The sequence below is a fragment of the Aquarana catesbeiana genome, linkage group LG03, assembly GCF_042186555.1.
Source record: "Aquarana catesbeiana isolate 2022-GZ linkage group LG03, ASM4218655v1, whole genome shotgun sequence".
NCBI lineage: Eukaryota > Metazoa > Chordata > Amphibia > Anura > Ranidae > Aquarana > Aquarana catesbeiana.
The window spans coordinates 621,461,199-621,749,556 of record NC_133326.1 but is presented as its reverse complement, the minus strand read 5'-3'; the positions used below and the strand labels follow the sequence as shown (position 1 = coordinate 621,749,556).

The window sequence follows — 288,358 nt, the reverse complement described above, 5'->3', positions numbered from 1 at the left end:
CAGCGTTCGCAGAGTCAGGCCTGATCCCTGCGATCGCTAATAGTTTTTTTGGTAGCATTTTGGTGAGCTGGCAAGCACCAGCCCCAGGCAGCGTCAGGTTAGCGCCAGTACCACTGACACCCACGCACGTACCATACACCTCCCTTAGTGGTATAGTATCTGAACGGATCAATATCTGATCCGATCAGATCTATACTAGCGTCCCCAGCAGTTTAGGGTTCCCAAAAACGCAGTGTTAGCGAGATCAGCCCAGATACCTGCTAGCACCTGCGTTGTGCCCCTCCGCCTGGCCCAGCCCAGCCCACCCAAGTGCAGTATCGATCGATCACTGTCACTTACAAGGCACTAAACGCATAACTGCAGCGTTCGCAGAGTCAGGCCTGATCCCTGCGATCACTAACAGTTTTTTTGGTAGCATTTTGGTGAACTAGCAAGCACCGGCCCCAGGCAGCGTCAGGTTAGCGCCAGTACCACTAACACCCACGCACGCAGCATACGCCTCCTTTAGTGGTATAGTATCTGAACGGATCAATATCTGATCCGATCAGATCTATACTAGCGTCCCCAGCAGTTTAGGGTTCCCAAAAACGCAGTGTTAGCGGGATCAGCCCAGATACCTGCTAGCACCTGCGTTTTGCCCCTCCGCTCGGCCCAGCCCAGCCCACCCAAGTGAAGTATCGATCGATCACTGTCACTTACAAAACACTAAACGCATAACTGCAGCGTTTGCAGAGTCAGGCCTGATCCCTGCGATCGCTAACAGTTTTTTTGGAAGCTTTTTATTGAACTGGCAAGCACCAACGGCCTAGTATACCCCGGTCGTAGTCAAACCAGCGCTGCAGTAACACTTGGTGACGTGGCGAGTCCCATAAGTGCAGTTCAAGCTGGTGAGGTGGCAAGCACAAGTAGTGTCCCGCTGCCACCAAGAAGACAAACACAGGCCCGTCGTGCCCATAGTGCCCTTCCTGCTGCATTCGCCAATCCTAATTGGGAACCCACCGCTTCTGCAGCGCCCGTACTTCCCCCATTCACATCCCCAACCAAATGCAGTCGGCTGCATGAGAGGCATTTTCTTTATGTCCTCCCGAGTACCCCTACCCAACGAACCCCCAAAAAAGATGTCGTGTCTGCAGCAAGCGTGGATATAGGCGTGACACCCGCTATTATTGTCCCTCCTGTCCTGACAATCCTGGTCTTTGCATTGGTGAATGTTTTGAACGCTACCATGCACTAGTTGAGTATTAGCGTAGGGTACAGCATTCCACAGACTAGGCACACTTTCACAGGGTCTCCCAAGATGCCATCGCATTTTGAGAGTGGCTCCAAACATCTCTATGGCCTAAGAAACCGGAAGCTACGAGCATTTTATGACTTAGATTTCGCCGGATGTAAATAGCGCCATTGGGAAATTGGGGAAGCATTTTATCACACCGATCTTGGTGTCGTCAGATGCTTTGAGGGCAGAGGAGAGATCTAGGGTCTAATAGACCCCAATTTTTTCAAAAAAGAGTACCTGTCACTACCTATTGCTATCATAGGGGATATTTACATTCCCCGAGATAACAATAAAAATGATTTAAAAAAAAAAAAAATGAAAGGAACAGTTTAAAAATAAGATAAAAAAGCAAAAAAATAATAAAGAAAAAAAAAAAAAAAAAAAAAAGCACCCCTGTCGCCCCCTGCTCTTGCGCTAAGGCGAACGCAAGCGGCGGTCTGGCGTCAAATGTAAACAGCAATTGCACCATGCATGTGAGGTATCACCGCGAAGGTCAGATCGAGGGCAGTAATTGTAGCAGTAGACCTCCTCTGCAAATCTAAAGTGGTAACCTGTAAAGGCTTTTAAAGGCTTTTAAAAATGTATTTATTTTGTTGCCACTGCACGTTTGTGCGCAATTGTAAAGCATGTCATGTTTGGTATCCATGTACTCGGCCTAAGATCATCTTTTTTATTTCATCAAACATTTGGGCAATATAGTGTGTTTTAGTGCATTAAAATTTAAAAAAGTGTGTTTTTTCCCCAAAAAATGCGTTTGAAAAATCGCTGCGCAAATACTGTGTGAAAAAAAAAAATGAAACACCCACCATTTTAATCTGTAGGGCATTTGCTTTAAAAAAATATATAATGTTTGGGGGTTCAAAGTAATTTTCTTGCAAAAAAAAAAAACTTTTTCATGTAAACAATAAGTGTCAGAAAGGGCTTTGTCTTCAAGTGGTTAGAAGAGTGGGTAATGTGTGACATAAGCTTCTAAATGTTGTGCATAAAATGCCAGGACAGTTCAAAACCCCCCCAAATGACCCCATTTTGGAAAGTAGACACCCCAAGCTATTTGCTGAGAGGCATGTCGAGTCCATGGAATATTTTATATTGCGACACAAGTTGCGGGAAAGAGACAAATTTTTTTTTTTTTTTTTTTTTGCACAAAGTTGTCACTAAATGATATATTGCTCAAACATGCCATGGGAATATGTGAAATTACACCCCAAAATACATTCTGCTGCTTCTCCTGAGTACGGGGATACCACATGTGTGAGACTTTTTGGGAGCCTAGCCGCGTACGGGACCCCGAAAACCAAGCACCGCCTTCAGGCTTTCTAAGGGCGTGAATTTTTGATTTCACTCTTCACTGCCTATCACAGTTTCGGAGGCCATGGAATGCCCAGGTGGCACAAAACCCCCCCAAATGACCCCATTTTGGAAAGTAGACACCCCAAGCTATTTGCTGAGAGGTATAGTGAGTATTTTGCAGACCTCACTTTTTGTCACAAAGTTTTGAAATTTGAAAAAAGAAAAAAAAAAAAAGTTTTTTCTTGTCTTTCTTCATTTTCAAAAACAAATGAGAGCTGCAAAATACTCACCATGCCTCTCAGCAAATAGCTTGGGGTGTCTACTTTCCAAAATGGGGTCATTTGGGGGGGTTTTGTGCCACCTGGGCATTCCATGGCCTCCGAAACGGTGATAGGCAGTGAAGAGTAAAATCAAAAATTCACGCCCTTAAAAACGCTGAAGGCGGTGATTGGTTTTCGGGGCCCCGTACGCGGCTAGGCTCCCAAAAAGTCCCACACATGTGGTATCCCCATACTCAGGAGAAGCAGCTAAATGTATTTTGGGGTGCAATTCCACATAGGCCCATGGCCTGTGTGAGCAATATATCATTTAGTGACAACTTTGTGCAAAAAAAAAAAAAAAAAAAGTGTCACTTTCCCGCAACTTGTGTCAAAATATAAAATATTCCATGGACTCAATATGCCTCTCAGCAAATAGCTTGGGGTGTCTACTTTCCAAAATGGGGTCATTTGGGAGGGGGTTGTGCCACCTGGGCATTCCATGGCCTCCGAAACTGTGATAGGCAGTGAAGAATGAAATCAAAAATTTACACCCTTAGAAATCCTGAAGGCGGTGATTGGTTTTCGGGGTCCCGTACGCGGCTAGGCTCCCAAAAAGTCCCACACATGTGGTATCCCCGTACTCAGGAGAAGTAGCTGAATGTATTTTGGGGTGCAATTCCACATAGGCCCATGGCCTGTGTGAGCAATATATCATTTAGTGACAACTTTTTGTAAATATTTTTTTTTTTTTTTGTCATTATTCAATCACTTGGGACAAAAAAAATAAATATTCAATGGGTTCAACATGCCTATCAGCAATTTCCTTGGGGTGTCTACTTTCCAAAATGGGGTCATTTGGGGGGGTTTTGTACTGCCCTGCCATTTTAGCACCTCAAGAAATGACATAGGCAGTCATAAACTAAAAGCTGTGTAAATTCCAGAAAATGTACCCTAGTTTGTAGACGCTATAACTTTTGCGCAAACCAATAAATATACGCTTATTGACATTTTTTTTACCAAAGACATGTGGCTGAATACATTTTGGCCTAAATGTATGACTAAAATTGAGTTTATTGGATTTTTTTTATAACAAAAAGTAGAAAATATCATTTTTTTTCAAAATTTTCGGTCTTTTTCCGTTTATAGCGCAAAAAATAAAAACTGCAGAGGTGATCAAATACCATCAAAAGAAAGCTCTATTTGTGGGAAGAAAAGGACGCAAATTTCGTTTGGGTACAGCATTGCATAACCGCGCAATTAGCAGTTAAAGCGACGCAGTGCCAAATTGGAAAAAGACCTCTGGTCCTTAGGCAGCATAATGGTCCGGGGCTCAAGTGGTTAAATTTGCATGCGCCCGTGAAATAGGGACAAACTTCAGCACCCTATATTTTCTATAGGCAACGCTTTAAAAACCCCTACAGATCATCAGTTTAGAGTTACAGAGAAGGTCTGTCGCTAGAAAAATTACTATCACTCCGGTGTGCACGGCGATATGTAACATATGTATCTCAATCAACGTTTTCATGTGTAGGGGCCCCCAAAGTGTGCATTTACGTTTATACGTACGTATTTGTGGGGGTGGGGGTCCTCAGAAATCTTTATTTTTGGGGGTGGGGTTTATATGCTTGGGTGTAACCTTAATTTTTTACAATTTAAACAACATTTTTTTTCTTAACTTTTTTTTTTATCACATAGGGAACAAAAAAGTCTAAAAGACCTTGGATGTCTCCCCTGTGCTCCAATGTAATGCAGCGCGGATTGGATTGCATTACATTCTTTCCTGGCCACGCTAGCCGGGGTCAAACACGTCGCTTCTAGGTCAGCAACAAGAAGGGAAGGAGAGAGGACGTGTGTCTGCTCAGCTGCCTCCCCCCTACCTGGCGGCACCCGCTATGCCAGTCCTGGACCCACAGATGGGCAAGTGGAGCCCGTGATACATGGTGGGGGCATGCGCGGAAGGGGGAGAACACACATTACCAGGTTGTGTGAAAGACACCCAGCGCTGGTCTGATTTATCTGACAGACGACAGTCTGCTTGTCAGATATACACACAATCCAGGTGGCTGCAGCCACCAAGAGTCTGTGTAAAACTCACATGCGTACACGTACAGACCAGGCAGCTAAGGGTTAAAAGCTGCTGGCTCTTGTTCTTTCAGTGGTGCTTTCCTGAACTTCCAGTTTTCACATTAAAGCGTTAATGTGCCCTTTCTCTAATGCAAAATCGCACTTTTTCTGTTCCAATGATTTTTATTGAAATACATTTTTCAGACAAAGAGGTTCTCCATAACATAAATACAGTGTCAACAATAGCGGGTGTCAGGTGAGTACAACCATACCAGATCAAAGTTATCAACCATGATCGTCCCTTTCCTGAGAGCAAGGTGATGATTCATGAAATATCTAGAACTCACAGATCATAGAAAACCACTGTATGTCAAACAATGTTATTATTAACATTTATGACAAGCCCAGGCTTTTATGCTTATATAATTCTGAAAAATCGCACTTTTTGTATTTTTTTTGCTTTACTCACTTTGTTTTTTCTTACACTTACTGGTTTCTATAAGGCTGTATTCATACATGAGCATACTTCAAAAAAGTGTAATGCCGCATACACACGATTGGATTTTCCGACGGGAAATGTTGGATGTGAGCTTGTTGGCGGTAACTCTGACCGTGTGTATGCTCCATCAGACTTTCCGCCAACAAATGTTTGCTTGCAGGTTGTCAAATTTTCCGCCAACAAATATTTGTTGTCCAACTTTCCAATCGTGTGTACACAAGTCCGTCGCACAAAAGTCCAAAGTACAAACACGCATGCTCAGAATCAAGTACGAACCGGAAGCGCTCAGTCTTGTAAAACGTTCGTAATGGAGATATCACATTTGTAAAGCGGCAAATTATGAAATCTCTCAATGCAGGGCATTCTCTTCTTCTTTATAATGGTATAATAATGAAGTTGCATTGCTGCTGATATTCACAGAGTTCTGACAAACTTATTTTTTATTATTTCTAGTGATCTCCTGAATAATATTTTTTTTTTTGTGTGTGTTTTTTTTTTCTAGTGATCTCCAGAATATTTTTTTTTTCTAGTGAACTCCATAATATTTTTTTTTCTAGTGATCTCCATAATAATAAATGTATTATTTCTAGTGATCTCCTGAATAATATTTTTATTGTGTGTTTTTTTTTTCTAGTGATCTCCAGAATATTTTTTTTTTCTAGTGATCTCCATAATAATTTGTTTTTTCACTTTGTGTGTGAAGTTACCACAACACCATTATTATCTTGTATTTTTTAACCTTGAGGATACAACTATGTTGGCATCCCTTGTTAATTTGACATTGTATTTTTGAAAAGTACCTGCCTACTTAAACAAAAACTGTCTTTTTTTAAGTAAAACACATAGCCAAGTATTTGTCAAATTTTTCATTTAATAGAGAGCACAAGGTCATAACAAAATAAAGAGGAAGGCAACTATGGAGAAACAGTCGGAATTGGTGAAGCCTTTGTACGCCAGGTCAGACCCCCACCAGGGGCCATGCTAATTGCCACAGTAGCATATCTTAGGAAAGCAGCCGTGGCCTCCTCCAGGTTCCTTGCCTTCCTAGTCCTTTTGGTTGGAGGGCAGAGGGGAGAAACCTGTGATTCGGTCAGGCTGCTTGCACGGCCTCCTCCTGCCTAAGACTTTCCTGTGTATGAAAATGGTATATAGTTTTAGGTTTTTGGTCATCAGTCACACACAATTTTGAGCTCATGACTGTTGCAAATTGAATATTAACATATAGAAAAGACTATCATTCTGACCCCAGCATTTTTCATTCTTGTCCCAATCATTTTTGGCTACTACTGTCTATTGATATGTAAACCACTTTGTTAAATCAGAAATTTGTGATCAATAATGATGCTATACCTGGGTCAAGCTGGGCTCCTCCACATCTTCCTGGGTAGAAGGCACAGGTTGGACCTCAGGAGCCTCAGCTGATGTTGAAGGAAGTGTTGAGAGCGATAGCCTGGATTCAGTCTGGTCGGACAAAAAATGCAGGCTATTGTAGTACCACAGCCTGGGGACATATACGTCATCTGCTGATGCTCCGGATCTCAGGGAATCCTGAACCTTCTTATTATATGTGCTCCTCAGGCTACCAATTTCAGCCTGCAAATAGGTGATGTCTGCCGTGGGATACACAGGCTTTACTAACTCCAACAGTTTCTCCAGCGCTGCCTTCCTCTTTAGCTTGTTAGAATAGTCCCTGCATTGTACTTGCCAGAGACATGGCAGCTCCCTGCATCTTTCAATAAAGTCTGGCAGGAAATCAGGGGCTATAAATTTATCAACCATTTTATCTGCAAGACACAACACAAGACAAACCCTAATGTCAGGCTAAACTCTACTAATCTTGTCCCAATATAGGCCTCAATCTATAGGCGGTATAGGCCACTAATCACTGATGCCCCAAGTTACAATTGTACCTTCGTTTGAACGATCGGCGCTAATGATCCTCCATCATCCAGATCATACATACATCAGTTACATCGCCCACGTGTTATGCTTTTTATACACTGCACATGTGTCAAACTCCGCCCCTGTCCTTCTTTCTAGTGTATTCCCCACCTCTTCTCTTTCAGGGCAGTGGGAGAGCACATGGCGGAGACGCAGGTGTGTGCTGAGAGCAGCAACGATGAAAGGCCAGGGCAAGGCAGTTCCAGATCCAGGAGGAGATATAAGGCCTCAAATATGTCCTTTGAAGGAATGGTGGAGATGGTGGACATCTTGCAGAGGACAGACTATGATGGGAATCATGGGCCGTACAGAAAGGCCAAGATCATGGCTAAAGTTGTGAGAAGTCTGCACAGGAATTTTGAGGTAAGACGATTCAAGGATCAATTGAGGAAAGACTGGTCAGACCTGAAATTGAGGGAGCAAGATCAGTATAGAAAGATCAGGAAAGTGCTGCAAAAAAAGTAAGTATTTGTTGTGTGTTCCTATTATTATTATTACTTTGGTGCTTGTCCATGTGCTTTTCTTTACTGTTTAAAATGGCAAGTTTGAGGTTCGTGGACACAAGAATCGTTTGTATAATGCCCCGTACACACGGTCGGACTTTTTTCAGACATTCCGACAACAAAATCCTAGGATTTTTTCCGACGGATGTTGGCTCAAACTTGTCTTGCATACACACAGTCACACAAAGTTGTCGGAAAATCCGATCGTTCTAAACGCGGTGACGTAAAACACGTACGTCGGGACTATAAACGGGGCAGTGGCAAATAGCTTTCATCTCTTTATTTATTCTGAGCATGCGTGGCACTTTGTCCGTCGGATTTGTGTACACACGATCGAAATTTCCGACAACGGATTTTGTTGTTGGAAAATTTTATATCCTGCTCTCAAACTTTGTGTGTCGGAAAATCCGATGGAAAATGTCCGATGGAGCCCACACACGGTCGGAATTTCCGACAACACGCTCCAATCGGACATTTTCCATCAGAAAATCCGACCGTGTGTACGGGGCATTAAACATCGTTCATTCAACCACTAATACGTAGTTTTTGGCAGATGCAGGTTAACTACATTTGTTCATGCCTATTTGGATTAAAATAAGTGTATTACATTGTTGTCTAGATGTGTTTGAAACTATAATGAAATGACAACTTTATTCAGTGTCAGGAGAGGACACTCAGCAGCTGTTTACACATCTGGACGTAGGAGCACCAGGGTGGGACACCATAACAATCTTGTTATGGTGTCCCACTCAGGTGCTCCAGTAGATACTAGGGGTCTCTCCATGTGTGAAACTTGCACAAAACGGGTAAGTATTCCAGCTTTTAAAAGTGAAAAAAATAATGTCTTCAGTTTGTAACTCTGCCAAAAAAGACAATTGGACGACACTTCCAAGCAATGTTTCATATTACTATTTCTAGCCTAACATATCTGTTTGCTAAGTATACCTTTTTTGTATTCACATAGGGGAGAAAAGAATAGGGACATCTGAGGACACCAGTAACCCCACACCAAATGAAGAAAGGGAACTCACCACACACCATGAAGATGTGGATGCAGAGGTTCAAGAAGTGCTGGGTGAAGTGGTAGAAATGGTGTCGACAACAGGTCAGTGTCTGAGACCACAGCTTCAGGTAATAGATGGATGCCTGCATATTTATAATACATGGTGTTTTTTTTTTATTTTTAGGTGATGTGAATGTTGCGGAAGAAGAAACTCACTTCAGCAGTGCAAGTGCAGAAATATTGATCAGTGAGATCATGGTGTGCAATCGTGATTTGGAAAAGATGAAACAAAAAAGACTGAGCAACATCATCGATATTTTAGGCAAAACCTAAACCAAAAAAACATTTTTTTACATGTTTTTACAGTGGGAGCTAGCACATGTTGACACACCGGGGCTTATTTCAAAAAGGCAAAACCACTTTGCCCTAAAAGTGCAATGCAAGTGCACATGTAGGGCAAAGTGGATTGATAAACACGAGATTAGCAGAAGGAGCCCAAAGGGTGGTGCGCGACTATTGAACTTCCTACAGTTCAATATTGAACAGTGCCATTTATTGTTAATCGCAGCCCCAGTTCAGCAAGCAGACACTTGTTTTCACGTGCATAAAAATGTGCGACAGAGGCCTCAAAACCTTTGGTCGAAAAAAGAGCAAAGCTCAACACCCAAATAGGTACATGAGCTTCTTTGACACATTTGTCATGTGTAGGGCAGTAAATTGAAATGAGTGGGCTGCCCTATGCCTGTACAGCAAAAACACGCACAAAAAAATGGGCATAATCACACACGTTCACGAGATTCAAGGTGTGAACCTAGTCTAAAAGCAGTGGTGATAAAACCTCTGCGGCACAGATGCCCTCTGGGAAGGCAATGTCACCATTGCTTTCAGGGAAATCTCCTACTTAAGCTGTAAGATCTTGCAGTATTTGCATACAGCACATGCAGGAGATTTTGCACATACGTTGTATGAAATGCCATTCATTTGGTAGGGAACAAATATTCTTTTTTCTCAATGCTTTATCTCACGCATACGCAGTATCAAGGCATTTTTGAAAATGGTGATGCGGGAACAGCGACCCATTCAGCATTGAGGCAGGATAAAATAGGTAAATAGGAAAAAAAAGTCGCAAACATATATAAAAAGAAGTATGATTGCCCCCCCCATGACAGGTTTATAGACTAAGTATAGAGGGGGGTCCTTTTTAACAATGTAGTCTGGTGTCAGTCTGTTAGCTTGGGGAAGGCAGGGGAGGTAGGAGCAGGGGATTACCTTGCCATTCTAGGCTACATGGCTGTGAGTTTCTATTGATGAATACAGTGTAGGGAGTAGGGATAAGCTTCGAGTTCGAGTCGAACTCATGTTCGACTCGAACATCGGCTGTTTGCATGTTCGACGAACAGCGAACAATTTGGGGTGTTCGCGGCAAATTTGAATGCCGCGGAACACCCTTTAAAAGTCTATGGGAGAAATCAAAAGTGCTAATTTAAAAGGCTTATTCATGGTATTGTCATAAAAAGTGTTTGGGGACCTGGGTCCTGCCCCAGGGGATATGGATCAATGCAAAAAACGGCCGTTTTTTCGGGAGCAGTGATTTTAATAATGCTTAAAGTGAAACAATAAAAGTGTAATATCCCTTTAAATTTCGTACCTGGGGGGTGTCTATAGTATGCCTGTAAAGGGGCTCATGTTTCCCGTGTTTAGAACAGACTGACAGCAAAATGACATTTCAAAGGAAAAAAGTCATTTAAAACTACTCGCGGCTATTAATGAATTGCCGGTCCCACAATACACATTTTTTTTTTTTTTAATTTTAGTGCGGGGTTCCCCTTAAAAGTATAGATTTTGAGGGGGACCCCACACCATTTTTTTTTTTTAATTTTGGCTGGGGTTCCCCTTAATATCCATACCAGACCTGAAGGGCCTGGTATGGAATTTAGGGGGACCCCCCACGTCATTTTTTTTTAAAAATTTTGGCTGTGGGGAATTCCCATGCCATTTTTATCCATGAACTTTTATGTGTATTGTCGGACCGGCAATTCATTAATAGCCGCGAGTAGTTTTAAATGACTTTTTTTCCTTTAAAATGTCATTTTGCTGTCAGACTGTTCTTAACACGGGAAACATGCGCCCCTTTACAGGCATACTATAGACACCCCCAGGTACGAAATTTAAAGGAATATTACATTTTTATTGTTTCACTTTAAGCATTATTAAAATCACTGCTCCTGAAAAAACGGCCATTTTTAAAACTTGTTTTTGCATCGATCCATGTCCCCTGGGGCAGGACCCAGGTCCCCAAACTGTTTTTATGACAATAACTTGCATATAAGCCTTTAAAATTAGCACTTTTGATTTCTCCCATAGACTTTTAAAGGGGGTTCCGCGGTTTTCGAAATTGTTCGCTGTTCAGCGAACGGGCGAACAGCCAATGTTCGAGTCGAACATGAGTTCGACTCGAACTCGAAGCTCATCCCTAGTAGGGAGACACAACTCTAGTCCCTGCATACAAGGGTGGCTCTGTAGAATGCTGCAAGGGAAAGGAGTCACTCTGAAACAGGAAACCTTGGGCAGTGGTCATGGTACCAACTTAAACTGGAACATAGGCAAGGATAAAAAGATAAAGAAGCTGCATACTCAATAAGTGATAATATCAGCTGCTGAGAATGCTCGCTCTAAGGCCCCTTGCTCACTGAGCCATATAGCTGCAGTGCGTCCCTGCCAGCATTTTAGGTCTTTAATGTTCCAGACATTCGTCCTTGAATGCATAGGGCCCTATATTCAGGTACCACTCAGTACAGTGCTTAGCCCCATCCAGCCACAGCCTGTCCCTTCTGGGTGCACTAAAACACTGGAAGGGATTTACTACAGCTGGAGGACCTTGTGTGTAAGGAGACTAAGTATAGTAATTATTAAATATTATTTCTTTGGTTTATTGTAGAGGTTCCCTTTGAAAAGAAAATGCATAACATGTAGAGATTACATTTAAACTGATAATTGTATATGTGGTGTGGTGTATACAGTGGGGTAAATAGTTATTTGGTCCCCTGCATATTTTGCAAGTTTGCCCACTTACAAAGAAATTAATGGTCTATCATTTTTATCATAGGTGTATTTTAAATGATAGCGACAGAATATCAACCAAAATTCCAGAAAAAACACATAAAACAAATGCTAAAAATTAAGTTGCAGTTCAGTGAGTAAAATAAAGTATTTGATCCCCAAGCAAAACATGACTTAGTACTTGGTGGAGAAACCCTTGTTGGCAAGCACAGAGCTAAGACGTTTCTTGTAGTTGGTGACCAGATTTGCACACATCTCAGGACGGATTTCAGTCTACTCTTCTTTATAGATCTTTTCTAAATCCTTAAGGTTTCTTGGCTGTCTCTTGGCAACTGGAAGTCTCAGCTCCCTCCATAAATTTTCTATAGGATTAAGGTCTATAGACTGACTAGGCCATTCCATGACATTAATGTGCTTCTTCTTGAGCCACTTCTTTGTTGACTTGGCGATATGGTTTGGGTCATTGTCATGCTGAAAGGCCCATCCACAACCCAACTTCAGTGTTCTGGCTGAGGAAAGAAGGTTCTCATCCAAGATTTTACAATACATGGCCCGTCCATTGGCCCCTCAATGCGGCAAAGTTGGCCTGTACCTTTAGCAGAGAGACAGCCCCAAAGCATCATGTTTCCACCTCCGTGCTTGACTGGAGGGATGTGTTCCTAGAGTCATAGTTAGCCCTTTTCTTCCTCCAAACTCCACACTCCTCTCCTGCACATACTACCCACCGCCATACACTCCGCACTCCTCTTCTGCACATATTACCTATCGCCATACAATCCACACTCCTCTCCTGCACATACTACCAACCGCCATACACTCCGCACTCCTCTTCTGCACATACTACCCACTGCCATACAATCCGCACTCCTCTCTGGCACATTCTACTCACTGCCATACACCGCCACACTCCTCTCCTGCACAAACTACCCACCACCATACACTCCTCTCCTGCACATACTAACCACCATCATATACTATGTATTCCGCTCCTGTATATACTAACCACCATTGCACCCAAATCACTCCTCTTCTATACATACTACCCGTTGTCATACACTCCATACTTCTTTACTACACATACCATCATACCCTCTGTAATGAAGTGAATGTCCCACACACAAAGCACATACTACAATAGCTTGTTGAATGCACAGCAAAAAAGGTGTCGCTGGAATTTTTTAAAAACGTTGGCAACTATGTTTTCACAGTGTATGTGCTATATTGTACATTACACACTCCTGCACTATATACACAATATTGTACCCTATACACTTCTGCACTAAATACACTATAGCATACACTACACACTTCTGCACTATATACACTATACTATACATTACACACTCCTGCACTATGTACACTATATTGTATGTTACATGCTCCGGCACTGTGTACACTATATTGGACTGTAGTGGTGTGTTGCCACTAGTTACTAACATCCACCATATCACCCTGCTCCCCGACCTTCATATATCACTTCGGAGACAATGAACAGTCATTTGCTTTGTTTTGTTTTTGTTTATTGGGGGGATATAACTTGGTTGGGGGAAAGGATATATGGGATGCCCATAGATCAAATTACTTTGCCATCATATTTGTAAATTAGAACTTTGATTGAGCCTTGAAGAAATGATGCACATATATAACATCTACAGTCTCTTCCCTGCATCACCATGCAGATTATTGCTCCTCCTCTGCATAACTCCTGCAGACTATTGCTCCCAGGAATTCTTCCCTCCTGCACAAACCTTTTCTGTAGCACATTATGTTTCTTGTCACATCCTCTTCTGTATGCGAAAGAACCCACTCTGAATAGTCCCTAATGCTGACTCTGATTGGTTGCTGCTACTAGGCCAGAGGCCTGCAGTACCTCTCCCCGGAGGCCTAGTAATTTAAAAGCATGTGCTGAACGGTGGACTACTTTTCCCAGCTAGTCCAGCTTGCAAAGCCTGAGCCCTCGGGCCGCATCGATTTGACACTATTCCCCACAGTCTCTCTTCTGTTCCAGGACTCCTCATCAATGACCATGTAAAGATGAGGACTTAATCCATGACTGTGTAAGGATGAAGTTCCCTCACAGACTCCCTGGCATGGCTCTACATCCAGCACTCCACTGTGGTACACTCACCGACCTTTCTCTGCCCCGACTCCATGGTGAAGAACTTAACCGGACTGTATGTTCCGACAGCTTCTCCTGCCCCTCTGCTCCAGGAACTCCTCATTAATGACCTTGTAATGATGAGGAATTCACCCATGACCGTGTAAGGGTGAAGTTCCCTCACAGCTTTCCCGGGCCTCCTCCCGCGATGGGCGCACCCCCCCCCCCCCCAGATGGGGGTGCCCTCCTGCTGCTGTCTAGTACTCCATTCTCCCGGCTGACAACTCCCCCCAGTGGCCTGTTACCTCAGCCTTCATGGGAGGCCTGCCCCCTGCCAATTCCAGTTGGGGATTGGTCAGGGCTCCTTACATGAGCTGCCTGCCACTCCAGTTCTAGGCCCTGCCCTTCTTCCAGAACAACTGGAATCAGGGGAGACGCCTCAGAACCAAAGTACAGGTGGTCACACAGGGTGCCACAGGACATTACATACTCCAATATACACTATACTGTACATTACACACTCCTGCACTACTGTATATACACTATATTATTTATTGCACATTCCTGCACTATATACACTATATTAGTGATGGCAAACTTTGGCACCCCAGATGTTTTGGAACTACATTTCCCATGATGCTCATGCACTCTGCAGTGAAGTTGAGCATCATGGGAAATGTAGTTTCAAAACATCTGGGGTGCCAAGGTTCACCATCACTGCACTATATCATACATTACATACTCCTGCACTACAGTATATACAATATATTTTACATTACACAATCCTGCACTATATACACTATATTGTACATACCATACTACTGCACTATATACACTATGTTGTGCATTGCACACTCCTGCACTATGTACAGCTAAACTACCCAGAGGCACCATCTCTCTCCGTTCTCTCTGCCCCTGTGTTTCCCCCCCCTCTCTTTCACACCCCCCCCCCCCCCCTCACCCTCTCCCCCCCCCCCCCCCATCCTTACCCACCTCTCAATTTATTTAATTTGCTTTAATAATTAATATTTTTGAACAAAAGTTATTTGTGTTTTCATTTTATTTATTCCCATAAAAGGCCAAAATCCTCAGCACCGCCCATGATGCTCTTAATCCGTCCCTGACCTTAAATAGTGTCAGGGCTGGCTCAGCCCTTTCTTCTCTGAGTTGGCCGCTCAGCTGTCGGCTAATTGCCAGCTCTCATCTCTCTCCACAGTTCACCAGCTGTTGTGGATCTGCTCGTCAGCCTACTTAAAGATCTCCATCTCACATCATTCCTGCCTTCGCCTTGGTCATATCACAAGAAACCATCTCCTGCCTTCCTGTTTAAAGACTGGCTTTGCTGACATCCCTTCTGGCTCCTTGTGCTGCTTCCTGTTCCTCTACTTGGATCCCTGACTTCTGGCTTGGCTGACTACCAGATCCGGTTACTGGACTCTGGCTATCCTTTGACTACGCTTACTCTATTTACCCTTTTATTTTTATTAATAAACAAGTGTGATTTTACTGTACTTCTGTCTCGGTCTGGTTCATGGTTTCTGACAGTAGGCGAAGGCCATGAATTCAGAAGATACAGTCAATCCACTTGTTGGTAATATTTTTTCCAGATTGGATTAGCAAGATCACCGCATGGATCAGTTTGCCATGGCGTTACAAACGCTCCTGAGTTGCACGGCTCACCTGGAATCCCCCACTGTGGCTGCTCCAGTACAACCTGAGTTGCAGGCCGTCCCTGCTGCTGCGCCAGTCTCTGTGCTGGCACCCGCCTTGGGTATTACCTCTATAAGAGGTATGTCTGGTTCCGCCCTGCTTCCCCAGCGATTTGGGGGTGATCCAGTTCAATGCAGAGGATTTCTCAACCAAGTTGAGATACACTTTGAGATGCTGCCCCAGGCGTTTCCCACGGACAGAAGCAAAGTAGGGTTCGTGATATCTTTGCTTTCTGAGATAGCCTTGGCCTGGGCTAACCCTCAATTGGAGATGCAAAAACCTGTTGTCTTGAGTTACCCAGAGTTTGTGGCCTCCTTTAAAAGGGTATTTGATGTTCCCGCACGTTCCGCTTCTGCTGCCAAGTGCCTCATGTCCATCTAACAGAGTACGAGAACTGTTGCCGACTACGCCATTGAGTTCCGTACTATGGCAGCAGAGGTTGCTTGGAACAATGAGGCCCTCGTGGCTGCTTTTTCTCATGGTCTCTCGGATTCCATCAAGGATGAGATATCAGCCCAAGATATAACCACTGAGCTGGAGAGCTTGATCTCATTTGCCATCCTCATTGACTCTAGAAAGACTTTCTTTTAAGGAGCACTTGCGGAAGCCTCCTGTACGTTTTCCTCCGAGCTCTGCAGTCCCACCCGTGCCTCCCTCTGCTCCCATGCCTCCTGGTACTGAGTCGGTCAGTGAAGATGAACCCATGCACTTGGGCTTCACGCATCTCTCTGCAGATGAGAGAGCCTTTAAGAGGAGGGAGAGATTGTGCCTTTATTGTGGCCAGGCAGGTCACTTTTTGAAGTCTTGTCCTACCCGTCCTGGGAACATCCGAACCTTGAGGTCCTGTCATGGACAGACCTTAGGTGGTGTTGTGTTGTCCCCAGTTATCCAAAAGGATAAGCCCCTGGTTTCGGTCACCCTTTCTTGGGCTAAGTCGTCTATCGAGATACAGGCTCTATTCACCTCTGGGGCTGCAGGCCTGTTCATTGATGCCACCTTTGTATCAAAGCTCTTGATTCCACTGCAGCTGCGTGACACTCCACTTGCCATTGAGGCTCTTGACGGAAGACCTCTACAGCCTGCCCATGTGACTCATGAGACGGTTCCATTGTCCATGGCTGTAGGGGCTCTTCACCATGAGATAATCCAATTCCAAGTGATTTCCTCTCCTAAGTTTCCCCTGGTTATTGGTTATCCTTTTTTACAGAGGCACAACCCCTCTTTTGATTGGCTCCATGCTGAGGTTCTCTTCTGGTCACCACAATGCAGTGAAACATTTTTCCGGAGGGTAGCCAAGGTCCTGTGTACCTCTTCACTCTCCTCCCTGCCGGAGGAGTACCGTGTTTAGCAATGTCTTTGACAAAGGTCAAGCCAGTAGTTTGCCTCCACACCGGCCGTATGATTACGCAATTGACCTTCAACCTGGTGCCACTCACCCTCGTGGCCTGGTTAACCCTTGTTGGTCTTGTAGGATAAAGCCATGGAGGAGTATGTTGCAGATGCACTTTCTCGGGGTTTCATCCGCAAATCCTCATCTCTTGCTGGTGCTGGTTTCTTCTTTGTGAAGAAGAGGAGCGGTGAACTGAGACCTTGTATTGATTATAGGGGTTTCAATCGTTTTACGATTAAGAATGCCTATCCGATTCTGTTGATTATGGAGTTATTTGATCGCCTCAAGGGAGCAATGGTTTTCACAAAGCTTGATTTGAGAGGGGCATACAATCTCATAAGGATTAAGGAGGGCGACGAGTGGAAAAATGCGTTTAATACCAGAACACGCCATTATGAGTACCCCGTAATGCCTTTTGGCCTTTGTAATACCCCGGCAGTTTTCCAGGAATTTATTAACGATGTCCTCCGAGATTGCAGTTATGTGTGGTGGTTTAACTCGACGATATCCTCACATTTTCCAAGTCCCTGGAGAGCCACCACACAGATGTCTGTCGTGTGTTTCAGAAACTAAGAACAATCTCTATTGTAAATTGGAGAAGTGTGAATTCCATCGTGAACAGGTTAAATTCCTGGGCTATGTCATTTCCAATGCTGGTTTTTCAATGGACCCAGAGAAACTTTCGGCAGTCCTACAGTGGCCTCGACCCGTGGGGTTACGTCCTCTGCAGCGTTTCCTGGGTTTTGCCAACTATTATCGGAAGTTTATTCGTAACTTCTCGTCTCTGGTCAAGCCCCTGACCGATATGACCAGAAAAAACGGTAAAACACAGAGTTGGTCTCCGGAGTCCATTAAGGCCTTTGAAATTCTCAAGGCTACCTTTGTTTCTGCTCCTGTGTTGGCACATCCTGATCCTACGTTACCTTTTATCCTTGAGGATGATGCTTCTGAGACTGGTGTTGGCTCCCTTCTGTCTCAACCTCCTAACTCTTACATCCTCTGCAGCATTTTCTTGGCTTTGCCAACTATTATTGGAAGTTTATTCGTAACTTCTCGTCTCTGGTCAAGCCCCTGACTGATATGACCAGAAGGACGGTAACCCACAGAGTTGGTCCCTGGAGTCCATTAAGGCCTTTGAGAGTCTCAAGGCTGCCTTTGTTTCTGCTCCTGTGTTGGCACATCCTGATCCTACGTTACCTTTTATCCTTGAGGTTGATGCTTCTGAGACTGGAGTTGGCGCCCTTCTGTCTCAACCTCCTACCTCTGAGAGCGATATGCATACTTGTGGCTACTTTTCCAAGAAATTGTCACCTGCAGAGTGCAATTACGAGATTGGTGACAGAGAGCTGTTAGCGATCATTTTAGCCCTGAAAGAATGGAGACATCTCCTCGAAGGTACCACTGTGCCGGTTCTCATTCTTACTGACCATAAAAATCTCACATTTTTGTCTGAGGCTAAACGCCTATCTCCCAGAAGGGTGCGATGGGCTTTTTTCTTGTCTAGTTTCAATTACATTGTCTCATTCTTACCTGGTACTAAGAATGTAAGGGCTGACGCTTTGTCATGACAATTTTCCTCAACTTCCAAGATGGAGTCAGTTCCGGTTCCTGTGATTCCTCCTGATCGTATTCTGGCTATGGTTCGCACCAGTCTCACTTCTCCATTGGGTGACAAAATTCTTGCCGCTCAGGTCCATGCTCCTCCTGAGAAAACCTTGTGACCGCTGCTTTGTCCCAGAGAGTCTCCATACTACCGTACTCCAGACCCTTCTCCCAAGGCTGCTGGCTACCCTGGAACGAATCAACTCTTTTGGGCCATTTCCCAACAATTCTGGTGGCCTAGTCTACATGCTGATGTAACCACCTTTGTAGCTGCCTTTTCCGTGTGTGCTCAGAGTAAGACTCCACGAAACCTTCCAGTGGGCCTCCTACAACCCATACCCAATGAAGAGAGGCCCTGGACCCACCTGTCTATGGATTTCATTATGGAGTTACCCAACTCCCAGGGCAACACAGTTATCTTTATGGTGGTTGACCGGTTCTCGAAAATGTCTCATTGTATTCCACTTAAGAAGTTGCCCACTTCTAAGGAACTGGCTTCCATTTTTGCTCGGGAGATCTTTCGCTTATATGAGCTACCCAAGGTGACTGTCTCGGACAGGGGTAGTTAGTTTGTGTCCCGGTTCTAGCGAGCCTATTGTGCACAATTGGGAATTCAGCTTGCTTTCTCCTCTGCGTATCACCCGCAGTCTAATGGGGCCACAGAACGAGCCAATCAGTCCTTGGAGCTCCTACGTTGCTATATTTCTGACCATCATAACAACTGGTCAGACCTCTTACCGTGGGCGGAGTTTGCTCACAATAGTGCCTTGAATGCTGCTTCCCAATTGTCTCCCCGTTTATGGCAAATTATGGTTTCCAACCTTCCATGTTGCCTGTTTGTTCTGCAGAGTATTCCTGCCTTAGAGTAGCATCTCCGTGGTCTTCGTTCCACTTGGGCACAAGTCCAGGAGGCTTTGCGACATGCTAATGATAGTTACAGACTCCATGCTGACCGCAGACGCCTGCGCCTTCCTACCAGATTGGGGACAGGTACTGCCTGTCATCTCGCAACCTCCAGCTTCGTGTTCCCTCTCTGAAGTTCGCATCTCTGTTTATTGGGCCTTTCCGTATTCTTCGCAGGATTAACCCAGTAGCTTATGCATTAGACCGTCCTTCTAATATGTGTATCTCGAATGTATTTCATGTCTCCCTATTAGAACCCAGATAGACGCTCTCCTGTGTTCCTGTTAAAGACTTGCTTGGCTGACATTCCTTCTGGCTCCTGATCCTGCTTGCTGTTCTACTACACTCATCTCTGGCTCCCTGACGTGTTGGCTTGTCTGACTATCTGTTCCAGTTCCTAGACTCTGGCTATGTTTTGACTACGTTTACTCTGTTTATCTTTTTATTATTATTTTATTTTATTATTATTTTTAAACAAGTGTGATTTAACTGTACTTCTGTCTCAGTCAGTTCATGGTTTCTGACTCATGGTTTCTGAGACTTTCTCTGAGTCTGGCTTACGTGATCAACTTCTCCTGCTCAGTGGGTATATCTTGGGCTGCTATTTCATCCTTGGTGTCCGAGAGACCATGAAAAAAAGCAGCCACGAGGGCCTCATTGTTCCAAGCAACCTTTGCTGCCAGAGTACGGAATTCAATGGCGCAATTGGCAACAGTTCTCGTACTCTGTTTGATGGACATGAGGCACTTGACAGCAGAAGGAGCGTGCGAGAATGTCAAATACCCTTTTAAAAGAAGCCACAAACTCAGGGTAACTCAAGACAACAGGTTTTTGTGTCTCCCATAAAGGGTTTGCCCAGGCCAAGGCTCTCTCAGAAAGCAAAGATATCACAAAACCTACTTTGCTTATGTCCGTGGGAAACGCCTCGGGCAGCATCTCAAAGTATATTTCAAACTGGTTGAGAAACCCTCTGCATTGGACTGGATCGCCCCCAAATTGCTGGGGAAGCAGAGCGGAACCAGACATACCTCTTATAGAGATAATACTTGAGGCGGGTGCCTGTACAGAGACTGGAGCAACAGCAGGGACGGCCTGCAACACAGGTTGTACCGGAGCAGCCACAGTGGGAGATTCCAGGTGAGCCCTGCGACTCAGGAGTGTTTGTAACGCCATGGCAAACTGATCCATGCAGTGATCCTGCTCATCCAATCTTGAAAAAATATTACCAACAAGTGGATTGACTGTGTCTACTGAATTCAAGGCCTTCACCTACTGTCATAAACCATGAATCAGACCGAATCAGAAGTATATTTAAATCACACTTGTTTAATAATAAAAGTAAATAGAACAAACATAGTCAAAACATAGCCAAAGTTCGATAACCGGAACAGATAGTCAGACAAGCCAGAAAGTCTGGAAGCCAGAAAGTCTGGAAGCCAGAGATCAGCGTAGTGGAACAGCAAGCAGGATCTGGACCCAGAAGGAATGTCAGCCAAGCAAGTCTTTAACAGGAACTCAGGAGATAGTCTCTGTGATGTTGACCAAGGAGAAGGCAAAGATCATCTGGGCTGGATGGCTTAAGTAGGCAGGACTGACGAGCAGGATATCATCAACAGGTGAGTCATTGTGGAGAGATAGTAGCTGCCAATTAGCTGACAGCTGAGCGGCCAGCTCAGAGGAAGGAAGGGCTGAGCCCAGCCCTGACAGAGAGCCTGTATATACACACTACCCTTTCACTGTAAGCAGTGCTCCTCTCTTTGCACACACTGCCCCCTCACTGTAAGCAATGCTCCTCTCCTTGCACTCAAAGCCCCCTTGTCTAATGCATTTTTTTTAACCACTTCAGCTCTGGAAGATTTTTCCCCCTTCCAGAGGCAAAGCACAGCACCCAGAGCCCACCCAGTTGTGTGTCAATAGCGAATTAATATTTGCTATTGTATTCCTGATACTCCTCCCACCCTATCCCGGCTCAGGAAGCGTGTCCTGAGACCCGATTGGCCGAGAGGAGAAGTGATCCTATTGGCCGCCGAGGAGGAGGAGGGAGAATACGCAGGGGAAGCCGCACTGCCGGAGGAAGCCGAGGAAGGAGGAGACCCAGTGTGAAGCCTCCACCCGCTGCCGGAGGAAGCCTGCGACCTAGGTGGGGTAAGTGCAGGGACGATCGACCGACTGGGGGGGGCAGGTGTGTGGCGGCGGACGGATTGCCGCACCCCCCAAAAAAATATACCACCAGCCGCCACTGCCCACGGTACATTGAAAGCAGCTAGTTGTCAATCAGTTAATATCTTCTGTTGACATTCTGCTGTCAGCGGGGAATTTCCACTGACAGCTGAGATATGTCACTGGCTGTTAGGATGGTGGCGGGTGCCGGCTCTTAACAACCAATACTAAAACGGATGCATAAAAACTGACCTTTCCGTGCAGATTTGTTCCGTTTAAAAAATGGACCTGTACGGAAACTGATGAAAAATGAATGTAAATGGCCATCGTCCATTTTTCATCCGTTTGCCCATAGGAATTCATTATTGTCTGTTTTTCGTCTGTCAATAGACGGATAAAAAATGAACACCCATGTAAAAAGGGCCTAATGGCCTGTACACACAATCAGAAAATCTTACGAAAAATACCGCTTTCTAAGTGATCGTACAACAAACTGATCGTTAGTGCACAGCTTTCGAGAGCGATGGGGCAAGCACAAAAAATGTTCTTGTACGATACCAGATCAAACAATTTTCATTTAATCAGTACAGTTATCATTCAAAATTACAATACAAATACACTACAACACATTACATCATTTCCAAATGTTTATTCTGCTGTACGAGAATTCTCATCATTTTAGTAAACTCTTCATTTTCGATATGAGACTAGCATGCAAAAAAGAAAACAGACGATCATTTGTCCGATAATCTCATAGTGTGTATCAGGCATTAGAGTGATTCCAGAAAAACACATGAATAAATATTGTGCAAACAGATAAGAAACCATAATGAATACTCTATATTACCAAAAGTATTGAGACACCTGCCTTTACACGCACATGAACTTTAGTGGCATCCCAGTCTTAGTCCGTAGTGTTCAATATTGAGTTGCATTTTTTAGAGCGTTTTGAGTTTTGCAGAAACACTACATTTAACATGGTTTCCTTTGGATGTAGTTCACATCTGTGCATTTTATGGAAAGGGCCAGGGACTTTTTTCTGGTTTTTGGTTCCATAGACTTTAATGGATGAAAATCATGTATTGAAAAACACAAAATGCACCTGAAATATGCAAACTGAAACCTGCATAGGTGTGAACCAGGCCTAAGTCCGTAGGATTCAATATTGAGTTGGCCCACCCTTTGCAGCAGGATTCTCAAACTGGCGGCCCTCCAGCTGTTGCGGAACTACAAGTCCCATCATGCCTCTGCCTGAAGGAGTCATGCTTGTAACAGTCAGCCTCATGGGACTTGTAGTTTTGCAACAGCTGGAGGGCCGCCCGTTTAAGACCCCTGCTTTGCAGCTATAACAGCTCCAACTCTTCTGGGAAGACTGTCCACAAGGTTTAGTAGTGTGTCTATGGGAATGTTTGACCATTCTTCCAGAAGCACATTTGTGATGTCAGGCACTGATGTTGGACGAGAAGGCCTGACTCGCAGTCTCCGCTCAAATTCACCCCAAAGGTGTTCTATCGGGTTGAGGTCAGGACTCTGTGTAGACTAGTCAAGTTCCTCCACCCCAAATTTGCTCATTCATGTCTTTATGGACCTTGCTTTGTGCACTGGTCCAATTAATTTGGTGGAGGGGGATTATGGTGTGGGGTTGTGTTTCAGGGGTTGGGCTTGGCCCCTTAGTTCCAGTGAAGGGAACTCTTAAAGCATCAGCATACCAAGACAATTTGGACAATTTCATGCTCCCATCTTTGTGGGAACAGTTTGGGGATGGCCCCTTCCTGTTCCAACATGACTGTGCACCAGTGCACAAAGCAAGGTCCATAAAGAAATGGATGATTTTGGGTTGGAGGAACTTGACTGGCCCAACAGAACACCTTTAGGATGAATTAGAGCAGAGACTGCGAGTCAGGCCTTCTTGTCATACATCAATGCCTGATCTCACAAAAGCGCTTCTGAAAAACGATCAAACATTCCCATAGACACACTCCTAAACCTTGTGGACAGCCTTCCCAGAAGAGTTGAAGCTGTTATAGCGGTAAAGGGTGGGCCAACTCAATATTGAACCCTTTGGACTAAGACTGGGATGACATTTAAGTTTTATGGGCATGTAAAGGCAGGCATCTCAATTCTTTTGGTAATATAGTGCAGATTAGATACAAAAAAATATTTGTTCTTAAAAGTGACAAGTGTTGAACTAGATATCTTTGGATCAATCCCAAAAAGTCCACACTAACAACAACAAAAAAAGTTCTCAATGTTATGTAGCAATAACTCTCGGTGGAGCTGCTGGTTTAAGTGGGCTTGTTACCTTCACTCTCGACACCCCTGCTTCACCGGCACCGGGTCTAGGGTTCCGTTGAGTTTACCTCTGGACGATAAAAGCACCAAAACTTGAATACACTTGAATAAGTTTTCAATGCTTTATTGAACCAAGTAATGAAGGAAGTAGCAGGAAAGATTCAGGAGGGAAGCTACAGGGAAGCTCAAATACCTTTTCTCACCATAGACCCAGCCGGATTCTGTAGTGAATTAACAACTTTCGACAAAGTCTCATTTACAGTGCTGTGTGACTCCACACAGGGTGGTGTCTTCCCAGAACTCAGGGCTGTCCATTCAGGGAAAGTCATAGCAGAGGCGACATCCTCGCCTTGTGACCATAACAGTTCTTGTGACATAGTCTCAAACAGGTCATCGTCACCGGAAAGATCCGACATGGATTCTATTTCCGAATCTCCCAACGCTTCCGCTGCCAGATATTTATTTACAGTCCCAGATACATTCCCCATCAGCTGCTTACCCGTTCCTGTCGTGGACTTTTCTGGATCCGGTTCGGGTAACCTCGGAGGTAGGCCTTGGCCAGGGCCGCAGGAAGCCTTCACATATCCTACCTTCCTCTGTACAGGCACAACAGAGACAGGCATGGTGGACTCAGAATTCAAAGCAATGTCCACTGATGAGACGGCAACAGCAGTGTCTCTCTCCGGAACATTCTCGGCAACAACAGGCAAAGTGACGGCCTGCCGCTCTCTCTCCGTAGTAATAGCAGCTTCTACTGTGGCGATACCTGTTTCCCAATCCATCCGATAAGCACGGGGCGACATGGTAGGCTGCTCCACCACAAACAAATACTCTCCACACTGCGGACATTGGCCAAATGGACGAAGATGTACGGCCAGTCCTTCACATTTATGGCAAATCATGCCCAGTCCCTCAATATCTCCTGAGGTATACAGAACAAACCTCCCCTGCGGCTTCAGACGAACACCAGTATCCATAAGCAGGGTTCCGGTCAGCATAGTATTCAACGCAGTGCTTGCAGGGAACATTCTCGGTCCCATAATTGACTGCATCGCTGAAAAAGACATGGCCACACTCTGATCTTATCAGCACGATCACGAGGCCTCTCTTCTTCTCTGGCGCCAAACACATACACGCGTCCCACACGGTATCAAGTAGGGTAGGCTCCTCCCACTTGTCCTTCTGATCACGTAGCTCCCGGGCTTTTACTGGCGCCCGCCGCCTATGCATTCAGAAATAAAGTCCTGCAACTTTTAACCTCTTCTCTTCCTGAAAAAATGACAAAGTCCAGCTTTCACCGTAAACTCCCGGTGAAACACCTCTCTGGGTTGCGAGAGGTCCCGGGTTCAAATCCCGGACGAGCCCCCACATGTAGCAATAACTCTCGGTGGAGCTGCTGGTTTAAGCGGGCTTGTTACCTTCACTCTCGACACCCCTGCTTCACTGGCAACGGGTCTAGGGTTCCGTTGAGTTTACCTCTGGACGATAAAAGCACCAACACTTGAATACGTTTTCAATGCTTTATTGAACCAAGTAATGAAGGAAGTAGCAGGAAAGAGGCAGGAGGGAAGCTACAGGGAAGCTCAAATACCTTTCTTTGAGATTCTTGAGAACGTCCTTTAAAGTTGGATATTGTAATCGGATGCAATCCCCTTGTGGGACACAATCTTTGCTCGCCTAGATAGGCCTCTCTCACTTGCCTAGCAGCCAGTACGTAGCACAAACAAAAGTCTCTGCCACAGGCTTGCTTGAAATAAATCCGTACAATCCTCTGCCACAGGATGTATAAAACTTTGCGGTGAATGTCAGACACAGTACTTGAACCTCTAAGCCAACCCGGTAGTACTATGCTCTAAAACTACTTTAGGATACGTCCTCCAACCGAGTCAGGCCCCTCTCCAGACCAGCACTCTGCGTGATCCTTCCATGACGGGTCCTCCCCTGGGATGTTCTCGGTTGTCCAGCTTCTTCACTCTGGATAGACAGCTCAGGACCATTCCTCGGCTGCCGTGGTAGGCCCCAGACATGCTTCTGGGCCCACCCACGCGCCGCAGCGGCACGGGCCTCCGGAATGGAGGACCACGAGGTAGCACTCTAACGCATACCTGTCGGCCAGGAGGGCCAGCAGGTGGCTGAAAACGAACCCCAAAACATGGCGTCTTTCCCATAAATACCCTCTCTCAGAATGCAACTTGGAGGACCACCTCCACCGAGTTGTCTCCGGGACAGAGGAGCACCCATATGCTTCGACACATTGCCTTTCCAACACTAGCCAATGGTAACAGCGACACTCACCGGCTCAGTGTGGAACCACACGCAACGTCAGCCAAGCTGGAACAGAGGCAAATTTACTAAATTTACCTATCAGTTGGTAGATCATAAATCTACCAGCGCTACATTATAAATGTCCTTGGAAGATGTCAAGAGACAAAATATGCATAGGGTGTCGGTGCTGGATGGTACGTCATCATGGAGATCGGGCCTGAGCTTGTAGCCAGATGAGAGCGGCTGAAGCAAGCTTGTGGTAATAGAGGATTGTGCTTTATACTAGTGTTGGTGATGACACTTTTTAATGTGAGCGTGTAACTTTGTTTTTTAAGAATAAATATACAGTTTGGTGCAATGAAAGTTTTTTCTCTTCTTCTTTCCTCCCTAATATTCATGAGATGAGTGGGACTTGTTTGTAATACACGACGTAGGTGTTATATTTTGGAGATCTTTTGAAGATGTTTGCTGGTTGTTGAGAAAGCCAACAATTACATATGTGAGTGATGTGGAACATATGGTGGTGAGGATTGCCATGAAAAATAATATTTCTTTAAAGTGGTGTTCCAGCCGAAATGATACTTTTTAAATAAAAATACCCCTATAATACACAAGCTTAATGTATTCTAGTAAAGTTAGTCTGTAAACTAAGGTCTGTTTTGTTAGTTTATAGCAGTAGTTTGTTATTTTATAAACTTACAGCAGGCCGTGGCCATCTTAAGTGTGGGCATCTGAAGCCAGACTGTATTTCTTCCTGCATCTCACACTTGCAGATCTCGCACATGCTCAGTGCAGCACAAGCAGTGTAATAGGTTTCAGGTCAGGTTTCCAAAGCAACGGCAGTGTCAGAGGAAGTTGCCAGAAGGCATTGCAAACAGGAAATGATGCGATGGGCCACAGCCAGGGAGAAGGAAGTGAAAAATGAATACAGCAGATATACAGTAGGTGCTGAGAAAAAAATTTAAAAAATATCCAATTCGTTTACAGTGCACAGTTTAGTGAGGGATGCTGAAGAGTTGTAAAAGTGGGTGGAACTCCACTTTAATTATTTTGATTATAACATTGCAAACCTTTTTTTCTTGTTAGTACGGAGTTTTTGGGATTAGGCCAAAAATATCTGGTTGATTTGTTCAACAATTGTCACTTTTAACTAGTTACCGACAACCCGCCGCAGTTGTACTGCGGCAAGTTGGCTCCCCTGCGCGAAACGCCGTCACTGTACATCGGGTGCGTACATGGCGATTTGTGTGTGCGCGTGCGCCCATTCACGAGCGGGGGAACCAAGCAGCAGATCCAGTGGACTCTATGTCTGTGAACTGTCTGTGTAAACAAACAGATCCTTGTTCTGTCAGGGGAGGAGAGAGAGATTGTCTGTCCCTAGTGATTAGGAACAGCGATTTATCTCCTTCTCTGGTCAGCCCAGCCCCCATACAATTAGTAACACCAATCAGAGAACACACTTAACCACTTGATCGCCCCATAGTGTTAACCCCTTCCCTGCCAGTGACATTTATACAGTGATGTGTGGCTATTTTTTAGCTCTGATCGCTGTATAAATGTCAATGGTCCCAAAAAAGTGTCCGATTTGTTCTCCGCAATGTCGCAGTCACGCTAAAAATCGCAGTTCACCCCCATTACTAGTAAAAAAAAAAAAATAATAATAAAAATGCCATAAATCTATCCCATAGTTTGTAGACGCAATAACTTTTGCGCAAACCAATCAATATAGGCTTATTCCGATTTTTTAGTTTGCCAAAAATATGTAGCAGAATACATATTGGCCTAAACTGCGGAATGTGATATTTATTATAGCAAAAAGTTTTAAAAAATCTATATTTTTTTCAAAATTGTCGCTCTTTTTTTTGTTTATAGTGCAAAAAATAAAAACCGCAGATGTGATCAAATACCACCAAAAGAAAGCTCTATTTGTGGGGAAAAAAAGGACATACATTTTGCTTGGGTACAACGTCGCACGACCACACAATTGTCATTTAAAGCGACTTAGTGCCGTATCGCAAAAAATGGCCTGGTCATTAGGGGAGCAAATCCTTCCGGTCCTTAAGTGGTTAATCTATTCATTATTGTTTCTTATCTGTTTGCACAATAATGGATGTGTTTTTATAGGTTCACTCTTTTATGTACACAGGATACTCAGAGCTAGCGCTTAGACCATTCATTATTAATCAAACTATTTCCTTAACTAAGAAATGTAGCTGCTATCAGAGCTGTATAAACTGTATTTAGCATCAGCTACATACAGTATACAGCGCTGTACTCTGGCGGCTTTATGGAGCCTTCCTGTCCTATTCCCGCAACAAAATCGAGTGTTGCTGAGTGCTGCCCGACCATTCACAATATCCCTTGCATTTTATTAATAAGCTTGGAGAGATTGCGACTTCATCAGACCACCTTTCTACCTCAGCCAATCAGATTAAGCCTTGTGTTTGATAAAAAAAAAAAAAAAAAGTACAAAGTTTCCTTGGAATGACTGAGCAGTGCTCAACTTGACTCGATTTTGTTCCCGGAATGGGACGGTAAGTCCTCTGCCAAAACACATACGTATATTGTATGTAGCTGAAACTACGTATCGTTTTATACAGTGCTGACAGCAGCTGCATATCATATGCCCCGTACACATGATCGCACATTCCGACAACAAAATCCGTGTTTTTTTTCCGACGGATGTTGGCTCAAACTTGCCTTGCATACACACGGTCACCCAAAGTTGGTCGGAAATTGCGAACGTCAAGAACGCGGTGACGTACAACACGTACGACGGCACTAGAAAAGGGAAGTTTCAAATCAAGTGCGCCACCCTTTGGGTTCCTTCTGCTAATCTCGTGTTATCTCATGTTAGTAGAAGTTTGGTGAGAGACTATTTACGCTTTTCAGCCTCATGCTTTTCAGATCGTTACTGCTCTTCAGTCTGTGCTTGTGGGTTTGTATCTGTTCTTCAGTGTGTGTAGTCAGTTCGCATTTGTTTGTCGGTGCGTATTATTATTATTATAGTATGTATTTAATTATCAGTGCGTTCTTGTCCGCTCGTTTCTGATTTTCAGCTCGCTCTTCTCAGGCCTTTCTGTTTTTCAGTGCTTTCTGTTAGTTCGTTCTGACCAGCCGAACGTTTTGAAGCCATGATGTGGTTACGTACTCATCGTAGAGTTCCTGCTGTGCAGGGGCTTGGTGTTGGGGTTCTTGCTTTGACCCAAGCCCTGTCCATGAACAGGGTGGGGAGGAGTTCATGGACGAAGACTTGGTTGCTCCAGCGTGACCAATTCTCTCATATGCCTTTGTTGCGGGAGATCCGTGAAAATAATCCTGACGATTTCAAGAATTATCTCCGGATGACGGACCCCGTTTTTCACCGTTTGTTGGCTTTGCTGTCCCCTTATATTAACAGGCAGGACACCTCCATGAGGCAAGCCATCACTCCTGAACAGAGGCTAGTCACCACGTTGCGGTACTTGGCGATGGGGAGAAGTCTGCAGGACATCAAGTTCTCGACAGGCATCTCCCCCCAGGCTCTGGGGATCGTTATTCCAAAGACCTGTTCTCACACAAAAAATCCAGCGCTCAATGGGTTAAAGACAGTCCGCAGCAGATGAAAAACTTATGTTGAATAATAAGAAAGTTTATTCAAAAATGCAGCTAGTAAAAACAGTCCTGTTCACTCACAATAATCAAACGAAGAAGAGCTTACATAGTCACCTGAAGTCCACTGAGCAACCAGGAGCTTATGCTGAGTTCCAACCAGAGAATGACGGGAGAGAGGAGAGAAGGAGGGATGAGCACAATGGAAGGTGAGACAGCCGATTTTGTCCCTGCTGGGTCAGGGTGTGTTCCCCAGGGACCTGCTCACCCACATGCAGATAGAGATCAGCGTGTAGAGGGGTGAAACACACCAGCCGCATACAGCAAATTGATGGAGCAGGGCTCCGTCCCACGAGTGCCAGTGACGTCAGGCCAGCTGAGACACTGGCTCAGGAAGGGAAAAGCCCGGCATAGCTGTGATGAATCAGCTGTAGATCTAACCTTCACACGCTGTGCAATCTAGTACTTAGTCACTACTGTGGAGATGTAGAGCCCTCTGCTGGAAGGTCTAAGTATGACAAGCTAAAAAAGCTGTCTAAGCTACCACTGATTGCCAAGAGATGTAGAGTCCCAAATGATGATGAATAATGGGACGTGATGACAGGTCCAAAAGCTATGTTTAATGTTGCCTTGACTACGCGTTTCACGCTCCTGCGCTTTGTCACAGGGACTGCTCTTCTTCGTTTGATTATTGTGAGTGAATAAGACTGTTTTTACTAGCTGCATTTTTTAATAAACTTTCTTATTATTCAACATAAGTTTTTCATCTGCTGCAGACTGTCTTTAACCCATTGAGCGCTGCATTTTTTTTGTGTGTACAGTTTTATCCGTTTCTATCAGTTATGGTGTTTTTTCAGCTGCGCTGGGTTTAAACTCCTCTCTATTGATTTGTATTGCCCTACTTTTTGATTGCTTTACAGGTGTCCACTATTTAGCGCTGATGTCCGTTTGTTTTTATTCAGAGACCTGTTCTACCATCATTCAGGTCCTGCAGAAGGACTATATTAGGTAAGTTTTCTCCTTTAACATCACATTCTATGTATTTAATGTTTGCTAATGTATTGTATTTCTTTCATCATTCCCTAATTACCATGATTGGAATATGCCGTGAATGTCCCCTTTGTTCTCATGCATGCTGGAAGCTTTTAACTTCCTTTTTTGTCCTTCATGCATATTTGCCTTCACTAACCTCCCCAGCATGCTATCCTGGGCCCATACACACCTAGCCTAGTCACTTAACAATGTCACTTACCCTAAACACCCCCTAAAATGTGTACAAATGTTATTTGTGTCCTTAAATTCATGCAGAGTGCCAGAGGCTTTTTTGGGGGTCCCAAAATCATTTTGAACCCTCCCTCCCCCCAACCGCCTAGTCAACCGATACCAATCCTCTATCTGCTGACTTTGCCAAACCCATACACACTATACCTACCTCTTTTGTGGTCATATTTATGGATGAATTCACCAAAGCATGTAGTGAAAGGGCCTGCCTGAATACTTTCAAATGGTACTGTTTAAAGTTTTGTTCTCCTGTTATCTTTATAGGTAATTGCAGAATTTAAAAAAGTGCTTCAATTTGTACAGTGTGTATTCATATTTTTGTATTATGACACTTCTTACCTGTCCAGTAGGCTACCAATAGTGTAAGTAAGGAGGGGCTGGCCAAAGTAACACGCATTATGTATGCATTCAGCTCTCAATGAAGTGGAGAGGGTTACCTGTCCAAAACACCCCCCCCCCTAAAATTTTTACAATGGGCAATCAGAGGGGGTGAGGAATCTGATAAGTGGACCCTCTCTTTTTGTCTTTAAATACTCCTTTAAATAAATGCTAATACTGATTTTGGCCAAGAATGTTTGTGTCTAATCTGCTTGCAATGTTTATGTGCAAAATTACACATTTTTTTTCTTGTTTGACTCCACAGTTTCCTTCAACGCCACAGGAATGGCAGACTGTGGCATCCCAGTTTGCTCAGCGGTGGGACTTTCCCAACTGCGGAGGGGCAATAGATGGGAAGCATGTCCACATCATCCTACCCCCCAACTCAGGGTCATACTATTATAACTATAAGGGTTTTAATAGTATTGTGTTGTTGGCGGTGGTGTCGGCGACATATGAGTTCCTGTATGTGGACGTGAGGAAGAATGGCCGGATGTCGTGTGGTGGAGTCATCGCCCAGACCGAATTTTACAGACGGCTTCAGAATGGTGGCTTGGGATTGCCACCTGCTTAAGAGAATGTGGAAGGACTCCGTTCGTCTTTGTCGCTGATGAAGCATTTGGTCTTGGTGAACACCTGATGCAGCCGTTCCCGATGAGGACCCTAATCCTGGAACAGAGGGTTTTTAACTACCAGCTGGCCAGAGCCAGAAGAGTGATGGAAAATGCCTTTGGAATAATGGCCAGCCAGTTCCGTCTATTCCTCACTGCAAGAAACATGGCGGAATATAAAATCAATCATATCGTTATGGCATGCTGCATATTGCATAACTTTTTAAGAAAAAATGCATCGAACTACGTGGCTTCAGTTGGGACTGAGGCCGGCTTATTACCAGATACAACAACCCTGATGGCTCTTGAAGCTGGCCGTCCTGGCTTGCCCCCCCAAAGCGCCCGTGAAGTTCGTGAAAAGTATCTAGAGTACTTTGTGGGTAGGGGGGGCCATTGATATGCCACAAAATGTTTAAAAAACCTGTTGAAAAATATATTTTTTTTAAACGGAAATAATATTTACTTTGATTTACTGCTTGTGTTTCTTTTAGCTGGCTCCTAGGTTATCCAATGGGCTTTTCTTTTTTCCCGTTTTGTTCAATATTGCAAACGTAATTTTTGGGATACATGAGGTGACAATCTCTTCTTCAGTGAACTATTATGTTGTGGGTCTGCTACACACACACACCTTGTTTTTGTTGTTAATGTCTATAATGCATTACTGATAAAAATATTCATCATTTTCAGCACCATGACTGAAATTTGTGGAGTCACGAAAATGGCCTGATTGTGGCAAATTATAAAGCACTGTGAAAGTTTTTTACTAAAGGAAATTCCACTTTGCACTCCAAGTGCACTGCAAAAGTGCACTTGAAACTGCACTGAAAGCGCACTTGTAGTGCAAAGTGGATTTGCCTTTAGTAAATAACCCCCATTGTCACTGTAAACACCAACTTACTACAAAAACTGCTTTTTGAGCATTGAAATAAGAAGCCACACATTGTTGAGTAGAAAACATTTTACTCAAAGCACATTCACATGTGCGTTAGAAAAGGGTTTTTGAACAAACCAACATCTTTGTTGTATAACATTTTTTTTTGTCACATTAGAAATAGCCTATTTTTGGTTAAACAGGCATGTTTCAAAACATAACATACACAACTCAGGAACTTACAAAGTTCAACTTTGATAAAGTGAAGGCAATATCAGACATTAGTATGTCCAAACTGTGTTGATCTTGCCTTCATCAGATGGGGTGATAAAAGCAAAATGTTGAAGATGCACACAAATTGGGATTCAAAATGGGGATTTCCCTCCTGATCCCATGCCTAATGTCAATATGTGCTACCTCCCATCATGGGGGATCAATGGACGTGTTTTGGGGGTGCAACCCCTTCTTGTCACCTACTTGAGTTGCGAGGAAGGGGTTGCATCCACAAAACGCGTACATTGCTATCCCGTGATGGCAGATAGCACATGTTGACACACGGGGGGGTTATTTACAAAAGGCAAATCTACTTTGCACTGCATGTGCACTTGGAAGTGCAGCCGCTCTAAATCTAAGGGGTAGATCTGAAATGAGGGGAAGCTCTGCTAATTTTATCATCCAATCATGTGCAAGATAAAATGCTGTTTTTTATTTTCCTTGCATGTTCCCCTCGGATCTGCAGCGACTTTACTTCCAAGTGCACTTGCAGTGTAAAGTGGAGTTGCCTTTAGTAAATAACCCCCACCGTGTGCCTCTTCAAAATTTGGCTTTTAAAATACTTTAAAACTTGTTTTTAAAAGCAAAAATACACAATAAAACGGTACAATTTTTATGTGTTTTATATTCTGCCTAAAACATCAATGATGTTCTTCATTTTTTCTTGAACATCATTGATGTTTTCCTTTATATTTTCTAAATCACGATTGCATACCATTATCTCCCCGATGAGGATCTGGGCACTTTCACTTGTGAAATGAGATTCTTCTTCCACAACATCCACATCACCTAAAAATAAATAAAAAACACACCATGTATTATAAATATGTAGGCATCCATCTATGACCTGAAGATGTGGTCTCAGACACTCACCTGTTGTGGTGACTATTTCGCCCACTTCATAAACATCTCCCTCCTCATAATCTGCTTGTGGTTTTGAGATTTCCCCTTCTTTAGCAGGTGGGGGGTCCCTGGTGTCCTCAGATGTCCTGAGTCTTTTCTCCCCTATGTGAATAAAAAAGGTATACTTAGCACACAGATATTTGAGGCCAGAAATAGGAATATGAAACATTGATTGGAAGTGTCGTACAATTGTCTGTTTTGGCAGAGTGCCAAGCTGAACACATTTTTAGTTCCTTTCTAAAGCTAGAATACTTCCCTTTTTTGTACAATTTTCACACAAGGAGACACCCCTAGTATCCACTGGAGCACCTGTGTGGGACACCCTAAAAAGTTTGTTCTGGTGTCCCGCACTAGTGCTCCTGCATCCAGATGTGTAAACAGCTGCTTTTGGCGTGCTTTACTGAGGTCCACCAGCAGGTGTCTCCTGGCAGTTTGGAACTGTCAGGAGAGTCTTTCCTTGCTGGTGTTATGTCACAATTGGGCCACAGTACTGGCGTCCACCAGCGAATGCATCCTGGCAGTATGGAGCAGACAACATTCCCTGCGCTCAGGTGTTACATGAGGACAATCACTGGCAGTCCCATAAATATCCGGCAAGCCCTCACATGCTTGCCTTGGTATCTTTCTTCCTTGCGCCCTGACCTGTACTTGCGACCTGTATCCTGTATCCTGTATCCTGTACCCGGTAACCTGTAACTGAACCTGAGCCTGCACCTGAGACTGTACCCGATCCCATCCTGATCCTGTCCCTCCTGTGTTCCTGTTCCCATCCATTATCACCCTCTCCTATCCTGCCCCTGTTCAGTTGCTGATCCCCTGTGTATGACCCTGGCCTGGCTAACGTGTTTGATTTCGGTACTTCCCTTGGCTGTATATATTATCTGTTGTCTGTGGGTTTCTGTTGGTTGGTTGAGCACTATTTGTATTTGGGGTGTTTACTTATTTATATCACTTATCTTAAATAAACATTATTCTTATTCACTTTACATGCGTTTTGGTTTCCTCTTTGCAGTCCACACAATCTGGTCACACCTGTTCATGACAGTATACCAAGGCCATCTCTGACCAGAAGTGGCTGCACAGGGGAACCATCTCGGTTCTGTTTCACGTTGCTGGGATGAATGCAGATATAATTGTTTATTATGCTCTACTGCAGGGATATGCAATTAGCGGACCTCCAGCTGTTGCAGAACTACAAGTCCCATGAGGCATAGCAAGACTCTGACAGCCACAGGCATGACACCCAGAGGCAGAGGCATGATGGGACTTGTAGTTTTGTAACAGCTGGAGGTCCGCTAATTGCATATCCCTGCTCTACTGGCAACAGAGAGTTCTGAATATCTCCGCCAGATATTGAAAGGGTGGTCCAGTGATCAGCTGCTGGAGATTATCCGTTTAGCTCACTCTGTGGTCGATCAGGGCAGTATACTGTTTAAGGATGTTCAGCCTTTGATTGGAATGTGTACAGAGCTGGCTCTGCCTTGTATCCCAAAGGGCCATGATGACTTTTCTCCCCCTTCAGCATTAACCAGGTTGCGTCCTTAGTATGGCTGTTGGAGGATGACTCTGCATCCTTTTTGGAGCACTATTCGGTTTGTCCCAAACAGTTGTTGAAAGATTGTATAGATGAAGTGCAGTCCCTGGTCAGACAGAGGGTATGTGAGCCCACTTTTGTGCTACCTGTACTTCAGGCATGGTCAGACCTGTTATGCCCAGATTCTGTCAGCTCTCCACAACCCAGATCTGCTACTAAACACCTGCCTGCTTAGACGTCCTTTCTCCCATCACCCCTGGCAACCTAAAACCCACCTGATTCTGCCAAACCTCTGCCTGCTATCCAGCCAGTTGTGCCAGTGTCCGCTGTCCAGCCAGATGTGTTCCTGTCTGCTGCCCAGCCTGATGTATTCCTGTCTGCTTCCCAGCCTGATGTGCCTCTGTCTGCTGCCCAGCCTGATGTGCCACTGTCTGCTGCCCAGCCTGATGTGTTCCTGTCTGCTGCCCAGCCTGATGTGTTCCTGTCCGCTGCCCAGCCTGATGTGTTCCTGTCTAGCTGCCCAGCCTGATGTGTTCCTGTCCGCTGCCCAGCCTGATGTGTTCCTGTCCGCTGCCCAGCCTGATGTGTTCCTGTCCGCTGCCCAGCCTGATGTGTTCCTGTCCGCTGCCCAGCCTGATGTGTTCCTGTCCGCTGCCCAGCCTGATGTGGTCCTGTCTGCTGCCCAGCCTGATGTGGCAGTGTCTGCTACTCAGCCTGTTGTGCCAATGCCTGTGCCCGCTGTCCAGTTTGACGTCTCAGTGCCTGCTGCTCAGCCTGACATCCCAGTGTCCATGTTCCAGTCTGACGCTCCAGTGACTACTGTCCAGTCCGATGTACCTGTTGTTCAGCCTGTTGTGCCAGTACCTGCTGTTCTGCTTGTTGTGCCAGCACCTGTGCCTGCTGCCCAGTCTGAAGTTCCAGTACCGGCTGCCTGGTTTGAAGTTCAAGTACCTGCTATCCAGTCCGATGCACCTGCTGTTCAGCCTGTTGTGCCAGCACCTGCTGTTCTGCCTGATGTGCCAGTGCCTGTGTCTGCTGCCCAGTCTAAAGTTCCAGTACTTGCTGCCCAGTCTGATGTCTCGGTGCCTGCCGTCCAGTCCAATGTGCCTGCCTTCCAGTCCGATGTGCCTGCCTTCCAGTCCGATGTGCCAGCTTTCCAGTCCGATGTGCCCGCTTTCCAGCCTGATGTGCCCGCCTTCCAGCCTGTTGTCTCAGTGCCTGCCTTCCAGCCTGATGTGTCGAAGCTTACCCCTCAGCCTGATGTCTTGTTGCCTGCCTTCCAGCCTGATGTCTCGTTGCCTGCCTTCCAGCCTGATGTCTTGATGCCTGCCTACCAGCCTGTTATCTCAGTGCCTGCTTTCCAGCCTGATGTCTCGAAGCTTACCTTTCAGCCTGATGTCTTGGTGCTTGCCTTCCAGCCTGATGTCTTGGTGCCTGCCTTCCAGTCTGATGTCTCCGCTTTTCAGTCTGATGTCTCCGCTTTTCAGTCTGATGTACCCACTTTTCAGTCTGATGTGCCCGGTTTCCAGTCTGATGTGCCTGCTTTCCAGCCTGATGTCTCGGTGCCTGCCTTCCAGCCTGATGTCTCGAAGCTTGCCTTTCAGCCTGATATCTCGGTGCCTGCCTTTCAGCCTGATGCCTTGTTGCCTGCCTTCCAGCCTCATGTCTCGGTGCCTGCCTTCCAGCCTGATGTCTTGGTCCCTGCTTTCCAGTCTGATGGCTCCGCTTTCCAGTCTGATGTCTCCGCTTTCCAGTCCGATGTGCCCGCTTTCCAAACTGATGTGCCCACTTTCCAGTCTGATGTCTCGGTGCCTGCCTCCCAGCCTGATGTCTCTTTGCTTGCCTTCCAGCCTGATGTCTTGGTGCCTGCCTTTCAGACTGTCTTGGTGCCTGCATTCCAGCCTGATGTCTCGTTGCCCGCCTTCCAGCCTTTTGTCTTGATATTGGTGCCCCAGTCTGTCAAACCGATGCCTGTTACTCTGCTTGCTGAGTCAGTGCCTGTTACACAGCTTGCCAGTAGGGAGCCCGCTACCTAGCCCAATGACCCGGAGCCCGTTATCTGCCCTGATGTGCCCGTTGTCTGCCCGGATGTGCCTGCTGTCTGCCCGAATGTGCCTGATGACCAGTCTTAGGTACTCTCTTCCACCATTCTGCCGCTCCTTTAAGGGGGGGTACTGTCAGGAAAGGGTCCGTCTGTTGGTAAGATCTATCATTTGGCGTGCTTTGCTGAGGTCCACCAGCAGGTGTCTCCTGGCAGTTTGGAACTGTCAGGAGAGTCTTTCCCTGCTGGTGTTATGTCATCATTGGGCCGCAGTACTAACGTTCACCAGTGGATGGATTCTGGCAGTATGGAGCAGACAACACTCCCTGCGCTCAGGTGTTACATGAGGACAATCACTGGCAGTCCCATAAATACCCGGCAAGCCCTCACATACTTGCCTTGGTATCTTTCTTTCTTGCGCCCTGACCTGTACTTGCGACCTGTATCCTGTATCCTGTACCCTGTATCTGAACCTGAGCCTGCACCTGGGACTGTACCCGATTCCATCCTGATCCTGTCCCTCCTGTGTTCCTGTTCCCTTGTAAGCCTGATCCCATCCATTATCTCTCTCTCCTATCCTGCCCTCGTTCAGTTGCTGATCCCCTGTGTATGACCCTGGCCTGGCTAACGTGTTTGATTTCGGTACTTCCCTTGGCTGTATATATTATCTGTTGTCTGTGGGTTTTTGTTGGCTGGTTGAGCACTATTCGTATTTCGGGTGTTTACTTATTTATATCACTTATCTTAAATAAACATTATTCTTATTCACTTTACAGGTGTTTTGGTTTCCTCTTTGTAGTCCACACAATCTGGTCACACCTGTTCATGACAGTCCCCAGGCTGTGGTACTATGAGAGACTTCATTTTCTGGCAGATCAGACTGAAGTCAGGGAATCCCTCTCACCCCTACCTTCCACGCTTCCTTCCACCCAAGCTGAGGCTTCCGACGCCCACCCTGGACCTTCCAGCCAGGAAGATGTGGAGGAGCCCAGCTTGAGTCAGGTATAGCATTGTTCAACATATTTCTTGTTGTAAAATAAATTATGTGAAATAGATGCTATTATTGATCACTAATTACTGATTTAATAAAGTGTTTTATATATCAATAGACAGTAGTGGCCAAAAATGTTTGGGACAAGAATGAAAAATGCTGAGGTCAGAATGATAGTCTTTTCTATTTATTAACATTCAATTTGCAACAGTCATGAGCTAAAAATTGTGTGTGATTGATGAACAATAAACTAAAACTATGTCCCTTTTTCATACACAGGAAAGCCTCAGCCAGGAGGAGGCTGTGGAATGTGGCAGCCAGGAGGAGGCTGTGGAATGTGGCAGCCAGGAGGTGGCGGGGGTAAATGGCAGCCAGGAGGTGGCTGGGCCCAGTAGGAGCCTCACAGAATCGCAGGTCCCTCCCCTTCGCCTTCCAACCAAAAGGCCCAGGAAGGGGAGTAACATGGAGGAGGCAGCGCTCAGGCTGATTAGGGAGGCCTTTGCATACATGACTGCATACAAAATGCAGCAAATGAAGGAGGGCCAACGCCTCTTGTGTGATTAACTTATGGTGATCACCCAAAATAAGGGGTTGAGGGGCCAACTCAAAACCAAAACACACCTGTGTGAGTTGGACCATCCTCCTCCTCCTCCTCCACCTCCTGCCACACCTCCAACACCACAGCCACAGCCTGGAAGGAAGCGTGTAAGGAAGACAAAAAAGTGATGGCCTGGGTTCAGTCTGGTCTGACAAAAGACGCAGGCTGTGGCTCACTATTATATGGACTCCTCAGGCTACTAATTTTGGCTGGCAAATAGTTGATGTGTGCCCTGGGGTACAAAGGCTTCGCCAATTTCAGCAGTTTCTCCAGTGTTGCCTTCCTCTTTATTTTGTTATGACCCAGAATAAATGGCTATTTTTTTTCAGAAATACCTGCCTGTGTGATTTTCTTCAAAAAGGACAGTTTGTTTGTGAGTAGGCAGGTACATTTCAAAAATACAATGTCAAATTAACAAGGGACACCAACACCAAACAACCCCCTTGAGGTTAAAAAAAACGAGATAATAATGGTGCCGTGGTAACTTGACACACAAAACGAGAAATAATATTTTGGAGATCACTATAAAAAACAAAAAAAATAGGAGATCTTGATAAAAAAAAAAAAAAATTCTAAACATTATTATGGAGATCTGACGAAAGAAATAAATAATATTATTCAGGAGATCACGAGAAATAATAAAGAAATTGGTTTGTGAGAACTCTGTGTGAATATCAGGAGCAAAACAACTTCATTATTCGAGCATTATAAACAAGAAGAGAATGCGCTGCATTAAAAGATTTAAAAATTTGCAGCGTGACGGATGTGCTATCAACATTACAAACGCTAGTTTTATCAGAACGAGCACTTCGTCTCGTGCTTGATTCAGAGCATGCGTGGGATTTTGTGCGTCGGAATAGGCTACACACAATCGAAATTCACGAGAACAGATTTTGTGGTCAGAAAATTTGAGATCCAGATCTCAAATTTTGGGTGTCGGAAATTCCGATGGAAAAAGTCCGATGGAGCCTACACACAATCGGAATTTCCGACAATAAGCTCCGATCGCACATTTGCCGTCAGAAAGTCCGACCATGTGTACGGGGCAATAGTATGTGAAACTGTGTAGGCCAGCTTGGCCCAAACAAACGATATAATGTAACACAAAGCCTAAAGTAATGCCGTGTACACACGGGCGGACTATTCGGCATCAAAGGTCCGATGGTCTTTCCGACGGACTTTCGACAGACTATTGACGGACTTCCGACGGACTTTCACACGAACAGACTTGGCTACACACGATCACACCAAAGTCTGACGGATTCGTATGTGATGACGTACGACCGGACTAAAATAAGGAAGTTCATAGCCAGTAGCCAATAGTTGCCCTAGAGTCAGTTTTCGTCCGTCAGACTAGCATACAGACGAGCGGATTTCTCGATAGGAACTGGGTCCGGCGGAAAGATTTGAAACATGTTCCAAATCTAAAGTCCGTCTGATTTTCGACCAAAAAAGTCAGCTACAGGTCCAATGAAGCCCACACACGGTCGGATTGTCCGACGGATTTGTCCCGTCGGACCAGCCCGGTCGAAGAGTCCGCCCGTGTGTACACGGCATTAGTCTTTCATTATCTAATTTATACAAGGGGATAGCTGCAGTACACCTACTTGAGCCTTCCCATATTGCTTTGAGATGTATTCAGACCTTTTAGGGCCCCACACCCTCTGGACCCCATGGCTGAATCTTATACTTACACTTTTAGAATGAAATTACAATTAAAATAAAATGAATTGCTTAATTTTCTGTCATTAGGATTTACTTTTTATTTCAGAGTTCCTGGTAGCATAGCAAAGAGACATACAAAGGAAAAAGACTTAAAGCGGGGGTCCACCTATCTATTGTTTTTTTTTTTTTGGAGTTCATTCACAAACTTTTCTTCTCATGATTATCTACTCACATGTTCTGTGTAATAAGTCCGCCTGTGTCTGATTTCGTTGTAAAGAATAACTTATAAAATTCACTGAAGGCGGTTTCCATCTTCATTGTGGGCATTTGAAGCCCACAAGCATGTATTTCCTGGATGCGGTGAATGTTTTGCTCCCAGCATTCACCAAGATGTTGTGATGACGCTGTTGCACAATGCATGCTGGGAAGCCTGAGACTAGCTCCCAGGGGACTGTGGGAGGTCTGGGAGAGGCTAGAAACACGCCTACTCCCATGGGAGGAAAACCAGGAAGTGCAAAGAAGATTAGAAAAAAAAAGGTAATTACGGCAATTTAAATTTTTTTACACAGCATGTCAGCATCTAGGCAAGGAAGAGAATGCATAGAGATAATGTTCAAAATTTGGGTGGAACCCCGCTTTAAAGTGGTATTAAACCCAAGTACAACATTTTATTACATTGTAGCTTATCAATTCTTATATTTTGTGGCTGCATTCGTTTTCTTTTTTGAAGCTTTTTTTTTTCTTTTATTCTCACTTGGTGATCCATCCAGTAAGTTTGTTTTTTCTCAACTTACTTTAACAGACCAAGCTGTCCAGTAAATGTAGCAGTTTTAGGATTGAGCAAATCATTTATCACTGACAGGGGTGCTTACAATGATCAGCTTTTATTTATTTATGTAAAACCTTTATCCCCCAGAAAAAAAAACTTTGCTGTAACTGATTATAAAGTATTAGCTGGAGTTCAGCTTCAATTTGTTAGACAAGTCCACCTAAATCTGCTAGTCTAAGGCAGGCCATACACGGAGCAAATTTCTTTCTTGCAACCACGGGTCTTCTCCCGGCAGGGGAGGACGGGGGAAGCTGCTCCCGCTGGGAGAAGATAGTGAATATCGCTAGCGGCTATAGCAGCCACTAGCAATAATCGCAAGAGAATGCAGCAGGCTGGTTGTTTCCAAGTTAATTAATCAATCAACTTGGTACATTCATCCTGCCCATTAATGGTTCGTATTCAGCAGGAACCGACTGAGATTCTAACTGTGGCCGGCCTTATGCCCCATACACGCGGTCGGATTTTCTGACGGAAAATGTGTGATAGGACCTTGTTGTCGGAAATTCCAACCGTGTGTAGGCTCCATCACACATTTATCATCAGATTTTCCGACACACAAAGTTGGAGAGCAGGATATAAAATTTTCCGACAACAAAATCCGTTGTCGGAAATTCCGATCGTGTGTACACAAATCCGACGGACAAAGTGCCACGCATGCTCAGAATAAATAAAGAGATGAAAGCTATTGGCCACTGCCCCGTTTATAGTCCCGACGTACGTGTTTTACGTCACCGCGTTTAGAACGATCGGATTTTCCGACAACTTTGTGTGACCGTGTGTATGCAAGACAAGTTTGAGCCAAAAATCCTAGGACAGTGGTTCTCAACCTTTCTACTGCCGTGACCCCTTGATAAAATTTCCCAAGTTGTGGGGACCCCTAACAGTAAAATTATTTTCGTAGCGTGGGTTGTCAGCACCCAAGGCAAGACAAGTAATTTGCACCCCTAACCCATGGACATTTAGTGCTCTCCGAGTCCCTTCCACTCGTAGAGTATTAAAAACCCTTATGGTACGTTTTAGGATGTACCACTCTTTCTCTTTGTTCTCCTTTCTTTCTCTATCCTAATTTCTTGTTTTTTTCCCCATCCCTCTCTCTAGACATCTTTCTTGTTCTTTCTCTTATTCTTTCTCTTCCTTTTTCTTTGTTCCTACCCCTCTTTTCCTCTCCCTTCCATGTATTCTCTATTTTTATTCCTTGGTGGGGGGTGGGGGAGTTGGGATGAGTGGCAGTTCTGGTGGGGGGTGGGATCAGTGGCAGCGCTGGGGGGAGTTCTGATCAGACAACTTGGGTGCTCTTGATCAAGGTCATCTGCTGATCCGAGAACTGTAGTGGGGACTTTTAATGGCAACTCTAATCACAGTCAGTGTTGTCTCCGGCTTCACTGTGTCTCCAGCTCTGTGGTGTCTCGTAGCAGTGACACCTATGCCAAAATCAGGAGATGGGGTCTCCTCCAGCCCCTCCCACTTCACATTCCTCACCAGTCAGCTGACCTCTAATATCTGCCCCCCAACCATGCCGTGAACTGAATGGGTGGCTGAAAAGAGGCTGAGTGGGCGGCCGTGGGCTCCAGGAACAGCCCAGCTGGGTGGCCACAGGCTTCAGAGACAGCCCTGCTGGGCAGCCGCAAACAGGCTGGGAGAGTGGCGTGGGCTTCAGGAACAGCCCAGGATTTGGTGACCCCTGGCAAATCGTCATTCAACCCCCGAGGGGGTCCCGACCCCCAGGTTGAGAACCACTGTCCTAGGATTTTGCTGTCGGAATGTCCGAACAAAGTCCGACCGTATGTACGGGGCATAACACTACCCTCTCCGCAGACTGACAATGCTGCTTTCCAAAAGGTGTCTGCTTTACTACTTCATCCATATTGCAGACACCATAAGATTGAGTGTGCTAGTGGCTGGGTTTGGTAAAATAAAAGCGGAAAAGACTAAAAACAGAAAAATAACACATAGTAAGCTGCAACATTTAAAATTTTTGTTTTTGGGTTTAATACCACTTTAATAAAAGAACGGTTCCTTAAAATGACCGAAAATTATAAAAACTTGGAGGAACTGTCCTTGAAAATCAAGCAGAGGCAGGAGGACACCGAGCAAATATTCTTGCATCCTTTTATAAGCCCAGGTTCACACTGAACTGCGGGAATGAAGCCATGCAAGTTCAGCTGAACTCGCACGATTTCACTCCCGCATGTCAGTCCCGATTTCGGCCGCAATTTCAAAGACATCTGTTCAGGTTTCTGTCAATGTAAATTGCATCCTGAAATTGAAAAAAGTAGTACAGAAACTACTTTTTGAAATCAGTGCAGCGCCGCAGATGCGGCGTCGCACCGATTAGGACAGTGCCATTGGCAGCAGTTGCCGCCGATTTGACATGCGATTCGACATGTCAAATCACATGTCAAAATGCTCCAGTGTGAACCAGGGCTTAAGGATGGTTACCAACAGCGCGGCTTCGAGACTCGACAGAGATGCCACCTTCTCCATTCTATCTGAAGGAAAGTGATCGATTGTTAAATCTGAACCTTGGGAGCACTCCTACGCTAAAGGATACAACATTTTTTTAAAGTGCATCATGAGAAAATATAACAATGGATCAAGAAACACAGACATTCCCTTCACAGGAGGAACTAAAGGTATCCCTATGTGGTTTGGAGCATTCCGTCAGAAACATTGCAGAATGTCTGCCATTCCAACCATCTGAGGTTTAAGTGGTTAAAGATGTTTAAACAATCCTTCACGTATCCTGTTTCATAACTGGTATCTCAGACAAAAATATATTTTCTGTTGTTCTTACCCCAGAGGTTGAGAAAACATGCATTTGTGCTGATCCCAACCCAAAGTATTGTCTAGGCCAAATCCACCAGTACACACAATTTGCTAGATCGATTGGAGCAAGAAACAAAATAATTCAAGTCATCAAAGGGCCACCACATAAATCCATAACAGTTCAGTGTGAATTTGATGAATTAGCTAGCCTTAAAAAAAACTCTGGGGTGACACAGGATGAAAACTTTCCCTGTGTCCAAACAATATATCTACTGAGGTAAAAGCAGGACAAGGTCCTGGTTTAAAAAAAAAAAAAGAGCAAAGTATGTTAAGGCAATCCACATTGGGAATTTAGGTAAAAATATGTATAACTGGCCAAACGTTTGTAGACACCTGATAATCACACATATATAGGCTTATTGGGCTTCCATTAACACAGGATTTTTGAGTGTGTCCATGGGAATTCGTGTCCATTTGGACAAAATAAAGTAAAGGGTAGACATGGTTTGACCAGTTAGGTGATCTTTAATATGGTTGAGTACCATAATAATGCCCATGGATTTGACATAGAATGTCTAAAAAGGAACTGACCAACATGGTATACCTCTTTCCAATACATTTTGTTTTTAAATTGGTGAGTAGCATTGACATGCAGTTTCCTAATCCTAGTGTTGCAGCACGGATAGGCTTGGTTATTGTTGTCAGATTGACCTCTGCTGTTTGGCTGAGTGATTTTGGAGCTTGTTGGTTTCTCCTGACCAAAAAGTTACCTCCATCTCTCTCTTCTTCATAACAGGGGAGATAATTTATATTCCACAGAGATAGCAGGGAACAATGCTAACTGACAACAGTGCTTCCTCTGGATCATTTGTGGGTATAGGGTTCCATATGTATATGGAGATTTCTTTTTTGCAAATATTTTTTATTAAAGATTTTCAAAAAACAATTCACTTTATTATACCATGCAAGGTATTTCAGAAATAGTATAGCAATTGAACAAGATCGGTTAACATATCTTCATAAGATCTTAAAGTAATAATATCGTCTTATGCTTAGACATGCGATAATTGCTTATATTCAACATATTGATATGTTGCCAAGCAATAGTTTGAACTGGAGAATATGTATCTAAGAGTAATGAAATATCAAAGAGTAAAGGAAACATTTTTAATAGAAAGAGTAGGGGCTCTGGCTCCCTGTCATAAAAAAAAGAAAAAAAGAAAGTACGCAGAAGAGAGGAGGAGGCAATATTTATTCTTATTTGTAATTTGCCTATATCTAATCCAAGGATCCAATTGCTTATACAAACGGGGTGTATTTCCATGCATATTTGCCATAATCTGTTCATATTTATAAGCTTCATCTACTTTTCTAACGACATCACTGATATTTGGTGAGTTGGTAGACTTCCATTTGCTAGTGATTGTTAATCTGGCTGCCATCAAAATTTGTAACACCATTGGTCTAAGAGAAGGTGGGTATTGGTCTATATGTATACTTAATATGGCCAATTCTGCTTCGCCTTTCCTAATAAAGCCTGTGATTTTTGATATTAATCGGAATACGGCTTTCCAAAAACTCCTAAGGTTGGGGCACTCCCATAGCATGTGAAGAAGTGTGCCTACTTTTCCACAACCTCACCAACACTCATTGGAGCTATTTTTAGAAACTTTTGCAGTTATATAGGGGGTATAATACCATCTGAATAAAAGTTTTTGAGCTGTTTCCTGTGTGCTGTGGATCTTGTGAAACAGTTAGATTTAATGGCGTCCAGCCATTGCTTTTCTGAAAAAGTCATAGAGAGTTCTGATTCCCATTTTTGGTGTGATGGTAGTTTATTGAAATAGTTTTTTTGTTGTATTAGAGTGTAGAATAAGGAAATTCCTTTTTTTGTGTTAGATGTGTCGTTCCAGTAGGTCCATGCCTTATGTGGAATTTTAGTAGGTTGTAGAGGGTGTGTTTTTAAGAATGTCGTAATTCTTATGTACATGTAATAATCAGAAGTGGGGAGAGAATACTTTTGGGCTAATATATTGAAGGGAATGATTTTACCTCGATCTAACAAATCTGAGATTAAGGTAATTCCTTTGTTTTCCCAGTGTGTTGTCTTTAGATCGCTAATGTGTGTGCAAATCGAAGTCAGGGGGGTAGGTATTTCTGTAAGTTCTGTATATTGATTTGATTCGGAGCAGAATTTTTTCCATGTGTCTAGTACTAGTTGTATAATGGGATAAGTGGATTTGAGGTGAGTATTTGAGAATGAGTTTGCTAGTAATGTGGATCTCATAGAATTAGGATTTAACCAGGATTGCTCTATGGTAGCCCAGTGTTTAGAAGAATGATTTTGGAACCAATATTTTGTTTGATCTAGTATACTAGCAGCGAAGTAATCTCTTAAAATTGGGAGTCCCATCCCTCCAGCTTTTCTATGTTTTGATAAGGAAGACTGGGAGCATCTTGTTTTTTTATCTGCCCATACAAACTTGTGTAGCTGAGTTTGAGCTGTTTTGAAAAATGTTGCTGGTATGAAAATTGGGAGAGCTCTGAAGTAATAAAGTATTTTTGGTAAAATAAGCATTTTGTATGCCGCCAGTCTTCCCATCCAAGACAAGCAAAAGGATTTTAACCTGGTTAATTCTGGTTGGATAGAAGAGATGAAGGGAACTAGATTCGCTTTGAATAGATTACGGCTCGGAGTCGTCAGCTGAATACCCAGGTATTGAATAGGCTTATCAGCCCACGGGTATGGAAATCGTGAAGAAAGGGAATTACAACGTTTTTCATCTATATTTATGGCAAGTAAATTAGATTTTGTTGCATTTACTTTGTAGTATGAGATTTGGTTGAAGTGATTTAATATGTTGTGTACTGCTTGTAGGGAGGTTTTGGGATATGAAAGGGATAGAATCACATCATCTGCGAAAAGGGAGATAGTATGTGCCTGTTTGGAAATTGAGATACCCGAAATGTCTGGATGAGATCTAATTTTTTCGGCCAAGGGTTCAGGGGAGATAGGGGGCATCCCTGCCTAGTCCCGTTGGTGATATTGAAGCTGTCAGAGAACATTCCCTCTGTGTACACCATTGCAGAGGGGTTAGTATATAGTGCTAAGATGGCTGAATTAATTGTTCCTGAAATACCAAATTTATCTAGTACGAGTTTCAAATATCCCCAATGGATTCTATCAAAGGCCTTCTCTGCATCTAATGATAAAAGCAGAGAAGGAATCCCTGAGGACTCTGCAGCATGGAGTAGATTAATAATTCTACGTGTTGTGTCTGGCGCCTGTCGACCTGGGACAAACCCAACTTGGTCATGTTTTACTAAAGTGGGCAGAAATTGGGCCAGTCTATTGGCTAAGATCTTAGCATAAATCTTCAAGTCTACATTTAACAAAGATATAGGCCTGAAGTTTTGTGGAGTATCGAGTGATTTCCCAGGCTTGGGTAATGTCACAATTGTGGCTGTTAACATTTCTGAGGGGAATGAGGAAGTAGATGTAGCCATTGCGTATACTTTTAACAAGTGTGGGCCCAATATGGAGTAAAATGTATGGTAATATTCGAATGAAAATCTGTCTGGGCCTGGAGATTTGTTATTGGGGAGAGATAATATTGTTTTGTGAAGTTCAGACATGGAAATTGGTTCATTTAAAATTTTTAGTTGGTCAGGATTCAATTTGGGCATGGAAATTGAATCCAGAAAGGTCTGGATCATCTCATGGGATGGTTGTTGGGTAGATGTGTCTTCTTTTAGATTGTAGAGCTTGTCCCTAAATGCGTTTGCAATGTCTTTTGGATTGGATAGTCTAATGCCTGTAGTTGGGTGTGAGATGTATGATATTTTTTGCTTGATGGTTTTTTCCTTTACTTGATTCGCTAATAATTTATCTGCTTTGTTACCTTGACTGTAGTAATGTGCCTTCCATTTCTGAACCGTGTAATTGTGTTGGGAAATAAGTAGCAGTCTAAGATCATGTCTGAATTTATCTAGTTGGGAACTAATGGTAGGATCAGGAGATTTCTTATTTACCGATTCTAACTTTTCTATTTGAAGGAGTATATCGTTTAACTGCTTGTTTCTTCGCTTCTTGGCCACACTGCTCATTTTCATGAGAATTCCTCTTATGTAAGCTTTGTGACAGTTCCAGACCATGAAGGGATCCGACACAGACAGGGCATTAGTAGTGAAGAACTCGCGGAGTTCTTTAGTAATTTTATGCTTATAATCTGGATGTGAGAAAAGTAAGGTATCGTTTTTCCATCTATTTGCCCGTGTTTCAGTGCGGGATCCCTCCACCACTATGGAGACCGGGGCATGGTCAGACCACGTAATGTTGTGCACAGTGGATGAACTAATATTCTATAAAAGAAATTTATCAACCAAAAAGAAATCAATTCTTGAGTATGTGCGATATACACTCGAGAAGTAGGAATAATCCCGCTCAGTCGAGTGTTGACAGCGGCACACGTCGTGTAAGCTTTCTGAGGCCATGAAGCGCGAAAGGGTCACTCTTTCCCTAAATTTCGGGGTCTCGGCCGAGACATCTAAGAATTTGTTTGGTATAGCATTGAAATCACCACAAATTATGGTGTACCCCTTTCGTACTGCACGTACTCATTTCCAAACTTTCTTTAGAAAAGAGATTTGTTTCACATTAGGTAAATAGACATTCACTATAGTATATACTGTGTTGTTTACCTCACCAACCAGTATAATATATCTACCCAGTTCATCAGCTTCTGTGTAGATATGTTGAAAGGAAATAGTGTCTTTGATGAGAATAGCCACCCCCCTCTTCTTTTTTGGGGCATTGGAGCAAATAATTGTTGGAAAGTTTTGATGAGAAAATTTTGGAGGTTTTGATGCAGAAAAATGAGTCTCTTGTAGACATAGGATGTCACTTTGTAGGAGACGAGTTTCTTTCCATAGCATTGATCTTTTCTGTGGGCTGTTCAGTCCGCAAACATTGAATGAAGAGATTTTAAACCCCATGTTGTCTTTTGCAAAGGGCAGGTGTTACAGTGTTCCTTGGATCTTCAGTCCTTGTTGGTATGTAGACTGAAGTAAGATGATATGTAGAGATATTGCCCTAATAGTGAGCCAGAGTCCAGATGTTGTGAAGCAATCGAGATATTATATCAGAGATTAATACAAAAAAAACGAGAAATCTCCAATGGAAAACAGAGAAAAAAGGAAATTAAATTAAAAAAAACGATTCAACTGAATCTGTGGGGATATAATCCCGTAACTTCCCAGGGGACGAAAAGAGAACTGAATAAAGTTCCACGGGTGCACCGGAGCACAACGTTGTGTATTAGTAGCTCTATACAGCCTGAACCTCAATCAATTGTATCTTGTGGCCGGCCAGGTGGGTGAATGCAGTCGGGGTGAGGAAGAAATGGAGGGTGGATCCTCTGTTTTGTCTAGAATGTCCTTTTCTTTCAGTAGCCATATACCATCTTTCACTGACTGAATAGGGAACGTTTTACCATCCGTTGTTATTAGCAGTTTTGCTGGATAGGCCCATCTGTAGGTGGTGGTTCCTCAGTGGTTTGGTAATGGTGGCCATATTCTTCCTTCTTTGCATTGTGTATGCTGACAGATCAGGATAGATGGAAAAGCCTTGGATGCAGGGCAATGCATTGTCAGGATTTCTCATGCACTGAAGAAATTTCTCTTTAGTTTGGTAAAAGTGAATCCGTGCAATTGTATCTCTTGGCAAATGTTCAGGTAAATGCTTAGGTTTTGGCAGTCTATGAATCCTATCAATAGATAGGTCCATCAAGTAAGCTTCTGCAAGAATTTCTTGGAGGATTTTTTGAAAGTAGGCGTTTAAATCTGGTGGTTTCACCGACTCAGGTATCCCCCGGATTTTAATGTTATTTCTTCTCAAACAATCTTCGAGATCGGCCAATTTGGTCTTTAATTGATGTAGTTCATCTTCCTTTTCATTTTGGGCGTCGATCACTTCATTGATGGCACCAGCAAATTCTCCCATCTTATGTTCTATATGGGTAACCCTGTTATTGACAGCTTTAATTTCTGTCTTGAAATGACTTGTAAGGGTTAATATATCCGCATGTAAAGTGCTACGGAGGGACACCAACATGTCCTTCAATGTTGTGTCAATTACTGGTTGATTTTTAGTAGGGAATTCCAAGATGGAGTCCTGGAGCTCCCTGGTGTCATTAAGAGAAGTGTCTATTTCCTCCTCTGTCATAATTCCTCCTTGCATGTGTTGTTGTTTCGCCTTGATAGGGCTGGATGAGGAGGAAGATGACTGGGAATGTGTATAGTTTCCCTTGTGACCCTTGTGTGGGTGAGACATGGAGCGCTGTGTGTTGCTGCTGTGACCAGAGAGCCTGCCACGCTCTCCACCATTATGCTTGCCAGCAAAAATGTTTTAAACAGGGGAATTGGCGCTGTCTGGCTATATGTGCATAAATGGTGATTCGTACAAGTGCAAAAAAAAAACGAACAAACGTGTAAAAAATTTTTTTAAATGATTTAAATAAAACTATTATTAAAATTGTGCGTGTACCCAATGTGTTGCAGGGGCTGGGGTATATCAAAGTGCAAACAATACACCCAGCAAGAGTAATGTAATAAAGTGCAACGTGCTCCTAAAATATATGTGTATGTGCCAATATCTCAATATATGCCAAATATCTGAATGTGTATAGGGGAACGTGCCCAAGGGTTGGGAAAGGGTAAAAAAACAGGGAATCCAAAATACAAATAGTTATGGCAATCAAAACAGTTTAGGCAATAAAAACACACAGTTTTAAAAATAAAAATAAGAATAATAATAAATAATCCCCAGCATATATGCATAAAAAATCCGAATAATGAAAGGTGAAAACAAATGTGTGTAGAAAAAACAAAAAAATAAAAATCTATAAAAAGTAGGTGTCCGAAATCAAAGTCCTAAAGTGTATCTTTCTGGTGAAGAAAAACGTGGTCTCAGCATTAACTGATGTTGTCCCCGTCCTTTACTGCACCCCCACTCGTGCTTACACTCACCGGACTGCCTAACCCCTGCAGGGGTAAAAGGCATGTGTAGAAAATCCTGCGATGGCGAATCCAGGAAGCGATCCTCCGTCCGGGGGTATTTTATCCTTCTCTGATGTTGCAGTTTCCCCAGTAATAAACATCCATATGAAGTGAGGAAAGAAAAAACTTCATAGCGTGAATCCAAAAAATTGGAGTTTATTGGTAAAAATCCATAAGAATATGGTAAAGATAGTTAAAAACAGTATTAAACACAGGAGCTGACATCGCTCCAATGGCCGGCTCACAGCTGGTGGGCAGCGTGGTGTAGCGTGCGTTCCACCGCCTGCCTGCTAGAAACCGGAACAAACTCAAACAGAGAGATGCTGACATGTGCGTATCCCGAGGCCACGTCTTACACGTTTCGTTATCAAGACGTCATCTGAGGCGCCATCTTTGGCCTGTGTGCTGCGGGGAAGCGTGTAGAAGTCCGTCATTCTGCTGAGCTTCCCGGTCTCCTTTCTTTTCTTGGACATGTTCCCAGGATGTGCCCAACCTGTTGTAGGTAAGAATCGACACTTTCTGAGGCTCAGGAGTCGTGCTATGTGATCCGGTATGTCTGTGGATGACGGAGCTCTCTCACACTGCGGCCATTCTCCTCGGCTGCTGGCCACGCCCCCCCGTATATGGAGATTTCAATGTATTTATTTTTATTCCATTTTACAATACATATATAGAATGTATTTATTTATCTTTTATTAAAAGCAAAACTTTTTTAATTGGAATAAAGCAGTAAGAGATTGGAACCTCTGTCAAGTTTGGTTGCCTTTATTCCTGTTAGGCGAATTACTTTTGCAAGAGGAGATGTCCTTCCCATTGAAAAAGATATCCTCTAACTTCCTGTTGAGTCCACAGGACAGGAAGTGAAGGGTAACCTCTCTGATGAGACACAGATAACCCCAAAAAAACTGACAATGGTTTTAAGCCTCTCCTACTCTATCCAAAAGAAAAAGAAAAGGTTTTGGATTAAGAAATACTTTAATTGCGAGGCATTACATGGCACCACTGTCTGCAGCATCCAGGACTCGCTCATGGTCAGAGGAAGTGGACCTGTGAGGTCACATGACAGGTTCCAAAGCCTCCATTGTTTAGGGCCTATTTTGTGCTGTCTTAATGTGTGTTGCGTTAAGGCAGCCAATTGAAAATAATGAGCTGTCAATGTACCAAAACCTCCCCAATCAACAGATGTGTCACAAAATTTGTAACAGAACGCATTGAAATGGACTATGATGTATTGCTGTTCATGCACATTGTCTTTTACCAAATAAAGTATTGTGAAAGACTGTTATAGGACTCCAGCCCTCTCTTTAAAGTAGTGCATTAGGTAGTCATTCAAATCGAATGACAACACAACGTTTGTAACATGCCTTATGGTACCATGCTCGTTAACACCTACATAACTGCAATACATTGATGTAAATTGTAACACTGTAATTTTGCTTTTTTCTGATGCCAATCCATGGCAGCATACATATGATATAGTTCTTCCCCTATCTCCACCAACAGGACCAGTTTAAACCTATAAAAGCAAGTAAAGAGAGACCTGTCCCATTCTTCGTAAAAATAATAAGATCAAAAGGGAGGGTCTATATGCTGCCATGGATTGGCATCAGGAAAGGAAAATTATGCTATGTATTTGATACAATTTTCCACTTTCTTGAAGCCAACATACATATGATACCTAACAAGCTAAACAGAGAGGGCTATAATGCACAAACTTTATTACAATGGATTTGGAAGCCTCAACTGTAATTCTGCTGAAGTCCCTTGCTATACAAACCCATGGATCTTCCCTGTAGCGCCTGAAGCAGATGTGCTGTGGCAACCAGCCTGCTGCTTTGCAGACGGTCTCTATAGACATTTTGCCTGTGCTGCCCTGAACATAGAGACATGAAAATGGACCTAGCCAAATGTGCATCTACCACTACTGATTGCTCTTGCCTCCACTGTAAGTTTTCTGGACGATCTTGACAAACCAAGATGACAAGATTCTTGTTTTCACTCCCCCCCCCTTCAAATTTGTCTGATGCAAAATTGATTAGCCTTTCGGAGGATCTAAACAAGGTAGCGGCTTGAAGATAGGCATTTTAGACACTTGACACTTCTAGCTTGTGTAGGCCAAGTACTGCCTCTGACAAAAAGGGTGGAAGTACCATTTTGTTTGTGAGAAGAAAATAGAAGCCACCTGGGGGGCAAAAGTGCTCAAGGGACCTAGGCCCCAAACTGCCTGGATAGAATAAAATGTAGGACTCTATGGCCCCAAGTATTTGCAGTTCAGATACTCTGCTCCCTGTAGATATAGTTTGAAGTTATCAAGAGACACTGCCTCCTGGGTGATGTACTACCGAGGACTGGCTTATGTTGGTGTGAACAGAGTCTAGGCAAGAAAATCCAGGATCAGAGTGAGATCTCACTGGGGAAAGTTATTTCTCCTCATGGTGAAGTTTCAAAGCTGACCTCCTGCAGCATGCCATGGGCTGCTTATATGCTCACATTTCCCCTGGTGAAAGCTGAAATATTTGAACCTTTAGGGAACTGAAACTTAGCCCCAAAGCCAGACCCATGTGAAGAAAAATATAGTAACTGGGCAACCTTCAGGTTGCGTGAATCGAAGTTTCGCTTAGCTGCGAAGACTGTGAACCTGTTCCAGACTTTGGAGTAAATAGTATTTGTTGACATCTTTCCTGGAAACTTACTAGGAATAAACCACTGCCAGAAATAAACTAAGGCCATGTCTTGAAAACGGGGAGTATTTTCTTACTTCGAAGGCAGTCATCAGGGTCATCCATTCCAGGCTTGCTTAAAGAGGAGCTCCAGGCTCCCCTCTAAAAATAAAAAGTCAGCAGCTACAAATATTGCACAGTAGCTGCTGACTTTTAATATGAGAACACTTACCTGCCCAAGGATCCAGCCATGTCTTCATTCGAACTGATTATTCAATCGGCTTCGAGTGCAGGTGCCGGCATCTCTAGAAAGAGAAACAGGAAGTGAAGCCTTGCGGCTTCACAGCCTGTTTCCTACTGCGCATGTGCGAGCCGTGCTGAGCCTTGTGAATGGTCCCGTAGTCTTTGGGGACTTGTGATGTGTCCCAGAAGACTGCGGGGGAAGGAGGGGCTCAGATTGCCGTGGGTACCTGGCAAAACCAGGTACTGACGGCCCCCCAAAAAGTGCCAAACGTGGCAGCGGAGGGGGGTGCAAGCAAGCGGAGCTTCCCCTTTTGGAGCTCTGCTTTAATCCCCCTAATGAATGATTGATCTTCTTCTGACTCTGGCAAGGACTGCATCCTTGACATTGTACCCAGAGTTCACTGACATAAGGAGCTGCTGAACTGAATTAGAGACTCAATAACTACTTGGCCATGAAGGGCCATGAATTTTATCCCCTGTTGGAGCAAATTTGATCATGCTTAACTGGGGTATTTTTTGTCTTCATCTGGATCAACTGTGGATATACATACCTCCCAACTTTCTGAGATGGGAATGAGGAGAAGTAAACAAAAAAATGATTAGTTAAACCCACATGTTTTTTATCACTACTATTCCTTTATAAGGGCTTTTGAAATTTACAAATGCAGCAATTTAGAAATTGGATAAAAGGTTTAGCACTGTGAAACACGTTTTGAAAGATAAATAGTGTATTTTTTTTTTATACAACTATATAGATCAGACCAAAATGAAGGACAAGCAAAGCAAAGAGGGACAGAGGGATTTTGTTCCAAATCAGGGACAGTCCCTCCAAATCAGGGACAGTTGGGAGCTATGGGTATAGGATTGTCTATATAGGATTGTACAATCCCCCCCCCCCCTTTTATTGGTTGAACTGAAATTAAGTTACTAAAAGTCAAAGAGGGAAAAGCAGCTGTCGTGCTTTCTCCTGAAAATTCTCTTGTGTTACTGGGTTTTCACACCTGCTGTGGTCATTATTGTTATTAATTATTAATTTGTATTTTTATAATGCATTTCTTCCTGAGGTTTCAAAGTGCTGTTGGAATAGATAACAAGGTGAGGCAGCCAACTTGTGCACACTCTGTAGAATTTCATACTAAGGCTCTATGCACAGTGGGCTTAAAAATTAGGAGTTTTGTGTTCTGCCTGTAGAAGCGGCTCAATGGTATCCTATTTGTCCATGCACATTAGGACGATTACAGGAATATTTTAAGCTCAACGTTTAGAGGCAGGAAAAAAAAACCCCTTATGGTGTGCATTTCTGATTGGAGCTTTCTGGCAGAAAAAAACGCAAAACTCTCCTAAACTCGCCTAAACTATGTACATAAAACGATCTATATGAGCATTTTCTTTTCTGACAAGGGAACAGACATTTTTTTTAAGCCCAGTGTGCATGGAGCCTAAGGCCATTACAGGTTCCCACTCTTCCAAATAGATTTTTACATTTATTTTATACTAGCTGGAGAATACAAAGGGGTTGATTTGCCAAAGGTAAATAGATTGTTCACGTGACAAGGGATGTTGCATTTTGAAAAAGGAACTAGAGAACCTAGACCTTAGTGAATGCGGTAAAATTTATCTTTGGAAAAAATACCCGATCATGTGCAAGGAAAAAAAACTGCATTTTTGCCTACACATGATTGGATTATAGAAGGCAACAGAGTTTGTTGCAAAGTGAATAGTCTATTTGCCTTATGTAAACCAACCCTAAAGGTTTGTGGTAACATCTAAATTTCCCAATATTGACGACAGATAGACATGGCATTGTAACCAGCTGTGTTAGGAGCAACAAATTACAATGTAACCATTTTATTACATTGCAGTTAGTTTAAAGGGTTTGTGAACCCATTTGTAAAAATCTATGCCAGCCCCTCTATTAGAGGCTGGCATAGCATACTGTGTTAAGCATTTTTTAAAATGAGTGTTGTAAATACCGATTTTTAGCTGTCTTCAGGCTGGTCACGTGACTTGCGGCCGCTTTTCAGCTCTGACAGATGGCTTCTGCGGGAGGGGCCGTGATCTCCCTCTGATGACGTCAGCTAGGGAGATCACATGACCGCTCCTCTCCTCCGCAGAATCTGCATCTCAAAGCTGTAAAGCCGCAAGTCACATGACCTGCCTGAAGACAGCTAAAAATCTGTATTTACAAAACTCGTTTTAAAAAATGATTAACACAGTGTACTATGCCAGCCTCTAATAGAGGGCTGGCGGTGACAATTATAGGTTTATTTATTTTTTAATAATAGTGGCGGGGGGGGGGGCTCTGAGCGGAGACAGACAGAGAGGGCGCTGAGAGGGAGGAAGGAGGGGATGAGGGGGGGGAGAGGAGAGCAGCCTAACACTGAGGGTGGCACTTTGACCACAGTGATCAGGGTGGAGCTGCCCTGGTTATTGTGGTCTGTTTAGAGAGGGGCATACAATAAGTGGTAGGTTTAGGGGTTCCTTTTACAGTTTAGAGGGGGGCAGATTACATAGCACAAGCGCTGTGCTATGTAATCTGCTTTAAGGAACCAGGATATTAATTTTTTTTTGGGGTTAGCAAACACTTTAAACAAACCTGTAAATTAAAAATTTGCTTTTTTTTAATGGAAAACATAGAGCACAATTAATTGAGATGGCACAACATCCATGCATATGTATGAAAAGCTATGAATATAAATATAAATTTGATGACAATTGGATAGAAACAGACATGCAGTCCCTTTCGATCCGATGGCCCCATAGAGAAGAGCAGGCTGTGTCCGTGTCCGCTCTGCATAGCTGAAAAGTGGAGGCTTTTCTCAACTCTCATTTTTGCCCAGGATTTCTTTACAGCGTGACCCTGCCTGGCACTAAACAGCCTTTAGAAGAAAAACAAACTGTCCAGATCCTGTGCCTGGTGCACTGTGGCCCTATGGATTCCTAGGTATCCGTAGTAATGGTAGGCCCCAGCTTACCAGCAAAAAACAGACTAACCATAAGAACAAATAAGGTCATGGCACATATGTGTAGGCAGGTTGAAATAGATTTAAGTTTCCAGCAGCAGGCTCAGTGTGGGAAAGGGTTAAAGCACTTTTGGCCTAGTACCCGGGCTTTTTTGATTTTGCAGGCCCACCTCTGGTATATAAAAGACCTCTAAGATTGGAGGCAGTTGCAGTTGACGTTTCGGTGGCTGTCGGGAAGGAGACATCAGGAGTTACAAACAGCATCCAAGTCATGGACAATGCCTACATGGACTCTGACCTCATGGTGGTATGCCATTGTTCTTGCTGTGTGATCATGCTGAAATTCAACAGTAAAGGTATAATAACAGTTCTAAGCCTGGTCTGAAGTTATTTAAAGGGGTGCATGTTGGTTCTGGCATATTCTGAAGAACCTGGGCCTGTAAAGCACCTTGGGGTATGAAGTAACACTACTACAAAAAGTTTAACTCAGCAAGACAAGGAGTAGAGGAGTGTAGTTGCTATGGGTAACCAAGTAAAGAAACAAGCTACAACAACCAGTTATTAAGTGTGGTACCTGGTAAAGTGACCGATCCTCTGGTAGAAAGGGGTTCGGTGTTATGGCTCCCTCACTAGCAGTCTGCCTCCCATAGCAAACAGGAGCAGACTAGTGTTACGGAGAGCTATGGCCTGGTCACATGGTATGGGAAGGATGGAGTTAAGTGAGAGCACGCATGAGGTCTACGTTAGGTGCTTGGTGGGACCCCATTGTTGCTGGGAGTGAGGTAACAGAGGCACACTGGGCTGGTGGAGTGGGCGCAGGCTCAGCACTTCCCTCTCAACACAACGTACAAATACTGTGTGTAGTGAAAGGGGACAAGTCCCTTTTCATACAAACGCTGCACTTTATTGCCAAGCACAGTAAAGGCTCATCTCTAAGTTGGGGAACTGCCTTAAAGCGAAGTTCCAGGCTTTTTTTCATTTATTAAAAGTCAGCAGCTACAAAAAGTGTAGCTGCTGACTTTTAATAAACAGACACTCACCTGTCCCATGGTCCAGTGATGCGGCCACACGGAGCCTCGCTCCTCTCCCCCTCCTCTCCGTGACGCCTTCATTGAAACTGTGGGCACCCGGCAGTGACAGCTTGCGGTTTCACAGCCGGGAGCGCACTGCGCATGCAAGAGACGCACTGCTCTCTCTGAGTGGACAGGCAGTCTTCTGGGACCTGCGACGTGTCCCAGAAGATTGACGAGAGGGAGGGGTCGCCTAGGGGGAGAGGATGAGTCGCCTAGGCAGCCCGAAGTCGGAAGCAGGAAGTGGGACAGGAAGTCCCACTCAAAACTAGGCACCCACTCCCCCCCCCAAAAAAATGACATGCCAAATTTGGAATGTTATGGGGTGAGGAGTGATTAAAGCAGAAAGTCCACTTTTGGGTGGAACTCTGCTTTAATGTGTGATTATTCACATGTTTATGGTCTTTTTCCACAGTTTTGTAGCAAACTGCAGCAAAACAGCTCTTGATTTGATGTAATTAAAAAAAAAAAAAAATGGGGACTGAAAAAAAAAAACCTAAAGTATAACGAAAGGCAAAACTTTGTGGAAAATTTTGGATAGAGTGGAGATGGATTAGAACTCTTTTTGGTAAGGCCCCTTTCACACCAGAGGACCCTCCATTCTATGGGCAGTTGGATGTACACTGACTTGTGTCAGTTTACACCCGGCTACCTCCAATCTGAAAGAAAAAAATGGAAGTGAATTCGTTCCTCACCATCTGGCCAGATCAGATCAGAGGGCAGTCAGGTGAAAACGGACAGCTGGTCCATTTACATCCAGCAGAGCAGGCGTTTCGCCTTTCAGTACCTTTTTAACCACTTCCCGCCCGTAGGATGTCATATGATGTCCTTGGGCTGAAGTGATGATATCTGAATGATGGGTGCAGCTACAGGCATCATTCAGATATCCATCTTTTCATCCGGCGATTCCCTCACATGTATAAGCCACCCTAGCAGCTATTCAGCCGCTGATTGCTTTTACAGGTGGTGAGAGGTGATGTCCCCCCTCCCGCCTCCCTCCAGTGTTTTTCTGGGATCACCCGTGTGATCGGGGATGCGGAGAACAGATCCAGGGGTGGCGCCGGATTACTATAGATCTGACCATGGACTGGATGGTCCCCAGCCATCTCTATGACCCTGGGAGGCCGGAAGCGACATCATGATATCACTTCCGGCATTGGCAGATGTTAACACTTCCAGTTTTTTTTTTTACCTGGAAAGCAGAGATCAATGTTTTTTTTGATCTCATGCTTTACAGGGTAGAGGAGATATCTGGGGTCTCATTGACCCCAGATGTCTCCATAAAGAGGACCTGTCATGTTTTATTCCTATTACAAGGGATGTTTACATTTCTTGTAATAGGAATAAAAGTGATCCAAAAAAACATAAAAAATGAAAGAGACAGTGTAAAAATAATAATAAAAAAAAATGAAAGTGCCCCGTCCCCTTGTGCTCGCACCACACATGTGAGATGTTGCTGCAAACATTAAAGCGACAGCAATTATTCTAGCACAAGACCTCCTCTGTATCTCTGTAACTCTAAACTGGTAACCTGTAAACCCTATGGGGATTTTTTTTATTGAATTATTTTATTTATTTATTTCAGTTACTTATATAGCGCCGTCAATTTACGCAGCGCTTTACATATACATTGTACATTCACATCAGTTCCTACCCTCAAGGAGCTTACAATCTAAGGTCCCTAACTCGCATTCATACATACTAGGGACAATTTAGATAGGATCCAATTAACCTACCAGCATGTCTTTGAAGTGTGGGAGGAAACCCACGCAGGCACAGGGAGAACATGCAAACTCCAGGCAGGTAGCGTGGTGGTTGGGATTTGAATCAGTGACCCTTCTTACTGCTAGGCGAAAGTGCTACCCACTACTCCACTGTGCCGCACTGTGTTCTGTTTTTATTTAAATTGCAAAAATACAACAGTTACAACAATGGGCAGTAGTGAGAGCCACTGCCTTCAAATGTAATACCACACCTTTCGGGGGGAGCGGATACCTGTCTTTGAAAGGTGTTCTGTCCCTACTTCCGGGAGTCCGGGCCATGGCGAATTACGTCAGCAGCTCGGATCTTTCCTCCTCCTTCCCCTACCGCAATGCTGCACTATCGGGTTCCCTTACCCGCAATGGCGGCGGCAGCACCCAACAGCTGATAGAAACATCAGCTGCGTTGCGGACATCGCTGGATTCCAGGACAGGTAAGTGTCCTATTTTTAAAAGTCAGCAGCAGCAGTATGTGTAGCTGCTGGCTTTTAATTTTTGTAGGGGTGGACGGACCTCCTCTTTAAGTACAGAGTGTGCGCAATTTTAAAGCGTGACATGTTGGGTATCTATTTACTTGGCGTAACATCATCTTTCACAATTATATAAAAAAATTGGGGTAAATATTGTTTTTTTGTTTCTGTTTTCCAAAAAAACAGCGTTTAAAAAATTGTTGCGCAAATATCGTGTGACATAAAAAAAATGCAACGACCGACAGTTTTTTCACTACAGGGTCTGCTAAAAAAAAAAAAAAAAAATATATATATATATATATATATATATATATATATATATATATATATATATATATGCAAATACCGTTTGACATAACAAATCGCAACAATCACCATTTTATTCGTTAGGGTCTCTGCTAAAATATATATATATAATATTTGGAGGTTCTGAATAATTTTCTAGCAAAAAAAAAAATGGTGATTTTTACATGGAGGAGAGGAATGCCAGAATTCCCGGTATGGATTAACATAAGGGGGTGGAACTTGGGGGGCCTATAGTGACTATGACCATGTGTGGTTATACGGTCTTCTGTCCGGCAGGGGCCGCTCTAGCCTGGCACCACGCTCGCTCTGTGTCCCTCAAGCTTTAATGACAACAATCCCGCTCGCAGCGCTGAGGGGAACTACAACTCCCGGCATCCCCTTCGCGGCCTCGCAGCCAATCTCCGTTCGGGATTTTTTTTCTCACTGGCGCTGCCGGGGCGCGCGGGCGGCTTTTGTGTGAAGAGGAAGCGGGCAGCGGTGACCCGGACACACCCGGAAAAGACTAGAACGTACCCGGGGGGGAGGGAGGGGGACTCGGCAGGCCGGGAGCCGCGCACGACGCCCGAAAGCCCCGCAGAATCGGCCTGAGGCAATACAACACCCGAAAGAGCCCGCATTTCAGGCCCGGGTCTGGCGTCATCCCCCCAGGAAGGGGCCCGATACCGACCGGAGCCGGCCTTCCGCCCTCCCGTGTAACGTGACCGGAGGAGACACCCGAATAATACCGCCGCCATTTTGTGTCCCTTCCATACGGGACTCACCCGAAAAATAGAGACGAGGCCATCCAGGCTGTGATCGGGCGGGAACACCCGGAGGGACTGGCCCCCCCGAAAAAAACACGTCACCGGACACGAATTTGCTGACGCCCCTCCCCCTTTCGGGTCACCCGTGGGTTCCTGTGGCTGAAGTCCGAGACACCCGGATCTAGAATGGAACAAACTGAAGGTGATGGTGGGGGAGGGGATGTGTGTGTCCTATACACTGATCATCGTCCAATCACAGATCGCTCATCCATCACCGCTGCCCCACTCCTCATGGTTTGGGGGTCCCATCACCCCCCCTAGAAATGTGACCCGTCCTCGGGGACCCCCCCTTAGAAATGTGACCCGTCCTCGGGGACCCCCCCTAGAAATGTGACCCGTCCTCGGGGACCCCCCCTAGAAATGTGACCCGTCCTCGGGGACCCCCCCTTAGAAATGTGACCCGTCCTCGGGGACCCCCCCTTAGAAATGTGACCCGTCCTCGGGGACCCCCCCTAGAAATGTGACCCGTCCTCGCGGACCCCCCCCCTAGAAATGTGACCCGTCCTCGGGGACCCCCCCTTAGAAATGTGACCCGTCCTCGGGGACCCCCCCCTAGAAATGTGACCCGTCCTCGCGGCCCCCCCCCCCTAGAAATGTGACCCGTCCTCGGGGACCCCCCCCCTAGAAATGTGACCCGTCCTCGGGGACCCCCCCCCTAGAAATGTGACCCGTCCTCGGGGACCCCCCCTAGAAATGTGACCCGTCCTCGGGGACCCCCCCTTAGAAATGTGACCCGTCCTCGGGGACCCCCCCCTAGAAATGTGACCCGTCCTCGGGGACCCCCCCCTAGAAGTGTGACCCGTCCTCGGGGACCCCCCCCTAGAAGTGTGACCCGTCCTCGGGGACCCCCCCTAGAAGTGTGACCCGTCCTCGGGGACCCCCCCTAGAGATGTGACCCGTCCTCAGGGACCCCCCCTAGAGATGTGACCCGTCCTTGGGGGACCCCCCCTAGAAATGTGACCCGTCCTTGGGGGACCCTTGGTGGTACCGGTGAGAGATGCGCTGTGTGTAGATTGGATGATTTGAGATGACGGGGAACTATCTGATTCCCCAGCACTGTGCCGGCCACAACGCCTGTGAGAAGCTACTGATGGAAGCGGCTGACTGAAATGTCTTCTAGATTGTGGGGGCTCCCAGTGAGAGGTGGAGAGGCACTTCTATACAGGGTGATGGTTGTCATGGGATGACTTTTGTATTCGCACATACCGTGTTCACATGTAAGAGGCACCGATGTACCCACCTGGCCTTTGGGTTCCGGAGGAGCGAAAAGACAGGGAGGATACATGACTGCGTCATTCATTCACAATTTCCTGTGAATGTAATGCTGACGGCTTGTAGTTCTCAATAAACCGCGAGGGGGCGCTGGTGAGCTGGTTCTGCTCTCTGCCTGTATGAGGTACGGACAGACAGCTATCCTGAGAGTCTGCAGGAGTCCGGCATCTGCTGATGGTGAGTGCAATGCTCAGCAGGCTGCTTAGAAAAAAAATAATGCACATTTTTTTTTTTTTTTTACCTGCAAAAAAAAAAATGTGCACTTTATTTTTTATTTTTTTCAAAAGGTAATATTCACTAATAATGATAACAAAAAAAATATCCATTTGTAATGGAGGAGGCAGGAGGAAAGCCGAACACGTCCTTTTTACACCAAATCTGACTTTGAAATCACACAGTTTCCAAGCCGCGTGTTGGTGAGACTTCAGGTGCGCCTTGGTTGATATCCGTGGGATTTGACGCACAGATGTCTATGCAAGTTGCACCTGAAATTGGCAAAAATAGTGCAGGAAATTTTTTCAAATTGTTGGGGCACGGCAAAATCGGCACACCGATTTGAACAGTTCCGTGGCCGACAGTAGTGTGTTATTTGTCATGTGATTTGTACCTTTCAAATTGCATGACAAGTCGCACCGGTGTGACTGGGGGCTTAGGGCCTGTTCACGTTTGTTGTGAAATTGTTTCTTGAAAATGCATGGCCCGTTTTTAGCCTGGTTTTTAATGTTGTGTTAAAACTTAATGCAAAGCATAGTGCATTTTTCATGCGTCTTCATCCCCGGCCACCTGGGAAAAAATTGATATGTGACTATAAAGAACGCACTGATTACACACTAATCGGTTTTTCAGTTAAAAAAAGAAAAAAAAAAAGCAGAGGAAAAATGTATGAAAAATTCTGCCCCTTTAAATCCTATGGAACACTTCACACCGGTCAGTTGCATTTTTCAGTTGAGTTTTACACATTACTGTATTTTTGGTGCATTTTTGATGCATGATAAAAAAACACAATAAGGCCCCATTCACACCAATGCATTTTTACAGAAATGCAGGACATTATTTTTAACATGGGTTACTATTTGACATGTTCATATCAATGTATTTTTGTGTGTTTTTAAAAGGGGTCAGGGACTTTATTAAATGCAAAACAGTGCTTTTTTGGTTAAATAGACTTCAGTGGAGAACCTGCTGAAAAGCATGTCGTGCGTTTTTACCGCGTTTTTTGCATTTTTCAATCTGCCCCACAGCAAATGTCACCCCCCCCCCAAAAAAAAAGCATGAAAAACACAAATAGCTGTAAAAAACAACTGTGGAAAGCACTGCAGAAATGCTCAAAAGCAACATGCATAGATGTGAATAGAGCCTTAAAGTGCAGTGAGTTTTTGGCACACGTTCATAGACCTACAATGAAAGGCGTGTTTTTCAAACAAGGCACTAAAGGTGGGGGGGGGGGGGGGAAGCACAAATATGAACTGTTTGGATTTAAAAGGGACAATGTTTTCATGTGATTGTGACACGGTGGTACGGTAGGTTTTAGCATGGCACAAGGGGGTGCAGGTTTGACCAGGGCCTAAGGCCTAATGTACACGGGACGCTCAGGCAACCTCTTCTGAACGTTTTTCTTGACAGCTTACTTGAGGCGATTGTAGCTCTTGACAGCTTGAAACTGGCATTTAAAAATGTCCATTTAGCCGCGTTTGCATGACGCATTTAGCCGCGTTCGCATCTAGGAGCGTTTATTTAAGATAATATCCTTAGACCCTAAGATAAAATAGGGCACCTTTAAAAACGCTTCTAAACAAAAATGTGCCTAAACGCCAGTACTGCGTTTAGGCGCGTCTGAAATGTCGGAAACATCGGCGTCTGAACCCATTTTTTTTGCCTTCAAAGAAAAGCCTCTAAACAGAACTGCCTAAAAACTACATAAACTGCTTTTGGTGCAGCCGCTGCAGTTATACTGCGACAGGTAGGCTCCCCTGCGAGCTGTCGTAGCTGTATGACGGCTCTTTAAGACTCCTCCGGCGGCGTGCGTGTCAGTAGCGTGTCCCCGGAGCCGATGCGAGTGCCTGGCGGGCGCCGGGCACCCACGACTGCTCGTTACAGAATGAGAACGGGGTAGTGTGTGTGTGTATTTTTTTATGTAAACGCACAAATCTGGAGACAGATTGTGTGTTCATACTATGTATGAACTCCGATCTCTCTCTTCCTCTGGTCAGTCCCATCCCACCTACAGTTAGAACACCCCTAGGGAACACAGTTAACCCCTTGATTGCCCCCTAGTGTTAACCCCTTCCCTGCCAGTGACATTTACACAGTAATCGGTGCATTTTTATAGCACTGATCGCTGTATAAATGTCACTGGTTCCAAAAGTGTCCAATTTTGTCCACCACAATATCACAGTCCCGATAAAAATCGCAGATCACCACCATTACTAGTAAAAAAAATAACAGTAAAAATGCAATAAATATATTCCCTATTTTGTAAAAGCTATAACTGTTGCGCCAATCATTATACGCTTATTGCGATTCATTTTTTTTTTTTTTTTTACCAAAAATATGTAGAAGAATACATATTGGCCTAAACTGAGTACATTTTTTTTTTTTCATTTATGGGATATTTATAGCAAAAAGTAAAAGATATTGATTTTTTTTTTTTTTTTTTTTTCAAAATTGTCGATCGTTTGTTTATAGCGCAAAATATAAAAACCACAGATGTGATCAAATACCACCAAGAAAACTCTATTTGAGTAAAAAATGGACACGGCGTCACACGACCGCGCTATTGTCAGTTTAAGCGACTCAGTGCCGTATCGCAAAAAAATGGCCTGGTCATTGAGCAGCCAAATCTTCCGGGGCTCAAGTGGTTAAACGAACCTGTGTACATGTACACATAAGATAACATTGGAGGGGTTCAGGGACAGCTGAAAAAAGCACCCAACTGCCTCTAAGGCTCGATTCACACCTATGCATGTTGCTTTTGAGCGTTTTTGGAGTTTTTTTTTTTTTTGATGCTTGCCACGTTTTTGAGCAGCGTTTTTGTGGCGTTTTTGCCGCGTTTTGCGTTTTTTTTTTTTTACAGTCTAAAAAAAAATAAATAAAAAAAAAAAAACGGCAAAAACGCATCAAATACGCTGTAAAAACGCTGCAAAAACGGTGCACTTGCGTTTTTGATGCTTGTCCATTGAATTCTATTACATGCAAAACGCTGCATTTTGCATGAAAAAAAGTCCCTGACCCTTTCCAAAAATGCAGAGATACAAAAAGGCATTGATGTGAACATGTTCCATAGGAACCCATGTTAAAAAATTCCCATGCATTTCTGCAAAATGCATCAAAAAACGCGCTAGTGTGAATGGAGCCTAAACGTCCGTTTACCAGCAGCAGTGTACATGAGGCCGGGGGGGGGGGGGGGGGGGGGGAGATCCGCTTTCACTAACCATACAGCCCACTGCATTGTGATTGCGCTGGCAGCCATTTCCAGTATTGCTCATTTCTTATGGGGTCAGGTCACAGCACAGCTCTTGTGTGCACAGAAAAAGTACTGCATTCTATCTTCTTATTTTTTATTTGTGTGTGTGTGTGTGTGTGTGCGCGCAGTGGGTTGTGGTGCAAACCATTACAACACCACTGTGGTGAATAAAACCATATTGAAATGTCACTTGTGACCTTTCAATAAAGATCTCTGAAAAGAAGTAAACCGTGCAAAGCTCCAGGATTGGTGCCAGCAGCGGTGTGATCAGTGCCCCTTTCTGGTGGGAACAATAGGCTGTAAAGCAGAACACCTGTGAGAAAGTTCTGATGGAAGCAGCCAACGGAAATGGCCTATAGATTTTAGGACCACCATCAACAGAAGAGCAAGTTACATAGAGATCTTTGTCAGATGATGCCTTTTGTAGTCCTATACGTTTTAAATGTAAGATGCAGTACAAGGCTGAGCTTCATGAACCATGCAGGCCCATTCACTACCGGATGTATTGGCTAGTGCCAATTTCTAGCACAGCTGCAACACATAAGGAACATTGTCTCATTTTCTTATGAGGTCAGTTCACGCGAGGCGCTAAAAAAAAAAAAATAAATAAAAAATGCATCCAGTTCTTTATATATTTTTCAATGCAGCTGGTTGGAATTTTTAAACCATCACAATGCTGATGCTGTGAATAGAACTGTAACCAATGTCACTTGTGACGTTTCAGTAAAGTTCATTGAGCCCAGGTTCACACTGACTGCGGGAATGAAATCGTGCAAGTTCAGCTGACTTCGGGGGCGATTTGGGAGACATCTGTGCGGGTTTCTGCACAGATGTCAATGAGAATCGCACCCCGAAATCGCCAAAAGTAGTACAGAAACTACTTTTGGGAACCAATGTGACATCGCACCGATTCGGACGCTGCCATTGCCGCAGATTTGACGTGTTAAATCACATGCCAAATCGCATCAATGTCAACCAGGGCTGAGGGGAAGAAAAGCAAACGGTGCACTGTGCAGCTTGATGTCAGCAAAACCTCACAGTGGTTGTAATCCTCAGACATGAAATATGAACAAAGCATATCCCTCTATAATGTGTACTTGTCTCAGTTTAAATCACTAAGTGTCATTTCCATCTGCTGCTTCCTTCCTCTATCAGCCTGAATAACTGACATTTTGAAGTTTTCCTGACACTGAGATAAATGGTGACAGGGGAGGGATATCCAGCTGATTGACAGCCTCAGCTCTGTTTTTGTGTGAAGGGAGGTGTGTTCCCTCCCTCCAATCAGCTTTCAGCAGATCCTCACTGAGCTCTGCAGAGTGTAACCTCAGCTCTCCACCCCCTGTTTTTGAACTCTCGCAAGCTTATAAATTCAGCACTTTGATCAGATGTAGAGAAGAGAAGACTGCAGATATGTAGGAAGATTTGTTTCATCTCTGTGTATCGCCTGAGGATAATCTCTTCACTGGGCCTATGTAAGGGATTGCGACCAATTTAACCACTTCTGGACCGGCTCACGCCGATATACGTCGGCACTTTGAAGAGGAATATCATTGGTATGGCAGCAGCTAGCTACTATAACCCTGGTATCTTCTTCTTCGGTGAGCGGTCCACTTTCAGATAAAAGTGGTCTCCGTGGTGGATTCGCCGCAAGATCACTTTTATCGGCGGCTGGAGAGAGGCCCGCCTCCCGCCGCTGCCCTCCGCTGCTTACCAGAGCTGTCGGTAGCGACGGAGGCAGTTGGGTCCTCTCCCTGGCTTGGTATGGAGACAAGTGAGGGGAAGATGGCCCCCACCCATCTCCATACCATTGGAGGGCGTAAGCGACATTCAAAACGTCACTACCACCCATAGCTCTTAAAGCAACAGCAACATTTTTTTTAATGACATTACATTTTTTAAAATTTTTTTTTTTTGACCCCAGATCTCATATTTAAGAGGTCCTGTCATGCTTTTTTTCTATTCAAAGGGATGTTTACAGTGCTTGTAATAATAATAAAAGTGACACCATTTTTTTTTTTTTTTTTTAAAGAACAGTGTAAAAATAAAAGGTAAAATAAATTAGAAAAAAAAATGTTTTAAACGCGCACCGTCCCACTGAGCTTGCGTGCAGAAGCTAACGCATACGTGAGTAGCACCCACATATGTAAACTGTGTTCAAACCACACATGTGAGGTATCGCGGCGATCGGTAGAGCGAGAGCAATAATTCTAGCCTAGACCTCCTCTGTAACTCAAAACATGCAACCTGTAGAATTTTTTTAAACGTCGCCTATGGAGATTTTTAAGGGTAAAAGTTTGTCGCCATTGCGCGAACATGCGCAATTTTGAAGCGTGACATGTTGGATATCAATTTACTCAGCGTAACATCTTTCACAATATAAAAAAAATTGGGCAAAATTTACTATTTTATTTTGTAATTTGTAAGTGTGCTTGTTGTAAGACTGCTGCGCAAATACGTCGTGACAAAGTATTGCAACATCTGCCATTTTATTCACTAGGGTGTTAGAAAAAAATATATAATGTTTGGAGGTTCTAAGTAATTTCCTAGCAACAAAAAAAACTGTTTTTAACTTGTAAACACCAAATCTCAGAAAGAGGCTCTGTCTTTAAGTGGTTAACTGATAGTACGCTCCCAGCACAGTGGCTATATGTCCCATACACACAATCTGAAAATCAAACAACAGATACTCAGACTTTTTTAGCTTGGTAGTCGCAAGTAGGAATTGAAGAGGTTACTGAAGTTAAGAAAATTCTCGTACGACAGATTCAAAATTCCATAGTGATGTAATGTGTTGTAGTGTATTTGTATTGTGTTTTCGGAAGAATAAACGAAAATCATACGATCTGGAATAATTTTCATGCTTGTCCGAAGAACTGTTGTGATCGGCTATCGAAAGCTGTGTAGTGTGTACTAATGATCCAATTATTGTACAGTCGCTTTGAAAGCGGTATTGTTTGTACAATTTTCAGTTCGTGTGTACGGGCCAGCTCCTGTCTTTGGTAATAATCTGGAACCGGGGGATGGGAAGGTTAAGAGAATAGGCTGCAAATTGGAAAGCCTGTGAGAATATTCAGATGGTAGTGGTTAGCTGAAATAGCCTATGGATTGTAGGGCCATCAACTCGAGATGTAAGAGTGTGTACATGGTGATGTCACATGATACCTTCTGTATACATACACACTCACACATTCAAATGCTAAATGTAGCAAAATAATTGGGCAAAATATGAACAATCTATTGCATGTGCAGCTCAGTATACAATGTGAATAGGCTTGGAAGGAAGTTTTTTATGCAGGAGGCACAAGTTTCTTTTGTATTAAAAGCTAGCCTATTTACAACCTTCTTCTTCCTTCGTCCTCTCTTTTTTTTTTTTTTTTTAAAGTGGTTGTAAAAGCGGAAGATTTTTTATCTTAATGCATTCTATGCAAAAACAGGTGGTTGAGATGTGGTTTTCTGGACTGCGAAGCCACAAGTTTGCATGGCTGGCAGGGGCATGTTAGTACATGCAGTTGCACTGCTACATGGAAAAATGTATACAACGGGGCTACCACCCAATGTGACCCATTCAAGTGATGGGCCCCAGCTGTGTAATGTTTGTGGCTGCGGCACAGAGCTGCGGGCTTTCAATGGTTAACACACGCATTACTATAGTCTCTGAACTGCCTGTCAAATACTCCTAAAAGTGATCCACTGTGGATCACTTTTTTAGAGGGGCTGCACATGTAAAGTGAGCCCAAAGCCTCCTGGAATCCTCTTCTCTTTAGCGCTCCGGCTGGTGGTCACACTGTGGCATCATTGCGTACAATGTTAGCACTGGAGATTCCTCCATCCACACTGTCTTATGTGGTGGATCGATTGATCTTCTCGTTCAGCCTGCGGCACCGAAAGAGAAAAAACAAAATAGTATGGCTTGCTTAAAAGAGAGAACCCTTCCCACCGCACCTTATCAGATGCCGCGATCTCTGGGTTATTGAATGACTGTAACATACCAAGCCGTAAAGGCTGAGCAGCTTGATGAAGGGGATCCTGCATGGCACTGAAATGTCACAAATTGCTTGTGGCTAAATAAAAAAATTCCCGATGAGTGATTTTTGGTATGATGGTTACAGATCTCACATTTGCAGAACAGCTACTGTTTGTCTGAAAACACGTTTTTTTTTTTTTTTTTTTTAAATAGTGCAAACTAAATGTAATTAGGTTAGGGTTACTTCTATTATTACTGCCTTTGATGTAATGTTTCCTCACAGGAAATTAATTGGTACACTAAACCCTGATCTAACCTTTGATTTAAGCAAGGACTGAAAACTTCTGGCCTATTGACACTTCTTTTCAGTTGTCATCCAATATGCCAAATAATTAAAAAAAACTACTGATAGCTCTTCTATAGGCATATGGGCCCAGATGCACACAGTCTCATAGATGTGCATGTTTATTAACAGAGAGGAAAGCTCAGCATCTCTTCTTCTTGTGTATGGTTGAAAATGCTAGAATTTTTTTTTTTTTTTTTAAGCTGATGCTCTAGGCAGGTGAATGTTGGGGAGCAGAGGTGCCTCTTTTTAGTATAATGTCGGGTTTCTCATAGGGATGTGGAGAGGATGAAGCATGGGCTTTTCACTTTCCAAGGTTATTGATGACTATAAAAATCTATGGAGCAGGTTAGGTGATGAATGGTGAGATTTAGAGGTTGATTTATTGGAACAGGAAAGAAAAGGACAAGATATGGGAGTGCCGAATAACTATGCTGGGAAGAAAAAGATGGGGAAGTGCTGAATTCTCCTGGAACAAAATGATGATAATGCGTTGGAGAAGAGAGAGAAGTGCAGTAGGGTACGGAATGATTTGTGAAAGGACAAGTGAATTGCCAATTGTAAAAAATGAGACAGAGAGTGGTAAAGTGTAGTTCTGGATAATAACATGGGCGAGAAGACTGAAAAGTGTGAAGTGAATAATGTTGCAGAACAGTGAATTAATAAATGGGTCTGAACATAAGAGAGAATGTAGATACTCAATTGGGAAAGGTGGTGGATTTGGGGTGACGAATGGGTATTATGTGAGGCAAATAGAAGAAATAACGCCAATTTTTTTTCACGCAGTCGTGCCCACTGACTTCTGGGAAATGATAACTCACATTTCCCAGGAGCACAGGCGAGGGAGGAAGTGATGCGGAGTGCTGCAGAGCCGGAAGTGGCAGATTAGGAACCACCACCTAGCAACAGGGCACTTCTGTTAAGTAAAAAAAAAAATAAAATTTTCACTCAATGTTTTTCATTATTAATTAAGGACTGGGAAAATCTGAAAACAAATTTCAGGGTGGAACTCTGCTTTAACCCTTTCATGACTAAGCCTATTTTTGAAATTTGGTGTTTACAAGTTAAAATCCATATTTTTTGCTAGAAAATTACTTAGAACCCCCAAACATTATATATATTTTTTTTAGCAGAGAATCTAGAGAATAAAATGGAGATTGTTGCAATATTTTATATCACACGGTATTTGTGCAGCGGTGTTTTAAACACAAATTTTTGGAAAAGGGACACTTCCATGAATTTTAAAAAATCCAAACAGTAAAGTTACCCCAATTTTTTTGTATAATGTGAAAGATGATGTTACGCCGAGTAAATAGATACCAAACATGTCACGCTTTATAATTGCACGCACTCGTGGAATGGCGACAAACTATGGTAGCTATGAATTTCCATAGGCGACGGTTTAATTTTTTTTACAGTTACCAGGTTAGAGTTACAAAGGAGGTCTAGGGCTAGAATTATTGCTCTCGCTCTGGCGATTGCGGCGATACCTCACATGTGTTATTTGAACACCGTTTACATATGCGGGCGCGACTTCCGTATGCGTTTTCTTCGCTGCGCGAGCTCGCGGGGGTGGGGGCGCTTTAAAAATTTTTTTTTTATTTATTTTTGGATTTATAAATTGTGTTTTTAAAAATTTTTTTTTTTTTTACTTTAATTGCTGTCACAAGGAATGTAAAGATCCCTTGTGACAGTAATAAGTGGTGACAGGTACTCTTTATGGAGGGATCGGGGGTCTAAAAGACCTCCGATCCCTCCTCTGCACTTCAAAGTATTCAGATCACCGAAAACGGTGATTCTGAATACTGTATATTTTTTAAAATTCAGCGCCATTGGCAGCCGAGTAAACGGGAAGTGACGTCGCTTCCGCGTTTACATTGAGAGGGCTGGAACGAAGCCGCCCACGGCTTCGTTCCAGCCCGCCCACAGCCGCCGGAGATAGCCGATTGGACACCGGGCCTCCCGATCGCATGGGAGGCCCGGTAAGAGCGGCGGGAGGCGACGGGAGGGGGGGGGGATGTCCCCTCCCGCTCCTCCGGTATAACAGCCGAGCGGCTTTTAGCCGCATCGGTTGTTATATACGGGTAGCCGATCGCCCTCTCAAAACAACAGTACAGGGATGATGCCTGCAGCTGCGGGCATCATCCCGGTATAACCCCGGAAAGCCGAGTATGCATATCTGCGTACGGCCGGCGGGAAGGGGTTAAGGGCTGAATTTTTGACGTGGCTCGGCCTGCACTGCTGCATCCATTCACAAATCCATTTTTAGGGATCTGTAAATGAAAAGACTACAAGTCCCATCTACAGCAGAGGGACTTGTAGATTTCAAGGGAGCACAATTGCAATGATATCACCATACTTGTAATCCATTTGATTCTTCCAGCCCCATAACTGTAGGTCTCTGTACACACCTGGGACTGCAGAAAGGAGTCTGCAGGCGCCTGTGCATTACACCTGCAATGATCTGCAGGCTTCGATGTAAAACAAATTCATAGACATTTTTTCTTTTATCAATGTTGGTGTATTTCATTTTTATATTTTTTAAGGATTAAGCAAGGGAAGGAAATTTTTAATCAATAGGACTGAATTATATTTCGGTTAGAGATGTAAATGGAAAATAATTGGGGGGTGGTGTAATTAAGCAGGGAAATATAGTATTGGTAAGACTGAATTGTATCTGGGATTTACTGTATGTATAGTGGGAGGGAGTTGATGAATATGTAGGGGAGGGAGAAATAGAAAGGTGGTCTCAATGATTAAGCAGGGGAAGAAAATATTGGATTGGTAAAGCTGAATAATGTTTGTAATAGAAGCAAAAAATGGAAGTGGTTCAGCAATGGGGGGAGAGGGCTAGAAATGTACTGGCTGAATGATTAAACGGATATGATTTTTTTGAATGGCTGCTTTATGTATGCAAAAGAGATTTGAAAGTGTTAAATACACATTGTAGGTAGATTTAGAATGGGAGGTACTGAGTGATCCTGGAACACAGATTTAGTATGAGAGAGAATGAAGAATTATGTAGGAATGGGGATGTAAAATTGACTTTCTTTATGATCAATGGGGAAGGTGAGTGAAATAATTAGAGATGCTTGAATATGTTTGTGAAAATGCACTTTAAAATGGGGCTGTACTGAATATGAAGGAAAGGAAATTGAGATGTACTGAATATTTGTGCTGGAAGGCGATGTATAATATTAAATAGTTGTCATTGAGTCTTTTAAATCATCCTGGTGAAGAGATTGAACGGGCCTGTTTAGACTGAGCAAATCCAAGCCCATTTGTCTGTATTCAGTCATTTTTGCCTGCAGCATTTCAGTATGATCCCCACTACCCTTGTAAATACCAGCAGGCAGGAGCAAGTCAAATGTTACACACTATCAGGGGGAAATTGTTTGCAGTTGAGATGTTTTATGATTCGGTTCATTCCCATTGGCTTGTATGTCAGAATAAAATCAGCTGAAACCTATCCGAATATAATATGCTCTGTTTATGAAAAAAGCAGCATGATGCACGGCACAGGCAAAAATGAATGCAAGTGCTCTGTACAATCCAGGTGAAAATGTAGGCTCTGCGTTCCCGACACTTCAGAATTGCATTCGCTTGGAATTGTTTGTGTACATTAGAGTTGGATAGAGAATGGAAACGAACCCATTAGGGATGTACCGATACTTACTTTGATTGTTTTATCGTTTATAAAATAGACGTGATAAAAAGCAGGAAAATTAATAATTGAGGAGAATAGGGAGCTAATTAAGGGGTTAAACAGAGGAACATTTGTTTCCCTTTTTTTTTTTTTTCTATTTTAGTGTTTTAGGGCTGAGCAATGTTGTTAATAAACAATGCCAGCTGCTTTTTTTTTTTTTTTACAGCTCCAATTACTGGACTTCTTTAACACTGGGGTGACCCACTGACGGCTCAAAGAACTGAGCCTGAAAGTATCAGTTTCAGGTATCTGTGCATTTGCACGAGTACCGATACTTTTACAAATACTCGGTATCGGTGCAACTCTATAACCCATTGAGGACCTTCATCTAAGTACCTTGTATGTCCTGGTCTATCTTCTCTGCTGTTCTACCATGAAAAACCACCTGGACTTACAGCAGGGTGCTGACTATTGCTAAATGTATAGAAAATACAGCGCTGTCAATGAGAGTTATATGACATGCAAAATATGATCTGCTATCTGTACATATCATTAAGCTGCAGTTAAAAAATATGGGATACCCACATAAAACAAGATAGTAACAAAAAGGAAACTGCGCTAGAAAAAACAAACAAAACTCAGTGTATGCACACATAGAGTTTAGAGTCCATCCGTAGTATATACACAGGTATCAGTTAACAGTCCGTGCAGAGTTCACAAAGGCATCTGTCCACATTTCTTAACAGGGTGACAGCACACTCTTAACCACCGCAGAAACAAGTGTAGAAGATAGGACAGTCCTCCACCTCTAAGTCAACTGCCTCTTACCAGCTCCCTTGATCTCTGGTAAGGAGATCACAGACGCTTTTTAGCTTATGACCCAGCTACAGTCTTGGGATGGAACATCAGATAAAATCTCCGTGGTTTCTTTACGTGAGTCTCATCAACATATCCATGGGCCAGTCATATGGAAAAAAGAAAGGCTTCCATAGTGTATAACGTCTAAATTTTTTATTGTATAAAAAAGTAATGCACTTACATCAATCCAGATAAGATAAGGCATCAATCAGAAGGCAAGCCGGCCGGCTCTCTAAAAACAAACGCCCGTAACTTCCGGGACTGCGTGTTGGTATGTTGGTGGCGTCAGCACGCCGCTCTCCCTACGCCGTTTCGTCAAACCTGACGTCGTCCAGGGGCACTATGCTGACTATTGCTGCAGCAGCGCAGATAGAATGTTACATTGTTACAGTGTATTTAGACTTGTTTTTTCATACCCCTGTTTAATTTCTTTTTTTTAATTTTTTTTCAAGCAGTATTAAAACTAAAATGTTATATATTGCAGCTTAAAGTAGTTGTTAAGCCACAGAGTCTTCCTGCTACAATCTCCTCTGTTAGTAAATGATGTGCCCCAGTGTATGTGTGTTAAAAAAAAAATAAGCTGCTGTATACCTTATTTTATAACGGCGTTCACGTGACCGGCCGCCTCTATCGATCTGACCGCTGCAGCGGGGGGGTATGGCTGAGAATCCCCCCCCCCCCCCCACTGATGTCAGACAGGAGGGGAGGAGAGAGGCGGCTGGCCATGTGAGCCCCACTATAAAATAAGGTATTCTGTGGCTTATTTTTTAAAACTCACATTATTCCAGAATGGGCAGATTTTTTTTTTACGTTATTTTGAAATAGTTGCATCAGGGAATACAGTAATGGCTTTTTACTATGGCCTACGGGCAAATGATTGGTTAATGTATGGAGAATATTGAGTGGACATTGGGATCTAAAATTCAGCTGTTCAGGAAAAGGTATTGCCTATTTAAACTTCCCTGGTACTGTCTCTGGCTCAGACAACATCGTAGTGCTTTGTGGAGAGGCAAATTTAATTGAATGATACTACATTCATTACACTGGAGTGGGGATGTTGATTGCAGGAAAGAACTAAAAGGTAAAATAGGTTTTCCTTATGGAAAGCTGTTTCTGAAAAACTATATTAGTGTTGAAAAGTTAGAACAGGGTTGTGCTGACCAAATCCATATGTGTAGGAAGAGATAACCATCAGTGGTGCTGAATAATTATGTAGCAAAGAGATAAAAAGGTGCAGTTGTAATTATACCAGTAGATCTATGGAAACCTCGGGCCAGAGCACAATCAGTGCTTGATTAATAGCACTGGGATACATGGGAGACATTGGGGGTCTAAAGAGGACCTGTCACCTGCCCATGCTATCACATAGAGGGCTTGTTAGCCCCCTTGTGTTGCTGATAAAGTAGACGAAAAGAAAAGTGTTAATGCTGAAAAAAAAAAAAAAAAAAAATTAAAAGCAGCCCTATACACCCCCAGTGCCCATGAGATTTCATAACTGATAACCCGTAAGGCTGGATTTACACCTTGGCATTTTTAGTGCTTTTTGCATTTTGCAGATTTGCACTACAGTCCATTTAACATGGTTGCCTATGGTTCTGTAGTGCAAATCTGAAAAATGAAAAAAGCACTAAAATGCATTGGTGTGAGTCCAGCCTAAAAGCTTTTTAAAGTACTGCTTACAGAGAATTTTAGGTACCATAGGCTTTTGTTGTGGTTTTTTTTTTTTTTTTTTTTTTTTTTTTTTTTTTTTTTTTTAGGGGGAATTGTTTCACATTACAAGCAGCTTTAAAGGTTGGTGATGGCTTGTTTTTAGAGTGAATTTCTTTATCATGCATTTCAGGACAAAGGACCTCAAACTCCTGGCATGCCTTCCGTTTTTGTTAGTATGATTAGGTGATGGAGGTGTTCGTGCGTTCTCTCTCTCTATCCTGAAAGATTTTATTTCTTGCTCCTGGCATTTTCTTCTGTTCTTTTAGCAAATTATTGTTTAGTATCCTGCTGCAGTATTCATTGCTGCTTTTCTAGCAATGCCTATCAACCTTTCTGAGTTGAGGAAAGGCATTTGCCTTTGCAGGCAGTTTGCATTGCGTGAGTGGCTGGTGGGGTACTCTACAGGTCCTGGGCTGTGGTGGAGCTCAGACCCTGAAGAAGTGTGTGTATGCCTGACTTTGAATGAGGTGAAGACTGAGCTTGTTCTTGAACCTTATTGCTCTGCATCTGAAGACTTTCACCTAGTAAGTGCCCCTTTTTAATTAAGGTCTCAGCATGCTGTTTCACCCCACCTATGGTGGCATGGTGGGTAGCAGCTACCATTAAGAGATTGCTAACATTTGCTTGCTCTTTCGCGGCCGTGTAAGGAGGGTGGTAAATCAGGCGCCATTCAGTTTGGATCCTTATTTTCCTTATATTGCTCCACCTTCGACAGGTACTCCTGACCCAAGTCTGCCCAGCAGGCAGTTCTGTGTATTTTGGGAAGTCATCCCTCTCTGGCTTATTAGTGCAGAAACAGGACTGGCTCCCTCCAGTTGTAATATTTGAAAGAGACACAGTTCAAAAGTTCCAGCTGAGCGCTTTGGCCTTCTAGTGTCTAGGCAAGCCTTCTCTCTGAGGTGTAGGGGTTTAGGTCTTGAGTGCCTCTTAAAGTGGAACTTTAGTCAGAAAATTAAGTCCTGCTAGATCAACTCAGGCTGGCCCCTTTTGCAGGTATATCTATGTAACACATTAAAAATAAGTGCCTATATGGTTTAAAATCTAGTAATACACTCTCTCACCCTGCTCTGCACATGCTCAGTCGCTCTCCATTTTTAGACACTGTTGAATTTGTAGAGGCTGATCTGCTGATAGCCTTAGGCCTCATGTACACTGCTGCTGGTAAACGGACGTTCAGAGGCAGTTGGATGCTTTTTTCAGCTGCCCCTGAACTCATCCAATGTTGTCTTATGTGTACATGTACACAGGGTCGTCTAATGTCGTTTTTAGGCAGTTGAGTTTAGAGGCCTTTTTTGGAAAGCAAAAAAAATGAGTTCAGACGCTGAGTTTAGAGGCATTTCAAGCGCTAAACGTGGTAACTCGCGTTTCGTTTACAGGTGTTTTTCGGTAAAAACGTTCCATGTACATTTAAGTCTTAGGCCACTTTCACACTGAGGAGCTTTACAGGCGTTTTAGCACTAAAAATTGCGCCTGTAAAGCGTCTCTTCTGTCACTCCAGTGTGAAAGCCCGAGTGCTTTCACACTGGAGCGGTGCGCTTGCGGGACGTTAAAAAAAAGTCCTGCAAGCAGGATCTTTGGGACGGTGGAATGCATGGGCAGTTCTGCCAAAGCACTGCGGCGCTTTGCGTGCACTTTTAGCCCCTTCCGGCGACAAAGCAGCAGCTACTGCCTCAGTGTGAAAGTGCCTTTAAAGCAGAGTTAAACCCTCCCTTTACAGCCAAGGAAGCTGTTTGATCTGCAACTGCCATGGTGCTGCACATATGAACATACCGGCCATTTAAAGGTTTGACAGTTTGGTTGAGGACACAAGCAAATGTGACAGTTGGCAATCCTGGCATTCCAGGAATGTAACTGTTTTTTTTTATATTGGTAAATCGATGGGTTTAGTTCCGCTATAATTTACTGCTGTTCAGGGGCACTGGGCTCCAGCAAGAAGAAACGGGAGCTATTCTGGACACAATTTACAGCACACATTAATGTTGGCAGCCTAATTATTAATGTACAATGTATGTTCCTTGCCAAAGAACATTTTATGGGTAAAGTTCCACTTTAAGGGTATAGTCACATTGCAGGCACATGTGAAACCTGGTACACAAGGTGGTGGGGATTTCAGACTCCCATCAGTACTTCAGGGTAGGGTAGGGGAAGAGTACGGAGGTTCCTTTGGTAAGCTCTGTCAGCATTGGTTCACTCCTGCCTCTTGGGCTTGGTTCTTGGCTGCATCAGCATTTTCACTGACTCCTTCAGGGGCACATTTCTCTTCTTCTTGTGTCTAGGGAAGATTTACTGCAAAGGGTAAGAGAAATCGGGGGACAGGGCATTGTCCTCTTCAGCTTAAAGTGCATGTAAACACGATTTTATGAAATTTGAGCTGGACACATATAGCTGCAGTGTTTTCTTATCTCTCTTCAAAGCACTATGTCCATTAGCTTGCTCCTGCTCTATTCTTCTGTAATCAGCATGGGAATGTCTGACAAGTTCTGCCACACAAGAGATAAAAGCAGCTTTGAGTTGTGTTGGGGACTATGCTATAAATAGATTAGCAGAGTGCTGAACAATTCAACAAACAGATCTGAAAGTCTCTACCTATGAGGAGAGGGGGTGTGTGCCTTTCCTCCAATCAGCTGTCTTGGCTGTATGCCCAGGCTTCACTGCAGTGCTAACCAGGAAGAGAAAATCTCCTAACACTATCTGAACATTCTTAAGAATATATAAAGCTGCAGACAGCAGATATGCATGTAAAACTTATGTAGGGAGATTTGTTTCACCTCTGTGTATCTGTGTAGCTGTTCACTTCACTGGGTATATGTGAGGGTTTACATCCAATTTAATCCTTGCAGGAGGATGCCCAGTCCTCTGACATCTCTCCCAACCTTAAAGAGGAAGTCCATGCTAAAACTAAAATTCCTGCATCTATAGCCAACAACATTCTAACACTAACCCATCTAGCCCTGTAAAGAAAAAAATAGTGTGTATATATATATATATATATATATATCTCTTTTCTGGAGCCGATCCGACCCGATCTCCAGCGGCGGAAGCTTTGCTGAGTACACGTCTGACAACGGCTGTGAAATTAATGGGGAGTGATGTCACCCATACTACTATGGGGCTTCTGTTGTCGGACGTGTCCTCTGTACCCGCTTCCACAGCGAAGCTGCGGCTGACAGCTCAGCGTGGGGTCAGAATCCGCTGCTGGAGATCGGGTCGGTTTGCCTGCAGAAAAGGTATGTATACTGATATTTTTTTTTTTTCTTTACAGGGCTAGATAGGTTAGTGTTAGAATGCTGGTGGCTATAGATGCAGGGATTTTAGTTTTAACATGGACTTCCACTTTAAAGACTTTTACTGGGGTCCGCAAAGATGTGAGGATCAACTTGGAACTGCAGCAACCAGTCAGTCCTTGATTAAGGGCTCTGGTCTGGGAACTTCATTACCCAAAACAGTTTGTGCAACATTACCCCATGGGGACTTCAGCAAAATGTGGGCAGTACCTGAAGTGCATCCTACTATCTCCTGCCTTAAAGAAAAACTCCATCTTTCCACCCACTTTACATAGTTCGAGCTTGCCAAGCTGGCCCAAATGAACTATGTTCTTCACTAACACGTGAGGCCGCTAGATGTGTGGTATAAATTGTATGGAGCTGCACCTATATACAGTTTTTATACCGCACATCCCAGTGACCTCTCGGGTTAGCAAGAGACAGTGGAGGTTATTTACGAAAGGCAAATCCACTTTGCACTACAAGTTCAAAGTGCACTTGGAAGTGCAGTTGCTGTAGATCTGAGTGGTAGTTCTGAAATGAGGGGGAAGTTCTGCTGATTTTATCATCCAATCATGTGCAAGCAAAAATGCCGTTTTTTAAAAAAAAATTTCTTGCATGTCCCCCTCGGATCTACAGCGACTGCACTTCCAAGTGCACTTTCAGTGCAATTTCAAGTGCACTTTGCACTTGTAGTGCAAAGTGGATTTGCCTTCCGTAAATAACCCCCATAGTTTGTTAGTTCGATCTTTCCAAGCTGGCCCAATGTAAAGTGTGTTGAAAGATGGAGTTTTTCTTTAAAGTGGATATAAACCCTCACATATACCGAGTAAAGTGGACAGATGAAACAAATCTTCCTACATAGGTTTTATTAGTATATCTGCAGTATTCCCCTCTCTGTATCCTTTTATGAGTGCAGATCCTGTTAAAAATCTTTTTCATCTGTCTCAGCAGACAGACTGCCACACACACACACCAACTGTGCTGTGAATAGACAAGCTCTGAGATAAGTAAACACTAGGGGTGCAAGGGGTCCGTGATCCGAACGGTTCAGCCTGTTCGGATCGGCACACATGCGCTCCGCGCCGCTGTCTCGGCCTTAGGAAAGGCCGCAGCTTCGACCTAGCTCCGGAGCGGCGGCCATCTTGGTACACCCGGTGGCCGTTTACCATGGGTTCCTCTCTCCCCTCTGTGTACTGATCTGTACAGTGGAGGGGAGAGATCGGATGGCAGCAGTGCCAATACTCTGCAATTCCCCTGCCAATACTCTGCCAATACCCTGCCATACTCTGCTAATATATTATTACAGTGGGGGATATTGTGGATATTATTACAGTGGGGGAGATGACGTGGATATTACGGTGGGGGAGATTTTTTTTTTGTTGATCCCAAAATGATCCGAACCGTGAGTTTTTTTGATCCGTTGCACCCCTAATAAACACTACAGATGTATAGGGGTGCAACGGATCGTTGCCGATCCGTGATCCGTACGGATCACCCTCCGCGGATCGGCACACCCGCGATCCGCGGAGCACTTTTCGGCCTCAGCCATAGGAAAGGCCGCGGCTTCGGCCTAGCTCCGGAGCCGGCGGCCATCTTAGTACACCCGGAAGCGGCCGCTGTCTCGACAGGAAGTGACATTTCGTCGCCGCCATCTTGCTACACCCCATACTCCTGCACAGTACAATAATGATAGAGTGAGATGGGGGCAAGCGGACATCTTGTTACACCCACCGGAGTTTTAGATTTAAAAGCCATTTTCAACACAAAACTGAGCTTATATGCACAAATACTGTATTTATGCATATAAGCTCGGTTTTGTGTTGAAAATAGCTTTTAAATCTAAAACTCCGGTGGGTGTAACAAGATTTGTGAAGGTTTTTTTTTTTTTTTTTTTTTCTGATCCGAAAATGATCCGATCCGTGACTCTGATCCGAGGATCGATCCGATCCGTGAGATTTTTGATCCGTTGCACCCCTACAGATGTATGTGTTTAGTTCAAAATCCATAACTGGGGTTTACAACAACTGTAACAAAACCCTGACCATTCCTGTGTGCCAACAAGTGTGAAACCCGCTTTAAGGTGTGCCAATTTAGGGGTATTGGTAGGCATGCAGCCTACTCTTGCTGTGAGTGGGGGCCTGCCAGTCTTTTATTTGGTCTGAAATAACTTCATGGCTAAAGTTCCTGGGGCCCTCTAAGTTGGTTCTTCTACCAGTAACAAACAAGAGCTCTTTCCGGAGGCCCTACGCTTCTGTTTGGGTGGCCTGGTAGCTTTCTTGGGCAGCTTTCCCAGCTGGGCCTGATGTTGTTTCACATGACATGTATCTTATGGCTCAAGTGCTTGGTTAACCTCTTGGAAACTAAGCATTTTTCTGACACTTGTTGCTTACAAGTTAAAATCAGTATTTTTTTGCTAGAAAATTTACTTACAACCCCCAAACACATGTGTATATATATTTTTAGCAGACTCTAGAGAATAAAAGGTCAGTCGTTGCAATGTTTTATGTCGCAGTGTATTTGTCTCTAAGACCCCTAATCCCTCCTTTGCACTTAAAAGCAAGTTTGGCTGTTTTGAATACTGACTTCTTTTTTTCTTTAAGGCGCCAGTAAACTGGAAGCGATGTCATAACTTGATGTCATGATTCGAGACCCGATCAAAACCAATTCCGGCTTTGTTCGCTTCTCTGGGCAGCAGGTGGATGTGCTGCTCTGGCCTTCTGGTGTGTGTGTGTGTGTATATAAAGAGAGTGGGTGTTATCTCAGTTTGGCTGCAAAAGTATACTTTCACACTGGGGCGTCGGCGGTGAAGTGCCGCTATTTTTAGCGGCGCTTTACTGTCATTTTTGCGGGGGTTTTCGGCCGATGGGGCGCTTTTAACCCTCGCTAGCGGCCGAAAAAGGCTTAAAACGACCCGCAAAGTGCCGCTGCAGCGGCGCTTTCACGGCAGTTCGGCAGCAGTGCCCATTCAGTTCAGTGGGCAGGAGAGGTGTATATACCGCTCCAGAACTGGTGCTTGCAGTTTTTTTAACATCCTGCCAGCGCACCGCACTCTGGCTTTCACACAGAGACTGCAGGGGAGCCATTTTTCAGGCGCTTTACAGGTGCTATTTTTAGTCCAAAAGCGCCTGAAAAACGTCTGTGTGAAAGGGGGCTTAAAGGTGTTGTGGTGTGTTTGTTTTTTTTTTTAACTGCTTGCTAGAGTATATCTAAAGTCTAAAACTTTTTTAATTTTGGATAGCGTAGAGAAAGGGGTCTGTCAGGAGTCCAGAAACTTATATATATAGATATATATATATATCTATCACCAGGGTATGTATACTTTTGATCAGGGTCACTTGGGTAGTTTCTGTTGCCATTATGATTTAAAAAGAGAAAACACAGTTGATTGATAATAAATGGCTTCAGCCAAACACTAACCATGAGTGCAAGAAATGTTTTTGTGTTATCCATATTCTCTGAAAAATGGCCAAGAAATCATAAATTCTGCCAGGGTATGTAAACTTATGAGCACAACTGTATTTCCAATATGAGGGAAATTCTCCATTGGTTCACGGAGACAAATGCCCCCATTGGAAGATTTCTTCTGGTGGTGCCTTTGTTTTTGCTGTCTGTGCCCTGATCACTAATGCCAGCAGAATAAAAAACAAAAAAAACTGACCATGGTTCCCACTATTCTATTCAAATAAATAAAATAACTTTGCCCTTTGTTATACTTTAAAGAGGACCTTCACCCAGGAGTGTGAAAATCAAATACTATAGCTGCTGACATTTTACAAACCGATAGTAATCAGCCCAAGCATTGAGAAAAGGGTAGTTGGTGGCTTGGGCGAAGGAGCAGAATGTGGGTAACGTAGTTTCTGGGTGTAGATGTGGTTTTAGAACATGCAAAAACTTGATCATCCATAATCTAGCCATAGGTGTAGTTTTAGATGGGTCAATCTCGTTCTAGGAATAGAGTGATAGGAATGATTGGGATCACATTTCCTGTTCTGGAATGGCGTAAAGCTTAACCTCAATCTTTTGCCCAAAGTTACATTGTACCATTTTGTAAAATATGTCTATAAATAGAAATGACCCCTAAGCCACACCTTTTTGATTAGTTGCTATTTTCTCCATTTTTTTTTTTTTTTTTTTTTGCATGTGGACTAACCCTGAAATTTCAAGTAAAATGGTAGTCATATGATGGGGAAATATGAAAAAATGAAATGATGATGAATGTTGTTTAGAAACAATGTTGTGGATTAAATAGCAGAATAATAATTTGATAATCTTTGAAGAATTACTTTTTGTAGGCAGCTGTTATGCTGGTTGGAATGATAGAATGTGAGCACGTTCCAGATATTTTGCAGCAATGCTTTCTAAAGGCTAAATTCACCTTTTTAGGAAAGATGACTATGCAGCCAAAGGGTCTTAGTAGGTAAATTACCATTTGCACCCCCATATAAACAGCCCCTCCCTTCCTCCAGTCCTACCTTGTTTGAATGTACCATTTCTTGGGTGCACACCACCAGCATCATAGGATCAAGCTCTCTTGTTCAAAGCCCCACGCATGTGCAGTGCAATTTCTACCCTTGTTGCAGCAGCTTAGCTCCGCTTTGTTGTGAGAGCGCACCATGCTTGTGTGGGCCTATGAATAGGAGAGCGCTCACTCCTGTGATGTTGGGGGGTGTGAGCCCAACTTATGATGTGCCTTAATAAGTCAGGACGAGGAGGGATGGCAATGGCAGTGACATTATTACGTTTAAAAACTGCAGTTTTTATTTTCTCAGTAGGGTATAGTGAAACCATATGTAAAAATAAATGACCAACATATTTTTATTTTGCAACTGCAAATCTTCTGCGACATGTATGTTAAAAAAAATCATAGCTAAAATGTGTGAGTTTTTAAGCTGAGATGTTTAAATTGACCCAAAGACCAGTGCGGTCAGAAGACCGCTCCTCTACCTATATGTGTTTGCATTGTAGGAGGAAAGTAAAGCAGAGAGAACTTGTGCAAACATGGGGAAAATGTACACTGCATGACTTCTAGTTTCCGGTAGGAAAATACAAGTAAAGCATAAACTTGAGGGCCAAGCCCCTAAAAACAGACCTGTCATGCATAGTAGATGTGGCCATCATACCTTGGATCCTAGTTACAACTGAGCAGTTTGTATCTCGAAGCGTAAAGCGCTCAGTATCCCAAATCCATGGTTTTCAATTGGGCCTGCTCACACCTGAGTGTACAGTCGGTTGTAGCTTGAAGGAGTACATGAGCTTCACGAACAGTTGCAGCGGCTGTATGTATGAACTGTATGTAGCCTCAGCTACATACAGTATACAACGTTGTGTTCCACCAGCAGAACATGAACTTCCGTTCACGGAACAAAACTGAGTTGATAAAAAGGTTTTTTTTCCTGTGAATTAATATGATGCGTCTTCTGATTGGCTGAGGCGTGCTGATGATGTCACACACTCCAAATTGTGTGATGGCCCCCAAATGGATATTATTGTTGTTAGCAAGTTGAAGCATTTTTGGTTCCAGACATTTTTTTTTTTTTCTAAGACCCCTTTCACACTGGGGCGTTTTGCAGGCGATACAGTGCTAAAAATAGCGCCTGCAAAGCGCCCTGAAACAGCCGCTGCTGTCTCTCCAATGTGAAGGCCACGAGGGTATACACCGCTCCTGCCCATTGAAATTAATGGGTCAGCGCGGCTTTACCGCTGGCATAGCGCTGCTGCAGTGGCACTTTGCCGGCGGTTTTAACCCTTCTTCGGCCGCTAGCAGGGGTTAAAACTGCCCCGCTAGCGGACGAATAGCGCCGCTTTACTGCCGACGACGCCCCAGTGTGAAAGGGGCCTAAATGTCTTTCAGAGGTCCCATATCTGTTCCATAAATGCGGAATTGCTTGGATTACATGCTTGGCAATCAGTCGGTAGACCCGGTTGGTTTATGTCTATGGGTAGGATAGTAGGGGGCACATAACCACTCCTTGTGTGTTTGCTACATACTGAAGTGCTGGAGCAAAGATCTGAAGCAAATTGTGGCTATCAATATGTAAATATAAAATCTGCGCTGAGTCATACAAGTTCAGCAGCTTGCTAAAAACTAGTTATGCCTGAAACCTGAAGTTCCTCAGCTGATCTTTTCACTGCTTATACTTCTGTTACCAGCCAGAATAAGTGTGACTTTAAAGTGTAACTCTAGATAATTTTGAATAGAGTAGGTAAGAAGGGTTAGAACATGTGAGGTATTCATGGCTGTGAAAGGTTTCATGGGGAGGGATTTCATCTCTTTTTCTCTTCTGGGGACAACCTTCTCATTAGGCAGGGAATGGTAAAATAAAATCTACAACGGTAATGAAAAGCTGACCTGTTGGTGTGTTTTTTTTTTTTTTTTTTTCTGACTTTTTTTTTTTTTGAGATCCAGGCTCTATTCAAGTTTGGGGTGCAACTTGGATGTGACTTGTCCCTCTGCAAATTCGGACCCACTGTTGCATGTAAAAAATTCATTTATGACTTTCATGCAACTTTTGAGGGTTAAAATTGAAGTCTATGGCCCTCAACTTGCATGAAAGTCGGACCAAAGTAATGCATGAACTGTGAAGTCACTATGATTTTAAATCGCACATATACGAATGGTTATCATTGGAAAACATGGAGTACGACTTGTCATACAACTTTGATGTCCAAAGTCGTATAAGTGTGAATGGGGTGTTGACCTCATTTCTTGTCTGACAATTTTATCACTGTGACAGGAAGTGAGGGGAAAAATCCCCATTGTATAAGTGAACCGTTGTAAAATACTTAAACTTTTCATAGGGAAAAAAACGTAACCTGGCCATAGATGGATTGAAATTCGTCTGGTTCAGTAATGCTGCTGTGTGGCCACTTCAAATTTTGTTGAATGGGCTTGTTGGAAAGGAAATTCTCAATGAGAAATCGGTGTGTTCTGACAGTAGAGAGTCCCCGCTGTCAGAATACATGGCCTCATGATGGAGGATTTCTCGATCCACCTCGATTGTGTGGCTGGCTGAAAAAAAGAAACCAGCCATCTTTGTCCAGCCTTAATGTAGATACACCCACTTTAGCATTGTCTGCAGCATAAAGGGGGAGGCTCATGGTGCTGATTATTCATATTGGGGGTGATGGGTTTGATTTCATGGCAAAATGTTAAAATCACTGTCATAATTTTTTTTGTGAAGATTGAACTTTTATTTATTTTTGTCTGCAGGCCCTATGAGAGAAAGGGAAAGCTGATGATGCCTGAGCACGACAATGGATTTCTCCTTCTCTTTCATGCAAGGGATCATGGGAAACACAATCCAGCAACCCCCTCAACTCATCGACTCAGCCAACAACCGGCAGGATGATGCCAACAGCAGCGATCAGGCTGACGAGGGCGGTCATACGCCCTATGATTCTGGTCTGCAGCCGGATTTCCAGTACCACACGCCTACCACCGAGGACTTGCCACCCCTCACCAATGGCTATCAGTCCTCTTTGGGATATGACTCACAGATCAAATACCAGGCATATTCTCAGTTCCCCAATGGCTCAGCCAATGGGTATGGCAGCAGAAACTTCAGTACCCTGGAGTATTACCACCACCTGGAGACTGCCGCTATGCGGCCTAATGAGGGGGTAGTTAAATCTTCTCCTCCCCAGCCCACCTCCCCCCCAACAAGTCTCCAACCTCCTCCTTCCACTTTTACTCAAAAAAAGACTGGCTCCCCAGAGATCAAGTTAAGAATTACAAAGACAATTCAGAATGGGCGGGAGATGTTTGAATCCTCACTATGTGGGGATCTCCTTCACGAATTCCAAGCCAGTGAAATCAACCGGAAAAAGCATGAAAGGCGGCGGGAAAGGAAGGAGAAAAGAAAGAAAAGCAGCAAGCATCATCATCACCACCATCACCATCACCACCGTGAGGAGGTGAAGGTGGAGGAACCACAACCCAACAAGATTCAAAAGCTGGAGCCTCCTGAGGAAGAGATAGTGAGTTCTGCTGTATCTGCTTTAATGTGATTTGCAGATGTGTTCCTTTGTTGTATTATGTTATAGAAGTGTAACACCTTACTTATTTTTTGTATTTGTTGATGTTGCATGGTGTAGGGAGTTCAGATAGTTCGCTTGAGCTGAGCTTGCTTCAAATACATTTTTGTTTTAATATGCAATTTGGCTTGTAATCAGTCTTCATGTTCTCTTGCTGATCAAATATTTATTTTTGTTACACTTACTCTTCCCTCTGTTCTAAATAAAGCTAAACTAAAAGGGACATTTTATTTTTTTTTATTTTGCTTTTTGTTTGTGTTTTCCCCCTTTTCTTTTCTATGCATGAAATAAAGCTAAGCTATAGTTCTGATCTTTTAACTTTTTTTGTTTTAAATCCTTTTTAAAGTTTTTATGTATTTTCTATAGAGCAGCCTTTATCAACCTATTACCCGACAGGAAACCTAAAAAAAAAATTCAGGTCCCCTGCTAAATATTGTACCTACAACACACTGTACATTATTGTGAGCAATAACGTGTAGAAAGTTTTTACTAAAACTCTCAATGTGGCATGTGTATTTGACACCCAAATAATTTTTTAAATTCTTCCCATACACTGAAATTATTTTTATTAAGGCCTCATTCACACGGCTGTAAAAAAAATTTACTGGTGTTATTATACATATGTTTTCTAGGAGAAAAGTTCCTGCGTAATGGTCAGTAAAATACTTGCATATAGATGCATTTAAACACGTAAAGTCTATGCGTACATAAAATGTGTATGTGTGTATATATATATATATATATATATATATATATATATATATATATATATATATATGTATTTTTCCCCCTTTTTGTTTAGGCTTTATTTACGTTAGTAAAAAAAAAAAAAATTTACTTGCCTGCTCTGTGTAATGGGTCCCCTGCAGGCACTCCTGGCTCCACCCCCCTGCAAGCTGCTTGCTATAGGGGCACTTGTGCATGCTTGCTCTCGAGCTGCCTCTGTTTCTATTGACACACAGAACGGGGCTTAGCCCTGCCTCCCTCACTGGCTGTGATTGACTGCAGCGGGAGCTGGGAGAGCAGCTGCTCTTGTGCACATGGCTGGATCGAGATCTCAGAAAAAGAAACCATAAACTTTGTGATGTCCCCTAACTTTTGATTTGTGTCCAGTGAAGAAGGTGGGGGATCAGTTCACCATTACTCGCTTCTTAGGGAACCCCCTGCAACCTCCCGGAGGAACCCTGGTTGAGAAAGGCTGCTATAAAACATAGGTGCACCTTTTACAAACTATGTTTTAATGTCCTCCACCCTTCTTTTCATTGGTACAGTACAAACTATTGCATAACTTTTGATTGAACTGGCTGGATGCAAATCTCTGCATGCTCTTTACTGTCTTAATTCCAATGTGGTGTTTTTTTTTTTTTTTTTTTTTTTTTTTGCTGTAATGTGGTGGTGCATTAACCCCAATGCACAATAAGAAGCAACAAGTCTGCACTTCGGGATACAGCAGTACATGTATGTGAATGTACATGTGTTGCTGAAAAATACTGAAAGCCACTTTTTCATTTGTTGAGGCCCGTTAATATACCTAAAGGTAGAAATTTTTTTTTTTTTTATAGCTGAAGTTTTAATTATATTTTTGCATAGTTACACTGGTCCAAGCTAGACCAATGTAAGAATGCTTGTGTCATACCTGGAATACCCACATGGAAGCTGAAAATCACTGTAGTAGGCACTGCTTCTACAGGGACGGGCGCTAACTTCCGTGACCCATGCCAAGCAGCTGACCTGCTGCTTAGTGAACACAGGAGGTCGCTCCTTCGGCACGGGCACCATTCAGAGAACACTTTTTGCATTTTCTCCACGATTGCAAAGCATTCTCAAGTCGCTGCCCCAACTATACTGGTCTTGAGGTATTTTTTCATATGGAAGTAATCAGTGCCCAGGGTGAGGTAGGGGGTAGTCTGTATTGCCCATGGCACCTATGTGAGTAGTTGCTTGATGTGCTCACATACTTAGTGGTACCTGTGCCCATTCATTTCTGATGGGACATCAACTTTCCTCCACACACCAAAAACTTCCTTGACTGTCCTTGTCCCATTTCACTGCATGTGTGTTCCTGCCCCGTGAGGGCGAGGTGTGGCGTGTACTGTGTGTAAGGATGTTGGGAATCAATTTATAATTCAAGCATATCTAAACCCAGAAAAAAATATTACAGCTTGCCAATCCTTAGATGTGGTGGCTGTATTAGTTTTCTTTTCGATTTTGGGTTTAGAAACTCTTTACTGGAAGCAACCCCAAACAACACATACAGAAAGTGTGTCTAGTACACACACATAGATGTGAATCTGGCCTATAAGGTGCACCTTCCCTTTAAACTCAATCTTTTGCTTTGCATTGTTCAGGGTTTTTGCAGTGATGTCTGTGGCAAATGTTAAATTTTCTTGTTCGTGTACAAAGCAATAATGACAGCTTCTGGACGCAAATGGTAAAAAGTTACATGGTTGATCCTTAAAAGCCTTTAATAGCCATGAAATCTGTGTGTAAACACTCCAAACGTTCATACGTGGGTCTCCAAAAGCTTAAAGGCTTAAGCCGTTGAACCTAAATGTTGCTCAGGTGCAGTTCTTTGTCATGCAAGTTATACCTCAGTCCTGCAGATCAGTAGTTTACATGCCAGGAGAAGTTGAGCTTTTGCTGTACTCACAGGCTGCTCCGGATGCAAGAGTTGCAGGTCTCATAGACTCAAGTTGTACAGTTGCTTTTCTGGCCCCACCCCCGCTTACCGTTCACAAGGTCAGAAGAAGAAAGAAATGGAGATGTGGTGACAGGGCTGGGGTCTATGAGACTTGCAAAACTTAGATCCAGAGCAGTCAAGAAGGTACCGCAGGAGCTGGATTTCCTTTGGCATGTAAACTTACTGATTGGTGGGACCTACCTACAAGTGGTAAGTCCACTTGAGGAACAAGAATGCTTGAAACCTGTGCAGGTGATCCTGTCTGCAATTTCTTTCTTCTTTTGCACCTAATGTCTCTTGCATGCTATACCTGCCGTGTTTTGTCTTTATGGACAGTGTTGCAGCAGCTGCAGGGACATATTTATACTGAACCAAGGTGAGTTTTTCGGCTGCTGTGGGACTACAGGTACCAGCATGACTTGCCTTAAATGCTTTGGCTGGCAGGGCCAGCTGGCATCTGTAGGCCCACAGCTGGAGGAAGCTGATTGCCTTTCACTGGTATAGTTTAAGGTAAAAAGTGAAACTGTCATTGCTTATCTTATACCACAGTGCTCTGCTACACATTTATTGCAGTACTGAATGAGAGGTAAATGGCAGAGCTTCATGTCGGCCAGTAGATTGTACACATTGACAGCTTCTAACTGGTGGAGATAAGCAGAAAGCGGGGGTGGTTGCTGCCTTTGACGTAGGAGGCACAATGTGCACTGTACGAGGTTTAGAATACAAGGAAGTGGGAGCTGATGTGATGTGGTACGGGCCGGACACTACACCGTGTGAGCTCCTGCTGGTTCACAATCCCAACAAAGCGAATGCAGATGGCTACAAGAACTGAAAAGTAGATAAATGTGTCAGCAGAAATATTTACTGCACCTTTTTGTCAGGTGTAATTAGTGGGGGGTATATAGCTCCTGAGAATTGATCAGCCTTGTTTTTAACAGATTTATTAGGATTTACATAATTATATGTACATCTATAGGAGTGAAGGGGATGATTATCCAATCCCATCTCTAGCATTAGGATACATAAATGATAAAGGTCAAAAGTCTTTGCATACTGGTTATCACCAACTGTGACAAAGGCCCCCACCCCCAAGTGTTTATTATGGGTGCATTACATTTGAACACACTTGACTAGACATAACATTTATATCTCATTCAAATGTTGATAGCCAGTCTGACTTTTTGCACTTTACAAGATATACTGGGAAATGGTGGAGTTCAGCTTTAGGCTGCATTCACACCTGAGCGTTGGAGGTGGAAAAAAAAATCAATTATTTTCTATGGAGATGGTTCACATGTCCACCACTCCATGTCGCCTGAAGCTCAAAAAAGTTCTGGAGTTTTTTTTTTTTTGTAGCTTTAACCGGGCAGATTTGAACGTTTGGCATGTCTTCTCATAGATATTGAAACTCGCCAGTTGAGTGTTTTGTTGTGCGTTTTTGTGCAATTTTCTGCTCCAAATGAAAAAATTTCAAAAATAAAATGGTAGTAATATGAGTAAATAAATGCAAAATAAATACACAAATAACTAAAAATCATAAATAAGTAAAATGAATTTGTTTAATACATTAATAAATAACTAAATATTACATTTGTTATTAATAATAAAATAACAAACACCCAAACTCGAACAAAAAATACATTATTAATAATGTATTTATTTTGTGTTGGGGTGTTTAGTTATTATTAGTTAAAAAAAAAAAAAAAACTGTATAAAAACACAAGTTGCGCATAAAAACGTGCCAGAAAAGCGATCAAAGACGCTACGCTCAGGTGTGAATGCAGCCTTAAAGAGAATCGGGCGAACATTTTCGTCCAAAGAATTTTCTTACGAATTTTGTGTAGTGTGTACACAACTTTTGGCAACCGATTCCACATTTTCGTCCCAAAATTCCCGAAGGCACAAACGCCAAAATTTTTCTCGTACAGGAGCAGAACAAACAATTTTTGCTTAATGTGTACCGTTTTCATACAAGAAAAATCAGAAAAGAAAAACTGAGCAAGATCAGAAACCATAAACAACAAAAAAAAAAGGCCTTTGTCGTACGAGAATTTTCGTGAAAATATTCGTACGAATTTCTGTTTATCGCTTCTGATTTGCTGTGAAACGTCGAAAAATCGAACAAACATTTGCCCGATTCTCTTATAGTGTGTGTACCCACTTAAGAGATACTCTTCAGGCTTACTCTTCGTTTATCAACATTACACTGCTCACCCATGCATAGTGTAGACGTTTCAGAGTTTTACCATGTTTTTTTTATTTATATATTGTATTTTCACCCTTGCAGCCAAATTCTCCACCCCCATTATTGTGTTCCCACTCACGCAGCGTATTGAAACAAAACAATTTAATTATAATTCCTGCCTTTCTAGTTTCTTTTGTAGCAAGATTTTACATTGAAATTGCTTGAAATAGTCACTATGTACAGTTGGAGGGGGAACAATTTTTGTAAAGGTGCATTAACATACAATGTACCAACCAAGCCTTGAGATCCTAAACCATTTGTTAGGATAGATGCACATCTAATTTACTGCTGATCAAAAACTACCAGAACCATACGGACAAGGTTAATTATGGTGAACATTAAAGTATATGTGAACACCCACCTTGTAAAATAACCAATTCAGTTTAAAATAGGAAAACATTTGTGTGTGTTTTTTTTGTTTTTGTTTTTTTGACTTGCAGTTCCAGGCATCGGGCAAGAAGTGTTTTTTTTGTTTTTACATTTAGCTCTGCTGTGGGCAAGCAGTAGGGTTTAGATCTGATGGTTGGCTCTCATGTAAAAGCAGCCTCCTCTCCTCCCTCCCACAGAGTGGTGATCTCCGTGTGTCACGGAGCTGAAATGCATTGGCCGTAGTAACAATGTCGCGCCTCCTGTGACAAACGGCACTCTGATCCAATGGTGGGACATTGAATCAGTGTGATGTGATCACAGGAGGCGGGACATTGTTACTGCGTCCCGGGCAATTTAAATACAGCTCCGTGACACACAGAGATCGCCGCTCTGATCCGGGCACTGGTGAGGCTTCATCCACAGACACTTGCAGGCTGCATGATGGGCACTGGTGAGGCTACAGGCACAGGCGAGGCTGCACGACGGGCACTGGTGAGGCTGCATTGATCTCTTGTGTCATGTCTGCAGTCTCTGACCATCTCCTTTAGTATGTCTGCAGTCTGACCGTTCCTGTATCATGTGTGCTAGAAGTGCAGTGTGTTTAGGTAAGATAATACAGACATGATGCAAGAGATGGTTAGAGACTGCAGACTGCATTTTTTCTTGAGTTTTTCTTGCACTAAAGGTGCCAATGGTCAACAATAAAGTCATATTAATTTTAATTGATGATATTAATTAAAATGTCAAATATACAATTGTACTATATTAAAATATAAATATTTTTAATAAATATACAAATTTTTTTAAAACTGTCATTTTCGATATCGGTTTCGGCCTAGTGCAGCCTTAATTTTTTTTTTTTTGGCACCAAAATTTCCATTCGGTGCACCCCTAGTTATAACCTCTGTCGGTTTATTTTTTTGCCATCTGTGTCCCATTTGGAGATCTACCTTCACTTCATGTCCGATAGCAAAAACAGGAAGTGAGAGGAAATCCCTGCAAATTAAGGGAACCTCTTGGGGACCCTCCAGGGCAGCAGAATTGGTGTCCCCATTGGAAGATTTCCCCTCTACTGCTTTTCTGGGGACGACCCAAAATTTGAGATTTTCTTTGACTGTCACTTTTAATGATAATGGTAAACAGGACAAATAGAGAGGGGAAGTCTCGCTAATGGGGGCACAGACAGCGATAAAAACCTGACAGAGCTTTGCAAGGGAGGGGGGAGGGGGGTTGTGGTCAGCACGAGTTTGATCATTGGAGGACAGGCGGGCTGTTCTCCCAGTACAGCCAGAAAACTGACCACGCTGGACTGGATGTACTCTCATGCCTAGTGTGGTCAGTTTGAAATCGGAAACAAGGGGACTGGCAGGATCACGAGGTATGTCACACAAAGGAAGCAATACAAAGAGAACAGGATACTTTTTAACACAAGTACATGGTACAGCATAAATATGAAATGTTGGGGTAACATTCTTTAATTTCCCAGGTCCCTTCTTAGTGAGGAACGTCACTCTGGTTTAAAAAAAAAAAAAAATTAGGAATCTGCAAACCCAACATTTTATATTCTTGATATGTGCCTGCTGTACCATGTAGAAGGTATCCTATCTTTTGTATTACTTTCTTTGTGTGAAATCCCTGGAGTTCCTCCCATCCTCTCTGCTTTCCTGTTAATAACTGACCGCACTAAGCAGGAGAACGCAGTGCGGTCAGTTCTCTAGCTGTGATGGGAACTCAGCCTGCTTGCCTTCAACGATCAGACCTGTCCTGACACCACTTCCCCCTGCACAGCCATTCACTGGAAAGACCAGTTTGCTGCTGCTGCTTCTCTTCTCCTCCTCCAGCTCTCTAAACTCATTATGCAGCTGAGAACAATGGGTATGTGATCCCTTACCCCCCCTTTTTTTTTTTTTTTAAAGGAGTAAACGGCAGTTGAAGGGGGGGGGGATAGAAAAAATTCCCTGCAAGGCAATGTCATAATGTGCTAGTATGCATTGCATACTAGTAGATTATGGGAGACTTACCTCTCACCGCTGAGAGGGCTTCCATCGCCCCCTGGTCTTCCTTTTGGGTTTGTGGCCTCCGGCTATATGAGTGGCCGGGGTCGCGATGTCATGTCCACGCAGGAGCCGCCGTTTTACGGCACAGGCTCTGAAGGTTCAGCACTACATGCTGGACCTTCAGAGCGCATGCACTCTGAATATCTCTTAAACAGTGCAAGTTTAGGAGATCTTCACAGTACCTACAAGTAAGCCTTATTATAGGCTTACCTGTAGGTACAAGTGGTAGAACAGAGCTTACTACTACTTTAATATATATGTACAGGTTTTGCCCTTCATTTCTATTTTAAACTGAATGGGTTGTTTTACAAGGTGAGGCTTTTGCAAATACTCTGGTTAATGACTTTTAAGACACACCTACCAGCCCATGGAGTCCAGCACGTGCTTTTCCGCAGTCAATTCATTGCTGGGCTTCTGCTCTCCATCGCTGACATCTTAGATGTAGGAGCCAGTTATGACTTCCTGATGTCTCACAGCTGGCTCCCTATTCCGCATGTATATGGCTGAGTAGTGCTGTGGGGCTGGTCCTGCAGCCTCCTGGGGCATGTGATGTCTGCCAGAAGGCTGTGGATGGAGGGTGGGTCCAAGCAGATGTTGTTTTTGCTTTGCTTATGTAAGAATTGAGAGTGCTAGCGGGTACCTGTCGGGGTGGGAAGTACCTAAAAAAAAAATACACACACACACACACACACACACACACACACACACACACTCTATCCCAAATGTGGCTGCCACTTGTACACAGGCTAGTCCCTTAGATCTTTGTTTTGTACATGTATGCATGTTAGGTGACGAGGCTTTTTTAGAGTATTGATTTTGCCATATCTAGAAGCCTTGTGTATAGATATCTTTAAATGAAAGTCTACTTTAGTGGAGTATAAGATTCCTCCTTTCGCAAAAACCTGACGGTAGGCCCCTTTCACACGATCGGACCGTTCAGGTCTGCCTGTCAGTTTTGACGGCGGACCTGAACGGGCGCTCCATGTTAGCCTATGGAGCGACGGATGTCAGTGGAGACATGTCCGCTGACATCCGACCCCGTCCGATGGCCCTACGATCAGATCCGTCGCTATCGGATCGGGTGAGATCTGACGAAAACGGACATGCTGTCCGTTTTCATCGATCCCTCCATAGGCAGCAGCGGCGCCTGACAAGCCCCTCCACGCTCAGTGAGCAGAGAGAGACCTGTCATCCGCCGGCTCAGCGGAGATCAACGGACTGATCTCCTGCTGAGCCGGCGGACCGAGGTGGGCTCCATGGAAACGGAGTCTGCCTCGTGTGAATGAGGCTTAGGGCTTACCTAAATACATTTCCTAGATCATTTTGGTGTAATATCTTACAGCCCCCTGTTTGCTTTAACAAGGGTTGGATGCAGCTTGGCCAATCACATAATAAGCTGGCTCTGTATCATACACCTGACATCACAGGTACCGGATTCTGGTAAGAGCAGCTAGAACTTTCTCTTTTTATTTATTGGCACAGATGAGTGCATGTGTGCTCTCTCCTGTGTTTCATATCAGTCATGATAATTTGTGAAACTATCACACCCTATTCTTGCACACCTTTCTGTTCACCCACTAGAGCCCTGAAGGAAAAATCCCTGTGTCATTCAGGGGTGAGGCTGGTAGGTGACTGGCATCTGGCATTACACTGTGGGAGGAAGGAGAAACAGTCACAAGCTCTCCAGGCTTGAAAGTAATAAGTATTTTTCAGGGATTTTTTTTCATTGGCTGTCAGTTACTTTGCCCCGGATGGCCCCCCAAACTAAAGTTGCCTGAAAAAGAGCTACTGATCAAAATAGAATGAATAAGAATGAGAAATTACCGTGGTGCTCTGTGGTTTCTCCAGTAGACCCACCTTGTCACTATAGCATGCTGTAGTGATGTGGAGGTTGGCCAAAGGAACAACTGAGTGCTGCTTGGGCCAGGAGATCCACCCTTCCAGAAGTCTCAATTTCTGGAGAAGACTTCAGCCCTGATTTCTCCCCACTGGGAGTGTTGCTCGTTGGGGCAGTTGGTAGGAGAGGTAAACATCCTCTTTCTTTTTTACAGGCAACTTTAGTTTAGCGACAGTCATTTTAAAGAAAACTGAAAATGTATTTAGGTTGCAAATTGTGACCTTTCTTTCTACCAGTGCTAGTTTCTTGGCTGTCATGTCAATCCAAAGGTTTCAGTAATATAAATTATTTACAACACGTATGCAGCTCAGGAGTTCTGGGTTCATTTGCAGCAGACTTGGTCAGGTCAGTAAGTATTGAAGCCACACAGTTAAAGTATAACTAAAGGCAAAACTTTATTTTGTTTTGGATAGAGTGGGGAGGGATTAGAACCCCTCAGATTTTATTGCTGTCTGTGCCACGGAGATTTTCTCTCTCTATTTGTCCTATTTACTTTTGAAAGTAAAAGAAAATCCCAACTTTGGGGCTGTCCCTAGAAAATCTTCTAATGAGGACACTAGTTCTGGTGACCTGGGGGCCTCAAGTAATCCCCTTAATTCTCAGGGATTTCCTTTCACTTCCTGTTAGGCTATGGGACAGGAAATGAAGGTAAGTCTCTGTAATGGGACACAGATGGCGAAAAAAAAATCTTTCATTAAGTGTAGATGTCAGTCATATGAGATGGGAGAACAAAGGACTAAACTATGAGGGGCCTCCTTGTTAGGGTTGCCACCTCATCCATTTAAACCCGAACACCTTTGCATTACACAGGTTCTGAGGCTAATTAAATGCAGATAAGGCACCAAGTGAGTTTAATTACCACTTTAACCTTCCTAGTGGTAATCCTGAGTGTGGCCTGGGGTTAATTTTCAGTACCAATAGCGGTAACCCCGAGCCACACTTGGGATTGCATTGCAGTATCCAGGTACAGTTACTTACAGGGTCCCTAGGATCCTGCCATGTCCTCCCGCTGTATCATCCGCCTGATGTATCAATGTTCCGGGCTCCGTTCCCTTGCGATGCATGGGGGCGGAGCCGGGCGGCAAATTAAAAAAAGTACAAAACGCATAACACACACAATTCATTGTAATCTGTAGATTACTGTATCGAATCATTTCACCTCAGTTCTGTCCAGTGCCCTGCATGCACTTTTGTATTATATATACCGTTCTTTCTGCCAGGAAACTTGAGAATGTCCATGGCATCCAAAAAGCGTCTATGTCAAAAGGTTTTAGGCCAGCTAGAAAACAGCGATAGTGAAATAGAATCACTTGCAGAATTGAGCGATAGTGATTTGTGGGGAGATCCGTCATCAAACACTGAAAGTGACGACAGCGATGATTCTGCGACTGAGCTCAGTGATGTGTGAACTTGGCACTCTATTGACTGTGGTACGGATCACGCAGCACTGAGCTCAGTCGCAGAATTGTCGCTGTCGTCACTTTCAGTGTCTGATGACGAATTTCCCCACAAATCACTATCGCTCAATTCTGCACGTGATTCTAATTCACTATCGCTTTTTTTCAGCTGGCCTAAAACCGCTTTTGACGTAGAAGGACGCTTTCCATTGTCCTGATTGTGACGTTGGACTTTCATACTTTCAAATTTTTCATACCCGGAATGCTTACTAAACCAATATGCAGTGTCTAGTATTACAGTGACTAGTAATATCGCACCCTTGTTTGGACAAATTTCAGTGTTTTTGATTACATTATTGAATAAAATGTATTATTATTTTTTTATAATTATTTATAGTTATTTATTATATTATCATTTATGATTTTGTGTTTTAAACTTTATCATACCCGGGATGTCTACTAGACTCTTGTTTGAACAAGTGTGTTATTCCTAAGAATTTCAGGCCTACAATATAAAATACCAAATTTCCATGAAAAACAATGTACCGCTTTGACATTAAAAAATCAGACCTAATCATACCGCCAGGGAGGTATGAGGCTGTCTTAGGCTGCGTACACACGGCCGGACTTTCCAACGGGCTAAACTCCGTCAGCAACATGTTCTATATCTGAGCATGTTCTATATCTGAGTCCGACAGAAAAAGTCTGATGGGGCATACACACGGTTGGAATGTCCGACCGAAAGCTCCCATCGGACTTTTTCTGTCGGGAAGTCCGGCCGTGTGTACGCGACATAAGATGATGCTGCTGTGTCTGCACAGTAAGGAGATGAGCTCTGGCGTGTTCGCAACCTGCACGTGCAGAGCCCGCCAGGAAGTCGGCACTGCACAGCGCTAATCTCAGGCAGTGAGACATTTTCCCGGTCCGCGGCTGCAGAGACCGAGAAATGAGGGACACGCCTGAGCTCATCCTTACTGCACAGCAGTCTGGGGCCCACTTGAAAAAGCCACATGACACAAAGGGGTGTATTTATAAAGCAGTTGATCTAAAACTCATCAAACCTTTACTGCAGGTAAAACTACCAGGTTCATGTGTTTTTTTTTTTTTTTTTTTTATACCAAAGATTGATTCACCACCTGTGAATTTTTGGTGAAAGTCACATTTAATTGCTTTATAAATGTGTCCCATAGTTCATTTCTGCATGCAAACATTTTAACTTGGGGGGATCCATCCATACGTAGATATAGTTGAGCCATGTTAGTTTGTGGTGCTGGGCGGTAAATCTCCCCTTCATTGCCAACATATTAGAAATACTTATACTAAAATAATTTCTGATATCACTAGTGGATTTGCATAAAGTTGGACTTAATGGGATTGATTTACTAAAACTGCAGAGTGCAAAATCTGGGGCAGCTGTGCATGGTAGTCAGTCAGCTTCTATCTTCAGCTTGTTCAATTAATCACTTGCCGACTGTACATGTGTGTGATCCAGCCTGCTCCGGGTTAGGAGTGTGCACAGCGGCTTGCAAATCCTGGTACCCGTGGCCTGTTGAGCAATGTCAACAAAGCTGTTAAGAATGAATTTATAACAGCTGTGTTTCCTATGTTGTGATTGGCCCACAGCCATAATATGGTACATGGGCCAGTCACAGCACCCTTTACAATGTGATTATCTATAGCCAGTCTTTATCTATAGCCAGTCACAAATTACTAGTGATCACAGCTGTCATGAATGTAACCCTTTAATGACAGTTGCAAACATTGCTGTTACAATGATCATGATTGTAACCGGAAAGTGTATAAAAAAAAAAATCCATGATCGCCCCCCCAAAGTAGTTCAGTGTTACCATGGTGACACTGAGCTATTTATAAAAAAATACAATTTAAAAAAACTCACCATGACTCTAAGACCCCTTTCACACTGGCGCCGCTTAAATGCTCCCGAAAAGCGACACTGCCAAATCGCTTTGCAGGCGCTTCGGCAGCGCTGCCCATTCGTTTCAATGGGCAGGGGCGGTGGAGGAGCGGTATATATACCGCTCCAGAAATGCTGCTTGCAGGATTTCTTCTAACGTCCTGCAAGCGCACCCCTCGAGCCCCAGTGCTTTCACACTAGGGCTGCAGGAGAGGCGTTTTACAGGCGCTATTTTTAGCCCTTCAGCGCCTGAAAAACGCTTCAGTGTGAAAGGGGTCTAATACTAAATGCTTCAGACTATCTACTTTGTAATAAGAGTTAATTTGGGGGGCAATTGTAATGTCCTGGCATTTTAGGGACACAAGACCTGAGATAGACCATCAGTACATCAGAATTGATCAATTTTTAGATATATACCATAGTTTGTAGACGCTATAACTTTCACACAAACCAATCAATATACACTTATTGGGACTTTTTTTTTCACCAAAGACATGTAGCAGAAAACATTTTGGCCTAAATTAATGACGACATTTGATTTTATAGGATATGTTTATGCCATAAAGTAGAAATAATTTATTTTTTTTTAATTTTGACTTTTTTTTAGTTTATATCGCAAAAAAATAAAAAACCCAGTGGTGATCAAATAACACAAATGATAAAAATGTCATTTGGGTACAAGCATTACATGACCGCGCAATTGCCAGTTAAAGTAGCACAGTGCTGAATAGCAAAAAATGCCCTGGTCATGAAGGGGGTAAAACCTTTCGGAGCTGAGGTGGGTAAGCTTTGACAAAAAATAAAGCCTAGAAGCTGATTGGTTTTTAGGCTGAGCTTCCCCAGATTGTGCATACTCCAGTTTTAGTAAATTTCCCCCATTGCGCCTTCAAATACTCTAAAAATCATAAAGGCCCCTTTCACACTGGAGCGGTGGGTGCGTCGGCGGTAAAGCACCGCCATTTTTAGCGGCACTTTACCGTCAATTTTGCAACGATATTTGGCCGCTAGCAGGGCGCTTTTACCCCCCCCCCCACTAGCGGCTGAGAAAGGGCTAAAACCACAGCAAAGCACTGCTGCAGCAGCGCTATGCCGGCAGTATAGCTGCACTGTGCCATTGATTTCAATGGGCAGGAGCGGTTTAGGAGTGGTGTATACACCGCTCCTTCACTGCTCCAAAGATGCTGCTAGCAGGACTTTTTTTAGCGTCCTGCCAGCGCACCGCTCCAGTCCTGCCAGCGCACCGCACCGCTCCACCGCCCCTCGGGGCTTTCACATTGGAGAGACAGCAGCGGCCCTTTCAGGGCGCTTTGCAGGCACTATTTTTAGCGCTGTAGCACCTGCAAAGCACCCCAGTGTGAAAGGGGTCAAAAGGAAGTTTATCACTCCGGCACTCATTGGAGCACCAGGCTGGGAAGGGGCGGGCATGGCTGGCAGAGCCAGTTGTCAATACTGTTGATGTTCTTTCTGAGCCTGGCGCAGCTTTGCCCGTCAGCTGATGGTAGGAAATAGTCCACTATTAGCTGACTCTGGGTTACAGTGTTAGTAAATGTACTCCTGTGAATCTCAAGAAAAGTGCAGCCAAAATGGTATGCTATGTGAATGGGATATATAGTGCCTTGAAAAAGTATTCATACCCCTTGGAATTTTCCACATTTTGTCATGTTACAACCAAAATCGTAAATGTATTTTAGTGGAAGGAAAATGATAAATGGTTTTCAATTTTTTCTTACAAATAATTATGTGAAAAGTGTGGGGTGCATTTGTATTCAGCCCCCCTGAGTCAATACTTTGTAGAACCACCTTTCGCTGCAATTACAGCTGCAAGTCTTTTTGGGGATGTCTCCACCAGCTTTGCACATCTAGAGCAGTGTTTCTCAACTCCAGTCCTCAAGGCGCCCCAGCAGGATTTCCCTTAGATGAAATGGCTGTGGTAATTACTAAGGCAGTGAAACTGATCAAATCACCTGTGCAAAATAATGGAAAGCCTGAAAACATGACCTATTGGGGCGCCATGAGGACTGGAGTTGAGAAACACTGATCTAGAGAGTGACATTTTTGCCCATTCTTCTTTGCAAAATAACTCAAACTCTGTCAGATTGTTGTGTTTTGCAGACTTTAATGCCGCTTACACACGACCGGACTTTCTGGCAGACTAGGTCCGACCGTCTTCCTGACGGACTTACGACAGACTTTCGGAACTAACGGACTTGCCTACACACGACTGGACCTTCCGGCAGACTAGGTCCGCCGGCCTTCCCGACGGACTTTCGATGGAGTTACGGCGGATTTCCGAATGAACGGACTTGCCCACACACGGACCGTTCATTTTGAACGTGATGAGGTACGATGGGACTAGAAAAGGAAGTCAATCTCGCCGCTTTTATCGGCGAGATTGACACCTTGCGAGCCCCGTCGCAGAGCATACCAGACCCTTATCCAAGCACGCAGCCCGGCCGGTCAGAAAAGGGGGTGGGGACGAGCGAGCGCCCCCCCCCCTGAACCATACCAGGCCGCATGCCCTCAACATGGGGGGGTGGGTGCTTTGGGGAAGGGGGGCGCCCTGCGGCCACCCACGATAGGATCACGCTGGAAACATTCTCGCGGGCAGGTGCTGTAACTGCCCTTGCATCATATTTGGTCCATCAGACCAGCATACAGTCGAACGGGCTTCCCGATAGGAACTGGGTCCGGCGGAAAGATTTGAAGCATGTTTCAAATCTAAAGTCCGGCAGATTTTGGACCGAAAAGGTCCGTCGGATGTCCGATGAAGCCCAGACATGGTCGGATTGTCCACTGGATTTGGTCCGTCGGACCAGTCCGGTGGAAAAGTCCGCTCATGTGTACGCCGCATAACAGGTTTTCCTCTAATGTGTACACACGAGCGGACATTCCGACAACAAAATCCTGGACTTATTTCCGACGGATGTTGGCTCAAACTTGTCTTGCATACGCACAGTCGCACAAATGTTGTTGGAAATTCCGAACGTCAAGAACGCAGTGACGTACAACACGTACGATGAGCCGAGAAAAATGAAGTTCAATAGCCAGGGCGGCTCTTCTGCTTGATTCTGAGCATGCGTTGAATTTTGTGCGTCAGAATTGTGTACACGTGATCGGAATTTCCGACAATGGATTTTGTTGTAGGAAAATTGGAGAACCAGCTCTCAAATTTTTGTTGTCGGAAATTCCGACAACAAATTTCCGATGGAGCATACACACGGTCAGAATTTCCGACAACCAGCTCACATCGAACATTTGTTGTCGAAAATTCCAACTGTGTGTACGCGGCATAAGAGTGCCCTGTATTTGGCTCCATCCATCTTCCCATCAACTCTGACCAGCTTCCCTGACCCTGCTGAATAAAAGCATCCCCACAACATGATGCTGCCATGGTGTGTTCAGGGTGATGTGCAGTGTTAGTTTTCCGCTACACATAGCGTTTTGCTTTTAGGCCAAATAGTAAAATTTTGGTCTCATCTGACCAGAGCACCTTCTTCCACATGTTTGCTGTGTCCCCCACATGGCTTCTCGCAAACTGCAAACAGGACTTCTTATGGCTTTCTTTCAACAATGGCTTTCTTCTTGCCACTCTTCCAAAAGACCCCTTTCACACGGGGCCGCGGCTGCGTTTGCGGTAAAGCACCACTTGTCTTAGCGACGCTTTTCGGCCGCTAGCGGGGCCCTTTTAACCCCAAAAAAGGGGTTAAAAGCTCCCGCGTTGCGGCACTTCCGAAAGCACTTTTCAGGCAATTCGGAAGTGCTGCCCATTCATTCCAATGGGCAGGGCGTTTAGGGAGTGCTAAATACAGTGCTCCCAACCTGCCCAAAAGATGCTGCTTGTAGGACTTTTCGGAACGTCCGGTAAGTGCACCGCCCGAGTGTGAAAAGTCACACTTAAATGAATGGGAGATCAATTTCCCTACTAACGTTTCAAAAATTTTTGATTACCCAACAAATTTCCGACATGACGGATCTTTCTTTTGGCATAAAATGTTGCATTTTAAGCCCTCATGCACACAGGCTGTTAAAAAAACGTTATGAAAACGCCAGTATCTTTGCAGTGATTTTTTAAAACTTTTTTCAGCTTTTTTCAGCGTTTTTGCAATAGCGGTTTTTAGCGTTTTTGAGCGTTTTTCCGCGTTAGCGTTTTTGAGCGTTTTTTTTTTTTTTTTCAAAATTTTTATTTTTTTTTCAATGGATCAAAAACGCTAAAAAACGTTGGTGAGCGACGTTTTTGAGCGTTTTTGAGCGTTTTTCAGCGTTAGAGCGTTTTTACAGCTGAAAAACGTCTTTCAGAACCCACTGGTCCTGGGTTTTTTTTACAGCTTAAAAACGCCTATGCCACTTGCAGCTCAAAAACGCCTAGGTGGGCATGAAGCCATAGACTAACATAGACAGGCCTTTTTAAGCTGCAAAAAAAGCTCAAAAAAGCAGCTGTAAAAACGTCCGTGTGCATGAGGACTTAGAATTAAAAAGTACCCACTAACGTTTTTAAAGTCGAACTATTGGGCTTATCTAATGCTTTTTCGGATGATTTTCTATCCATGTATGGCCAGCTTTAGACCAATGAGGAGAAAGGTGGTCTTTGCCCAGTGGTTTGCTGGTTTCTAGCTAAAGCAATGCACATTACCTCAATATGAGTATGCCATGGACAATTTACAAAAGCAAACATTTGGCACCACAGCCAATGTTTATCAGTATCTTGCAGATCATTTTTAGTAGAAGCATGCTATGAATATCAGAAAGCCTCAGAAGTGTTAAATAGGCCCTTAATGTAGAACTTCTGCCAGAATGTTTTCTTCTAGTGCTTGCTTACACTTGATTTGCTCTTTAATGAGCCAGCCATGTTCAGATGCCTTTGCGGAGAGCATCTGGCAGTAAGGAGGGGTTCTGTCGCCTCCTCATCGCCTGCTTAAACCATTCAAAATTCCAGACCACTGCGCCATAACTGCATTGTGCGAGGTTGTGGGGCAGTTGCAGTATTTTCCCATTCAACAGGGGTATAGCTCCTGCTGTGGCCACAAAACAAAGCATCGCACCTGAGGCATGTGTACACCCTCTGCTGCTGCTGCCTTCTAAGCTAAATGGGAGTGGTTGAGCGGTAATAAAAATGTGGCTCAATCTCAGGGTTTTTTTACCACCCCCCAGCTGCAAGTGTAAACAAGTCTTTTTTTTTTTTAGGTAGAGATTGTAAAAGTTAAAACGTCTGTCAGGTTTTTATTGCTGTCTGCAGGAGATTTATCCTAACATCCACTCACAGGGACACCACAGGAAATGATTTCAAAATCTCCCCAAAGAGGGAGAAATCTCACCTCTCATTGCCCCTGGAAGAGGTGTTGCCATTTGAAAACTTCCCCGATATCTCTGCTCTGGTAGTTCCCCTTATCTTCTGACCTGGTAACAATGGTCACCATTGATTGGACTTCACCACTGACAGCAACAAAAAGCTGATGGGCTCTTACCCTACTTTATTTGAAAAAAGATAAAACTTTCTGGGTTGCTACTTTTATTTATTTGTTATTTTTTTACATATTCTTGATTTAGGAAATGCAACATCGAAAATGCTGTAGTGTTGCTACTCTTTAAAATGTATTTTCTGCCAGCAAATATCTTGAGTAATTGCTGCAGTGTTTACTTTAAAGTTAATTTTATCTGACTTTCACATTCTAGATATTTGATCTTTTTTTTAAATTAAATAAAGACATCTCTTTCAATCATTAATAGCTTTTCCCTGGACGGATTTCCTCTTTGTGGTCACTATCTGGTCACAGAAAGGCTAAGTGGTCTCTGTGGCCCCCATTTCTAATTGGATTTACCAGAGTTTAGGCTTTTTCCCATCTACACTAAAAGCGATAGAAAACTGCTGGGTGTTTTTTTTTTCTAACCTGAAAAGTAATGTCATAATGTGCTAGTAGATGCATACTACCACATTATGTTAAAAGAAGTTGTAAAGTCTCAGGGTTTTTCACCTAATGCATTCTATGCATTAAGGTGAAAAACCTTCTGTGCTGCAGCTGCCCCCTAGAGCCCCCCTTTTTCTTACCTGAACCCGATCGCTCCAGTGGCGAGCACGAGCCCAGGAGCTCCAGCCTCTGTCTCGGGTCCTAATTGGATAGATTGATAGTATGGCTCCCGCTGCCGTCAATCAAATCCAGTGACACGGGAGCCCGGGGGCAGGGCCGAGTCCTGCTGTCTGTGTCAATGGATGCAGCAGCAGGACTCAGGAGCGCGCCCGCACTGGTGCCTCCATGGAAAGCGGCTCTCCGTGGGGGCACTCGCTGAAGAGGAAGAGCCAGGAGTGCCGCCGGGGGACCTCTGAAAAGGAGGATCGGGGCCACTCTGTGCAAAACCCTTGCACAGAGCAGGTATGTATGACATGTTTATTAAAAAAAAAAAAAAGCGAACCTTTACAATCACTTTAAACTTACCTGAAAACAAAGCCTTCCAGTGCCAAGCTGTCCAGTGCCAAGCAGGTGCTTCCATCTTCACCCCGTCTTCCTTCTGGGTCCGCGGACTCCAGCTGTGTGAATGGCCGGAACTGCGATGACATCACTCCTGTGCATGCGCATTGGAGCTGCTGTTTACGGCACAGGGCTCTGAAGGAACGGTCTGGGTGTCCGTTCCTTCAGAGAGCATCCGGCTGCATGAAGAGTAAATATCTCCTAAACAGTGCATGTTTAGGAGATATTCACAGTACTTATAGGTAAGCCTTATTATGGGCTTACCTATAGGTAAAAGTCAGAGATGGGAGTTTACTTCCACTTTAAGCCTAGTACACACTATCAGTTTTTTTTTCATTCAACCCAGCGGGTTGGACGAAAAAAACTGACAGCTCAGATTGGAGCCACTGTACTAACAATCCAATGTTAATACAGTGATCTCCCCTGCTGAGCTACTGTGTTCTGACAGGGGGACCCCCCCCCCCCCGCCAAAATGCTGCGGTCTGCGCTCTCAGCCATTGGCTCAGAGTGCTGATCGGGAGACGGTCGGCTGCTGGTTTTCCAGCATGCACGTCCAACAGAAGCTTCTATTGGACCGGCTGCCATACACATGGGCCCAAAGTCAGCTGGTTCAAAAAACAGGCCAAATGTCACCCGGCATTCAACCCCTGTGTACTAGGCTTTAGATCCTCTGAATTTTTTTCACTAGAGCAGATAATGTGAGCTTTTTGCCACAAGGCATCAACTTTACAGGTTTACAAGCAGCTGTTCAGTCACCTACCTTTTCCACAACATTAACGTTATTGTGTCTGAGTAAATACGGCTGCCCCCACGTACATATAGAATTACAAATAATGCAAAGAAACAACATTTGTAAAATATTACCAAACACCGATTGAATTATTTATACCCAGCTGATCACTTTTACATAGCTGTCTAAAAGCATAATATCACTCTTTGTCTTGGGGACCATTCACATTTATGCATTTAAATACATAGGGGGTTATTTACTAAAAAGGTGCAAAATCTGGTGCAGCTGTGCACAGAAACCAATCGGCTTCCAGGTTTTATTGTCAAAGCTTAAAGTAGAGCTCCAGCCTCCTTGGCAATTTTTTTCAAAAAGCACCCCTGTGATTCTCATTATAATTAAGCTACTGCTGTAAGTGTAATCCTTCTTCTTATCAATTTGTCATTCTCCACAGGATGCCAGAAGGCAGGCAGTTACCATTCATGACTTGGGCATTTGAAAGCCGTTCTCATTTTCTTCTGGGATTCCAAACAGCTGGCTCGCGCCTGTGCAGTATTACACTGTGCTGTGTGGCGTATTGGTTATAGGTTGCTATAATAATGGTGCCATTTGCAGAATTCACCGTCCCATTGTTATGGCAACCTGTCAATCAACACATAACTTCCTGTCTCAAAATACCGTGAGATTTCATTGTTAGCCACCCCTAGGACTTCTGGGATATATGAAGCTGATATCTCAGGAGTTCTAAGGAATCGCTGAATGATTAAATCGCCTGGGCAAGTCAGGACTGGCAGTGCAGTCTACACAGATTAAAATAAGGTATTTAGCAAAAAAAAAAAAAAGAGAAATGATTGCCATTACATACTGTTCTGCGGGTGGGCATTGTTTTGCAAGGATCATAAAAAAATGGGTGGAACTCTGCTTTAATTGAATAAGATGAAGTTAGAAGCTGATTGGCTACCATGCATGGCTGCTGCCCCAGATTCTTAGTGCTCCAGTTTTAGTAAATCTCCCCCCCCCATAGTTTACTACATGTTGGTGTGGTACTATTCACTTTTAGTGGCCATGTTGGTGTGGTACTATTCACTTTCAGTGGCATCATAACACACTATTATGGTAGTGTGCAATGCAACTAGACTGCTGGACACCGGAACTCCATGCCATGTGTTGGGGTGCACTGCTTTAAAAAAATAAAAGGTCAGACTTGTTTTTCCATTAACGTTCACTGCCAGTGCGTTCATATTTTAATTGCAGCATGCCTTAAAGTAGGACTATATGCAAAACTTTTTTTTCATTTAGGATAGAGCAAGGGAGGGTTATAACTCCTGCCCAATTTTTTGTCGCCATCTGTTTCCCATTGGGAAGATTTCCCTTCACTTCCTGTACCATAGACAGAACAGGAAGTGAGAGGAAATCCCTGCAAATTAAGGGAATTTCTTGGGGTCCCAGAATTAGTGTCCTCATTGAGAGATTTCCCCTCTATTACTTGTCTGGGGACAACCCAAAATTTGGGATTTTCTTTTGCTTTCACTCAATGATAATGGTAAACAGGACAAATAGAGAGGGTGAATCTCCTTCACAGGGGCACAGACAGAAATAAAAACTGCTGTTCTATTCCTTCTGCACTGGATCCAAAACTGATAATAACGTTTTGCCTTTAGCTATACATTAACAGTACGGTAATGGCTAACGATAGATCATTGCGGTAATGTCAAGATGTAGCTTAAATGGGGCCTTAAGAATTTTACCAGCAGGTATTCAACTCTGTTTTGTTCCAGAAGCAGGACAGCAAGTCCCCATCCTGCTGTCAGAACACAGCGCTATATAGTATACAGCTGATACTTTGTTCAAAGAAACTTATTAAAGCCGTAGTAAAGCCCACTTTGTGATTTTTAGCTACAGGGAACCCCAGTGATAAGGCTTACCTGTAGGTAAAGTGAATATCTCCTAAACTTGCACCATTTAGGAGATATTCACCCTGCATGCAGCCGGTGACCTCAAAAGCGCATGCACTCTGAAGGTCCGGCATACCTTGCGGGACCTTCAGAGCACCATGCCGAAACCGAGGTCTCCCGTGCGAGACCTCCGGCCAATCACACAGCCGGAGCGCGTGAACCCGAAAGAAAGACCTGGGGAAGATGTCAGCCGTTTCAGCTGTGACCAGGCGCCGCTGGAAGGCTTTGTTCCATGGTAAGTATTTCAAAATGTGCTAGTATGTGATGCATACTAGCACATTATGCAGTTGCCTTACAGTTGTTATTTTTGTTTTTGTTTTTTAACCAGCTGTGGTTTACTACCGCTTTAAATACACAAGAAAATGTAAATGGTCATTTGGAGTTCAGGCAGTGAATGCTCTCCACTGGAGTCCTTGATGGATATGTAAACCCAAACAATGAACTTGACCTGGTACATATGCCATTGAAAGTGTTTTTTTAATATCAGTTTGATGAGTGTATAAAAAATAGCTCTTTATCCTGCCAGAAATCCAGTGAGTTTTTAACTTTCTGTGGATATGTGACAGTGCTGCACTGAAATCACAAACAATGTTTTGTATGCTATGTAGAGTGCTGTTTATATTGTCAGTGCTATATAAACACCTGTAATAAAAAAAAAAGGAAATCATGCTATAGAAATATTGTGAACTATAGGACAGCTCAACCTTTTGTTCTGGAGATACAGAGAGATGAAATGTTCTGCAATCGTAACACACTTCCTGTCCTAGGGTGACATCACTGTTCCTCTATAGATAACAGGAAGTGCGTTGCTTCTAAAACCAGCAGCTCAAAATAAAGGAAAAGATTCTGAAAAAAGAACACTAATGCAGCTACCAGACTGGTAATATGTTACATCGCTAATATATGAAAGAAATGAAAGGCAAAACATTTGTACATAGATATAAAATACACTATAAATACCTCTTTCCCCCCTCTTTTTTTATAAGTGATCACTTTCCCTCTGTTCTCAGCTGCATAAGGAGATCAGGAAGGAGAAACAGCAGCACACTAGTCTTCCCAGTGAATGCCTGTGCAGAGGGGGGGGGGGGGGGGGCATTTCAGCACAAGCTCGATCATTGGATTAGCTCCCAGCACATTCAGAAAACTGACCATATTATTCCCCCTGCCTAATGTGGTCAGTTTATAATAGGAAAGCAGAGGGACTGGCAGGAACACCAGGGATTTCATTTAAATGAAGTAATAAAAAGAGAACAGGATACTTTCTCATACAATACATGGTACAGCAGTCACATATCAGGAATATGAAATGTTGGGTTTATATACTATTTAAGTTTGCATTTATTTTTGTCCAGCATTCAATAGGATTGTGTGTAGTAGTACAGATAATGCCAACTGAGAGGCTGATCTTATTTTATTTTTCAGGCTGAACAGAGCCCCAGTTCTCCGCTTTCTCCTGAGGTCCGGACTGGTGTTTGGTTTCATATTGGAGACTTGGTTTGGTCTAAGGTGGGAACTTACCCTTGGTGGCCCTGTATGGTGTCCTGTGACCCGCAGCTTCATGTTCACAGCAAGATCAATTCCAGAGGTAAGACAGACTGACATATTGTAATAACAATATAGTAGTGTTTTTCAGAGCTGGACAAAAGCATATTAGACTTTCCATATCTTGACAATGTAGAGTGGGCCTAGAGTAAAGCTAGACTTCTATCCTGACAACCCCTAAAGGGGTTGTAAAGGTAAAAATTTTTTCACCTTAATGCATTCTATGCATTAAGGTGAAAAAACTTCTGACAATACCGCCGCCCCCAGCCCCCCCGTTTTACTTACCTGACCCCTCGAAAGTCAGCTTCGCGTTCCCGACATCTATTCCTCCGCTCACCCTGGCCACTGATTGGCTACAGTGGATGGATTGGAAGCAGCGCAGCCATTGGCTCGCGCTGCTGTCAATCACATCCAATGACGCGGCGCGCTGGGGGGCGGGGCCGAGTGATACAGTGAGCGGCTATAGCCGCCGGCTGTATCACGGGAGCGCGCCCGCAAGCACTAACCACCATGCAAGGGAGCTCGCATTAAGGTGGTTAATGCTTGCGGGGAGGAGCTGAAACAGCCGCCGAGGAACCCCAGAAGACCAGGTTCGGGGCCACTCTGTGCAGAACGAGCTGCACAGTGAAGGTAAGTATAACATGTTTGTTATTTAAAAAAAAAAAAAAATTTTACCTTTACAACCCCTTTAAAGTGGAATTTCACTCTTCCAATCATCACTGATTATTTTTTATCTTCGTGTTGCTAGCATTAGTAAATAGATAGGAAAGTATATCGTGTTTACTTGTTTTAAACATTTTTTAAATTTCTTTAGTTACTTCCTGGTTTCTTGCCTAGGCAAATGATGTCATACATCCAAGGAGTCTTCAGGAGGGGAGGGGTTTTCTCGAGTAAGCACACTCTCCTGCATGCATTCTTGAGCTAAGGGCAGGTGGAAGTAAATGCTACATGAATCATTTGCCCTTACTCAAGATGGCCAGGACCAGAAATGCTAGGGGGGTGGTTTTAAAAAGTGATTTCTCAGCAAAATAAAGCATGGAGAAATGGATGGATGGGAGAGTTTGCTTTGAATATTAAAAATGAATGGGTGCGTATTACAAGGCTTTTTCCTTTTAAGCTATTACTGTATCTTACTGGGGCATAGTTGTTTTGATGTAGGCATTGCTTTTTTCAGTCTATGTTTGGTTTAAGGGGTCTCTTGGCTTTTAAAGTGGAGTTAATGGCTCCCTAATTCTACATTAACTTGTTCATCCCTGTGCAATATTAACGTACAATTATTTAATGGCTAATAAGGTATATGCAAAAATCATACATTCATATTAACGTTAAGTTATAGAAGTTAACTTATAATGTGGAAACTGAAAGTTACCTAAAGTAACCCTGAGTAACCTTAATATCTCACTTACATTCTCCAAAAACAGGTGCTCGAGAATACCATGTGCAGTTTTTCAGCAATGAGCCAGAGAGAGCGTGGATACATGAGAAGCGCATGCGGGAATACCGAGGTCGGAAGCAGTATGAGCAACTGCTGGCTGAAGATGCTGCTAAAGTACTTAACCAATCAGACAGGCTCAAGGTGCGCTTTGGCTTAGACATAACTAAAGTGTAAAATATTGTGAATTTTTACTGCGCATTGAAACTACACTATATGGCCAAAGGTTTGTGGACATCTGATCATCACACCCTTCTTGGACATAACATTCCCCCAAAAATGGCATTAATATCGAATTGCCCCCCCCCCCCCCAGTGGCCATGACAGCTTCCAGTCTCAAAGCGTTACACAGAATTTAGGAGTGTTTCTGTGTAAATATGTACTCATTCGGTATATTTAAGATCAGGTACTGATGTTGGATGAGAAGACCTGACTCACTAGGGTTGAACTTGGGCAACCTGATTTCCACTGCAGCAAACTTTCCAAACCATGCTTTTATGGAGCTGGCTTTGTACACAGGGGCAAAGTCATGCTGGAATAGAAACGGACGTTTTCTAAAGTGTTGTCCAAAGTTGTCTAAAATATTTTTGTATGCTGCAAAACGAACAATATCTTTCACTGGAAATACCGCAATAATTTGGAGGGGTGTCCCCAAACTTTTGCCCATAATATGTAGGCAAAATGATCAGCTGTCCACAGTCCTTTGTCCAAATAGCATGTTAGTTACAATGCTTCTCGATGTAAATTAGATAGGTTGCAAAGATTTTAGCACAATTTTTTGGTAGATTCATAGCTTTCCGTGTTGCCTACAGAAAGATTGGTCACTGGAAAACAGAGACACTATGTCTGGTGTCTTATGGGGATGGAAGCCTTTTCTAAGCTCTGCTGATTCAAGACCTAACCTACTTTTTTCTAATAACTTTCTTCTTTTTAATGAAGATTCATCTCCATGTACCTGCAGGGGGTCTTTTTGCTTTTTGCAGCTACCAGACACAGTTTTCATCAGTCTCAATCTTTGTTCTTTTTGTGACTGGACCTTGCTGGATTAGACATTGTCACCCCTAAGGCACTGGGCACCGCTTGAGTGCTTTTCAGACTGGTTCTGGCTAAGTTAGCTGCAGAGTGTTTTCAGGTCCAGAGTGGTTAACTTTTGTGAGTGGATCATTTTAGGCAGGCATTGAGAGCTGCCTCTTTTCTTTTTTTTTTTAGTCTCTGGACACCTATCTCCAATTCTCCTTTTTCTGCTGGTTTGCCGTTGAAGGGTTTCACGGTGTGTGACTGAGTACTTCCACTAGATTTCCACTAGGCGGAGTGTCAAGCATGCACACTACACAACCTCATACCCACCAGACAACGTTGAGGAAGCATCTCCCTGCTGCTCACAGATTTGTTTTTACTGTTTACTTGCTGTGATGTTAGGTCTCCTCTGGTGTTGAGTGCTGTCTGTCAGCCATCAGATGTTTATGTTTTGTGGGGTCTCAAGGCTGCAACATGTCTGATTTTAGATAGAAATGGAGGAAGAAGTCTGGACAGCCGCACTCCGGAAGAAATTTCATATGCCTTTGATTGTAAATCAGGATCATAAAGTGTACAAGACACCACGGCAGAGTGGTACAGGAAAACAACTGATGCGTTTCACACTTACACCGAGTGCTTACTCATGAATAAGCACTCAGTGTAAGTGTGAAATGCGTCAGAGTTTTCCTGTACCACTCTGCCGTGGTGTCTTGTGCATTTTATGATCCTGATTTACAATTAAAGGCATATGAAATTTCTTCTGGAGTGCGGATGTCCAGACTTGCACAGGCATTAGACAATGCACAGGCATTAGCCAGCACCTGGGGCTCTTCCTTCTCTGGAGGTAAAGGATTCATTTATTTCGGTTTGGATCTACCTGAGCGGTGGAGTCTATTATGTCTGATTCTAGACCTCGGAGGGTGTGGACAGTTCGCCTGTATTGAGTGTCCCTAACACACTGTCCACTAACGGGTTAAAGTTTACCTCTAGCACACTCCTTGATAATGCAGATACCCACAGTGGAGTATTGTATCTCTTTAGTGTTGGAGTTTCTCCCCTTCTCTGTCCTCTCTGGTTCCTTCGGGAGTTGCTGGGCCTGCTTCCACTCTTGAAGGAAGTGCTTACTGCAGTCATGCAGGACTTTATGTCGCTGATTGCCCAGTCATCCCCTGATTACTCTCTACCTGGATGACCCCATCCTGAGGGAATAGTCAGAGCAGGCTCTGGAGGACAGATTGTGTCTGACTGGTCAGATGTTGCAGAGGTTCACCTTTACAACCACTTTAAAGAATAAAGGCATTTTTCTCAGAACATTAAAGATAGACAGCTGTTTTTCTTTATGACCCGGTACAAGGGCAGGATTTAAAAGATGCTGACAGTGCTTAATGGTGTAAAACACAGAGGCAGCCTTGGGCAGGCCAAGTATTGTAACACCAGGGACGTGTGGTCACATTGACGTTTATAGTGGGAATCATTTCAGAGTCTCCTTGCCCTTTAAAGCAGATGTTTAGCGTGGAGGACACTGATAGAACCAAGGACTGAAAAGATTTTAAAGATAACTAAAGGTCATTATAACTACACGAAACAGACCTTTATTTTTTGAATAGAGCTCCCATTTTATACTTGACTTATTGTAAGGGCTGCATTGTGTAATGTACCTTACATAGTGGCTGGAAAGTCTACCATTTCTCTTCTGTTTGATTGTTAACCTCTCGTTTGTTGGGTAATTTGTGTATGCATTCTGCTGTACTCAGATGGGATGAACTGAAGTCAGTTGCTGTCCTTTCATTGCAATGAAGTAAGAAAGTCATACATTTCAGGCTATTTGGAAACAGAATTACTGAAACATTTTTTTCTACAGGTCATTTTAATTTCATTTTAGATTTTTATTTCCCAGCTAATTGATATGGTGAATCTATACCATTGTGGTAATTGTGGTTTGTAAATGAAAATCAATATACAGATTTTGTGGTAGTTTGTCTGGACAGATAACATCCATAAAAGAATAAAATAGTCTGCTGAATGTTTTTCTACAATTTTCTTTATTGATCTCAGTAAAGGATTTTTTTTAAAAAACATTTCAGATTTAAAACTTAAAACAGGACTCTGCAAAGCTGTAATCTCCTTATCTCCACTATATGCTCAATGTATTTGTGTTCCGACTGCTAAGCTGGCCATGCACTACTAGACTTTTGAACTAACATTTGTACAAAAATTCTTCTGAAGTGCTTTCAAATTTAATTTGCTTTTAAAGTGATTATAAACTTATTTTTTTTAATAACAAACATGTTAATATAATAGAAGAATTGCACAGAGCAGCCTGAACCTCTTCTTCTCAGGTCCTGTGCTGGCGTTCCTGGCTCCTCCTCTTCTCCGAGTACCCACATAGGAAGCCACACGTGTCTTGCCATAGACACAGACAGTGGGACTCAGCCCCGCCCCCTGCTCCCCCATCACAGGATTTGATTGACAGACTCAAAAAAGCTTGTGAGAGTGGGGAGAGAGGAGGGAGCAGGTACAGATGGGCACATTGCTTGATCAAATGAGGACTCAGGTAAGTATAAGGAGGGGGGTGAGGGGGCCACACTGCTGCCTTTTACCTTGATGCAGGGAATGCATTAAATCGGTAGTAAACCACTGAAAAAAAAAAAATAAACCTGCAAGACAATAGCATAATGTATAACAATAGCACATTATGAATTACCTACCTTAGAACGAAGCTCCTGCAGCTCGCCCGGTCACCGCTGAGGGGGGCTGCCATGTTCCCTCTGCATTTCTTCCAGGTTCGCGGGCTCTACTGATGTGAGTGGCTGGAGCCGTGATGATGCCACTCCCGCGCGCATGCGTCCTCCATTCTGACAAGTTTCAGCACGACCTGCCAGACCTTCAGAGCGCATGCGCCGCTGACGTCAGCGGCTGCATGCAGGGTGAATATCTCATAAACCGTGCAGGTTTTGGAGATATTCATTAAGCCTTATTATAGACTTACCTGTAGGTAAAAATCACCAAGCAGGGTATACAACCGCTTTAAGAAAAAACATGGTTATGTTTTCCGACCACTTTAACATTTGATTTTGGAATGAATGTAATTTCCCAAATTCGTTCGATAAAGATATTCGTTCGATAAAGATTATCCATCCTATTCCATCAAATTTTCTCATCACTAGCACATACTGATTTTTTTCCCCACTAATTAGAAAATTGAAGGAACGTTCTAAAAATGAAACATTGTGAACACAAGCTTTAGGCCTTGATCAAGGGCTCCAGCTTGTAGAAGAGCATTGATTAGAGCAGGTGTGTCCAACCTGTGGCCCAAGATGGCTTTGAATGCGGCCCAACACAAAATCGTGAACTTACTTAAAAACGCTGATTTTTTGGGGTGAATTGTTTCTAAAAATGCGTTTAGCCGCATTTAGTGAACACAAGCGGCTAAAATACACTTTGTCAGCATCTCTTTACTGGACTTTTATAAGTTTTACCTTCCCAAAGGAAAATCTATTCGGCAGCACCTATATTTGTGAGCAACTATTTTCAAGGATGAAGCACACGAAGGGCAAAATTAGAACCAAAATATCTAATGAGCACCTTGAGAATTCATTGAGAATTGCTAGTACATCCATTGAACCAGATATTGATGTGTTTATCAAAAACAATGTCAAATATCGCATTCGTTTTATGTTGCCCTCTTTTACTTTTATAATAAAAAAAAATATTACAATTTAAGTTTTATTACTTTATAGATACATTATCTATAACAGTGATTGTTAACTAACCTTTTCTGATCATCAACTATCCTTATGTGTGGACCAAGACAATTCTTCTTCCAATGTGACTCAGGAAAGTCAAAAGATTGGACACCCCGGTGTAGAGCAAACTTTTGCAAAGCATTTGAAAAACATTCTACAAGGTTCAAGCACACTGTAGAAGAGAGCTGATTGGAGGCAAGGGACACACCCCCCTTCACACAGCACACAGGAGATCCCTCCCCTGTCACCTTTTTTATCTTGGTGTCAGAAAAACTTGTTAGAAGTGACTCAGGCAGATAGCAAGGGAACTAGACAGCAGAGAGAAATGACACTTAGTGCTTTGGAGAGAGTCAAGTAAACACTATAGAGATACAGTATGTGCTTTGTTCAGAATTCATGTTTGAGGCTTACAACCACTTTAAGGCTTTGTTTAGACTTACAGTTTGAGGGCAGCAAAAATACCACACCGCCGCTGCAATAGGTAGTGGACAGGGGTGTTTATATGGCACGCCCACAGCAAAGTTGACCCAACTTGTAGCGATTGGTGGACGACAAGCCAGCCAACGCTACACATTCAAGTTAAGGAGGAAGCAGGGTTAGATGTTAGATGAGATTCTATTGTTTGTGTTTAAATTGATTATCCATAAAAGCTTTAAAGAGTTGCTTATGGGCAATTTTGGGTATTGTACTTTTTCGTTGTGTCACGGGTAAACACAATTTTGAGTTCTGAAATGTTTGATATCTATTCAGTCGACTTAATTTGTATAATTTTACAAAAATGTGGAAATTTATTCTACACAGGGACCCAAAAATATATACACACTTCAACATGAAAAATATATGCAGAAACATTTTATTACTAGATTTATATAAACATCAAAGGGTAGCTGAAAGTCATATTTGAATTATGCAATCACATTCGGTGCTCAATGTGGTCACCATTAGCATCCAGACACTTTTCGTTTTGGCGAACTACTGCATGAAAAACATTGACTAGAGTATCCACAGGAATTGCTCTGCATGATCTTTCAATGTCTTCCCATAGTGCAGTCAGTGTAGGTGGTTTTCTACGGTACACCACATCCTTTAGTGTTCCCCACAGATAGAAATTGAGGGATGTTAAGTCTTGGGAACGTGGAGGGAATTCAACAGTACCTCTATGTCCTATCCAACATCCTATCCAACATCCTATCCAACATCCTGGCAGAATGTCATTGAGATAGGCTCTCGCGTCTTGGTGGTAGTGAGGTGGTGCGTCACCTTGCTGGAAGTAAAATTGCTCAATTTCTTTGACTCTCTCCTGACGGTCACATGATGATATCAACAATGGTGTGACTACTGACATCTTTAGGGGAGACATAATACTACGCAATGCTGCCAAAATTCAATTAGGGTTTTAACCACTTGAGCTCGGGAAGGTTTCTCCCCCCCTTCCAGACCAGGCCATTTTCTGCGTTACTTTAACTGACAATTGCGCAGTCACATTTGGTCACCTCTGCGTTTTTTTTTGCGGTAATTTTGCGGTAATTTTGAAAAAACAATATTTTTTACCTTCTGCTATAAAACATACTCAATAAAAAAAATGTAAAAAATCTAAATTCTTCATCAATTTAGGCCAATATGTATTCTGCTACATATTTTTGGTAAAAAAATACCAATAAACATTTATAGATTGGTTTGCGAAAAAGTTTTATCGTCTACAAACTATGGCATATTTGAATTTTATATATATATATATATATATATATATATATATATATATATATATATATATATTGCGACGGACAAATCGGACACCTAACTGACACTTTTGAAACTTTTTGGGGAGCAGTGACACTAATACAGGGATCATTGCTAAAAAATATGCACTGACGCTGTACTAATGACATTGGCAGGGAAGGGGTTAACATCAGGGGCGATCAAAGGGTTAACTGTGTGCCGCGGTCAGTGATGGCGAACCCCAGATGTTTTGGAACTACATTTCCCATGATGCTCAACCACACTGCAGAGTGTATGAGCATCATGGGAAATGTAGCTCCAAAATATCTGGGGTGCCAAGGTTCGCCATCACTGGCCTAGGTTGTGCTTACTCACTGTGGGGGAGGTGCTTTGACTAGAGGAAGGCAAAGATCCATGTTCCTGTTTAGCAGAAACACAGGATCTGTGCCTTCCCTTCTGACAAAACGACAATCAGCCTTGATTGTCGTTCTGCCTATGCCCTGTGTAATCGGCGGATGCTGGCGGACATCGAGTTCACGGTACTCGCTGCTGGGCTTCTGCTGTGTAGAATCACAGTGGGCCACCGGCGGCGTGCCCCAGACTCGAAAGTGTCAGATCACGTGCTAGGTACGTGATCTGGCACAGAGCAACCGCCCTGCTGCAGTAAGATGGGCAGTCCGCAAGTGGTTAAAAAAGGTCATAGGTAACAATTGTTAAAGTGTGTATACATTTTTTTGGGCCCCTCTGTATTTATTTGCACTAAAATCAATTTGAATATATTTTTTTTTACAGAAAATATAGGTTTGGTAAACACACAAATATTGTACGTAAATCGCAACTACCATCATTTTATTCTACGGGGTCCATGTTTTTAAAAATATATAATGTGAGATTTAAGGGTTAAAGTGAAGTTCCACCCAAAAGTGGAACTTCCTCTTAAAGGACTCCTCATCCCCTAACATGACACATTTGGCATGACATTTTTTTTTTTTTGGAGAGGGGGGTGTCTGCTTGAAGTTGATTTATATTTTTTATCTTGCATTGATATAGACAACAACCTTCTCTACCTGAGGCTCGCCTCTTAAGGTATATAGCTAGTATTGCTATGCAAGCCTGGAGGTTGTAATATGCTAGTTTTTTTACACATTATGTTGCTTGTAGACTGACCCATCTCTTTTTTGCAATTGATATTGAAATTGAATTTGAACTGTAATTTGCATATTTCAGTAAAACGTTTCAACAGGGAATTTTTTGGGGGGGTTGGGGGGAGTGGATACCTAGTTTTGACAGGTATCTAGCTCCCACTTCCGCTCGGGCCGCCTAGGCGACCCGAGAGGAAGTTCTCCTCTCCCCCTCCCTCCCTGCATCTTCTGGGACAAGTCACAGGTCCCAGAAGATTGCCCGGCCATTAAGGATGCGCAGCGCGACAAGCGCATGCGCAGTGCACACCCGGCTGTGAGGCCGCAAGCTGTCACAGCCGGGTGCCCACACTTGTGATGCCAGCTCCAGAGAGAGAGAACCAAGGACTCGGGCGGTCGCATCGCTGGATCATAGCACAGGTGAGTGTGTGTTTATTAAAAGTCAGCAGCTAAACTTTTTGTAGCTGCTGACTTTTAATGAACACAATAACGACTAGAACTCTGCTTTAAAGAAGTTGTATTTTGTTTAGTGTTTCCATTCTTTGATGTGGTCCTGGGAAGTCCCCTGCTACATCCTCTCAGCTCTGCCCCTTTACAGAGATTAATTTCCACTGTAAGCAAATTGGAAATTTCTGTGCTTCTGACACTAAAATTGAATACAACACAAACAAGCATTGTAGGGACTTTTCTTAAACTGAAAAAAGGTTAATAAAAAGATGTAAAACGTCCCATTTGATTTCATTTATGTGGTTCTGAATGGAGCAGTATTGTATTCTATGGGCCCATGCACACATATTGATCCGCAGTAAAAGCTGCATAAACCAGGATGGAAAGCTCTGCATTTGAGGGCAGGCATATAGAATATATTTTACATTGTATGCATTTGTGGTAGAATTTACCTTCATACTGTGCAAAAGCTGCCTCCACTGCTCAGGGCTGACATGTAAACATTGACAACAAGTATTTAGACACTATTGATGTGTTCATATCAGCCCAGAAGAAGACATTTATGCGGTGGCAGCAGAATGACCTAGGCAATCATTTTTAAATCTATGAATGACTGAAGGCCATCCATTCTGCACTTGCTCCACCACCACATGGATGACTTATTTGGGTCTCGATGTAAACAGACAAGATTTTATGCAGGATCAGTCTACCAACCAGAACATATGTAAAATCATATGTCCTGTGTGCATGAGACATTAGGCTGCTTCAGTTCTGCGTTTCAGCTCAGCAGTTCAGAACCTGGTTCGTGTATAAGTATATATAAATGAGATCACTAGAATCTCATACAAGCTTTAAAATTATAATGTAATTTCAAAAGACTTTTCAATATTTGCAGCTTTTATTAAAATAGTGCCTTTGATCCTGTCATGAAGACCCTGTGCAAGCACTTCCAATGCCTCTGCCTTGTCGGCTTGTCACTCCCTAAGGAGACTATGAACAGCCGTGTTGACATACATTGCACAGGCATGATCCAGTGTTGTCACCATTAGGAAAACCACCCTGAAAAATGTAATGAAACAGTCGCTGGGTTGCCGGAATTTACACAGGAAAAGGTTGCAAGGAGACTGTAGGAGATTAGCATAAGTAGTACATAGTACATATTTTTTTTTTTTAGGTTTGGCATTACTTGTGACTTTGTGTTTTCTAACTTTTCTGTAATCTTGTGTAGATGAGGAAGCCCCGGCCGCAGAAAGAACGCATCCAGTGGGATATCGGTATCGCCCATGCTGAGAAAGCCCTGCGGATGACACGGGAGGAGAGAATAGAGCAGTACACTTTCATCTACATAGATCCAGAGAGCTCTCCTGAACCCAAAAAGCCAGCACCTAGTAAAAAGTGTCGGAGGTCCACATCAAGTAGTGAGGCAGAATCTGCCCGTTCATCAGACGTTACCAAATCTCCTCCTCCAGCACCTCAATCTATTTCTTCGTCAAGAGACTCTAGAGACTCTGTACCTGAAACCCGTAGGCAGAGCCAGAGAAAACAGGCACCGGCACCAGCACCGGCACCAGCACCGGCACCGGTTGAGCCACCACCGGAGGAAGAGGCACCGCCACCTCAGCCTCCACCTCCTCCCAAAACCCCATGGAAGACGGCAGCTGCTCGCAAATCCCTTCCTCCTTCAGTTCTTTTGCACAGGGGCACTATAGACCTTCAGAAGTGCAATATGTCACCTGTGGTGAAAATAGAGAATGTTTTAGCCCTCAAGAATGCCTCTTCTGAAGGTATCGACCAATTCATATTCACAACTAAGGTAATGAGAAATCAGAAACCATTAAGACTTGTTCCACTTTGCTGTATTTTGCTATCATTGGTAAGGTTTAAAATATCATATACTACAATTCATTCCAACTGGGTAAAGTGATTGTAGCCATATTAGCGAAGTTTTAACAACACAACTGAATACTGTGATACTTGGTTTTCACTAACACCAGTTCATTTGAATAAATGTACATAGTCACCCCATAACAGGACACAAGGAGGAGAATTATTAGAATCTGAATGGCATCCCCAAGCATCTAAAAATGTAGCATGGAAAAACTCATTCCAATTGCATGGTGCTAACCTGCGACTGTGTTTTTAAAACGGTGCATGCACCTTTTTTTCTGCGGGAAACGCAGGCATGGCAGCCCATCCATTTACGTTTCATGCAAACATGGGCTGCAAACCTGCATAGGTGTGAACCAGGCCTAAGGCCCCCTTCACACAGGTGTTTTGTTTGTCTGTTTTTCATCTGTCTGATGATATATTAAAAACAGACAGAAATGCATTCCTATGGGCAAACGGATGTAAACCGAAGTCACCATTTAATCATTTTTTCGTCCACTTCCATTAAGGTAATTTTGTTAAATGGAACAAGTCTGCATTTTTGTTTTGTTTAAAAAAAAAAAAAAGGAAACTGACAAAAAACGGAGGAAAAACAGATGTGAATGGATGAAAAACAAATATAAACAGAACCAAACGGAAGTTGGATGTTACTGATGTAAACTGAATCCGTTTTTTCTTAGCAAACATGACTGAACAGATGACGCCAGTGTGAAAGGGGCCTAAAGCATCCACATTATGGCAATGCTTACCCACTAGTTAAAGCAGAGATAAACCCTCCTATCTTTTACAGCAAAGGAAGCTACCATCTTAGTCTCTTTTTGATCTGTAGTTGCCATGGTGCTGAACATGTGATCAGTTATGACACCAACCATTTGATGGTTTGAGAGTTTTCATGAGAGTACATTCAACTGTGACAGTTAGCATTCCTGGACTCCCTTAAATGTAACTGTTTTGGGAAACAGTTCAAACGATGAGTTTAGTTTCCGCTTTAAGCATGCTGCCAATCTGAAAATGTTGAATGAAATGTTTAGTTTTCTGTGGGGGTTGTGGCGGATCCTCAAATTTGGTGATTAGTGATGGGATTACATGTCTTAGAAGCTCGTAAGCCACATTGAAACAGTCAGAAGTGTCCTTGGGCTGTAGGCAGTGATAAAGGGATACTTGACATTCCTTAACACTCCCTTCCTACAGTCATGTTGGACCAAGGTTGTTTTTTACAAGAAGAGGTTGGCTGAGAAGCGCACACATATGCCATATGACAGGGCTCACAATTTCAAGTCTTGAGCTACTAGCCAGGCCTTAAGAGTTACTCGCCACCCGTTGCCCCACCCAAACCCTACCCTGCCCCTAATTCCGCCCCTAAACATGCCCTTGTAAATTATCTCATGAAATTACACTGTTAAATGTTTTATTCAGAATTAAGTTACAAAAATAAATATGAGCAACAACAACACCAACTTTAACAATATTAACATAAAACAATGTAAACATGACGCTTCCCCCAGTACACCTCTACTTCCAACGCCTCCCCCAGTACACCTCTACCTCCTACACCTCTGCCAGTCCTACAATGCCTTCCCTCTCCATCACATCTGTGTCACCAAACCCTTCTCCCCCTAGCACACCTCTACCCATAATTCCTCTTCCCAGTATGTCTCTGCCTCCAATGCCCCCCCCCCCCCCCAGCAAACCTGTGCTTTGTGCTTTTAACGACCTCCCAGCACACCTAGTCTTCCAACCTCCCCTCTCCAGCACACCTATGCCTTCAATTCCACACCCCCCTCCCCCTTCCCCCAATCTATCATACCTATGCCTCCAATTCCACCTCCCCTCCCCCCATTCTATCATACCTATACTTCCAAAAATGGCCTGATCATGAAGGGGGTAAAACCTTCAGGAGGTCATGTGTAATGTCTTACAGTGCCTTGAAAAAATATTCATACCCCTTGACATTTTCCACATTTTGCCATGTTACAACCAAAAATATAAATGTATTTTGTACTTTATTAGGATTTTATATGATAGACCAACACAAAGTGGCACATAATTGTGAAGTGGAAGGAAAATGATAAATGGTTTTCATTTTTTTTAACAAATAAATATGTGAAAAGTGTAGCGTGCATTTGTATTCAGCCCCCTTTTACTCTGATACCCCTAACTAAAATCTAGTGGAACCAATTCAGAAGTCACCTAATAAATATTAGAGTCCATGTGTGTAATTTAATCTCAGTATAAATACAGCTTTGAAGCCCTCAGAGGTTTGTTAGAGAACCTTAGTGAACAAACAGCATCATGAGGGACAAGGAACACACCAGACAGGTCAGGGATAAAGTTGTGGAGAAGTTTTAAGCAGGGTTAGGTTCTGAAAAAATATCCCAAGCTTTGAACATCTCACGGAGCACTGTACAATCCATCATCCAAAAATGGAAAGAGTATGGCACAACTGCAATCCTACCAAGAAATGGCCATCCACCTAAACTGACAGGGCCGGGCAAGGAGAGCATTAATCAGAGAAGCAGCCAAGAGGCCCAAGGTAACTCTGGAGGAGCTGCAGAGATCCACAGCTCAGGTGGGAGAATCTGTCCACAGGATAACTATTAGTTGTGCACTCCACAAATCTGGCCTTTATGGAAGAGTGGCAACAAGAAAGCCATTGTTAAATGAAGTCCAGTTTGCAGTTTGGGAGAAGCCATGTGGGGGACACAGCAAACATGTGGAAGAAGGTGCTCTGGTCAGTTGAGACCAAAATGTAACTTTTTGGCCTAAAAGCAAAACGCAGTGTGTGGCGAAAAACTTAACAAAGCACATCACCCTAAACACACCATCCCCACTGTGAAACATGGTGGTGGCAGCATCATGTTGTGGGGATGCTTTTCTTTAGCAAGGGCAGGGAAGCTGGTCAGAGTTGATGGGAAGATGGATGAAGCCAAATACAGGACAATCTTAGACAAAAACTTCTTAGAGCCTGCAAAAGACTTGATACTGGGGCGGAGGTTTACCTTCCAGCAGGACAACGACCCTAAACATACAGCCAGAGCTACAATGGAATGGTTTAGATCAGTGGTTCTCTACCTTCTAGTGTTGTGACTCCTTGATAAATTTTCCCAAGTTATGGGGACCCCTAACAGTAAAATTATTTTCATAACATGGGTTGTCGGCACCCAAGCCAAGACAAGTAATTTGCGCCCCTAACCCACGGACATTTAGCGCTACCTGAGTCCATTCCACTTGTACAGTATTAAAACCCCGTAAGGTATGTTTTAGGATGCACCACTCTGTCTTTGTTCTCCTTTCTTTCCCTTTTATCTCTATCATAATTTCAGTTTTTTTTCCCCCATCCCTCTCTCTAGCCGTCTTTTTCTTGTTCTTTCTCTCTTTTTTTCTTTGTTTTTCCTCTCCCTTCCATGTATTCTCTATTTTAATTCCTTCTCTTATGCCTTGGGGGGTGGGGGGAATGGGATGAATGGCAGTGCTGGCGGGGAGTTGCGATGAGTGGCAGTGCTGGGGGGGAGTTCTCCAGGAACAGCCCAGTTGGGCTTCCACAGGCTCCATGGCCAGCCTGCTGGGTGGCCGTGAAAAGTCTAGGAGAGTGGTTCGGGCTTCAGGAACAGCCCAGGATTTGATGACCCCTGTCAAATTGTCATTCGACCCCCAGGTTTGAGAACCACTGGTTTAGATCAAAACATATTCATGTGTTAGAATGGCCCAGTCAAAGCCCAGACCTGAATCCAATTGAAAATCTGTGGCAAGACTTGAAAATTGCTGGTCACAGACGCTCTCCATCCAATCTCACAGAGCTTGAGCTATTTCGCAAAGAAGAATGAGCAAAAATGTCACTCTAGATGTGCAAAGCTGGTAGAGACATCCCCAAAAGGACTTGCAGCTGTAATTGCAGGGAAAGGTGATTCTACAAAGTATTGACTCAGGGGGGCTGAATACGAATGTACGCCACACTTTTTACATTTTTTTTTTGTAAAAAGTTTGGAAAACCATTTATTGTTTTTTTTTTCCACTTCACAATTATGTGCCACCTTGTGTTGTTCTATCACATAAAATCCCAATAAAATATATTTACGTTTTTGGTTGTAACATGACAAAATGTGGAAAATCCCAAGGGGTATGAATACTTTTTTAAGGCACTGTATAGTTTGTTTTCTTTATAAAGCAGTAGAGGGGCCTGCCCCTGCCAGCAACTGCAGAGCAAGACCCCTGCTCCCTTTATGGAAACAGTAATTTCTTGTGAGATGTCCAAAATGCCCCTCAGAGCTACAGCTGTACAATCAGCAGGGAGCCTGAGCATAGCTGATGGCAGAGATAAAAATCTCACTCAGCAGGGGATGTCTTGGACCTCTGCAGAGAGACCGCTGCCTCCACGCAGAGAGCAAGGGTCCCACTTCGCAACTTTTAGCAGGGGACAGGCTTTGGTACTTGAATGTATTTAGCTGATTTAACCCAAAGGTTAAGTTGGACCTGTATAAAAATTTATGGTAGTCATTATCTGACTGTCCCCCAAACTGGGTTAAATTCTCACGCCAGTGGGAACCTGCAGATATCACTAACTGAGAGATCTTAGGGTGAATTTTTCAAAATATTAGCATATCACTTTTAGTCCTTCCAGATAATCTACTCCAAGGATATTTCAATTTACTTCCCTCCTTTCCAGTTAGTAATAGAGACATGACACTTGGTCAAAAAAACTCCACTTTAAAAAAATTAAAAAAAACAATTCCCTCTGGGTGACAGTGTTAATTTAGTTGACTAAAATATTTTCGTTGAGGAAATTAACACTATTTTAGTCAACTAAAATACGACTAAAACTAAAACAATTCAGATGACTAAAATATGACTAAAACTAAAAGGAGCTTTTAGTCAAAAGACTATGACTAAAACTAAATTGAAATGAGTTAATTTTATATATCACAATGGCTAAATCTGTGTCCAATCACAGCTGATCACTGAGTAAACAGGAAGAGCCGGTTATCGGCTTTTCCTCCACTCGCACTGACGCGAGTAGGGGAGAGCTGATCGGCTGCTCTCCTGACAGAGGGGGTCTTCGCTGATTGATTATCAGTGCAGACTCACCGAGGATGCCCAACCATGACCATCAGGTATGCCCACCCATGACCACCAGGGATGCCAATCAGTGCCCATTAGAGGTGCCGATCAGTGCCCATTAGAGGTGCCAATCAGTGCCCATCAGTAATGCCTGCCAGTGCCTCCTCATCAGTGCTGCCTATCAGAGCCATCTATCAGTGCCACCTATCAGTGCCCATCAGTGCAACCTATGAGTGCCCATTAATGCCCATCAGTGCTGCATATCAGTGCCCATCAGTGCTGCATATTAGTGCCTCATCATCAGTGCCACCACATCATTGCCACCACATCAGTGCCACCTCATCAGTTCCCATCAGTGAAGGAGAAAACTTAATATTTTACAAAATATAACAGAAACAAAGAAAAACTTTTTTCTTTCAAAATTTCTGGTCTTTTTTTATTTGTTTAGCAAAAAATAAAAACCCCAGTAGTGATCAAATACCACCAAAAGAAAGCTCTATTTGTGGAAACAAAATTATAAAAATTTTGTTTGGGTACATCGTTGCATGACCGCGCAATTATTTAAAATGCGACAGTGCTGAAAGCTGAAAATTGGCCTGGGCAGGAAGGGGGGAGAGCGCCCAGTATTGAAGTGGTTAACTAAACCCATTTGATTTTAGTAGACTAAAATGTACTGGAGATTTTACTAGACTAAAATACTACTAAAATTAAAACAATTCAGATCACTAAAATATGACTAAACCTAAAATGGCATTTTAGTCAAAAGGCTATGACTAAAACTAAGTTGAAATCTGACGTCAAAATGAACACTGCTGGGCAATCTACAGGTACATCTCATAACATTAGAATATCATCAAAAAAATTTATTTATTTCAGTAATTTAATTCAAAAAGTGAAACTCATATTTTATATAGATGCGTTACACACAGAGTAATATATTTCAAGCATTTCTTTCTTTAAATAATGATGATTATGGCTTACAGTGAAAACCCAACATTCAGTATCTCAGAAAATCAGAATATTACATAAGACCAATAAAAAAAATATATTTTTAATACAGAAATGTTGTCTTACAGAAAAGTATGTCCATGAACAGTGTAGCATGTACTCAATACTTGGCTGGGGCTCCTTTTGCATGTATTACTGCATCAATGTGGTCTGGCATGGAGGCAATCAGCCTGTGGCACTGCTGAGGTGGAAGCCCAGGTTGCTTTGATAGCGGCCTTCACCTCGTCTACATTGTTGGGTCTGGAGTTTCATCTTCCTTTTGACAATATTCCACAAATTCTTTATGAGGTTTAGGTCAGGTGAGTTTGCTGGTGATACAATGATCATTATTCACTTTAATACCGGGCACTTTCACCCCCCTCCTGCTCAGACCAATTTTCAACTTTCAGCGCTGTCGCATTTTGAATGACAATTGCGTGGTCATGCAACGCTGTACCCAAACAACATTTCTTTAATCGTACATCATGGGACGCAGACCCATAGTAGTTACTATGTGGGTTATATAGGCCACCTTTAGGTGATGGACACTGGTACACCCTAAGACAGGAAGTTCCCTCCTTATATAACCCCTCCCATTACTGGGAGTACCTCAGTTTCTTCGCCATTGTCTTAGGTGTTGGTCAAGATGTGCTATGTTGGCTTCACTGGAGTAATCTTTGCTGGGGCAAGCTATGCAGCCAGATCCATTTCAAAGTGTCTTTTCAGGCCAGATTGAATGGTACCCGGGCCTCGTGTCGGAAGAAACAAGGTTTTTGCCTGTAACGCTTCTCTTTTTTGAGAGCTGTACCCTGGGACCCAGTGCTTTGGTTTTTTCAGCCATAAAGCTTCCAGGTGGGGTGCTATATGGGTCCAAGGGAGTGGAACCCTGATAAAAAGGGACCCCGGTCCTTGAAGATTTTTTAACTGTGAGGGGTGAAGATTGGGTCTGTTTGGTTTTACCACAGAATCCTGCGACAGGATAAGGTAAGTGGAGATTCCTAAGGAATTTTAAATTTTCTTATGGATTTTCTCCTTTAAAGTAAATGTTGTCATGCCCAAAAGTTGCCATCGGGGGCTGTAAAAAGAATACCTGGTTCATGCTTCCCATAATAATAATTGTTTCCCCACAAATAGAGCTGGAGTGGTATTTGATCACCTCTGTGGTTTTTTTGGTAAACAAATAAAAAAAGACCGAAACTTTTGAAATAAAAAAAGTTTGCTGATCAGCTCTCCTCCACTCGCGCCTTCTCAGTGCGAATAGAGGAAAAGCCGATAAACCGCATTTCCTGGTTACGATGTGACCAGTTGTGATTGGACACAATGACGTAGGCTTTTTACCAGGATCGGAGATGCGGTGTGTCAGAGCGACACACCGCACTACCAATTGCCACAATGAGTGCCCTCGTGGGTGCGCGCAAGCTGCTAATCCTGCTGGATGTCTTATGACGCTCAGTCAGGATAATAGAGCCACACTGTGGCCGTCATTATGCATACGGCGGGTGGGAAGTAGTTAAATCAGGTGTTGGTACTTTTGCCAGTGTGGGCAGGTGCCAAGTCCTGCTGGAAAATGAAATCAGCATCACCATAAAGCTGGTCAGCAGAGGGAAGCATGAAGTACTCTAGAATTTCCTGGTAGAGGGCTGCGCTGACTTTGGACTTGATAAAACACAGTGGGCCAACACCAGCAGATGATATGGCTCCCCAAATCATCACTGACTGTGGAAAACTTTGCATTTCATTTGGAAATCAAGGTCCCAGAGTCTGGAGGAAGAGTGGAGAGGCACAGAATCCAAGTTGCATGAGGTCTAGTGTGAAGTTTCCACAGCCAGTGATGATTTGGGGCCATGTCTCCTGCTGGTGTTGGTCCACTGTGTTTTATCAAGTCCAAAGTCAGCGCAGCCCTCTACCAGGAAAGTCTAAAGAACTTCATGCTTCCCTTTGCTGAACAGCTTTATGGAGATGCTGATTTAATTTTCCATCAGGACCTGGAGCCTGCCCACACTGCCAAAAGTACCAATACTTTAATGATCATGGTTTCACTGTGGTTGATTGGCCAGCAAACTCGCCTAACCTAAACCCCGTAGAGAATCTGTGGGGTTTTTGTCAAGAGCAAGATGAGAGACACCAGACCCAACAATGCAGATAGGCTGAAGGCTGCTATCAAAGCAGCCTGGGCTTCCATAACACCTCAGCAGTGCCACAGGCTGATCGCCTCCATGTCACACCGCATTGATGCAGTAATTCATGCAAAAGGAGCCCCGACTTAGTATTGAGTGCATACTATACTGTACATGCACATACTTTTCAGTAAGCCAACATTTCTGTATTAAAAATCCTTTTTTTATTTTTTGGTCTTATGTAATATTCTAATTTTCTGAGATTCAGAATTTTGGGTTTTCACTAGCTGTAAGTCATAATCCTCAAAATGAAAAGAAAAAAATGTATCACTCTGTGTGTAACGCATATATATAAAATATATAAGTTTCACTTTTTGAATTGAATTACTGAAATAAATGAACTTTTTGATGATATTCTAATTGTATGAGATGCACCTGTATGTACATTACAAGGATTTTAGGTTACTTAAGGTTGCTCAGAAGGAAAAGCTGTTTGTTTGTGTCATTGTGAATGTGAATATGAGTGATTTTTCATTATTAATCACCTGATGCACTTGCTGGAGTTCTAATGAGGGAAATTGCATTGTCTGAATCCCTGTAGACGTGATTAACTCTTTGAGAGTATCTCACCATAAATTAAATGTTTGCTGCAGGGGATGCCTAAAATCTGACTTAGTGCAGACTTCTGGGAAAATTAGTGAGCCAATCACACAAGCAAAAAATGACATATCTGGGCGGAATTCAGTACACCAACTGTGTACAGAACACCTCCAGGTAGCCATATTGCATTGAATTGTAGATTGAACAGGATCTGCACTGCAGATTGAAAAGGAAAGGTAATTTTTAATAACATTCAATTACGATGTCTTGTGTAGCATTTGTATATGCTATATTATTATTTTTTATTTGCTATTTTTTTCCCCCCATGAAAGCGGAGTTACCCTTTAAGGATCTATGTTCATGAAGCTGCCTGAAACTCCAGTTGATGATGACATTCAGAGTGTTGTATGATTCTTCCTGCTGAAATTGGCTGGCCCAGTGCCTGGAGAGATCCACATACTATAGACAGCTTAAAGTGGTTGTAAAGTAGCATTGCAGCGATACTGGTGGCGATACTAAGCGTTTGCACAAGTACTTGTACTCGCAAATGCTCAGATATTAAAACAGATACCTTCAGACTCTGTTCACATATGTGCGTCCGGTTTGCAGTGCGATTTCAAAGCCTGGTCTGGTGCGATTTTTTGTTTAGCGGTTAAGGTGCGATTCCAATGCGAATTGTAGTGTATAAGATTAGAAATCGCACCTGAACTGGACTGAATTTGCACAGCACTCTTTTTCAAATTACACTGTGGCCGGCCCACACATATGTGAACAGGTTGTAAAAAGTCACTGAAACGCACATGAAAACTGATGTGAAACTGATGTCTCTGCCACTGAAATCTGTGTGGTTTTCCCATCAGTTTTCATGCATGTATGGTGTGAACGAGCCATAAAAAAAACTGTCACTTGACACTAAAAATAGGTATCATAATTGGTATCGGTGAGTACTTGAGAAAAAGTATCGGTACTCGTACTTGGTCTTACAAAACTGGTATTGGTGCAGCCCTAGAACAAAGCATATCCCTCTATAAGGTGGACTTGTCTTAAAGCGGATCTTTACTGCATTTGAGCACCACAAACCAAAAAATACAAATTAATTCATTTTTAATATTCAAAGCAAACTCCCCCATCCATCCATATCTCTATGCTTTATTTTGTTGAGAAATCACTTTGAAAAACAATTCCCTAGCATTTCTGGCCGTGGCCATCTTGAGTAAAGAGTGAAATGATTCATGTAGCATTTAGTTCCTGGAATCCATCTGCCCTTAGCTCAAGCATGCATGCAGGAGGGTGTGCTTAGCTGAGAAAACCCCTCCTCCTCTCCACCCCTCCTGAAGACTCCTGGGATGTATGACATAATTTGCCTAGACAGGAAACCAGAAAGTGACTGAAGAAATGTTAACAAAAAAAAAAGTTTAAAACAAGTAAACATGATATACTTTCCTATTTACTAATGCTAGCAACATGAGGATAAAAAATAATCAATGTTGTTTGGGAGAGTGAAGTTCCATTTTAATTAAGAGCACTAATGCCGCGTACACACGAGCGGACTTTTTGACCGGACTGCTCCGACGGTCTATCCGACGGACTTTCGGCGGACTTCCGGCGGACTTTCCAAACAAACGGACTTGCCTACACACGATCACACCAAAGTCCTACGGATTCGTACGTGATGACGTATGACCGGACTAAATAAGGAAGTTTATAGCCAGTAGCCAATAACTGCCCTAGTGTCGGTTTTCGTCCGTCAGACTAGCATACAGACGTGCAGACTTTTCGATAGGAACTGGGTCCGGCGGAGTTCCGACGTAAAGATTTGAAACATGTTCCAAATCTAAAGTCCGTCAGATTTTCGACCGAAAAAGTCAGCTGCAGGTCCGATGAAGCACACACACAGTCGAATTGTCCGCCGGACTCGGTCCGTTGGATCGGTCCGGTCGAAAAGTCCGCTCGTGTGTACGCGGCATAAGTGTTATTTCTGTCTGCAGTTTCGTTCCTCTGCTACCAGCATGAGTCACTTCTGAGAAGTTTTCCTGACACCAAGAGGAAAAAAGGTGACAGAGAAGGGATCTCCAGCTGATTGACAGCCTCAGCTCTGTTCCTGTGTGCTGCGTGGAGGGGGGTGTGTCCCTTCCCTCCAATCAGCTGTCTGAACTCTCCTCACTGAGCTCTGCAGAGTTTAAGCTCAGCTCTCTGCCGCCTTTTTTTCTAAACTCTCAGAAAAGCTTTATAAATTAAGGAGTTTGAAGGGATGTAGAGAAGAGAAGACTGCAGACTTTGTTCAGAATGCTCATCCGACAGAAGCCGTCCAAACGGAGCGGATGCCATACACATGGGTCGAATTTCTCCTGACATTAGGCCCATGTGTACGCGGCTTAAGTCGCAGGAGCTTTGCTTTTTTTTATGCTCATTTTAGATTTATTGGATCTTAACATCTCCCTTTTCAGAGCTATGTTGTAATTTGCTTTGTGTTTGTTTTGAAGGGAGATGGAACCAAGCCGGAAATCACAATTAAATTGACGGAAAAGACGCCCACACCCTCCCCCAACTTGAAGGTTGAGAAAACGTCAGCACAACACACGCCTGCTCCTGAAACATCATCGGGGGCCACAGGTAGGCAAACTGCACGTGTCTGCCCCTAACACAACCTTCGTACTGCCAGAGTGAATGGGGGAGGGGGGAAGAGACTCTTGTGCCCAGCGCTGAAATCTATAGACTAAAATAAACGGAGAGAGAGAGGACATGCCCCCACTCAGTATTTTCTCTCTAAACTGCCTTCATATTTTTGTTATATGCTGCTTTTTGTGCAATAAACGATACAAAGATAATGTTTGCATTGTTGAATGGGTTTTCTGTTGTGAATGGTTATTTGGCTCAGAGGAAAGTAATATATATACAGACTTATTCCGTATCAATGTGCAGATAACAAAACTTATGTTGTTTATATGACATTCATTTGTTATTTGCCTCAGGCATGCAGTAAGTTTGCATGTGATATACTGTATATGATATTTATACAGGATATATATATATATATATATATATATATATATATATATATATATATATATATATATATATATATTAGTTTGCAGCTAGACCTTAAAGATGTCTGAAAGATATTTTGAATATGGTTTTCTTTCGGAATATTTATTTCTGTTTACAGTAATCAACACAAACTCCTATTTTCTCACTGTTAGGTTTTGGGTGGGCCTTCCTCCTAACTGGGAATAGGGTTAGATATGACTTCATAAACTATAAGTCAGTTATCACCCAAGAAAATTTTTGTATTGTTTTGTCAGAGAATAATAGACAGTAGATATCTGTAAATGTGCTTGATTCGCCTGAAAGCAAATTTACGGTCATAGCACTAGCTGACAAAGAGTCTTTTTCTCGTAAGCAGCTTTTATTTTATTTATTTTTTTTACACTAGCTGGTTTTATTGCAGGTCATTCGTGTTTCCATAATTTGCTCATATGGTTCATTCCAAGAGCTAAATCTGGAATTTATTTGGGAAACACATTGCAAATAACAATACTGTATGCTAGGAATTTATCATTGAAATTCACCATTTACATGAATCAGTCAGGCATTACTTCATGTCATCATTGCCAAATCACGTTATTTTTTTAAGAAAAAAAATATTTCTTGTTTGCCGTGGATTAAAGAACACTGCTGCAACCTCACTCGTGTGATTCAAGTCTAGACAAAGATTTTATGGTTTCTGAATAACATTGTAGGTATTTCAAGTTTTCAGAGACTGCGAGTTAATTGTGTTCAGACAGACACTTAGGGGTTGATTTACTAAAGGCAAATAGACTGTGCACTTTTGACACTCTGCAAGTGCAGTTGCTCCAGAGCTTAGTAAATGAGGGGGAGCTCTACTGACTTCCATCATCCAATCACGTGCAAGCAAAAATGCTATTTTTTTTATTTTCCTTGCACATGATCAGGTATTCTTTGTAAAGTGAAGCTTTACCTCATTTACTAAGCTCTGGAGCAACTGCACTTGCAAAAGTGCACAGTCTATTTGCCTTTAGTAAATCAACCCCAATGTCTGATAGGCTTGCAGGGAGATTAGAGCAAAGCACAACCACTGTTCAGCCTAACTATACAGGAAGCAGACCTTGGTGAAGTACACTTCCCCCATGTACATATGGTATTAAAACAATCTATAGAAACAATGATTTAATGGTTTATGTACATGGGTGTATTTGCCTGTACAGCATAAACAAACGTGCATATTTTAATAGCAGATGTACAAAAATATCTTAAAAACATATAAAATACAGACTTATATATGCGGTTATCAGCACATCCAACTCTGGCCGCTGGACCCGGGTCAATGAGTGTAATGACCACTGGAGTTCCCTTGACAGAGTGGGGGCAGAATACCATTTTTGGGGGCACAAACTCGACATGTTTCGCAATATATCGCTTCTTGAGGAGCTTATCTAATTTTTCACTAAATAAAGTAGAAAACATCAGTAAATTTACATAAAACAAAATAAATCATCAAATAGAAGACATGTAAATCGAAAATATTTTCAAGATCCCATAGCTAGGAGCAAGTATGCAAAAATGGGAAAGTAAAGATGTGGGGATACACCAGGTATTCAGGAGTGAACAAGTAACCTAGTACCTCAAAACAAGGGCAGTGCATATATAGAGACAGTAGATGACAGGCACCAACACCACATCCAAAATCTGGAGTATATCCTGTCAAACTTACCAGAAAGTAAGTATATGTATATAAAACGACCATGAGGTATAGTTCCTCATGTAGGTAATACAACACGAAAGGGGAGACAGCACTAAAGATAGGGCTTATGGCCAGCTCACAGAATTAGAGTGTCATCTAAGCATTTAAAATGTATACAAATAGTATATGTCGGTTTAACCCAGGCCATATAGCATAAATTTGGACAGACAACACACAAGATAAAGTATATTAATTCTTACTACATTGATGCCTGTAAAGTCCAAATACATTTAACCTAGTTACTAGGAAGTGGCACATTCTACCAATATTTATACACCCACAGTACCATCCTGTGGTGGTGTAACTTTGCTAGTCTATTTGTTAACATGCATATTTTAGTGCACAGGAGCCCCTGGTGCTACGTATAATCAACCATAGACATGGGTGGGTGAAGGCTGCTGTAGTCTAAAGTGGTGCATGCACAAAGACGTAAAGTCCTGAATGCAGGGAGCGTTTGTTTGGAACATTACATCTGTGTGTATACGCAGCTTTATATAAGTAGTGCTGCAGAGCTGCCTGCAGCCACCTTCACCCATTAATGTGTATGGGCAGCTGTATGCAAGCACCAGGGGCTCCCGGGGCAGTAAAATATGCATATTTGTTTATGCTGTACAGGCGAATGTGCCCATATGCACCAGGCCTAGTGCATTAATACACCAATCCCTTTCACGCGTTTGCCTAAAAAAAGGATAATGCTCCCTTTCAATTGATTTTTTGCACCTTCATACTTGCAATATTATTCCGTGACTTATCTCTACAAGTGTTAGTCATATTGGGCAGCCCCTGCTTAGTCTGTACTGTAAGATAGAGCTCCCAGTCTTTAACCATAGTGAAGACGGAAGTCCCTGAGAGCACTAGATAAGGCTGCAGTAGCCTCATAGAAGATGGACTTTTTAGACAAACCCAAATGCTCAGAAAATTGCATCAGTTGTCAGAATCCCCAGAGAGTAAAGTAGAGGAAATGGCATGTGCTAGATACCGTAAACCAGGAGCATTATATTGCTTGTAATAAAAGGCACCTTTTTACAGGACAAATCTCACCTGCAGTTAGCATCATGCTGAGATGTTCTGTGATGACAGAACCAAGGAGGGGTCCATTGTGTACATTTTTATATCTGCTCTGCAGAAATGCCAATGAGAATGTGATATATTCAGCACCTCCATTTTCCTTTCACACATGTATATGGAATACATCCCAAAGGGAATGAATCAAATGTTGACTTTTCCATTCCCCTTTCATTCTTAGATATGTAAAATCATTCCTTTTGGTTTAAATTCATTGTAAATCTTTATATTTTTTAAGAGTGTATATTTTACAATATTACAGAAACCAATTAAATTGTTGTGTGGAGGTGGGAAATACAAACCTCTGCTCCCTCTTTGGGGAGAGTCACTATTGCAAACCTCCATGATTGCTTTCTTTTGCTCGTCTGCTCTGCCTGTCCATAGAGGACGTCAGTAGATATTTCCATTAAGAAAACTACAAAGCAACGCTCTATGGGTTGATCCAGAAAGTACATGTGAAAACATGAGTTGAATAAAAAACTAGTTTATTATACTGTGAGCTGGATAAACAAAATACTGCAATGAACAGTCATGCAGGTGTGCGGTCATAATAATGACGTGTAAGGCAAACGATACCACTGGTGACATCCGGGTGAAGAGGGGTTAATGTCATCCAAAAGGCTTGCTGGTCAGAGATGGTAAGGGGTGCCTTGAGCCATGTGAAATGGATGGAGGCCCGGTGAGGAGGATAGTAGTCCACTGCCTGCATACTTATGGTCAGACTGTACCTGCGTCCAGGAGGATGGGATCGCGGGGTGCAGGGGAACACTATGCCAACCGCTGTGGTGACTTGAGCTGGTGGTCAGAGGGAACCAAGGAACCAAACTGGGCTGCGGGCGGTAAGGTGTAACAGCCGCCGTGAGATGGTGCAGACCAGGAAAGCCGAGCAGAGCTGAGGGAACCAGGTGCGCTGACTGACGTCAGCCCCGCGCCGGAGACAAAGGAAACAGGAAGCCCGTGATGCACAGTGGACCGCAAAGCTGCTGGGTTGCCGTGAATACATGTTTTGCACGCCTGCGCTTTATCCCATAGAGCTCTGCTTTGTAGTTTTCTTCTTCTGTCTATCCATTTTCTAGTGGTTGACGGCCGCACTGGGTTCCAGTTCATTCAACCTTGTTGGTTTTTCACATCTTTATATATGACTGACAGTTTTTAGCGCTCAAGGAACTTGTTGTTTGATATTTCCATTAATATTACACCAAACTCTAACTTTCTCACTGCACAGATAAAGCAGACCAGTAACATAAAGAGAACCAGTCACCAATATGTTAAAGTATGACTCTTGGGTAACATTGAGTAATATCTAAACCCAATAATAAAAATGTAATATATTGCAGCTTACCAGTCTTTAGATGTGGTGGTTTTATTTTTTTTAGACTAAGAAAGTACAGAAAATACCTGTCCTTAACAGAAATGCAATGTCAATGGTAGTAACTTTCTGTGATTTGAACTGATATATTAAATAATGTCCCCCTACCCCCATGGAACGGAGATGAGGAGGAAGGCGTGTTTGTAGTCCTGTGTAAGGCCTGTCCCTACCTGTAACTCCTCCCTCTGTGGTTGAGGCAGTGAGATGTCGGTCCCATTACTAGCGATCGTGATTGAGCAGTGTTCAGCCAGCAACAAAGCAACATCTTGCTTCCTCAGCTACAGAGGAAGTGGTTCCATAGGGACAGACAGGCAGTCTCTTTAATCTTGACACTGGTGATTGGTCACTGTTTGCAGAATCTCCCATCTGACATCAGTCTAAGGGTGACAGCTAAGCTTCCCTCCGTATACAGTGGAGTAAGTGATCGTAGCCATCCAGAGAGGGAAAGCTGGCAGGGTCACCTGGTGAAAATTAAAGAACATAAAAAAAGAAAACAAATCCAAGCCACCACATCTAGAGACCGATAAGCTGCTATATACTATATGCTAAACATTATATCAGAAACCTTTTTTTTCTCTGGAGTACTTCCATCATGTCTGTTAGCTCTATGGGCAGTACTGGACTAAGGCAGCCCATACGCTGATCATTTTTTTTTTCATTCAACCAGCGTCTTGAATGAAAAAAAAATGAGTTCTGATCCTTCCTTCGGGAGTCCTTCCCACTGTGGTATTGTATTATGGTGGCAGGAAGCCTTCAGTGCTGATCGGGAGGAAAGTTTCCAGCAGGGTGGTTGTACAGAAGTCGATCAGTGGATTTACTTCCGTGCAACCACAGTGCCCATACATGGATTGAAATTCGGCCAGTCCCCGCTGAACCAGCAGAATTTGGATCCATCTATAGGTAGCTTAAGGGAATCATGTACCTAATTCCTCACTCCAACCAGCTCCAGCAATCTCCTCCTCCGCCTGAAGCTGTGGTCTGTGGGTGGAACCTCAGCATCCTCATGTACCATAAGGTTACATTAAGTCTTTGTGGTACGCTGAGGAGGCTGGAGTGCAACTAGAGTCAGTCACAGTGTATGGCCCTTTGTGAGTGACCGCAGCCATTTTTCCTACAGTCATAAGACTCATGGGTCAGACACCACTCTGATGAATCACAAACAAAAGAAGCAGAAGGAGATCAAGTCTCAAACATGTTTCCCGCACATGGTAAAAGAGGATCACTTTGTGAATCAAACACTCTTATGCTGCCTAATAATAGGCGGGTGGTAAGGAAGGGCAGAAAGTCATATTTGTCATGCACACATTTTCAGAAAAGAAACAGTGTTTCCTGCTCATACTCCAAGGTATGCCACTTGTGGAATCACTCTGCACCTTCACACACATACATGAGCATAGAGGCCTTCTCATTTCTCATTTAGTATCTGTAGTGGATGTTTGGACATCATCTGGAATGAATCATCTAGTACAGCTTTATAATTGTGTCATAGTGTGCCATGAATTTCAGCAGTGCAGTATATAGAAGTTGGATGAACCCTTCATGTGCTGGGTCAGAAAGTTATTATTGTCATTGTGTGTTTCCCACTTGCTGGTAAGTTAATAGTTTAGAATTATAGTTAAATATTCATTGTGTCAAGTGTTCATTACAAGATTGGAGATCAGACTTATGTATAATTATGGTTGTGCAAAATAAAGTGTAGGTCAGGGATAAAAAGAAACAAAAAAAAACATATTCAATACATCTTTGCAATACATTCATACATGCACATTTTCTCATGGTTTACCCTTTAAAGCGGACCTTCAGTCATTTTTTCAACTTTCCATCTATTAAATCTTCTGCCCTTGCTGTTTGGATAGTAAAACTTTTTTTTCTACCAGTAAATACCTTATACAGCCCACTTCCTGTTTCTTGTCTGGTAAAAAGCCTAGGCTTATGACATCATACACAGCTCTCTCTCTCTCAGGCTGGGTTCACACTATTGCGAATTGGATCTCTGCATCCAATTCGCACTAGCAGGAGAATGTGGAGCCGGTTCACATATCTCCGATGCGGCTCCGGTGCAAATTTGCACCGGAGCCCTGTGTTTTTTTGGATTTGTTTCAGGTCCGAATTTAGCCCAAAATTCGGGCTGAAATCGGACCTGAAACGGTGAACCAGGATGCACTGGACCCCTACTGGGAGCCTGATCGGCATCCAGTGTGAACCCAGCCTCACTCTCGTGAGAGTTTGCCAGGAAGGGAGGGGGGATGAGTCATAAGAGGGCCAATAAGAGCTGCAGGGCTGCAGAGCTGGAGGTGTGCCTCTGTGTGTCTGTGTGAATCCAGGAAGTGAACACACAGCAGTTTCAGCTGCCCACAGTTAAAATGGATGCAGTCAGACTCAGTGGGGCGAAATTTCTGCTAAATATTTGGCAAGTACAGAATCACAGTATATATGAAATAATAAGGAGAACAAGGAGAAAGTTAGGAAGTCAATGTATTTCTGGCAGATGAACTAGTCATTTTGTTGTGCTTGCATCATTTTTAGGGCCTATATACACACCAGCCTGATCAGTTGAAGTGTGGCACTGCATTGCAGCTGAAACAGGAGAAGCCCACTAGAATTAACACTTGTTTTTCTGTATTTGAGATAAAATATGGGTAATTATACAGGTATTGGCAAGTTTTTTTTTTTTTTTTGGTATTATTTTGCCCAGACATACACTTTAACTTCATCGTCTGTTAAGTTAGGAATTCAACACCTCCAAGGTAGATTTATCTACTGGGTTCTGTTTGTCTTGCAATTTGCCAGTTTTTAACTAACTTTATTCAACAGTGTATAAAAAATAATAAAAAGTTCTTAAGCTGCTTAAAAAGAAAGCTATTGTTGCTGATTTGACCAATTATGGCAAGACTGGGCTACGGTCTCATGTTTGTGGCAGCGGCAAATATTCCCTGATCAACCGTTCTCAAACAGGAAAGATCAATCAGACAAGTTTGAAACCTTTCTTCAGCTCTGAGGTAGATGGCGCTGGGAGTGGTCTTCCCGTAACTCCTCTCATAACCATTCACTCTAGCATGTGCGGTTAGGTGAACAAAGCATGCATGTTTATTGGTTGGCTGACAGACATGAACTGCCAACTTGTGGCCATATGTTTTAAAATGTGTCTGGGGCAGGGGTAATGAATTATAATTCACGGAGGTCCAGTCAGTGAAATTTTCTTCCCGTAGAGGTCTGACTTGCATGTTTGTCTGATGACTAAGATTTTTACATCACAGACCCCCACAGTTATATCACAGTACTCATCTTACATTAGTGTCCTCAGTCCCCCCTGCACATCACAGTCCCCCCTTCACATAAAAGTCTCCCTTCACATCAAAGTTTCTCTCCCTTTACGTCACAGTTCCCCCCACATCACAGCCCCCCTCTTTTACGTCACAGTCCCCCCCATTTCATGTCAAAGCTCCCCTTTGCATCACAGTTCCCCTCATGTTACAGTCTTTCTTTTCTTTTACAGTTTCCCCTTCATGTCAGTGTCTCCCACCTCCTTAGACTCTCTTCATAGCAGTCTCCTCGACCTCTGCCTCTGTCCTTACCCCTGTTTTTTAGCAATGTTCCCCCCCCCCCTTTATTGCAGTTTCCTCGCCCCCCTTTTTAGCTGTGTCCTCACCCCCTCTTTATAGCAGTTTCCTCACCCCTCCCCTTCATTTCCCTGCAGCGTTTTCATTCCTACCTTACACAAGGCAGGTCTAGAAGGAGGGCAGTGACTGCCCAGCTTTTCTTGTTAACGAGCTGGTGATTGTTTGCCACCACCACACAGGGTCCTAGCAACTAATTACCTGCTTGCAGCTCCTGCACTCAGTCCAAACCTGCCACCTCTCCTATGCTCTGCCTTGCTGGATGACAGCACAGCAGCTGTAGGGAAGGAAGCAGGAGAAGGATCTACAATGTGGCCAGGACAGAGAGAAAGAGAAACCTGGCTCCTAAATGGCGCAACCGTGGCAGTCTGGATGTGATGTATAGAGGCTAAACTTTTCTTTTAGTTTTGGATAGGATAGGGAGGTGTGGACATAGAGCCCTTGTCAAGCTATTGCTGTCTGAGTCCCTACAGGGGAGATTCACCCTTACTAGTTTTCCTGATTATTATCACCCAGATTGAACGCAAATTAATATCCAAGAGTTGTCTTCAGAACATAAATAAAGGAGAAATATTCCAATGTACTGTATACTTGTTCTAGTGACAACTAATAGATTTCTCCTACTTTCTCTTTCTTTATCGTACATCATGGGACACAGAGCCTAATTAATAACTTAATGGGTATATAGGCACCTTCAGGTGATGGACACTGGTATACCCAATCCAGGAAGTTCATTTCCTATATAACCCCTCCTCCTATCAGGAGTACCTCAGTTTTTTCGCCAGTGCCTAAGGTGTTGGTTACGAGTGAAGATGTGCTCTGAGGAGCTCCGGGAGGGATCCATGCTGGATTTAAATAGCCTCCATAGACCGGATCCATCCAAAGTGCCACTAAGGCCAAAGTGGATGGTACTCGGGTCTCATTTACGAAGCACAAGGTTTTGCCTGTAACGCCTCTCTTTGAGGGCTGGACCCCGGGACCCAGGGCTTTGGTCATGCTACATTACCTAAAAGCTTTTCCTGGTGGGGTGCTTCTACAGGTCCAAAGGAGTGGAACCCCGATAAAAATGGACCCGGTCCTTGAAGGTTTGATAAACGCAGCCCGCCGTGATGGGTGAAGGTTGGATTAACTGTTATTTCAGCAAATCCTGCGGCGGGGATAAGGTAAGGGAAGAAACTTAGGAACTAAAAAGTCCACCTATGCTTTCTTCTTTAAGGGAAAAAATGTTGTCATGCCTTAAATTTCCACTAGAGAGAGTATGCACATACCTTAATCTGTTGTCTTCACTTCAGCTCAGTGTCAATCTGTGTGTGGCTGCAGCAGCTTATGCAGGGGGATTCCTCTTAAGGTAAGAGATCTGCCAAATGCTTTTCTCCCCCACGAAGGGACCAGAAGGGTTAGGGAAACAGCAGTGGTTGTAACCCCCCCTGCGGGGGGTGCAGAGGTCAGGTTTTTCTGCCACAAAAGTTGTTTTCCTCTGCCTACTGTGTCATGGGCTCTGCCTCTCCCCCCCTCGTGTGGGATTATTCCCGCGAGCGCGGGAATAATTTTCAAATGAAAAGGAGGGGGGTTTACGAAGGGGGCGGGGCCTAGGCACGGTGCTGTGCAACGTCCACGAGGACGCACAGAGGCTTAAGGATCAGCTGGAGCAGTCTCTCCTAGGCTGGAAGCAAGCAGCCTACACTGGGACACAGGAGCGGTGGGGCACTTAAGGGCTGCAACTGGCATTCCGGATACAAGAAGGACATTTTTCCCAGCACTAGGCTGAACTTAATAGCGGCATCATTCTGTCATGACTATGTTCAGCAATTATTGCAATTTATTAGTAGCTCTGCTTTTGTGCTTAGGACTATACGTACCAAAAAAGACAACACAAAGTCCAGAAAGGTACCAAAGGTTTCACCCCCAGGCGCTAGGAACTCCAGTCGTACCTCCACACTGTCATCTTCGCCTAAAATACCAATCATGGAAAGCCAGGGTTAGCCATTGGAACAAATTGGTGGTACAGCTGCTTCTCACATTCCAGCCCCTGTATACATGACTGAAGATGTTTTTACCTCCACCCTGCAGGGTCTGGAAGGAAGATTAGCGGCTTTAATCGCATCCTCCATCCAACAGGATAGGAAGCGTGTCAGATCCCCCTCCCCCACCTTAGACCCTTTATCAAGGGAACAGTAGGTACAGGATGAGGTATTACCCTCAGGCGAACAGGAGAAAAGACAAACCGATGATTCCTCTGCAGAGGAAACAACGGTAGATGAACCTTTTTCAGCCTCACAATCTGAGAAGTTGCTGATACAAACTCTTACGGAGATGTTCGCTCTACTTTTATGCTACCTCTAACGGACTCTGCTGAAAATTCGATTTCTTCCTTGGGTTCCTTAAAACCCTCACAGCCTTTGCATGCGTTTCCTGTCCATGCATTACTAGAAAAGCTTATCTATGCTGATTGGGATCACCCGGATAAGCGTTTTCTCCCTCTTAAGAGATTCTCAGTTCTCTATCCCATGGAGGAGAAATTCACCAAAAAATGGAAAGTACCAGCAGTTGACGCTCCGATTTCCAGTGTGAACAAAAGTCTAACTTGCCCAGTAGACAATGCACGAATGCTTAAGGATCCAACAGATAAAAGGTTGGAATCCCTGTTAAAGTCATCTTTTTCTTTGGCAGGTGCCGTTACTCAGCCTGCAGTTGCTGCAATAGGCATCTGTCAATCCCTAAAGGACCAATTTAGACAGGCCCTTAAAGAGGTTCCTGCACAACAATCCCGGGATTTGGCAGAGCTACCAAAAGCATTATGTTTTGCCATAGACGCCATTAAAGATTCTATTCACCAGGCGTCTCGCCTTGCGCTTATGCTAGTACACATGCATAGAGTCCTGTGGTTGAAAAGTTGGTCAGCCAAAACACCATGCAAAAAACTCCTGACTGGGTTCCCTTTTCATGGGGATCGGCTATTTGGGGTTGATTTGGACAAATACATCCAAACGATTTCCAGTGGGAAAAGTACTCTTTTGCCAGTCAAAAGAAAATATAAATGCCCTTCATTTAAATGGGCTCTTTCTCCTAGGCCAGGGGCATCCACCTCTAGGCAGCGGCGACGGCCTCTACCGTCAGACTATAGAGGAAAACCTCAGGGTCAGGCTCAAAAGAAGTCCTGGGGCCGGAAACCTTCAAAACAGAATTCTAAGGCCTCATTATGAAGAGGCGCCCCCCCTTGCCAAGGTGGGTGGAAGACTTCTGCAGTTCTCAGAAGTCTGGCATAGGGAAATTCAGGACAGATGGGTCATCTCCACGGTAACTCTAGGGTACAAACTGGAATTCGGGACTTTCCACCTTCTCGTTTTCTGAACTCAAACATTCCAAAAGAGCCAGAGAAAAGACAATCTCTGTTTCGGGCGGTAGACCGATGAATATCTCAGGGAGTGATCATACAGATTCCCACAGAAGAGCCAAGTTTGGGGTTTTATTCAAACCTCTTTATGGTATCAAAACCAAATGGAGATGTCAGACCCATTCTAGATCTAAAAAATCTAAATCAGTTTCTGAAGATCTGCTCCTTTCGCATGGAGTCGATCAGGTCAGTGGTTTCTATCCTACAGGGAGGAGAACTTCTGGCATCTATCAACATAGTTACATAGTTACATAGTAGGTGAGGTTGAAAAAAGACACAAGTCCATCAAGTCCAACCTATGTGTGTGATTATGTGTCAGTATTACATTACATATCCCTGTATATTGCGGTCATTCAGGTGATTATCTAATAGTTTCTTGAAGCTATCAATGCTCCCCGCTGAGGCCACCGCCTGTGGAAGGGAATTCCACATCCTTGCCGCTCTTACAGTAAAGAACCCTCTACGTAGTTTAAGGTTAAACCTCTTTTCTTCTAATTGTAATGAGTGGCCACGAGTCTTATTAAACTCTCTTTTGCGAAAAAGTTTTATCCCTATTGTGGGGTCACCAGTACAGTATTTGTAAATTGAAATCATATCCCCTCTCAAGCGTCTCTTCTCCAGAGAGAATAAGTTCAGTGCTCGCAACCTTTCCTCATAACTAAGATCCTCCAGACCCTTTATTAGCTTTGTTGCCCTTCTTTGTACTCGCTCCATTTCCAGTACGTCCCTCCTGAGGACTGGTGCCCAGAACTGGACAGCATACTCCAGGTGCGGCCGGACCAGAGTCTTGTAGAGCGGGAGAATTATCGTTTTATCTCTGGAGTTGATCCCCCTTTTAATGCATGCCAATATTCTGCTTGCTTTATTAGCAGCAGCTTGGCATTGCATGCCATTGCTGAGCCTATCGTCTACTAGGACCCCCAGGTCCTTTTCCATCCTAGATTCCCCCAGAGGTTCTCCCCCCAGTGTATAGATTGCATTCATATTTTTGCCACCCAAATGCATTATTTTACATTTTTCTACATTGAACCTCATTTGCCATGTAGTCGCCCACCCCATTAATTTGTTCAGGTCTTTTTGCAAGATTTCCACATCCTGCGGAGAAGTTATTGCCCTGCCTAGCTTAGTATCGTCTGCAAATACAGAGATTGAACTGTTTATCCCATCCTCCAGGTCGTTTATGAACAAATTAAATAGGATTGGTCCCAGCACAGAACCCTGGGGAACCCCACTACCCACCCCTGACCATTCTGAGTACTCCCCATTTATCACCACCCTCTGAACACGCCCTTGTAGCCAGTTTCCATGTACTCACCCTATGGTCCATGCCAACGCACCTTATTTTGTACAGTAAACGTTTATGGGGAACTGTGTCAAATGCTTTTGCAAAATCCAGATACACCACGTCTACGGGCCTTCCTTTATCTAGATGGCAACTCACCTCCTCATAGAAGGTTAATAGATTGGTTTGGCAAGAACGATTCTTCATGAATCCATGCTGATTACTGCTAATGATATCATTCTTATTACTAAAATCTTGTATATAGTCCCTTATCATCCCCTCCAAGAGTTTACATACTATTGATGTTAGGCTAACTGGTCTGTAATTCCCAGGGATGTTTTTTGGGCCCTTTTTAAATATTGGTGCTACATTGGCTTTTCTCCAATCAGCTGGTACCATTCCAGTCAATAGACTGTCTGTAAAAATTAAGAACAACGGTCTGGCAATCACCTGACTGAGTTCCCTAAGTACCCTCGGATGCAAGCCATCTGGTCCCGGTGATTTATTAATGTTAAGTTTCTCAAGTCTAATTTTAATTCCGTCCTCTGTTAACCATGTAGGTGCTTCCTGTGTTGTGTCATGAGGATAAACACTGCAGTTTTGGTTACTGAAGCCCCCCGATTCACTCGTGAAGACTGAGGAGAAGAATAAATTCAATACCTTTGCCATCTCCCCATCCTTTGTAACCAGATGTCCTTCCTCATTCTTTATGGGGCCAATGTGGTCTGTCCTCCCTTTTTTACTGTTTACATACTTAAAGAATTTCTTGGGATTTTTTTTGCTCTCCTCCGCTATGTGTCTTTCATGTTCTATCTTAGCCATCCTAATTGCACCCTTACATTTCTTATTGCATTCTTTATAAATTCTGAATGCTGAGGATGATCCCTCAACCTTGTATTTTTTGAAGAACATCAGTGATGCATATCTGCATGTCCCTATATTTCCCGCTCACCAAAGCTTTCTGCGGTTCGAGGTAGAACAGCAGCATTTCCAGTTCGTAGCCCTGCCCTTTGGGCTAGCTACAGCACCCCGAGTGTTTACGAAAGTCCTGGCCCCACCTGTAGCCAGGTTAAGGGCACAGGGCATAACAGTCTTGGGGTACCTAGACGATCTATTGCTAATAGACCAGTCGGTGGCTCGTTTGGAGCAAAGTGTACACATTACAACTGCTTACCTGAAAAGTCTAGGCTGGATTCTTAACCTAGAGACGTGTTCCTTAAAACCGCTAAAAAAGCTGGAGTACTTGGTATCATAGACACACCCCAGAAAACGGTGTTCTTGCCTCTGGCGAAGATCAACTCCATAAGAGAGCTGGTGCGGATGGTCAGGTCAAAAGGAGACCCCTCCATTTGCCTTTGCATGAGGTGGTTAGGAAAGATGGTGGCTTCATTTGAAGCAGTTCCATATGCTAATTTCATCCGAGACTGTTGCAAAACAGTATCCTGTCTGCTCGGAACAAAACAATTCAAGCTTTAGACTTGCCAATGCGGCTGTCCCCAAGGGTGTCCCAAAGCCTCAGTTGGTGGTTACTAACCCAGAATCTGCTAAAAGGAAAATCCTTCAGACCAGTTATCTGGAAGGTGGTAACAACAGACGCCAGCCTTTCAGGCTGGGGAGTAGTACTAGAGAAAACAACTGTCCTGTGGTCAAGAAGCCTTGCCCATCAACATTCTAGAGATTTGGGCAGTGCTTCTGGCTCTAAAGGCCTGGACTTTCAGGCTACGAGATTGTGTCCAGGACACGGGATCCACTCGCATGCGGATCAGATGCGTTGGTGACCCCATGGGATCAGTTCTCATTGATTTATGCATTCCCCCCTATTCAGTTTCTGCCACGACTTCTTTGCAGGATCAAGCTGGAAAGAAAGCCGGTAATTCTGGTAGCACCAGCATGGCCCAGAAGGTCATGGTATGCAAAAATCGTAAGGATGGCAGTGGAGGATCCATGGTCCCTTCCACTATGGCCAGACCTACTTTCACAGGGTCCGATATTCCATCCTACCTTATGATCTCTAAATTTAACGGCTTGGCTGTTGGAACCCACATTTCCTTGATTTATGCAAGGAAGCCAGCTTCCAGAACTATATATTATAGGGTCTGGAGGGCTTATGTTTCCTGGTGTGAATCCAAGGGTTGGCACTCTCGGACGTATATCATAGGCAGAATTCTTGCCTTTCTACAATTAGGGGTAGAGATGAAGTTGGCCTTGAGTACTATTAAAGGCCAAGTCTCGGCTTTATCGGTCTTATTTCAAAGACCGCTTGCTACACATTCTTTTGTCCAGGGTTTTATGCAAGGGGTGATGCGGCTTAATCTGCCAGTCAAACCTCCTTTGAACCCTTGGGACTTGAACTTAGTTTTGTCAGTGTTACAAAAACAGCCATTTGAAACTGATACAACATATTACCGTAGTCCTTCTGACAAGGAAGTTGGTATTTTTTGGTTGCTATATCCTCAGCAAGGAGGGTTTCGGAATTGGCTGCTCTTTCTTGTAAAGAGCCATATTTGATTACTCATGAGGACAGAATGGTGTTACGCCCTCATCCAGATTTTTTGCCAAAAATGGTCTCAGGTTTTCACCTGAACCAAGATATTGTCCTGCCATAGTTTTTTCCAAAACCATGTTCCAGGGAAGAAAAGTCACTACATTGTCTTGATGTGGTGAGAGCAGTGAAAGTCTATTTAAAGACAACTGCTCAGATTCGGAAGACTGATGTCTTATATATTCTGCCAGAGGGTCCTAAGAAAGGACAGGCAGCACCGAAATCCACTGTCACTAAGTGGATTCGGCAGGTTATAATTTAAGGGGTAAGATTCCCCCTTTTCAAATCAAAGCGCACTCTACCAGACCGCAACTTGGTCTTCAGTTCATACATTCACCAAGTTTTATCAATTGGATGTAAGGAGGTATGAGGATATTGCCTTTGGGTGCAGTGTTCTGCAGGTAGCAGTATAGGTCCACAAGTCTGGGGGTACCCTACGGGTTGTATCTCCCTCCCCTCAAATAGGATTGCTATAGGACGTCCCATTAAGTTATTACTTTGGCTCTGTGTCCCATGATGTACAATAAAGAAAATAGGATTTTTATAACAGCTTACCTGTAACTTCCTTTTCTTGGAGTACATCATGGGACACAGAGGTCCCTCCCCTCTTTTGGGGTTTAAATATATTGCTTTGCTACAAAAACTTAGGTACTCCTGATAGGAGGAGGGGTTATATAGGGAGTGAACTTCCTGGATTGGGTATACCAGTGTCCATCACCTGAAGGTGCCTATGTACCCATTAAGTTATTACTTAGGCTCTGTGTCCCATGATGTACTCCAAGAAAAGGATTTTACAGGTAAGCTGTTATAAAAATCCTATTTTTACTTCCTGTTGTGTCTAAGGAACAGGATCTGAAAGTAATTCTCCCTAATGTCACACAAATAGCAAAAAAACATAATAGGAGTTTTAACCTTTCCTTAAAAACTAAGCTGTGGGTAGCTCAGTTGGCACCACCCACCTCACAAAAAAGCTGGGTGTAAAATCATCATTTGAACAGTGATTGCATCCTGTTAGAATTATGTTCTGTTCAGGTATTCAGACAGCCGCAGGTGCTGTGGCTGTGAGAATACAATAGTCGGCAGGGGTGTTTCCTCCATCCTCGGTGCTTAGCATTGACAGGGGATCGAGTGATTTCTAGAAATCTAGACATGTTTGGCTAGCCTTAATTTATCCAAAATGGAAAAAATATTTGGCTTCACCGTAATGGAAAATACATGAAAGCCAAACACTAAGGCCCCTTTCACACTGGGGTGGTAGGGGGCATCGGCGGTAAAACAGCGCTATTCTTAGCGCTGTTTTACCGCGGTATTCGGCCGCTAGCGGTGCGGTTTTAACCCCCCGCTGGCGGCCGAAAAAGGGTTAAAACCACTCGTATAGCGCGGCTATAGCCGCGCTGTCCCATTGATTTCAATGGGCAGGAGCGGTTTAGGAGCGGTGAATACACCGCTCCCTTACCGCTCCAAAGATGCGGCTGACAGGAGATTTTTTCTTCTCCTGCCAGCGCACCGCTTCAGTGTGAAAGCCCTCAGGCTTTCACACTGAACAAACAGCGGAGGCTCTTTTGGGGCGGTTTGCAGGCGGTATTTTTAGCGCAATAATGCCTGCAAACCGCCCCAATGTGAAAGGGGCCTAAGTGAGACTCCGCTCTAAGGACTACATACTCTATAAACAAATATATCACAGCCTGTGGTGTGTTTTCTCTTATGTATTTATGTGTGCAGATATAACATGTGATATTTTTATTTGCTACCTTTACTGTTGATATGCTTGATGAAGCAGCCAAAACCGTCAGAATGGGAAGTGTTAGAACATGTCTGTTTTTTATTACTTCTTTGCAACCATTTCAGAACTCTCCTCCCACTTGTGCGTGTTGGGAAGTGACACTGTCACTGGAATAATAAATGAAGAAAAATCACCAAAGTGATGACACAGAAGTAATAAAAGTCTTCTGTTCTCTTCTGTGTATTTAACTTAAGAGAACCAGTCACAATTGACCTTATCAAGAATATGAATAATTGGCCAGTTTGAAACCCATAATCAAACATTTCTTATATTGCAACTTACCAATTCTTAGATGTGATGGCTATATTTGTTTTCTTTTTTAGACTTTCTTTCCTTTTATTTTTCATTTGATGATCTGGCCAGTAAGTCTGTTGTTTTTCAAAAGAACAAGCTCTCCTGCAAATGTATCCATTAAAGCAGGAGTAAACCCCCCCCCCCCCCAAAAAAAAATCTTCTCCCCGCAAGTTAATGTCATAATGTGCTCATATGCATCGCATACAAGCATATTATGTATGAAAGACTTACCTAAAAATTAAGCCCTCCAGTTGCGCGCTGTCACTGCTGATAGGGCCTCCATCTTCACCTGGTCTGCCTTTCGGGTTTGCGGGCTGCGACCATCTGATTGGCCGAGCTGTGATGCTGTCACTCTCATGCACGTACGCGGAAATCATGGCTGCAGCACAACTCTCAATGGATGGCACACCATCTCGATTCAGTGCTGTTACATGAGAGACTCGGCTGTCCGGGACGCTCCCTTCTGATTGGTTGATGAACACAGAGGACTCCATTGGCTCCTGCTGCTGTCAATCAAAAGTCAGTGTGCCAATGAAGAGAGAGAGGGGGAGGGACACACAGAGCAGCAGTTCGGCTCGAGTGCCCCCAGAGCAAGCTACTTACTCTGGGGGCACTCGGCATGAGGGAGGGGCCAGGAGAGCCGGCGAGGGACCCAAGAAGAGGAGGATCTGGGCTGCTCTGTGCAAAACCATTACACAGAGCAGGTAAGTATAACATGTTTGTTACAAAAAAAGTGAGACTTTAATATCACTTTAAGGCTGGAATGTATTATTTAGCAACATAGAGGCTGCCCGGCTAAGTTCGATAAAATTTGGTCGGCCTGGTAAGATACCCCTGGGCTTTGCCCACTGGACTTTGTAGCTGGGAGGCTAGGCATCCTGGGAGTACTCCCTATGTAAAATTCGTTATACCCTGTTGATTTTCTCTCATCTCCCTCCTAGTTTTGCACCAGAGGGCTACTCGGGACGATCTACGGAGGCTCTCATTTTATATAATTGGAGTTTACATTTGATCTGTATTCAGTTTTTGTTTCTTTTGCTGTATAGTGCAAATAATATTGCTGGATGTATCACAACGGTCTATAGATGGTACCTATATGTTTATTATTGTTTTTTATGTATGGTGTTATATGCATACTGTAGGTTTTCTAAAAAACATTTTCTGATTAAAAAAAAAGAACACACGGGACAGAAACCTATAAAAGAAAACAAATACAGCCACCACATCTAATGCTTGGTGTGCTCAATTATATATAATAAATGTTTGGTTTTGTGTTTAATACTACTTTAAAATGGATCTAAACCAGGGTTCTCAAACTAGCGGCCCTCCAGCTATTGTGAAACTACAAGTCCCATCATGCCTCCGCCTGTGGGAGTCATGCTTGTAACTATCAGCCTTGCAATGCCTCATGGGACTTGTAGTTTTGCAACAGCTGGAGGGCCGCCAGTTTGAGACCCCTGATCTAAACGCAATCACTAAAATCTCATGGAAGCTTTAACATGGTAATATAGTTTAAAATTTTGTTTTCAAATTTTTTAAATGCGCAGCTCTCATTGTGATAACACCTGGTGATCTTCCCATGAATGTTCTTGTTCAGGCATTTCCTTTTATTGGGTGACAACTGTCTACCAGTTGTGTTGCTGTGTTGTCACCTTCTTAAATGTCCGCTTCCTCTGGGGGCACCCGTGTGGGCTTGCTCCTGAGTCCCACTGCTGCGTCCATTGACACAGACAGTGGGACTCAGCCCCCCCCCCCACTCCCATGTCACATGATCTGATTGACAGCAGCGGGAGCCATTGGCTTCTGCTGCTATCAATCTGTTCAATGAGGAAAGAGACAGCAGCTGGAGCCGCTGCGCTTGTGCATATTGCTGGATCGAATCAGGCTCAGGTAAGAAAAAGGGGGGAGCGCTGCAGCACAGAAGGTTTTTCACCATGCATTAGGTCCCTTTCACACAGGCGCCACCATTGGACGGACTCCGCTTGCCAGGTCCATCTCTGCTCACTGTGCAAAGGGGAGATGGACCCAGTCCCGCTCTCCCATTCGGGAAGATCTGGTGAAAACGGACCGCCTGTCCATTTTCATCCGATCAAATCCGATCTGCCAGGCGGATGGAAAATAGGTCCACCATCCGTCTAGATTTTGCTGATCGTATAGCGTCAGATGTCAGCAGACATGTCACCGCTGACATCCGCTGCTTCATAGGGGTGAATGGGGGGTCCGATCCGGTCTGCCTGGAAAACTGACAGTTGGACCTGATTGGACAGCCTGTGTGAAAGGGGCCTTCAGGTAAAAAACCTTAAGGCTTTACAACCACTTTAATCTGTCTCCAAAAAATATAAAACTAATTTGGGTTGGATAACTGAGTGATTGTCAGTCAGACTGTCGCAGCACTGAAAACTGCAAAACTGTCTAGCAACGAATGCGTATTATAGGCTGGTACACAAGTGGTTAAACTCATATGCACGGCTGCACTGTGGCAGCGCACATTATGTGTGTTGAGGTGCTGCCGTGCCAATTATCATGCCAGTTATCACCTGTGTTGCAGTGCATCATGACCCTCTACTGTGCATTGAAAATACGAATCTGTTGTCGTGAACAGGCAGTTTTTACCCAGCGAATGTTAACATGTGACATAACGTGTGTGTTAAAGCACCACAACAGACTATCCTGGTGTGAATGGACCCTTTCAGTTAGAAAAATTATCACTGTACAGTTTTGCTGTCTGTCCGAGTCTGCCGCTAAAGATAGTCATGACTACCTCTCTTTAAAAAGGATGGCCAGCCCAACCCTTTTTTTTGGGGGGGGGGGGAATAGAGTAGGGAAGGATTATAACTCCTGTAGCATTTTTATTGCTATCCAGGGCTCTGTTAGAGAGATTTCCCCTCACTTTCTGTGCTGAAAAAGTTTTTTCCAAATGGAAAATGAGGAAAAATCTGCAACAAAAGACACAGATAGCATATAAAAAGTTGACAGGGATTCTTGCCTTCACCTACTCTACTAACAAAAAAAAAAATTATATACTGTAATCCAGTACCATGCAAACGTTTTAGGCAGTTAGTTTATGAAGAAATGCTGTTAAGTAAGAATTCTTTCAAAAATATATATTTTAATTGTTTATATGAATTAACAAAATGCAAAGTGAGAAAACAGAAGGAAAATCTAAATCAACTCAATATTTGGTGTGATTACCCTTTGGCTTCAAACCAGCTTCAATTCTTACACTTGCACACTTTGTACACTTGCACGTCAGGGATTTTGTAGGAATAGACAGGTTTACGATTAATCAATTATACCAAGCAGATACTAATGATCATCAATTTCACATGTAGGTTGAAACAGCCATTACCTGAAACAGAAACTGCTGTGTAGGAGGCTTAAACCTGGGTGAGGAACAGCCAAACTCTGCTACTAAGGCGAGGTTGTGGAAGACAGTTTCATGTTACAGGTCATACACCATGCCAAGACTGAGCAAAGCAACAAGACACAAGTAGTTATACTGCATCAGCAAGGTCTCTCCCAGGCAGCAAAGATTTCAAAGCAGACTGGGGTACCAAGATGTGCTGTTCAAGCTCTTTTGAAGAAGCACAAAGAAACAGGCAACGTTGATGAAAGACACATCATGCTTATTTCCCTTCCACATTGGAAGATGTCCAGCAGTGCCATCAGCACAGAACAGACTGTCCGGAGAAGTCTGGCCATAAGTGGTCTTCATGGAAGAATTGTGGCCAAAAAGCCATATCTCCAACATGGAAACAACCAACCAATGTGCAGAAAAATGGAAGCAGGTGGTCTGGACTGGTGAGTCAAAATTTGAAATATTTGGCTGTAGCAGGAGAAAATTTGTTTATGAAGGGCTGGAGAGCGGTACAATAACGAGTGTCTGCAGGCAACAGTGAAGCATGGTGGAGGTTCCTTGAAGTTTGGGGCTACATTTCTGCAAATGGAGTTGGAGATTTGGTCAGGATCAATAGTGTACTCATTGCTGAGAAATACAGGCAGATACTTACCCATCGTGCCATACCATCAGGGAGGTGTTTAATTTGCCCCAAATTTATTCTGCAGCAGGACAATGACCCCAAACATACAGCCAATGTCATTAAGAACTGTTGTCAATGTGAAGAATAACAAAGAGTCCTAAAAGTGATAGTTTGGCCCCCACAGAGCCCCAATCTCAACATCATGGTGTCTGTCTGGGATTACCTGAAGAGACAGAACAATTTGAGGCAGCCTTCATCTACAGAAGATCTGTGGTTAGTTCTCCAAGATGTTTGGAACAACCTACCTGCCGGGTTCCTTCAAAAACTGTGCAAGTGTATCTAGAAGAATGGATGCTGTTTTGAAGGCAAAGGGTGGTCACACCAAATATTGATTGGAATTGGATTTCTCTTCTGTTCATTTACTTTCCAAGTTGTTCATTGATAAAAATAAATACACTATTAACTTCTTTTTCTGAAAGCATTCTTAATTTACAGCATTTTTTCACACCTGCTCAAAACATTTGCACAGTAGTATAGATATATATTTATAGCTGTTTTGCTGTTGATCTCCGCCAGTTGAAACTATTGTCACTGTGAGGGGAAATCTCCATCTCAGCAAAATTCTGAGAGAGGTTCTAATCCTTACACATTGTTTAAAAAAAAAACAGGTTTAACATACACTTTATGTTTTTCTTAGAATTTAAAACCACTTAAGGGCTGCCCGATAGCAGTTTCAGAGCCGATGATTCAGCAGAGAGACAGAACGGCGTAAAACAAGGCAGATTTCCGTTCTGTCAATAGGGAAGGCATGAATCCTGTGTTCCTGCAAACTAGGATCCCTAGCAAAAGCACCTCCAACACAGTAGAAAAACTTTGCTTGGAACACAGTTAACCCTTTAATCGCCCCTGATGTTAACCCCTTCCCAGCCAGTGTCATTAGTACAGTGATAGTGCATATTTTTTAGCACTGATCACTTTACTTGTGACACTGGTCCACAAAAAGTGACAAAAGTGCCAGTTAGTGTCCGAATGTCTGCCGCAATATCACAGTCCTGCTATAAGTCGCTGATCGCTGCCATTACTAGTAAAGAAAAAAAAAAAATCAAAATATCCCATAGTTTGTAGATGCTATAACTTTTGCGCAAACCAATTAATATACGCTTATTGGGATTACTTTACCAAAAATATGTAGCAGAATACATATTGGCCTAAATTTATGAAGAAATTAATTTTTTTTTTACATTTTTTATTTCATAGGTTTTATTGCAGAAAGTAAAAAATATTGTTTGTTTTTTTTTTCCAAATTGTCAGTCTTTTTTTGTTTATAGCTCAAAAAAATAAAAAACGCAGAGGTGATCAAATATCAACCAAAGAAATCTCTTTTTGTGGGAAAAAGAAGACATACATTTTATTTGGGTACAGAGTGGCACGGCCGTGCAATAGTCAGTTAAAGTAACGCAGTGCTGTATTGCAAAAAATGGTTTGGCCATGAAGGGGGGGGGGGGGGTAAATCTTCCAGGTGTTAAGTAGTTAAAGTGGACCTGTTCTTGGACAATATGGAGGCTGCTGTTACTAATCTCTGAACCAACTTCTGAATATACCAGTTCCCTGGCTTTACTGCTGACTTCTAATACTTTGTTAGTCACTGACACAGAACCTGTATGCATATTAGGAAAAACAGAGACAAAATAGAAGTCATTAGAAAAAGGTTATTGTTTCAAAGTGGTGATGCAAGAGAACCAACATGGCAGCCAGACAGCTAGCAGTTTTTTAAAAGAGAGCTAAGTGATAGCAACCTCCTTGAATCATAGCAGGATTCTTTCACATTTTGCTTTTCCACTGGTGTCTACATAGGTCCTTCTTCTGGCTGTATTCTAGGGCAGTCCTTGATACAGCTCTAATATTATAGTAGAGGAAGTAAACTTGCTTGATATACAGAAACTTTAGAGAATTGTACTTATTGTCATCTTGTTAGGTGGGGAGTGCCCTTTTGTCTAAGGAAATGATTCACCCAAACCATGTGTATCATCACCCATAGCTCTTCCTTTTTTTTTTTTGGAGGAGAATACATGTGTTTAACATTTACATCTTTATTATCTTCATTCTGTTTCTAACTAGTTCAACATTTTAAATGTTGAGTCAAAGGAATAATTTTTAAAATAACAGTGACTTAAGGTTACTGAAAGGCTTGACCTTTAAGTTGATCTTAGAGGAGCAAATCAGGGCTGGCTTAGAACCCCCAAACATTATACATTTTGTTTACACCCTAGAGAATATGGCAATACTTTCTGTCACACCGTATTTGCGCAGCGGTCTTACAAGCGCACTTTTTTTGGAGAAAATACACTTTTTTGAAATAAAAAATATGACAACAGTAAAGTTACCCCAATTTTGTTTTTATATTGTGAAAGATAATGTTACACCGAGTAAATTGATACCCAACATGTCACACTTCAAAATTGGAATGGCGACAAACTTTTACCCTTAAAAATCTAAATAGGCAACGTTTAAAAAAATTCTACAGGTTGCATGTTTTGAGTTACAGAGGAGGTCTAGGGCTAGAATTATTGCTCCCATTCTAACGATCGCGGTGATAACTCACATGTGTGGTTTGAACACCGTTTTCATATGCGGGCGCTTCTGCACGCGAGCTTGACGGGACGGGGCGCGTTTAAACATTTTATTTTTTTCCTATTTATTTTACCTTTTACTTTTTATTTTTACACTGTTCTTTTAAAAAAAAAAAAAAGTGTCACTTTCATTCCTATTACAAGGAATGTAAACATCCCTTAATAGAAAAAAAAGCATGACAGGACCTCTTAAATATGAGATCTGGGGTCAAAAACATCTCAGATCTCATATTTACACTAAAATGCAATAAAAATAAAAATACAAATTAAATGTCATTTAAAAAAAAAAAATGTTGCTTTAAGAGCTATGGGCAGAAGTGACGTTTTGACGCTGCTTCCGTCCTGCAATGGTATGGAGATGGGTGGGAGCCATCTTCCCCTCACTTGTCTCCATACCAAGCCAGGAAGAGGACCCGATCGCCTCCGATGCTACCGATGGCTTCGGTAAGCGGCGGGAGGTGGGGGCTCTTTCCCGCCGCAGATAAAAGTGATCTCACAGCGAATCCCCCGCAGAGACCACTTTTACCGGAAACCGGACCGCTCACTGAAGAAGAGGATACCAGCGTTATGGTAGCTTGCTGCTGCAATAACAACGATATCCCTCTTCAAAGTGCCGATGTATATCGGCGTGAGCCGGTCCTGAAGTGGTTAATATCAAACATATTATACTTACTTGCTCTGTGCAGTGGTTTTGCACAGAGCAGCCCCAATCCTCCTCTTCTCTGGTCTCCAGATCCTGCCCCCCCCCCCCCCCCCCCCCACCAAGTGGCCAACATAGCAAGCTGCTTTCCATGACACACAGAGAACAGCTCAACCCCATCCTGGCTGTGTTTGACAGCAGCGGGAGCCAGTCTCTAAGCAAATGAAAAGTAAGAGAGCCAGGAGAGCATCAATCTTGACTGGATCAAGATCAGGCTCAGGTAAGTATAGGGGGCTTGGGGGGGAAGCTGCACTCAGATGTTTTTTTACCTTCATGCATAGAATGCCTCTACAACTCTGCAGCTGATTTATTCACTTACTAAATATGCAGCTTCTTTATATTTAAAACCTTGCCTATGTTCCAGTTTAAGCTGGTGCCATGACCAGTGCCCCAGGTTTCCTTTTTCAGGGTGGCTTATTTCTCTTGCAGAATCTTATGGAGCCACGCTTGCATGCAGGGACTAGCTTGGTGTGTCCCTACACTGTGTGCATTAATAAAAACACAGAGCCCTGTAGCTTAGGAGGGCAAGGTACTCTCCATGCACATCCCTCCTTTCTTTACCAAACTAACATACTGGCTGGAGACTGCACTGTCCATTGTGAAGACCAGACGTTTAGGGAAGCATGAGCCAGCAGCATTGAAAATCGTAAACTGCAAGTGTTAGGGTAAGAATTTTAAAAATAGTTCCATGAGGAATGTTTATTTTATTGTAATCAAAGGTACCCTGAGATGTAATACTACTTAATTCAGCTGAAACAAATAAGAAACTGGGCCTGCATTGTATATGATGGCATCAACAAGGCGGTGGCCATTCAATAGTGAATGATGGAGTGAGGAAGAATTGAAACCCCTCTCAGGTTTTTACTGCTACCCATGTTTCCATTGGAGATTCCAACTCACAGACAACAGCAAAAAAAAAAAACTAAAGTGCTTGACTTCCCCACTAACAGGTGTTATAACCTCTCCCCCACTTAATGCAAAATTAATAAATTCAAAGAAATTGGTTGGACATAAACTTTTAAGCGTAATTAAACCCACAAACAAAACTATAATTTCTTTCTCATGCATTAAGAGACACAGGAACTCATAAACAGTTGGATTATACTGTCATCTACAGGAGGTTGGGACCCTGGCAAACATAAAAATTGTTCGTCAACCCAGAGTGCCTCAACTTTTTGCAAATGTCCTAGGTAGAGATGTAAAATTTCCAGAAATCTTGAAGCCCTGGGAAAAAAACCCCTGTTTTTTTTCTGGAAAAAAATAGAAATTTTGGAAAAATTGAAAAAAAAAATTCAGTGTGGAGTAGTTTTACAAATTGAAAGTCATTTTGTTACGCTAGGAAGGTGAAATGCAGTATATATAAAAGAATTATGCTTGAAATACAAGTACAGCTTATTCAGTAAATAAACTAAACTTGCTTTTGAAAATTAAATTGAAAAGTTATTTTTTATTGCAAATCGAATAACAAGGACTGTATGTGTTAAGAATATTTCAACTATACATAAGAACAGGTAACCGCCTCACTTCCCTCATAATTTATAGGCTTCCTGACAATATGCATTTTCAGTTATAGACAATGATGATCCAGAAGCATATATTGCGAGCTTGATCAATGTTCTGATTTTCAGGTGTCATTTTATCTATAAATGAAGGTATTGTGTATTTTTGGAAGGCCATGGTTTGCAACACTTCCTTACCTGAAGATGCTACTGGTGAAGAAACACTTTGTGATGATCCAGAAGCAACAGAAAAAGTGTTTCTAGAATGAGAACTCTGGAGGGAAAAGCTAATTGCACTTTCATTATGGTCCACATCATTTATTTCAATAAAGTAATTTTAATGTCTTTAGGACACCTCTGGCTTGCCAGGACGTGTTTTGTCATCCTTGTAGCATTTGGAAAATAATATTTCTTCTCAGAATATTTGCAATTTGCAACTTTGCTCTCAGCAGAAATTGCACGTTAGTCTCACCATTTTACTGAGAGGAGGAAAAGAAAAAAACAGTTTACTGACCAGACTATAGGGAAACAGTGCATTGGCATCTGGATCTTCCCAACCAGTGCACTGAAGCGAGAGGTATGAGCACCTGATCTTCTGTATGGCAGGAAGAAATCATCCCTGGAGGGCTCTGTGCTCTCCTGGATTCTCACCAGCAAGAACATGCTGGGATTTTGCTAAAAGTGTGTGATTTAGGTTCCTGCACCTCGTGTCATGACTAGGGATGCTTTGATGGACCTTGGTGGGTCAGGAGATTCCTAGAAACATGTTCTGTGCTTAAGCTTAGGCAAATCCTGCAAACTCTCCTGACACCTTGCACTAGTCTGGGGTTGCAGATATCCTTCATCCCTGCTTAACCTTGTAGGGGCACCTCTTGTGCACTCTACGTCTGCTGACTTCATGGTTGCTACCCTTAAATTCGCTACCAGTCTCAGGGGTCACTTACCTATCCCTATGGGATTTTGTTGCTTCATTAGATATTCCATTGCGTGATTGGTTGCCTAGCCAGGCAAACCCGTTCTTATCATAACACCTTTCTTCCCTTCTTCTCTTGTGGACCTATTTTTGTCCAAAGTTTCCTCTGGAGCCCTTTTCTCCTGGGAATATTTCCCAGTGTCTTTTTCTCTTGACCATGTCATATTGTTGCCTAATCCTTCCTTATCATATAGTTATGTTGTTTCCACCTGTTGCTGTGTCCCTTGGCTCACAGCCACCTGCTGGTTCTGGTTCCTTCGGGTGGCATCATTTCTCTTGCCCATGATCTCTTCAATCCTTGTTTTGAGAATCGGGTTGATTCTCTGTGACTATCCCTTGTCGTTGGTAGCTTTCCCTTTCTATCCCGGGGATAGAGTTCATCTTTTGGCATTGGTCCTTCAGGTAATTGCAGCCGTTTCCCAGTCCCCTTTTATAGGCCTGTCTCTGGCTATTGGCCACCCCTTGATTAGACTGCCTTTGGACATCCCAACTGTTTCTGAATTCCTGTGTTCCTCAATGAATGAGGAAGAAAAAAAATGTTGCTCTTGGTATTAGATATCCTTTAAAGCAGATCTTGAGGCAACCAGCTAAATGCACAATTAAAAATGTCATTCTGTTCAGCCACTCCTGGGATTCACACCCCATTACTATTCTATATAGCTAACTGTGTTGCTCCACTATTCCACTATGAGTCATGTGCATGCCTCTAGTCTACAGGTTAAACTATAATTATTAACACAATGGGGAGCTCCTCGTACACACCATTTAGTGCAAGTCAACCACCATGTTTTATAATTAAAGAGAAGCTGAACACCTGAAGCTGTGGCCATATAAAAGCAAGCAAAGGGCAAATTACTAGTTACCAGCATTGCTTGTGATCTCCTGCATGTGATCTTTTCCCTTTACTGACTTACCATGCCTTGTCCTGCACTGTGTTTCTGTATTGAAACGGCAATCTTGTTAGAGGCAGGATTTTGCTTCCTCAGGTCTGAGCCTCTATCAAGAAGAACAGTGAACAACATCAGAAGCAGCAGTGACTTACATCCCCCACTGCAAATATACATCTATGAGGCTGTAGGCATAGAAGTGCCTAGGCACACTGACATACCAGGAAGTGAACGGCTATGTTTCAGAAGGAATTTGAGAAAAAGGGTCCATTTTTGAGAGTACTGCCTAGGTAGGTTTAACATTTGGAAATGCTCTTTATAACATAGAAAATCTTCACTTTTTGAATTTAGTTCAGCCAAGACCCTCTGTAATTGCATAGCCAACCCTTTACTCCTTATCTAGTCCATTGTATTACCCACTCTTCTCCTAAAGCCGGCTATACAGAAATTTCGATCCATGTATAGGCAGGGAGGTTGTACAGAAGTCAATCTACCGATCAACTACTGTACAGCCACCCTGCTCCACTCAATCAGCACAGCAGGCTATGGCCTGCAACGCTGATCAGTGTATTCTGATGGCGGGGAAGTCTCCCTGCTGTCAGAATTCAATAGCTCAGTGGAGAGGATTCCCCCATCCACATCGAGTGTGTGGATGGGGGAATCAAGTCACTTTTTTATCATGTATGGGCTGCTTTACATTCACAGTTTATCTTTCTTGTAGAATCTGTCTTGACAGCTTATTAAACCTTTAAGAATCAGAACTGTGTCAAAATGATAACGAGAGTGGATCTCTGGAAAGCGTGTCTCAAAAAATAAACTATGCAAATTAAAAAGTACCATGTTCCTTACTCTAGTGCCAGCTAGATCAAATTCAGCACCTGGCATTTACATACCAGCTCTTATTTCATACAATTAAAAAAAACAGAAAACTCTAAATATATCTACTTAATCAAGCCATGCATTATGCAATTTTATTTCCTTCAACTACGGTTTGAAGGAAAGGAAATTACTTGATTCCCCCATCAACACAGTCATTGTTGATGGGAGAGTCCCTCCTGCTTGTGCTTCATTACAGGCAGCCTGCCCATAGATTGATTGAAATTCGTCCAGGTCCTGCTGAACCAGCCAAATTTCGATCCGTCTATGGCTGGCAACTTTTATCAGCAAGAAACATTTCCTTTAACCACCTGCTGTACACTATATATATATCTTCTGGACTGCAAGTGGTTCTCTGTGTTTTTTTTTTTTTTTTAATACCACCAAAATAAAGCCTGTCTCAAAAAAATGCCATGAAATTAATTTGGGTACAGTGTCGTATGACCAAGTATGTCTGAGCCTGTATAGAAAAGAATATTACATTAAAGTGGAAACTTTTATCTATTTATCTATCTATTAAATCTTCTGCCCGTGTCGTTTTAACTTTGGATAGTAAAACATATTTTTTCTGCCAGTAAATACCTTATACAGCCCACTTCCTGTTTCTTGTCTGGTAAAAAGCCTAGGCTTATGACATCATGCACAGCTCTCTCACTCTCGTGAAAGGAAGTCATAAGAGGGCCAATGAGAGCTGCAGAGCTGGAGGTGTGCCTCTGTGTGTCTGTGTAAATCCAGAAAATGAACAGGCAGCAGCTTCAGCTGCCCACAGTTAAAATGGTTGCAGCCAGACTCGGTGGAGGGAGATTTCTGCAGCATATTTCTGCAGTACAGAGTCACAGTATATATAAAATAATATGCAAAGGGGTTGGAGGGAAGCTTCAGAATGGCAAAGCCATTTTTATTACAAATTATGTGAGCAGACTGCAGTTCCTCTTTACGGTACTGTGGTTTGTGGAGAAGGTTGCAGGCCCCTAATTTAGAATCTATAGAACTGTGTATAATGAAAGAAAACCCCATGAAATAGAACTCCAGCCAATACGTACTTTATTTACTAATATAGAAAGGGGTAGATCCTCTGCCATGTATCTTTTTGCTAACTGTGTGTCCCCCTGGGGACATTTCACCTCACTCCCTGGCATATTATGGGGGCAGAAAGGAAATATCCCTCATGGCGACAAAGACATGAAGAAAAAAGCGTTACTTTGTAGCTTTTGAGCGGGTTAGAACTTCTGTTTGTCAGGTTTTATATTCCTGGAGTAAAAGGGACAAGCAGGAGTGCCATGAAAGAGCATTGGACTTGAAAACTGAATCAACTAAAATAGTCCAAAAAAACAGCTGCATTTATTGCAAATGTGTTTCAGGGACTTAGGATGCTCCCTTCATCAGGGCTAGAACAATACAAATGGTATACATAAGTATACAATACAACAGTAATCATGAAGTGTACAAAAATAAAATAAAGTCAGAAGAGCGTGAAAAACGTGTTCGCAATGTAAAATCATAAATAATGGCTCAAAATCAAATCTATTTTTACACATGATAATATTGGGAGTATTAAGGTAGCAAGCAATCATTGATGTTTTAATATTGGTGTGATAAACGTCTTTGTTTCTGAAATTATTATCAGAGAGTTATATTAGTTTTAACAGTTAAATTTTAGGGTATATTTAGTAAGGATGGATTTGGTCTAAAGCCGGCCAAACAGGGTTCGAATCATGGCCGCTTCAGCAGGAAACGGACGAGATTCGAACCATTAGTGGGCAGGCTGAATATACCAAGTTGATTGAGCGATCAACTTGGGTACAACCATCTAGGGGTTGGCCAATATTGACTCTTTTTGAAGAATCTGTATCGGAAACAAAATCGGTATTGGCCCTGAAAAAACGATATCGGACGATCCCTACAACCATCCTGCCAGATTTGCTTATGATTATCACTAGCGGCTGCTATAGCTGCTAGTGATAATCACTTTCTTCTCCGGCAGAAGACAATAGCCCAGCAGGAGGGATTCCCACATCAACACTGTCAACCCGTAGTTGCAGGAATAAAAATTTGCTGTGTATGGCTGGCCTAAAGCTGAAATTGAATCTGCTTATAGTTTGCCTTCCCTGGTCCCTCCACCCCCTCCCTTCATCAATATGCTGATGAAAATATGCTGATGAAATAAAAAAAATAAATAAATAAATAAACTTTTCCCTTTATAATACATACCTTGTAAAAGATCTGCCTACATTTGCATGCAGGCTGCCCTAAGTTACGCTCACATGTAATGCCGGAGCCTCCATGACTGAAAGAACTGAAATCCAGTGAAAGAAAGGGGTGACCCATGGTCAGTAACGCTGTGGAGGAAAGGAGTAGAGATGATGCTGGACAACCTCCAGCCAGGAAATGAGGCAGGCTGTATCTGACTTGCTACAACTTCTAAAGCACATTGTAAGAAGCTCTGTAGCAGCCTCATTAGACAAGTATTTTGGTGGGCATGGGTATATTGAGCATTACAGTGGACCCTGGACAAGCAGAAAAGCAGAATTTTCCAATTGTTTTTTGATAATATCTCTGTAGTCACTGCCACTGTTGAACAGCTCATCCTCCATGTTCACAATAGAAGTATTGATTCAAGTCTGGTCTCAGCTCTTTACTCTTTACCCTCTTCCTGTGCACCTGCTCAGTACTTATGTTAGATCAGAAAGGTGGCTGGCTGCAAGTTACTGCTTGGAGAGGGGCAGAATGAACTGAAATGTGGACCACTTTCTGCTACAAACACGTATAATAAATTGCTCCACAGTGCCTCTTGCTACATAGGTCATTTTGGCCTATTAATGCCCGCACACACATTCGTAATAAACTCAGACCGAACTCCGATGGAATTCCATTCAAGCGGTCTTGCCTACACACGGTCAACTCAAAGTCCGACCGTCCAGAACGTGGTGACGTACAACACTTACGAGGGGTCTATAAAAAGGAAGTTCAATATCCAGTAGCCAATAGCTTCCGTCTCGTACTTGCTTCAGAGCATGCATCTTTTTTGGTCCGTCGGACCAGCATACAGACTTTTTCCCGATTGGAATGGGTCCGTCGGAAATATTTAGAACATGTTCTATTTCTAGGTCCGTCAGAATTTTCGAAAAAAAAAAAAAATCAGATGAGGCCTACACACGATCGGTATATACGATGAAAAGCTTCCATCTGACTTTTCTGTTGGACATTCCGCTCGTGTGTACGCGGCTAAGAGTTATATGCAGTGTGTTAAACACATTTTATGTCTTGCACTGATGTGTGTTGGTTTAAGGAAACCCATTTTGTTGAATGGGCTTATACTGCATCAGAATCAGACGAGCTCAATTTTTCTGACACAGCACACCATAACACACGCTACTGTGTTACCATGCATAGTGGTGTGCTGCAACGTATGTGTGTCACAAGCATTATGAATGGCACCAGAACACACTGCAGTGGATAGATGTAAATGGGCCCTTTTTGTTTTATTAAGATTAAGTAAATATAGAATTTTTATAGCTTGCCCACAGTTTTACTTTAACCATTCACACAAGTGACTTGTTTTTGCACAAACCATTTTCAGACCTGCCCTTGCAGGGTAATCACCACAAGCAAAGCCAGAATAAACTTTTCATGCTTCAGCAGATAAAGATGGGCAAATATGCATAGCTAACAGCCTTATTAATTGCATTACATTATTGTATTTAATATTTGTTTACCTTAAAATAACACTAAGGCCCCTTTCACACTTGTGCGACTTGTCCTGTTGCATGACAAGTCGTACTCCATGATTTCCAATGAGTACCATTCAAATCTGTGCGACTTCAAGTTGCACTGACTTCAAAGTAGTGCCTGCACTACTTTAGTCTGTCTTTGGATGTGAGTTGAGGTCCATAGACCTCAAGTTTATACAGGCATTCCCTGAAATCGCGACAAAATCGTGTCAAAATCGCTGTAAAATTGCGCGACTTTCAAGTCGCAGCAGTGTGAAAGGGGTGGCGGGCGGCTCTCGTTCTGGGGCGACGCAGCGCGGTGATCGTGCCTGTGGCGAGGAGAGCCGATCAGCGGCATCTACATATGTAATCAGAGCACTGATCTTCAGTGCCCTGATTACAATAAAGCCCCCACAGTGCCAGAAATGAGTGCCCACTAGGGATGAGCTTCGTGTTCGAGTCGAACCCATGTTCGACTCGAACATCGGCTGTTCGATCGTTCGCCGAATTGCGAACGTTATGGGCCGTTCGCGCTAAATTCGTGTGGCGCGTCACGGCCCATAATTCACTGCGGCATCGCAGTGCATTGCTGGCTGATGATTGGCCAAGCATGCACTATGACCCGCATGCTTGGCCAATCACAGCGCCGTCAGTAGAGAGAGCTGTAATTGGCCAAAGCCAGGGTGGCTTTGGCCAATTATGGCTCAGGGGATTTAGTACACACCCCACACTATATAAGGCCGCCTGCACGGCGGCCCTGTGTAGTGTGTGTTCCGGTGTGCTGAGAGATAGAGAGAGAGAGAGACAGTGTCATTTGATTTGAGTTAGATAGATTAGGCAGAACAGTCAGTCAGTTAGCTGCACTTACAGTGTATTGTGTATATATATGCATCCCAGGTGTTGCATATATATATATACACTGTATTCAGTTTAGCTAGATCCGTTCCTGTTATCTTCTATCTAGACTATTTACATTTAATGCAGTGCGTCCTGCTCACAGTGTTCAGCTAGATCCGTTCCTGCAATTTACATTTAGTGCAGTGCGTCCTGCTCACAGTGTTCAGCTAGATCCGTTCCTGCTATTTACATTTAGTGCAGTGCGTCCTGCTCACAGTGTTCAGCTAGATCCGTTCCTGCTATTTACATTTAGTGCAGTGCGTCCTGCTCACAGTGTTCAGCTAGATCCGTTCCTGCTATTTACATTTAGTGCAGTGCGTCCTGCTCACAGTGTTCAGCTAGATCCGTTCCTGTTAAATTCCTACTGACCGGCAGGCTTGTCTGGTTACAGTATATAAAGCTACCTGAAGAAAATTACAGGTGTTCTATTTGATCCTATTAGTACCACGGTCAGGCAGCTAGACTATTTACATTTAGTACAGTGCGTCCTGCTCACAGTGTTCAGCTAGATCCGTTCCTGTTATCTTCCTACTGACAGGCAGGCTTGTCTGGTTACAGTATATAAAGCTACCTGAAGAAAATTACAGGTGTTCTATTTGATCCTATTAGTACCACGGTCAGGCAGCTAGACTATTTACATTTAGTACAGTGCGTCCTGCTCACAGTGTACAGCTAGATCCGTTCCTGTTATCTTCCTACTGACAGGCAGGCTTGTCTGGTTACAGTATATAAAGCTACCTGAAGAAAATTACAGGTGTTCTATTTGATCCTATTAGTACCACGGTCAGGCAGCTAGACTATTTACATTTAGTACAGTGCGTCCTGCTCACAGTGTTCAGCTAGATCCGTTCCTGTTATCTTCCTACTGACAGGCAGGCTTGTCTGGTTACAGTATATAAAGCTACTTGAAGAAAATTACAGGTGTTCTATCCCAGCTTAGTGCAGCTACAGGCCATTAGTATGTCTGGAAGGCCAAGAAGGAGAGGCAGACAGTCACAAGCCAATAAGAGAGGGCAAGCAGGCTCTGTGTCTAGTGCTGGTCGTGGAGACGGTGCATCCTCATCAGCACGTGGCCATGGGACACGCTTGGCCTTTTTTTCGGCAGCTGGCCATGTTGAGCCGCAACATGCAGAAGACTTGGTCGAGTGGATGACCAAGCCGTCCTCATCCTCCTCATCCTCTCTCACCCATGCCCAGGGTGCTTTGTCTGGCAAAGCAGCGGCCTCTTCCCTCAGCTCAATGTCATCAGTGACTCCTTCCCTAGCTCCACCATGTCCTCATGAGGATTCCCTCGAACTGTTTGACCACAGTGTTGGGTACATGCTCCAGGAGGATGCCCAGCGTTTGGAAGGCTCTGATGACGATACTGAGCTCGATGAAGGCAGTAACATGAGCGCGGACAGAGGGGGTGCCCAAGAAGGACAGCAATCTGGCAGTCATGCTCCCCCTGCTGCAGCATACTGCCAGGTTTGCTCCAGTGATGAGGAGGGAGGGGATGATGAGGTCACTGACTCAACGTGGGTGCCTGATAGGAGAGAGGAGGAGGAGGAGGAGGAGGAGGAGGAGGCGGCAGCACATCACCAACGAGGCAGGATGCCCTCCAGGGGCCAGCCTAAGGGCAGCACATTGACTGCATCACACCCCAAAGCTCCACATGTGCAGGGCGCTGCAGTCTCTGCGCGTTATTCAAAAAGTTCTTTGGTGTGGGCCTTTTTTGAGACGAGTGCATCAGATCGCACCGCTGCTATTTGCAACATATGTCTCAAGCGTATCTCGCGTGGCCAAAATATCTCCCGCTTGGGTACCACATGCTTGACCAGACATATGTTGACCTGCCATGCAGTTCGTTGGCAAGCGTATCTAAAAGACCCACACCAAAGAACAAAGAGGATCTCTCCTTGCTCCTCATCAGCTGAGATTTCCAACCCCACTAGACCTTCAGTCCTCTCTGAGACCTGCAGTGAGAGGAATGAAGGTGTAGAATTAGGTGTGTCACAGCCAAGTACTTGTGGGCAATCTGCTTTTGGTACACCGACGTCAGATTGTACCAGGCAAATTTCCCTGCCCCAGCTGCTGCACCGCCGAAAGAAGTTTGCTCCCAGCCATCCACATGCCCAGCGGTTGAATGCTAGCTTGGCAAAATTGCTAGCACTTCAACTGCTGCCTTTTCAGTTGGTAGACTCTGCCCCCTTCCGTGAGTTTGTGGAATGTGCGGTTCCTCAGTGGCAGGTACCCAAACGCCACTTTTTCTCACGGAAGGCGATTCCGGCTCTCTACCGGCATGTGGAAGGCAATGTCCATGCCTCGCTGGACAGGGCGGTCAGCGGTAAGGTGCATATTACCGCTGACTCATGGTCCAGCAGGCATGGACAGGGACGTTACCTAAGTTTCACGGCGCATTGGGTGACTCTGCTGGCAGCTGGGAAGGATGCAGGACAAGGTGCAGTAGTGTTGGAGGTTGTTCCGCCACCACGCCTCCAAAATGCTGATTGTGACACACCTCTCTCCTCCACCCCCTCCTCTTCTTCTTCCTCCATGGCCTCTTCCTCGGAACCAGCGGTGCTCCGTAGGCATTCAAGGGGCTACGCAAGTACGCAGGCCAAAAGATGCCATGCGGTGCTTGAGCTGGTGTGCTTGGGGGACAGGAGCCACACTGGGGCAGAGGTTCTGTCAGCTCTGCAGGGGCAGGTTCAGAGGTGGTTGACGCCACGCCAACTTAAGGCAGGAATGGTGGTTTGCGACAATGGCACCAACCTCCTCTCTGCCCTCCGACAGGGACAAATGACCCATGTGCCCTGTTTGGCTCACGTCCTTAACTTGGTGGTGCAGCGGTTCTTGGGCAGGTACCCGGGCTTACAGGATGTCCTGAGGCAGGCCAGGAAAGTCTGTGTGCATTTCCGCCGGTCATATAATGCCAGTGCTCGGCTGACGGACCTCCAAAAGGAGTTTAACCTGCCCAAGAACCGCCTAATCTGTGACATGCCCACCAGGTGGAACTCAACGTTGGCCATGCTGCAGCGGCTGCACACGCAGCAGAGGGCCATCAATGAGTACCTGTGCGACTATGGCACCAGGACAGGGTCAGGGGAGCTTGGTTTTTTTTCCCCACGCCAGTGGGCCATGATCAGGGATGCATGCACTGTCCTGTCACCATTCGAGGAGGCCACGAGGATGGTGAGCAGTGACAGTGCATGCATCAGTGACACTGTCCCCCTTGTCCACCTGTTGGAGCACACGCTGCGTGGAATAATGGACAGGGCACTTGAGGCAGAACAGAGGCAGGAAGAGGAGGACTTCCTTAGCTCTCAAGGCCCCCTTTATCCAGACAGTGTTCCTGCGTGCCCGCCGATCACACAGGAAGAGGACGAGGAGGAAGAGGAGGAGGAGGAAGATTGTGTCAGTATGGAGGTGGAGCCTGGCACTCAGCATCAGCAGCAGTCTTTAAGGGATCAGTCCCAAGAAACACATAGACTTGTACGTGGCTGGGAGGAGGTGGCTGCGGACCATGTCGTTCTTAGTGACCCAGAGGACTCCGGACCGAATGCCTCAGCAAACCTACGCTGCATGGCCTCCCTGATCCTGCAAAGCCTGCGTAAGGATCCTCGTATTCGTGGTATCAAGGAGAAGGACCAATACTGGCTGGCAACCCTCCTTGATCCACGTTACAAGGGTAAGGTTGCGGACCTTATCTTGCCATCGCAGAGGGAGCAGAGGATGAAACATCTTCGGGAGGCCTTGCAGAAAGGTCTGTGCAACGCGTTCCCAGAGACTGGGAGGTTACAAACTCCTGTTTCTGGACAACGTGTTGCTGAGGCTTCGGTCAGTCAAAGAAGGAGCGGTGGAGAAGGTGGCCGTCTGACCGATGCGTTCAGACAATTTTTTGGTCCGCAGCCCCAAGGTATGATCGGTTCCAGCAACCATCGCCAGCGTCTGTTTTACATGGTGCAGGAATACCTAGGGGCAAGATCAGACTTGGACACCTTTCCCACCGAAAATCCTCTGGGTTACTGGGTCTTGAGGATGGATCACTGGCCAGAGCTTGCACAGTATGCAATTGAGCTACTGGCCTGTCCTGCATCCAGCGTTCTTTCGGAACGCACATTCAGTGCTGCTGGAGGCGTGGTAACCGATCACAGGGTGCGTCTGTCCACCGACTCGGTCGATCGGCTGACCTTCATAAAAATGAATGAGTCTTGGATCACCACCAGCTACCAAGCACCTGATGCTGATGTAACCGAATAATTTTTTTTTAAATCTCAGATCCCTTCAAAGACTGCCTATGCTGATGCTGAGTGACTATCCCTGAGTAATTATCCTCTTCCTCCTCAATCATCACGCTGATAGCTTGTAAGAACATTTTTGGTTCTGGGCGCCACCACCAGTGCCTAAGGCACAATTTTTCAGCCCCTGTTTAACAGGGGCGTGTAATTACAATTTTTGATGTAATACTTTGCAGCAGGGCTCGTTCCTGCATTCCAACTAGAGTGTCTGTGAGGGGTTGCAGTGTTGTGGCACCAGCACCAGTGCCTAGGGCCCAATTTTTCTGCCCCTGTCTAACAGGGGCGTGTAATTACAATTTTTGATGCAATACTTTGCAGCAGGGCTCGTTCCTGCGTTCCAACTAGAGTGTCTGTGAGGGGTTGCAGTGTTGTGGCACCAGCACCAGTGCCTAAGGCCCAATTTTTCTGCCCCTGTCTAACAGGGGCGTGTAATTACAATTTTTGAAGCAATAATTTGCAGCAGGGCTCGTTCCTGCGTTCCAACTAGAGTGTCTGTGAGGGGTTGCAGTGTTGTGGCACCAGCACCAGTGCCTAAGGCCTAATTTTTCAGCTCCTGTTCAACAGGGGCATGTAATTACAATTCTTGATCTAATATTTCACAGCAGGGCCCTGTGAGGGCTTACAGTGTTGTGGCCACAGCAACACCTAAGGCCCAAATTTCTGCTGAGTATATAGGGCAGGACCCTACTTTCAAACATCTAACTTACAAACGACTCCTACTTGCAAACGGAAGGAGACAACAGGAAGTGAGATGAAATCTACCCCTAGGAAGGGAAATTCTCTCCTGTAAGAGTTAATATGGGAAAACAATTTCTCCTTTCCACTGATGCTTTCCAATCCTTGTTCCACAAAAAAACCCAAATTTTCAAAAAACATTTTTCATTGGGACAAAAAAGTGAGGTGAAATCTTCTGAAGAGGAGGAAAGACAGCAAAACAAATGTCACAGGGGTGATAACCCTTCCCTATGTTTTCCAAAAAGCTTAGAAAAGATTTTTTGGCTGGAGCTAAACACGTTAAAAATGTTCAAAATTACAAACAGATTCTACTTAACAACAAACCTACAGTCCCTGTCTTGTTTGCACCGCCTGTATACTGCTGTTCAGAGTATATAGGGCCTGGTGGCCCCACACCTTTCCTTATTTTAATTTGGGTGCGGGGTTCCCCTTAATATCCATACAAGACCCAAAGGGCCTGGTAATGGACTGGGGGGTACCCATGCCGTTTGTCTCACTGATTTTCATCCATATTGCCATGACCCGACATGACATTAAACCCGCAAGCAGTTTTAAATGAGATTTTTTCCTTTAAAAATGACATTTGGTGCAGGGACTGTTCTAAACATGGGAAACACGCGTCACTTTACAGGCATACTATAGACACCCCCCAGGTACGATATTTAAAGGAATATTTCACTTTTTTTTTTTTACTTTAAGCATCATTAAAATCACTGCTCCCGAAAAAACGGCCGTTTTTAAAAGTTTTTTTTGCATTGATACATGTCCCCTGGGGTAGGACCCGGGTCCCCAAACCCTTTTTAGGACAATACCATGCAAATTAGCCTTTAAAATGAGCACTTTTGATTTCGAACGTTCGAGTCCCATAGACGTCAATGGGGTTCTAACGTTCGTGCGAACTTTCGGTCCGTTCGCGGGTTCTGGTGCGAACCGAACCGGGGGGTGTTCGGCTCATCCCTAGTGCCCACCAGTGCCAGCAATGAGTGCCAGCAATCAGTACCCACGAGTGCTACAAATCAGTGCCCATTAGTGATGCCAGTCAGTGCTGGCTATCATTGCTGCTCTTCAATGCCCATCAGTGCCGCCTATCCGTGCTGCCTGTCAGTGCCCACCGGTGTCGCCTATCAGTGCCACATATCAGTGCCCATAAGTGCGGCTCATTTGTGCCTCCTCATCAGTGCCACCTAATCAGTGCCCATAAGTGCCGCCTCATCAGTGCCCATAAGTGCCACCTCCTCAGCGCCCATTAGTGCAGCCTATCAGTGCGTCTCATCAGCGTCCATCAGTGAAGGACAAAAATTACTTTACAAAATTTACTGACAGAAACTAAGAAAATCTTTTTTTTTTTTTTTTTTTTTCAAAAAACACAGAAGTGATTAAATACCACCAACAGAAAGCTCTATTTGTGTGAAGAAAATGATAAACATTTCACTTGGTTACAGTGTAGCATGACCGCGCAATTGTCATTCAAATTATGACAGCACTGAAAGAGCTGGGCAAGAAGGGGGTGTAAGTGCCCAGTAATGAGGTGGTTAATGATCCTGTAATCTATTTTTCATGAAATTGTTTATTACTGTGACGTCTGCCTCCTTGTAACATCCTCTGTGAGCTCCCAAAACCTCTCCAAACCATTGCTCTCTGCACACTACACATCCAATAGTCCATCTCAAGAGTGAGCAAGAGAGGGTGGCTTTGTTCCTGCATACAGTGAGACATTGAGGAGGAACGTAGTCACCTTCTTACAGGAGTTTGGATCGCTGCAACAAAACTAAAGAGATTTGGAGGAGGCTGAGAGCAATAGAAGGTACTTTTTGGGGGGTAAGAATACATACTTGAATATAATTTATTTGTATTTATTTATTTTTTTACCAGAGTTTATTATCACTTTAAAATGTGTTTAATCTGATTGTAAATACACAACAGAACCACAATTCAGATAAAGTTTTCTTGTTACCTGCAGTGCTTGAAACTGGTGATGACAGTGTAATGTTAGCAATAATTATATCATGATATATCTAAAAAGGAAGAAAGAAAACGCATTTGGCAATACCTTTTCTCTCTTGTCTATTTCCAGAAACAGTTACTTATCTCCCACTGTTTTTTTTTTTTTTTGAAGAAAGTGTGACCATGGGTATATGATGTATTGAAAAATGGTTTGAGAATGTAATTATTTAATAAATAAGTTAAAATTTAGAAAATTATATGGTTTAGCACATCATGCTTAAAGTAGTCAAATACTACCTAAGCTTAAACTTGCTCCCATGCCCATTCTAAGCCCTATACCAGGGGTAGGCAACCTATACCAAAAAAATGTCAACTTCACACTCTTAATCACGAAAAGGATTTTTTATAAATTAAATGCTGTAAACTACTTGAGTAGTGAGAAATTATCATCCTGCACTCTCACGCCTCAGATCAGCCCCAATTCATGCAACTCCACACTTCAGATCACTGTCCCCCCTGCAAATCTGTTTCACCACTGTACCCCCCTGCTCATTTGCCCCATCACTGTAACCCCCTGCACATCTGCTCCACCACTGTAACCCCCTATACATCTGCCCCACCACTGTACCATCCTGCTCTTCTGTCCCACCACTGTAAACCCCTGCTCATCTGCCCCACCAATGTTCCCCCTTTCTCATCTGCCCCACCACTGTACCTCCCTGCACATCTGCTCCACCGCCGTACCCCCATGCTCTTCTGTCTCACTGATGAACCATCTTTTCATCTGTCCTAACACTGAACTTATCTGCTCATCTGCCCCGCCACTGTAACCCCCTTTCTCATCTGCCCCATCACTGTACCTCCTGCACATCTGTTCCATCTCTGTTCCCCCTGCTCTTCTGCCCCATCACTGTAACCCCCTGCTCATGTGTTCCACTGATGTACCTCTTTTCTCTTCTGCACCCCTCTGCACATCTACCCCACCTCTGTACCCCCCCGGCTCCTCTGCCCCACCGCTATAAACCCCTGCTCATCTGTCCCACCAATGTACCTACTTTTTCCTCTGCCCCTCCACTGTACCCCCTGCTCTTCTGCCCAACCACTTTAACCCCCCGATCATCTGTCCCACCAATGCACTTCTTTTAACTTCTGCCCCGACACTGTAACCCCCTTTCTCACCTGCCCCACCACTGTACCTCCTACACATCTATCCCACCTCTGTTCCCCCTGCTCTTCTGCCCCATCACTGTAACCCCCTGCTCATGTGTTCCACCGATATAGCTCTTTTCTCCTCTGAACCCCTCTGCACATCTACCCCACCTCTGTACCCACCTGCACCTCTGGCCCACCGCTATAAACCCCTGCTCGTCTGTCCCACCAATGTACCTCCTTTTTCCTCTGCCCCGCCACTGTATCCCCTGCTCTTCCGCCCAACCACTGTAACCCCCCGATCATCTGTCCCACCAATGCACTTCTTTTCACATCTGCCCCACCACTGTACCCCCTGCTTTTTTGTCCCACTGCTGAACCCCCTTCATATCCCTCCCACCACTGTACCTCCTGCATATCTGCACCACCAATGTACCCCCTTGCTCTTCTGCCCCACCACTGTAACACCCCTGCTCATCTGCCCCATCAATGTACCCCTTTTCCCATCTGCCACACCACTGTACCTCCCTGCACATCTGCTCCACCACCGTTTCCCCATGCTCTTATGTCTCACTACTAAATCACCTTCTCATCTGTCCTAACACTGAACCCATCTACTCATCTGCCCCACCACTGTAACCCGCTTACTCATCTGCCTTACCAATGTACCCCCTGCTCATCTGTCCCACCAATACATCTCCTTTCACATCTGCCCCACTGCTCTACCCCCCCCCCCCCGCTTTTCTGTCCCACCACTGAACCCCCTTCTCACCTACCCTAACACTGAACCCCCCTGCTAATCTGTCCCACCACTCTAACCCCCTTCTCATCTGCCCCAACACTGAACCCCCTTGCTCATCTGCCCCACCAATGTGCCTTCCTGCTCTTCTGTCCCACCTATGAACCCCTCCTGCTCATCTGCTCCACTGCTGTACCCTCTTCTCATCTAGGATATGTGTGATATGCAGAGTGGTGAAAGGAAGAAAAGATGAGACACATCTACCTGTCCACTCATCCTGCTGATCCACCTCTTGCATCAAGCATGTGATATCACATACAAGCATCTGGAATCGATGCGCAATGATGAGCTCAGGTCAGGGGCATTTTCTGAAAGCAGTGGGCCTGTGTGCAAGATCAGAAGTTGGGCCCCTGCAGCTGAGAAAAAGTTTCTGCGCCGCACCAAAAGTTGGGTGTGATTTTCATTGCGCTGTATACTGGCTGTGACTTAAAGGGACACAGAGTGCAGGGGTTCAGTAGTAAGTGACGCAAAGATTCAGGAATAATTTCAACAAAATTCCCAGAAGCTCAACAGTAATTCCACAAACTGTCCCCTGATTGTGGTTTTCTCAATCACAGTGAAATCCATTCTTTCTGAGATTGGTAGTGTCAACCAAGCGAGTCATCTTCCTCCAGATGGTGGGCGGGGCTAGCAGGACTGTGATCGGCTTTAGCAGTAGCCAATGACAGTCCTCCTCCTCCTGGAAACAGGAACCGCCCCCCCAAGCAGAACTGCACCCAATCTCTTCCCCATCACAAAAGCTGACGATTGCAGCTACAGCAAAGTTAGAGAACCAAACAATGTTTCCCATCTTTTACAATGTGTGGGGGCACAGTGCCTCCCCCTCAGTGCAGGTGCGGCATGGGGAATTCTGAAATTGGAATGCATTAGTGTCTCACTGACGCTTCCCTGCACTGCTCTACTGATGGGGAGGGAGTCGAGTGCCGGCAAGAGAGGCTTTGCGTGCCGCTTGCGTCACCCATGCCTGGGGTTGCCTACCGCTGCCCTATACTAACTACCCTGTAAGGCTGGGTTCACACTATTGCGAATTGGATGCGCTTATACCGCATCCAATTCGCAGAACATTTGAAAACATGTTTTCAATGGGTATGTTTCACATATGTGCTTTGCATCCGCACTCCGCATTGCACAAAATTCGTGTGCGTTTTCTTGGCAGTGCGGTGCGAATTGCAGGCACATTATCTTCAATGGGAACGCATCTGATTCGCAGTTGTGTTCCGTTCTAACCATGGATGCTCTCCCCCTACTTACTACAACTTCCCCTCTCTCAGGTCAGCTGATCCACAGCTACAACGGAGAGGAACCGCTGAATGAATCATTTTTATCTTCGCAGGGAAACCAGAGCTGCAATTTGCACCGGACAAGTGTGAACCCAACCTAAAGGAAAGATGTTTATTCTTAGGCCCCTTTCACACTACTGCGACTTGAAAGTCGTGCGATTTTGCGGCCGTGATTTTAGTGAATGCTTGTGTAAACTTGAGGTGTATGGACCTTAAAGTCGCACAGATATGAATGGTACTCATTGGAAATCATGGGGTACGACTTGCCATGCAATGTTGCAGGACAAGTCGCACAAGTGTGAAAGGGGCCTTACCTGCTCTGAGGACGCTCCAGTCCGGTCACATGATTGGTTCCCAGCACCAGCTTCAGGGTTGTAGAGGGACAGTTAACAACAGATTCTCCATAGTAAGCCGATGGGTGATGTCACCGCATAGGCGTTGCAGCCATTGTCGGCAATCTCTCCTGTTCACTGAAGCTGATCGCTGGGGAGATCATGTGACCGGATCGGGGCATCCTCAGAATGACTAAGTATAGGCATCTTCCCTTTACAGTGTACTTCGTATAGGGCTTAGATTGGGGGTGGGAGCAGGTTTAAGCTTTGATGGTTTTTGACTGGACTTTTACTTCAAAGCTGAACTTCAGGCATAAATAACTGACTCAAATTAATGCAACTCTGTATACATTATTAAATCCTTAAATGGATTTTTTTAAATCTAATAAGTGGAAGTAACTGGAATACTACCTGTTATTAGTCTTTTGCAATCCCTGTGCAGGAGAGCTCATACTTGGAGTGGGAGAAGCAGCACAAAGAGTCAGTCATTTGTGCCGCAGTGCTTATGAGCTAACAATGAGCACCCTAATACGAAGAGAGAGCAGAGTGACAAGGGGATGAGCCCATCATTCTACTGCATCCGCTTTCACTGTCCATTCACAGGTTGGGGAAGGGACAAGACCTGTGTAGCAGACCTGTGTATCTCTCAAAACTGTATGTAATGTACAAAACAGTTACCATAAAGGCATTTCATTAGTGTATTTAGTGGTTTGCCTGGAGTTCAGCTTGAATTTAGGGGGGGTGGTGTACTGCATACAGTGGTTTATTATTCACGCCTTCTGTGTAATTTGTTACTGACAAAAGTACATAAGAGAAGCATGTAACATAATGTGGGTCATTACAGCTCTGCTAGGGGCTGACCCAATACTGGATTAATGCACAACAAAGTTTTTTTTTTTACCAGGGAGCTCAGAGAAGAAACACCAGAGAAGATCTAATCGGACTCGTTCAGAATCTGAGAAGTCCTTGGACTCTTTGCCAAAGAAGAAAGTGAAGAAAGAGCAGGTGGGTGGAAAGAAGCCTAAACCTTACCATCCTTTAATGACAAATGCCAAACACACAATAAAGGCCATGTACACACGACCATACACACGCACGCACATAATAAAACACATAATGTATATGGGTGCCTTTTAAAGTCAGATGCACGTTGTTTAGGGTGATGGCATTAATTACAGGTAGCTAAATACTCACACTGAGTGTCATATGTTGTACATCTGGAATCTGCAGGACCGCTGTAGAGCAGTAGCAAACATAAAAATAGACCCTGTAGTACACAGTTGTGCTCAAATGTTTGCAAAACCTTGGAGAATTGGTAATATACGGTATACAGCATTTTTAAAGAAAACATGAGTGAGCAGGCAAAACACATTTCTTTTATTTCTTATGGGATTCAACTGTAGGTCATAACACAATGGCACAATCGCAAAGCATGGCAACAAGTGAACATATGAAATTACCACTATTCAAAAGTCTGCATACCCTTAGTTCTTAATGCTGTTTATTGCCCCCCCCCCCCCCCCCCCCTTTTAGCATAAATGGCAGCGTTCAATCTTTTGTAATAGTTGTCTATGAGGTCCTCAATTCTTGCAGGTGGTATAGCTTGGCAAAATGCCTCCAGGTCATGCAAAATCTCTGGTCGTCTTGCATGAACCACACGTTTGAGATCTCCCCAGAGTGGCTCAATGATATTAAGGTTGGTAGACAGTGATGGCCACTCCAGAACCTTATCCTTTTTGTGCTGTAACTAGCCTTGTGCTTAGGGTCATTGTCATGCTGGAAAGTTTAAGAGCGTCCCATGCGCAGCTTTCATGCAGGAGAATGCAAATTATCTGCCAGTATTTTCTGATACCATGCTGCATTCACCTTGCCATCAATTTTCACAAGATTCCCCATGCCTTTAGAGCTCTCACCCGACCAAAACATCAGTGAGCCACCACCATGTTTCACAGTGTGGATGGTATTCTTGTCGCTTTAGACCTTGTTGACCCCTCCCCAATCATAGCGCATATTGTTGTGACCATAAAGCTCTATTTTGGTCCCGTCACTCCAGATTACTGTGTGCCAGAAGCTGTGAGGCGTGTGAAGGTGTTGTCGGCATATTGTAACCAGGATTTTTTGTGGCTTTGGTGCTGTAACGGCTTTTTTTCTGGCAACTCGACCATCAGGCTCATGTTTGTTCAAGTATCATCGTATTTTGTTCCTTGAAATAACCATGCTACCTTTCTCCTTAGCGGCCCAGCCTGTATTTCTCCTGAGGTTACCTCTGTTTTTCTCTGTATCCTGAACAATTCTTCTGGCAGTTGTGGCTGCAATCTTTCTTGGTCTACTCGACCTTGGCTTGGTATCAAGAGATCCCTGAATTTTCCACTTCTTAATAAGTGATTAAACAGAACTGACTGACATATTCAAGGCTTTGGATATCTTTTTATTTCCTTTTCCATCTTTATAAATTGCCATTACCTTTCTATGCAGGTCTTTTGACAGTTCTTTTTTATTCCCCGTGGCTCACTATCTAGCCTGCTCAGTGAATCCAAGTGAGAGCTAACAAACTCATTGACTATTTATACACAGAGACTAATTGCAATTGAAAAAAACCACAGCCATGTTGAAATTAACCTTTAATTGACATTTTAACCTATGTGTGTCACCTTGTGTGTCTGTATCAAGGCCAAACATTCCAGGTGATGTCAATTTTTGATCAGGTCAATTTGGGTGATTTCTGTTATTATTATGATTTAAAAAGGAGCCAAACAACTATGTGATAATAAATGGCTTCATATGATCACTATCACTTAAATAAAGGACAGTTTGTTTGACATGATCAGTCATAAATTAAATATCCATGCCAAAATTTCATGATTTCTGCCAGGGTATGCAAACTCTTGAAGACAACTGTACAATTTATTAATAAAAATAGGCCAAAAAAGTAAAATGTGCATTATGATGTGGCATCCTTTATGGTACTAGAAAAAAAAATGTAGGTAACTTGTGAAACAAAAAGATACCAGTGTGTTTATAGTCATTGGAAATATTGGAAAGTAATGTTTTTCTAATATTTGTGATTAATTTTAACCTGTCTTAGTATAGTTGTGCTTTGTATTTGTCTGTCTAATTTATCACTATATTCCCCAACCAGTCTTCTTTTCTTCGGTCAGAATAACATAACACAACATACAGTGGGTATAGAGAAGAATCATCCCTTTTAAAATAATCAAATTTTGTTGCTTTGCAGCCTGAAATGAAGATAAGACACCGTTTTCGTTTTATCCAGCTGTATTTACTTATAAAATCCAAGTGAAAGATATAACACCAACTTGTCAGAAAAAATAAATAAAATGTAAAAACAGAGTCACTGAGTTGGAAAAAGGACTACTTTCCTCCTAAAAATGACTTGTAAATGCAATCAAGTGTAGCTAATCACATTTTCAATGGCACAGAAAGCAATTTGACTTTCAACTGTGATCAGCTGTGGCTATGTGGATGAGCTCAGCATGAAAAGAGCTTTCCTGGAGCATTTCAGTCCCAGGTAGTACAACTGAAGTAAACAAACAAGTATAGGTGGCAAGACACTGACAAAAAATCTCCTGGATAAAGTTGTGGACAGGCTCAAGTCAAGGAGAAGGATACAAAAAAACGTCAAAGGCTTCAACAATGCACAACGAAGCACAGTGAACTCTATTAAGAAGTGGAAGGTATTTGGTACAACACAGAACCTCCCTGAATCCGGACGTTGCTCCAAACTCAATGAAAGAGCCAGGAGGAAACTGGTCAGAAAGGCTACCAAGAGGCCTACAGCAACTCTGAAGCAGTTGCAGGAATGTATGACAAAGAGTTGTCATTGTGTGCATGTGACAACAATATCACAAATTCTCCACAAATGTGGCTTGTATGGGAGGGTTGCAAGAAAAAAGCCACACATCAAGAAAGGCCACATGCAGTCATGACTGAGCTTTGCCAAACCACACCCTGCAGATTCTGAGATCACATGGAAAAAGGTGTTATGGTCACATGAGACTAAAATTGAATCATTTGGCCTCAACACCATACAATATGTCTGGCGAAAATCCAATACAGCTCACCATCCAAATAACGCCATTAGAAGGAAAAGTGGATGGGGCAAAATACCATCTGCTCCCCTCTGCCAGAAAGTTGTCAATAGGAAGAAGGTTTACCTTCCAACATGACAATGACCCAAAGCACACAGCAAAAATGACCACATCTTGGTTGAAGGAAAAAAAGGTGAATGTCCTTACATGGCTTAGTCAGAGCTCAAACTTAAATCCCATTGAAAATCTGTGGAATGACTTGAAGACTGCAGTGCACAAATGGTCACCATCAAATTTAATTGAACTTGAGCAGTTCTGCAAAGAAGAGAGGGCAAATATTGCAAAGTCTGGATGTGCAAAGTTAGTAGAGACATATCCCAACAGACTGAATGAAGGCTGTAATTAAAGCAAAAGGTGGTTTAACAAAATACTGACACAAGGGGTGATCCTTTTTCCAACCCAATGATTTAGATTTTATAAATTTTTTCTGACATGTTGGTGTTATATCTTTCACTTGGATGTTATAATTTCAGGCTACAAAGCAACAAAATGTGATTACTTTAAAGGTGGGTGATTCATTTCTATACCCATTGTAAATGGTCTCTTATAAGAGTACATGTTTGCAGTCTTCTCTTCATTAAATACAAGGTTGTGCTGTGAGCAGTTTAATTTTTAGACTTTTGTGGCTTTCCTTTCATCCCAACAGTATTCATCATGTGAGAATGTCTGTTGTGACCTAGTACTGCCCTTTCTTCATTGCTGAGCGTACATCACAATGGCTTTCCTTTTCCATAACATTAAATATAGTACTGCACATGTGGCTAAATACAGCTTTGAACAATGTTTTCAAGATGCCTCAGAAACGTTCAAACTCTCATGACTGATGAAAACCTCACAAGAACAGTAAATGTGTGTCCATTCCTGAATGTGACTGGTACAATTCCCATAGTAGTACTAATAATTCACATTCTATACTATCTTGTCCTATATAGGATTATAGCTAAGTGCCACCCACCCCCCCGTCAACTGAGAATCCCACCCCCAGCACACCTTTCTGTCTTTCCCTTATATCCTGACCACAGCAAATACTACTCAATCCCTAGTATCCATACCAGCAAATTAGATGGCCCCCCTAGTTTATGGGGCTATTATTCTTATATCTTGTATTGTAATAAAGAAAAGCACCCTGAAGGCTCCTTTGCACTCCTTTGGCTTTATACCCTCATTGGGTATATTTCCATCTTCCTATCTGTGTGGACAGTCGTTCACAGCAGAGAGACTGCATACTCAGGCACAGAGCACAGGGAAAGCACACACTAATGCCCTGTACACACAATCCGAAAATCGTACGACAGATCGTCCATTTTTTTTTTTGCATGCTAGTCGAACCTGAAGAGTTTGCTAGAGTTACGAAAATTCTCGACAGAAAAAATAAATCGGAAGTGATGACATGTGTTGTAGTGTATTTGTATTGTATTTTCAGACGATAACTGTGCTGATTGAACAAAAAACGTACAATCTGGTATCGTACGAGAATAATTTTCGTGCTTGTCCGATCGGATAATATAGGATGAACTGTCGTGATCGGCTATCGAAAGCTGTGTACTAATGATCCGATTATCATACCATCTCTTCGAAAGCGGTATTTTTCATACGTTTTTTGAATCGCGTGTACAGGCCATAAGTCACTGCACAAATTAGAGAGCATTAAGTCAGACTTCTGACACAGAGCATGTCTAGGTTCCCAACTTCAGGTGTTTTGGACCATAACGTGCAGCTGATCCATAGGAAGGAGGAAAAAAACTCATATGAAGCATGATCCAATTTACACATAACAGGGAATACATTCCTTCCTTATCTCCTAACACAATTGGAAACTTATTGGATCGACAATCCACAGTGTGGATATTAATATCTTATATTTTGTGCATTTAGAAACACATGTATCCCTTTTGAAGCAATCTAGAATTAACTAATGTAGATGACTATTCCACATTTTCACAGCTCTTACTGTAAAGTGCCCCTTCCATTTCCAGAGGTTAAGCTGAATTCAAAGCTACTCATGCAGTGGGACTACCTACACACTACAACGGTTAAATGCTCATTTTAGTCCAGGGTACCTTTAAATGCAGTTTAACTTACTCTATCCCTCGTTCCTGCAGGCTTCTTCCTCTCCTTGTGAGCGGTCCCCTGAAGCCGATTCTCTGTTGATTGCAGGAATTCTGTCAATATCACGTACAATGCGGGACCAGCGGTCCCGCATTGTATGTGAGCACAGTGAGGGCCTGTCCACAACCTAGAGCATCAGAAGAAAGAGGAGAGATCTGGCTGTGGGGGAAAGCGAAGCATGGAGTAAGTAAAGTTGCATTTTAATGTTCCCCAAGAAAAATTTAAAGTCAGCAGCTACAAATACTGTAGCTGCTGACTTTTAATATTAGGACACTTTCCTGTCCAGGGATCCCATGATGTCGGCACCCCAGCCAAAATTTTTATCTGCTCTCAGGTGCTGCCTCCACCATTCCTTGTTAGGGGAACCGGCAGTGAAGCCTTGCGGCTTCACAGCCGTTCCCTACTGCGCATGCGTGAAGCGCGCTGCGCATTCTGAATGGCCCGGCGGTGGTGCCAGAAGGAGGGGGGCCAAAAACAGGTACCCGCTCCCCCCTCCCCCGAAAGGTGCCAAATATGGCAGTGGAGGGGGGCAGAAACAAACAAGCAGAGCTTCTCTTTTGGTATAGCTCCGCTTTAATCTGGTTGAAAAAAGGCACGAGTCCATCCAGTTCAACCAACATAGAAAAAAAAATTGCACACACACAAATAGAATACAATCCTATACCCACAGTTGATTCAGAGGAAGGCAAACACCCCCCCCCCCCCCAATAAAGCATGATCCAATTTGCTCCAGCAGTGGAAAATCCTTCCTGATCCCCCAACAGGCAATCGGATATTCCCTGGATGAACTTTACCTATAAATATTAGTATCCATTTATATTATGTGCATTTAGGAAAAAATCCAGGTCTTTTTTTAAAACTATCTATTGAGCTGACCAGAACCACTGGGCATCCTTTTGATGGTGCAAATACAAATTGTCAAGTATGGTGACAGCTACTGATAATTTGGAAATGCCAGTTAATAAGAAGAATGGATCCTTAGCAAACAGATCTTAACTGCAATGTATGAGTATAATTTTAAAGCATACATTTAAAATCATTAATTTTCCACATTGAATTTCAATTGGTTCTAGCCTACTCCTATTATTCTGAACAATCTTGAATTTTGTAGACTTATTTTGTGAAGAACCCCATTCCTTTCCTTGAATTCTGTGACACGTAGTCACTATGCTCTGTTAGTAGGCACTACTGTGCCACAGAATTCACAGAGCCTGCCTTCTGAACTACAGAGGTGCTGAGAGGAGGAATTTCAGGAAGCGTAGTCAGTACAGGAATCACAGGTTGCAGGCAGCAAGGTACCATGGGATATGTAGCCCCTAGAAATTGAAAGTAATGAGCAGAGGAGAAGCCACAACACATGCAAGGAATCCAGGAAGTTGTGGAAAGAGATGGCCAGCAGACACACAGCACTCATAAGAAGAGAGGAAATTTTTCAACTAAGCTTATATCGGACTGTCAAAATTTTATTACTACTACAATGCTAATGTAATAAATGAAAGAGTGTGCTGTGACCAAAGAATACCTTTAAGGTTCTGTTAAATTATCCAGTGTAAAGTTTATTTTAAAGACAGCCAAAGGTATGCATGCTGTTATCTGTATTCGTTTATTCTTGTCTGTCTTCATGGGCAGGTGGAAGACACCCCTCTAACAGCGGTACAGACTGGGTTGCAGAAAGGTGAGTCTGTCTGAGAATGGAGCTGCTGCCTACAATATCCACTGCAGGCCAGTAACATTATACCGTAATGATCACATCTCTATATTAAATATGCTGCACTCATAGAATTGTGTCTAGAATGTCCCTATGTTATACTGCAAGCACACTAGCTGGCATGCGGTGCTCTGAATTGAAACACTTTTTAAGTTATTACCTCTAGAAGGTACAGAAATCACATAGCTTTTACATTTACCACATGTCTGCATCCACCATCATTGAAACTAATGTTACTTACCACGTGGTGTGTTAGTGAATCCTGACGCTCCTTGTTTCAAGGGGCCAGTGAGATCTCTGACGCATGCAAGCCCCTGAAGAAGAGAAGCCGTGCCTCCACCGATGTGGAGCTCGCAAATTCCTCCTACCGTGATGCTTCAGACTCTGACTCCCGTGGCCTAAATGATGCACAGGTGAGTTCCCCATCTTACTTGTAACTGCAAATTATAAATGTCTAAATTACAAAAGTAACCTACAGAAGCCTATTTTGGGTTCTTGTCTTTCCCAACCATTTGTTGAACTTTATTGGTTGGCATCACTTGTGAGATATGCTCTAGCTGCATGTAAATAGCCAAAACAGAAAACATCATGGTGCTGTTAAAATGGCAAAAACACTGCTCTTGCACCTCTTTTATCTGGGTGTTTGCCTGGGTATGCAAATCCAGGCAAACAGAGACAGTGCAGAATTGCAGGGTTAGCACTCGTTAGTGAAAATTCCTAAGTATAACACTCCATTGCTGTCCATATTCAAATTAATAGAATGAGGTCCTTAAAGTAAAAATTTTGCCAGATTATGCACGTTCAAACCCGGTTCCAGATCAATTGCTGATGTATATCTTTGGAACTGTACCCGGACCCCACATCAGCAGGGCCTTTCTGTATAGCAAAGGGTGCTATACATGTTCAGGTCTAGACTCTAAAGATCCCTTCAGGGAAAGAAAAACTTAATGCAGTTTCTCAACTGATTTACCTTACTAGATGAAATGAATATTCCCGCGCTGCCTAAACTGTAGTAGTGCTTGGTTGCGGAAGGCACCGATTGGGTCAAACACTACCCAGCAGGAAATAATAAAAAATCAATATATGGTGCTGCACTCCAAGTAATAAATAACAGATAAAGTGCTCAGTGATTCATATAAAGTGTACAAGATAATGGACTCCAAAAACTTATTCAAATTCAATTTGACACAAAGTTCAAAATAAACATTTATCTTCAGTTCACTGTAATCACTAAGCACCATTCTGAAGATAAATGTTTATTTTGAACTTGGGGAGGTTATTTACTAAAGGCAAATCCATTTTGCACTACACTTGCACTGAAAGTGCACTTGGAAGTGCAGTTGCTGTAGATCTGAAGGGGACATGCAAGGAAAGTAAAAAAAAATTGCATTTTAGCTTGTACATGATTGGATAATAAAATCAGCAGAGCTTCCCCTCATTTCAGATCTACTCCTAAGATTTACAGCGATTGCACTTCCAAGTGCAATTTCAAGTGCACTTTGCACTTGTAGTTTGCACTCGTAGTGCAAAGTGGATTTGCCTTTTGTAAATAACCCCCTTTGTGTCACTTGCACCTTATCCTGTTTAGGTTAGCGTCGGTTTGGACGCTGTACTATTTTGGACTATTTGTACTTATTGCACATGGGAAATTCATCACCTATCCCTTTAATTATTTAGCACTTTAGATTCTGTATTTACTGTGTTTTTAGTGTATGAATTTGAATAATTCTTTGGAGTCCATTATCTTGTACACTTAACACTTTATATGAATCACTGAGCACTTTATCTGTTTTCTATTACTTGGAGCACACCATATATTGATTTTTATGATTTACCTTACTGCCCCAATTATGTGTATGTTTGTTGTTCCAGAAACAGTTCTGGTGTAAGTACTCAACGTCTGCTGGATAAATTTAATATATTGCTTTTAGGAGCAGTAAAGAAAGTGTCAGTGAGTACTGAATCCATTATCCTAGAAATTATTCTCTTTATAACGGGCCATGTTGTTTTTTGTGACTGTTACATGCAGAAGTTCTCGGTGGGCTCAGTGACCAATATTTGTTGGAGCCCTTACTTCTCATGAAATCCCTTGTGAAGCACAGATCTTGAGTATAATGAATAACAAATTTTCCAATGTTTGCGCAGCTTTATAATCCCCCAGAATACAGTTCTATATGGTAAATGTTGTCCATTTACTTGGTTGACAATCTTTACCTTTTTATACTTGTTTCTGGCATTATTTAACTTAGCTAGTAGTGTTTAAACTAAAGCATGCAAGCCAACACATTTACCAGAAATAGGAAAGTGCTCTGGTCAACGTTTTATTTTGCCATCTAATCTTGCTAATGGGCTTATGGGAATGCCTATTCTTCATTGTGAAGAAGTGAATCAGACTTTATGGGAACTTTAGATGTTGCTGGAGTAAAAAGTGTAGTTATGACCATGGCACTTTATGCTGCCTACTTACTGATAAAGTTCCAGCAGCGAGTTGCTGCACTTTCATCTGGCTCTTTGACCTGCCTTAATGAATAGGCTGGTATAATTTTAGCTTTGTAATAAAAGAGCAGCACTCCCTCTCTAGTCCAAACCATGGGGAGGTAAATACCCAACTAAAAGAGCTCTGATGGCAAAAACAGGCCTATATGAGAGAGTAGCATCCTTCTCCCCACAAATTTGGTAGCAGAACATTCGATACTATAGGATGGTGATTGCCTGATAGGGGAGATGCCAATGTTTTTTATGCACAAAAATGTAAGTAATAGAACCTTTTGTGTTGTACTAAGGTGTTTGTTCAGGATTATAGTTACATAGGGTGCATGGTTTACAAAAACTACAAAAGTAAAGACAAGTGGGGGAAAAAACTGCAACTAGTCAGATTCTTATAATTTACATGGAGCTAGAAATATAGATGCCATGGCTAACTACACCATTTACTATATAGTCAGCTTTTTATCACTGAACAAATCCCAAATACCCCTGTTGTTTGTGTGTACATTTAATGTACATGAGCTGTAAATTATGCTTTCTGTAATGCTTGGTCTTCTGAACACAGATCAGCTTTGATAAGCAGCCGGACAGCCCATCGGCCAATGCAGATGCAGATGCCTCTGATGTGCAATCTGTAGATTCCAGCGTATCTCGGCGGTCAAGCAAGAGAGACACAGTGTGCCAGGTATGTATGGAAGCTGCGCTTGGTTTATAAGAAATCACACAATCTGCGGCATTAAAGTCCTACAAGCAGCTAATTTAGTGTTTCCCAAACTGATTCTTTGAGACCACTTACAGAATATGCTTTCCTTTTTTGTCCACAGCAAGGCAGGTGAAATATTTAGTTCTTCTTTTTAAACAAAACACACATTGTTCTGGCTTTTCGTGATTTCCTGTAGAGCTCCCACTGCTGTTTAAAGTGATACTAAACTCAGTACCCTGCATTCACTATATCTGGTCTCTCACAGTACACAGTACATGGAAATTCAATTATTTTAGTAAATATAAATGGCTAAATACCTTGCACTGGTTAAAGCTTGTAGGAGGGCTGTCCTGTGAGACTGCAGGATCCCTGACCCTCTGTCTGGATAGTGCTGATTGGCCCTATGCTGATCACATGCACCCTCCCAGGAAACAAAATACCTTTCTAGCAATACACACCAAACTGAGCATGTGCAGCCTGACTCCATAGACTCTGTGGTATCAGGAAATTATTAGGGGACAGTGGAAGGAGAGGAGGATCAGAGAAAACAGGATCAGACAGCATTTTTACACAATACAGAGGATTAACCCCTTAGGTTCCACAGTGAGTATAACAAGCATGCTTTACTGCATATTCAGACTGATTGTACTGTTGTGGGTTAAGTAACACTTTAAGCAGCAGGAGCTCATGAAGCAGTGTATTACTACAAGCAATGGATTACTGCCGCTGTACAAGCAATGGATCACTATTCTAAGTGATTCATTGCTGGAAAGATGTTTCTGATTGGGTTGAATAAACCCTTCTATAAAGGAAATAAAAATAGCTTAAAGCGGAGCTCCACCCAAACGTGGAACTTCCACTCATTTGTCTCCTCCCCACCTCCAGTGCCACATTTGGCATCTTTCGGGGGGGTGGGGGGGGGTGGATACAGGTTTCCTGTCCCCACTTCCGGGAGACCGGGCCGCGGCGAATTACATCTGCAGCTTGGCTCCCTCCTCCTTCCCCCTGCCGCCGGACCAGTAGGAGAGCGCAGCGGTGCCTCGCACATGCGCAGTAGGGACCCAGCGTGAAGCCCTAATACTTCACTACCGGCTTCCCTTACCGGCAGTGGCGGTGGCGGTGCCAACTTCGCTAGACTCCAGGCTTGGTAAGAGTCCTAATATTAAAAGTCAGCAGCTGCAGTATGTGTAGCTGCTGGCTTTTAATTTTTGCAGGGGTGGGCGGACCTCCGCTTTAAGGCTCATATACACCTAAGAATATACATTGCTTGATCTATTTATGCAGGTTTTGTTGCCTGTGCACATTTGTTTTCTATGGATGTTCAACACACATACTGTGCATGCACCAAAAATATACCTAGTCCTTTTTCTCAAGGCAACTCAACACAGTGTATGTGTTTTCATCATAAACAATAGATATTACTTCTCTGGTACTCCCACACATTAACCCACTGTTCCAGCCCTGAGTGCCAAATTCTCTACTTCCTAGTACACACAATAAGAATATCGGACAAATGATTGTGTTGTTTTTTTTTTTTTTTTTTTTTGCATGCTGTTCTTATATCGAAAACCAATAGGTTACTAACGTTAGAACGGAATACAACTTCGCAAGTGATGTATTGCATTGTATTGTAATGTATTCTTTCATGGTCTTGGTTACATGATTTTCTGCGTACCAATACTATACTGATTACACAAAAATCGCCGTTATCTTTCGATGAAAATTTTCGTGCCTGTCCCTCTAGGTAATTTCGTATGAACCGTCGTGATTGGCTCTCAAAAGCTGTGTGCTAATGATCAGATTACCGGACGATCGCTCTGAAAGCAGTATTTTTCGTCCGATTTTTTCATCATGTGTACTAGGCATAAGGGCCTTGTCTTATACAACAAATCTAAGGGAGCAAAGTAGGTGAGGGCCATGCACTGATAATCTGTAAGTCTTCAAAATCTTCAGCAATATTAGAACAAGCGGAAATGATACTCCACCTGCTGGCTTCCTGTGACATGTTTTGCCCACTGATGGGGCTAAATTGTAGAGTTGAGGATTAAGCTTCACCTGAAGGGTCAAACGTCAGAGGAAGCTAGCTGGTTGCTAAAACTGTTTTGAGGATGGACAAATGATCAGTGTGCAGCCCCTATTTCTTTATTTTCTTGAATGCTTTTTCTGATGTATGCGTATAGTATATATGTGTGTGTGCGTGCGTGTGTGTGTGTAAGTGAGTTCAAAGTGAGCACATGCTGAAAAATGCATAAACAGTGGATGCCTCCTGTGAAAACCAGATGTCAAAACAATCTTTAGGTATGAGATATAACCAGCTGAAATGAATAAATAATAAGGGATAGACTGAGATACTTTTGGCAAAAATAGCTCTTCAAGGCCTCCTTTAGTGTTACTTACTTAATGAAAAGCTTGGCAGTTTAGTCATGTGGTCTGTGTTGAAATTGAGGAGCAGTGTTAGGATTGTCTGAACCTTTCTTCAGTCTTCAGCCAAAGATTTTTAAATCGCATGACCTGTCCTGGAGGAAACACAGAGCAGCCATTTTCAGGAACAACATTTCAGTCTTTGTGTCATCCTTATCCACCTCAGCACCATTTTTAGCATAGATTCAAAGTGTTACTAAACCCACAACAGTAACATCAGTTTGTATATGCAGTAAAGCATGCTTGTTATACTCAATGTGGACCCGCATTGTGTAAAAAGGGTGTTTGATCCTGTCTTTTCTGATCCTCCCCTTCTTACATGGTCTCCAATCCATCTCCTGATAAGACAGAGCCTTTGGAGTCACTATGCCCATGCTCAGTCTGGTGAGTATTGCTAGAGAGTTTTTTTCTTGGAAGAGTGCATGTGATTAGCACAGGGCTGATCAGCACTGTCCAGAGAGTCAGGGGTACTGCAGCCTCATAGAACAATCAGGGGAGAATAGAAACTCCTCCTACAAGCTTTAACCAGATACTGATAGAAGTCACAAGACTGCTATATACTACTAATGAAAAAAGATATTTAGCAGTTTATATTTACTAAAATAATTGCCTTTCCATGTTCTTTGTACTGTGGGAGACCAGATATAGTGAATGCATGGTCCTGGGTTTAGTAACACTTTAAGATTATATTTATGGATAAGTCTGCTTTAGTTCTTGTAGTCATTCATCAATTCACTAGCAGTAACTAAGTAAATTCTTAAATCCCTGGCCTCTTAAAGAGTTGCAGCAGCTGAAACCCTTTTTAGCATCTGACTCTCTCCTGGGGGAAAAAAAATTGAAAAAATGCTCACTATAAACCAAAAAGTTCATACTGTTCCTGGCCTGGCACTCGCACCGCTGATCTTTGTTTTTTTAATAGCTATAGTGACAAAAGAATCCCCAGAAGTATTAGATATCTGGTCACCCACTGCTTGCTGTGGTTCAATCTGCCAGCTGCTAAATCACTTAAGCCCCCAAGATAGAAGGAGTGGATGGTAGGACAGGTAAGTATTAAAAGAGATCTTTAGGCACTTAACAAATGCTATAAATTGTGCCCCTCCTCTCCTTTCCTTATGCAGAGTATAGTACTTATTTTATGAAAGGATGATCTAACAGGCTATTACTTCTACTCCTTGGTACTGCAGCAGTTGTCTCTCCAATTCTCTTCTCCCTCACCCCTGAATATCAGCAGAGACACATCAGTGTCATCACTACACTGCAGAACCAGCTGTGGTCTCTGACCCTGCACTGTGTGTAACGACCTGAGCAAGAGGGGCGGCGACACAACTGGTCACAGACTGGTAAAAATAGCTGACATAAATTCACATATCCTCTTCCAAAAACCTCTGTATGTAGGGATAATTCTATATCTATGCAAAGTGTTGCGCTAACAAAAAAGAATTATTAATTAAATAAAAATACAAATATATCGTAAACATATAAATGTCCAATGTGAAAAGGCAGTCCCACAGAAATAATAGTGAAAATGTGAGTGGTTCCAACAGCCATAGATCAAAGATAGTTGATATCTCTTTCCCTCCACCATATAGGCCAATCACCAACACTCAAATAAGATGTCTTCCCACCAGAGCTCAAGGACCCCCTGTAAACAGGCAGGTCAAACAGGCTTTGGGGCCTCACTCCCTATAGCACTACTCCAGCCAGAATCAAGCAGCCACGGTAATGATATCTCGGGATATATTTCAGAGCATATAACACCAACTGCCAAAAGCGTAGTACATATGTGTAAAAAAAACACACAATAGCGTAAAACCTTAAAACAAATCCTTTATTAAAAATGAGTATTGCTTACAAAGGTAAAAAGAACACGTGGATGTCGCTATCAAAACAATCCCGTTCACGTAAGATGGCATCCGTCTTCACTTCTGAGTAGTGCGATGACGTGACCTAGCCCCTCCACCCTATGCGTTTTGTCATCATAGGACTTCTATCGAGGCGATAATTCTATGCCTTGTGGAAAATAATGCTCTCTATCATTACAGATTTTTGTCATCTATCTTAAAGTGATTCTAAAACCTTGCATTAAGGTAAAAACTGTTTAGGTAGCAGTATGCCCCCCCCCCCCAACTTATACTTACCTGAGTGCTCACTGCAGCGGCTCTCTCCCTTCTCCCCACTCCCACAGGCTTGGCTGTCAGTCAACTTCTGTGATGGGGTGGGGACAAGCAGTGTTGTGTGTATCTGTAGATGCAGGCAGCGCGGCTCAGGAACGACCCCAATAGTGTACCTCCACAGCAAGCGGCTTGCTGTGTGAGCACACCAAGAAGAGGACCAGCCAGGAGTGCCGGCGGGGAACCCGAGAAGAGGAGGTTCGGAGGCCGCTCAGTGCAATTTATAAATCTAGTATTTATAATAGGTTTATATAAACCTGTTAGTTGTTTTTTGTATAATCTTTATTTGTAAAAGACAAGGCGGAACATCTCAATAAAGGTGCCAATGTATAAACAGCAAATGTCGCACAAGTAATTTTTTTTTTTTTTTAGAAAATATTAAACATAAGAAATAAATAATAATAATAATAAGGAAGGAGAGGAGGTAAATAAAAAGGGGGGGGGAGGGAGAAAACAAGAGTAGGGTTGTATGTTCAACCAGTAATGTGGAGGGCTCAGTATCCAGGTGGTGAGAAAGTGTGGGGTCTGTTTTCTCTCGTGGAGAGTGGGGGGGTTAGGCCTTTCCCCCAAGGGGTCATAGTACAAGGGTGTGCCAGCCAGGTCTCAGCCTGCCCTTAAATTTGAGTGTGTCCTGGTGATTTAGGGGTAATCTGGCCAGGTGGGACGCAGGGACAGGGGGGTTCCCAATAGCCTCCAGACCTGTCCCCGCATGTCTCCCGCGCGGAGATCACCACAAGGTAGGGCAATTGCCCCTTGTCAGTATTTATTATCGACCCTCAACTGAGTCGGGAGGTCTTAAATCAGTCTATTCTTCGTTCGGTCTAACTGGCTGGCACATCCACACTTCACGCACCACCTATTGATCTAATATCAGAGTCACCTTTGGTCAAGGGGCCTGGGCGAGTTGAAAGAGAAGTTAGGGAGAGAATACAGGGTAGGGAAATAAAGAAAGGTTATTTAGGACATACCTGGAACCTCGTGTCCAGCTCCACCTCTCACGCTTCCTCTGTGGTGCCATATTGAAGTACCATGGGCATCTGGAAGGGAAAAAACTTCTCCCCTTTGGGCTGTTAAAATAGATTAAGTCACTGTGTCCACGGTCTCTGCTCTCGATTGTGAGGTCCAAGGTCCTCTTTTAAGGGATGGATCTGCTAGTTCTAGCAGGGCCAAGTCTAAGCTGGAGGGTACTTGACCTGGTTCAGAGACATATGTTGTCTAGACTGACCAGGTGTTGGAGAAGTGGTCTCTGGTTCCCCTACAAGTGGCAATCCAGTCTACTGCATCCCTTATCTCGTTCACCTTTTGTGAGCGTTTCCAGATTATGGGGAGTAGCCGCTTAGCTGCATTCAGTAAGTGAGGTGGGATACTTTTTATATTGGGCAATTGGCATAGGAGGAATGTGCAGTAAGTAGTGTATTGGTGAAAGGGGGATGTCCAGATCCATAATGTATTAATCTGGGATTAGAAGTCCTGTTTAAAAAAAAAATTGAGTTTACAATCACTTCAAATAAAAGCATAGGTATATACTGTGCATTGAATTATGAATTGTTGTATATGTTTACTTTTGTCTATGCAGTATACCTTTTATTCTTGATGGCAGACCTAGTAGAAGTAACCTAAAAATAACCTTTCCAGATCTGTGAAAGTTTTGGGGAGTCGCTGGTGGCTTGCAATGGGGACTGCTCTCGTCTTTTCCACCTCGAGTGTCTGGGCATGGATGCATTGCCAGATGGGAAATTTATCTGCATGGAGTGCAAAACTGGTATGTCCATATCTCTGACCCTGTCTTAAAGTGATATTTTAGGCTGCTTAATATACAGTACAAAAAGACATTGTTATAGTTTACTGTTTCACTTACCACAACATTTGTATGTTGTTTTGAGCTTTTTTTATATACAATCTTTGTTTTACAAACAATTATACAGTGCAAAGAAGTCCCAGAACACTGTGGGTTATCTAAAACAAGAGCACAGCAGAAAATGTTCTGTCTGATTGAAACCTTGCCGGGAGGAAAACAAAGGGAATCACTACTTTTGTTTCTTTACTTGTGTTTGTAAATTTTAATTTGAACTATTAAAATGGTTGTAAAGGCAGAGGGTTTTTTTGCCTGGCCTGTTAGTGGGCCCTGAGGACTGGGTTTGAAGACCACTGTGTTAGAAGACATTTGGTCATTCAACCCATCAGTGTTAACCAACTGATCTATAAAAGCAAAAGTTTTAAAAGGCAGGACTTTTGAGGCAGCACAAAATTACAATTCTGTTTCCATAAAAACAATATAGCTTTAAATTTACTAAAATATACAAGAACCGTGACATAAAAAAGTTTTGAGATAGGATATAAAGAGCAATATAAAAAAAAGACCCCAAACATAATGTAACTCTATCACCCACTTGACTGGAGTACATATAAGTAAGCTGGGGGAGAAGGCCTCTTTTGTTTATTGATCTTATTTATCTCCTATAGTCCTATGTAATGTAACTCCTACGTAATTATTTACTCCTATAGTTGTTATGATAGATGATTCAGCTCATTGTGATTTCCATATTCAAGACAGTCCACTTCTTCAGGATTTAAAGAGTCAATTTGCTCTAGAGTAACCAAAATAAACATGTTAGAGATCATGTACTTACACACAGTGGGTATAGAAAAGAATCACCCCCGCTTTAAAAAATAATCACATTATGTTGCTTTGCAGCCTAAAATGAAAACAGACATAATTTTTGTTTTATCCAGCTGTATTTGCAATTTATAACATCCAAATGAAAGATATAACACCAGCATGTTAGGAAAAAATAAAAAAAATCTAAAACAGAATCAGTGAGTTGGAAAAATTACCCCCCCTCCTAAAAATGACTTGTAAACTCAATCAGGTCTAGCTAATCACCTTCTCAATGGCACAAAGCCACTTGACTTTCAACTGTGATCAGCTGTGGTCATATAGATTAGCTCAGCATGAAAAGAGCTTTCCTGGAGCATTTGAGTCCCAGTAAGAAAACTGAAGCAAACAATCAACTATGGGTGGCAAGGCATTGTCAAAAGATCTCCAGGATGAAGATGTGGACAGGCACAAGTCAAGAGATGGATACAAAAAAAAATTCTAAGCACAGTGAAGTCTATTATTAAGAAGTGGAAGTGTATATTGAAAATCATATGCACACATATTTCTTGGCATACGTTAGCTGTATGCTGCCAGGATCAATCCCTCACCTTGCATCAGTGAAAACTAGGGGTGTCATTACACCACAGAGACGCAAAGGGGGATCAATACAGAATGTGTGAGTGACCCATCACCCCAACACCAAGCACATTACATAGGGCATGCCAGACATAAGCTTTATGTCATATTTACACAGCCCTGTGACACTGCACAGCCAGCAGACCTTTTCTTTGCGTCATGTCAGCTAGGTCTTGTCCCTGCCCTAGTCTGTGATTAGACAATGAAGAAGAAGCAGCAGACTGATGAGCTCATCTCTCTGTCACTCTAAACCAGTGGTTCTCAACTCCTGTCCTCAGGGCCCACTAACAGGCCAGGTTTTATGTATTACCTTGGGGAGATGCAGACTAGAATACTGCAATCACTGAGCAGCAAATGATATCACCTGTGATGTATTTCAGTTATCTTGTAAACCTGGCCTGTTAGTGGGCCCCGAGGACTGGAGTTGAGAACCACTGCTCTAAACCCTTCTCTTCAGCATGTAGCTGGTTAGCACATTAGCATTGCAGAACAGCTGATTGGTTCCATGTGCTGTTTCTGCCTCTCCCAGCCTGAGTTCTCCTGTACTGGGGGATGCAAGAGACTGATACCAGGCCAAATACTGGTAATGATTTTTTAATGAATACTTATCTGCATGAACTGGTGTTTTTGTTTTTTTGCCTGGTGTTTGGTTTTAAATCTGTTATGCCAATCATGCAAGGTACAGCTAAGGAAATGTTTTTTTTTTCTCAGCAGAGTTAGAAATGCTTATTCTGGATGCTCTAAGTACAGCCATTAAATGTTTATTTATGTTTTGAACACAGGTCTCCACACTTGTTTCTCTTGCAAGATACCCAGTACCAGTATCAAGCGCTGTTCTGTACCTTCATGTGGAAAGTTTTTCCATGAATCCTGTGCCCGCCAGTATTCAGCAACGGTCTTCGATTCAAAGGGCTTCCGGTGCCCACACCATTGCTGCAGCTCTTGCAGTGCTGACAAGGACATGTATAGAGCCTCCAAAGGTGAATTGAGGTTTATGGAGCATGTAGAGCCCTGGTTCAAAACTTGCAGCCCTTTGCTACTTGCCAGGGAATCACTGTTCTAGAGCGTATTGCATTTCATGCATAATATAAAGATAATATATTTGCCACTAAATTACCTAGGGGTCTTTATATAGAAAACTTTGGTGGATACAGCTGTCATGGTATATTACCTAATACAGTAATTTCCCATGACTGTCAACTCCATCTAGGGGCCATATTTCCTGATTGAGGTATTTGAAGAAAAATACTGCATTATGGCCACTAGATGGAGCTGAGGATCATAGGAAATTGGTTAATTGTAATTGTAACCCTGGCCAAAAGTTTTGAGAATGATTATAATTTTCACAAAGTCTGCTGTTCATTGTTTTTAGATCTTTTTGGCAGATGTTACTATGGTATACTGAAGTATATTAACAAGTATTTCATAAGTGTCAAAGGCTTTTTATTGACAATTACATGAAGTTTATGCAAAGAGTCAATATTTGCAGTGTTGACCCTTCTTTTTCAAGACCTCTGCTATTCGCCCTGACATGCTGTCAATCGACTTCTGGGCCACATCCTGACTGATGGCAGCCCATTCTTGCATAATCAATGCTTGGAGTTTGTCAGAATATGTGCAGTTAATTTTGTTCACCTGCCTCTTGAGAATTGACCACAAGTTCTTAATGGGCTTAAGGTCTGGGGAGTTTCCTACCCATGGACCCCAAATTTTGATGTTTTGTTCCCCAAGCCACTTAGTTATCACTTTTGCCTTATGGTAAGGTGCTCCATCATGCTGGAAAAGTCATTGTTCATCACCAAACTGTTCTTGGATGGTTGGGAGAAGTTGCCCTCGGAGGATGCTTTTGTACCATTCTTTATTCATGGCTGTGTTCTTAGGCAAAATTGTGATTGAGCCCACACATGAATGGTATCAGGATGCTTTACTATTGGCATGACACAAGACTTATGGTCACTGGAAGGAAGAGAGGAAAGATCCCTGGTGCCTCACATCCACAGAGTCTTATGGTGGTATGAGAGAGACAACCTCAGCCTGGGCTCCCACCAGGCCATGCCAGGGGGCGTGGCCAACCTCAGCCTGGGCTCCCGCCAGGCCACGCCCCCTGGCTGAGGTTGTCTCTCTCATACCACCATAGGACTTTGTGGATGTGCGGCACCAGGGATCTTTCCTCTTTTCCTTCCAGTGACTACAGGAGCTGGGTCGAGCTCCATCCCTTGCTGGCACTCTTGCAGTGGTTGTAGCATCACCCACACTATTTCCCATAGTGTTTGAGCCTAAGCGGCACACTACACCACCCATGGGTCACAGAACTGATGGTAGCGCTCCCCTTTTGTTCTCTGGACAAGGTTTTTTTCTGTATGCCCCAAACAATCGGAAAAGGGATTCATCAGAGAAAATTACTTTACCCCAGTCCTCAGCAGTCCAATCCCTGTACCTTTTGCAGAATGTGGTTCTTTTTCTGGAGAGAAGTGGCTTCTTCGCTGCCCTTCTTCACACCAGACCATCCTCCAAAAGTCTTCGCCTCATTAAGCATGCAAATGTGCTCACACCTGCTTACTGCCATTACTGAACAAGCTGTGCACTGGCGGTGCCCAGATCCCGCAGCTAAATAAACTGTAGGAGATTGCCCTGGCGCTTGCTGGACTTTCTTGGCTTTCTTCAAAACAATTGAACCTCTCTCCTTGAAGTTCTTGATGATCTGATAAATGGTTGATTTAGATGCAATCCTAGTTGCAGCAATATCCTTGCCTGTGAATCTCTTTTTGTTCAAAGTAGTGATGACTGCACGTGTTTCCTTGCGTTTAACCATGGTTAACAGAAGAAGAACAATTATTTCAAGCACCACCCTCCTTTTAAAACTTCCAGTCTGTTCGTTTAACTCAATCAGCATTACAGAGAGATTTCCAGCCTTGTCCTCGTCAACACTGACACCTGTGTTAACGAAACAATCACTGACGTGATGTTAGCTGGTCCTTTTGGGGCAGGGCAGAAATGCAGTGGAAATTTTTTTTTTTGGGGGGGGGGGGGGATTAAGTTTATTTTCATGGCAAAGTGGGACTTTGCAATCAATTGCAATTCATGATCACTCTTCATAACATTCTTGAGTATATGCAAATTGCCATCATAAAAACGGAGGCAACAGACTTTGTGAAAATTGATATTTTTGTCATTCTCAAAGCTTTTGGCCAGAGCTGTATTCTTTGAAAGTTCCATTAGATATTCAAATGTGTCTATCAGAATGTAAACAGTCTTTTGGTATGTTTAAAAAAAAACTTGTTTTCATGTATAGTTTGTTAATAAATATAAACTGTATATAATATACAGAGGCTGTACTATTCAGACATCATGTATGCAGGCTGTGCTTACTGTTTTGTGATAGTGCACCAATAGCTGGGCCTAATTGCTTTGCTTTCCCAGTTCACCTTTGTCAAGTTGCTTGGAAACAGTTCACCTCCATTGTTGCTTACACTTTTTCTGTTGGAATGTTGACTTTCCGATACACATTCCAGTAGATAGAAACTTGAAAACTCTTTTAATAAAATATATTCATAAAGTGTAGAACAGAAAAAATTTAAAATGGGAAAGTTACATCAGAAATTACACAGCTGACAACCTAAAATGTGTACACATTGAAAATTCACTTCTATTTTTGCTTAAAAGCATTGTACACTTTCAATTTCGATTATTTAACTGGGCATTATTGTAGTTATATTCCCTGCGTTGTTTGTTTACCTTACTTTGTAATGATGAGCTCACCTTTTGTGGCAGCAGTTTGTACTGTCATGGCTGATCAATCCCTCTATGTCCATGCATTGCTGCAGCTAGCTTGTCCTTTTTTGTCAAAGGGATAAGACAACTTCCTGTGTCGGGTCACACAGGAAGTTACACAGCAACTGATGCACACCTAATCCCCCTCTGTGTTGCATCATAAATGTGGGAGTGCTTATGTGGTGAAACACATTGGGTTTTTTTTTTACGAAAGGCAAATCCACTTTGCACTACAAGTGCAAACTGCACTTGAAATTGCACGGAATATGCCCTTGGAAGTGCAGTCGCTGTAAATCTGAGGGGTGGATCTGAAATGAGGGGAAGCTCTGCTGATTTTATTATCCAATCATGTACAAGGCTAAAATGCTGTTTTTTACTTTCCTTGCATGCCCCCCTCGGATCTACAGCGACTGCACTTCCAAGTGCAATTTCAAAAGGACTTTGAACTTGTAGTTTGCACTTGTAGTGAAAAGTGGATTTGCGTTTAGTAAATAACGCCCATTGTCTCCTAACTGAAAGTAAACTCTCTGTGTGCCTGTGATTCAGATCTGTCTGCTTGTGTCTATCAGATCTGTCTGCTTGTGTCTATCAGATCTAACTACTGTGTAACTCTCACCTGCACTGAGAGACCCAGGGATTGTGGGATATATAGTTTCTGTGCAGTAAGTGTCAGGTCTCACACTACAGATAGAGGTTATGCATTAACCTGTGCAGAGCAATGCCTCATGTTTCAACACAAATCTAAACTGCTGACACATGAATGTGAAAATGTACTCTACTACAGGCTGCTCACACAGAGAAACAAATGACTCAGTGATCTCCTAATGGTTAATCAGTGAATCATGTGCAAAATAATCAAATGGAGCCTATTTTAAATAACATAACATCCTTCACCATAACAAAATCCTATAACTAAATATCAATGTGATAATAAATTATTGAACACAATAAAAAAGAGAAAAAAGAAAGATGAGATATATTAATGTGATAAACCACAGTGCACAAATATCTCAATAGGACAGCATACTGCTGTGAAGAAATATAACGTCTTTGGTGATTGATGAATATAGACGGGTTTCAATGAGTAATCCCCAGTGATAGATTGTTTTCTCATATATTCAGCTGGTCATTAGCATGGGCTGGCTTCTGGCTTTCAAAGAACTTCCGCAGTATGAAACAACAAGGCCATTGCGCAGGTAGTGTAATATGTAATCCCTATAAACTAAGGGTAAAGAAAAAAAGTCACGTGTCTAGTGATGAAACCAGTCGGGAGGAGCCAGTGACGAGTAGTGCTGTGTGTACACTGTTGGGGTGTGAGGAGATCCCAACTGTTAGCTGTATGCAACTGACCTTACCATATGCGATTTATTGTGCTGAAAAGTGTGAGTGAAGTTTTACCCTTAGTTTATAAGGATTACATATTACACTACCTGCGCAGTGGTCTCTTTTTTTGTTGTTTCATACTGCGGAAGTTCTTTGAAAGTCAGAAGCCAGCCCATACTAATGAGCAGCTGAATATATGAGCAAGCCAGCTATCACTGGGGATTACTCATTGAAACCTGTCTATATTCATCAATCACCAAAGACGTTATATTTCTTCACAGCAGTATGCTGTCCTATTGAGATATCTGTGCACTGTGGTTTATCACATTACTATATCTCATCTTTCTTTTTCTCTTTTATATTGTGTTCAATAATTTATTATCACATTGATATTTAGTTATAGGATTTTGTTATGGTGAAGGATGTTATGTTATTTATAATAGGCTCCATTTGATTATTTAGCATATGATTCACTGATTAACCGTTAGGAGATCACACCGTGTTATATTGGGAGGTTAATATTAGCGCATTATACATTCTGAATATATACAAAACTTTTTGTGTGATATCAGTTCACATACACAATAATTGCAGCTATATTATTTGGTCATCTTCTAGTATTTGTCACTTATTTATTTATTTACTAGTTCATATCAGCGCTTTAGTACACTTTTTACTTAAATGACTCGGTGAAACTACTTGATCAATGCACATCTTATGCAAATGAAAAACACAAGATTCAGATGAGAATGCCTTCTAGCAAACATATGCTTTGTCCATGCTTTAATTGCTCCCTGCCTAGCAGCACAAACTCCCTTTTTTTTTCCAATCTCTGCTGCTGTATTCATGGGTGTGGAGAAAATACCCAGTACTTCGAGATATAGAGAAGCATGTGACTACCTCCCTTTTTTTCAGGTGTAAGCTCTGGTGCATTGTGATCAGCACAATGTTATCACATGACACTGTAAGCTTTAACTACAGTGTCTCAGGGCTTACACAGGGCTCTCCTTCCTTGCTTTGGACAGCTAAATGGAGTGGTGGGAAAAAAAAACGAAGGGGGGTATATGTTGCTGAGGTGAGGGGCCTTAAAGCACACCTGTATGAGCAAAGTGTGTGATTGCATTAAGTAGCATATATCAGCTGTACCCTTTATAATGCAGTAAAAATATATACAGCTAAGTTTTACTTTATGAGTAGCTGTTGAAGGCATTCATATGAGGTTTTCATTGTGACTTTCTCTTTGCAGGGCGCATGTTACGCTGTGTACGGTGCCCAGTGGCGTATCACAGTGGAGACAACTGTGTGGCTGCAGGCAGCCTCATCCTCACTGGTAATCTCATCATTTGCAGCAACCATTCCAAGCGCAGTGGGCATTCTTCATGTGCTGTCAACGTGAGCTTCTGCTTCGTTTGTGCTCGAGGTAAGCAATGTGAGTTGTGTGATTTTCACTATGCAGTTTCTGGGTAATATCGGAATCACCCTTCACGTAACATGTGCAAAAGATTGGCTAAGGCATTGCAACATAGACACATGCATAACATACATCTACTAGGTGCAAAAACTGGGGCAGACATATTGCCAAACACTATTTTTACATATGTAAAGAGTAGGTCAGAGTGAATGCTAAACTAGGAATGGGAGAAAAAAGGAAAGAAAATATAAACAAAGGAAACATCCACTTCTGGGGACAAGCAAAATGCATCACTGGGGGAAGGCAGGGTGGACAATGGAGATATAGGAGTGTGACTTTCCAGGGAGGGAAATTTGGAGAGATGGTTTTAGGTTTATAAATCGTTAGAAATTAAAGAGTTATCCAGGAAAGATATAGGGGATTATTAATGTTAAAAATGTAGGAAAAAAAACATTTGTCACACAAGTTGGGTTGGTGCCCATAATTCCTTGTTTAATTTCTGGAGGGGAAAAAAATTTTGAATAGCTGAAATGGGCAAGTTATCTTTTTTTCTTTGTTTTGTTATTACACATTTATGTGTTTTAAGAATGGGTTGTTTATGCCTGATTAACGGCCCTCAGCTTAAGGTTTAACTCCTGACATTCTTTTTTTTGTGAGTTAGACAGAGTGGGGAAGGGTTGCAGCCTCTATCAGGTTATTAATTCTTTCATTGCCCCTTTTGGGGAAATCTCACTGGGGACAGAATGAGATTTACAGCAGTGACATGGATTGCAATAGAATACTGATGAGGTTCTACACTTCCCTCACTATGTTATTGTGTCGTTCCCTTGTTAGAGAGATGTCCCTTCAGGAAATGAGAAAAATCTTCCTTTTGAGGAGGTGTCATGGGGACAGGCGGCAATGTGGATACAGATAGATTTGGATTCTTCCACATTCTGTCCAAAGCTAAACAGAAAGTATTTTCAGGCATTACACTTTAACCTTGAATACTGTAAGGGCTGTGTAAAGCCTGAGTTCTTGTCTGAAATTTGCACTGAACGAGATCCATTGTTAGGGGAAATGCTGCCATGAACTACTGCCTGAACAGAATAGTTCTTTATGGCATCTAACGTCTCTATGTTGATCTTTTTTTTAAGGACATTCGTTCTAGTGTGGGGACAGACTATAAGGGTAAATAGGGAAACCATACAAACAATGCTGAGAACATTATTTTCCAAAATACTATTTACTTTCATGTTTGATTAACACAGAGTTTATTCTGTACGTAGTGCTGATGTTCTTTGGGCAAGATTCAGTAATCCATAGCTTTTAATTAAAGTTCTTTTGTTTATTTTTTAATGATGTATGATTGCTGTGGGTTTCTGAATTTTGTACATCATCTTTGCTACATACAATACTGAACAGATCTAGTCATCCTGAAGTTGCTATCTATGTAGTTTCAGGAAGCTAGCACTGCCAGGAGATTTGTAGATTCATATATGATACGCAAAGAATTGTATTCCCAGCACATTTGGATGGCCTATAACCAAGACAGGAATTATACTCCCAGCCCCCTATACTAGCTGTTCTGTGCTTTTCCTTCTACCGCAGCTGATGGGCTGGAATCACAAGATCAGATTATATAGCCACACAAGGCACACTGAGAGGTTTAAGGACACAGTCTACCAAATCTACCTCAGTATACGTAGACCAACAGCTTGAAGAGTAGGGAAAACAGTGACCCTTATTCTGTTGGCCACTGTTTGCTATGTGTATTGACACATTAAGCAGCATGAATTGTGTTTGGCTGTGTGCTGCCCCTGCTGTCTAAGGCCATGGCCTATACTGGCTATAGACATATACAGCACTTCCCATAAATAACTGGTCTAGTTACCATCTATTCATGTCAGAGTGTGATATTAATTACATGTACAGTGCATTCTACTTCTACTACTGCAATACCACGTGGATAATGGAAATCCAAAACCAAGATATAGAAAGCATCAAACACGCACAAAAACATAAATAAGACCTGTACCCCTAAAAATAATGGTACTGACCTCTAGTCTGTCTTGTCGTGTCTTTTAGGTACAGTTTAACACGCATAACAGTGCGCCTGAAATGCAAAGGTGTATATGGGCCTTACGATATATTGTTTGCTGGTGCTTGTGATCCCTTCATGCACTTTATATGTCCAAAAGTTTGTGGATACCCTTCTAAATTACTGCATTCAGGTGTTTTTAGTGAAGCGTACTGTTATCGCTACCACATACAAAGATATTTTAAACAGCTGTGTGCCATCAACCTTGTGTTTAGGAGAAAGCTATTTTCTGTTCCAGCACGACTGTGCCCTATGCACAAAGCCAGCTCCATAAAGACATGGTTTGAAAAGTTTGGTGTGAAAGAACATGAGTGGCCTTCTCAAGGCCCTGCTTCAGGGCTGAACTGGAACATTAATTGTGAGCCAGGTCTTATCATATAACATCTGTACCTGAGCTCACAATTGCTGTTTGTCTGAATTGACTAAAAATCTTAATGAAAAATCATCCTAGAAAGTGGAGCCTGATAAGCTTATATTGGTGTGATGGTCAGGTGTCCACAAACTTTGGGCCATATAGTGTAGTTGCATCATCAATTCTCTAGTGCCCGGATCACCATTATAAACAACAGGCCCCCAGGTCTGGCTAAAGCACATTCAGGTTCAGTGCTTTTTAGCATGAAGTGTTAAAAGTAGTTGGTTGTGCTGCAGTACCATCTGCCTGCGGGTGGCAATGCAATATAACTCAAAGTGAAATCATAATTTAAGAAACTGGGGTGGAGACATCCCATCTTCATTAAATAGACAGAATCACAAAAAAATTGGGGATCACCGTTTTCTAGTAGATCCTACTTAAACTAATAAACAGCACCATCAATAATATGTAATTATCAAACCCTCAGTGAAATCAAGCTATTAGCTGACCCATTTTGAATGAACTACCTTGCTATTTTTGGTAGGGGGTCACCAGGCTAGAACCCCATTCACACCTCTTTTACCAGAGCTTCCAAAGGATTCTGCCTGTATTTTATGTGGGTGGGTGTTTACAGAATTGCTGGGTGAAAGTGCCTTAAAGTGAGCCATCACCTTCACTTAGTATCCAGGTAATGTATAAAAATAAACATGGTCTAATTTTCTGCTGATGAGATCACTCCGCCACAGAGTGATATTCGATCAGTGCTGCTGGGATCTTTAGCTTTATGAATTGGGGAATATTCCAAAACTGTGTTGTATATGATATCCATTATGTTTATGGTGAAAACTGCTTGATCTAGCTTGATGATAATTTTTTGCTTACTTAGAAATACTTATATGTGTCTATTGCAAGTGTAATGGTAATAATAAGGTTTATAGAAGACCCTAGCAACAAATGTTCCAGAATGTGTTAAATTCCCTGACCAGATAAAGCCTCTAGATTATTTTGTTCTCATTTATTCATATTCCCTTCATCGTTTTTCTTTGTTTCCTCAAACTCATTACTCATAATAATGTGCTTTGCAAACAGCAAATACACATGATAAAAAACATGAATCAGAATCTAGCCCATGCATGGATCACATGAGTTAGTTACGTCAGAACATGGAATGGTTCATTAAAGGTTTACACAGATGAGAACAGAACACGAAACAGGTCAACATCAGGACACTGTATTTATTGTAGTATGTGCAAGTGAAGAGCTCTACAATAGCCACTTTCATCTATTAGCTATACTGTTATACTTCATAGAGAAATTCAACATTTTAAAAAAACATATTTGCAGTCAACTCCACCTTTTTGGAAATTAAGAATAAAAACTTTATCCAAGAATTGTAATTCCTTTTTGGTTTGGGCATGATAGGATGCAATCTCCTGGTCTATTTGTGGCAATTTACGCACAGCTTCTAGAGTATATATAAAGCCAAAACCTTTTTGTTTTGGGTATTGTGGTGCATTCTCTCTATTTGTCTTGGTGACCATTGTTCTCCAGTGGAGAAATAGATGGGAAAATCCAAGGTCTGAGTTGTCACCAGAACAGGAACAGAGGTAAAATCTTCTAGTGGGAAAGCTTGTTTGATGACATCTATCTAAAAGGGAATTCCGCTAACTTTGGAGACATTTTCCTCTCACTTGTTGCGTCTATAGGTCAGAAAGTGAAGGGAAATCTCCATAGATGGCAAGAAGAAAAAAAACCTTTAGGTTTTCCTTAGTGTATACTAAATTCAAGGAAAATGTTTTGGCTTTACATATGTTTCAATATTAGCAGCATTGTCACTAAGTCATTGATTGACCATAGGAGTTCCTCACCCTCTATTTACTCTTGGAATGCCAAGACCCACCTACTTAACAGCTCTCCTTATATATACCAGCCAGGGCTTGGCAGGGAATCTACTTTAAAACATTTCTTCCAGTGATATCTCCTTCTTTCGAAATATCTTCTAATAATCTAATCTAATATCTTCTAATAATCTCTGTGAACCAGTTTCCCTTGTGATGCAGCCAGTCTGAGTTTTTCTTGGGATAGACATTAATTGAATAATGCACACATTAGTGAGACACATGACCGTGCAGACGTGATTGAATGTTTCATATAGCTTCTGGGATTTACCTGCTTTAACTACTTAATATTTAATTTAATTCTGCATTTTACCTCCTGTATGGATAATTTCCACTTGGAGTCTCAATATTAAGCCTTTTCTTTAAAGAGGAATGTAAACATTTCAAATTACCTTATCCACTGACCAGAAAACACTGATGTCTAATTCACACATGAGCCTCAATTCAGCAAGGTAAGGATGTTTCTTTTCAAAAAGACAGTCCAATGAGAATTGGAAATTAAAGTCACATGGCTGAAAATGAATATCCTTATCCTTGTGTTTGCTTAGTGCATTGAGCCTATTATATTGTCTCTATTTCCTGGATGTAAATTGTATAATAGAGATTTCATATCAATGTTGTACTGCATAGACGCAGCCTTCCTGGTGTTATTTTTGCCTCCTTGGCTAAAAGACATTGGTAACAAAGACATCAATGTAGCCAGGGAGGTAAGGAGGTTACTGATATCACAGGACCAGCATACCAGGAAGTTTGACCTGTCTTATCAGCTCAGCATTGGCTCAGTATTACAGTGTACCCAGAAACATGGTGGAGCCTGGCTGATTTTTTACACCAGAACATAACAGTTTACTTAACTGCGGGAGTAGTGTAGATTTTTCTGTACATGTGTGAATATTTTAGTTTTTTTGATCATTCATGGTAAACTTTAGCCCTTGGGGCTATGTTGAAGCTGGACTGTCCAGCCTTTGACTCACTCACCTTTGCAGACTATAAAAAAATGCTTTCACTTGAAATATGCAAGTAAATAATTTCAGCATGGAAAAGTTCAGAACTAATATAATGTCTGTAGCTGATGGCTCTCACATTGATTGTGCTGATGAGGCAGGCTATATTACAGGGTCTTTAGCCACACCAAAACATCATTGTCCAAAGTCATAACTTCACTCTTAAGCCAAAGTTAGACAAATGCTGATGGTTATAGAAGACTGTTAAGAAACATTAACCAATTGTAACCAGTTGTAAGTAGGTTGAAAAATATAAACTTCCAAGAGACCTCTTAAAAGCAAGATGTACCCTTTTGCTTTTAAAGTGCATGTAAAGCCAAAACATTTTTTTGTTTAGGTTTAGGTAGGTTTTAGGTAGAGTTGAGACGGGTTAAATCCTCTTTCCCTGCTATCTAAGGCCTAATTTACACTGTGCACACTATACACTATGCACACTAAACAAAACACTGCTAAATCCAGAGGCATGAATCGTCCAGCCATGATTATCGGTCCCTACCTGCAGATAATTGCTGGCTGTGTGAAAAGCTGCGAACAGTCGTGGATAGATGAGGCCCCCATCAACCTATCATTGCATTGTAAGGGCTCAGCAGTCACAACTTCTTGCCCAAACATGTCATTCCATTGCAGGAATTTTCAGATTCATGCTGATGGAATTAACACTGTGTGGTTGGAAATCTTAAATTTTACAGTCATCACCAGAACAGTTCCTGTTCCAATGACAGCTGCCTAAGAAGGGATTTTCCTCTAACTTTTATATATACTTTAATGGCCATAACAAGTGCTTCCTATGCATTAGCAGCAATTTTACATACAGTAAATAATTTTTGGTCATACATTATGGAGCAGAGGGCCAGTATTCTGGAATGTTGGGTTATGCTGTCATCTTCATGAGACTGGATAATGGCAAAGTAAAGCTTTAAGGACAGCCTCCCATTCCCACAATACCTCAGGGTTTTGGTAGTGTCCTTAGCCGATTGGACATCTTACTGCTCTGAGAGAAACAAAACCTTGTTATTTTTTATCAAGATATTTTTTCTTCTAGCAAGATTCTTCAATTGCTGCAAAGTCACTGAAGCTCATATTTGACACCCCCCAGCACATAAACGCTATCTACGTTTTGCTGTGGACATGCAACATGACCAATTTGTGTCCCTTCCTTTGGCCTTTCCACTGCACCTCGAGTCTTCACCAAGGTGCTAGCTCTGGTTATTGCTCTGTTTTGATCTCAGGGCATTCCCATTGGGGCATATTTGGATGGCTTTCTTCTGAGGAAATGATTGGCACAATCTCTGTCAGCCAAAGCTTGACAGACCCTGGAAATGTTACAGAGGTTTGGGTAAAAACCAGAAGTCTGCACTGGGACCATCTCATTGCTGGAAGTTTCTGTGCCTACTCCTGAATACGGGGCTGTCCAAGGTTTATCTTCCACAGGACAACATCTAAACTGTCTTCTCCCATGAACAAACTCTACAGTACGGGAGCTTACCAACCATTCGCTTTTGCATGAGGGTTCTGGCAATGGTGGCCTCCGATGCTGTCCCATATGCTCAATATCATTCCACACTGCTGAAACGCAACTTTCTAGCAGCATAGGACAGGCAGACTCAGTCTTTGGACTGCAGCATCCCCTTGACTCCCAAAACCAGGCTTGCTATGGCCTGGTGGATAACAAGTCCTGTGCTGGAAATTGGAACATCCTTTCTCCTGATGGCCTGGGAAGTTCTCCTGACAGATGCCAGCCTGAGTATACAATGAGTCCTTGTTACTCTCTCGGTGCTAGGGACTTGGCCTGGAGTAAGCTTGTCTCCACATGAATATTCTGGAGTTCTGAGCAATTTGGTTAGGACCTCTTGACTATAGGGACATCTGACCAGAATTCTGTCAGACAATGCCATAGGTGTGTGGCTTACATCAACCATCAGGGAGGAGTAAAAAGTCTTAAAGATAAGCAAATCTGATTCTCACTTGGATGGAAAGTGTCCAGCTCTGTCCACCTTGCATGTTTCTGACATAGATAATTGGCAAATAGACTTCCTCATTTGTCAGTGTCTGGACTCAGGAGAGAGGTCTCTTCAACCTAAGGTGTTTCTAGACCTCTGTTGAAGATGGGCATGCTGTATTTGGACCTCTTGGCTTCCAGGTTCAACAAAAAAATGGGCTGGTTTATATTCAGGTCCAGGGATCTTCTGGCTTTCACACTGAATGCTCTGGTGACCGCAGGATCAATTCAACCTAAGCTATGCTGTTCTTCCTATGATACTTTTCCTTGCCTGCTCCACAGGATCAAGATGGAGGGCATTTCAGTTATCCTCAGTGCACTGGACTGGCCCAGGCGACCATGGTACCAAGACATAGTCAAGCTCTTGGCAGACTCTGTGGGCTCTTCTGGATCATTTGAATACTCTGTCCTAGGTGCCAGTCTACAATACTGATTCTAGGTTGCTGGCTTTAACAGCCTACCTGATTCAGTTATGCCTACGATCTTGATAGCTAGAAAATTGACTTCTCGCAAAGTCTATGATCACACCTGAAAAGCATATTTTACGTGGTGCGAGGCCAGGAATTTCCATCTCAGGAAGTACTTCATGGAATAAATTCTGTCTTTTCTACAATCTGGTCTGGATCAACAGTTGGCCTTGCATACCATCATGGTTCAACTCTCATCCCTAAAGATTCTTTTTCAAAGACCACTTACTTCTCCTTCCCTTGTGGAGGTATGTTGCTCACATTATTCCCCCTATACTTTCCTAAGCGACTCAGTGGGATATCAACCTGATTCTGTTTACTCTTCAAATAATGGCCCTTTGAACCTATTAGAGATTTTGCTCTGTCTATCCTTACTCGCAGGGTCGCCTTTCTCTTCGCCATCACTTCTGCAAGGCTAGTTTCTGAGTTGCCAACCTGAACCTATAAAGAACCCTTTCTTGTGCTACACAAGGACAAGGTTGTTTTAAGGCCCAAGGCCTCCTTTCTTCCCAGTGTGTTTTTTTCCTTTCGCCTTAACCAGAACACTGTTCCCTGTATCTCCTGCATCTAAACACTCTGAAATGATTTCACTCCATTGCCTGGATGTGGTAAATACTGTTTGATCCTGTCTCTCAGCTACAACTCCCCTTTGTCAGTTTGACTCTGTTTGTTGTCCCTGAAGGCCCCTGAATGTGAAACACCTGCTTCTCTTTCCACTATCAATAGATGGATTCTTCTGCTTATTATTCATGTCCTCAGGTGCAAGGTTCCCCCTTTCCCAGTGAAAGCAATCCACTAGATCGGTTATTGCTTCATAGGCTTTTCAGTATCAGGCATCTGTTTCTCAGATTTGCAAGGCTGCCACCTGGTCTTATATTCACACATTCTTAAAGGGGTTGTAAATCTCAGGCTTGGAAAATGAATAAAGCACATGCCACAGTAGTATGTGCTAACCTAAATCTAAAGCACAGAGTCTGGTTCCTCTCTGATCTCTCCTCTCTGTGCTTTCTGCCTGACCTACTCATAATAGATTAAGCCAACACCTCAGCCTCCCGGGAGACACCTCCCCTGCCAGCACACAGCAGATGATTCATATTCTCAGGTGTATGTTTCTGTGAGCCTGTATAAAAGAGGGTGTGTCACTTTTCTCCCATCAGCTCTCAGATTACACTCAGCTCTGTGCTTTAGCTCTGCAGTGTGTGTGACATCAAATCCCCACCCCCTGTTCTCTGCTACTGAGAAAAATCATTTCATCTGTGTGTTGTAGAAGGTTGTACAGGACAAATGGCTGCAGAAAAAATTGTACAAGTTATGTTGGAGGATTTATTTAATCTCTGTGTATCATCTGAAGCTAGTCATGTCACTGGGTATATGCAATGGTTTAAAACTACTTTACGTTTTACCAGGTGGATATTCAGGCCTCAGCTGATGAAGGCTCATAAAGTCATAAAGTTCTGCAGATGGCGCTGTAGGCTTCCTTGAGCTGTCCTTGTTAACCTGTTGGCTTTTCTCTTTGTGAGGTTGTTAGTTTTTTCATTTGCTGTTGCTACACCTCTCAGTTGGACTGCTTTTGGATGTCCAAATGTTCCAGAATACTATCCTGTGTCCTGTAATTTATGACTAAGGATATAGGAGTTTTGTTTTAGTTTTAAAAACCTTTTCCTGGAGTACATTACAGGACACAGGTCCCTCCCCTATGTTCTTATGATCCACTCCTATCATTGCTTTCTGCAAAACTGAGGCATGCTAGGCGCAGGGGGAATTATACTTGGATGTCTTTACATCTTTGCTTTGCCACGTTTCAGACTTCCGAAGGTGGCAGGTGGCATATAAGACAAAACCAGAGAAAATTTGCAGCTCAACTCACCAACCAGTCTGCTTACTAAGCGAATTAACCTGTCCAACAGTATGCGTTAAAAACAGGGGTTTAGTTAGCACACATTTGCAAAGGCATGCGTAAGCTGCAAGACCCCTTCACAGCACCCTGTATTACTTGCAGTCCTAATCTTTTAAATTTGTGAGAATCTCCACCGTTGTTCTACGTGCTGGGTGTCCAGTGTGCTCCTGTGCCTTTAGGGGGATTGGGCTACTTCCAGGCCCACCTGCCCCTTATCTATCCATTAGAATGCATGTGCTACCACTGTGGAGACTCTCATAAATTTAAAAGGTTAGGACTGCAAGTAATACAGGGTGCCGTGAGGGGGCCTTGCAGCTTACGCATGCATTTGCAAATGTGTGATAACTAAACCCCTGTTTTTAACACATACTGTTGGACAGGTTAATTCGGTTGGTAAGCAGACTGGTTGGGCTGGGAATTTTCCCTGGTTTTGTCTTTCATGCATTGCCCTTCCATATGCTCCTTGCTGTGAAGGCCTGGTATAGATGGGGGCAGGAGCCATCTGTTTGTTACAGGTAGCAGTATAACCCAATGTTCCAGAATACTATCCTGTGCAAGGTTCCGCTAAAAAATCTTGCTACAGCTACTTTTAATTCGAAGATTATCTTAAAGCAAACCTGCTATAACAGAAAACGAAAGGTCACAATCTCCATGGAAGTACCAGTATATAACTTTTTTATCTGCAAAGTGGCCTATACTTTTCTGGTGTTAGTATGCAAATGCTGACTTCCTTAAAGTGAGACCTTAAACTAAACCTGCCACAAGCATGGGCATAGCTAACATAAAAACATAAACATAAAAAACTGTATAAGCTAAGTTATATATAAATTTTGTATTTGTTGCAAAAGGTAGAGGTGACCTTTACTACCAAAAAAGAGTTTGTGTTCTTTCAGTATTTCAGATGTCTACTGTATATATCTGAAACTACAGATTGTTTTGGATCATAGATTGAAAGTAACCTCATCATAAGCTTGGTCAGCATTGTCCAGGCTTATTTCAGATTTGCTGCAAAGCTGGCCATACACTAGTAGAATTTGTATGTCAATTCTCAGTATGTTCAATTAATATTTAAAAGTACTTCAACATTTTACTTTCTTTTAACAATTTTGGAACAAATGAACTTTTCTGAACGAAAACAACATACATTATTAGAAATTTGTTTATTCAAGAAAGATTTTCCATCCTGCTCCTTTGAATTTTCTCGTCACTGCGATCTAAAACGAACGTTGATTTGGCCCCAATAACAAAGGATTGAACACAGGTTTTTGATATGAAAAATTTCTAACAAAATGTTTACTAGTATATGGCCAGCTTATAAATGTTTCAATCTTATCCCACAGAGCAGTCTGTCAGTGAGCCACTGGAACCACACTGTGAGTGGTCTTCCTTTTGGAAATTCAGTATTAGAACAGTAGACATCACCTGTGAGACCTAGAAGGGCATTTTTAGGAACTAAAAATGTTTGGATTTGCATGAGATTGATGAATGGTACAGGTTATAACAGGTTTGCTTCTGAAGCATATGCATTTTATCACTGGCCCATGGAGAGAATGTTTAGAGAAGCCACACTATGGGATGCAACACAAAGTGCTTGCATATCCTTTTTTTAAACATAAAGGTTACATTTTGAAAACATAAGAAAATGTGTAGCCTTTCCAGTCAAATTCCATCAACCCTTTGAAAGGAAAGGCAACCAGGGGGCCTTTACTTGCTATTCTTGTGTTTATAGAGTGTGTCCCCCCCCCCAATGTCCCAATCATGGCAATTTCATGGGGTGCACTGAGATAAACCAATCATGATGCAGCCACGGTGACGTCAGCTGATCCAGCCATGATCTGGCATCTTACTAGGCAGGACCTAGTTAAAGTAATTGTAAACCAACTTAAAAAAAAATGTATAAGAAGCATGTTATATTTACTTGCTCTGGGCAATGATTTTACAGAGAGTAGCCCTGAGCCTCCTCTTCTCGGGTCCCCTGCAAGCATTTCTGGCTCCTCCCTCCTGCTTGCTATGGAGGCACTTGTGTGGGCTCGATCCCAAGCCATTCTCTGTGTGTCCTTTAACACACAGAGCGCGTCCGGCCTCACCCTCCGCTCTCTGCTCACTGGCTGTAATTGACAGCAGCAGCAGGGGCCATTGGCTCCTGCTGCTCCCTCTCTGTCCAGTGAGGAGGGGGAGAACCGAGAGAGCGGCTGCTATCTGGCACAGCCCTGGATTGGGATCGTGCTCAGGTAAATATAGAGGGGAGCTGCAGACAGAAGCTTTTTTTGTTCTTGTTTTTTTTTTTTTTTTACCTTAATGCAGAGCATGCCTTAAGGTATAAAACCTTTTGCCTTTAGAACCACTTTAACCTAATCAGGGCCACATATTGACACCACCCATGTCATTTTCTCATTTTAGTTGTTCTTATATCATTCTTTTCACCCATGTTTACTTTTCATTTTCTCATTGTGTCTTTTTATTTATTTGTATTGTTTTCTTCTTCCCTGAACCTCCACACCCCCTCCCCACTCTGTGTTGATCCTTGTGGAATCATGGGTGCTTTCATTGACCGCATCTCTCTGTTTGTTTTGTATAGGGCTGATAGTTCAGGATTATACCCTGGTCAGTTCTATGTCCTTTAAGTCCCACTTTCTACTGAATGACTCAAAGCGTGCAGAGTTGATGAAAATACCTATGATTCCTTCTTCCTCGCCAGCTTTCCTAAAGAAATCTGAGAAAGGTAACTAAAAATAGCTTTTCCCCCATTTAACCCACTCACATCTGCATTTAACTGTGTTTATAAAGATATAAAACCATTAAAAATCCATCCTTGCTTCGCACGCGGCTTTTCTTGCGCTGCTTTCTCGCTTTGCATGCCTTGTGAACTTGTAATGGATGCTGAGTTATTTTGGGTGTGTTGTGTCTCCTTCCTGATATCTGTGTGCTGTTATGGCTTAAAGGGCTTAAAATAATTCTACCTGTTTTTTTTTTTTTTTTTTTTACTTAAAATTTATTTTATTTTGTTGCTTTATAAAACACAAATGGCAAAAGCTAAAATGCTGTTTCAGAAAATACATTTTGTTGTCACTGTGGAATCATTATAGGAATTTATGGACCTGAAGGCCAGCTTACAGCAGTTCTCTGGTCATCATAGTCGTGGCCATTCCAATGCTTGGAAAGGAGGGGAAGAGGGATCTCCCCACTAGTGCCACTGCTAGTAGTAAAGACCCACTATAACGTTCATGAATTTTTTAGTCGTATTTTAAAGCTTATGTTAACTCAAATCCAATATTTCAGAATTTTGTTGTATTTTTAGATTTTTCACTTAGTGGCCTTTTTAATTTTTTTTCTCCTTGCTGAAATCTCATGAAACAGGACATGCTGAAAGTTCAGTTATGTAAAATAATAAGGGAATCCAGCTTCAAAAATAATGCCCTTAATAATGGCCAAGAGTGACTAGGTGTCCCGGGAACTGCGGGGGTCCAGGCTGAGACTGCCATTCACTATCATACAGTACGTCTTGACTTGATGTGCGACACCTAGTCACCCTTTACCATTGCCTGGAGCATAGACAAGCTTCCTTCCCGGCCAGCACTCACAGATGTGGGCACAGGACTTCATTCCCATACAGCCCGAGTGCCTGAGATCATTAAAACACAGTAGGTTTTTAGCATCCTTCCCCCTCAAAAACAAACAAAAAAACAGATGTGCCAGTTTTAGGAGGCCTTGACACCCAAGCTGTAAGTTGGTCATTATTATCAAGACACAGTCTAGAAATAAGATTTTAGTATAGCACCGAGGCCTAGTGTGTAAATTGAGTGACTTAATGTTATGTTTCCACCATTTTTTCTTTACCCCCAGAAGGCTACTTTGTAAAAATGTAATAAAATAGAACATACGATGCAATAGCTCTCAGTAGCTAGTCTCTTTTTTAGTGATCTGACTGCAAAAAATGTAAAGTAAGCCCGTGCTTTGTTAATGCAGTGAAAAAGTAACAGGTTCACTAAATTGTCACCCCCCTTCCCATTCCAGAATACCTCTTCAAGAATGGACTTCCACCTGATATTTTAATAATTATAAGCAGAAATATAAATATAAGCACAATATTTGTGGTTTTAACTTTACACTGAATTCTAAATTGTGAATTTTTAGAGAATTTTTTCTTTGTGTTAAGGTGGTAGTAAACTCTGAATCTTTCAAATCTGCCGATGGGCAGACTTTTTATAAAGAAGAGATCCTAGAGGTCTCTTCTGTCATACATGTCCCCCCTGCCTGTCAGCGAGTAATGTGATCCGTGATCATGGGAGTGACATCACATCGGCTTGGCCAATCAAGTGCCCGGAGATGCGAAGCCCGGAACAAAGACCGGAGGAAGATGGAAAAGCTAGGGATTGGGGAGAGCCCTGACAGCGTATCGCTGGAGGGCTCTGTTTGTAGGTAAGTTTATCATAATGTACTAGTATGCGGTGCATACTAGTACATTATGGCTTAAACCTGCAGGGGGGCACATTATTTTATATTGTCATAGGGACTTTACTTCCACTTTAATAAGAAATTGAATGTACATGAAAAGTCCCATTAAAATGGAGTTTTGTGTGTATATAGAAATATAAAAGCTATCATAGCTAAAGGTGCAAGTTCCATAACCGATTCCCTTGCTTACTTATGGCAGAAATGTGAGTACTTGCTTACCTGTAAGATTGATTCCATGCTTGGAACAAGTGTGCAGGTCTGGTAAAGATAGTAAATAACATCCATCCATTCATATAACACCCATGGAGCTTACACCTTTAAAAAAAATCAGAAATGAATGCTCCCAAATTTCTCTCCTCTCTGGTTCTGTCTCAATGTATAATTTTAAGAAATAGCAGTGAGATGGTAAATAATAATGAAGTAGAAGCAGAAGTAGAAGTGCAACAGCCAAAAATTTTATGAAAGTAAGAAAACAGATTAAAAACACGCACAACCATGTGCTAAAAGTTGGGCCTATCAGCGGAATAAAACCGCTTGGTGAGTGTCCTCCATCTGTGGCAGCAGAAGCGGTGTTGGCCACTTGGCAACTTCCGGACCAACGTGGAGTGCAAACAGGAAGTTTAGTCACACAGGAAGGGGCTTTAATGCATTTCGAAGCTTGCCCAGTTTGCTTCTTTGTTGAACCATAAGCACAGGAAGGGTCAGTAACACATTTAATCAAACAGGAAGGGGTGGTAACGCAGTTGGGGCATGCCCAGTTCGCTCCTTTGTCAAACCACCAACAGCGGTTTTCTGATTTTGCTGCTAGCCTTTTACAGGCATGTATAGCTATAAAAGCCTGATAACAAAAATTAGTGCCAGCCTTGAAGGCCAAGTTCACCTTTGTACTATGCAGTCAAGTGGTCCACTGTGCAGCTTAAAAAGAATAGGTTCTTGGTCTAAATGCAATACCTGTAGGTTAAGCTTGGCTTCCCCACAGCCTAGCTGAAACACTACCACTCAAAGTGATCTGCCTCATCCTACCCAGGATTTGGGACATATCATAAGTTAGGCGCACCAGCAGGATGACAGTAATAATCACTGTTCCTTTTTCAAGGTCCATGCATGCGCAGAGCTCAGTCGCAGAACATGAGGAATACTCACTTCTGTTATGCTGGGAAAGCACTCAATGGTCAGCATCTAAGCTTCTTTGTCAAGATGGAGTAAATCTGTCAGGATCATAGTATGTTTAAACAGGCTTTGGGAAAGCAGAGATTGGCCTTCAGGTACAGTGCCTTAAAAAAGTATTCATACCCCTTGAAATTTTCCTCATTTTGCCATGTTACAACCAAAAACATAAATGTATTTTATTAGGATTGTATGTGATACACCAACACAAAGTGACACATAATTGTGAAATGGAAGGAAAATGATAAATGGTTTTCCAAGTTTTTTACAAATAAATATCTGAAAAGTGTGGCGTGCATTTGTATTCAGCCCCCTTTACTCTGATACCCCTAACTAAAATCTAGTGGAACTAATTGCTTTCAGAAGTCACCTAATTAGTACATAGGGTCCACCTGTGTGTAATTTAATCTCAGTATAAATACAGCTGTTTTGTGAAGTCCTTAGAGGTTTGTTAGAGAACAAACAGCATCATGAAGGCCAAGGAACATACCAGACAGGTCAGGGATAACATTGTGGAGAAGTTTAAAGCAGGGTTATAAAAAAATATCCCAAGCTTTGAACATCTCACGGAGCACTGTTCAATCCATTACCTGAAAATGGAAAGCGTATGGCACAAAATCAAACCTACCAAGACATCCACCTAAACTGACAGGCCGGGCAAGGAGAGCATTAATCAGAGAAGCAGCCAAGATGCCCATGGTAACTCTTGAGCTGCAGAGATCCACAGCTCAAGTGGGAGAATCTGTCCACAGGACAACTATTAGTTGTGCACTCCACAAATCTGGCCTTTATGGAAGAGTGGCAGGAAGAAAACCATTGTTGAAAGAAAGCCAGAAGAAGTCCTGTTTGCAGTTTGCGAGAAGTCATGTGGGGGACACAGCAAACATGTGGAAGAAGGTGCTCTGGTCAGATGAGACCAAAATTGGACTTTTTGGCCTAAAAGCAAAACGCTATGTGTGGCGGAAAACTAACACTGCACATCACTCTGAACACACCATCCCCACCGTGAAACATGGTGGTGGCAGCATCATATTGTGGGGATGCTTTACTTCAGCGGGGACAGGAAAGCTAGTCAGAGTTGATGGGAAGATGGATGGAGCCAAATACAGGGCAATCTTAGAAGAAAACCTGTTAGAGTCTGCAAAAGACTTGAGGTTCACCTTCCAGCAGGACAATGACCCCAAACATACAGAGCTACAATGGAATGGTTTAGATCAAAGCATATTCATGTCTTAGAATGGCCCAGTCAAAGTCCAGACCTAAATCCAATTGAGAATCTGTAGCAAGACTTGAAAATTGCTGTTCACAGATGCTCTCCGTCCAATCTGACAGAGCTAGAGCTATTTTGCAAAGAAAAATGGGCAAAAATGTCACTCTCTAGATGTGCAAAGCTGGTAGAGACATCCCCAAAAAGACTTGCAGCTGTAATTGCGGTGAAAGGTAGTTCTACAAAGTATTGACTCAAGGGTGCTGAATACAAATGCACGCCACACTTTTCACATTTTTATTTGTAAAAAATTTTGAAAACTATTTATCATTTTTCTTCCACTTCACAATCATGTGCCACTTTGTGTTGGTCTATCTAATAAAATACATTTACGTTTTGGTTGTAACATGACAAAATGTGGAAAATTCCAAGGGGTATGAATACTTTGTCAAGGCACTGCATGTCTTGTAAACTGTTGTATTTTTTACACTACAGGGGCCTCTTTACTACATGGTATGTTTTTTTTTCTTAAAAAGGTTAACTTAAACTTTAAAGTGGAACTGAGGGGTAGTATGGGGGGGGGATGGGAATACTTGTCATAATGTGCAGATTATGTACATTATGCTGAGTTTGTCCTCCCTCCTCTCTGCTCTGCCCTCTGCCCATGGTTTCTCCACAGCTACTGCTGCCCTCTTCTTTCTTTTTGCACCCTCCTTTGTTCAGAAACTGGCAGCCAGTGAAGTGACACATACACGGTAGAACTGTATTATCACTAGGCTTCACTTTTCAACATTTTACAGATGCAGGGAGTGTATACTGCACTGCACATACACCACAAGCAGTGTACATTTTTAAAAAAATATGCTACTAAAAAAGAAAAGGATTTTTTTTACTTCAGTTCTGCTTTAATTACTGCTTATTGCAACCAGATTCTTTATTTCACTTTCCTATACTGCCCTTATGTGGCTCACAGAAAGCTTTATTTGAAAACTTTTGATGCGTTAGGGACTTGTACTATCTGTGTGAACATTCTTGTTGATAGTTGTAGATGACCACATACTTTTTTTGCTGAGTGCAGAGCTGGGAACTGGATAGATGGTGGTAGGTAGTGGTAGTTAGTAATAAAACCCAACATTATGCAGTGTGAAGTACTGTAAACCGATTTGTTTGAATTTCTATTGAAGCTCAATGAATGCTTTTAAACTAAACGCATGTAGTGAGGGTAACTAGTATACACCATCCTTTTAAGGTTATATCCTACTAATACACAGAATATCCTGACTGTATTGCCACGTACACATGGTCAGAATTTTTCCGACAACAAATGTTTGATGTGAGCCTGTTGTCGGAAAGTCCGACCGTGTGTAAGCTCCTTCGGACATTTTCTGTCGGAATTTCCGACAACAAAAATTTGAGAGCTGGATCTAAAATTTTCCAACAACAAAATCCGTTGTTGGAAATTCCGAGCGTGTGTAGACAATTCCGACGCATACAATTCCACACATGCTCGGAATCAAGCAGAAGAGCTGCACTGGCTATTGAACTTAATTTTTCTCGGCTCGTCGTACGTGTTGTACGTCACCGCGTTCTTGACGTTCGGAATTTCTGACAACGTTTGTGTGACCGTGTGTATGCAAGACAAGTTTGAGCCAACATCCGTTGGAAAAAAATCCAGGATTTTGTTGTCGGAATGTCCGATCGTGTGTATGCGGCATTAGGCATCATGCACACTGTGGCTTTTGTAAATGCTTTTCTCCTGGAAGCACCTAAACAGCGCTTTTAAAATTGTGTTTAGGCGCATCAAGTGATTGGGCATTTATTTAATTGGCCAGAAAATGTATTTATTCTGGCCATTGAAATGAATAAACGCTCAGGCACTTAGGCACTTCTTTTCTCCCGTCTCAAAAAAATTTGTCCAAGCATAGTCCATTTTCCTTAAAGCTGAACTCCAAGCAAACAGCTAAATAGAAAGCTGAACTTCATGTATATGGAAGCTGTTTTACCTGCCACAGGATTTGTATTTGTATCTGCCCACCCACTTCCTGTGTCCCATCCACCATCCCCTAGTGTCAGGCCAGGAGAATAAATTGTTGCTGCAGTTGTGTCATTACAGGTCTTGTCCCTCCTCAGCCTGTGATCAGACAGGGCAGTATAAGAATGGTTTCAGAAAAAGTACCCCAAACCATCCAGATCATATCTTGATTATGTTATACTGTAGATCTTAGATTCCTACAGATTCCGTCTGTGGCTTCATTTACATCCTGCAAGGATTTGTACCTCTGCTGTCCCAAGCATGCACAGGTATCTCTTCCAGTAAATTATGCAGTCTCCAGACTCTCTGGAGATGGCCCATTTCTCTCTATAGGAGACCCCTTGCCCATGTACAAAATGCAAGGAAAGCCATGATTCTGGACAGGACAGTCAGTTTAGAGTATGGACTTCATTTACAACAGATTTCAGATATTGCCATCTACTCTCTGCTATATACTGTAATGTTGTTCAACACCACAGCATCCAATGGAGTTCTTCCATGTAGATAAAGTCAGAAACCAGGTGAGGATAAATACAAGTTTTCATGTTCTCCCTGTGCCTGTGTGGGTTTCCTCCAGGTACTCCAGTTTCCTTCCACACTCCAAAGACATTCTAGTAGGTTAATTGGCTCTAGACTAAATTGGCTCTAGTATGTGTGTTAGAGACCTTAGATTGTAAGCTCCTTGAGGGCAGAGACTGATGTGAATGTACAATATATACTGTATATGTGAAGTGCTCTGTAAATTGACGGCACTATATAAGTAAATGCTACAGATAAGTGATCTAAAATATGTATAAAACACCAATCCACCAATGCGCCACAGAAAAAAAAAAATATGTATATATAAATATTAAACTACGGTAAATTAAGGTGTAGCTGCCACTTTATATAAAAAAATATTGAAAATCTCAAGCTATCACCTGTACAGATCACTTTAGGTAAACACTGTGCGGCTCTAAAGTGCATAATCAAATACAGAAAAAAAAAAATATATAGAAAAAAAATGTTAGTGCATGCTATAAACTTACACACTGATAAATACACAACAATAATGTAATAAGTGACACAAGCATGAAGTAATTTCTTGAAATCACCCAAGTGATCATAAACATAGAAAGTGAGAAAAAGGAAAGAATATAAAATTGTAGTATAACACTAGTCCATAGAACTACATGTCACAGCATGCCACTGTGCAATCAAAAGTTTTCAAAACTTCACACCACACTGCTTGTGCGCCAGTTGCCTCTTCCCCATAAAAAATTAACTACCAAAACCAATTGCCTCATATTCTCATGTTTGGCAATAATGCAGTTTAACCACTCCGGGTTAATGAGTCCAATATAGCAATATCCACCGCTTCAGATATTAATCAACTCACTCCTTTTCTAAGCAGCAACTATGCAGGACAGACTTCTGCAAGCATTTGGCTGCTAGGATGAGTAGTGTTGTTGATGTACGTTGGTCCTTAAAATTATTATTTTTAGCTGATATTCTCAAACAAACCTCACACTTCCCATTGGATGCTTGGTGGATCTGTGGGTGTAGGGGCACGGCTGCAATACATCAGGGTATACACGTTCACTTTTATCATGTGGGGAGTTTCACAAATCACATGCTGGGGGGGCTTGAATAGAGAGTAGCCCTCTATAATAGAGAGTAGCTACTCTCTATTCAAACCCCCCAGCATGTGATTTGGCAATTTGTTTTGGTGAGTTCATTTCTTATGGGGAAGAACTCTACATATTTGGAGGACTTTTGATTGCACAGTGGCATGCTGTGACACATAGTTCTATGGACTAGTGTTATACTACAATTTTATATTCTTTTCTTTTTTTCGCTTTTTATGTTTATGATCACTTGGGTAATTTCATGCAGTTATTTCATGCTTGTGTCACTTATCACATTATTGTTGTGTATTTATCAGTAATATCAGTGTAGGTGTTTATAGCATTATCTGACAATTTTTTGTATATTTTTTTTTTGTGTATTTCATTATGCATTTTAGCGCCGCTGTTTACCTAAATTGATCTGTATAGGAGATAGTTTGAGATTGGCACTATATAAGTACCCGTAATAAAAAATATTTCAGTGTCCATACCCTGGCCACAGAGCTACTTTATAAGATTTTGTAAATGCTTCATTTGTAATTTCCTTTAAAAAGCAGTCTATGTAGATATGCTTGTCCAGCCTCCTAATTGCTGCATTTTTAAGTATTCATCTGTATGTTTCCCACTTTCCTGAAAGAGCCTAGAAATGTTGGGCTTATTTCATATAAATCACTTGTATAGTGTATAAACTACTATAAATTTTTCCCTTTTTGTTTTTAACCCAGAACAGTGATTGCACATTTTTTTTTTTAGATAACTAGAACTTTGTTTTGATGCCTAATAATGTAATATTAGTAATAATATTAATAATACTCCCTGTGGATTTATGCTTACGATCACAATTATTTTCAGCCCTCTGCTTGCGCTGGCTGCTTTTGGCTTTGATGCTGAAGCATTACTTATAAGCTATGCCAATGTCTGCTGTGTTGCTTGAGCTTGAAATATATTTCCTTTAAAACACTGGCTATTGAACAATCTGAATAATGTAGGCATTTTTTAGAGGAAATATATCCTGCTGGGAGGTCTTTGTGGCTGTTGGGTTTTCTTTAATAGGAAAGGAAAGTGGATGCGTTCCCAAAGCAATTTGACTCTGGCTGTCATTTCTATTGTTTAGAAACGAACAGCAGCATCTGATTGGTTGCTGTGGGCCATGTCTCCATTGTCCTTCTCCATTTATGCACAAGTGTCACTGTTTGATGAATTTTGTGTCTGGTGATAAGAGGGAGTGTACTCCCATGGCCATCCATGGGCACCATAACTGGTGGGTTTGGAAACACCTGTTTTAAGGAAGAAATGCTTCTGGGCAGAACATTGTGTATGTATGTTGCCTGGTGGAAATTTGTTTGTTCCTTTTGCCAATTCAATAATGTTCACAGATTCATATGTTCAGGATTATGTCAATATGTTACTTACCATTGTGCAATTTTTGGTAATATTCACTGCTTTATATAAAGTATAATTCACCCTATTACTATCTATATGTCTTACCCTCTATAAACCCCCATTCTCTCTTTCCCAATATAATTTGTTGTATAACCCTGTAATTTATTTCTATGTAGTCATAATGTTATGGCTGATCAGTGTATGCGTGTTTATATATATATATATATATATATATATATATATATATATATACTGTCTATTGAAAATATTTATTATTATACACAAAACAATTAAAGTGTGTTTTATGAGGGTATACATTGCCTTGTTCTATATAATCCTTGCTCTAGATAACAATTCCTATATAACTTCTTCATCTTACTCTATGTCTATTTACCACCCTGATAATTCTAAATCAGGGGTCTCCAAAATTTCTAAACAAGGGCCATTTTACTGTTCATCAGACTTTAGGGGGCCAGACTGTAGTCAGTGGGAATAAAACATATCCATTAAAGCTTGCCCTATCTTTGGTGTCAGTGGAGGTATAGTGCCCCATCATTGGTGTCAATGGAAGGAATAGTGCCCCATCATTGGTGTCAGTGGGAGGAATTGTGCCCTTTTCTTGGAGTCAGTGGAAGGGATAGTGCCCCATTGTTGGTGTCAGGGGGAAGAATATTGGCCCATCCTTGGTATCAATGGAAAGAATTATGCCCCATTATTGGTGTCAGTGGAAGAAATAGTGCCTCATTGTTGGTTTCTTTGGGAGGAATAGTGGCCCATCATTGGTGTTAATGGAAGGAATGGTTCCCTATTGTTGGTGTCAATGGAAGAAATTGTTCTGCATTGTTGGTGTCAATGGAAGGTATTATGCCCCATCGTTGGTGTCCATGGAAGGAATTGTGCCCCATCGTTAGTGTCAATGGAAGGAATTATGCCCCATCGTTGGTCTCAATTAAAGGAATAGTGCCCCATCATGTCAGTGGGAGGATTTGCACCCTTTTTTTGGTGTCAGTGGAAGGAATAGTGGCCCATCGTTGGTGTCAGTGGGAGAAATAGTGGCCCATCGTTGGTATCAATGGAAGGAATTATGCCCTTTTGATGGAGTAAGTAGGAGGAATAATGACCCATTGGTAGTGTCAGCGACAGAAATTATGCCCCATTGTTGGTGTCAGTGGTGGAATAGTTTGGAGACTGCTGCTCTATATACTCATTCCCTATAACTCCACTTATTCTCTGTATATTTATCTCTTAATGTTTTTTAACATTTATGAACTATTACTATTTTATTACAGCCAGTGTTTGCAAAGTACTTGCAGATATGCATCATGATCATAAAGTTTGAGGATTTATTGCCAGTCTCCAGCTTCCAAATTAAGCATTATTTTTTCGAAAAGCAAAGATTTACTCAGTTTGGTTATATACATTACTCTTTGCTTGCTAGAGCTTTAAACTTTTATTATCGAGTTGAATGAGCAAGTGGGTGAACCTTTTGAACATGTCAGAGGTGTCTGCTGAAGCTTATGCAGTACTGGCTAAAGCTGGCCATAGATGGATAGAGGTGGATAGATGTATCCTCCCCGCTATGGCATTGTATTCTGACAGTGGAGATTCTCTGCTGTCAGTACACACTGGTTAGTGGCTCCACACCACTGGCTGCAGCCATTGATCAATAACAGGTGTAGACCATTGAACTGACTTCTGTTGAGCTGGAGACTTCTCTCTGCTGAACAGGCCGAATTTCAACCTATCTTTGGCCAATTTAACAAGCTGTGAACTCTGGATTGTCTACCCTTTACATATGGGATTAGTTGTATCTAAACCCTGTGCCAAGCTGATGAGTTCTACCATGGGGGCAGTGGATACAATTTACGCCTACCAGATGAACAGAAATTTTGAAGAGATGCATCAGTGTACCATTAAATGTAAACTATAGTCTTTGATAGCTTTTTTCAAACATGCAGGAATGTGATCCCCTAAATCAGTGGTCTGCAAATTGCAGCCCGGGGGCCAGACCAGCAATACAGCACAATTTCTTTCTAATGACACCAACAAAAGGGCACAGTTCCTCCCGATGATCCCAACGATAGGGCACAATTCCTCCCAATGACACCAACAATGGGATCCAATGATGGGGCACAATTCCTCCCGATGACACCAGTGATGGGCTATACGTTGCCTTGAAAAAGTATTTTCTACCCCTTGAAATTTTCTACATTTTGTCACGTTACAACCAAAAATGTAAATGTATTTTATTGGGATTTTGTGTGATAGACCAACACAAAGAGGCACATAATTATGAAAAAAATATGAGGAAAATGATAAATGGTTTTCAAAATTTTTTACAAATAAATTAAAAGTGTGGCTTGCATTTGTATTCAGCCCCCTTTACTCTGAAACCCCTAAATGAAATCTAATGGAACCAAATACATTCAGAAGTCACCTAAATAGCAAATTGAGTCCACCTGTCTGTAATTGGATCTCAGTGTAAATACAGCTGTTCTTTGAAACCCTCAGAGGTTTGTTAGAGAACCTTAGTGAACAAACAGCGTCATGAAGGCCAAGGAACACACCAGTCAGGTCAGGGATAAAGTTGTGGAGAAGTTTAAAGAAGGGTTAGGTTATAAAAAATATTCCAAGCTTTGAACATCTCATGGAGCACTGTTTAATCCATCATCCAAAAATGGAAGAGTATGGCACAACTGCAAACCTACCAAGAAATGGCTGTCCACCTAAACTGACAGGCCTGGTAAGGAGAGCCATAATCAGAGAAGCAGCCATGAGGCCCATGGTAACTCTGGAGGAGCTGCAGAGATCCACAGCTTGGGTGGGAGAATCTGTCCACAGAATTAGTCGTGCAATCCACAAATCTGCCCTTTATGGAAGAGTGGCCAGAAGAAAGCCATTGTTGAAAGAAAGCCATAAGAAGTCCCATTTGCAGTTTGCCAGAAGCCATGTGGGGGACACAGCAAACATGTGGAAGAAAGTGCTCTGGTCAGATGAGACCAGAATTGAACTTTTTGGCCTAAAAACAAAACGCTATGTGTGGCGGAAAACTAACACTGCACATCACTCTGAACACACCATCCCCACCGTGAAACATGGTGTTGGCAGCATCATGTTGTGGGGATGCTTTTCTTCAGCAGGGACAAGGAAGCTGGTCAGAGTTGATGGGAAGATGGATGGAGCCAAATACATGGCAATCTTAGAAGAAAACCTGTAATGCCGAGTACACACAAGCAGAATGTCTGACAGAAAAAGTCTGCCGGAATCTTTTCATCGTCTATTCCGATTGTGTGTATGCCTTATCGGACTTTTTTTTTTCCGAAAATTCTGACGGACCTAAAAATTGAATATGTTCTAAATATTTCCGACGGAACCAATTCCTATCGGGAAAACCGCTCATCTGTATGCTGTTCCGACGGACCAAAAACAACGCATGCTCTGAAGCAAGTACGAGAGGGAAGCTATTGGCTGCTGGCTATTGAACTTCCTTTTTCTAGTCCCGTCGTATGTGCTGTACGTCCGACTTTGATCGGACTTTGGTTTGACCGTGTGTAGGCAAGACCGCTTGAATGGAATTCCTTCGGTGTTCCGTCGAAGAAACCTTTGGAGTTTATTCCGAGGGCAAAACCGGTCGTGTGTACGCGGCATTAGAGTCTGCAAAAGACTTGAGACTGGGGGCAGAGGTTCACCTTCCAGCAGGACAACGACCCTAAACATACAGCCAGAGCTACAATGGAATGGTTTAGATCAAAGCATATGCATGTGTTAGAATGGCCCAGTCAAAGTTCAGACCCAAATCCAATTGAGAATCTGTGACAAGACTTGAAAATTGCTGTTCACAGACGCTTTCCATCCAATCTGACAGAGCTTAAGCTTTTTTGCAGAGAAAAATGGGCAAAAATGTCACTCTCTACATGTTAAAAAATTTTGAAAACCATTTATCATTTTCTTTCCACTTCACAATTATGTGCCACTTTTTGTTGGACTATCACATAAAATCCCAATAAAATACATTTACGTTTTTGGTTGTAACATGACAAAATGTGGAAAATTTCAAGGGGTATGCATACTTTTTCAAGACACTGTAATTCCTCCCAATGACACTAATTTCTCTTACTGACACCAAAGATGGGGCATTGTTTACTCCTACTGATGCCAGGATATTTTTTACTCCCAATGGCCATAATCCAGCCCCCCTAAAGTCTGAAGGACGGTAAACTGTCTTTGTTTAGAAAGTTTGGAAACTCCTGCTCTAAATGATCTTAAATCTTTGTTAAAACAGAAAAAAATTGTTTCTGTGTATAGTTGGTAAATAAGCATGCATATGGGGGCAGCCATATATATATAGTAAAACCTTGGATTGCAAGCATAAATAAAATACAACAAAAAATACAACATGCTTGTAATCCAAAGCACTTGTATATCAAAGCGAATTTCCCCATAAGAAATAATGGAAACAGATGATTCTTCCCACAACCATTTATTCATAAGTCAGTTTATAGTCCATATAAAAAGATTATAGCAATGTGATAGGTTGTGTAGCCATAAAATGTCCATCCACAAATGTCAGCCTCCACAAGGGGATTAGAAGCAAAATCCAGCAGGAGCCACAGAGTACAAAAGAGAAGAGAGGCACCTCTAAGTGTAGCAATATGGTTACATTTAATGAAGGTACAACATTTAGCAACTCACATGGTTGATGATTAAAAGAGGCACATCTAAGTATGCAGGCATCCGGGGTAAAGCTGTCCACATAGACCATCCTCCGCACCACCGGCTCTCACCGCTGTCAGTCTGCAATCGTGACCGGGAAGACTACCCTGCAGTAAAGCGATCTGAAAAGGGAGGCTTGAACCGATCGTGGAGTGCAGAGTGGAAGGGGTGGCGGTGAGGAGGACGGTCTATGTGGACAACTTTACCCCAGATGCCTGCATACTTAGATGTGCCTCTTTTAATCATCAACCATGTGGGTTGCTAAATGTTGTACCTTCATTAAATATAACCATATTACTACACTTAGAGGCATCTCTCTTCTCTTTTTTATTCAGTTGTGACATGACGCTACTTGTATATCAAAACATCACATGTATATCAAGTCAAAATTTATTTAAAAAATTTTGCTTGTCTTGCAGAATGCTCTCAAACCAAGCTACTCTCAAACCAAGGTTTTACTGTGTGTATATACTGTATATATATATATATATATATATATATATATATATATATATATATATATATATATATATATATATATATATATACTGCTCAAAGACTGTACTTTACTGCAAGTCAAATGGTGAGGTCTGACCTGACAAGGACAGCAGACACTCTATTAGGGACATATCTAAGTGGATGTTTAAAAGTTTTTCGTTAGCCCACCCCTTGGATTTTCTTATACTCACCTTCCTAGGGCTCCATGTTGCTCCTTTCTTTATTGCAGCTGCCACAAAATATGTATATCGCTCCTATCATGACTCCAGTATGTAACATCACACCATGATGCAGTGTGTGATCACAAGCAGCCAGTCGACTGTCCCAAGTGTTATCATGTAACATAAAGATTATACAATCAGCCCTCTGTAAGCTTCAACATGGATATTTTGCAGCAGCTGCAGCAGCTGCAACAGCGTAGGAGCGCGACATTGGTGAATGTAAGTTGGTCAGGGGGTGGGCTTTAAAGAGGCTTTTTTCACCTTGGTCTGAATAATAATAACAGGTGACCACTAGAAGGAGCATTTACAAATCTGAAATGCAAAAGTCACTTTCAGGTAAATGCTAGAGTAAACTTTATCTATACTTACCGACTGTACTCTATAAGTAATGGGTGAAATCTATATATATAATTACATCTTTATAAACCTCTCTGATTTTGTTTCCACCAGGCATCATATGTTCATCCAGATATCCTGCCAATAATGTTAAAGACTATCTGGCAGTTTAATAAGAATAAGGACTGGCTCACCCTCTTGGCTCTATGTGTGCTTCTTAGTCATGCTTTAGTTATGCCACCAGCATCCGTTGTGTTGATGGGCTGCTTCCACATGAACACAGATGATGTACAATACAGCAGCTCATGCACAGTTGTTAGTATACCCACATTATCAATCAATTAAATTGTACACATTTTTGCAGTGTTTGGCTTTTTGCAAATTATCACAAAAGGAATTGATTCTGTACATGTGCATACTACTCCCATCAAGTCAAAATACTCCTGAATGGATGATGGGGTTTGCCAGCAATGCTTAATGCAACAGTTTTTCCCATATGTATCTTAAAGTTGCATTCAGCTGTTTGGTCCCCCCTCCCCTTTAGCAGAGTGTGACATAAAAAGCCCACATGGACCATTAAAAACTACTAGTGTCACCACTAAGTATTGTGGGTGTTTCTTACAGAGTGGCATTCTCTGATTGGTCGTCCATTCTGCCCATTCAGAAGCCAGTTGGTCCGTGATAACTTAGCTTGTAACCCTTTTGTTGTTTGGGTGTCCCAAGCGATGAAAGGGTTGGTATGGCACCCTAATCAGTATTCTTAATAAGGTGTTATGTGTTCATTCGAGGAGGCGGCAAACTACTATGCTGCGATTCCTGTCCAGCCGCCTTCCACCCTTCCTGTCTCAACATAGAGATGCCACAAGGATCCTGGAGCTGCAATGACTGCAGGACGGGGAAGAAGCTGCACTACAAACAGATTGTGTGGGTCAAGCTTGGGAATTACAGGCAAGTGATGAATTCATGGTATCATTCTGTAATTTAGAGTGTTGACAAGGTACTTTGCCCTTTTAGTATGTCTGTAGCCAGTATTCCTAAGCACTTGAGGACCACCCATCATACATATACTGTGGCAGGGCGGCCTGATCACATACCTAGTTGCTGATCGCCACCATTACTAGTAAAAAATAAATAAATAAATAAAAAAAATATAAAGATATCAAATAGTTTGTAGATGCTATAACTTTTGTGCAAACTAATCAATATATGCTTATTAGGATTTTCTTGACCAAAAATATGTAGCAGAATACGTATTGGCCTAAATTGATGAAGAAATTTGATTTTTTTTTTTTGAATGTATGGGATATGTTTTATAGCAGAAAGTAAAGAATATTTTTTTTTGTTTTTTTTTTTTTCAAAATCGTCTGCCTTTTTTTGTTTATAGCCCAAAAAATAAAAACAGCAGAGGTGATCAAATACCACCAAAAGAAAGTGTTGCACGGCTGCGCAATTGTCAGTTAAAGTAACGTAGTGCCGTATTGCAAAAAAAATGGCCTCGTCATGAGGGGGTAAATCTTCCAGGGGTTAAGTTAAGGGCTAAAGATACTTTGTCTATATATCACTGCTTTCTGGCTATGTATCTAAAATAACATTTTGCTTTTTTCTTCAGGTGGTGGCCAGCTGAGATCTGCAATCCGAGGTCCGTCCCACTTAATATCCAGGGCCTGAAACATGACATAGGAGATTTCCCAGTTTTCTTCTTTGGTTCTCATGATTATTATTGGGTACACCAGGGTCGTGTGTTTCCCTATGTAGAAGGGGATAAAAGCTTTGCAGAGGGCCAGACCAGTATGAACAAAACTTTTAAGAAAGGTTAGTATGTGGAATGATGAAAGGAAATGTAACCTCAAACACTTTTTTTTTCATGATGGCTACCTCAAATTCGTGTATACTTTGCATACAAGTTTATAAGAGAGCACAGATTCAGTTTAATTTATTTTGTACTTGTTTTGGAAGGAGCAGGGAAGAGATATAATCACAGTAACGTTTTTAATTACTGTTAGTGTAAATTTATGTTTACTTTGTATTTAAATACTAGGACAGGAAGTAAGGGGGAATCTCTCCAAGGTAACATTAGAACAGGGAAGGGTTAGGGCATCTGAAAGGTTTTTTGTTGTTGCCTGTGTTTTTTTCTGTTGTGTAATGTGATGTCCTCTAAGTCCTGTAAATATCATGATTAACTATTGTGCAAATGCATACAGTATACATATTCTATGTACATTTAGTGATTCTGCCTCTGTTTTAATATCATGTGCAGCTCTGGAAGAGGCTGCTAAGAGGTTCCAGGAACTGAAGGCACAGCGGGAAAGCAAAGAAGCACTGGAAGTGGAGAGAAACTCCAGAAAACCCCCTCCATACAAGCACATCAGGGTATGAAACCATGGAAAGGCCCTCATTGGCTTTACTTTGACACTTGCATGCTAATACAATGGCTTGGTGGCCAAGTTAGTTTAGGAAACTAGAAAAACTTTGCAATTGTTTTGAGACGATTTCTCAGTAGACCTTGTACCCCATTCTTCACCAGTTCATTTTTTTATTTATCTATGTCAGGTAATGAAAAGGAAAACCCTAAAAAAACTGTACTTTTTGTGCATTTGAGCTTGCTTCCATATAGCAAATTTATGCTTTGCTGCTGCCCAGTTTTCAGAGCTGTTGCTCAGATCCTCTAAATACTGAAAAAAAACCTGAAAATTGTACTATACTTACCGTAATTTTCTTTTCCTTGCCTATCCATGGCATCATACCTACCTATTACAAGCTCCACCTTGGCTCCTCCCTCAGGATCAGTGAAGAATAGAATAATAGAGTTAGAGCACCCCCAGCATTCTCCGTAATATAGAATACCAAGGGTGGGTTTGTATGCTGCCATGGATAGGTACCAGGAAAAGAAAATTACGATAAGTATGGTACAATTTTCTGTTTTTCTGGTGCCTCCATGGCAGCATACCTATGACAAATAACTAGCTGAAAATGGGTGGGCTGATGCTTAGAAAGGAATTTTTATTTTGAACATAAGGTTACTCCTTTGAGTAAGTAAATGCTGACTTGATGGCTTGCCTACCGAATTCTACCAAAGAGAGAGCTCCCGGGTCTACTCTGTAGTGCTTCAAAAACATATGTTGAGAAGACCAGGTTGCTGCCTTGCATATGGTTTCTATCGACACATTTGCTCTCGCCACCCAGGAAGCAGAAACAGATCTGGTGGAATGAGCCTTGACCGCCGAGGGGGGTTTGAGGCCCCTTGCCCTGTATGCCTTTGAATTACCTTCACTATTCAGGAGGCTATCGTTCTAGAAGTTGCCTCCTTCCCTTATTTTTGCTCCAAGGTATAACGAACAGTCTGGAAGATTTTCTGAAGGGAGCTGTAGCCTGCAGATAGCATGTTAATATGGATGCAATATCCAAGTTATGAAGGGAGCCGGATTCTGTATCTGAAAATGTTGGTAGAGCCCAAGGTTCCAAGATACTAGCAGTGGAGGCTGTCTTGGGGATGAACCCACAAACTGTCCTAAGCTCTACCCTGTCCGGAAAATACTTGATATGATCATGGTCTGCACCCAAGGCCTGTAGCTCTGATACTCTTCTACCTGACGCCATAGGGATTAGAAAAGATAACTTCAAGGTTAAATTCCACAAAGATGTTGATTCGTTTGGAACAAATGGGTGGTTGGTTAAGGAATCAGTGAAGAATAAAAGAATAGAGTTAGAGCACCCCCAGAATTCTCCGTAATATAGAATACCAAGGGTGGGTTTGTATGCTGCCATGGATAGGTACCAGGAAAAGAAAATTACGATAAGTATGGTACAATTTTCTGTTTTTCTGGTGCCACCATGGCATCATACCTATGACAAATAACTAGCTGAAAATGGGTGGGCTGATGCTTAGAAAGGAATTCTTATTTTGAACATAAGGTTACTCCTTTGAGTAGGTAAATGCTGACTTGATGGCTTGCCTGCCGAATTCTACCGAAGAGAGAGCCCCTGGGTCTACTCTGTAGTGCTTCAAAAACGTATGTTGAGAAGACCAGGTTGCTGCCCTGCATATGGTTTCTATCGACACATTTGCTCTCGCCGCCCAGGAAGCAGAAACAGTTCTGGTGGAATGAGCCTTGACCGCCGAGGGGGGTTCGAGGCCCCTTGCGCTGTACACCTTTGAATTACCTTCACTATCCAGGAGGCTATCGTTCTAGAAGTTGTCTCTTTCCGTTATTTTTGCCCCAAGGTATAACGAACAGTCTGGAAGATTTTCTGAAGGGAGCTGTGGCCTGCAGATAGCATGTTAATATGGATGCTATATCCAAGTTATGAAGGGAGCCGGATTCTGGATCTGAAAATGTTGGTAGAGCCCAAGGTTCCAAGATACTAGCAGTGGAGGCTGTCTTGGGGACAAACCCACAAACTGTCCTAAGCTCTACCCTGTCCGGAAAATACTTGATATGATCATGGTCTGCACCCGAGGCCTGTAGCTCTGATACTCTTCTACCTGACGCCATAGCGATTAGAAAAGATAACTTCAAGGTTAAATTCCACAGAGATGTTGATTCGTTTGGAACAAACGGGTGGTTGGTTAAGGAATCCAGGACAACTGAGAGGTCCCATGTGGGTAATTTCTGTACTTTAGGTGGACGTATTTTCTTGATGACCTTGAAAAACGGAATTATCATAGAATCCTCAGCCCATCTTCTGTTGGTGGCCGCCGAGATGGCTGCTACTTGCACCTTGAGAGTGCTTAATCCTAGACCTAGGTCTAGGCCTGTCTGCAGGAAATCTAGTATCTGAAAGGGAGCGGGTAAGGTTGGACCTAAGTTTCTACCAACCGCAAAAGATTTAAACTTATTCCACACAGCCGTTTGTCTGCGTTTTTCTGGCCTTGAGCAGGGATGAGATGATGTTAGATGAGCATCTAATGCCTGGAGCCTCTCACTTTCAGCATCCAAATGTGAAGGTTTAATCTGAGTGGGTCTGGGTGGACGTAAGGACCCTGTGAACAAAGGCAAGGTAGCCATGGTATTATGATCGGAGGTTGGGTACTCAGGGACATTGCAGTCAGGAACCAAGGGCGCCCCGGCCAGTATGAAAGGACTGCTATTACTGTTGCGTCCTCTATCGTAAGCCTCCCAAGGAACCTGGAGACAAGTGGCTGGGGAGGGAATGCATAGGCCAGACTATGTGCCCATGAACTGGAGAGGGCATCCACTGTCTCCGTCAGAGGGTGTGGGAGACATGAGATAAATCTCGGTAGCTTCGTATTGCTTGCTGCGGCAAAAGACGTCCAGCTCTGGAAGACCCCAGAGGTCTACTATCCAATCGAAGGCTTTCCGATGCAGTGACCATTCGTTGGGGTCCACCAACTTTCGTGACAAGAGGTCGGCTTCCGTGTTCAGATGACCTGGGAGATAAACTGCCCTCAGATCGAACAGATTCCTCTCCGCCCACAGGATGATGGGTTCTACCTCTCTCAGGAGGAAGCTGCTATCAGTTCCCCCTTGACGATGAATGTATGACACTGCAGCCTTGTTGTCCATTCTCAGCAATATCGCTTTCCCTTTGATCTGTTGGGACAGGACAATCAGGGCGAGGTACGCTGCCAAGACTTCCAGGACGTTGGACACTACTCCTGCTGAATTGAAGGCCCATCTCCCCTGTACTGCAGTGTTGTTGCAGTGGGCCCCCCAGCCTACTGAACTGGCGTCGATGGTAAGCTTGATCCAAGAGATGTGACCCAAAGGGCACAGTTTTACCAGCATCTTCCTCTTCATCCACCAATGTAGGCCCCTGTGCATTGGGTTTGTTAAGCGTATATGTTGAGAGAGATAGGATTTATTCCATTGGTTTTGGAATCCAGATTTAAAGTGCCTCAGGTGCCAATGGAAACAAGGGACCATTGGAATACAGGATGACATCGTCCCCAGTAGGCTCAGGCAATTTGACGCCGACAGGTAGGACTGTAGTCTCACTCTCTTAATTTTCTGGGTGATGGCTGACATTTTCTGCGGAGGCAGGGATACTGTCCCTTTGGCGGTATCGAAGTAAGCGCCCAGGTAAATCATTTCTTGGGTAGGAGTGAGGTGACTTTTTGCTTAATTTACCACCCAGCCGAATTCTGCCAGGGTTGACAGAAGAAGTGTCCTGTGTTCTGTCAACTGAGCTGGATCTCCTGCTAAGAGCAGAATGTCGTCTAAGTAGTGGTACACTCTGACACCTCTTTCTTGAAGTGGGGCCAGGATGGAAATCAACACCTTCGTGAAGACTCTGGGTGATGTACAGAGACTGAAGGGGAGGCTCTGGAACTGCAGGTGAGTGTTCCCTATCGCAAATCTGATGTACTTTTGAAATTATGGAAGTATGGGGATGTGCAGATATGCATCCTGTAGGGCTACTGATATCATCCAGTCCCCTGGTTGGACTGCACGGATTATGGTCTGTAATTTTTCCATCTTGAACTTCTCCTGAAGTATGTGGAAATGTAAACATTTGAGATCTATTACAGGCCTCCAGCCTCCAGACCTTTTGGGTACTAGAAAAAGGGTGGAGTAAAAACACGAAAACTTCTGGGACGGGGGTACTGCTATGACTGCTTGCTGTTCCTGTAGAGAATGAAGGAACTGATACAGGGCCTCTGCTTTTTGTAGGGCCTCCGGCACACTTAAAGGGGTGAAGAAATCTTTTGGCGGCTGGCTTGAGAATGTCCAAAAATAACTATACTGAGTTGTCAAGACCACCCAGGGATCCTGACATCCTTGATCCAGGCCTTGGAAAAGTGTTTGAGCCTGGCTGCTACTGGGATCGCCTGGGCTGACTTGGCGTCAAAAGGATTTTGTGGAATCCTGTGGGGTAGCTGTGACCCCTTGTCTGCGAGACTTCAAGAACATGGATTGTGTGCCTTTCCAGTTTTGCCTCGAGCCCCTTCCTTGCCTAGACTGTCTGAAACCTCTGTTTCTGAAATGCTGAAACAGTTCTAGTGTGCCTGGTTCTTCTATCTTGTGGGAGCAAGCCAGATTTACCTCCTGTGACACGGGAGATGGCTTTGCCTAACTTTTCTCCAAACAGAGCCTTCCCGTCAAATGGAATTTTGCACCAGTTCTGTTTGATGATGAATTGCGTCTTCTACATTTTCTGTCCAAACACGCACCGCATTGGACACGGATGTTAAAGCTATTGCTGGTTTATATGCATTTCCAGACATCAGGTAGGCTTTCTTCAGATCCATATCTATCCTTCTATCCAAAGGATACTTAAATGGAGCTGAATCGTCCATTGGGAGCATGATGTTCTTCGCTAGGCGTCCACCGCTGGTGGACCATCCAGCAGGGCGGAATCTGATTCGGCTAGGGGATACAGCTTTGTTAGCCAATTAACTGGAAATCTTTTTTCTGTTTTATTCCATTCCTCTTCGATAACACCTCTGATTTGATCCATCAAGGGAAAAACGGCCACTTGCTTTTTTAGAAAAGTAAAATAGCTTTTCGATTTTTTAGAAAGTGCGTCAGCCTCTTCCCAGCCGATAGCCAGCTTTACTGCCTGAACATAAGGCTGCACTAGTGAAAAGCTGAGCCCTGAGGTCTCTGGATCATCAGAGGACTCATCCGACTGCACATTTCCCTCTGTTTGCCTAGTATAAGCAACAGGCCCGGTATGCAAGGGTTCCGCCATAGAAGGACCAGGGAGAGAAAGGTTTTAATCTCCTTCCTGAGGTGGCGACTGCATTTGTTGTGTTGGAACCACAGATATTAATTCCGCCAGGGAGTCCTTCACCACCTTTTTCAGCAAGTCGGTCACTTGTTGGACCTCCGATTCTCTGTCAGCTGCATATTCTTTGAAGCAGCTTCTGCAGACTAGTTTGCCTGGTAGCGGTGTGGCGACACAGGCTTGATACCTTGCGGACCTTGGGCGTGGGGAATGAAAAGATGGTTTTCTCTTTGAGGATGACTTTCCCCCGCTTGGGCGGTGCCTAGACTTGGAAGATCTACCCGGGCTTGAGTCCTCAGGACGCCCTAAAGTCTTCTTAGACGTCTTCTGGGGTAAAGGGCTGAAATACATAAATGTACCAGCACAAGTGCACTCTCTCTTTTTTTTGTAACTTACTTGGCCGAAGGTCACTTAAATGTGATGTAGGGTCTTGCTCAGACGGCGCACGGCTCATTGTGGCGGCTAGTGGAAGAAGCAGCTAGAAAAGAAGGGGGCAGGCGGCGCCGGGACCTGCCCAGCTCCGAGTGTCAGAGATGCTTGTGCATGCTCAGAAGGCCATAGAGGATGCCGGTCAGGTACAGAAAAGATGGCGCGAGACGCCAGCCGCCCCCTATACACACTACCCTGAAGAGACAGGCAGGGGACAGAGCAGAACGCAATTTAAAAACAGAGAACCGAGGCACCTGCAGAGGGAAAAGGAAATAGGGAAGAGGTAGCTGCTTCCTCCATGCCCCACGAACTGAAGCCTCATCCTCATAGGCAGAACCAATGCCCCTGGTTAGGGGACCGCTGCATGTCCCAAAAGACCCTCAGAAGGGACTCCCTTGCTTTTTAGCACATTTAGCAGCCTGAGCCAAGGGACTGCATCCGGGAGAGGCTGAGACCGGACGGAAGCTGCCGAATGCAGAGATAAGGACACCCGACCAAACATTCACTGACCAAAGGTATGAGGAAAAAAAGGAGAATGCTGGGGGTGCTCTAACTCTATTCTTTTATAATATTCACTGATCCTGAGGGAGGAGGCAAGGCAGAGCTTGTCATAGGTATGCTGCCATGGAGGCACCAGGAAAAAGTTTTGTCTCATAGCAGAGTCCCTACTCCACGTGTTGCATATTTCTCGTGTTTACGGTTGCATTATCTTAGGAATCAGATGCCTATAATTCATAGACAGCTAGACCCACATGGCAATTGTTTACATCTGCACACTTCTGATGAGTTGTGGGTGTGGTGCCATTAAAAAAGTCCTGTCTGCTGCATCTTTTAATGTGATTTGCAACAGAAAGCTTGGTAAATGGATTTCAGTGGTAACTCAAGTAAAATGTGTAAATTTAATTTAAAATGTGTAAATTTAAAATCTCTCTAAACACACCTGCAGAGCCTAGCTTCAATCATACCCTCTCTGTACTCTGTTTCAACTGATGTTGAAATAAAAAAATCATTTCCTGCTAGTTCAAACCCCGTCTTTGTACCTTTTATTCCTCTTGGCAATCATTGATCAAACACATTCCCTGTGTAATAGTGCATCACACACATATCAGTTTTATTATGCAAGTCATAGGAATCATATCTACCGTGTTTCACCTGTATCACTACAGTCTCAGCACTCATGCATCCCAAGCCCTATTCCACCCACACTAAGGGGCTCTGGAACTAACTGGCATCTTCAGAAGGAAGGATAGTGGAAGCTCCTTAGTGAGAGCGGAAGAAGGTGGGAGGTTTGCAGCCCCAGTATAAGCTGGTCTGTCCAAGGTTGGTGGAAGAAACACTGGAGAAAGTCTAATAGTGACGCTCGATCAGCAGGACCACAGAAGAGTGAGGCTTGGGCGCATGAATGCCAAGACTATGCATGATGCAAGTAAAACACGGTGGATATGATTCCTGTGACTTATACAACAAAACTAGTATGTGTCATGCCTTATGTGTTTTATCAATGATTGCTAAAAGGAATAAGGTACAAAGACTGGGTTTGAACTTGCAGGAAAGAAATTTCTGATTTTGACATCAATGGAAACGTAGTACAGAAAGGATGCATTTGAAGCCTGAACCTGCGATGTCTATGGTGAGCAAGGAGCACTGTCATCTCTAAATTTATGCTAAATCTATCCAGAAGGTGATCTTGCTGGCAGCATTGTACATCCTTTTATTGCTGGACTATCATGTAAAATGCACATGCAAGTACCTAAAACCATGAAGTTGTGTACAGGTCCTTACTGTTTTCAGACACATTCATCTAACTTTTCGGCAGCCTTGTTGTATACATTACTGAGCAGGTTGAGCACATCTATTATAAAATATGACTTATGCTTCAATGCCAGCTCTCTCAAGTAGGCTGTTGTCGATAATATCTGAAATTGCAGCTCACAGGCAGTAGAGCCTGGATGCTTGTTTTCTGCATGGATAGATTCAAATCATTTTGCTCCAATGATTTTCATGGATGTGTTCTGTATATCTAGTGGGGTTGATTTACTAAAAGCAAATAGATTGCAGTTGCACTCTGCAAGTGCAGTTGTTCCTATGCTTAGTAATTGAGCAGAAGCTCGACTGACTTCCATCATTTAATCATATGCAAACATAAAAGCATACTTTCTTTTGCACGTGATTGGGTATTCTTTGCAAAGTATAGCCTTGCCTCATTTAATAAGCTCTGGAGCAACTGCACTTGCAGAGGGCAACTGCACTTCGTAAAGTGCGTAGTCTATGTGCCTTTAGTAAATCAACCCCAGTATGTTCAGTTTAAGAAACTTTTGTTTCTTTATAAAATAAATAATCATCCAGTCCCAAGGAAAATTGAATTAGTCTTTTGTTAACCATTTTCTTTTCAGATTCTTGGCGAAATCAAACTGTTTATTCAGTAGCGAAAAGAAGTCCTAAAAGTAGCACATTACAGCAAAACCCTGTAAGGAGGTGTATGACAGCCTCAGCCTGGGCTCCAACCAGGCCACGCCCCCAATGCATTTCACTCCGCCCAGGCGCTTAAGTACTTAAAAGTACTTAAAAGTACTTAATTTAGTACTTACTTTCACTACTAGATGTTTTGAGCTAGGACAAGCTCTGTCCTTGTCAGCATTCCTAGCAGTTTGTCATGCAAGAGGACCTAGTGGAGCCTTGAGCAGAACCTGTCATTTTTATTGTAAGTAAACTGTTAATGGTGTGTTTTGATTTTTTTTTCATATTTTAGAACAACAAACCTGTGGGGAAAATTCAGATCCAGGTGGCCGATATCTCAGAAATACCTCGTTGTAACTGTCGTCCCACTGACGAATCTCCGTGTGGCCTGGACTCCCAGTGCCTGAACCGTATGTTGCTTTATGAGTGTCACCCACAGGTGTGCCCTGCTGGGGAGCAATGCCAAAACCAGAGCTTTACCAAACGGCTTTACCCAGAGACTGAGCTGTTCCGCACCGAGAGGAGAGGCTGGGGCCTTCTGTGCAAGAGAGATATTCGAAAGGTAGCATTCTGATGAGTAGAAAAAACTTTGTTTTGTTTTTACTTGTACTGTAAAACTATAGGCAACACTATTTTTTTCATTTTGGATAGAGCAAGGGAGGGTTGTAAACCCTGTCAGATTTTCTTTCCCCATCTGTGTCCCATTGGGGAGATTTTCCTTCACCTCCTGTCCCATAGCCAAACAGGAGAGAGAGGAAATCCATGCAAATTAAGGGAATTCCTTGGGTCACCAAAACTAGTGTCCCTATTGGAAGATTTCCCTTCTATTACCTTTCTGGGGAGAACCCAAAATTTGGGATTTTCTTTTACTTTCAATGATATTGGTAAAAAAGACAATCAGAGAGCATGAATCTCCTTAACAGGGGGAACAGAAAGCAATAAAAACTGACAAGCACTCTAATCCCTCTTCACTCTATCCAAAGCTAAAAAAAAAGATTTGTCTTTAGTTATACATTAAAGTGATTGTAATGTCTCGTTATTTTCTCTCTAAAAATAACAAACATATTATACTTACCTGCCCTGTGCAGCAGTTTTGCGCAGAGCAGACCAGATCCTCCTCTTCTTGGGTCCCTCTTCGGTGATCCTGGCCCCTCCCTTCTGTCGAAAGCTGCTTGCTGTGGGGGCACCCGAGCCGAATCACAGCTCCTTGTGTCAATTCAGACACAGAGCCCCTGTTTACACCCCCTTTCTCTCTCCTGATTGGCTGACTTTGATTGACAGCAGCAGGAGCCAATGGGGCCATTGCTGTGTCTCAGCCAATCAGGAGGAGAGTTCAGGATGGCCGAGGAACTTGTGGACATCGCTGAAGAGAGATGGGGCTCAGGTAACTATTAGGGGTGCTGGAGGGCGGCTGCACACAGGTTTTTTTTATCTTAATGCATAGAATGCATTAAAAGAGAAGTATGGTTTTTTTTTTTTTGTTTTTTTTTTGCAGTTTTATACTTACCTAGGTGGGTGCAGCATCTGTCCCCCGGGGGCCTCTGCACTGAAAACCGAGCGATTGAACACCACCAACCGCACGGTTTTCAGAGCTCCATGAGCAGAAAGCTGTATACTGTCAGTCACAGCTCTCTGCTCATCTCCCCCTACGCTCACTGGAGTGCCAAGCTGTGAAGGGGGCGGAGCGAGCCGTCTCAGGCTCTCAGCGGCTCGCTGGGAGCCTGAGACGGGTGTCAGTCCAGGCACCTGGCAGATCCAGACTTCCATTGTCAGGATGACACGGTGCCTGGAGTGATTCCTGTGACGTCAGCAGTGAGCTGACTTCAGCCCGCTCTCTGCTGAAAACGGGTCACAGGAGTGCAAAATGAGATTTGGCTGGACTTCTCCTTTAAGACAAAAATCCTTCTGACTTTACAACCACTTTAAGGTAAATATTAAAGGTTTACATTTCCATACCTAACAATAATGAATACATTAAATATTCCACTAAAAACATACATTCCTATTATTTTGCGGATACTGCTATGATTGATCATCTCCGGTCTTCTTATTCCTGTTAAAGACTTAATTGACAAGATTTCTTCATTGCATTTTTCTTGCTGTGCAACCTGGTGCAGCTGATACAGAACCAAATGGTAGTTTGCATGTTCTGAAATGCAGAATGCCTGGAAAATTTATTCCCAAGGGGCACACATATAATGGTCAAAACAGGTGGTAGAGCTGGGAACTCAGCCTGAGATATTGAAATATAAGGCACAAAAGGGTAAGTCAGCACTCTAGAATTCACTGAAATACAGGCAGTCTCTGGGTTACAAGCAGTAGGCTGTAGGTTTTTTCTTAAAGAGGCGCTCCAGGTTCCCCCCAAAAATTAAAAATCAACTACTGTAGCTGCTGACTTTTAATATAAGGACACTTACCTGTCCAGGAATCCAGCAATGTCCTCACCTGGGTGCAGGCGCTGGCAAAGCAAGTAAAGGAAATGGTTTCCTACTGCACATGCGAGAGCCCTGCTGCTCCTTGTGAATGGTCCTGTAGTCTTCTAGGACCTGTGATGTGTCTCAGAAGGCTGCGGAGGAAGGAGGGGGACCAAACTTCCTTCTCAGATCGCCGCGGTGATGTGAGCTGGAAGTAGGAGCGGGACAGGTGCATTTTTTAAGGGCAACTCCAGCCAAAAATTATTTTTTACGTTTTTTGGATTGCATGGGAAGGGTTAACACCCCTGTAACATTTGTTTTGCTGTCTGTGCCCCTCTGTTCAGAAGATTTCGCCTCACTTTCTGTCCCTGTGACAATTGCATTTTGAAAATTTTGGGTCGCTGTGGAAACAAGGATTGGTGATAAAACTTCAGTGGAGACACCTTTTTCCCATGATAACTCTTATGCCCTGTACACACGATCGGACATTCCGACAATAAAATCCATCAGATTTTTTCCAACCGATTTTGGGCCAAACTTGTCTTGTATACACACGGTCGCACAAAGTTGTTGGAAAATCCGATCGTTCTGAACGCGGTGACGTAAAACACGTAAGTCGGGACTATAAACGGGGCAGTAGCCAATAGCTTTCGTCACTTAATTTATTCTGAGCATGCGTGGCACTTTGTGCGTCGGATTTGTGTACACACGATCGGAATTTAAACGATCGGATTTTGTTGTCGGAAAATTTTATATCCTGCTCTCAAACTTTGTGTGTCGGAAATTCCGACGGAAAAAGTCAGATGGAGCCCACACACGATCGGAATTTCCGACAACACAATCCGATCGCACATCAGAAAATCCGACCGTGTGTACAGGGCATTACAGGAGTGAATTTCCCTTCCTGGGGGTAGATTTCCTCTCACTTTTTGTTGTCTCCTTCTGTTTGTAAGTAGGAGTTGTATGTTAGTCGAATGTATGTAACTTGGGGACTGCATGTATCAGTTTTTCAGCATCAACAATGTTAGGCATTCAGTCAAACAGGAGCAAGTGTTTCTTGCTACTACTGCAATGTCCAGACTCTCCTCCATACTGTTTTTTGATTGGCTTCCTCATGTGGTAGAAATACTGATGAAGATTCGATAACATAAGATTATATCTGCTCCTTTCCCAATATTGTATTTGTTGGTTTGTTTCAGGGTGAGTTTGTGAATGAATACGTTGGGGAGCTGATCGATGAGGAAGAGTGCAGACTTCGGTTGAAACGAGCCCATGAAAACGGAGTCACCAACTTCTACTTGCTTACTGTCACCAAGGTGATAACAGACCTCTACTGTACATTATGGGGATTATTTACTAAAGGAAAATCCACTTTGCACTGCAAGTTGCACCTGAAAGTGCACTTGGAAGTAAAGTCGCTGTAGATCCGAGGGGGACATGCAAGGAAAATAAAAAACGGCATTTTAGCTTGCACATGATTGGATGATAAAATCAGAAGAGCTTCCCCTCATTTCAGATCTACCCCTTAGATTTATAGTGACTGCACTTCCAAGTGCACTTCCAAGTGCACTTTCAAGTGCACTTGCAGTGCAAAGTGGATTTGCATTTCGTAAATAACCCCCTATGTGTGCATTATTTTAATTTTCTGTCATCTAGCATATTGATTGTTCCTCTTTGTGTCCGGTGAATTTCAGGATCGTATCATAGATGCTGGCCCTAAGGGGAATTATTCCAGATTTATGAATCACAGCTGTAACCCCAACTGCGAAACCCAAAAGTGGACGGTGAATGGTGATGTGCGAGTCGGACTGTTTGCTCTTTGTGACATACCTCAAGGTACAGCAATTTACCAAATTTCTACCCTGCCATATACAGTATCTCACAAAAGTGAGTACACCCCTCAAATTTTTGTAAATATTTTATTATATTTTTTCATGTGACAACACTGAAGAAATTACACTTTGCTACAATGTAAAGTAGTGAGTGTACAGCTTGTATAGCAGTGTAAATTTGCTGTCCCCTCAAAATAACTCAACACACAGCCATTAATGTCTAAACCACTGGCAACAAAAGTGAGTACACCCCTAAGTGAAAATGTCCAAATTGGGCCCAATTAGCCATTTTCCCTCCCCAGTGGCATGTGACTCGTTAGTGTTACAAGGTCTCAGGTGTGAATGGGGAGCAGGTGTGTTAAATTTGGTGTTATAGCTCTCACTCTCTCATATTGGTCACTGGAAGTTCAACATGGCACCTCATGGCAAAGAACTCTGAGGATCTGAAAAAAAAATGTTGCTCTACATAAAGATGGCCTAAGCTGTAAGAAGATTGCCAAGACCCTGAAACTGAGCTGCAGCACTGTGGCCAAGACCATACAGTGGTTTAACAGGACAGGTTCCACTCAGGTTCCATTGCTGCAGAGGTTGAAGGGGTGGGGGTTCAGCCTGTCATTGCTCAGACCATACGCCGCACACTGCATCAAATTGATACACATGGTTGTCATCCCAGAAGGAAGCTCTTCTAAAGATGATGCACAAGAAAGCCCATAGTTTGCTGAAGACAAACAGACTAAGGATTGCTGGAACCATGTCTTGTGGTCTGATGACACCAAGATAAACTTATTTGGTTCAGATGGTGTCAAGCATGTGTGGCGGCAACCAGGTGAGGAGTACAAAGACAAGTGTATCTTGCCTACCGTCAAGCATGGTGGTGGGAGTATCATGGCCTGGGGCTGCATGAGTGCTGCCAGCTCTGGGGAGCTACAGTTCATTGAGGGAACCATGAATGATATCGACCCCAAACACTCCTCCAAGATGACCACTGCCTTGCTAAAGAAGCTGAGGGTAAAGGTGATGGACTGACCAAGCATGTCTCCAGCCCTAAACCCTATTGAGCATCTTCTGTGGGGCATCCTCAAACGGAAGGTGGAGGAGCGCAAGGTCTCTATCATCCCACCAGCTCCGTGATGTCGTCATGGAGGAGTGGAAGAGGACTCCAGTGGCAACCTGTGAAGCTCTGGTGAACTCCATGCCCAAGAGAGTTAAGGCAGTGCTGGAAAATAATGGTGGCCACACAAAATATTGACACTTTGGGCCCAATTTGGACATTTTCACTTAGGGGTGTACTCACTTTTGTTGCCAGCAGTTTAGACATTAATTGCTGTGTGTTGCGTTATTTTGGGGGGACAGCAAACTTACACTGTTATACAAGCTGTATACTCACTACTTTACATTGTAGCAAAGTGTCATTTATTCAGTGTTGTCATATGAAAAGATATAATAAAATATTTACAAAAATGTGAGGGGTGTGCTCACTTTTGTGAGATACTGTAATTTTGTCCTTTGGGGTTTATTTACTATTATCGAATGACACATCAGTTGGTGCCGGTTCACACAGGGGCAACCTGTCAGGCGAGTTAGCCACCTGACAAGTCACGCTTCTTGCATTGCAATGGAACCGTTCTAATAGGAGCGACCCAAGGTTCCTGTACTACATTGGGGCGACTTCGGAGCGGCTTGCATTGACTTATATACAGAAGTAGTTTTGCAAGCCGCGCTGAAGTCACGCTGTACGGGGCGGCTTCAGAGTCGAGTGACTTTGAAGCCGCCCCTGTGTGAACCGGCACTAAGAGGACCCTCAGATTTAATGATTTGTTGATATAATTAAAACATATCTTAAAAGTGTCTTAGTGTTCCCCTTACATGGAAAAAGGTATTTATTTTATTAGAGGCAATGTTTACCTAAAAGTTTAAAGGGATGATTCAATGGGCTTTCTAACTGAGACAGTCTTCAATGACATGACACAAAAAGATATGTTGGCATATTTAACAGGTGTAGGGGTGAAAATGCACTGGAAGACTGGTAGTGACACAGAGCTCAACTTGAATGAGTCTTAAAGTTCCCCTTTTTTCCACTAAGGCTCCGTTTACATTAGCGTGTCTCCAAATTCACACGATTTCCAGTGCGACTTTGGAGCACGACCTTGATCCAACCGTTGGTATGACTTTGATCCGACTTTACATTCTCTGGACCAAAGTTGCATCAAAAGTTACACCAAAGTAGTGCAATAACCTTTTAAAAGTCCCTGCGACTTTAGGTACTGATTTGAACATGTGGCATTGAAAAGAAAGGTCTGCGACTTTGATGTCCAAAGTCACATGATAAGTCGCACAAGTGTGAATGGAGCCTAAAGGTGTTCTTCATATGCCCCAAGGTTTCCACTGGGAGCACAACCCTTAAAAGTAAATGCTGGGATGTTTCGTACATTCGTCCTTAGTGCAGCCGCAGCAGCATTCAGCCTCTTAGGCTGGATTCACACCTATGCATTTTTAGTGCATTTTGCATTTTGCAGATTTGCACTTCAGAAAGTGTTCCATGGGAAACCATGTTAAATGGACTGTGGTGCAAATCTGCAAAATGCAAAAAGCACTAAAAATGCATAGGTGTGAATCCAGCCTTATAGAGTTTTACAGGCTGGCTGGAGAGCTGGATGGTGCACCTATGCCTTCCACCCACACAAATACACCGGATCTCATGCCCAGTGTGCATGGGCCCCTACAGCTAAAAGCTATAGCAACAGCATAGTATAACATTGTCAGTGCATAAAAAAAAGTTGCATTGCAGTTGGTTGCCGTGTATTACACAGCAACAAATGTGTCTAAATTAAATAAGTGGTTCTCAACCTTAAGCCTAGTCCACATGGGCCAAATGTCAGCGGCGACAATAATTGGTTCAATAAAAACCGTCCGACATTCAGCCCGTGTGTATGGCAGTCAGTCCGACAGAAACCGATCGTTCGGCTGGCTTCTGCCGATCGCTGAGAGCGCTGACTGAAGTGTTCTGGCGCGGGGGGGGGGTCCTCCTGTCAGAACACAATAACTCAGCTCTACAGTACTAACATCGGATTGTAAGTACAGCAGCTCCGACCGGAGCTATCAGGTTTTTTCGTTCAACCTGCTGGGTTGTATATAAAAAAAAAACGGATGGTGTGTACTAGGCTTTAGTGAAACCAGGACATTCTTCCATGCCCCAACAATAAAAAAAAGTTTGATATCATACAATAAAAGAAAGCAAAATATATATTTAAAATACTATATAATCATAAGAGTAAGGCTAGGCATCGGCACCCACAACCAAAATGCTCTGCTCTTTAACAGATTCACAGGGGTGACAATAATTCTTAACGACACCCCCACGCATTGGTAAATGTGGCAGGTTCTCGGGTCAGGGCCTTTTCCCTGTGGGAAACGCGGGAATCATAAGGGAAACCGGCAGTGAAGCCTTTCCGCTTCACAGCCGGTTCCCCACTGCACATGCATGAAGCGCGCTGCACCTTCTAACTGGCCTGGCGGTGGAGGAAGGAGGAGGGGAGCCGAGCGTCCGAGGCACAGCGCTGCGGCACTGTCTCCAGGAAGTGGGGAAGAGTACTTGTCAAAAACAGATACCCATTCCCCCCTCCCCCCTGAAAGGTGCCAAATGTGGCACCGGAGGGGGCGAGAATGCAGATGAGCAGAGGTTCACACTGGTGCGTCATACGCACCGACTTTGAGAGCACATGTTGCATGATGTGTATAAATCAGTGATTCCCTATGAGAGCCCTCTTAACTGGTCCTACTTTGGAAACGATTCACTCACTACTGTGGTCGGATTTCAACCCATTGCATATCATTGAAGTTGGATCAGCATCTTAACTAATCTGACATACGACTTGTACTCAGAGGCAATGTTAGCACTGCAAAATGTAATGAAAAAAATAATCCCAAATCCATACCATACCCAAGTTGCACTCATCTCAAGTCAGATCCTGTTCATTAAAGTCTGACCAATTTTGCAGGGCAAAGTCAGATCGGAATTCGTAGGCCTTTCATGTGGGAGCAGTGTGAACCCGGCCTTAGACAGTATCTATCAGCTTGCATATCAGCTTGCATAAACAAGCTGGAAAGCAACTGCCTGGCAGCAGGAAGGCCACAGACCAGCAATTGAGAACACTGGTCTAAAAAATCTATTGTTAAAGCGGAGCGCCGCCGAAAAAATTTTTTTTAAAAGTCAGCAGCTACAAATACTGCAGCTGCTGACTTTTAAAACATGGACACTTACCTGTCCAGGGCGCCCGCGATGTCGGCACCCGAGGCCGAAGCGTCTCTCCGTCCTCGGGTGCTGCCGCCTCCATCTTCGGTAAGGGAATCAGGAAGTGAAGCCGTGCGGCTTCACTTCCCGGTTCCCTACTGCGCATGCGCGAGTCGCGCCGCGCAATACGAATGCTCCCTGCTGCCTCTGGGACCCGTGTGTTTCCCAGCAGGCAGCGGGGAGGGAGCAGGAAGTGGCGTAAATAACCGCAGATTCTGCGGCTATCTACGCCGGAAGTGGGTACAGATACCTGTAATATACAGGTATCTGTACCCCCCTCCCCCCTGAAAGGTGCCAACTGTGTCACCGGAGGGGGGGAGGAACCTGATGAGTGGAAGTTCCACTTTTGGGTGGAACTCCACTTTAAAGGTCGCAAACATATTATTAAAATGATACCTTTATTTGGCTAATAAATAATTACTATATCGCAACCTTTCCAAGTAATTAATACTGAATAGGCCTTAGGATGGAGTTCTAGTTATCCAGTAAAAGGTATGAGTTTGACAACACTTTTGCTATTAGGTCCTAGATACATTGATTGAGCTTGCTGTATGTAAGAATGATACTCGTGTTTCCTGGGTGATGGAATCAAATATGAAGTACCATATACAGCTATGCATCTGAAATCTCCCAAACATTGTATGTTTTCAGGTACTGAGTTAACATTTAACTATAACCTTGACTGTTTGGGAAACGGTCGAACGGAGTGTCATTGTGGTGCAGAAAACTGCAGTGGTTTCTTGGGGGTACGACCAAAAGTAAGTGGGCCTCTCATCCTGTCAGTTTTACCTCTTGATGTTTTTTGTTGATTATAAAATATTGGATACTTACTATGGAATTCATGCTAAGCAGGACTTGATAAGAAACTTTCTAGAATTCCTAAGCAAGTTAAATTGAACTACATACAGTGCTATGAAAAAGTTTTCACACCCCTTGAAATTTTCCACATTTTGTCATGTTACAACCAAAAACTTAAATGTATTTTAGGGGATATTATGTGATAGACCAACACAAAGTGGCACATAATTGTGAAGTGGAAGGAAAATGATAAATGGTTTTCAAAATTTTTTACAAATAAACATGTGAAAAGTGTGGCGTGCATTTGTATTCAGCCCCTCTGAGTCAATACTTTGTAGAACCACCTTTCACTGCAGGTACAGCTGCAAGTCTTTTTTGGGTATGTCTCTACCAGCCTTGCACATCTAGAGAGTGACATTTTTGCCCATTCTTCTTTGCAAAATAGCTCCAGCTCTGTCAGATTGGATAGAGAGTGTCTGTGAACAGCAATTTTCAAGTCTTGCCACAGATTCTCAATTGGATTTAGGTCTGGACTTTGATTTGGCCATTCTAACACATGAATATGCTTTTATCTAAACCATTCCATTGTAGCTCTGTCTGTATGTTTAGGGTCATTGTCCTGCTGGAAGATGAACCTCCGCCCCAGTCTCAAGTTATTTGCAGACTCTAACAGGTTTTCTTCTAAGATTGCCCTGTCTTTGGCACCATCCATCTTCCCATCAACTCTGCCCAGCTTCCCTGTCCCTGCTGAAGAAAAGCATCCCCACAACATGATGCTGCCACTACGGTTGATGGTGGGGATGGTGTGTTCAGAGTGATGTGCAGTGTTAATTTTCCGGCACACATAGCGTTTTGCTTTTAGGCTAAAAAATTTTTCTTTGGTCTCATCTGACCAGAGCACCTTCTTCCACATGTTTGCTGTGTCCCCCACATGGCTTCTCGCAAACTGCAAACGGGACTTTTTATGGCATTCTGTCAACAAAGTCTTTCTTCTTGCCACTCTTCCATAAAGGCCAAATTTGTGGAGTGCACGACTAATAGTTGTCCTGTGGACAGATTCTCCCACCTGAGCTGTGGATCTCTGCAGCTCCTCCAGAGTTACCATGGGCCTCTTGGCTGCTTCTCTGATTAATGATCTCCTTGCCCAGCCTGTCAGTTTAGGTGGACGGCCATGTCTTGGTAAGTTTGAAGTTTTGCCATACGCTTTCCATCTTTGGATGATGAATTGAACAGTGCCCCGTGAGATGTTCAAAGTTTGGGATATTTTTTTTTATAACCTAATCGTGCTTCAAACTTCTCCACAACTTTATCCCTGACCTGTCTGCTGTCTTCCTTGGTCTTCATGATGCCGTTTGTTCACTAAGGTTCTCTAACAAACCTCTGAGGGCCATATTCAGCCATATTTATACTGAGATTAAATTACACACAGATGGACTCTATTTACTAATTAGGTGACTTCTGAAGGCAATTGGTTCAACTAGATTTTAGTTAGGGGTATCAGAGTAAAGGGGGCTGAATACAAATGCACGCCAAACTTTTCACATATTTATTTGTAAAAAAAAATTGAAAACCATTCATAATTTTCCTTCCACTTCACAATTATGTGCCACCTTGTGTTGGTCTACCACATAAAATACATGCCTATAGTAGAGTAAATCTTCACATTACTGTGTGATCTTTTTTTTTTTTTTTTTTTTTTTTTTTGTGATGAAACTTGAGATTTTTGGCATGGCTGTGCACAGGCTAATGCATGTCTGTCTGTAATGTGAGATCAGACACTACCTGTGAATAAGCTACATATCACACAATCCCTGGGTCTGTCAGTCTAGTGTGCTTGCGGGTGAGATTATGTGTTTCATCACATAAGCACACTTGTGATACAACACAGAGGATGGTGAGGCATGGATTGGATGCTGTGTGATCCAGTACAGGAAGTTGTCCTGTTCCCTTGGTGTATAAGGGACAGGCTGGCTCCAGCAATACATGAACATAGGGGAATCAATCAGCCATGACACTACAAACTGCAGCAACAACATTGGCCCATCATTGCAAGGTAAGGCAAACAACATAGGGAATATTATTACATTAACACCTAGTTAAAACAAAAATATTTGAAAGTATAAAATGCCTTTAAGCTGTTAAAAAAAGCAAAGACCTCGCAATTTTAAATCAGAATACACAGAGTAGTGCTACATCTCTGTTGTCTATGTTACATTGTTATAATCTATAAAGTGTTGTGTTTCTTCATCATGCAGACAGCTTGTGCTACAGCAACAGAAGAAAAGGCCAAAAATGCCCGCTTGAAAGCAAAGAAACGCAAAATCAAAACTGAGCAAAAACAGATGCATGAAGATTTCTGTTTCCGCTGTGGTGATGGGGGGGAGTTGGTGATGTGTGATAAGAGAGACTGTCCTAAAGCTTATCATCTCCTCTGCCTTAACCTGACACAGCCTCCCTATGGTAAGCCTTGTGAATTAGATATATGTAATATTTGTGCTTGGTAAAAACCTTTATAGGGAAAATCTTCTGTTTTTCTATATTATCAAAGTGCTTATGTATAGGTGCATAAACACAGATCAGCCATAACATTATGACCGCTGAGAGTTAAAGTGAAAAACATTGATGATCTCATTACAATGGCATCTGAAAGTAGGTGGGATATATTAGGCAGCAAGTGAATATGTTGTATTTAAAACCGATGTGTTGAAAGCATATAAAATGGGCAAGCATAAGCTTTTGAACTTTGACAAGGGCAAAATTGTAATGGATAGACAACTGGGTCAGGGCAACTTCAAAACTGCAGTTCTTGTGGGATGCTCCCTGACTGCAGTGGTCAGGACCTACAAAAAGTGGTGACTTGTGTCCACAGCCAAAATCGTCTACATTGGGCACGTGAGCATCAGAACTGGGCCATAGAGCAATGGAAGAAGGTATCTTCAAGATGTTGACTTGGCCTCCTAAATCTTCAGATCTCAGTGCAATCGAGCATCTGTGGGACATGCTGGAAAAACAAGTCCGATCCATGGAAACCCCACCTCACAATTTCCAGGACCTAAAGGATCTGCTACTGATAGCTTGGTGTGAGATCCTACAGCATACCTTCAGAGGTCTAGTGGAGTCCCCGATGAAGTCATGTGACCCATGATGTAATGCATAGGGAGGAGCAAGTAATATCATGCAGCAAACCTGGAAGTGAGCGTACCACCATTTTGTGAGAGACCAGGAATTACTTTTTTTTTTAAGGGGAAATCTGTTGTACATAGGTACACCAGATATGTGCACATTTTATTGTGAGTGTGATTTTAATTAATTTAAATAAAATTTTGGCGGGAAATGGAAAGTGCTATGATGATTTATCTCTTTTAAACCTTGGACGGAAAAAATTCCTAAAGGGGGACAAGCAAGAATGTGAATTGAACTTCCTGGGTAGTACTGAGTGGGAGACCAGTCGTGGCTATACCAACCATGGTTAAAGGGGAACACGCAGCAAGGTGAGGCCATATGTATGTCGGTGATGGGGATTGCACAATATATGGTGGTTTTGATCACAAATGTAAGTAAGGAGATCATGAGAAGCTTTTTTTTTCAGATAAGTGCAAAATAAGGACACGGACATGAGTTCTGTTGTATGGACTGTATTTTTAAGACTCACATTACTTATTATAAGTTTATTTGATGTGCAGTATTTTATTTTTAGAATTGTTTTGTATGTGGCACTGAGTAACAATGGTGTGAATGCAGCGCGGCACTGGTGTATTGTTCTAATACCTTCAGAGGTCTAGTGGAGTCCATGCATCGATGGGTCTGGGCTATTTTGGCAGTACAAAGGATCCCTTTGTTTTTGTTTTTTTTGTTTTTTTTTTGTTTTTTTGGGGGGTTTTTTTGTGTTTTTTTTGTTGGGTTTTTTTTGTTTTTTTGGGGGGTTTTTTTTTTTTGGGGTTTTTTTTTTTTTTTTTTTTTTGTGTGTTTTCTCAAAGGATCCCTTACCCAAGTTTAGGTGGGTGGTCATGTTATGATCGGTGGTCATAATGTTATAGCTGATCAGTGTATATCCTCCTGCATTTGCCAATTATTGAGTGTATGTGTTCTTATCCACTATTAGGTTGTATATGTCATGCTCTGTTTACTCTTCCTGGGCGTATTAACATGTATTTCTAACCTCTCGGTGTGTGTCTTCCTCCTGCATTGCTAAAATGCAGAACCATGGAAACATATTTTTAGTATATATATATATATATATATATATATATATATATATATATATTAAATATTTAAATTTGTTAGTGTAAACACCCCATTTGTTTCAAAAACAACAACTTTAGCTCTCTCACCTCTGTACACACCCCCTAAGGAGTAGAAAAAAATAACATTTCTGATATGGGTCTGTTTATTCGGCAATACATATGTCATTACGTAAAGGCTACTTCCACATTTTATTAACTGTATTTAGAGTGTAGTATGTTAATAAGAACCCCCCACCCCCCAAACCCAGAGCAAGAACAGTGTGCACTTACAGTGGGTATAGAAAAAATCATCCCCCCCCCTTTAAAATAATAACATTTTGTTGCTTTGCAGCCTGAAATAAAGACGGACACAGTTTTTGTTTTATCTAGCGGTATTTACAACGTATAACATCCAAGTGAAAGATATAGCACCAACATGTCAGAAATCTTTTTTTCAAAAACAGAATCACTGAGTTGTAAAAAGGATCACCCCCTCCTAATAATGACTTGTAAACTCAATCACGGTATAGCTAATCACCTTCTCAATAGCACTCAATGACTTTCAACTGTGATCAGCTGTGGTCATGCTGTGCTCAGCATGAAAAGAGCTTTCCTGGAGCATTTCAGTCCCTGGTAGTGCAACTGAAGTAAACAAATCAACTATGGGTGACAAGGCACTGTCAAATGATCTCCGCGATAAAGCTGTGGACATGCACGAGTCAGGAGATACAAAAAAATGTCAAAGGCTTTATCAATGCTTAGAGGCACAGTGAAGTCTATTATTAAAAAGTGCAAGGTATTTGTTACATCACAGACCCTCCCTGGATCAGGACGTCACTCCAAACTGGATGAAAGAGCCAGAAGGAAACTGGTCAGAAAGGCTACCAGGAGGCCTACAGCAAGTCTGAAGCAGTTGCAGGTATGGTCATTGTGTGCATGTGACAACAATATGACAAATTCTCCACAAATGTAGCTTGTATGGGAGGGTTGCACGAAAAAGCCACTCTTCAAGAAAGACCACATGCAGTCATGACTGATCTTTGCCATAATACACCTTGAAGATTCTGAGGACACATGGAAAAGGGTGTTAAGGTCAGGTGAGACTACATTTGAATTATTTGGCTTTAATACCATACGATATGTCTAGCAAGGATCTATTACAGCTCATCATCCACATAACACCATTCCTACAGTAAAACATGGAGGTGGTAATATCCTGTTATGGGGGTGTTTCTCTATAGCGGGGACTGGAGCACTCGTCAGGATAGAAAAATGGATGGAGCAAAATACCGTCAAAGTTTTGCAGAAAATCTGCTGCCCTCTGCAGAGTGGGCAAATAAGTCTAGATGTGCAAAGTTAGTAGAGACATATCCGAACAGACTTTGTAATTAAAGCAAAATACTGGAGGTGATCCTTTTTCCAACTCAGTGATTCTGTTTTTTATTTTTTTTCTGACACGTTGGTGTTAAATCTTTGACTTGGATGTTATAAGTTGCATAAAACAACTAGATAAACAAAAACTGTGTCTGTCTTCATTTCAGGATGCAAAGCAACAAAATCGTATTATTTGTGGGGGTGATTCTTTTCTATGCTCGCTGTAAATGACAGTTACCGTTCTTCCCTACCCCCTAGCTCCTGCTCAATTTTGGGCAACAATTGCTACAAAACCACACCACGTTTGAAAAATGAATGGCACTCAAACACGCATGGTGCAGTTTGACACTATTGTAGTGCGATTCGGAATAGCGGGCAGATTCGCTGCCATTCTGCCCGCAATCTCAAATTTCCATATGTGAACAGGGCCTAACTACTTGTGAATTGTTAAAAAGTTACAGTGTTGCAGTCTGGACACTACGCTAGAGAAGACTGATGGAATGCTTACTTTTTCCTGCAGCAGACTGATGACATTTCTGTTAAAGGCAAAGTCACTGAACTGGAGTTCAAGTACTACTTTATTAATAAAAGTACAGTCTTTCTGAAAAATGATACTGTTGGTATATAGGAATAGGAATTTATTCACAAAGTCTTGTGAAGTTACTGAAAAGTCTGTTTAAATGCCTGCTGTAATAAGTCGCCTCTCTTTTTTCAGGGAAATGGGACTGCCCGTGGCACCAGTGTGACAAATGCGGATCCACCTCTTCATCCTTCTGTGAATTCTGCCCTTCGTCTTTCTGCAGAGAGCATGATAAAGGAGAGTTGACAATATCATCCCTGGAAGGGAGACTGTGCTGCTCTGAGCATGACCCCAAGCGCCCAATGGCATACGGAGAGAAGAAATTTAAATTTAAAATCGAGCATGAGGATTCCTCATTCCCATCTGAGTTTTAAAAGAGATGATGCACTTCAGATTGAAACCTCTTGTTCATACAGTGTGAACTCTCCCCTTCGATACGAGGCGGGGATGCGTAATGTGCACATCGTGTTTTATTGCCAGGATTGAATTGTACATGACCTATTAGTGTCATTTCCTTGTTCTTAGAAACTCATCTTTTTTATTATTATTATTTTAATGGTGGAATTGGTCTCCCTCTTTTCCCCACCGTTGTGGTCAGCAAGTTGTATTTATTATATTTATTATATTTTTTATTTTTCATCTGGATGATGAAAAAAAAAATTGGCTTGGGCAACCAACTTCCCCAGTTTTAGGTATTTTGAAGAAAGAAACAGAAAAATGTCCTTTTTCTAATCTTGAACATGTATAAAATTATGGATCCTGGATGAATTCTAGAATGGTCTTTTAAAGAAAAAAAAAACGGTTGCAGCAGGAATTAAAGGCATATGTTTACCTGTCTCTTAAGACTACAGTATATGGAAATTCAACAGATTATAAACCCCTTTGCGTCTCCTGGTGGAATACAAGAGCAGGACATTCAGTGAACGGATGCAGTTATATGGTATATACGTAAAAACAGAACAAAGCAACAATGTCTGCCTAACGTCTTCATGAAGTGAAGAGGAAAGTACAGAGATCCCATGTTCCCTGTGACTTTAATGGATATGTTCTTGGCCTCCTATCATTCTCCATCCTTCTGAAATGACCTCTTTGTTAGTGATCAAGACCTAAGTGGAATCCTTCCGTTAGGAATTGAGGGTAAATAACTCCTCTTGCATTGAAATTGGCATCTACACATTAAATCTTTAGAGGATGCTCTTGTCACCCTTCTGGTACATTACTCATTAAGTATTAAAGAACAAAGCAAAAGCCATCAAACGGCGCGATCACTGACAGTGATTCTGACAGTGATCCTTCTGTAGGAAAAATATCTTATTACTATAAAAGGGTTCACAATAGGATGGACAGTGACATTTTCCAGTGACTTCACGTAGTCTTTTTTCTAAACTTCTGTAAAACGATATGAAGGGGATTTTAACTGTCACTTTAATATAACAGTATGGTCAGTTGTTCTGATTGTGCCTGTACATGAGTTACCAGTGCTTTAGAACCATCCAAGACTGTTCACTTTAATACTAGAAGGGAATAAGTGCTTGATTATCATTCCTCACTATGTACAGTCAAATCTAGTGGTGTTATTCCACTGTATCAAAAGCAATTACAGTTGTTGCCATCCACCAACCCACCCTATGTCACAGGTAGAGAATGGACATAGAAGGGTAGATCTTCGACACTAATGGTCTTGGGTTGTTCACATATTACAGTCCCCATTCTGTGTGATAGTCCTAAATGCACACAATTCCATTCCAAGGTTCTATTTTGTGTGGCGACCATTCGAGACCTGCGCTAGCCCTTTATGTTGTCAACACTTTTGGCATCGGTACAGTCGAATTGCACAAACTACAGTAAAATTGCACAACCTGAAATGCACATGCATGCAGATGTATGCACTTCTATATATGAGCGAGACACTCCTGGCCTGGCATTTTAATGATGTATATCCTTTTCTGGACTTGAGATTGTTATTAAGTACAAAATATGTTTATGGTGGTAGTTTCTTTTTACATGTTTTTTTCTTTTACATTCTGCTTTAGTTTATAAAGCAGCAATTGTTCTTTGTAACCTTCAGCTTGAATGCACTGTGCCGATGTTGGTGCAATGGTTTTAGCTTACAGGCTGAACTAAATGAATTGAAGACTGTGAGGTCTTTTGAGGTGCATTAGCTGTCAAAATTGGTATGATCTAATTAAATTGCATAGATCATGTACCTTTTAATGTTCGTTTATTGGAGCACAACGGTCATTTGTTTTTTTAGTACATTTTTTATATTATTATTTCTAGCCATACCTTTGCTCCAAGTATCAAATAGGAGATTTTTTGTTGTGCTCAGCTGTGATAGTGAACCATTCTCTGAATACAGTTGTTTTGTATTCAGGGAGCCACGGTGATCTGCATTACAGGCTGCTTGATAGACATGAGGGAAACGCAAATAGTTTAATCAGAAAGATGTAGCAGTGTGCTTTAGGAACAATAAACGACGACATGTACAAGATAGTAAATAATTCACCTTTCTATAAAGAGTTTTCTCAATGGAACATGCATAATGGACTTTTACTTAAACGAAATCTGTCATGAAAGAACATGTAGGTTGCCATTACTGACCTCTCCTGTTTGAAAGAGCAAGTAGGCAGATAAGGACTTGTGGCTTTCTAGATCTGTATATTTGTTCTGGATCAGCGATTTGGAAAATATGGAAGCCAGATGATCAATATAACAGCTGAAACAAGGAAGTTCAGCAATAGCATCCCAGGGTTGCTTTGATGACAGGTTTACTTTACTTCCTGGCTGGCCCTTATTTCAAAAGGACTAGGGCTTGTGAGGTTTTACAGTTGGGTTATGATGCTCTATGAGCACAATAAGAGCTTTATTTTGTGGTGTTTTTTGGTGACATTGTCACTGCTGCCCCACCGGTAAACATTTGTTTAGTAACAAACGACAGTGAGGCTGACATGACCATCAACAGATTGAGCTTGGCATTAGAGCTTTGTATTGGTCAGAATGGTTCAGTATAGATGACTGCAGGGTCAAAAGGTGCTGATTGTGCACTCCCCGCTCACTTATATTGCTGTTTGTGGGGATGAGTAACAGAGCAGAACTCAGTACAGGCTTCAGGTGAGCCTAACATGCAGCTTGTGTGTGGGCAAAACCTCATCGTAACTTGTTGCACATGTCATGGTGGAACACGTTAGCAGTAAATGACCGCGCAGTGCTGTAAATGGAACATATGCAGCAAGTGACAAAGAAAAATTCCAGTATAATGGCAAATAGTCATGATATTGGTTTAAAAAATCTCAAATCATACAAAAAAAAAACAACACTTTCCATCATGCCGACTTACTGCAAAGTTTATCTAGAAGAAAACAGAAGCAGCACCTTATGCATCCTGTATGCTAAGGTGTGATGTTCTGTGCAGGAGGAGAGGTAACATAAAAGCTGAACTCCAGCCAGATGGCTACATACCCAACTCAGATAAATATATTTGAACTAATTTATCTACCAAAAGGTTTGTAATATAATGATTTGTTCTGTTCAGCAGCCTTTTTGACTTGTATACATTTCCCACGTGTTAAAATAAAGCTGGGTGACACCACTGCTCTCTGTGGCAGCTTCCAATGTTACCTGTTTGCTCACCGGACTGAGAACTAACATCATACCTCTGAAGTCTCTTTGTACTCCTCTTAGAATGCTCTCTAAACCATTGCCCTCTGACTTCCAATGCCCCAAAACATCTTTGATTTAAAATCCCTTGGTAATACATTAGAGCATGATTGGCTTACAGCACAGACGCTCCCAGATACTTATAGTTAATTTCAAGCATTTTATTCTTTGCATTCTTTTCTCCCCCTATTCTTCTCACGCTGGCCATGTTAACTATGGGCAGGTGAATACATCTCCTTTTACTTCCTAGAACTCTGTCTAAAATTCTGGGTATGCTTTCTTTGACGTGGCACAAACTTCCCAGGATGGAGCTGTGAGGCCCTGGTTACATCATCAGTGTTTCAAGAAATCAGGAAGTAGAAAATAATTAATAAAAGCAAAAAATGTTTAATGGAATGTAAGATGAGATGTATGCTAATGTGGTTTTTAGTCAAAGTGGGGGTAGTGTTTGCTTTAATTATTTTGTAAAAAAGATTAAAGTTCACCTATGCCCAGACTATGAACATTAACATTTTACATACCCTTAACAAACAGTAAAAGAGCTTAAAAAAAGGCCATCACTGACCTCTGTAGCTGCAGGCACTGTGGAGAAATTCATCCTCAAAGATCACAAAAGAGACTCTAATGCCCTGTACACACGACCGGTTTTGCCGTCGGAATAAACTCCGAAGGTTTCTCCGACGGTCTTGCCTACACACGGTCAAACCAAAGTCCGACCGTCCAGAACGAGGTGACGTACAGCACGTACGACGGGACTAGACAAAGGACGTTCAATAGCCAGTAGCCAATAGCTTCCGTCTCGTACTTGCTTCAGTGTATGCGTCGTTTTTGGTCCGTCAGAACAGCATACAGACGATCGGTTTTCCAGATAGGAATTGGTTCCGTCGGAAATATTTAAAACGTGTTCCATTTGTAGGTCCGTCAGAATTTTCGAACAAAAGGCATATGAGGCATACACACGATCGGAATAGACGATGAAAAGCTTTCGTCTGACTTTTTCTGTCAGATATTCCGCTCGTGTGTACACAGCGTAAGGCTGGGTTCACTCATATGCGATGCGGGAACCAGCGCGATTCCAGTGCGAGTTCCCGCATTGCATGTCTCTTGCAGGCAGTTCACACTGCCCTATGCAAACCTCTGCGGGTGTCAATACAAAGTTAATGACACCCCCAGATCGGTTCGCAGATCGCAGTGCAAACTGTCAAATGGTGCAGGCATCGGATCGCATGGGTGTGAACACCCATGCGATCCAATGCCAGTGGGGACCAAAAAAAAGGGTCCTGCACCATTTTTGACCAAATGCAATGCAAATTCAGCCATACAGCTTGTATGGCTGAATTTGCATCGCACAGACATCACATGTGATCTGCACAGCAATGTGCTGTGAATCACATGCGATGTCTGACATTGCAATAGTGTGAACCCAGCCTAAAGTTAGGCTCCAGTCAGTGTTTAACAGCTTACAGCAACTGCCATTTGTTTACAATAGAGGACTGGCAGACTGCTAAGATGAATTTCTCCACAATGTCTTGCTTTACAGGTCTTTTTGCTTCCAGTTAGGAATATGCAGTTAGCCGAATGCACATAGTCTGGGCATAGGCGCACATAGTCTGGGCACAGGCACACTTTGAATAGACTAAAAGCTGTTTCTTTTATATTTGTTTTGTGTTCCGCTTTATGTGTCATTGGTTATAAAACCAGTCATGACTTATTCCTGACAGTTGTGAGAAATCACCTCTGTGTAAAAGTTCATATGTTTTAGAAAGTTGATATAGGAGGGAACTAAAACAATGGAAAGAGAGCTCAGCTGTTGCTTAAAAGAGGACCTCAGAGAGGGCTACAATTTGTGATATTACCCAAATGGATCTCATTTAAGAGTAAAATTTTAAGTTACCAATGAAAAATCCTTCAAGCTTTTTAAGAAGTGAACGATATATGAATCAACATAACCTTAATTACAGGGTCTGCCCATATTGTGCCAAACACACAAGCTTTTTTTTATTATGGGGAGAAAGTAAGAATTTTCTATTGTGTTGTCTTGGTTATTATGTGCCAACAAAATATTGTATTTACAATTTAATTGTACAGGTTTTACTGTTCAGATTGTTTGATGTTTAGCAGTGTTAAAGTCTTTTTCTTCCTGTATAGTGTCATCCATACCAGTGTCCTTTCCATGAAATCCAGTACATGCTGCTATTTTATATCGTCTACAGATTTTTTTGTGTATTTTGGCTGCAGGCTAACTAGATCATAAAGACCTACTAAAATACACTAGTATGTTTCTTTTTGTTTTCATGTGTTTTTCCACCCACTGAGACTCGCTGGTGTCTAGGTAACATGCAATTTGTGTTATACATTTTTGTTCTAAAAAAATCAAGACTGAATATTTGTACTTTTTATTACAAAATATACTCAATAGTAAGTCCCTATGTGTTTTGGTTTGTTTTCTGTAAATTGACCTAAAATTTATATTTCCATTATAAGGCGATAGTTATCCAGTAAATTTCCCATTTCTCATATCTCTTTGGGACTCCGTAGATGAGATCTGCCAGTTTATACATCTGCCTTACTTCACCCACAAATAAGTCACACTTGCCGCATTTGCAAAATTCTCAGATGAAATTTAAAAACCTTAGGATCCAAACGATGGTCCATTAATTGTCAAATTTCTCCATTAATGGCCCAGTGATAGAATATCACACGTGTAGTTGGCTCTACAGGTATGTATACAGTGCATGTCTGAGCAAATAAAAAAAAAAAATATTTAGCTTATCGCCACAATACATGGAAATTTCTCATTGTTTTGTGTCTTCAAAAACACCACAAGTACAGAAAAGTACCTGCTGACCTGCCTGAGCTCCTAACTTTCTGTAGTGATCCGGTAATGCTGCTTCTGCTGCACCCAAATCCCAATCAGTGTTCCACGCTTGAGTTCAGCTGGGCTAAACTCCCCCCATATGCTTTTGATAAACTATATATTCACTGCAAATAAACAGTAGTAGGATAAATAATAATGAAAACCTAGCAGTGAGAGAGACCACCTTATAGCATCAATGATAGGGAAGGCAGACATGGTAATTAAAGTGCAGAGATCTCACAGATGGAGTTCCAATATGTTTGAGAAACTGGTGAGTGATTCAAGCAATTGCCATTAACCCAACATTCCACATGTTCCCTTGGGTTACAGACAGAATCAATTTTGAGTGCCAGATCCTTACATGGGCTTACGTTGTCTCTTAGCCATCAATGGCCATGGTGCATGGTTGTCACAACAGCTCACTTTCTTACCGGTCTGAATGTAGCTGTTTAAACTGCCTATCAACAGTGACTATAATATGCAATACATAAAAGAAAAAGGTGCTTCTGACACACCACAGAAATATTTGTCAAGGAACAACCTGCAACTCCCTGTGCTAGCATCCCATGCATTTCTATTACATTAGGACACAGCCGCTGTGTCCGTGCAGCCACGTGTCCCAATAAAAATGAATGGGATGCTGGCATTGGGATGCGCGCAACACCCGTGCACAGACCTTCATGAGGGCCTGCAGTAAAGCACCCCATGTGAATGGACATTTAACACATATATTAAGCTTTTTAGTAAACATATACTCATATGTCTTTCTGATACTGTCTTTTTTTCCTGATGTCATCAGCATGAGCGCTTAAAATTTCTAGAAAAGTAAAGTGAGGGTATTGCCCATAGCAGCCATGCTTTACATGGAATTACATTTGTTTTTTTACACTAGTTTTCATTTTTTTTAACTGTAAGAACAAAAGACCATATTTAGCAGTAGGTTATATAGGTTAACATATCGGTAGGTTTTCCCTTGCAACATAGTTCAAGATAAATTATCTACAAAATGTTAGGAATCACTAGTTATATAAAAAGAAGAATGATCCAAATAAGGCACAGTTAGGGAGTCAAACAAGCAACAGTGTAAAGGAAAAAAATATACAAAACAAAATGATAAACTGTTGATACAGAGCACTTCACTGCCTCATTCACTCAAACAGTCCAGTGCTAATTGGTGTATAAGCAGTTTTTTCAATCAGTTAGTTTCAATATCATGACAAATGTTCCTGTACCTGAGAAGGCACCACACTTGCCCACACTATGTTTGTCAATTTCACACTGGACCTCCAGTCCTTACTGCACAATAATGTCATAAATTATTTATGCTAGATCCACAGTCTGCACACTTACTAACCTTATAAGGATTCTTCCATAAGAAAAGAGGATTTGTTTCGGTCTGACACTTCTGAGAAAAACAGCAGGGCCATTTGTGGAGATACTGATATTTACTGGTTGGAAGAACTGCGCACACTCCATTTAAGGCCCAGTTCACACTGATGCGACAAGTGCTCCAACTTTGGAGCACTTGTCGCATCAGAAGTCAGCCCCAATTCTGTGCAATGGAACCGTTCTAATCAGTGTGACTTGAGTCGCTCCAACTTAGAAAAAGGTTCCTGCACTACTTTGATATGACTTGCATTGACTTCTGTTGAAGAAGTCGCATGCAAGTCATGCCAAAGTCGCGCTGGGGTCTGACTTGAAAGTCGCGCAGAGTGTGAACCTGGGCTAACACTGGACTGTTTGAAGCAAGGGATGCAAAAGATATCAAACTACAAAACAAATGTGTAGATGGACTTTATCTAAGTTGATACAGTAGCAGACATTTCAATTACCTGCTTTAGGCCACCTATTTTCCATTTCATTTGAGCCCCAAGCAACCAAAAACAAACACTCTGTTCAAGTAAAATATATAGGTACATAGTTCAAAGCTCCTGCAGCTTTGGTTCACAGTAAGGCAAAACCAAAACCTCAGTCGCTAGTTGTGCAACACAGGAGGAAAAAGAAATCCTCCCTATCCTGAAATGCGGTCTGCTTAATTCTGGATATTATTAGTTGCAAGAAAAGAATGCACTCTTTCTTTTTATATTAAATTGTTTTCGCCAAGACAACATTGGGAAGTAAGGCATTCCATAGCTTAACTTTAATTACCCAATGGTCAAATCTTTCTTACTTACACAACTGATGTCTTCTTGTCATTTGTATTATCCCTGGTATAATATGCGCCAAATATTTATGCTGCCCTTGGGTATATCATAGCATGTTAATTAAAGTATCACTTTTTTTTTCTCCAACTGCGCATACCCAGTTGTTCTCATCTTTCACAGTGAGTACATTTTTGCATCTGTTTTATTAATGCAGCTGCTTATCATTTAATCATTTCCTTTTTACAATATAGGGCCCAAGGCTGGACCTCCATTGGAGATGTGGACTTACAAGTGATTTACACAGAGACTACTCTATAGTAGTCATCACATTTTTAGTACATCCCAAGATTTTTTTTACTTTTGTAGCTCCCATATGGCACTGAGTGGTGCTGCTTAGCCAATTGTTACTCCAAAGTCTTTCTGCAGCTGATTACTGCAATTTCTTACCGTAATGGACTCATTGGGGTTGATATACTCAAACTGGAGGGTGCAAAATCTGGTGCAGTTGTGAATGCCAGCCAATCAACTTCTAACTTCAGCTTGTTCAATTAAGCTTTGACAATAAAACTTGGTAGCTGATTGGTTTCTATGCAGAGCTGCACCAGATTTTGCATGCTCCAGTTTTAGTAAAACATCCCATTATAGCTGACCGTACACTAACTGATTTAATCATTCAGAAATAGTTATTCTTGGACAGTCATATCTTCATCTCACATCTGCTACTCAGTGCAATGCCATCCATGCCAAAGGAGCTGCCAAAATGACAGCAAGTCCACCAAACAGTACATTTTTTTAGATCCTTGTGAAATATATTATAATTATACCATGTGAGCATTAGCAGACATAAACGCTGGTGTCTGACTAAAATACAAGCATTTTGTTGGTGTATTGGATACCTTGGTATTTATTCAATAAAAGAAGGATTGTAGTCAAACGCCAGCGTTTTTGTCTACTTGAACTATACGGAGGGCTAACAGGAGCCATGCTGTATGAGACTGACGCCCCGTGTGCCACAGTGGCAGGGAGCTATACTTTTTGTGTTCTGTGGACATCCAAACATTAGCTTTATCCTGGTAATAGAAAAATAGTATTAAACAAATGTATGGAATATGTAGGAAATGCAAAGACATTTGTTAAATTTGCCTAAAGCCAAACTATCTCTGATATGTGAAAATAACAAACTAAAAAAATCACAACATAAGATATAACATGGAATTATTTGACTAAATATTATGGATTTTTTTTTCGAGATCTTCAGCATGCAATATACCTCCTTCAAGAGTTGTATATGCCAGCCTTTATCAAGAAACTACACATATCTATGAATATACTGATTGCAGACCTGATCTAAACCAGTATCACAGCATCATTATCAAATGAAAAAAACTTTTTGAGGATGTCAGCTTAAACTGGTGTAACTGATGAAGTTATCTGCCATTAGCAAGCAACTAAACTCCTTGCATTATGCTTTTAGTTAAGCAGCGGTAACAAACTGAGAATTACTTGACCTGGATTGCTAACACTTGCAAAGCAATCACAATCTGACTGATTCAATGCTATTCAGACCTCCACTGAATTCCAAGGATAGTCTTACAAAGAGCAATAAATATGCAGAGTAGAGTAGGCTGTAGGACCGCAACACGTGTTGATCCAGGTTTTATTATTATAGAGTCAGACTAATTTGCTGATTGATTACTGAAACTTAAACATTTCTCTTACCCTAAATTAGCCCATATTTACAGAACAACAATCTAATGTCTGGAAAACAACCAATGCTGAAGACTGAATGCAGGAAAAGGAACAGAAATATGCCTGTGCATGATAATATCTGGCTACAGATAGTTCTCAAATAATAATGATAGTTATGCTACTGGTAAATCTTTACTAGTATTGAAACATTCAAACAAACCTATCATGGGGAAAAACAGAGACTACCATTGCTGACCTAAAAAATGTCTTGCTGTTGACCCACTGACTTTATTACTTTGAAACACTGACTTGGAATGGGTGTTAAGAAAAATCTTAATTCCGATGTGTACATTTGTTCTTGGTCAGAAATTCAAAGTAACAATGGGATTAGCTGAGCACCTAGCATTTTTAGGAGAAGAGGTTTGCAAAGGCAGCCTGCATAGTTCTTTGATGACCCGTTTCTTGTGTTGAGTTTCTCCACCAAGCTGCAAACCTTTGTTGTCTCAAGTTGCAACCTCTTTGACAAATACAGGTTGCCTCTTGACAACTGTTTTTATACTGAAGTAACCCACCTTCCTTGGAGTCATTAACAACTAAAACAAATGTGAAGGAACTATTTGTTTCAAGAGTCCACAATGCAGTAGGTTAGGCACATTTATATGAGTGGGAAACACTTTGAAGGAAAATAAATTTCCAGTGTCCAGTGTAAGAAGTTCATTTTGCCTTTCCCCCCTGGTTTTATTTATGATTTGTTTAATTTTTTTCCAGAACTGTTTATGTTTATTTTGCTATTCTTACCACAATGGTTAGGGCTTACTTCTGACTGGATTATGATCTATATAATTATTTGTAATTGTGCTTTATCTGTAATATAGATTTTTTTTTTCAGTTCAGGGGGAGACTAGTGGAGGTGTACTGTAACAATGGTGTGTGTGTTGGGTTAAAGAGCATAAGATGACCAAAAGGCCCTGTATGCGGGCATCTTAAAGTATATTTAAGGCCATTTTTTTCCATTTTGAAAGAGTAGAGGATGATTAAAATCCTTGCCAGGCTTTTTTTTTTGTCCCGTCCTGTAGAAGACTTACCCTCTTTTCCTGACAACTCAACATTTTAGACAACTCTAAATTTTTGACAGATGAAAAATGCAAACATGCCCAGTAGGGACACATTAAAACCTAAAATAGGTTCTATCCCTCACCATATTTTTTTGTTTCTTTTACATAAACCGGTTTAGGAAATTTGTGTAGTTAATGTGAAGTTTTAAAAGTAGTTTATTTTCCACGCCATTTAAATCTGAACTAAACTCATCAATTTAGCTGTTTCCCAAAACAGTTACATTCAAATGGTAACTATCACATTTGCTTGTGCTTGTAACCAAAATTGTCAAGGCATCAAAGGGTTGGTGTCATAACTGATTACACGTGCAGTACGATGGCAATTGCAGATCAAACAGAGGATAAGATGGCAGCTTTCTTGACTGTGAAGGTTAGGAGGGTTTAGTTCCTCTTTAAAGGTGTAAGATCACCCACTGTATCATGCCCAGTTTTATTGTCAAGTACTATATCTACTCTGTGCTAAACCAGAACTAGTTCACTAGGAAGTGACATCATTGTGTCAAGTTCAAATGTTGTGACTGAAAACTTCATCTAACACATATACAGTACATTAATTGTTAATGTATTAGAAATAATCTTTATATTCTACTTGTTTTAATGGCAAGCATAACTGGGATTCAATTATGTCCTTCAATTTAGTATTAAAGTACATTTTTCTATTTCATTTTTTATTTATATATATTTTTTATTGACTTAGTTGTAATTTGAACTATGGTGTTTTATTCAAGACTTATTAATGTGTTCTCTCACTGTAGTGACAGTTAACGTCAAGAAACAAAAAAAGCCTGCTTTGTATTACCATTTCACATTTCTTTTATACCTTGTACATTTTTCATTCCACCACTCAGCCAAATAATGAAGTTGTTAGTGAACACTTTGTAATGTTATACACTGAATTGTGCATTTATTTTTATACTCTAGAAGTACTGAACTTTGAATAGTTTACACCTTGAAATGCTATCGCTATCCTGTAGACATAGGATGAGGGAATACCCAGGAGAATTCAAGTGGTTAATAGTCTGCTGGACTTGTGAATTGTACAAACTACCATTAAAATGGTGATTTAACTCTAAATAGGTGAACAGAGCCACTCAGTGGAACCAGGTGTTCTCTGTTCTTTTTTGACTTGATGTAACCATGATAAGCATCAATTATACAGTGTACAGAGTATGTGGGATTGTAATAGTATTGACTGTGTAAATCTGGATTTAAATCCTTTTAATCCCCCCCCCCCCCCCCAAAGGTCAGTCCCACGTAAGATGAATTTGTGAGACTGATGTGTTTATGGCGATACATGTTGGTGGTTAATGCAAAATTGAGTACGTGTGTCTGTAAATTTGTTTTGGAGACATTTATAAATGTTATGTATGTTATGTTTTATTTGGGTTTATTGTATATAGCTAGCTACAAGCACAATCTTGAATTTGCCCAGAAATATACCTTTTAGGAATAATGCTTGTCTCAAGAACTGGCTGCTGTGTCTATAGGACTGTGATCTGTTATATTCCAAAAGTTTCCTGTGAAACGTCTTTTTTTTTTCATTGGTTCTCCTCCTCAGGTCAGGGCAATAATGTTACTATACTGGAATAAAGAAATTAATTTGCCATTTTAGTTTGATCTCATTACTGAGAGTTTAAAAGGCACTTTATTCCATGTAGTAATACATAGGATGTTGGATATGTTTCATTAGCCTCGATGGAGACTGCACTTTAGTACCTGTGACCCCACCACCACCACTACCCCACCCCTGTCTTCTGTATGATCCCGATAGCTAAAGTACCTAAAAGTTTCTGTGTCACATAACCAAGCAAATAAAATCATATAAGTGCTTTAAATGAATGGCATTAATAACTGAAGTTTACTTTTTAAACCCATCAGTTAATAGTAACCTTTGGTCTTAGGTGGGACTGATCAATTTATACTGTGTATATATAGAGCGATACAAATATTACACTAGTCATTTTAGGAATACCTGTACCACTTTACTTAATCACTGAATGTCCAGTCTGTGCATATCAATTTTTTGTACAGTAAACGACATATGCCTATACCATTGTTATTTTCTTTTTCTTTTTCTTTTTATGGAGAAATGTTTTTCTTTGGTTTTTAAATGTGTGTTTTAGCTGTTCGAATATTAAAGAAAAAAAAAGAAAAAAGTTTTTTTTATGACATTCCACTGATTTCAAAGTTTGCTTGTTGACTTCAATAAAAATTGTTCTGAATGTCTCAACCTCATAGAGTCTGGTTTTATTGTAATAATATGCAGGAAGCAATAGATTTTGAGATTTACCATGAAACTGAATGTTAATCTGATTATTATCTTAATCGTACAGTACAAGACACATGCTGGATATTTCTAGACTCTGGGTTATAGGCTGCTACCTTCAGGTGATTGGACACTGGCAAAGCTTTTGGACACACTCCCTGGGCATACCCCTATACCTTTAAAAAAGGCCTAGATTCTTTCATAAATGTACATAATATAACAGGAGACTAACATTTATAGGTCAAGTTGATCCAGGGAATATCTGATTGCCTCTAAGGGGATCAGAAAGAAATTTTTTCCCCTGCTGGAGCAAATTGGATTATGCTCTGCTGGGGTTTTCTCTGGATCAACTGTTGGTATAGGATTGTGTATATGGGATTGTGTGATTCCTCCCTCCTCCCATTTTATTGGTTGAACTAGATGAACTTGTGTCTTTTTTCAACCTGACTAACTATGTAACTTTACCCTACTCTGTGGGACCTCAGTTTGATGGACCTCTTCTCCCTTATGAAGAAGTTTTAACTAGTTTCTTTAGAATTCTTAAAAAAACAATTTTAATCCACTCTTCATTGCCTTGGGAACTGTACCCTGATCCCACAATATGGGGACAGGCTGCAATGTTGCTTTGGGCACAGGATCCTGCTTAGGCACTCACCTTGGCATTGAGTGCAGCGTGTATAGTTAGCCACAGGGTGCTATAAAGCTCCATGGCTGTGGTCTATTCCTATGCTTCCCAGATCCCGAAGACCCCTATCAAGGCTATGCCCACCGTGATGAATGAAGCCTGGACAGCTATAGGTACCAGTGACATGGAAAGGTAAGAAAGGTTGTCCTATTGTCTGACCGATAATGTAGTCCTTACAGCAAGTATAAGATTTAATATCTAAATTACTTACTTACATTATGTATTTAGACTTACTTAAGTGTCCCCTGAATAGTATTTGCCTTGTGCACAAACTATGAGGAACTGGGAATGTGTTTGAGTTTATTCAACTTTCAAACGTAATGGTAAAAATTCCTCCATTCAAGTCTTATCCCCAGTACACACGGTCGGACATTGATCGGACATTCCGACAACAAAATCCAAATTTTTTCCGACGGATGTTGGCTCAAACTTGTCTTGCATACACACGATCACACAAAGTCCGATCGTTCTGAACGCGGTTACGTAAAACACATGCGTCGGGACTATAAATGGGGCAGTAGCCAATAACTTTCGTCTCTTAATTTATTCTGAGCATGCGTGGCACTTTGTGCATTGGATTTGTGTACACACGATCGGAATTGTCAGAAAATTTTATAGCAAGTTCTCAAACTTTGTGTCGGAAATTCCGATGGAAAATGTGTGATGGGGCCCCCACACGGTCGGAATTTCCGACAACAAGGTCCTATCACACATTTTCCGTCGGAAAATCCTTCCGTGTGTACAGGGCATAAGTCTAAGGTGGATGACTAGGTGTTACATCACACTACAGGTCGCATGTTTACCAGCAATTCTACCCAGAGCCCTTACAAGGTATTCAGACACTTCCTCCTGCCCTTTTGCCACAAGGACTACACTACAGGGCGTTGGACATCTGGGTTGCTGTGCATCCTTCTTCGGACACACTTGCCTTATTTCTGCACCCTACTTCTTGTGTACTTCATAAGGGAATACCCTTACTGATAGCAATGGTTCATGGTTAGGGATTGAGGCAAGCTCAGGCATGTGCGGGTTGTCCCAGAGGGGTGTGTGGGAATGAGGGGAGGGTGCCTCTCCGAGGAGCATGGCAAGCTGCCAGACCCTACAGTGATGAAATAACATGTGTTTTTTGTCCCCGGTTTGGGGTGAACCGCAGGGGGCACAGAACAAAATCTGGAATGGATGGGTCAGTGGGCCTAGGGCCTGCGAGCAGACCAGGGTGGAATAGCGTTAACTGTCAGTGTTATTAAAGTGAAAAAAGTGGGAAAGCTGGGATGCTAAATAATAAAGGGAAAGGTCAGGAAGTGCGGCCCCACCCAATTCGGTCGGGCATTTCAGGGCTCGCCACGACAGTTTATGGCGCGAAGAGCCCCAAACAAAGGTGTTGAGGATAGATTCCATGGACTTAAATATACGTGTGGGGAGGTACAATGGGGCGTGCCAGAAGACATATAAAAGTTTGGGAAGAAGGATCATTTTGACCAGGTTTATTCGGCCTATAACCCCCAGGGGGAGACGGGATCACACTTGCGTTTTGGTTTTCAGGACCGCGTACAGAGGCTCGATGTTAAGAGTAATATAATCAAGCAGGGAGCTAGAGATGTGTATGCCCAAGTACTTGATGTTACTGGCTCTGATCAAGGGGAGTGCAGCCTGATCAGCGGTGTGGGCACTCAGGTCTATTGGGAGGATTTGAGATTTGGACCAGTTTATTTGTAGCCCTGAAAAAGACCCAAAGTTTGTGATGACTTGGAGAGCTGTTTGGAGGGAGGGACCAGCATCAGCCAAGTAGAGGAGCATGTCATCCGCATATAGGCTGATAACTTCTGTCAGTTGGTTGCAGCGAAGGCCCCTAATGTCTGGGTGCTCTCTGAGGGCCGTTGCCAAAGGTTCAACAGCCAGGGCGTATAACAGGGGTGAAATAGGGCAGCCCTGACGCATACCACGGGACAACGGGAACGGTGTGGAAATTCTACCATTAACCTGAATGCGTGCCGTGGGGGCTTGATAGAATAGCTGTAACCATTTAATGTACTTTGGGCCGAATCCAAATCTATGAAGACATTCCCACAGGTACCTCCACTCCACAGAATCGAATGCCTTAGCAGCGTCCAAACTGACCACCACCCTGGAGCCTACATCTGTGTGCTGGGATTGGATATTCATGTGAAGTCGTCTGAGGTTAAAGGCAATATTTTTCCCTGGCATGAATCCGGTTTGGTCGGGGTGTATTAAACTGGAGATTACTTTGTTGAGGCGCAGGGCTAGTATTTTAGCTAGTATTTTGACGTCCAGTTGGAGGAGAGAGATGGGCCTATAGGATTCCGGGAACAGAGGATCTTTGCCTGGTTGGGTATGAGGGCTTCATTTATAGATGGCGGGAGTGTGTTTGTGTCGAAAATGTGAGCGTAGAGTTTGTTGAGTTTAGAGATGAGGGTCTCGCCGAATTGCTTGTAGAACTCGAGCGGGAGCCCATCCAAGCCGGGTTCCTTGGATGTAGGGAGGTGTGCCATGGCCTCCGCTATACAGTCGGTGGTTATGGGCGCTTCGAGTTGGTCAACCTGCGATGGAGTGAGAGTGGGGAGGGTGATATTTTGTAGGAATGACGACAATTCTTCTTGGGAGTAATTGGTGGCAGAGGAGTACAGGTCGGAGTAAAAGGCCCTGAACTCCCCGGCCACCAGGTCAGGGTCTGTAATTACATTTCCTGATGTTGTTTGGAGAGAGACCACTACTGGAAGTTTGTGGTCCCCTGATGTTGTTTGGAGAGAGACCACTACTGGAGGTTTGTGGTCCGTTTGTGGCTTTCTTTAAAAGGGTATTTGACATTCTCGCAAGCTCCACTTCTGCTGCCAAGAGCCTTATGTCCATCAATCCGAGTACGAGAACTGTTGCTGATTACGCCATTGAATTACATACTCTGGCAGCAGAGGTTGCTTTGAACAATGGGGCCTTTGTGGCTGCTTTTTCTCATGGTCTCTCAGATAACATCAAAGATGAGATAGCAGCCCGAGACATACCCACTGGAGAAGTTGATCACGTTTGCTATTCTCATTGACTCCAGACTCCTAGAGAGACCTTCCTTTGAGGAGCGCTTGCGGAATCCTCCTGTACGTTTGGCTCCAAGCTTTGTAGTCCCATCCGTGCCTCCCTCAACTCCCATACCTCCGGGTACCGAGTTTGCCAGTAGAACCCATGCAGTTGGGCTTCACACATCTCTCTGCAGATAAGAGGGCTTTTAGGAGGAGGGAGAGATTGTGCCTTTATTGTGGCCAGGCAGGTCAGTATTTGTTTTTTTTTATTTTTTTATTTTTCTTTCTTTTTTTTTTTTTTTTTTAAACAAGGACAAAAAAACTTAAATGAACAATCTTTCCATAGCTTAACATTCCATTCCTGTGTATAGCACAAAATACAATGAATCAATACATTCGATTCCCTTTATACCTGATCTTTCCTATAATGATATCCAATGAAGCTAAAAAACACTAAGTAGGAGTGGGAGGAAAAAAAAAACACAAGAAAACAAAACAGAACAGGAGATTAAATGGGGAAATTTTCCCCTCTAAAATCCACCTCCAGTGCTGTTATTTTATGCCCGGTCCTGGGACAACACTGTACCAAGATCTGGCCGGTATGTGGCTACTACCTTCTAGTATTTCAACTTCAACCATTATTTGTAGTTCATTTTCATTCCTCTCCTTGCTTCCCCCTCCCAAAAAAGAAAACCCCAAGTTCCCATTTTCATCTCTTCCTCACCCCCCCCCCCCCTCTCTAAGTTGTATCAATTTTCTTTTTACCTTCCTCTGAAGAAATATAGCAATTACATGGTGTCCAGATTTCCAAATATATTTCTCTTTTTTTCCTGGCTGTCCATACTAGGTCTTCCATCCTGTTCACCTCCTCCACTTTCCTAAGCCACATACTCACAGTAGGTGGTTGTGTCTGTTTCCACCTAAGGGGTATGCATGCCTTGGCTGCATCCACTAAATGACACAGGATGGAATTCCTATATGTTTTCCTCGGGATCTCTGACAGATGCAGAAGAAATAACGCTGGGTCTTCGAGTATCTCTACTTCACTAAATTTTTGAATGATCTCCCGTACTTCCTTCCAGAATTTCTCAACTCTTGGGCAGGACCAAAACACATGTAACAGGGTTCCCTGTTCCCTCTGACATCTCCAGCATTCACTTGATGTGTTCGGGAAACACTTTTGAAGTATTTCTGGGGTTCTATACCATTGTGAGATAATTTTATAATTTGTTTCCTGTAACTTTGTACATGCACGTGCAGGTCAGTATTTGAAGTCTTGTCCTACCCACCTGGGGAAATGCTTGCACCTGAGACAGACCTTAGGTGGCGTTGTTACGTCCCCAGTTATCCAGAAGGATAATCCCCTGGTTCCGGTTACCCTTTCTTGGTCTGAGTCATCCATCGAGATACAAGCTCTAATTGACTCTGGGGCTGCAGGCCTGTTTATAGATGGTGCCTTTGTGTCTAAGTACTCAATTCCGCGTGCCACTCCACTTGCTATTGCGGCTATTGATGGGAGACCTCTACAGCCTGCCCATGTGACTCATGAGACTGCTCCATTGACCATGGCCGCAGGGGCTCTTCACCATGAGACAATCCAATTCCAAGTAATTTCCTCTCCTCATTTTACGGTGTTTATTGGTTATCCTTGGTTACAGAAGCACAACCCCTCTTTTGATTGGCTTCGTGCTGAGGTTCTTTCCTGGTCGCCACAATGCAGTAAGACATGTTTTCAGAAAGTGGCTAAAGTCTTGTGCACTTCTTCACTCTCTTCCCTGCCGGAGGAGTACCGCGATTTTAGCGATGTCTTTGACAAAGGTTAAGCCGAAAGTTTGCCTCCACATCGGTTGTATGATTGCGCAATTTACCTTCAACCTGGTGCCATACCCCCTTGTGGCCTGGTTTACCCTTTGTCTGTCTCGGAGGACAAAGCCATGGAGGAGTATGTTGCAGACGCACTTTCTCGAGGATTCATCCGCAAATCCTTGTCTCCTGCTGGTGCTGGCTTCTTCTTTTTGAAGAGAAAGATTGGTGAACTGAGACCTTGTATTGAATATAGGGGTCTCAATCGTCATGATTAAGAATGCTTATCCGATTCCATTGATTACGGAGTTATTTGACAGCCTCAATGGAGCAACGGTTTTCATGGAGCTTGGTTTGAGAGGGGCATACAATCTCGTGAGGATCAAGGAGGGCGACGAATGAAAAACTGCGTTTAACACCAGAACAGGTCATTATGAGTACCTCGTAATGCCATTTGGCCTTTGCAACGCTCCAGCAGTTTTTCAGGAATTTATCAACAATGTCCTCCGAGATTTGTTGCAGCTATTTCTGGTGGTATATCTCGACAATATCCTCATATTTTCCAATTCCCTAGAGAGCCACCACACAGATGTCTGTCGTGTGCTTCAGATGCTGGGAGAAAATAACCTGTATTGTAAATTGGAGAAGTGCGAGTTCCATCGTGAACAGGTTAAATTCCTGGGTTATGTCATTTCTACTGCTGTTTGTTCGATGGACCCATAAAAACTTTCTGCGGTCCTACAGTGGCCCCGACCCATAGGTTTATGTCCGCTGCAACGTTTTCTTGGCTTTGCCAATTATTATCGTATTCGTAACTTCTCCTCTCTGGTCAAACCCCTGACAGATATGACCAGAAAGGACGGTAACCCACAGAATTGGTCTTCAGATTCCATTAATGCCTTAATGCCTGAGAGTTTCAAGTCTGCCTTTGTTTCTGCTCCTGTGTTGGCACATCCCGATCCTACGTTACCCTTTATCCTTGAGCTTGATGCATCTGAGACTGGAGTTGGCGCTCTTCTGTCTCAACGTCCTACCTCTGAGAACGCTATGCATCCTTGTGGCTACTTTTCCAAGAAATTGTCACCTCTGGAATGCAATTATGAGACTGGGGAAAGAGAATTGTTAGCGATCATTTCAGCCCATAAAGAATAGAGGCATCTCCTCGAAGGTACCACTGTCGGTTCTCATTCTGACTGACCATAATCTCACATTCTTATCTGAGGCTAAACGCCTCTCTCCCAAAAGGGCGCGATGAACTCTTTTCTTGTCAAGATTCAACTGGTCTCATTCTTACCCGTTACTAAGAATGTAAGGGCTGTTGCATTGTCGCAACAGTTTTCCTGCGCTTCCAAGATGGAGTCTGTTCCTGTGATACCTCCCGATCTTATTCTGGCTACGGTTCGTACCAGTCTTACTTCACCTTTGGATGACAAAATTCTTGCCGCTCAGATTCATTCTCCTCCTGAGAAACCTTGTGACCACTGTTTTGTCCCTGAGAGTCTTCGCACCGCTGTGCTCCAGACTTACCATTCTCCCAAGGCTGCTGGCCACCCTGGGAAGAATCAACTGATTTGGGCTATTTCCCAACAATTCTGGTGGCCTAGTCTCTGTGCTGATGTAGCCGCCTTCATAGCTGCCTGTTCTGTGTGTGCTATGAGTAAAACAACATGAAACCTTCCAGTGGGCCTCCTACAACCAATACCCAATGGAGAGAGGCCTTGGAACCACCTGTCTATGGATTTTATTGTGGAGTTACCCAACTCCCAGGGCAACACAGTTATCCTTATGGTGGTTGACCAGTTCTCGAAAATGTCACATTGCATTCCACTTAAGAAGTTGCCTACATCCAAAGAACTGGCATCCATTTTTGCTTGGGAGGACTGTGATGGGGGCATGACTGCAGGGAGGACTGTGATGGGGGTCCATAACTGAAGGGAGGACTGTATGGGGGGGCCAGGACTGTGATGGGGGGCCATGACTGGAGGACTGTGATGGGGGGCATGACTGCAGGGAGGACTGTGATAGGGGGGCATGACTGACGGAAGGGCTGTGATGGGGGGCATGACTGATGGGAGGACTGTGATGGGGGCATGACTGAAGGGTGGACTGTGATGGGGGCCATGACTGCAGAGAGGACTGTGATGGGGGACCATGACTGCAGGGAGGATTGTGATGGGGGACCATGCATGAAGGGAGGACTGTGATAGGGGGCATGACTGAAGGGAGAACTGTGATGGGGGGCATGACTGCATGACTGAAGGGAGGACTGTGATGGGGGGCATGACTGCAGGGAGGACTGTGATGGGGTCCATGACTGCCAGGAGGACTGTGATGGCCTCCATGACTGAAGGGAGGACTATGATGGGGGGCCAGGACTGTGTTGGGGGGCCTTGACTGAAGAGAGGACTGTGATGGGGGCATGGCTGAAGGGAGGACTGTGATGGGGGCATGACTGAAGAGAGCACTGTGATGGGGGCATGACTGAAGAGAGAACTGTGATGGGGACATGACTAAAGGGAGGACTGTGATGGGGTACATGACTGAAGGGAGGACTGTGTTTGGGGGACATGACTGAAGGGAGGACTGTGATTGGGGGCATGACTGAAGGGAGGACTGTAATGGGGGGCATGACTGCAGGGAGGACTGTGATGGGTGGCATGGCTAAATGGAGGACTGTGATGGGGGCATGACTGAAGGGAGGACTGTGATGGGGTGGCCATGACTGCAGGGAGGGCTGTGATGGAGGGCCATGACTGAAGGGAGGACAGTGATGGGGGGCCATGACAGCAGGGAGGACTGTGATGGGGGGGCCATGACTGAAGGGAGGACTGTGATGGGGACTATGACTGAAGGGAGGACTGTGATGGGGGGCATGACTGAAGGGAGGACTGTGATGGGGGCATGACTGAAGGGAGGACTGTGATGGGGGCATGACTGCAGTGAGGACTGTGTTGGGGAGCCATGACTGCAGGTAAGACTATGATGGGGGGCAATGACTGCAAAGGGGCACTGTGATATAAAGGTGACTGTAATCCTTACAGTGCAGTCCCCTTTATATTACAGTGCTCCTTTACAGTGCAGGGGGGTTGCGAGACTCCATGAACCGCCCGCCTTCCCCATATGTCGTCACCCACCCGTCCCCCCCGGGCCCTGAAAAAAGTGGCTACACCAAAAGCGGTCCCTGGTGCCAAAAAGGGTTTCATGGGGAAAAAAATGAGCAAATAAAAAAATAATAATAATATAACGTATACAAATGCGACACAAGTTGTATTGTAATTGAATGTTATTAAAAATTACCTTTACTTTTTAATCTGCAAAGCTGTAATTTTCTGTAAAATACAATGCAATATGGCTACCGGGATATTTTCTGTACACAGATGGTGTACACAATGCCCCACAAATATGTAATTTCCTGCTTGAGTGATTGGCTCACTGATTTTCCCAGAAGTCTGCACTAAGATACATTCAGATTTTTGGCATTAGCTGCAACAAAAATTTAATTTTTGGTGAGATGCTCCCAAAGGGAAATCTCATCTAAAGGGATGCAGGCCTCAGTAGAGCCCTGCAGGTGCAGCAGCTGATTGAGATTTATAAAGCCACTCCCATTAGATTCACTTTCCACATGGACACAAACAACTATTTCTTCAGAATGACACAAGGTTGGAATCTGAAGCAAAGTTTGGTAAAATCTTCGCAATGTACATTGATCACCCAGAGGGGAATGTTTTTTTTCTCAACAAAAGTGGAATTCCTCTTTAAACCAGTCTTTTTCAACCAGGGTGCCTTGAAGATTCTTCAGGGGTGCCTTGGCTCCGCTCACACAACAATGCATACACCGGCCGTGTAGCGCTGGAGTAGAAGCCCATGTGGTATGGCTCTGCCTGGACGGCACAGCCGGTGTATGCATTGTTGTGTGAGTGGAGCGCCCGATCCCAGTGAGACAGCTGATAATCCCCGCACGGACCGATAAGTCACTGTCTGGAACCCCTCATATGGGCTTCATCTCCAGTGCTGTGCGGCCGGTGTCTCTCCTGTTTGTGAGCTGGATGATTTACCTTTGGTGTTACCGCTGACCATCCCTGCAGGGACTAGCAAGTGTTTTATATTTGACTGTGTCTGGACATACTTAGCTGGAATTCCCATAAGAATATTTGTTTGCGGGATGACTATACACCAATTACCCTGACATCTGGCATTGTTTGCATTAACTGGATATTAAAGCAAGCTCACATTGATACCTATATACACGGGCCTGGGTAAGATCAGGGAATTTACCCCCCATTTTCTTCACAAAAGAGCTCATCCACTCAATAGTATTGCGGTATTATCCTTCACATCAGGGGACTTTTTCAACACCATCGCTGCAGCCTTTTGTACACAATTCATGCTTTCTGCTCCCTCCTGGGCTAATTTATCAGGGCAGGTCTTGCATCAATTGTTATATTTATTTATACTGTTTTTTATGAACTGAGGAATTTTCTAATTAATTCACGATATGAATTCTATATATACCCACTGTTTGTTTAATCTCCTCAGTTTGTAATATTTATTGACAATAGTAGGTGAATGTTTTGACTGATTGAGGGGTGTTGTTCGTAGTGATCACCTGTTTTATGATAACGTTATCATTATTTTATATTTAGGGTGGAGGTATTTTGGTAACTTATATTTACTGTGGGAGGATTTTTTTGTTTTTTTCTAAATAAAGAATCCTGTTTAATATACTTTATGGGTGTTCCTCCTTGAAGAATCCTTGTTTCCAGCCGTTTGGGGTTCCTTTCCCGCTTTCTTCCCGTCCCTGGTTTTTGTTTATTACATTAGTCTGATTCAGAGGAACTTGCCTTATTAGCCTTATTGGTATTTATTTATTTGGGCTATAGGCTATAGGCAATTGCCCCTAGGTGAGTGTAGTGTTTACATTGATTATTTTGGTCAGGAAATTTTACACTCCACTCACAGGGGACTGCTTCTACAGACGGTATTTTCCTGACCAATTTCTCGTTTTTTTCTACATTTCAATCTTTTTCTGGCTGGAATTTGGCCAGCAAAAGTCCGATGGAGCATACACACGGTCGCATTTTCCAACGAAAAACTCTCATCTGTCTTTTGTGGGCTGAAATGCCGATCGTGTGTACGCGGCATAGGAAGTGGAAAGGCATCTGTTGCAGTCTTCATCCATTTGGGTCACAGACATCCAAGATCTATGGGTTCAATCGGTGGCTTCAAAAAGGTACAAAATAGTTGCAAACTCTACCCCCTCACCACTTTCTGCCAAAAGAAAGTCAGATTTTCAGACTGCCCTGGATCATCTCTAGAAGACCAAAGGATTCTATTCAAACCTGTTACTGATACCCAAACCTAATGAGGGTATCCGTCCTATTCTGGACCTAACATTCCTAAAATAAGCAAGTACCTGCATGTTCCAAAGCATTGCATGAAATCAGCAGTCAGTAACTGTCAGTAACTGCCTCTATGAGACAAGGGTAATGCTGTATCTTGCATCAGTAGACATTTAAGATGCCTACCTGCATACTACCATTGATCCACTTCGCAGTGGGAGGCAACCATTTTCAATTTGTTGCACTGCTTTTCACTGGCCTATCCTCAGCCACCAGAGTATTTAGAAAGGTTCTTGCACCCCTACTATCCCTCCTAAGACCTCAGGGCATTCAGGTGATAGGATATCTATATGACCTTCTTCTGAAGGATCCACCCCCATCAAATCTATCCACAAATGTCCAAATGACTATCCAGATGCTTCAGACTTTTGGCTGGGTAATTAACCTTCAAAAGTCTGCTCTCCAGCCTTTCCTTGTTTAGAAAACTTAGGCTTTATTCTAGACATGAACCAGACAAAGATTCTCCTTCTGGTAAACAAACTTGCCTCTCTGAGATCCCATGCTCAGACCTAAAGATAAAAAAAACATCCATCCATCTGTGAGATTTTCCATGATGGTCTTATGGTAGCCTCATTTCAAGCTGTTCCTTTTGCTCAGTTCCACTTAAGGCCTATGTTAATGAATTTCCACCCCAGCCTTGGAAATGGGGAAGTTTATTTTATGCTCATGGAAGGTAAAACAACAGTGGCCAGTCTCACAAGCTGAGGAAAAGTGTTCCAATTTCTCACAGTTCAAGGAGCCTGGCCCCCAAGGGAAGCACTGTACCCAAGGGAGGCAAAGCTCTTTATCAACATCCTGGAGTTTAAAGCAAAAAAAAAAACTCTGCATCACTGGACACCTCTTTTTCAGAAACATTCAGTCAGGGTGGCATCATCAGACAATGCTATAGCAGTGTCCTATATCAATTATCTGGGGCTACCAAGAGTCATGCAACCTTGAAGGAAGGAAATATAATTCTCTATTGAGCAGAGAACCACTGTCCAGCAATCTCTGCTGTTCACATTCTGAGAGTGAACAATTGCTACAAAATCATGTGTATATAATATTGAAATAAATCAACATAAACAAACACCAAAAATTGTGTTGAAATCCATATAATAAATCTGTGAATAGTTGAATGTTTATAAAAAAGAGATGAACCAGATCAAAGGAAGAAAAAACATGTTCCTCGTGACATCAATGTTAAGTGAATATGTGATACGACCACCTCCGTAATTGTGAGAAGGCTTACCGAAGTGAGTGGACTCAAATGGGCATATGCTCAATGAGTCAACAAAGCTGATGGTGTGAGCACCAATAATGGAACATCCAAGCTTGTACTTCTGACCAGAATGGGGGATGATCCCTCTGTTTAGTGGATGGTTCAGATGGACACTTCGTAGATGTTACCAACGAGATGAGCAGGGTCTTTCTCATGTAGTCAGCCAATGTGACCAAAAAAGAGACAAATACTCCACATAGTGTGAACCCATAAAACAAATGAATTTAATAAAAATTTGGGAATACTCACATTTTAATGGATGAACAAGCGCTTGTAATAACAATCCAGGCAATGCAAAAGCATCAGAAGGGCTCATCCATCGTGCCATTGCCTAGATTTTTATTACAAGCGCCTGTTCATCCATTCAAATGTGAGTGTTCCCAAATTTTTAAATTATTAAATTAACTTATTTTATAAATATACATAGATCTTAACCACATCACATGCATTTCAACTGGGAGAATGTCTTCAAACATAATCCCTAGCAATGCTATTTTTGGGTCGGGCTGAACCTGTGTAGAACATATGGTATTTAAAGTATCAAATACACATTCCCAGTAGCGATGCAATTTGGGACATCACCACATTATATGTATAAGTGTACCCGTATTATTAGTTCACCTTGGGCAATTTGATGTAGTTGCTTCACCCCAAGAATGTAACTTTAAGGGAGTGTAGTGGGATCTATGAACAATGAATAACTGGGTCATAACTGGGTCCTCACACTGTGAGGAGGACAAGGATACTCTAAATAAGTTCTTCAAAGCTTGCTCCTACCCCTCGTCAGTCTCCAAGTCACTACGCCAACATCCAATACTGCCATGTTGTATATTAGCTCTACCTGTCCTTTGTAGGGAAGAATATATATCCCCAATAAGTCCTTGTTTGGAGCATCTTATAGTTACCGCCATAGTTAGGATTAAAGATGGGTTATATTTTAGTAGAAAAGTCATAGCCTGACTCTGAAGCATGCTGTAACTATAGATATTGAAAGAATAATTTATTAGACAGATGATATTTCTCTGCCAATTTATCAAATGGTTGTAAAACCTTGTTATCAAAAAGTTGATGAAGTAACAAAATACCGGCCCTTTTCCATGAGTCAAAGTTTTCAAGTTTTGCTACCTCAGGTAGTTGCAAATATTTCCATATGGGCATATATTGGGTACAGTATATCCTTCATGACAGTAGTCCAAATTTTATGAATTCAATGAAAAACAATGTTTACTATAGAAGTGATAAGCTACTATTAACGGTATTGGTGTATTCACTGGAAGTTGGGAAAATATAACTTGATGTATGGGGTCCTCAAGATCTATAACATTCCAACCATTTAATTGCTGAAGTTGTGGTGCCAAATAATACAGTCGGCCATTGTGAACAGCTAACCTTCCTTCATCCTTAGGCAACTGCAAAGTCCCCAGTCTAATCCTGGGATGAAGAATGGAGCCAAATACAGGGCAATCTTAGAAGAAAACCTGTTATGCCCTGTACACACGATCGGACATTGATCGGACATTCCGACAACAAAATCCATGGATTTTTTCAGACGGATGTTGGCTCAAACTTGTTTTGCATACACACGGTCGCACAAAGTTGTCGGAATTTCCGAACGCCAAGAACGCGGTGACGTACACCACGTATGACGAGACCATAAAAGGGCAGTTCAGTACCAAGCGCGGCACCCTTTGGGCTCCTTTTGCTAATCTCGTGTTAGTAAAAGTTTGGTGAGAGACGATTCGCGCTTTTTCAGACTCGTGGTTTTCAGATCGTATTACTGCTGTTCAGTTTGTGCTTGTGGGTTTGTATCTGGTCTTCAGTGCCTGCAGCGAGTTCCCATTGATTTGTCATTGTGTTCTTGTCCGTTCGTTACTGATTTTCAGGTCGCTCTTCACAGGCCTTGCTGTTCTTCAGTGCGTTCTGTTACTTCATTCTGACCAGCCAACCGTTTTCTAGCTATGTTGCGTGTACGTACTCATCGTAGAGTTTGTGCTGTGCGGGGGCTTGGTGTTGGGGTCTATACTTTGACACAAGCCCTGTCCATGAACAGGGTGAGGGGGAGTTCATGGACTAAGAATTGGTTGCTCCAGCGTGATTAATTCTCTCACATGCCTTTGCTCCGTGAGATCTGTGAGATTAATCCTGATGATTTCAGGAACTTTCTCTGGATGACGGACACCGTTTTTCACCGTTTGTTGGCATTGCTGACCCCTTATATCAGCAGGCAGGATACCTGCATGAGGCAAGCCATCACTCCGGAGCAGAGGCTAGTTGCCACCCTGCGGTACTTGGCGACGGGGAGAAGCCTGCAGGACCTCAAGTTCTCGACAGGCATCTCCCCCCAGGCTCTGGGGATCATTATCCCGGAGACCTGTTCTGCCATCATCCAGGTCCTGCAGAAGGAGTATATTAAGGTAAGATTTTTATCCTTTAACATCACATTTTATTGTATTTAATGTTTGGTAATGTATTGTATTTCTTTCCTTATTCCCTAATTACCATGATTGCAATATGCTGTGAATGTCCCCTTTGTCCTCATGCATCCTGGATTTTTTTTAAATTTTTTTTGTCCTTAATACATATTTGCCTTCACTAATCTTCCCAGCATGCTCTCCTGGGCCTATATCCACCTCGTCTTAACAATGTATTTTGCCAGCTCCATAGTAGTGCTTTACCCTAAAAACCCCCTAAAATGTGTAAAATTGTGATGTGTGCTTTAAATTCTGGCAGAGTGCCAGCATTTTTTTTTGGGGTCCCAAAATCATTTGGAACCCTCCCTCCCCTCAACTGCTAACTCAGCTGATACTAATCCTCTATCTATCCTCAATCCTCTATCTGCTGACTTTGCCAAACCCATACACACTATACTCACCTCTTTTGTGGTCATACTTATGGATGAATTCCCCAAAGCATGTAGTGAAAGGGCCTGCCTGAATACTTTCAAATGGTATTGTTTAAAGTTTTTGTATCCTATTATTATCTTGATAGGTAATTGCAGAATGTAAAAATGTGCTAAAATTTGTACAGTGTGTATTTATATCTTTGTATTCTGACACTTCTTACCTGTCCAGTGGGCTGCCAATAGTGTAAGTAAGGAGGGGCTGGCCAAAGTAATACACGTTATTTAGGCATTCATCTCTCAATGAAGTGGAGAGGGTTACCTGGCCAAAAGATCCCCCCCCTAGAATTTTTAAAATGGCCCATGAGAGGGGGGGAGGAATCTGATAGGTGGACCTTATACCTTTGTCTTTAAATACTCCCTAAAATAAATGTTATACTGATGTTGGCCAAGAATGTTTGTGTCTAATCTGCTTCCCATGTTTATGTGCAAAATGATTAATTTATTTTTCTTGTTTGACTCCACAGTTTCTTTCCAACCCACAGGAATGGCAGACTGTGGCCTCCCACTTTGCCCAGCGGTGGGACTTTCCTAACTGCTTTGGGGCAATTGATGGGAAACAGGTCCACATCATCCCACCACCCAACTCGGGGTCATACTATTACAACTACAAGGGGTTTAATAGTATTGTGATGTTGGTCGGTGGTGTCGGCTACTTATGAGTTCCTGTATGTGGACATGGGGAAGAAAGGCCGGATGTCAGATGGTGGAGTCATCGCCCACACGGAGTTCTACAGGCGTTTTCAGAATGGCAGCTTGGGCTTGACATCTCCAGAAGACAATGCGGAAGGACTCCCATTCGTCTTCGTTGTGGATGAAGCGTTTGCTCTGGGGGACCATCTTATGCGGCCATTCCCTATGAGGACCCTCACCCCAGACCAGAGGGTTTTTAATTACCGGCTGGCCAGAGCCAGATGAGTGGTGGAGAACACGTTTGGAATAATGGCCAGCCGGTTCGGCCTATTTCTTACACCGATACACATGGCGGAATATAAACTGAATCACATCATCCTGTGTTGCTGTGTTCTCCACAACTTTTTAAGGAGAAATTCTTGGAACTATGCTGGCTCATTTGGGCATGAAGCCGGAATTAATATGAATGAACCAAACCTGATGGCGCTTGAAGTTAGCCGTCCTGGCTTGCCCCCCCAGAGTGCCCACGAGGTCCGTCTAAGATACATGGAATACTTTGCGGGTTGGGGGGCCATCGATATGCCAGATAATGTCTGAGACATTTTTTAAATAAAAATATATTTTAAACTGAACAAATATTTGCTTAGATTTACTGCTTGGCTTTCTTTTAGCTGACCATGACTGAAATTTGGGTAGTCCTGAAAATGGCGTGATTGTGTCAAATTATAAAGCACTGTTGGGTGTTATTTACTAAAGGAAAATACACTTTGCACTACAAGTGCACTTGAGACTGCACTGAAACTGCACTTGTAGTGCAAAATGGATCTGCCTTTAGTAAATAACCCCCATTGTCACTGAAAACACAAACTTTACAACAAAAAATGCTTTTGAGCATTGAAAGAAGAAGCCACACATTGTTGATTCTCAATCTTTTTAATCCAAGCACAATCACATGTGCATTTTTAAAAGGTTTTTTAAAACAAACCAACATGTTTGTTATATAACAATTTTTTAGGTCACATTAAAAAAGTAGAAATTGCCTTTTAAGGTAAAACAGGTATCTTTAAAATCAAAAAGAAATACACAACTCTGGAACTTACAAAGTTCAACTTTTATAGAAAGTGAAGGCAATATCAGACATGAGTATTTATAAACTGTGTTTGATATTGCGTTCAGCAGATGGGATGAAGTCACCCCTGGAAAAGCCAAATTTTGAAGATGCACACAAATTGCTGAATGTCAACATGTGCTAGCTGCCATCATGGGGGATTAAAGGATGTGTTTTGTGGGTGCAACCCCTTCCTCTCAGCTACTTTATTATTGAGGAAGGGGTTGCACCCACAAAACGCGTACATTGATCTCCCG

The 288,358-nt window shown here is 42.7% G+C and overlaps 1 protein-coding gene across 6 annotated transcripts; it reads left to right on the top strand.

Annotated features, from left to right (window-relative positions):
- Positions 1-61,516: 61,516 nt before the first annotated feature.
- On the top strand, positions 61,517-269,905 carry NSD3 (nuclear receptor binding SET domain protein 3). 6 transcript variants are annotated; one of them, XM_073622338.1, is made up of 23 exons: positions 61,517-62,121; positions 87,712-88,478; positions 111,661-111,823; positions 113,202-113,356; positions 122,509-123,093; positions 134,410-134,539; positions 179,610-179,710; positions 186,553-186,598; positions 186,914-187,044; positions 189,684-189,803; positions 196,049-196,175; positions 198,431-198,628; positions 203,989-204,162; positions 216,429-216,572; positions 232,261-232,417; positions 233,079-233,281; positions 233,727-233,839; positions 242,337-242,606; positions 245,658-245,774; positions 246,153-246,294; positions 251,233-251,339; positions 253,635-253,839; positions 257,692-269,905. In XM_073622338.1, the coding sequence occupies exons 2-23, from the start codon at positions 87,756-87,758 to the stop codon at positions 257,928-257,930; spliced, it is 4,350 nt and encodes a 1,449-aa protein (XP_073478439.1). In that variant the 5' UTR covers positions 61,517-62,121; positions 87,712-87,755; the 3' UTR covers positions 257,931-269,905. The 6 variants fall into 6 exon arrangements, with proteins under 6 accessions (XP_073478439.1, XP_073478438.1, XP_073478441.1 ...); XM_073622337.1 differs by having other exon boundaries at positions 232,258-232,417; XM_073622340.1 differs by having other exon boundaries at positions 61,518-62,121; positions 216,549-216,572.
- Positions 269,906-288,358: the final 18,453 nt, after the last annotated feature.

Excerpts from the sequence above, each read along its gene's own strand:
- NSD3 (XM_073622337.1), top strand. The coding sequence starts at position 87,756 with ATGGATTTCTCCTTCTCTTTCATGCAAGGGATCATGGGAAACACAATC. Across the intron at positions 187,045-189,683 it reads GTGGCCTAAATGATGCACAG|ATCAGCTTTGATAAGCAGCC; the intron begins GTGAGTTCCCCA and ends TTCTGAACACAG. Across the intron at positions 251,340-253,634 it reads TCTTGGGGGTACGACCAAAA|ACAGCTTGTGCTACAGCAAC; the intron begins GTAAGTGGGCCT and ends TTCATCATGCAG.